The following is a 208,847-nucleotide window of genomic DNA, read 5'->3' on the forward strand; positions in this document are numbered from 1 at the left end:
CAACACAAGACAGACAAGACACAAAGTACACAAGTTCCTCCTGGGGAAAACGAAAACAAGGTCCTCAAACTTCAAGTGATTTGAAAAGTCATTGGTCAACCATATGAAGCAGACTTTTCAAATCACTTGAAGTTTGAGGACCTTTGTTTTCGTTTTCCCCAGGAGGAACTTGTGTACTTTGTGTCTTGTCTGTCTTGTGTTGTGTTGCCATGGAAATGTACGCTCACGTTAGACAGACTATGACTCAAATTTGGTTCAGTCCGTCCGTCCTGTTTAGATCTCGTAAACTAGAAAAGATAGTGGTAATCCGACCTCATGATATTTTAGACCTTTCAAAGTTCTGATGCAACGGTTACTTATTTCTTTTCTGAAAGCGAAAAATTTAATTTTTATAATCAACTATGCAAGTAGTTTTTTCATAGAAATACACCATTTTTACAACTATTCACTATTAACAGTAACAAACACAGGAGGCTTTTTAGTAAGGGAGGCGACAATTTACCATATTTATAAGATATTTATGCAAATGGTTTTAGATTTTTTGTCAAAAACAGTTGTTTTTTTTACTATTGTTTTGCTAAGTTAGGTAAGATCTTTCATATTAACTACTAAATTTACAAAAAAATGTTCACTTTTTAATTAACAGAAAAAAAAATCTATTTAGTATGCATATAAGTGGAAAATAATTTCCAACAACAATTAATAAGTAGTTTTTCATATGTTTACGTGAACTCCAGCCCTATATCACAGCGCAGAATATATAACTTAAGGCTTTGAATAAGAGATTGACCCTCTACAAAACAATTAGATCATTTAGATAATCATTATATGACATCATTTAGGCCATTTTCACATCTAACTTCACCTTCACCTATTCTTTCGTCTGCTGTCAACCTTCTTTCTCCATTCTTCTCTGTCATTTGTCTTTGATAGAATTTCATTCTGATGTTCCTTCTGAAAATATTGAAACCTGCCTTTTTACCTGCCTGGGTGGACCACTTCGGGGGCCGATTTTGAGTTTGTGTTTCTACACAAACTGTCTTTGTAACCTTTTTTTTTTCTCCTTTATAGGAAACCTCAGCATTTGGGCTTTTCACTAAACGTCTTCACCATGGGTATCCTTGGGCTCAATGCCTCTCTTCTTTGCCTTGTTTGTGGGCTTTCTTTCTTTGACTCTTTTTTGGCCTGTCTCTTTTTTTCACATTTTACATATAAGTTGAGTATGAAATAAATTAAACAATAGTATTATATATGATTAAGTTATACATAAATAGAAGATTATAGTTACTTGAATATTGAACTAACTATATCTTGGTCCGTCTTGTGAAGATTGATCTCTGACCTATATTATATGGTAATTATTAAGTTCTTCGTGTTCAAATGTAAATAGTCGTTAATTTTACTGTTTAATCAAAAGTTAATAACGTAATTCATGAAACAAATATTTATGTTAATGTTTACTTATATTATAAATTCATGTATTTTACCTAGTGATAACATATCGTAATATAATAAAGATATATCAATATAATAAATAAAAAACAAGCATAATTTACAGCTTCAACACATTGTTTTCCTAATTAATCATTATTATTGTTATTAGTATTATAATCAAAAATCGAACACGTTAGAATTTAATGAAATGTGTACTGACAATTCAAGAGTTACTTTCCTTTAATAGATTTTAAACTAACCAAAGTAATAAGATTTTTAATCATTGAAGCTTTTATATGAAGTGTGTTTATGTTGTCCACTTGCCACAGTGAGACATACACAAGCATATTTATCATCTAATGCAAGCCTGACGGCTGTCTGTGTCGGCACCTTCGATATGGGTCACGGAGGTCACGGTCTGTGTCGGCTCTGTTGAAATTGTCGGCGAAGACGAACGTAACGAGGTGTGGGCGGAGCCAGCTGGGCCATGTGACCATTGACTACTGGGGTGGTAGTTTACATACTGGCCAAATACTTAAAATAAGAAACATGTTTTTAGACATCTCTTTTTAGACATCCAAAGGCGTACCTAGTCTAATAAACAACTGTTGTGGTTATTTTGTTATTCTAATTATATAGATATAATTCTAATTATATAGAACCAGGCCTTTTAATCTAGAATTACAAGTCGATGCGCAAAATTTTCCTAAACATTCATTGTGAATCAATAATGCTTTACATTCGGAAATTCCCGAACGCGATAGACCTTTCAAGAATGCGATAGGCCTTTCAAAGCCGATCATGGATCTAGACCTAGATTTAATCTGTAGCCAAAGTTACATTTATTTTTTTTACTTGAAAAATTATAACGGTCAAACTAGAACTTTCCCATCGCGTTCGGGCCCCCACTTGAGGGGGGCTTCCAAATGAGTGTCCGAAATGTGTTTTCACATTAAATATTACGCCATTATATCTTATATCATGATGTCGAATGTCAAAATGCAGGGGCCCCTAAAGAGATCAACCCCCGGGCCTCCAAATCCTTAGCTAACGCCAATAAATAGTGCCCTTTAAAAAAATTATTCCCAGTTCGGTGAATACATACCTTTGAGCCTTGAAACATTTAATTATCTATTCTGTCATTGTGCGAACTTGTGTTTTTAATTAGTACACATCTTTGGAGTAACAATGGCGCATTTGTAACATGAAGAAAGGAAAAAAAAAACATGCAGGGAGGGAGGCTTGTAGCTTTTGTTCATGCAACGATTGCCCAACGCGATTAAGAAAGCAAGGGGACGGCAACTCCCGATTGTCGCAATGAAATATTGACAACAGTCACGTCAAGGGGAGGACTGGCGCATGTTTCTTCTTCTTCTTTTTTAACCCTCGTTTTGTTCGTTTGGGGGGGGGGGGGGGAGCTGTTAGGGATTTGATATTTCCGGAAATGTCATTAGCATTAGTGAAAGTTGGTGACGTCAATGAAATAAATAATGGAGGGAGTGGACGAGGCGAGAATGTGAATGTTAGGCTAAATGTGACTAGAGGAACACATATATCACCAGGGACAGGCGAGGTCTGAAGGCCTGCTGCAGAACAGTGCTCTCAATGAGTAGAGAAAGAGCCAGAGCCTCCCCCAACCAAATATATTGCACAAGATGGATGGGAGTGGGGGGGGGGTGGAATAAAAAATAAATAAATAAAAAAACAGTAACAGATAACGAAACAAAACATTCGATAACAACGCTAAAAAGAATATTATCCTCACCTGGTTTCGTTTACCTGCTCAAGTCTTTATTTCATCCTTATAGCTATTAACTCTCTGCATCCAAACATCGAACTGACCCCAAGAAATACATTGCGCAAATCAGACAAAAAACTAGTTCTTTATTTATGGGGATGTTCTAAATCAGGGGTTCTCAACCTGTGGGTCGCGACCCCCCCTTGGGGGTCTATTGACGATTTGCCAGGGGTCGCCTAAGACCATCGAAAAAATGGATTGTTATTGTCTATTCTTCTGTTGCTGTATGTATGTGCGGGGGGGGGGTCGCGGCAGAGTGGGGATTGTAAAAAGGGGTCGCCGAGCCTAAAAGGTTGAGAACCGCTGTTCTAAATGGACTGCACAAAATACGTGTGTTCACCTTTGTGCTTTAAGAAGAATTCGTGTGCACTTCAAGCACTGCAGATTCTAAATTCTGAGCTCTTACTTATGTGCGCTCTATGCGCCAACTGCCACTAGGGAGATGGAAGCACATGATAGAACATCATAGCGTCGCGCTGTGAAAACTGGAATAACCTGCTCATTTTCCTGGCCCACATAGGTCTCACCAGCCACACGAGGAGGCACAAAACCCCAGTGCAAAGCCCTCAGACCCTGGATAAAAAAAAAATGGTGTTCATCCAAACCACGATGGACGAACTATATATATATATATATATTAATTAATTAATTAATTTTTTATATATATATATATAAGCTAAGGGCTGGAGGGGCTCAACAGATCTTTGCGCCGAACGGTGCGGGAAGACCTAAGGCGAAATAAGGAGGGGGAGGCTCAGTAGCCTGAAAAAAGAAAAACTCTGAATTCAAACCTCTACTGATCTGCAGTTATAACCAACCATGGCTAAGGCTTCGGAAGTCAACCCTGAGGAAAAATCACGAGGAGGCGACCTTAAGGCAGCTTGCAGCACACAGTGCGACACCCTGGCAGAAACTGCGACGCGATTGATCTGAGCCTGTATCGGGTAACAACCATTCCTTTCGACAAATCAGCAGCGTGGAAAGAAGCGAACTGCTGTGTGAGCAATATCTTTACGGCCATAGCTAATGCTCAGGCGTTTGTAAGACGAACTAGATCTATACTCGTTCTGCAAGTGAAGAAGACAATGCATTTTGTACAAGATACAAGTTTGTAATTTAGTTGGCAGGCAGCGATCTTTCAAGTAACGCCATCGACATTGCTTATTTGATCTGTTTCAAAATATCGAAATATCGTCTGTTCAATTCTAAAAACATTTCTTTAGGTTCCATTGATTTCCCCCCACTGATTGTGTTTGTCACTTAAGAAATAAAAAAAAATAGATCTTTAAAAATCTGAATAGAGGCAAGAGCTGCAACAGTGATACATATTTTAATTATAAAAATACTTTAAAAAAAAAAAAAAGCTTATTTAAGGGAAGAAGAAAATATTTATTACTATCTCTCAATAATGTAGAATTTATTTCCTTTTTCGATATTAAAAAAAATAATTATAAATTATTAATTGACTAATTGTGTAAATTTTTGAAGTAATTCGTTTTGTTAGGCACAATAAATAATTTTGTCAAGTTTCAACTTGATCCGAGAAATGGGTGATATAATACATTTACATTTGTACCAGACGGATAGTGTGTTATTCATGGCCAAGGGCATAATGAGTCCAGGATGGCTGTCTGGTTGAGTAGTATGCTCTCTGGACTGTTTCGATGTTCCCGGGCTCCAACCCTGCCCGCCGCCAACCCACGCCATCTTGAGGGAAGTTTGAGCTAGGATGTAATAATTTTCAATTTTGAAGACACACCCCAAACATGCAAAACAAACAATGGTTGCTACGCCACTGTATTCCTCCCCTTATAACCCTACCCAGCTGGCCACGCTAATGTGTCGACGCCGTCGCCTACAACTCCGTTTGTCGCCTCGTGTTTTGATTTCGCCTTCCCCACTCCACACTCATCCCTCTTGTCAAATCTGACTGCCAACTGCAGAGAGCAATTATCTGCCCTTGGCAACACTTAGCTCATCCATCATTTCCCGGGAGCCTTTCGAAATGATGGAGTTATTTGCCTTTCTCACTGCACTGTTTGCGCATGTCCCGCTAGCCGGCCAATCGTTACTCTAGAAGAGGATGCCCGTTTTTTTTTCTTATGTCCGAGAACTGTTAGGAGCTAGTGTAGATAAGGCAGTGCCTAAGACCATACGTATGACAACCTGTACAAACATTGTCATAGGCGGCGACAAAACATTTCGGTTGTGTTTTCTTAAAAACTTTTTTTTTTGTTTTTAACATTTTAGGCTTTTTAATGTATTCAAATGATGTATTTGATCATAGGAACACATAATATGCCTTTAAAAAATATTTTTTTAAATGAAATTCAACTTTTTTTTCATCATGGGGGGGGGGGGGTCAAGGGGTCAAATCATGTCATTTCTAAGAATGTGTTTCTGAAATAACCATTAAAGCTACAGGTCTGAAATTTGGTATATTGATAGACACCCTATCTCCTTACAGGATGACAGTGAGACATTGTGAAAAATGTATATAGATTTTTTAAAATAAATTTTTAAATTTTACCCTCTTCTGCGGACAGCGTTTTCAGCCATTGTAACCAATTAAAATGTCCTTTACTCTTTTCCTGTAAACATTTTATGACATTTTCTTCTGTCATCCTGTGCTAAGACCATATTTAAACATGTATACCAAATGTATACCAAATATTATTATAATTGAACTAATAGTTTTTGAGAAAAGTGATTCTTAAGATCACATACCCATGTAAAATAGATATTTTGAGAAAAATCAAAATTAAAGTTTCAATGAGTGAGAAAAACAAGCTATGTATGTATATTGATCAAAAAGATGTTTTATTTAGCTCATGTAACATTTTGGAATAGAAGCAAACACAGAATTTATTAAAATATTGTTAAATTTTATTTTAGATAGCTTCCCCACACAACAACCCCCCCCCCCCCCGGCGCAAAAAAAAAAAACTCACCCGAAGACATAATAAGTAATGGCTCATACTAAATAGACTAACAATCATGGGCGGACTGGCTATATGTGCATTCGGGCAAATGTCCGGTGGGCCGGTACCCTAATGGGCCGGTAGGGCTACCGAAATATGCCACTTTCCGGGTGTCCCGGGTTCGAATCCTTGTGAAGACTGGGATTTTTAATTTCTGGATCTTCGGGCGCCTCCGAGTCCATCCAGCTCTAATGGGTACCTGTCATTAGTTGGGGAAAAGTAAAGGGGGTTGGTCTTTGTGCTGGTCACATGACACCCCCGTTAACCTTGGCCACAGAAACAGATGACCTTTACATCATTTGCCCTATAGATTGCAAGGTCAGAGAGAGGAACTTTACAAATTGAAGAGTATTTAATTCTGAAGGTCTAAAAATGTGCACACACAAAATGTCATATAGCTTTTAAAATACATAATTTATCAGCTTTTGGACCCCACGATGACCTGCTAACAACAACAACTGGAAACTTAAACTCTCTGGCCATAGAACAAGGTCTTCAAGGCTTTCAGGGAACAGTACCAGGAAGAAGAAAAAGAGGCAGATAGAGAAAGTGATGGGAAGACAAATAAAAGAATGGACGAGCTTGCATTTGAAAGAAGTTCTATTCGGGGCAAAAGGCAGGAATGGAGAAAGACGGTTGACAAATCTGGTGTGGTGCCCCAACGGTCCGACAGACTAAGGGATAGGTGAAGATAATTCTTAAAACACGTTGTAATATTATCGAAATAAACCTTTAAGGATTTTAATAAGAAAAAAATAAGGCCTGGGTTTTTTCTCTTGTAATGTAAGCTAAGCAATTTACTTTGAATTACTTGAGAACTTATATTTCTCAGACGTTTGATCGCACAGAGAGTCAAAGGTCATGTTACGGTGATCTCGGCATTCTTCGTACTTTTACCGAAGCCTGTCACCCCTCTCCCTAATTCTTTCTTTCCTTCCTTCATGTCTGCAAGCATGACGTGCCATGAATAGACCAGTCAGAGAGAGTCAGAGAGGGTGAGCAAGCAATTAGCTTAAGTCCGGCGACCTTTTCATCGATCTCACCAGACCCCAGTGGTCATTGGACTTCTTTAAGGGTAGATTATAAGACAAACATAAATATATAAAAAAAATGGGCAAGTAGCTTGGTCAATAGATTTGTCTGAATGTCAGTTCATACTTTTCTAAAGGCGATGGATAAAATAGAGAAAGAAACTTTAAAAATAAAATCTTTTCCAGTTGTAGTTTTCGGTACAACCAATACTGTACTTCAGTGTTTCCCAAACTGTGTTCTGAGTAACCTTAGTGTTCCACGAATCCTGAATAGGTGTTCCACGAACTAGTGGAATAATTAATTAGTAGTCCACCACGAGAATTAGTATCTCTGAGAAACAAAGCAAAGTGTTCCGCTTAATACTCCGAATGTGCGAAGTGTTCCGTTAAGGAGAAATGTTGGGAAGCACTGAGACTGCTTGAACACTTTCACCAATGATGTTTGCGCTCCATCATATTTTGGTTAGTCAGCACTACAAATAACAACGAGCCTTCGAATGCCGGTATGGAAGTATGGAACAGTATAGAGGGACTTCTTATAGTTTGACAGCAATGCAGGACAGGTCACAAACCCCGTATTGAGGACGACCGTAACCCAAAAGGCAATGCTTTTGGGCGAGCTAATAGGTAGTCGGCTGTATAGACCTTTGAGACCAAAAGAAAATATACAGCCGAAGACTGGCGTAGCCGGCGGCAAGAAAACCTAAACTGTCCTAAACCGAAAACTGGCAGACAACGGTTATGTCTGCACTGGATGTGGCAAAATATGTAGATCACAGCTAGGACTGCGTAGCCACACGAAATAATGCACTCCTCATTAATCTTTGGACTCGAAGGAAAGCCTTAATATTATTATTATTATTTTTTTTATTATTATTATTTTATTATTGTTATTATTATTGTGGAGTGTTTTTTCTTCACATCGGCGAATCTCATGCCCTACATCGTCCAAACCGACATTAACATCAGAATTGTTTAGGCTCAGAAGGGTTGCATCATAGTCGTATTTGCGTAGGAAGGAAACTAGTTCATTGCTGGAGGCGAGCAGTTTTGATCGTAACTTTAAAACTTGCATCTTACACAATTTGAAGATGTTCTGTAATCCACGACTTCCATCCTTCCTGGGCAGGTATAGGCTTATGGTGGAGGACTTGGGGTGTAAGCATCGAAATTTGGTTAGTAATTTTCTAGTCTGTCAATGTCATGTAGGTCGGTGTCAGTCCATTTGATGATACTATATATGTAAAGGAGCACTGGGACGGCCCAGCTGTTTATTGCAGTGATGAGGTTACTGTCAGACAATTTAGTGTTCAGGATTTTATGTATTCTTTGCTTATATTTACCAAGAAAGTCCTCTTTTAATTTCTTATGGTTTATCTTGGCATTCTGGTTTATTCCAAGATATTTATAAAGAGAGGCAGAGTTCAATTCCTCGATGCCTTCAAATGCAATGTTAGTGTTGGCTGCTTTGCCCCTTTTAGCGCTTATGATGCCACACTTATTATTGTTATTATTATTATCGAAATGAATTAATTTTCATTCTCTGGCACTGCCGGAATCGAGCTTCGTTAGAGAGAAACACAATTCAATGTAGTCCCGTTAACAGTGTCCACTGAGAAATTTTCTGATGATGTGGCAGGTCTGCAGAAATGCTTAGGGCTTCGAATGTGTCCATGAGACCAGTTGTCATTGTCCCTTCGTTGGATATATCTACAGGGTAGATAGATTATATATGCCCAACCTGCGATCGCAGCTGTGTATCAAGGATTGACCTCTTTAGTCACACAAGAAGTTGCAAAGGGAAAAGATCGTCTCTCGAGATGTAAAATGCCACAGAGATAGCTTTCATAGTAGCCCAACCTTTAAGCTTAGATTTTAATATTTATTATTATTATCATTATTTTTATTATTTATTATTATCATTGACCAAAACGAGTACCAGCTTGGATCTTTACATACCGACTTTGACTCCACTGACCGGCCTGGTGTTATTAATGAAAAGTAAACATTTGAAAACTAAGATGTGAGAAGAAAATGTAAACAATTTGAAAAATATTACGGGTATAGGGAGCTGGGAGAACGATCGGGTGGGGGCGGGGGGTTGGTTTCGTGCGTGCGCATTTTGTTGACAGGCGATGGCAGATGACGTCATGTGATCTTTTGCTGTGAACGTTATGAGGTCAAAGGTGAGTGTTTTTTTCTCGGAGACTCCGCCCGCGTGCTCGCACGGGCTCCTTACACTCGGGCGCTCATCGGGGCATTAAAAAGTAATATGTTTCGATCATCTCTCCGAGTCATTGACTTGAGGCCACAGTGATCGCGGCGCCCTCGCGAGGCCAACCCCTTAGGGCCTTATGCGGCGTTAAGATAGCAAAGAAAGTTTGTGGAACCATTGGAGCAAGCGTATTTTTTAATCATGATGTCATAGAATTTTTAAACTAGTCAACATAGATATTACAGTCAGTGGCACCTCGAACCCCCAAAACGGGAGTAATTAGCTCGGCGCTCAGCACTATTTGTCCTCAAGGAACGAAATGTTATATTTCATTGATATACAATTTTGTACCAATAGGTCAAAGTGCCAACATTATCATTGATAAATTATGTATTATATTAATTTATAAGCTTATTGAATTTTTCTTTGTACAGCGATTACATTATGTACAGATTTTACTTTATAGAAGTGATTCCCAAAGTGGTCTATATAGAATTCCACGAAGACTTTCAAGGGATCTACGAGCCAAAAATAGTTTGGGAACCTCTGCTTTATAGGTATGATGCTCGAATAGATAATATTTTCTAAATAAAATTATAGCCTTCTCCACTGTCACCAAGGAAAAAAAAAATATTTAAAGAAATTCCAAATGAGGTTCGCAACTCAAGCCAAGATTTGTCTCGATCGTAAAGGAACTTAAGACTGAATTCGGGAAAGGGGGTGGGGCGATAATTCCTTTTAAGCTGTCTGGTTTCACGGAGTCCTAGCAATGTCTCCAATCCTTAACAAACTTCATTTCAGTGTTGTTTGAGGCAAAATATGTAGGTCACAGCTAGAACTGTGAAGCCACTTGAAAAAAAAAAAGTGAGAATCCAGTTTCTGCCTGAGAATGCATCTATCAAATTGTTAATGAAAGCTCTCAATACTGTGATTCTCATTCTTAAACAACCTAGCCACGGCACATGCAATTATTACTTAGGAGGGCGTTTTATCCTAAGAGATGGACTGATGACAAAGTGTGTCCACATTGCACTCAAAGCCAGTCTATGTATGCAGAAGAACATAAGCATAATCTCTTCTTTATTTGCGTAGAACTATCCGTCCAGCGCTGTTCTGAATTCGCTGCAGCTTGGTGTCTCTGTCATGACTATTGTAATATACTTATTGAGCTTAGTGTAGTTGAGGGCGTGGTGGCTGAGTGGTTAAGCGCTCGGCTTCCGAACCTGGGGTCCTGGGTTCGAATCTCTGTGAAGGCTGGGGGATTTTGAATTTCAGGATTTTTCTCTAATGGGTACCTGACTTTAGTTGGTGAAAGTAAAGGCGGTTGGTCGATGTGCTGGCCACATAACACCCTGCTTGCTAACCGTTGGCCATAGAAACAGAAGACCTTAAGATCATCTGCCCCATAGATCGCAAGGTCTGAAAGGGGAAATTTTACTTTTACTATGCACATTTTAGTGACCTCATGAATTTAGGAGTGTGTTTACGTTTTAGAATCAGTAGACTATGGTTGGAACTCTAGGCGACAGCATCGTTAAGCGACAGAACCTCGACTGCGGCCCATTCCGAATTTAAGTTACAATTTAGAGTTAAAGCTGAGTTCCTTTGTCTGTACCAGTCTTCTACAGTGTTTGTCTCATACAAACTCTTAATACAAAGCAGGCGAAATTCACCCGCACTCATCTTCTCATAAAGCTGAAAATCCTTACAGTGGCTTAACAATTTACCAGGATATCTTTGCAGTAGTCAAGGCGGGAGAGTATGAATGCTACACATAGCTTCTTGTCGACTATGTAGTCAAATATGACTGCTGGCTGGCTTGGACATGTTCGCCAGATGGAGGACAATCGCATCCCAAAACTCTACGGGCAACTCGCGTCAGGCTCAAGAAATACTGGTCGCCCCCATGTAATAAAACGATGTATTTAATAAAACGATACCTAAAAACAATGAACATTAATACTGACCATTGGGAAGACATAACCCTAGACCGCACTATGTGGAAAGAGACGGTGACCAAGAAAGCTATGAACAGCGAGAAAACATGGGCCTCAGCTCTGGAAGAACAGCGTGCCATAAGGAAAGTGACCGGCTCCCTCTACCACCAAAGCGAAAGCCACCTTAACCTGCGATATATGTGGACTTGCGCCTCTCCACAGTTACATGAAAAAGTGTTTGGGATGAACCATAGTCGTTCTACGAATGAAGACAGCCAACAACAAAAAAAAAAAAAAGTCAAATATGGTCGCATGTGACCTAATCTACCCAGGTGCAGCTAGAGACCCATAGAAAAATGACGTATGTTCGCGTCAGACGACAGAGTTCCACTGAGATTCGTTTTGATTACTGAGCCCCTCAAGGTAACACGGAAACCTTAGGATAGATACTTAACACACAACCTCGTCCTACACCCCCCCCCCCAAAAAAAAAATAAATAAAAAAAAGATTGAACCAGAACACAAGAGCATGGGAGACAATCTTATCTTATATAATACAGACGTTACTTCAAAAAAGAAGATGATTACGTCCTACGCGTCATGCATTTAGTCATGCAAATTAACCAATGACTTAAATTCTGCCAAGTCACTGGTTTTCCTGGCTAGCTCAGGCAACCCATTCCATGCTCTAATAGCACTAGGGAAGAAGGAGTATTTGTACAAATTTGTCCTATCATATGGGACGAGGAATATGCCTTTATCTTTGTGTCTTTCAGAGTATTTTATTAAATTTTGATTTTGTATTTGAAGATTATGGTTCAGTGTTTTATGTATGATTGCTACTTTACTTTTGAGCCTTCTGTCCTGAAGGCTTTCTAAATTTATTGATTTTACTAAAGGTGTTACTCTAGTCAAATGTGAATATTCGTTTGTTATGAATCTCACTGCTCTATTTTGTGTCTGTTCTAGTTTCTTAATGTTTTCTTGAGTTGAGGGGTCCCAAACAGAGGATGCATATTCTATTATTGGCCTAACCAAGGTTAAATAACATTTTAGTTTTATGTTCTTATTTGATTTATAGAAATTTCTTTTAATAAATCCTAATGCTTTGTTTGACTATAACATTAATCCTGACAGTAATGGTCACAAAGATAGTTATCTTCTTTTTATACTAGCAAAATTGGGAAAAGTCATACAAACATATAAGAAAATACATTACCTCTAAAAAAAAAAAATTTCATGGACGCTGATCTCAAAAAATATATATCTAACGATTTTTCTAAAAATAGTCCATATAATGATAGTACCAATAAATAATTTGACAATTTAGCCGCTGGCCGAATGGTTAACATCGTTTGTTCAAGTAGCTGATTGTCAAAAGGCCGGGTTCAATACCTAGTAAGACTTATATAATCTTTTTAAATAATTATTTATATTTTATTATATTTTCAGTTACATAATGGAGGTATTATCTTAAAAAAAAAAGGATGTTTCACTGTTTTTCTTCTTGTTGGAGGAGTAATACGAAGAAATTATTTGCACCCACGGAACCCTCGCAACTGATAATCTTTCACCACAAGTGGTGATAATCTGAATGACCTCACACTTGTTTTAGTCTACTAAGTGATTAATGATTTTTCCTCTATTTTTTTTTGTTATCTCCCTTTCATCAGTCTAAGAATTACAGATCATCGGATGTCTAGAAGTGACACTCTTGATTTATTGAAGTGCGAAAAGAGACTGAGAACTATTCCGAGTATAGTTATCTTATTATCTCTCCTGTACCCAGCTTTTGTCGACATTCCTAACATCATCTATCATGGTGAGTTAAAAAGTTTGATTTGACAAAACAACAATTTGTACGAAACAAAGAAGAAAGTGTGAAAACTCTGTTACGAAGACAACTGAAGGATACAGTCTTCTACAACTGCAAATACAATATTGTTTCATAGAATATGTCTATCTTTACTGTATGCGCATGCTTGGAGAGAGAGGAAGGCGCGGGTGCAGGCGGGAGAGGGCGGGAGAAGTGTTAGAGATTCGGCTTGCGTGCGTAGTTTCCCGCATGGTTAGGTGACGTAGAGAAATATATATACAGAGAAGACTACTTTTTCTCCCCCCCCCTTTTTTTTTTCTGAGCCGCGCTCTCTGTCGCCGCGAAAGCTACGTGGGGTAACTCTAGTCCGACTTGCAGAAATAAAAGAGTTATCTTTCCATGACTTTTCATCGCGGGTTAGAGAGTCGGCGTGCGTGCGTGGTGTCCCGCATGGTTGGGCGACATAGAGAATCATATATACAAATATTTTTCTTGTTTTAGTTGTTAAATGAAAATTAACAGCACTTTATTTATTTAGATAAGGATATTCTTTAGATCAGAAGCCATATGCTTTGGTGGTAACCTCCTGTCAGCACTTGGGTTCCCTAAAGTAAAAAAAAAAATTGCTTGACTTATTATCTTATATTGGCTTTCACTGACCTGTTAAAATTAATCCTCACACAGCGTCAATATTTCAACAAGCAAAATATAATAAACAATTGTGTTAATTACACGATTCTGCTTGTTCAATGGATAGCTGCCTGGTGCTGTGGTATGCGCTCTGGATTGACGATGAATTATCTTTAAATTTAGGTAATCTGTTTCTGTGGCCAACGGTTAACGAGCAGGGTGTCATGTGGCCAACACAACGACCAACCGCCTTTACTTTTCCCAACTAATGTCAGGTACCCATTAAAGTTGGGTGGACTCAGAGGCGCCCTAAAGATCCCAAATTAAAAAATCCCAGTCTTCACCATAATTCGAACCCGGGACCCCTCGGTTCAGAAGCCAAGCGCTTTACCACTCAGACACCGTGCCTCCAAAGTATGTAAAACAGTTTACAACTTTTCTTGACTAAATTAGCACAGTACCCTATTTGACCTAACCACCGTTCTCTTTGTGTAAGATGGTTTATTTTCATTTATCAACATATTGAGTATCTATATGTAAATGTTAGTGCGTGTATGTTTGCACAAGCTGTGCATGTGTCCGTGAACTGTGCTGACGTGTAGCATGGGTGCCTGCGTGCCTACGTTTTCGCGTCCAGACATTTTACAAAGTCCATCTGCTAATTAATATTTATTGACTATGTAGAGATAAAAATATTCGATTGGCTTTCTCCTATCTGCTGTTTACGGAATTGAAAAATGTAGAAAAGTCGAAATAAAATTGTTTCGAGGCGTCAAAAGAGAACTCCATCAATTAAGCAAATCTAGTGCCCTCCCTTTTACTCTCAATCTTTCTAAGGACATTTATTCTTTTAGCGTCTCTATCTCTCTCCAGTGTGCCTCACCTCTCACCCCACCCCACACAAACACGCACAGACGAAAAAAAAATCCACATAGAAATAAAGAAGTGCTTTTTTAAAAAATTCTTTTCAGTGTTAAATCGTCAAGCGCGCGCGTCGAGTGTCCCCGGCCGATTGCAGTATCGCGTCCACTCCTCGCTTCCTTCCCAGCGTACTTTGCGATTTTTTTTTTGGACATCCGGTTTGAGGGACTGGTGGCTTTTATTTTAGTTTTTTTTTTCTTTCCGTGTTGTTCCTGCAGCGGTCGTCAAAACATTTGCCGATGGGGTCTGACGTCACGGCGACCTGTCCGCGCGAACACCAGCAGAGATGTGAAGGATAGAGGCTTGACTTGATATTAATTTTGAAGTGGACAGAAGCGTCAAACTGAATGTACGTGATATAATACATGTTAACAAACTCTTTGGGCTTCTGATGGCCAAAAGTTGTTTTTATTTCGATTCTTATTCTTTTCTGTATTGTGGGATAGTGCTGAAATTCTACTTCTCAAGAGATTCATTAACCAGAGAAATTAGAAGTACATATTTATAGGGAAAAAAAAATTAAATTAAACGTTCGCGATTAACTCTTTGTACAAACCCCGTATCAAGAGTTATCTTAAACTCAATCTGGTTCCATGTGGTTCGGAATGTGCATCTAAAACACTTGAGGGGGACCGAAAAAAAAAAATAAAAAAAATTGGAAATATTTGCCAAGACTTTCTGGATTGTGTCCCTTTGTGCCGAGAGAATCGCCATAAAGAGTGAGAGATTTATTTTTATTCATTAGGACATCCATCAAAATATTTTGGTAAGTAAAAGAAAGAAAATTATTTTTTTTACTCAATGTACATGTTCTATACTTATGTAAAAGTCATTTCTGTTTTTTTTTTTTAATTACAAAAAAAAAAAAAAAATGCATAATACGGAAAGTCTTTAAATAAAATAAACAATTCTCTTATTTGATATGATTTTTCTCCACAATTGATAATTCCTATATGCATATAAACGAAAAATACAACAAAAAAACATATATAAAAACAAGTTAGATTTCATTAAACAAACTTATTTGTTATAAAAAAGAGTAACTAGTCTAATGCTGTATAAAAATGTAATACAATATGAATAGTTACTAAGCTAATGGTATATATAAAAAAAAAAATTAAGTTAAATTTAATTAAACAAACTTATATAAAAAGAAAAGGAGTAGCTAGTCTAATGCTGTATTAGTGAACTACCTAACTCTCTTGACGTTGAGGTGCCACAGTGCGTCATTATCGTTACGCCTCACCCACCACCAATTTAATACATTTTCCATACAAAACAGAATTAATTTCGATTAATCGATTAACTAATTGGTTAATTTTTTAAATTATTTTGTTTTCAAGTGTTGACATCGAAAAAGAATAACTGCGCACAGTTTCAACCTTATCCGAGATAATAAAGTGGGAAAAATAACATGTACAGGATATTTACCGGACAGACAGACAGACGGAGTGACTTGATATAATCTCGGTAATAAAATGAAATTAACTTACTTCGTTGTTTATAATAGCACAATATCTAAACAATAATTGAAGAAATACACTATTAGATAACATTTCTAATAACCACTTGACTGTGCGCAAGTTATGCTAGATGTTATTACAAAAACACAACTTTAAAAAAAAAATATATAAACCAACAGTACTAAACAAGTAATGCTATAAAACTTTGAAGCAACAATTTTCCCCCAAGCCAATAACTTTAAATATGACCAATGGCGTAGGAACGGTGGGGGAAGGGGGGAGGAAATTTGAAAATCCCTTCGGGCCCCCACTTGAGGGGATCCCCCAATGTGATCCTTTTACATTAAAAATTTAATATTACGCAAAATGCAGGGGCCCTCAAAGAGGTCGAGCCCCCAGCCCCAGGCCCCCCCCCCAAATGGTAGAAAATTCCAAGCTACGCCCCTGGATTTGACCCTGACTTCAAGGTTAATAAAAAAAAAAAGAATGCAGACGTGTACAGGTGTGACTTTAAATTATCTGGTACATAACTTCCTCTCGTCTGCTCTGCTCGTCTGCTGAAATGTTTATTGAAAAAGGCAAAAAAAAAAATTAATAAAAAAAACAAAAAAAAACAAAGTGTATATAGGGGAAAGCACCGCACAATCACCATGATATCTCAGGATGATGCAGTGTTATCTCTTATATATACTTACCACTAATTGATAAACAAATTGGTTCATTTTTTTGATTGACTCATGGGGACTATGAATAACTGTATGCACATTTCATCTTGCTACGAGAATGGGAAGTGAGAGAAAAAAACGTATAAAAGATTAGACCTAGACAGACAGACAAACATAGCGACTTCATATAAGCTTCGTAATTATCAATAATTTTCAAAACTAAATAAATGTCTCAACAAATCTAAAAAATTGTTATTTAATGAGAATGGTTATTGGTGATTTACTGTTTCTCATTCAGTTAAAGCTGCTTATTGATAAAAAAAAAAGAAAAAAAAAACAAATAAATTTCTAAGTCTTTTTTACATAGCTTATTTCAACTCACTCTGTCTGGTAAAAAGTGTGTACTCGTTATTTCTACCATTTCCCATTCTCGGATAAAGCTGAAACTTCGCGCCATTATTCATTAGCATAGACAAGACATGAATCAATTTTCAAAAACTAACCAATTAGACAGATAATAACTGGCAATTTTTTTTTTGGCTTAATAGCAACTAGGGAATATTTCAGTATTCACAGATATGGCTAAATGTGTTGGGTTTAGTCCCCTTAAATATTTGTTAACGTAATTTGTCCCTCATTCACATTCTCCGATCAAGTTGTTTCTTTGAACAATTATTTATTGTATTTAACAAAACATGAATCAATAAACAAAAAAACCCAATTAGTCAATCAATTATTGGTAATTAATTATTTTGTTTGACATCGAATAAGGGAAATAGCTTGAAGATTATTAGTAGATATAGTTTTAAGAACGGAGTTCTTCCCTTTAAAATTCATTTCGCTTGATTTTGTTTTGTTTTGATTATAAGACAAAGGGGGTAAAAAAAAAAAAAAAATCTCTACAGGGGGGAATATTTTCAAACAGATCAAATTCAAACTAAAGATACTCCCGAGAAAAGGCGGGGGGGGGGGAGTAAGGTAGCATCTGTTTTAAAATAATGTTTAATTAGAAACTAACAAGCGCAAACACAGAAGATCATTCAGAGATGGGGGTTTTTAAATAGAGCCACAATGGGCCAAGGTGATAAGGTCAGCGTATGTCACGTGCCCTTACTTTCTGTATAAAAAAACATTGACAATGGAAGTCTTGAAAACAACAAAACTAATTGTGCATCAGAGTTTGAAACTATCCTTCCTCTGTCTAGCTTTATTTTCTATAGATTCCTCTCTCCTCTCCGCTTTTCCATTTATATTACAAACTTTATATCAACTTACTCTTTCTGTCTGTCTGTCTGGTAAAAAGTTTGTACAGGTTATTTCTCCCACATCCAATCTCAGATCAAGCTGAAATTTTGCACAGTTATTTCTTTTACCTGACAACACAAGAATCAATAAAAGAAATAAATCAATTAGCTAATAAACTATGTGTAATAAATTATTTTGTTTGTTATCTCGAATAAAGGAAAGAAAGTGTAATTGACTGAAGTGGTGGTATAATCTAAATTAATACCCTTTATATGTCATCGTCTGAGTCGTAGTGAACACAAACCTAATAGGACGAGACAATAGAAACTATAGATAACAATAGATAACAATAGATACAGTCTTCCATGTTCATAAGCTCTCCACTAGCAGAGTGGTTACCGTGTTGGCTTAAGAAGCCCGAGAAGGCTTGAGTCAAGAATCGTGTTAGTCTAGATCTAATACAAATTTAAGTACAAGACTGACCCAAACTAATTGATATAACAATAATTAATATAGGCTTTGTTTTTTAAAAAAGTATTTTTATTATATTTTCTTGTTCTTCTTTTCATTTCATCTTTAAAATTTAAATGACATCTTCTGTGATCATTGCTGTGATGGACTTAATCTGTACTGAATGATTAAATGATATTGTAACGCATGTAGGGCAAACACTCAGGATCAAGGTGAAGAGATGAGTTGGTGTTTATTTTCTTGACAATTGATGAGAAATTATTACATTATTATTATTTATGTTGCCTCACTTATCTCTAGCCTGCGAGGTTTGGGGGCGCGATGGCTGAGTGGTTAAGCGCTTGGCTTCTAAACGAGGGATCTTTTGTTAGAATCTCTGTAAAGACTGGCATTTTGAATTTCGGGAATTTTAGGGCGCCACTGAGTCCACGCAACTCTACTGGGTACCTGACTTTAGTTGGGAAAAGTAAAGGCGGTTGGTCGTTGTGCTGTCCACATGATACCCTGCTCGTTAACTGTTGGCCACAGAAACAGATGACCTTAACATCATCTGTCCAATAGATGGCAAGGTCTGAAAGGGGAAGTTTGCTTTCAGCGGGGTTCACTGTCGCCGCCACTGCCTTCCACTAACATACAAGGTTTACTGTTGCGGTCTTTCGTTCCTACAGGGTTCACTATTTTGCCACTAACACAGGTTACATTACATGTGGCTCTCTACCTTCTTGTTGTTATAGGTTTACTTTCATCGGGGATTTCCTTTTGAGCGACGCGACTTTAAATAGAACTTTATTTGGACGGAAGTAGAATGATGGGATATCACGACGGTTAGTTAACGAACTCTTACTCTTATGGCGTAGCAAGACGTGAACTTATTAGGACTGTTGACATATGGACTGCGCCCCTTCATTTTATGGATTAAATTAAATTTTCAAGCTCTAGAAGTCTTTTCAAGCTATATCATTAATATGTATGTGTGTTCGAACCGCAATCCAGACTGTGAGTTGATAATAATTATTTAGACTAGTTCTAAATCTACTAGAGTCTAAATCATTCAAGAGTCAAGAATCAAGTAATCGGACGCCACGATGTGAGCACCATATAGGCCTACTTCAGTATGGGAGCAGATTTATATATATAGCATATAAATAGAATTTAAGACTTTACTATCATAAAACATGTTGCACATTAAAATGTTCACAGTTATTTTATTTCTTCATGATTCTGTCACGATTAGACCAAATAGATGTAACGCTCTATAATTAAATCACAAGACACAAAGATATCGGCACATTCCTCGTTCCATATACTAAGATAAATTAGTACAAAAGCACTATTTTCCCTAGTGCTATTAGAGCATTGAATGGGTTGCCTGAGTCAGTCATGAAAACCAATTTCTTGGCAGAATTTAAGTCATTGGTTAACATGCATGACTAGATGCATGTGGCGTAGGACGTAATCCACATAACGTAGTTGGAGGCGCGCTGGATGAGCGGTAAAGCACTTGGCTTCCGAACCGGGGGTTACGGGTTCGAATCCTAGTGAAGACTGGGATTTTAAATTTCGAGTAAAGCCGCTTGGTTGTTGTGCTGGCCACGTGACACCCTTGTTAACCGTGTTCCATAGAAACAGGAGACCTTTACATCATCTGCCCTTTAGACCACAATGTCTGAAAGGGAACTACTACCACTTACAGACTTACAGAGTAGTGACAATAAAAGCAAAATAACGCTTCCAGGCCTTGCGATCTCGATCTATTGGGGGGGGGGGAGTTAATGATGTATAGCTCATTGTTTCTACGGCTAATAAGGTTTTTAAGTGGTCAGCTAATAGAGCAACCCATTTCCTTTCCCCCAAAGTATGTCGCGTACCCAGTAGAGTTGGGAGGACTCATAGACATCACGAAGTTCGAAACCCAAGTCTTTACCGGGATCCGAACTTGAGACCTTCGTTACGAAAGCCAAGCGCTTTACCACTCAGCCACCCCCCCTTTCCCAAAACAATACAGCATACTACTTATCTATAAGACTTAAGCAGTTGTAGTCTGTACCTCACTTAATTAGTGGACATGTGATATCCGAGGGGAAAAAAAAGCAGCAAATAATCATCAATGCAAGCGGAGACAAATCCATGTTGGACAACATGCTTGAAATGTAATCACATGGAAATAGACACAAAAAACAATGCCAACAATGCACACACACACACACTCACACACACACACACTCACACACTCACTCACTCACTCACACTCACACACACACACAAATACCTCGTAGGAGCTTAGCTTGAAGTATTTCCCAATGCTAAATCTGATGCTCTTAAACCACAGAGAGAATAAAACAGAACAGAATGAATTCACGAACATTGAGTGTTTACATTACATGCAAATGGGATCAGTTGTATCTCTTTAGGTATAATGATGGGGTATAGGGTTAGGGACAAATAGTGCTGGACGAGAATTGGGATCGGGAAAAAAAAATATTCAAATAAAAAGGAGTCTCAAATCGTAGAGTCAAAAATAGTATTTATAGGGGGACTCTGCACTCTAGGTGTAGATATCTTTCTTTTTAATGAACGAAAGAAAGAAAAAGTTTATTTTAACCAAGTATTAAAACAAATAAATTCAACAGTTATGAAATAACGTCTGGAGAGATTATATGTTTTGATGTTTTACTAAGCTATTTCACGTGGGCCGTTGTGGCCAAGTGGTAAAGTAGAATGGTCTAGAGTTCAAATCCAGGTAAAGACTGGGAATTGCCAGATTCCTAGGACTCACCAGAGTCCACTCAACTCTTATCTTATCTTATATAATACAGATGTTACTTCAAAAAAGAAGATGATTACGTCCTACGCGTCATGCATCTAGTCATGCATTTTAACCATTGACTTAAATTTTGCAAAGTCACTGGTTTTCCTGGCTGGCTTAGGCGACTCATTCTATGTTCTAATAGCACTAGGGAAGAAAAAGTATTTGTACAAATTAGTCCAAGCATATGGGACGAGGAATGTGCCTTTATCTTTGTTTCTTTCTGAGTATTTTATTAGATTTTGTTTTTGTATTTGAAGATTATGGTTCAGTGTTTTATGTAGGCCTATAATTGCTACTTTACTTTTAAGTCTTCTCTCCTGAAGGCTTTCTAAATTGAGTGATGGGTACGCAATATACTTTGGAGAAGTAAAGGAGATCGGTCGTTGTGCTGGTCACATGACACCCTTGCACACTATCGGACTTAGAAACAGATAAGCTTGACGTCATCTGCCCTCTTGTAGAAGACGATCTGATGATAAGTGGGAGTCTTGAATGCTAAAATTACATTTTGGGTACAAACTTAATTTGTCCCAACCACCTATACTCGCAACTTAAGACTTTGTCACAACCACCTATGCTCGCAACTTAAGACTTTGTCCCAACCACCTATGCTCGCAACTTAAGACTTTGTCCCAACCACCTATACTCGCAACTTAAGACTTTGTCCCAACCATCTATACTCGCAATACATTGTCCAGGTACTTCCCATTCAGTATATCTCTTGTTGGTGTATTTCTTACCTTGCCCCATGTCTCCAATGATACCTCATTATGTTTCTACCTCTCGTCATCATGACCTAACTCACCTTAAATCTCCCGGTACCTCTCAATGCTGGCTAATGCAGAACTTAAACTTCGCGCTTCATTAACTCCTGGTCTGCTTGATTTCCTCCATAAGCTGGTTCCGCCAGAGTCCAGGGTTCCTCTTATGTCTCACACCCATGTAGACGTCCTGTACACACCAGGCTAAATATTTGATTAGTTGATGTCCGGTCTTCTATATTTCAGACGTTGACAATATTCAGAGGTCCTGTGCTCTTAATGTCAAAAGAGGACAAAATTAAGAAGTCCTATATGTGCTCCTCATTTCAAAAGAAGACAATACTTAGTTGTCCTATCTGTGCTATTTATTTCAGAAGGCAATATTAACAAGTCCTATATGTGCTTTTTATTTCAGAAGAATACAATATTTGTAAATGTTTGTTTGTTTGTAAAATGTTTTACATGTTTTGGATGTTCCTTCAGAATCTATATATATATAATTCGCTTCATGGCTCAAGAGTTTGGACACCAATTAATGGAAAGATCACTCTTTTATTTATGCAAGTCGGACGGACTAGAGCTACCCCACGTAATTTTAGAGGCGAAAAAAAAAAAGGGGGGGGGGGAGTAGTATTCACCCGTCACTAAATAGCTGGGCTGGACTTAAACATTGTGGGGCCCAATGCGAAACGGATTTCGCGGGGGCCAGTTTGGGTAGGGATACGGATAATAAGTGAAAATTAAGAGTTTGTATTAGAAAATATTTTCGTCTTTGCATTTTATTCATTCTTTACTACGCACAGAATTACTACATGAGCCTTGCGTGTAGCGAAGTCATACAGTATATCATAAGAATTCTGTTTCCTACATAGCTCTCGCTCAATAGCAAGAATTACCAAATGTTTCAACCTGTCTTTGAGAATTGTTGACCTCAAGTAATTCTTCATTAGTTTGATGCGCGAGAAGCTTCTTTCACTAGATTCCACAATTACGGGTATTATCGCGCGTAGGATTGGCGTTTTCCATACTGTATGACACTTTAAAATTACAATTTTTGTCTATATATTTCAGGAGATTTGTATGAGTTTTCAAAAGATTTTAATAATTTCAGGATATTTCCAGGACTTTTTCGTATATTTTGCAATTTCAGGATATTTCCAGCAAATTGCAGGAGCTCCTGGTAAATCAGGAGGCCACAGGAAATCTGTTATGAGTTACAAAATGGTTTAATTAAATAATTTATATACCTAAAATAAGCGCGGGTCCTATGAAAGTGCGGGGTCCACTGCTGACGCATAGGTTGCAGTGGCTTAAGACCGGCCCTGCAAAATAGTGGCATATGCTACGCCTCCGTTCGACTAGTTGAAGATAATTTACTTCCTAGTCCAAACCTCCCGCAGGACGACGGGGGATGGGAGCGGGAAGGGCTTGAACCTGGGGACCATCAACTAGTCCGAGAGACAGTCAAGCGAGCATACCTCACGACCAGACAGCAGCCCAGTTCTATATGTGTTCTTTATTTCAGAAGACAAAATTTAGAAGTCCTAACTGTGCTCTATACTTCATGAGACGACAATATTTAGACGTCCTATCTGTGCTCTATACTTCATGAGACGACAATATTTAGACGTCCTATCTGTGCTCTATACTTCAAGAGACGACAATATTTATACGTCCTATCTGTGCTCTATACTTCAAGAGACGACAATATTTAGACGTCCTAACTGTGCTCTATACTTCATGAGACGACAATATTTAGACGTCCTATCTGTGCTCTATACTTCATGAGACGACAATATTTAGACGTCCTATCTGTGCTCTATACTTCAAGAGACGACAATATTTATACGTCCTATCTGTGCTCTATACTTCAAGAGACGACAATATTTAGACGTCCTATCTGTGCTCTATACTTCAAGAGACGACAATATTTAGACGTCCTATCTGTGCTCTATACTTCAAGAGACGACAATATTTAGAAGTCCTATCTGTGCTCTTAATATAAGAATTCTTTATTGATCCTATTAGAAAACGCGTTATGACAGCATGCACTAATTACATAAAAAAATATTTAATTGAAAAACACACACACACAAACACACATACAACAACATCACACACACACACAGATTCATTAAGTGAACAACACCAAGAAAATCAAGACACCATTTAGAAGTCATGCGTTTTGTTTTCTAGACAAAGAAATCGTTCGATTAGAAAACAACAACAACACATTTTAGATGAAGAGTTCCTGCCGTGTTCCCTGCAGAGTTCCTGTCGAGTTCCCTGTCGAGTTCCCTGCATGTACTGTAAGAAGTTTTACATTCCAAATCATCAACATCTCCCACCGTCCTGAGAACAGTTTAAGAAGTCATACAAATTGAAAATAATTCCTACATACAAAAACCTATTATAATGCTATAAAAATAAAATAATAAATGGAATTATTACATGTCCCTTAATTGTCCGCAGGTCATCGAAATTGACTTTAAAAAAAAAAAAAAAGAGAAAGAAAATCATTGACTAAAAGTGAATCAATGAATGATTAATTAATCCAATCACTAAACAGACACTTTTCTTGTACACCACTTGTAAAAGGATCTAGGTTACCTTTGTGAAATCTCATATCGTTTCGCAAAGCTTATATCAACTCTCTCTGTCTGTCTGGTACAAATGTTTGAACACGTTATTTCTCCCACTTCCCATTCTCGGATCAAGTTGAAACTTTACACGATTATTAATTGTTCCTAACAAAAGATGAATCAATAAAAAATTAACCATTTAATTGTTTAATTAGTGGTAATTATTCCATTTTGTTTCTCAGCAAAAGGAAATAAATCTTACAATATTGAGATGTTTGTCTTTAAATGTGCAGTTCTTCCAATTAGATACGACCTTTAAAATTTTTTTTTGTTTTTTATATTTCTCTTGTTCCTTTGAAGTACTATTCGTAGAAACAAAACACTACAAATCACGTGACATGGTAATAACATCTGGGTAGAGTAAGGAAGGCGTTAGATGCTGACTTTTTATCTCAGTTAATGCTGCCCGCCTCCCTTCTCTTTTTTTTTTTGTTTTCTTTCTGCCATCCTCCATCACTCTTATGATAGGTCGCTCCTGTCCACTGCCTGGACAAGCGTAAGATGTAAGACGATTATCATTGCAGCGCTTTAAGTAATTCCACCATGCAATGACACAGTCGGACACACGGGCAAAGGCAACACACTACATCTCGAGTACAGTCCTGAATCTTTAGGTGTGTTGAGCGAAATAGTGAATTAGTCTACTCTCTCTCTCTCTCTCTCTCTCTCTCTCTCTCTCTCTCTCTATATATATATATATATATATATATATATATATATATATATATATATATATATATATACACACACACAGAGTATCCTCTACACACACAGTCTACTCTAAACACAGTCTCCTCTACACACATACAGACAGTATCCTCTACAAACACAGTCTTCTCTAAACACACAGTCTCCTCTACACACAGAGACTACTCTACACACACACACACACAGTCTCATCTACACGCACACAATCTATCTTACGATACTTTGGCAATAATTAATAATAATAATAATAATAATAATTTTATTTATAAAGCGCTGTTAACAAACAAAATGTAGGCTCAAGGCGCTGTAACAACATTACAAACATAAACACGACTGCTAAGATAACAGTTAATCTAAAAAAGTTTTAAACAAGTAGGTCTTAATGTTCTTCTTAAAAGTGGTATAGCATGTTGTCTGTCTGAGATCAATGGGGAGTGAGTTCCAAACCTTTGGTCCGTGAACTGAAAAAGCACGCAGACCGTAGCTTTTGAGGGAGAAACGTGGCACTACTAAAAGCGTTGAGTCCATTGAGCGCAGGGTTCTCTGGGGGACATATGGAGTAATCAGTTCGCTAAGGTACAAGGGCATCTCATTGTTATATATACACTGATGACAAAGTGTGGCGACCTTGTAATCGATTCTCGCTTTCACGGGAAGCCAATGGAGCGTGCGCAAGAGCGTAGTAGCAGAATCTTGTCTAGTTTTTTTAAGGACTATTCGAGCGGCGTTGTTCTGTATACGTTGCAGCTTGGCTATTTTGTCATCAGGTATACCTGCTAGCACGGCGTTGCAGTAGTCAAGGCGGGAGAGTATGAATGCCACAGCTAGCGTTTTTGTTGACTCCGTTGTTAAATATGGTCGGATCTGGCCTAATCTGCGCAGCTGCAGATAAAGACCTTTGCAGAGCTGATTTATGTGTGGGTCGAAAGATAGTGTTGAGTCGAAGAAAACTCCAAGATTCCGCACTACATGGACAAAAGGAACATGGCAGTTCGTGATAAAGAGAGAATCTGTGCTTTCAACTTTTGAGACATTGTTCCTAGTGCCAATCTTAATTATTTCTGTCTTGTCTTCGTTCATCTTGAGTTTATTTTCAACCATCCAATCGCTCACCCTTGCAACGGTACTACTGATTTTCTCTGCCAGATGCGACACCTCTGAGGGTACTGATGAATCGTATAACTGTGAGTCATCGGCAAAGAAATGGTATAAGATGCCGGTTGGCCGTATGACACCGCTGAGTGGATATGTGTACATAGTGAACAGTACTGGGCCTAGAACTGATCCTTGGGGTACTCATAATTTCATGGTCTAGCGTATCAAAGGCTGCGGACAAGTCCAGCATAGAAAGAATTGATATGTGGCCTTTGTCGGAATTGTGAAGTAAGTCGTTTAGTACCCTGACCACTGCTGTCTCTGTGCTACGGCACTTCCTATATGCAGATTGAAATTCTTCCAAGAGACAGTACTGTTCAAGATGAGAAAGAATTTGCACTAACACGATGCGCTCCAGAAGCTTTGACAGGAAGGGAAGATTTGAAACCGGGCGATAGTTTTTTAGACATTCCGGGTCAAGACTGGATTTCTTTAATAAGGGCCTGACAAGTGCATGCTTAAATTGCTGTGGTACAATGCCTGAAGTCAGTGAAGAGTTCACAATGTTGGTAATTGTAGGTACAAGCTCATCTAAACATTCAAGGAGCAAGGAGGTTGGAATGGGATCAAGGTCACATGACTTATTTGGCATCTTCAAAATAGTACTTTTGACATAATCTTCAGATACACGCTGAAACTCGCAAAAAGGAGTATTTTGAAAAATTGGAGAGTGGTCAAGCTGTGATGAGAGGGATGGCATGTCATTTCTAATCTGCTCAATCTTCCCAATGAAGAATCTATTGAAGGAATCAGGAAGTTCAGATAATGGGATAGATGACGGCAAACGTTCGTTATTTGCTCCCCCTAACATTTCAGCGGTGATCCTGAATAGCTCCTTTGAAGAATCAGAATGTGGGTGTATGAAAAGGCAATAAATAAGTATAATGTATGAATGGGGATACAGATGAAAAGCGACAGTCTAGGATCAAGTCAATAACTGTGTTTAGAAAATAGACAATAAGTGTGTGTTTAGAAAATAGACAATAAGTGTGTTTTTAGAAAATAGACAATAAGTGTGTGTTTAGAAAATAGACAATAAGTGTTTGTTTAGAAAATAGACAATAATTGTGTGTTTAGAAAATAGACAATAAGTGTGTGTTTAGAAAATAGACAATAAGTGTGTTTAGAAAATAGACAATAAGTGTGTGTTTAGAAAATAGACAATAAGTGTGTGTTTAGAAAATAGACAATAAGTGTGTGTTTGGATACAAACAATACGCGACTGTTTAGGATAGAGACGGGATTATGAGCATTGTGATTTTTAGCACGCCCCTGAGTCTACCCAACGGCGGTGGCATAATGTGTACCTGGCATTAGTTGGGGAAAGTAAATAGGGTTGATCGTCGTGCTGGCCACATGATACTCTCGTTAATCTTAGGCCATAGAAACACTTTTACTTTTACATTATCTGCCCTATAGATATCAGGTCTGAAAGGTGAGCTTATATTTGTATTTAGGATTAAGACAATAATTATGTGTTTAGATTAAAACAATAATTGTGTTTTTAGGATAAAACAATAGTGTTGTGTTTAGGATACAGAGTATAATCAATACAAACATTAGGCCACTGTTTAGGCTCAAAACAATAATTGTTTTAAGGCTCAAAATAATAATTGTGTGTTTAGGCTCAAGACAATAATTGTGGGTTTAGGCTCAAAACAATAATTGTGTGTTTAGGCTACAAACAATAATTGTGTGTTTAGGCTCAAGACAATAATTGTGGGTTTGGGCACAAACCAATAATTTTGTGATTAGGCTCAAGACAATAATTGTCGGTTTAGGCTCAAACCAATAATTGTGTGTTTAAGCTCAAAACAATAATTGTGTGTTTAGGCTCAAAACAATAATTGTGTGTTTAGGCTCAAAACAATAATTGTGCGTTTAGGCTCAAGACAATAATTGTGCGTTTAGGCTCAAGACAATAATTGTGGGTTTAGGATAAATGTGTGTTAAACATGAAGTAAACCAAATAGACTTTGTTAAATTCTAATACCTTATTAAGTCTAGGATATATACTTAAGACCTAGTTGGAGAACGATTTAAGTCATTGGTTAATATGCATGACGCGTAGGACGTAATCATTTTCTTTTTTGAAATAACGTCTGTATTATATAAGATAAGAAGAAGATAAGAAAAAGAAATGTATTGAATATGAAACTATTATGTGTGTATAGGGAACAAAGAAATAGTGTGCAAGAGAAAGGAAAAATTGGAATAGTGAACGAGTGGCAACATTTGGTAACATAAGAATAATAATCTGAAGGGAAGATAAAAAAGTAATTATTGGTTTAAAAGAGAGTTAGAATATATATGAATAAAAGAGTGAGGGAGGTACGTAGGAAATGAGAGAACGTGAGATTCAGAGAAGGAAATAAAAGAAAGTGGTCGAGAAGGAGGAGAAGAAATAAGGAGGCGAGGTGGGTGAGTGGTGTAGCGCTTAGTTTCCGAACCGAGAATCCCGGTGAAGACTGGGATTTTCACTTTTGAGATCTTCAGGGTACTTCTGAGTCCACCCAGCTTTTCAGGATCTTTAAAGAACCCAGCACACTTACTTGACAATAGTTGGGGAAAAGTAAAGGCGGTTGGTCGTTGTGCTGGCTACATGACACCCTCGTTAACCGTTGGCCGTAGAAACGACCTTTACATCACCTGCCTCATATATCGCCTGGTCCAAAAGGGGAACTTGATTTACTGTGTAGAGGGATGGAGAGAAAGGGTAAGAAGAAAGAGTGGAAAGGAAGAAGGAATAAAGAGAGAGAGAGAGAGAGAGGATTGAGGGAGGAAGGAATAAAGAGAGAGGGAGAGAGAGAGAGGGGGGATAGAGGGAGGAAGGAATAAAGAGAGAGGAAGAGAGAGAGAGGGGGGATAGAGGGAGGAAGGAATAAAGAGAGGGAGAGAGCGAGGGGGGATAGAGGGAGGAAGGAATAAAGAGAGAGAGAGAGAGAGAGAGATGAAGGGAGGATGGAAGAAAGAGGGACAGAAAAGCTACCAACGTTTTAGTATACTAAAGAGAAAGGGGTGGTGAAGATAATGTCAAGATATATTGAGAGGTATTCGGGTGTTATTTAAGAGTGTGTGAATGAGTTGAGGGGGGGGGGGAGGGGAGCTGGCATGCCACGAAATGAGAAATGCAATAAAAGACTTGACAGAACTAGAGAGAGAAAAGAAATGATAGAGATGTGCCGACAAAGGGAGAGAGCCCTCCTCCCCCCCCCCCCCCCAAAAAAAAAAAAAAAATCACGGAGAGAATGTGATAGACGAGGAGAAGAAAAAAAAAAAGAAAGAGAACAGAGCTAGAGAGATAGAATTGGCGAAAGTTAAGAGAATGAGAGAAAGAGAAGAGATAGAGGGCGGAAGAGAATGTGAAAGAGAGACACAAGGGCTAAATTTAAAGAACAAAAAAAAAAAGAGGTCGAGAGAGAACTAAGAATGGTAAAATTTAAAAGAGGTGATAAAAGTGTCTGGGAGAGAAAGAGAGGTAAAGAGGTAAAGAACTATAAAAGACATTGTGACAGAAGGAAAGAAAGAAAGAAACAGAGAGAGAGAGAAAGAGGATAGAAACTAGAAACATGAACCCTCAATGGACAAAATTTCGTCATTTTTTTTTCACCAGGTCATTTGAAAGGTCAAGGCTATAAGCCACACCGACCAGAGGATTATCTAATACACTGGGAAATATCAATGAACATTTTAATGGATACAGGGAACGGTCACAACATGCCGGAAACATTTGACACAATTTAAAAACAAATATTAAAAAAAAAACTCAATAAGATAGAAAGAAAGACCTAAAGTTAAAGACATCAATATATTGTATTTTATCTCAGGATAACAAAGTATATACCATTGCTATATGTCTGTTTCCATTCATTAAATGAGATGTTAATTCGAACTTTAAAATTTGACAGAAAATACTTTCAACATTTTTAAACTCTGCATTCTTGAGTACTCTTTGATAGGATGTTATTCCTTCTTCAACGACTTCAGTGAACTAAAATCTTTAAAGTATTTTAGTGCACAAGTCGGAGCCTAGTTTAAAAACAGAAGTAGATGAAAGGAGTAGGTAACTGAGTTAAACTACAAGACAAGGGAACAAGCAAAATAATTTTTTTTTCCAAAGCTTATATACAAGGGAAAGCACAACACAATCACTCTAAATACTGTAAGGTTTATTCCCCCCTTTCCTATATAAATCAAAATTAATTAAGTACCACTATTGATTGATTTATTTGTCTAAACCTTCACCTATTCCTTAGTCTGTTGAACTGATGGGGTAAAACACAAGATCTGACGACCGTCTTTCTCCATTCCTCTCTAAAGTGCGTTGGGTCCGACTGCTGTAGTAATCCTGTTTCTAATCTCTTCATCTATGATTCGGTCTTTGTAAGTGATACCTACGATCTTTCTGTAGCATCTTAGTTCCATTGTGTTGACTTTCAATAATTGTTCGTAATTTCAACTTGATCCGAGAATGGGAAGTGGGAGAAAAACATGCACAAGAATCTACCCAGACAGCCAGAGTGAGACAGCTTTATATAAAAAAAAAAAGAACTATAAAAGTGGTGTCTGACGTTTTTCGGCCAAGGTGCCATATACAACTCTAACACTTGTGTGACGTACAGAAAATTATTGGCCGATTCCAACGGAACAGATTCACTGCGGAATCATATATAGATTTACAGAGAGTCTATGTGAAAAGACGCACAAGGCAGCAACTATTCGCACCACCGCGCCGAATTCATCACAACCGCGCGTGAAACCCAATGGTGCGAGCTATCCCATCCGCCCTTAGAGCGTCGAGCTTCCGTCGTCTGCTACTTCTCGAGCTGACACGCACGTAAACTCAATGTGCTGAAATTTACCTCCAGTTGAGATGGAGCTAATTAATATCATTCCCCGCTCCCCCTTTTCTATCGCTAAATTACATTTAGACATGGAATAAAGATGTTAAAATAAATAACATTCGTCTCGGAAAAAAAAATGATAAAGAATTGATTTATCTCTTGGAATAAAATAATATTATATATGAAGCGAAATGTCTACGCTCCAAATTATATTTTCTTTTAATTTAAACGCTTATTATATTATCATTTTAAAACTTTATTTTGTATTTCCCATTCCTTTGTATTAAAAAGCTCTGTCTGTGTGTCTGTCTGTCTGTGAGGTACAAATTTTGTACACGTTATTTCTTCCACACCCATTTTCGGATTAAGTTGAGACGTTGCAGAATTATTAATTGTTTCTTACAATACATGAATCAATACAAAAATGTAATCAATTATTTAATTTAATAGTTGTAATTAATTAATTTTGCATGGTATCAAAAATAAAGAAATAAATCTTACAGTATTGAGATATAAAACTGTAAATGTGAAGTTGTTCCCCTTAGATACGATTGTTTTGCGTGTTCCTGGACAAATCTTGCTTTCAACAACTTTATCTTCTGGTTCTCAGTAAGTCATTGATGCTCCCTCTCCTAAAGGTCTTATTGTTCAGTTACAAGGACCTCTAAAACTTAAGCCTTGGAGATCAGCCACTTATATAGCAATGTTACAAAATGTAGCAAGCGTCAAACTAGACATAACTTACCTAGATCTGTGTAAAGTAATACAGACGTTATATTCTCAAGGAGTTGCTCTTCTTTAATAGCTTCTCTTATTTACTCACGATGTATCCGTCTTAATTAACTCCCTTACAGGAGCTCATTGATTTTCTATGATTAGCTTTATTTCAATTCTGCTGTATTTTTTTTATTTTCTGTTGAATCTCATTTTTTTTTAATAACCATAAATCTCTCCCAGTTTATCATTTTATGACGAGTTCTGTTAATCTGTTAATTTTCTTGCTTAAGTTTAAAGTCTGTTTTCGTGCAGGATGATTACAGCTCTTGGTTCAAGGGGTTCTTGCTTAGATCAGCGCTAATATTGCGCTTTTCATTTCTTGAAAGATCTCTCCCCTTTCTGCAAGCATTAAAAAAAAAAGATTTTTATGTTGAAAGAGAGAAGGTTCTGATGAAGATTCTAAAGTTGAGTCCGTCTTGCTATGGAATCTCTGATATTGTCATCATTTCGTGATGACAAGGGACGAATTTTAGTAAAGAAATCACACAATCTGTGTACGCATTTATTAGTTATGTTAATAATATGTACTTATTACTTATATTTCAACCTATTTTTAGATTATTTCGCCCCCCTCCTCTAGTATTTGGCCGATTTGGTGGGATGGGGAGGTCGATATGGCATCAATTCCCCCCCCCCATAAACTTTCGAGGGGGGGGGCGGTCCAATTTATTTGTAGAAATCGGAACAGAATCAATTAAATATCAATATAATTAAAACTTGTTATTGATATTTTAACCGAACTTTATATTATGTCTTTCCCCTGTTAGCCGATTGGGTGTGTGTGTGTGTGGGGGGGGGGAAACCGAGTACATCTATTGCCCTTACCACCTAAACCCTTTGAGAGTGGGGGTCGTACTTTTATTTAGAAATCATAGTTTAAGAACAAAATTAGTTGAATTACAATATAATTTTATATTATGTCGCTACACTTCTGGTATCTTAGCCGATTCGGTAAGGTGGGGGGGGGGGGGTGATTGCGTCTAAGGCCCTCCCCACTCTACCCTCTGAGTGGGAGGGGGGGTCCTATTGTTATGGAGAAATCATAGTTTGTGAACAAAAGTCGTTTAATATCTATATAATATAAGCTTCATATTGATGTTTTAACCCATTTGTATATTATGTCGCACACACACTCTCAAATTTTATCATTAGTAAATATAGTAAATACCAATCGCATTCCGCCTATTGGACAAACCAATACTTTTTTTTCTTTTTGTATTTTAGTTAAGAAATAACAAAATTAGAAAAAAATCTCAGTAATATAATTTATATATGCTATAAATGACATTTTTCTATCGAAGAATTTGCTAATGCTAAACGCAATCATTAGCACAAATTATAAAAAGGAGCGAGGATTAACATTTTCACTCTACCGCCCTCTCCCCTTTCCAGACGAAAACATGACGTTTTAAAACAGAATAGTCAAATATGGCGACAGAGTTTATGTAATTGCGCACGAATTTATCTTATTTATTTGTTTTTGGTTTTTTTTTCATTATTATTTTTCCAAATTTTTTTTTTTTGGCGGCAATCCTAAAAGCCTTAATCTAAATATGTGGGGTATCTTATCTTTTCAAGGAACTAATCTGTTGCATTTGCAATCTCGCAAGGGCCTGTATTTCATATTAGAATATTTTTTAAGTAAAACATTATTCAAAAGGTCCTTTTTTAATAGGATGAATAATGAGCTGTAGATGTCAGGAGAATGCGTTTCTGCAGTGAAGAATGCAAAAAACGCTTTTGGCGTCGGGGCTTCGCTTACAGCCTCCCCCAGACCTCCTAGCTGTCAAGAGAAAGGCCTCAACATGACTTTTTTTTCTGCGTAGGTTGAGAAAGTAGCTTTATATATACGCGTACGCGCATTTATGCTTAGAGTTAGGGTTTACTTGGCGTTAGGGTTAGGGTTTGGAAAAAAATCGACCCCCCCCCACTCCAAAGTTCTGTATCCTCTAGTGCTTCCTGTACCTTTCTGTGTATCTCTCTCTATCTCTCTCCTACTTTTTTTTTCTTTTTCTTTGTCTCTTTCCTTTTACCAATTTCTATCCATGTTTATATATCTCACTCTTTCACTGTAATCCTCTATTTGTCTTTCTCTTTCTTTTTTTCCAAGAATTTTTCTTTTCTCTTTATATATTTTTATCATTCTCACTTTCTCTCTCACTTTCAACATATCAAGTAAAGTAAAGTTCCCCTTTCAGACCTTGTGGTCTAAAGGTCATCTGTTTCTGTGGCCCACTGTTAACGAGGGTGTCATGTGGCCAGCACAACGACCAACCGCCTTTACTTTCCCTAGCTTATGTCAGGTACCCATTTGAGCTGGGTGGACTCAGAGGCACCCAAGGATCCCGGAATTAAAAATCCAAGTCTTCACCAGGATTCGAACCCAGGATCTCGGTTCGGAAACCAAGCGCTTTACCGCTCGGCCACCGCGACTCCTTATATAAATATATATACATCATATGTTGTTAGAGGAATGATTTCCTTGTGACTAAGGAGGCAAATACTTGATACACAACTGTGGTCATAGGTTGGATTTCTGTAATCACTAGATGCTGTAGCACCTTCTACTTCCTGTGTGTACGACATATGCAATCCAGCACCCTTCCTTTATGCTTGCTACATGTATCAATTTATCTCGCACCGAATCTATCTATCTCTTTCTCTCTTTTCTCTGTGTATACTATTTTTTTTCGGGGTGGGGTGTAGGGTTAAGGGAAAGATAGAACAGAACCCAACTGGTGGTTGCATGACCACGGTCCTGGTCTAGCTAAGGTCTTGGGTTTCGCAGCAGCCCTGAAGGAATTTGTGGCCAGGGCGTTATAATGTGAAGGAATGTCTGAAAACGTTCACACGTTCAAGTCCAGCCCCCCAGTCCAGCAGAGTGAGAATCAATTCTTCTGAAAAGAAAATTCTTCGCTCTAGCGTGAATGCGTTAAAGACTATATCGACCAAAAAGGGGAGCTAAGCGTCGAGACTTGCGACTAAAGCCTCCATTGGTTTTCAAGGCAAGGGAGTTAATCACTTTATCATTTCTCAACTCTTCAATTCCGATCTTTTTAAAAAGAAATCTTCTACTGACTCAAAGTAAAAAGAAATATATAAAAAGACTTTTTTTTTTTTTTTTAAAGGGGGATAACAACTACTTTTTCATGCTTTACAATTTTTTTCTTCAAACGTAGAAAACTACTTCCAGGCGAACAAGCATACGCCCGTGGTTAGTGATACGGGAATGTGGCTGGAAATCTGAAGAGATAAGGGGAAAAAACCTCTAGAGTACAGGAAGTCTCTAACACAAAATCTCACCCACCATTCCGCGCTTCTCCCACAAACACATACTCTCCTTCGTAAAAACTCGGAAAAGTTCGGGTGTTTACGCTTGGCTAATTCCAACGTGACACAACCCGATTATTATCAACAGAAATTGCCGCATGGAAATCACGCGCCATGGGAGCCAGTGCGCATGCTCCTTCCTGGCGCGAGGAAAGGGAGAAAATTGTAGAGAAATAAAGAGGGGAACAGGGATTTAAAAAGTGTGACGAAAAAAATAAAGATTGAAATAAAACGAAAGAAATAAAAACAGTTTTTTTTTAAATTAGGAGCGCAGAAAAAAAAGAGACAATGAAATTAAAAAGGGAACTAACTCAAAAAATATAAACCAAAATATGTTTGTGCAAAATATAAAAAGAGAGAGAGAGAGAGAGAGAGAGAACGCAAGAAAGTAAGAAAGAATGAGCACAAAGAAGGAAAAGAAGCTTTAGAATCTCAAAGAATACACCGTGTCTCACAACCAGACTCTCTCCGTATTGATTAGATCCCTACGCTAAAAAGAAAAGCTGTATGCTAAGACAGACACACAGACAGACGTTCTTGCGGTATTTACAGAACAAATACAATAATTTATACAAAGTTATTAATAAAGCCGTCTTCAGATTTTTCTTTTCGGAAGTGAGGGGGGTGGAGGCGCCCTCCTCTCTATGATGGGTGAACACGCATGTGTGTGCTGGGGCAGAGGCTGGAGCAGATCAAAATGGCCACAGCATTGAACTTCTTAAAATATTGATCTCACGTATTTAACTGTCTGCTAAAGCGAAAGAAGAATTTGTTATGTAAGGTTGTCAGAGTTTCAAGCTTAGAGCGTATTCTTTTTTTTAATGCAATTAATATCCAAGGTATCACATACGAAGAAATAAGAAACACGACAGCAACGGCAATTGGGCCCCCACGATGACCTGCTTACGCAAACTAAAAATTTATGGACATATGACACGTTCCTCAGAGCTTTCGAAGACCTTCCTGCGGGGAACAGCACCAGAAAAAAAAAGAAGCAGACGGAGATAGCGATAGGAAGACAACATAAAAAATGCACGGGCCGGTCACTGAAAGAGATTCTATCCAAGGCAAAAAGTCAGAGAAGAATGGAGGAAGACGGTTGACAGATCATGTGGGGTGCCTCAATGGTTCTGGTGAAGAATATCCAAACGTTTTGGGTATGGGGGCGGCCCTATACATTGTTGAAACGTATGCAACAAGCCACACTGGCCAGTCAAATGGAACTGAGTCTCTGTGACTTTATAAAAAACCAAAGTTTCAAGTTTCCCGATGTTATTGTCACGGCCGGATCAGGCCCGCGGACCGAGGGTTGGACATCCCATTTTGTATGTGAACTTTTACTGAAGCATAAAAAAAAAAACCTTACTGCAACCAATTAGAATATTTATAATAAGACTTTCACGTTGTATCATAAAACTAAGTTTTTGCTTGCTAACTGGCACGTTCGACAGATGATGTAAACATTTATCTGGCACAGTTTGTTGGGCATGTGCTGCTTTAATTTAACTGGCATAGCACTATTAATATTGTAAGTTTATTATAGGAAATCTGAACTAAAATTTGTGCTACTATCTAGTTCAGAATTTTGAAAGAGTTCTTATTTATTGTTTCGTTTCTTTTTGTTCCCTCTCCCTATCTTTTGTATCGTTCCTAGGACGTATACTAGCGCCACCTCTCGGGCCGGTCTGCATGTCTCTCCGATGTGTTGTTTAATAATGGAGGTGCTCCAATCATCGCTGCATTACCACCGAGGAGAGGCGCCATTCAGAGCCAGTGGGCCATCTCCACTGATTAACAAGGAGTGTATAAGGCCACTAGAGGCTCCCCCCCCCTCTCGCCCCTTCACACGAACTAGCCAGCACGGCTTCACGCTTGGCTAGTCACTCAAATCACGTCTCTCAATCATCTTGACTTAATGACTTCAAATGAGTTTTAAGGCTGAAGTGAAAGTAAAGTCATCTTATGATAGCGTCTGCCTGGGCCTGGCGTGTATTGGAAAAGAAAACATTGGCCCCTCTTGGTAGCCAAGAATGCTGGTCACACTCACCAAATGCAATGGCGACACAAGAAAATGGGCAGTGGCGTAGCTAGGGTGGGGGAGGAGAGGGGAGAATTTGAAAATCCCCCCCCGGCCCCACTTGAGGGGGGGGGCCTTAAATGAGTGTTCGAAATTGTTTTTTATATTAATTATTAAATATTACGCAAAATGAAGGGGCCCCCTAAGCAGGTGAAGCCCCCTCGCCTACGCACACCCCATTTAATTAATTATCAAAACATAATAAATAATCGGCATTCTTAATGAGATGCAATTCCCGGGGGTACCCGTACCCCAGTTTGGGAAACACTGATCTAGAGATACAAGAGAACAGACTTTAACATACAGACAAAGGACAACAGACTGAGAGAGATACAGATACAAGACAGCAGACCTTGACATAGACACACAAGACAAGATACTTTGACATAGAGACACAAGACAAGACAAATTGACATAGAGACACAAGACAAGATACTTTAACATAGAGACACAAGACAAGACACTTTTACATAGACACATAAGACAAGACACTTTGAAATAGACACACAAGACAAGACACTTTTACATAGACACACAAGACAAGACACTTTGACATAGAGACACAAGGCAAGACACTTTGAAATAGAGACACAAGACAAGACACTTTGAAATAGAGACACAAGGCAAGACACATTATTTTCTACCTTGTCGGTGTATCAAGTATTTTCTACTTTCTAGTTATATCGGAAGTATTTTCTTTGTCGGTGTATCAAGTATCTGAAGTGTATCATTTTAAAATTGTATTGAAGTATTTTCTATATTGTGGTTGTATTTGAAGTATTTCCACACCTTGAGTGTTTGCTCAAAGAATTGTAAACCGTCTTGGTATATCTGAAGTATTTCCAACCTCTAAATAAAACAACAACAAGAAAATGTTTATTTTGTCTCGAGACTAACCTTTAACCTTTTCAGATCTTAATCATTTTGTTGATCTTTTTATTACTATTTCCCTTATTAGCTTGACAACTCGTCATGGGCTGAACCTGGAACCTTGACACGGATTTCGGTAACGATTGCCCTAGAAATGTGACAATTTATATATATATAGCTTTGAGAAAACAAATATTATTAGTTAATTAGCTACACATCGACAAGTCTGGCTTGACCCTTATTATTTTTCAAAGCATAAAAATCATCGTAAAATAAAATTTGGCTTTCAGCGGGTATTCCCGCACAACTCAAAGGTTTCTTTGAATGAATAAATAGAGGTTCATGAACATTGTACACAGCGTCTTACGTTGAAACGAGCTGCACTGTACTGGAAGAACTCGATTGTGGAAACTCATTGGAAAGTTTTCTTGCAATATGGAAGCATTACAAGAAATGAATAGAATGAGAAATTATAGACCACCATTAGCTTCGTTTGAGATTTTTATGATAAACGAAACAATGTCAAGGACGCCTCACAGCTGCGAACTATAAATTTAATTTTAAATAACATCGCAATGTATATCAGACCTCCTTTATTACCACTAGCTAGTTGCCCGTTTGTTTTTAAATAAGATTTTCAACCATTTTAAATCCGCACGGATAATAAAGATTATTATTCTTATTGTTCTTCTTCTTATTATTATTATTATATTGAAAGATATTTTGTTCTTCTAACGACAGAGTTTAGAAAACAAATGATTCTGCAGCGCTAAAAAGGGCACACAATGTATCAGACACCTTCTGAAAGACATGGCTTACCAGAACATCCTTTCTTTAGTACACCGGATACACCAAAAAGCTTGCTATTTATAGTTTTTTTTTCCGCCATGTCTGAAAATCTCCATTAAAAGAGGAATTGATTTAAACAACAACTCTTTTGTAAGTTACTTGTTTGTTCTTGAGACTTTTTTTTTGTTGAAACTAATCCATAAAGTTTTGTTTTTAAAGGATGTTTTTGTTTTGTTTTTTCAATGATGATTTAAGAAAATGGAGGTTAATAGGCTGACTAAATACCGAAGGATTCTATTGTAGTTCTGAAATCCTCTTATCGCTCACACAAAATTACAAGGATTTTACTGAGTTGGTTAAACCTCTAACATATTCACTAACTCGTAGAGCCTCTGGAAGCAATTAAAGAAACAGTTGCCAACTTAAAGTCTCTTTGATTTCAACTGAGACAAAAGTCAACATTCGAATCTGAGACTCTACAACATTAGAAGAAATCCGACTTCTGAACTTACGGCCTACAAGTTTCACTTGTAATGGAGAGGGAGGGTCACGAGTGGGTGGGTATATCAACAGGGAAACTCGTTGCGTAGATCAACATTGAGTGAGTTTACAACAAATTAGGTGGTCTGTCCAGTCGGATAGCCCCCCACGGCCCACGCCACAATAGCGGCAACTACGTCGTTAGGTTTATTTCATCCGATTCTCTCCCTTGCCATCTAAAAGTTATCGTTCTTGAAAGTCCATGTTTTTATCTCCGTATTTCTGCGTCCATAGACTCGCGATCATGTTTATGTGGATAGAAGAATTGTTGGACAAAGGAGATACGCCATTGGAAAGGGGGGACATTTGTGAATAAAAATCTAAAACAAAAAACCTTTAAAAAAAAAAAGGGGGGGGGGGAGGGACAATTTAGACCAAGGTAGGCTAATAATACACAAATTTCACACTCTTCAATTAAATAACCTCCTAATTGAGCTTTTAATACAAGTAGGTAATTATTTGCTACTAATTTTTAATCTGCCTCCATAAAGAAAATCTGCATTTTGTTTTATGCAGTCTGTCTATCCGTTCGTCTGTTACGTTTGGAGATCTAAAAACTAAACGTGCTGTCGAAGACTGAGTTTCACCTTCGCATACAATGCCATACGTACCCTTCAGAAGTGTTTCCCAAAGTGGGGTACGGGAAGACTTTGGAGGGGGTACACATTGCACCTCATTAACTCTGCTTAGTTTTTTTAAATACCCATTTTATAATGTTCTGATAATAAATTAAAGTGGGAAGGGGGCGAGGGGTACTCAGCATTATAAAAATTATAAAAGGGGTGCACATAAGTCAAAAGTTTGAGAAACACTGCCATACATCATGCTTAAAATGGATGCAAAAACTCTTTTTGTAAATTAAATATAGAACGATTGTTTTTATTTTCATACTCAAACCCTCCTCGACGACTCCCTCACTCCAAAGAGAAATAGAAAGAATTGTAAATGTCTGAACTATATAAACTCTCGCAACTAAATGTCAAGCCACATAATGTGTTCTGAAAATACTGCTGTAACTCTCTAGGTTAGGCACTCATGTAAAGGCAGGCAACTCAACACAGTTTAACAGGAAATAAAGACAGGTGTTTATTCACTAGGACAAACACATAACATCCTTCAACTTCCTCAGAGTCTTGCTACTACTTTACCAGTCCTTTAGACAGCAACCCGAATGTGGACCAACGACAGCCTTCCCCGCTTCGCTCCAGGTCCCTTCTACAACCTTCAGGCAGCACAAAAGTAGGCGTCTTAGTTTCCCAAACATTCAGACTCTTCACAATCCCTGATGCACTGTTCTTCTCTCTATCTTAGCGTCTTCCTGTTTACGTTCACTAGTGCGCTAGTGCGCATCTCAAGCACTGGTGCAAGGCAGGGTTACAACAATACGTTAACTTAATCAAATATGTTAGTGCCATTACAAGATTCGTGTAACATGCATACAAGAGTTTAAAGTAGCTGCTGGAGCTCTAAACGTTGAAGAAGACATACAACGGTTTGGCTCAGTTATCGCAATACATGAATTGTTTTTTGTAAAAATATTTTATGTACTTATTTATGTATTATATCAATATTTTAAATGATCTAATCTTAACAAAATTTAGTTTCAGCATGTATCAAGTAGATGGTTTTGAAATGACACCGTCGGATGAGCCCACATTGTTTAATGGTAAATCCGGCCTCGGCTCTATGTTAGTTTTTAGTCCAAGCCACTTTGGTGGTATTAACACGATTATAGGGACACGGAGGTTTCCGTGATAATAATTCAGTCTTAGGATCTTATAATGTGAGAAATGCTCTCTCTCTCTCTCTCTCTCTCTGTCTCACTCTCTTTTCTCTCTCTCTCTGTCTCACTCTCTCTCTTTGTCTCTCTCTCGTCGTCTTCTTTTTTTTTTTTTTGGACAGGGTTGAATGGAAATGAGGGGGGGGGGGAGTTAATGGTCGAAGCAAGAAGGTGAATATGTGAAGAAAATAGACAACTCTACTGAAGACTGGGGGGCTATGAAGAAGAAACCTATAGAATGAGAGAGAGAGAGAGAGAGAGAGAGAGAAAGAAAAAAAAACAAGATGGTGGAGGCTACCTTAGAAGCTTCTATGAACCCACTCTGTATGACTGGTACACATTTGGAACTTGTTATTTCACTCATTTCCCATTCTAGGATCAAAATGAAACTTTGCATAATTATTCATTGTTTTTAACAAAACAGGAATCAATAAAATAAATCAACTAATAAGTCAACTAAATAATGATAAATAATAATTTTTATGTTTTTTTTTAAATAAAAAAAGGGTAATAAATCTTACAGCACAGAGATATGTGGTTGTAAATGTGGAGTTCTTCCTTTTGAATTGGTCATCATTTTTTAAAAGTGTTTTTTTTTTATTTTGCTTTTTATACCTTGTGGTCTATAAGGCAGATGATTTAAAGGTCATCTGTGTCTGTAGCCTACGGTTAAAGAGGGTGCCATGTGGCCTGCACAACGACCAACCGCCTTTACTTTTTCCCAACTAATTTAAGGTACCCATTTAGAGCTGGGTGGACTCACAGGCGCCCAAAGATCCCGAAATTAAGAATACCAGTCTTCACCATGATTCGAACCCTTGTTCCAGGTTTGGAAGCCAAGCGCTTTACCGCTTAGCCACCGCGCCTCCTGCATAGTAGGCCTAATAATAATAATGAAGCTTCTTCTTTGTTGTTTGTGGTCGAAATGAGCACAAGCTTATTTTCTATGAACTCAAGGATGGCTGTGAAGTCGGATCTTTGCTATGATAAGCCGATTACACTCCAGTCATGGGTAGTCTGGTGTCTGGTCTGTTGGAAGTATTACCGCTATTACCATTTGCTTCAAGTTCTTTTGTCTTGTCGTATTGTTTATGCCGTGGGCTGTCTTCTTTGAATCGTAGCCTTTAACACTGACACCGATGGCTCCAAGCTGGGTTTTATTTTTTGCAGTTATGGATGTAAAGTAGAGATCGGTATCAAGTTTGGATTTGATCGTGATTCTAGATTGGCTCGTTGGGTCCTGGGCCGCTTCTCCACCTTTTTTGTTTAGATATAGTCGATTCCGGTTAATCGGACCACTTCTGGACACGATCATTTTGGTGCCATTAACCGTCTGATCCAATTACACGAACATTTGCTATCTTACAAGAGTTCTTTAGTACTTTTAATTTTGGTCCTAATAAGTAGCACGAAAATCAGAAGCTATGAACCAAAAACTACTAACATCATTCCCCCCTCAAGTTCACTTAAAGTTTAAGTGCATGCGATCGCGCAAAAGGTTATTCGTAAGTCATGCACGCTACAACTAATTGTGAAATCTGACTTTCAATACTTTTTTTTTAGTTTTTTGGGGGGTTTTGTATTGTTATTATTTAGGCTGTCCACTTACGAGGGCGGCCAAAAAACGCAACAGTTTTAGATGTAATTAATTTATATATATATATACTTTTTAAAAAGCTTATATCTTATCTTATCTTATCTTATCTTATAAAATATAGAAGTTACTTCAAAAAAGATGATGGTTACATTCTACGCGTCATCTGTCAATCCAGTCATGCATATAAAGAAAAATTCCGCACAATTTATTAATTACCACTTATTATTTAACCAATGTTGTTGTTTTTTTTAGTCATGTCTTGTCTTCGACAATAATAATAATAATAATAATAATAATAATAATCTTTATTATCCGTAAGGAAATTTGTCTTACAATTTGTGCATTACACCAAACAAAAAACATTATAACTATAAGAAACCAAAGTGTACATTCACATGATTAATTGTGGAAAGTTTCAACTTGATCAAATAAAAGTTTCAACTTGATCCAATAATGGGAAATAGCAGAAATAACGTGTACAGGATTCCACCCAGACAAACATACAGAGTGAGTTGATATAAGCTTCGTAAAAAGAAATAACATTAAATAACTTCATGCTAAAAGCACTTGTCAGGAAATACTCTAGATAATCAAGTTTTAAAAAACGTCAAACTTTTTTTTCTAAACAGACATTCTGGTAGCTTTCTTTTGTACTATAAGTTCCAATTGTTTAAACAGTAACGCAAGAAGGACGTATCTCTCACTGTCACTGATTACAATTTGCTTCGGAATTTGACTAAGTCAAGACAGAAGACTAAACAATACAAACATTAAAAATACATTTTTAAAAAGACAATACCTCTTATATGCAACTTATTGAGCGAATTGGAATTGTTTTTCTCTTAAAAATTAATGAATGATACATTAAAAAAGACGCAAACATTTCCTGAACATGAATTTATTAAACTCTTGAATCAATAAAAGCTTACATTCGTAATATCAACGAAAGCGATAGTCCTTTCAAAACAAATGTCGGATCTAGACGTATATGTAAATTTCTAGCCAAATTAAAATTACTTAATTTTTTACTTGACAATTAATAACGGTCAGACTAGAGTTTTCCCAGTGTGGCCAACGAGCTAGTAATTCTTTTCTCGGCGATATACATCAACTGTTAAATTTCTAAGAAAATCGTTAAAGCCATTTTTGAGATCAGCTGTCCATGCAGGTTCTGGCTGGTTTCAGATTCCACGACGTTCTGACTTGAATAGATGTATTGTAATAAAAAGTAAAGTAGCAATAATACAATAAAACAACCATAATTTACAAATACAAAAAGAAAAGCTAATAAAATACTTTTATGCTTGAACCAATTCGTAGAAGTGCTTCTTCTTTCCTCGTACGATTAGAACTTGGAACTGGTTGCCTGAATCTAACATGCACGACTAGATACACACAGGAAGTGGTTATTTTCTCTTTTGAAGTAACGTCATTAAATTACAAGATAAGATAATGCGTCAAATCTTTTTAATTGGCCCAAAAAAAGTTATAAGACTTGGTAACAGGATAACTTTATTAACAATAGCCCAGGGGGAGAGATGTACGGCGCAAAGTTAGAGCTATTGGTATTGCCTTAGAATGAAAGGGGCTGGGTGGGCCTTTTTGGTCCCGTACTACTCACACTCAATGGCCGGGAACAATTTTATTACATTAAGTCTAAGCTGACACTGTGCCTCCACAGCCGGACCCAACGTCATCTCTCTACACTTCACCCCCTCTCTCTCTCTCTCTCTCTCTCTCTCTGCCTCTCCATTTCCCCCTTTTTTTTTTATATTCTTACCCCGGGACCTTCTTTCTTTCTTCGTTGAAGATTTATAGGGCCTGAAGGCATAACTTTCTAGAGTGGCTCCATCTTGTAATGAATCTATGGTTATTGCAGGATCGGAGCATTGAAAAAAGCACGCGCCGCCATGAAGGTAGATCTATATGTTGAGTTATACTTTAGCACAGTTTTAAAACAGTCCATACATAAGACGGTTGCTTACAATTAACGAAAGCACTATGGTAACGAATATTGATGACTAGGGAGCCACGTATACAGGAAATATTTTTTAATACTTTTTTCTGGTTAACATATTGTAACGAATCTAAGGCAGACACTCAACGAAGGACCAAGATGAAGTGATGTGTGATGTTTATTACAGGTGAGAAATGATGTAAGACGATCACACTGAACATAAATGTCTATGTTGGCTATGAGTTCATCTAGATCTAGCCTGCAGGGTTCACTGTTGCCTCTTATGTCTTAACGTCCATGCAGGGTTCCCTGTCTTGCCACTAACAGTACGCGCCGCTTTCTATCTTCTTGTCTCCAGAACGATAGTCTACATAAACTACCAGGAATGTCTCCCACTAACCGGAACGACCCTTTCCACAGTTTCCTCACAAGACTTCTTCCTGACCAGACAACCTACACTGCATCTCACGTACTGACCACACTGGCAATGGTCCCTTCTACTACTCAGGCGGTTCTTCTAACCTATCTCTAGTTCTGTTTCTCCATCTACTTAGCCGGAATCTAGTCAACGCACCAGCGTAAGCGCAGAGACATAGCAATACTATTCTTAAAGAGTGTAGAATATAAGTTTGGTATGGTTCAAGCATGGTTCAAGCGCTTCAACAGGGTTCACATTTGACATAAGCTAGATAGGTTCCCGGGAACTAAACAGAAGTTCTTTAATTTGAGGAACATTGCTATAAGTACACTTCAGTACAGGCCTACGTCAATTCCGAAGAGGAAGATTTTGACTTTTGTGTTAGCAGGGGCAGCTATCTATTCAGAATGTTAACTTAAAAAAAAAAAAGAAGGGCATAAAACTGATCCAACCCCCTCCTCCCAACAAACAACCCCCCACCCCCCACAAAAAAAAACACAAAAAAACTCAAGTTCCAACAATCAGCCGTTAGCTTGTCCTATTACTGAAGCACGTAACCAAATACTAACGAAGTTGGACTTATCAGGGACGTTACTATTGTCTAGGTTTTTCTTATTCCCAAGTCTAGAGTTTTCTCAGATAATTAGAATTTTTTTTAAGCATTAACAGTCCTTTATCCCCCCCTCCCCCCCCCCAGAAAAAGAAAAAATTTGAACGAGTATCTATTATTTAGTAAAAAAAAAAAAAGGTTTCTGGTATATTAGTGTAATGAGTTGTTTTCTTATATTTATATGTTGTTGCTCAGATTTGAAAAGAAAGCAATATATATAAGTATAGGTCTTTATGGATGGCTGCATGGTCGATCGGTATGCGCGTTGGAATGTCGTTTGGTACTCTCGTTGGTCCCGGGTTCTTAGCCTGCCCTCTGCCACCCCCGAAGGAACTTCAGGAACATGTAAACCATGTGTTATGGACTGTGGATACGCTTAGTTTCCAAACACGAGGGGTAACGAGTTTGAATCGTGGGGATGAATGAGACTTTTAACTTTGGTTACTTTAAGGTCGACCACCCAACGTCAATCGGTACCTGCATTAATAAGGGAAAGTTAGATCCTTTTGGCGATGACTTGGCGACATGATCCCATTTTTAGCCCTGGACCATAAAAACATGAGCTTGGCAACCCCCATGGACAAAAGTACAAGTTCTAACAAAAAAAAATAATTTTAAAAAGCTTATTTAAGGGAAACAACTGTACATTTATAGCCATATTTATCAATATTTTAATATTTTTACCCTTATTCAACACACACTCTTAATTAATTAACAGTTATTAATTAATAAATAGTTAATTGTTTAAATTTATGTTTTGTTAGGAACAATGAATAATTGTGCAAAGTTTTTACTTGATCCGAGAACTGGAAGTGGGAGAAATAACGTGTTCAAACATTGTACCAAACAGAGATAGAGAGAGAGTTGATATAAGCTTTGTAAAAAGCGAACTTTACTATTTTTTTTCACCTGACCCCATACATGACTCTTGTATAATTTTATAACATTTTTAACTGAACTGTAAGAAGCCAATATTACAGGAGTCCATTTTAAATGGCGACGTCGCGAAAAAACTAATAACATACATCTACATGTATGTACATAGCGTTTGCATAACTTCCTGCAAATGTAATCAACACTACTTACAGATAGACAGCAGATGACATAGGCTTTTCAGAACTAACGCCTACCACCAATTATCGACGATTTCTAGTGCTTGCATTCATTCCGATCTCGCTATTGACCAGTGTGACAAATTGATGAGGCTTCACAAAAGATTGCTTATCTAAAAGCTTTTAGGTCTAGATTTGATTTGAAGACCTTTCTTGTTGATGCTTGTTTTTAAAGCGTCTAACACAGTCTCTAAACTCCATTGATAAACAGGAGAACATTAAAAACTATGCATTTTTGAATGAGCAGTTTTTATTTTTTTTTGAAGTGCAAATATGAAATCGATGTTATTATGATATATTAGAGGTCTAGATAATAAGTATACAACGCCTTGTATATCGAGCACTCTCTCTCTTTATGGTAGAGAGAGCTGGTCAACATACTGTTATAACTCTTCCATGCGCACCGCCATCTAAGCTAAAAGGTGCGCACTGTGATAAACTAGACTGAGAAGGATGTCAACATTAGGAAGTGAAGAGAGAACGATTTCCGCCCAAGTTGAGAGCCGAAGTGAAAAGACTGTGCCTAAGATAGATGTTGTTTATGTACCTGTGATGTCGTGTAAATAAACATATATGTGCCTCGTTGAGTTACCTCGCTTAAGTTATTACAATACATACATCAAGAGCATAGATTAAACAGTCTTCACTTGCGTTGCCGGCGGCGCATTACTTGCATCTCCTGGAGGAGATCGTGTCTTCAATCAGGAACTTTTGAAACCGGCCACTATGCACAGTTGTCAATTGTCCTGGATCTTGTCTAAATTAGCCAAGCGACATTACAATTAAAATTGATATACGTAATCAACACTTCTTCACTTAACTTGTCTAAACCAGCCAAGGGAGATTACAATTAAAATTGATATACGTAATCAAGACTTCTGAAAAACTTCAACTGATGTATTTATTTACAAATGGGATGCTCGTCTTGTCTCCACATCCGTCGGTAACTTATTAGTCTCTAGCATTATTCAACCTTTCTCTAAGCTCCAGCCATCTTGTTCTCCATGTACGCCTATTCTGCTACGTCAATCGTCTGTCTGACTACGTCACTACTTTAATTCTTTCCCTCCTAACTGACGATACCAGCATTGATTCCACCAGAATGTGGTAAATAATTACGGAGAGAAAGAGTTAACCTTCGCTCAAAATAACGCACAATACATTTATCTACAAAACCTCTAAACTAAACTAGGTCACTACAATATGCTCTTTTGACACGGAGAGGACAACGTTGGCTCGGACATGTCATCCACAAGCGAGAATGATGCCCTTTGACTCCTTGATTGCGGCTTTTCCACGAAATGTTTAGGCACGGAAAATCATTTATCAACTTGCCTTGCCTTGTAAGAGACGAGAAGCAACAGATCCTGCTGCTGTGCTTTGTAAAACGAAAATGGGGTATCAAATGAAATTGAATGCAACATATTAAAGGTATCCAAATCCCATTTTCAAGGTTTTTACAATAACAAGAATTATTCTATGTTGAAAAAACATAAACAAACATGGGTGCAATATTTGGTCAAGCCTTCCGGGCCTTCAAATTCATAGCTACGCCTCTGGTTTGAAAACTTTTGGTTCATTGCTCAAATACTTCTGGAGTAGGGTGTTTTCTATATAGAGCTAACGAACGATCTGTGAACCCAGACAATTTATTCCATACTGAATGCTACTTCTAATCCATAACAGCTGAATCCTAAGTTACAAGGAAAATAATTATTTGGTACTGAAAACTATTTTTGTTTTAGAAAAGTCAAATGCTCAACAATGTTGTTCTGCTTGTCATAGTAGTAAGGAGACCAAAGCGCTCTGAGCATGATTTAGTAGCATGAAAACCAGAATGAACTGAGCATTTTACAGTAGTAAGAGGACCACTGCACTGTCTCTACCGCCCACCTCTGAGGGTCTTAGGGTCCACAATTGAATGTCCCTTTAAACGAGTAATTTATTTATTAATGTGAATGTATAAATGAATAGGTTTGAAAAACAAAACAGAAAGAAGGATCGCCTTCTTCAACTGGATCTATATGATGAGCACTATGCGTTCATCACTGCCATTCAACACCCAACATTCGATCTCTCCCCCCCCCCCCCCCACCCAACCAGCTACCTGACGATGAGATAATCGCCACTGAGGCCTGGATCTGTACACAAGAGACACCACGGTTTGAAGTCAGCTCTGTACCTGGGCGCACCGCAGCTGCCAACTCGTACCACCCTGTTTCCCCCTGGGTCACACCTTCCCATTCCCCCCCTCCCCCCCCCCCCCCCACGCCCGTGAAACTCTGTCGACCATGAATTAAACAGATCGGACCCGCTCGCCTGCTCACGCCTGTACACACACGCAGACAGTCTCACATACAGTCCTCTTTGACTGCTTAGCTTTCCATGAGAGAGAGAGAGAGAGAGAGAGAGAGAGAGAGAGAGAAGTGTTGTCAATAGAGTCCTAAAGTGAATACTTCTGTTACCATGACAACTTATTGTTGTCGTACCCGTCATTGCACAGGGTGGGGGTGGGGGTGGGTGGAGGAGTGTAGCGATGCCTGTAGGCTGATGGTCTAGCTCGTTAATATAAATTAAAAAAAAAAAAGATTTGAAGAAGAAAAAAAAAAGAGACTAGAATAAAACCGTGTTTACAATTGATGCATTGATAGGACGTTATTAAATACCTGATAATTACACAGCTAACAGCTTGCTCCCAGCCACAGCTAGTCGGTGGTTCTTGTCAGATAAAACCATTTTCAATGGCTCTTTGCTTTTGAAACTATCACTATATTTAATTCTTTGATAGATATAAAAGCCTTAAACGAATTCATTAGTAATGGATGAAACATCAGATTTATTCCAATTATATATTTCCTTACATCTTTCTTTCCGCTGAGGCCGGTATTTGGACCAGATATGTATAATAAATCAAATTGTGTGTATTGAGAATAAACTTTTGAAAAAGTAAGAAAACAGCTGACATTACTAGAACATTTAAAAGTTTCCCTTTCAGACCTTGCGATCTATAGGTCAGAAGATGTAACGGTCCTTTTGTTTCTGTGGCCCATAGTTAGCGAGGGTGTCATGTGGCCAGCACAACGACCAACCGCCTTTACTTTTCCCCAACTAATGTCATGTACCCATTAGAGATGGGAAGTCTCTGAGGCGTTCAAAGATCCCGAAATCAAAAATCGAGGTGTTCACTAAGGTTTGAACCCTGTACCCCCAAGCGCTTTACCACTAAGCCACCGCGCCTTCTACTAAAACATATATTACAGGTAAAGGTGGCGTCTCCCTGGGTAGTTCATCTTTTACTGTTTCTCAGACTAGTTTATAATTTCAAATATTTGCAAGTCATTAGAGATGTTCATACTTGGAAGCAGTGGCGGACTTATCAGTGAGCGGGGCCCTGGGTGAGTGTCTTGTGCGGGGCACTTAGCCGTAAAGGTAGACTATATATTCCATACCACACGCTAACGGGCTAATCCGTCTCTAACGCTGTAACAATAACAATTCAGTATGTCCACCTCTAACGCTGTGGTCCTAATTTTTATTACAAAACATAGAACCTTACGTAACTACTGATGGCCCGTCTAATGGCCGATTAAGCGCCCCACTTTCCACCCCACGAGGCCGCTACTGCTTGGAAGTAAATCTAAAAATAGATGTTTCTCATGGTGTATCCGGTGTACAGAATACGGAAGTATTGATAATTGAATTTTTAAAAAATAAATCGTAGAATAATTTTGTGTGCCCTTTTCAGCACTGTACAATTGAATTTCTAAGCACAAAGTCGTTTTTATTATTTATTTGGCACCATCGATTTCATTGTGGCGTGCTTACCATAGTTTATTTAGTATATTTATTTCCAGATCTCTCTTTTTCATTTTCGTACTCCTTTTTTTTTTTTTGGTTTCATTATATCGCCACCACATGTCTACCTATCGCTTTCTCTTCTTTTTCTTTCTTATTACAATTTCAAGTCAGAACTTAATGGAGCAGTGTGGAACCTGGACGCTGATCTCAATAACGGCTCTAACGATTTTTCTAGAAATGTAACACTTGATATATATCGCCGAGTAAAGAATGGCAAGCTCGTTGGCCACACGGGGAAAACTCTAATTTGATAGTTATAATTTTCAAGTAAAAAAAAAATGTGGCTAGAGACCTATCGCGTTCGGGATTTTCCGAAAGTTAGGTATAACTGATTCAAGCGTTTAGTCATTTTTTTTTTCTCATCGTCATTATAGTTTAAATGTAAAGACCTATCATTGGAATATTATAAAGTGTAGTAGATCTATTCATTCGCTTAACCAGGATTCTTTCTCGTGGGGGGGGGGGGGGAGTGAGTGGTAAAAAAATTTTCCCATTGTTTTTAATCTAACATTTCTTAGTTATTAAGAGAAAAACAATCGCTCTATAAGTTGTGTAAAGGAGGTATTGTCTTTTTTTAAAAATTATATCTAATGTTTTTCTTTGTTAAGTTGAATTGCTTTACAAACGTAATAGGGATATGAGGGGTACACTACCTCTATTAAATTTTTAGTGTGAAAATCCCAAGTGGGGGCGTGGCTTGGTTTACGAGACGAATCTCGTTGAAAGCAAGGATTTTTAATTTTTGGGATTTTAAGGACATCCCTGAGTCCACAAAACTGTAATGCGTACTTGACTTCAGTTGGGGAAAGTGAATGCGGTTGGTCGTTGTGCTGGCCACATGACACCCTTCTCGTTAACCGTTGGGCAGAGAAACATGAGCTTTACATCATCAAATTGCAAATCTGAAAGGGGTAGATACAATGAATAACACCAAAGATACGCGGGTAAATATTAATGAGTAGTCTGTTATTCACCAACATCTTTAGAACTGGTCTACAATGTCACAGAGGAGGCTCTGTATGTAACTTTCTCGTTGTGCAACTGATTGCGGCAAAAACGAACTATTCTACATGTTCCTATCACGTACCGTACGAAATGATTTTAAAGTCATCCTGTATTCCTTTTTTCTTAGTATTAAATCGACTTCTTTGTAAATGCATATTTCCCTTTCTTAAACTATTTTATTATATTTACAACATAATAAAACAACGAAGGGGAGACCATGAAACTCCGGGCCATCATTGATTGTTTGATACATAAACAAAGCACAGTCGAAAACACAAAAAGAATGGAATTTTATTTTACCATGTTTAGTTATTGAATTTGCAACAGAAATGTAAATTTTAAGTAAATATTTTATCTTGAATCCATCGTTAAATTTGAATACTTATTGTCCCATGGTCTATTTGACAGGGGCTCCACACATAATCTATCGGTCGTCCTTTCATCCTCGACCAATACGTCTGTCACTTTCCCGTCAGTCTCTCCTCCATGTGCAGGCTTGTCAATTCTTCCGGTTCCTCGTACTATGTCTGGGCCATCTCAAAAGGTTAATAAGAAATATAAAAAAAAAAACAAATTCTGTTCAACTAATGTAATGGAATAAAACAATCGTATTATATTGCACAATGAAAAATAAATAAAAATAAATCAACTGAGCTAACCAGCCTAACTACTAAGTTTTAGCCTGAATGTCCAGCCTCCGCATTCCATTATTCAGCCATGATGAAAGTGCGGCCTAATATGAAAGTTCCGCTTTCAGACCTTGCGATCTATGATGTTATGTGTCATGTGTCATGTGTCATGTGTCATGTGTCATGTGTCATGTGTCATGTGTCATGTGGCCAGCACTACGACCAACCATCTGTAAGTTCACTAAAGGAAAGTCTGGAGCCCATTACAGCTGGGTGGACTTAAGGGCGCCCTGAAAATCCCCCCAAAAAGTTCAAAATCCCAGTCTTCATCGAGATTCGAACCCAGAACCACAGGCTCGGAAGCCAAGCGCTTAACTATTCATCCACCACGTCCCATGTAAGCTAATGGTAGAAATTGAAAAGAAAAAAAGTGGACATAATGTGTGTGCTAATGTACTGCATATTAGCACCGAGTGGCAAGGATTTATCTTGGGAAAAAAATCCTTTTCATGAACAGCCACGTGATAACAGCTTTTGAATTTTTAATCTGCTGTGTTTAATATGAACAATAATTACTATTTTCCCGTTTGTCCAAGCAGATATAACCAAACCTAATAGTAATTACATGTTTAAAACAAGCGAAGTATATATATATCCTTTAAAAAATAAACATATCTAAGGGGAATAGCACCGCCCTTAGAACTATATATCTCAATAATGTAGAAGAAATTTCCCTATTCAATATCAGCCAAACAAAAATTATTAATAATTAATTGAATAATTGGTTGATTTTTTATTGATTTATGTTTTCTTAGGTAAAATGAAAAATTGTTTAAAGTTTCAACTTGATCATAAAAAGGTTGTGGGAAATATAAAATGTGCTAACTTTTTACCAGATAGACAGACAGACATACTGAGTGGATATAAGCTTTATAAAAAGGAACCGGACAAAGGTTTATTTTATGAAAACGGGGAGGGTCCACCTTGAGTTAGAGGCTGTAGCGAAACTCCCTCGTTCCAAACACAAAAGGCCGCACCTAGAGCTACTTGTAATGCTGACTAAATGTCATTTCTTTCTAAAAGAGTTCTTGAAACTTATGAGAACGAAATCGACACAATTTTACTCTCAATGTTTTTTCATGTCCAGAATATTATATTGATATTTTCATAACTGGCTTCATTACTGTACAGAAAAAAACAAGTTTGGTTTTGTTTTCATTGATCGAGTTTTTAAATAAAAGTGTCTTCAAAATGAAAATTTGGCGTCTTGTGCCGAGATAGTATTAAAAAGACATGGATAGATAGATAGATAGATAGATAGATTGATTGATTGATTGATTGATTGATTGATTGATTGATAGTACATACATATATACATACAAACATACATTCATACACACAAAGAAACATACATAGAAACATAGATGAATGAATAGATGGATGGATAGATAGAGGATGATAGAGAGAGAGAGAAATAGAGAGACAGATAGAGAGAGAGAGAGAGAGGGAAAAAGAAAGAGAGGATACTAAGAGTATTCAAAAGAATAATGAGGAAGAAAACTAATTGAAACAAATTTTGTTCTGATTTAACTTTTTTATTCTGTTTTGAGATTAAAATGCAAACTTAGCATCTGCCCACTACTTCCACTATAAAAGAAAAACACGCACTAGACTTCAGAAGTTGATCTAATGGTAGCTGTACGGCAGTTACAGTCTCTAGACTTCTTCAGGTTGCATAGTTTCCTCTAGTACCTAAAATATCTACCATGAACCCAACAATCTCCTCGGAACATTTGTCACTTTGCTCTTACAAATTAACATCTTCAAAGCCATTTCACTAAACAAACTTGTAAGACCAAAGTACAAAAAAAAAACTGCTCATAATTTTCTTTCGTTGACATTTCTGTGTCTAGTTTTTAAGCTACCTGTTAGTTTGAGAGTCTGATATTTCCAGATAGCTTTTTTAAAATGAAGTAAAAATATTTTGTCTGAAGAAGAAAAAAGAACAACAACAACAGCAACAAAAACAACAATTCTATAATCTTTCTAACATTTTCGTTACTAATGTATTCCAAGCTTTCCGGCCCCTAAGGTCATGCGATCAGCCTAGTTACGCTGTTGTTCTCCCCCACACACATTTTTAGCAAGAAATGAGCAAAAAATCATATTTAAAACAATATATTGGGTAAAAATTTTAGGAGAGTGGACAACAATTTAGGAGAATTCTGGTAATTTTTAATTTGTTTTGGAGAAATTTAGGATTTTAGGAGATTTTTTATTTTTCAGGAGATTTCAGGATTATTTTGGAGATTTTAGGAAGATTCATGTTTATTTAGGTACAATAACCAATTGTTGAAACCCTCTCTTCACTATTATTCTAAAGCAAACTACAGTCACCAAATTCTACGAGCGTAGCTAAAGGGGTTTTGAGTTTGTTTTAAAAAAAAAACAACCTTCAGAGCTTTTTTAGTTTGACCCCCCCCCCCCCCCGAGGGTTTTAACGGTAAAATTTCCCTTTTCGATATAAAATCTAAAGCAAAAATCCATTAACGTAGTCAAGAGAGGTTATCTACCAATCGCTGGGGCTCCATTAATAAGGTGCAGTGAATAATAGATTTTGTTTTTAACTAAACTTTTTAATAGCAGGATACTGCTCTGTAGTAGATACCTCAGAATATGCATTTTTTTGCTTTAGATACCGGAAATAGTGTATATATATATATAGGGGGGGTGGGGTGGAAACCCCCCCACCAAACCCTGCCCGAAAAAAAAATCCTGGCTACGCCCATGATAGAGTCACTAGCCCCCGGTTCGTCAGCCTTATTGTATTCTGAAACATGGAACTCCTCAAGTGGACAGCTAGTTATCTCACAGCCGTGACCTGCATGGCATTAGTAAAAGGTGTGTCGAAGCCATGATTTCATGGAACTAGTAGGACCGATGTATCAGGTGGAGATAAAGAGAGTGAGGGTTAGACAAGCAAAGTAAGACCAGCAAAATATAAACAAGCAAAATATGAACAAGCAAAATATAAAAAATATTTAAAAAAAAAACTTATCTAAAGGGAAAGAACTGCGACCTTAAAACTGTATCTACAAATAATGTACAACTATTTTCCTTATTCGATATCAAGTAAAATAGTTAATTAGCAATATTTAATTAACTTATTGAATAATTTTTTATATTTCATTATTGATTCATGTTTATTTAGGTACAATAACTAATTATTAAAAGTATCAACTTGATCAGAGAATGCGTAAGGGAGAAATTGGGAGAAATAGTGTTAACACTAATTTAAGGGGACCAAACCCAACAATTTAGTCATGTATGGAAAAACTAAAGTATTAGTTTCCCTTGTTGCTATTAAACAAAACATTTAATTACCAGTAATTAACTATCTGATTGGTTACTTTAGAAAAAAAAATGGATTCATGTCTTCTCTATGTTTTGATGAGACAAAATCTAGTGACAGAACTCTACTCTATCTAATTCTACATTATTGGACTTCCTGTTAAATCCTGATGCAGTCCCGGCTGCGATGGGCAAGACTCGTCTTCAGAATGGAAGACCACCGCATCCCTAAACGACTCCTATATGGCCAACTAAGCGAAGGAAAGCGCTCGCAAGTTGCTCAAAGAAAGCACTTCAAGGACACCCTCAAAGCTTCTCTGGAGGCGTTAAGCATAGACCAAGCCACCTGGCAGATAGAGGCACATGACAGAGCATCATGGCGTCGCGCTGTGAAAACTGGCGCACGGGTTGCTGAGGACAAGAGAACAACGACGGCAGAGGAAAAACGCCAGAGAAGAAAAGCAAGGCCCACGACACTAGCTCCAGCTGGAATAACCTGCCAGTGTGCAGCCGAACATTCCGGGCTCACATAGGTCTCACCAGCCACATGAGGAGGCATAAAACCCCAGTGAAAAGCCCTCAGCCCCCTGGATGACAAAGTGGTCATCATCGAACTACGATGGACGAACTATATTGGACTTCCTGCGTACTTGTACTGTTTCGCTTAATAATCTCCCATTAGAAAGTGACAGACGTACAACGGTGCAAGACACTCTAACATTTCTTGAGAATTGAATAGATTTACACGAGTCAGATGTCTGTTTACAACAGAGAAACACTGGCGACCTCTGACGTCTACCTCCCAGATGACTTCAGTTAGATTTAGTCACATTCAACCTATGACAAAGGGCCTACTAGCATATTCTTGAACCAGGAGCCCATGGATACAAACACGACTCATCAGAATAACTCTTACCTTGAGTTTTAATGTCATTTAACATATATATGCATCAACTGAAAAGTATGTCACATGGGCCACTTAGAGGCCGGAAGCAGTATCGAAGTGTCTTCAATTCAATTAAAATATCGAGAGTTGTCATTTAACACCATTGCAAAAAGGGGGAAAAAAAGAAATTAAAAAAAATCATTAAAGAAACAAAGCTTATATAAGGGAAAGAACTGCACATTTACTGCCACATATCTGAATACTGCAGAATTTATTTCCCAATTTTTATAAAAAATAATTAATAACCGCAATTTAATAAACTATTTTTTTTATTGAATTTGTATTGTCAAAGGCAATGATAAATTAAGCAAAGTTTCCACTTGACCCGAGATGGGGAAATGTGAGAAAAAACGTCAAAAAAGACACATAGGGTGGATTATTTTATGCGTTGTAAAAAGCAAATAGAATATTATTGCTATTAAATCAATTTAATGCAACATATTACAGGTATTCAATTCACATTTTTCAAGGTTTGTTCAATATCAAGAATTGTTCTATGTTTAATAACTAGAATTCTTCTATGTTCAAAAACAAGAATTGTTCTATGTTGAGAAAAACAAAAACAAACATAAAATGTGTATATAAGAATGCATATAATATTTGGCGCTGTAAGGGAGACAACTGGGAGATTGGGGATAAGAAAATGAAAACCCCCTTACTTAGAATTTTACATGCAAATGAATTTGTTTTTAAATAAAGGAGAATCGTTACGATGTTTCAATATTATGACCTTTAACCTAGTCCGTCAACAAATTGATAAGACACCGATAACTTGGCTGATTATACCCCCCAGGACAATAATGTAACATCATACATCATTATCAACGCGAACACAGTTCTCTATAATCAACGCAAATTTTACATTTAAAAAAAACAACAGAATTTTAATCACTAACATTTAATGCAAAGACTGAAATTGTCTCTGAAAGATTGCGATAAGCTACACAATTTGAGGGACTACTTTTTGTGGAAGGTTATTTTTGCCTTAACACAAATAAAGGGAGAAAGAGATGGGGGGGGGAGTGGAGACAGAAAAAAGAGGAAAGAGAGAGAGGGAACGAGAAAGAGAGAGCGGGAACGAGAAAGAGAGAGAAAGAGGAAGAGAGAGAGAGAGAGTGAAAAGAGAGAGAGAAAAAGTGAATGCATAAGTGAACGTCCTGTTTACACTTCACTTGAGACCTTGACACATACGCCACTTTTCTTATATGGAAGAAATTGTATGAAAGATACACAGATGCCTTCATGAAACACAAAAGCACAAGATAAATGTCTGCAAGTAAATGACATGTCATTGTTGACAAATGGAAACTTCAAAATAAAGCAAATTTACGAGATGAGATTTATGAGAACAACAATTTAAATACTTTTCTATACCGTGGAGTCTCAATCTGTGATACTCTTTCCTTTTGTTGTACATGCTTCAGAGGTTCCTTCACAACTGAAAAATATCACATTCTAGACTAAACCTCCCTCAGAACGGCAGGTTTATGGTAGGGGGCAGGGCTCGAACCAGGGATCACAGAGACAGCAGTTTAGAAAGCAAATCACACGAGTACACTGCAATCCAAGGCTTGATTTTTTTTTTTGGAGAGTGTGTGGGGGGAGCGAGAAGGGAGCTGATGGCGTCGTTAAGGATTGAGAAATGGGGTAGACGTCTGAAACAAAAATCAAGAGAGATTTGAAAGGAAGTTGAAAATAAACTGCTTTACAGTAATAGCTAAGTTGTCTTCGAGTATAGAGATTGAGAGAATATTGCATTATTTCAAGTGGATATACAATCCTAGCTTTGACCTACGTATGTTTCTCTCTCTCTCTCTCTCTGTGTATATGTATGTGTGTGTGTGTGTGAGAGAGAGAGAGAGAGAGAGAGAGAGAGAGAGAGACGAAACCTGCAAGTCTTCAGATTTAGCTTTTGTTTTGGTCTTCAGGCCCTTGTAAGAGTTCCCCAGCTGTCTCTTTGTTGGCCATTTGCTGCCAGTTGCCCCACTTAATGCTTCTTATCCTGGGCAATGCTTGTCAGCCTCATCGTGGCGCTCGGGAGGAAACAGTTGTAAGAGGAGATGATTAGGCCAATGGAGAAGCAAAAAGAATTCCTGTTGGGGCGCCTAAAGTTCGAGTCCATTGCACTTGCGGGGATGGAAGAAAACTCCAACAAACCATGTCACTATTCACACACCGTTCCTCCGGAGCCGTTTTTTATAGCGCTGCACGACTTACAGAGAAGGATTATGGGGAAATTTCTCCAGTGTGATCTGTCTTTGGCCTCGTTTCTAGCCTGAGCGTTTTGGGTTAAGAGCCATCGGTAAAAGTAAAAAAATTACATCTGCTTAAAGCAGTTTGTTCAGAAAGACACTTGAAGACACGCTTTTATAAGCCTAGAGTTCTAAAAGTCTTAGACACAGCTCTTAGAAGTAGGACAATCACGTCGAAGACGAATGCTTCGTAGTAAAGAAAGTTACACTGAACAGTGGGTTCCGGTTTATATTTGTTGCGGAAAGATTAACGTTCAACTCTAGAGACTGGAGAATCCTTCAAAAAGTTATTGAACTTTGTTTCATTTCTGTCGTCAACTTTTTCTATTGCTATGAAGATTGCGTCATGATTTGTGTATAACTATCATCTAGTTCTTAAACTTCCACTTCAAACTAACTACCTGCTTCCAGCTCCCATCTCCAGCATCTATCACCGACTACCAGTCCCGATTACTGACATGATAGTTAACAAAGGCATCGCTCGTTCGCACTAGTCTTTACCATAGTATCGATTTTTGTCGCTTGAAAAAAAAAACTCGATCCCAGCATGAAATCATCTTTGTTAATTGAGGCAAGAGATAAAAATCATAGCCGCGTTAAAAGTGGTTCAACCGGGCTACCCGGCTGTAAAGCCAGGACACTATGACCTTCCACTTTACACACACATTAGGCGTTTTAATGTGATCGATTATTTACGCCTTGAAGGCTAGAGGCTGAACTAAACGAAAACACTGCCGTGATTGAAACAATAATTAATTAAGGCTTAATTATTGATTTAAATAGTAATGACTAGTTATCTCTGAATGTAGAAGTTGGTAATAGCAACCACAACGTACTCAAAACGCGAAACATCTAAAAATAGCTTAGAAAACTAGCAATAAAACTATTCCAGGACCAGTAGTCACAGTCAGGTATGAGAGACCAGGACGCTGTCAATAACACACACCAGAAAATCTAATAAACAGCTAGATCTGTAAGGGATGAGATTGGGCGGATTTAGTTAGCGCACGAACCAGGTGATATACCAATTATATGCAACGGCGCCTGGTGATTACATATGCCGAGCCTGTGACTGTATCAAGGATTGGTCTCTGTAATGACGCAAGACGTGTAGAAGCTGGTTTAATCGTGTTTTTCAGTGTTTGAAAGTTAAAGTGTTTGAAGTTATCAGCCAGAGTTATTAAGTATATTTTTTATTCAATTTGTTGTTGTGTCTTCAACGAACTCGCGATTAACATTCCACATTCATAGATCTACTTATCAACACATAGACCATCAACACCTCTTTAGTCACGCAAGAAGTTGCAAAGGGAATGAGTTCTATCTCGAGATGTAAAATGCCACATAAACCAATTATTAAACTCCTCCATAGTGTCGGAAATGAAGAATAACTTAAGGAAGGGATCTTTGGGCGCCTCTTAGTCCACCCAGCTCTAATGGGTATCTGACGTTAGTTGGTGAAAAGTAAAGGTCGTTGTGCGGGTCACATGACACCCTCGTTAACCGTGGGACACAGAAACAGATGATCTTTACATCATCTGCCCTATAGATCGCAAGGTCTGAAAAAGGAGCTTGAAGGAAGGTCACCTTGAAAGAATGTCAGAGATTAAAGGGTCGAAAAAAAAATCTTAATTGCTATGACTCTAGCTGTCTCGTTCTGAAGCTGCATGCAACCCTGTGTCCTCTGCCATGTCAGCTTAGTCAAGTTGGCGCCTAAGCTGGTCTTCAAAGCGTTTCCATGGGGCACCTTTGTTACGTCGACCCTCTTTTAACTCACCGAAAAAGACTGCCTTTGGCATACGTTGGTCCCCCATACGGGATACGCGCCCTGCCCAGCCCAACTGTCGGACCATAAAAAGTCTCTTTATCCTGTCCATACCGGCGTTCGCAAGGACATCGCTGTTTGTAGTGCTGTCTTGCCACCGTATGTCCATGATGGAGCGCAAGCATCTTTGTCTCAGATCCATATAGAAGGGGAAATAATAACTGATTAGCATTGTTGTCATGATTACTGTTCTTTGTTGCTCATCTCTTTTCCCACTGATCATAGCAGCAGGTGTTTTAGAAATGAGCATTACATGCTAAAACTAAGAAAACATATATAAACAACATATTTAATTAATTACTTTAATATGAATAGGATGACTTGCATATAAGAAGCGGAGGGATCTTACAGACTCACGAACTATTTTTTCTACTGTTCCTATTACACCTGACTCAACAGGCTTGCGTGAGTCTCACCCTAATTGCCAAAGGCGCCGCTGAGCTACTTAGCGCCCTAAGCGCCACGCCACTGATCTCGCCCACCCAACGGCGCCCAGAAGCTCAGGGAATATAACGTGGAGTCGATTTTTACGCAGCGGAAGGCTAAAAACACACCCGTGATTGTCACCCGCTTCTCCCGTTACCCTGAATTAATGGTATCTACAAACACAATTAATTAATGGTGTGCTCTCCCCTTGCGAAAAAAAAAATAAATACAGGTAGCGTCCCTTGCGTCAACACTGCCTTTGATTGTTTTAATTGTACTTGCCGGAACGGGTCGTTTCTAGTTACTCAATGCTTAATCAATGTCATATTTATGTGGGTATAGGGAAACAAAATGGGTGCATAATGGTTTGTGTATAAAAAAAAAAGGTCAATTTTTTTACCAATGGAGAAGATAAGTATATTGTCCTTTTATGAAGGACACTAAAGTAAGTAAAGTTCCCCACGATATATAAGGCAGATGATGAAGAGGTCATCTGTTTTTGTGGCCCACGATTGACCAGGGTATCATGTGACCAGTACAACGACCAACCGCCTTTGCTTTTCCTCAACTAATGTCAGGTACCCATTAGAGCTTGATTGAACTCATTGGCGTTGTCATTCCTGAAGTCAATGCTAGTGTATGATGTTAATTCTTCAGTATTCACAGATATGGTTACATATTTAGGATTTGTTACCTTAGATAATTGTACAGGTTATTTCTCCAACACCCATTCTCGGATGAAGTTCAAAATTTAAGCAATTATTTATTGTACATAACAAACAAGACTCAATAAAAAAAAATTAACTAAATTAGTCAATTAATTATTGGTAATCAATTAGTATCTTCTAAGTTATTGAGAGATATAGTTATAAGTGTGGAGTTATTTCCCTTAGATAAGTTTTTTTTTTTTTTTTTTTTTTTTTTTCCCTCTTCTTCTTCTTCTTCTTCGTACTTCTTATTATGTTGGATGGTTCAGAAGACTAGACCGATATATGAGATGAACTGTGTGGCGGCTTCTAGATTAGGCAACTCTCCATATAATTTTTCTTGTACAGGGGTCATATGGGGCCAGTGTCCTGACTTTTGAAAGACGATTTGATCCTCTCAGTCCTTAACTTTGATGATGATGATGATGATGATGATGATGGTGGTGGTGGTGACTTGTATCTATTAATTTCATTTCTTTTTATTTCGGATGTAATTGAGGAAGTATTGTTAAATGTAAAATGTATTTTAATTGCTTTTTACAAGCGGTATCCAACCTTGTACGACATAGAGGTGAAATTATTTTCCAGCCTTAACTGAGCCGCATCACTTTGAAAAATTGACAAGTCCAATGAAACTGAGTATTTGGCTTTATGATGCACTTTAGGCAAATATTTAAAGGGACAGGATAGCACAACGTCTATGGCCCGCGGTTCATATTTTGGACAACACTGTTTTTAACATTTCAAGATATTCTTGTCTTTAGGAATAACATTGAACCCTTTCCCTTTTCCTTCCACTTGACCTTGCTTTCTTGTCTTCCTACAACTCGAATGTCTGTCGTCCAGGCAGTGAAAACCTTGCAATTGTGTGTAACACTAACCTGTGGGGCTTTTATGATGCACTTTAGGCAAATATTTAAAGGGACAGGATAGCATCACGTCAATGACCGGATATGGCCCGCGGTCCATACTTTGGACAACACTGTTTATACCATTTCCAGACATTCTTGTCATTAGGAATAACATTGAACACCTCCACCCCCACCCCACCTGCTTGTCCTTGTTTTTCTTCTCTTCCTCAAACTCAAATGTCCGTCGCCCAGGCAGTGAAAACCTTGCAATTTTGTGTAACACTAAGCTGCAACATCCCCGGTGTTGTTGGTGTAACAGCATTGATTTATTTCCCTTTGCTGTCCACCTCGTCACAAAGTAAGGGGGAGGTGTCATTGTGACAGATGTGTTTGAAAGTCGTTTGGCGTGCGCTGGCGTGCGCAGGGAGGGATGGGGGTGTAATTAGTACGTCTTCCATTTTCGCCCCCCCCCCCAACTTTTTAAAAACTTAATTTCACAAACTCAGCAGCGAGGATAGCTTTGAATGCGTCCATGTTTTTTTTTTCAGGATGCCGTCTTATTATAGATAGAGGTTCTAAAAGGTCATGGCCACATTGTTATATGCTTGCGAATCATAGACACAGACTACAGAACTAGAGAAGGGGGATCCTGGCAGTGAAATTCAGATGCTACGTAAGATGTTTATGAATGGCTTTTCTATCCAAGACAAAAGACTGGAGAAAAACGGTCAACTAATCTTTTGTAGTGCCCCCAACAGTTCAATAATAAATGTAAGATATTTTATAAGAGATTGGTGGACTAAAAATTCATAATTTTAAATGATCCTTAGCCAGGATTCAAACCCCAGACCCGAGGATAATGAGCAGCGCTCTAACAATCGCCCATCACGCCTCTTCCCTTCAGCAGTAGAAGCGAGAAATGAAATGCAAACAAAACTACATGTCACACATAAACCTCAGCGGTACAATCTGATTATATTTATCGCTTTGTGATACATAGCGAGACTGATAAAATTAGAACTCGCTGTAACCCCCTATTATCAGAGATATCGATATTCTGATTCCGTGCTACCCGAATCTTGCAAGGGTTGAACTTCACTTACTTGGTGGTGAGGTCTTTTTGACCCGCGAGCTGAGAACTATTCCTTTTCCGGCCAGCTAAAGGCCCTAATAAACCAAGTAAGCTCAACTATAATTGCACTGTGCGGGTGATGTTCTTTGAAAGACAGCACATGTCTCGCGCGTCACTATAGACTAGACATTTACAAATTCATTAAAACACTAAGTAATCGCCAGCGAGCAAAATGCCGGAAATGATTCTGTCGTCTGCAGTCGAGCAAAAGTAGAGTAATACGTCTTAACAATAAAAAAAAAACCGCAAAGGGAAGTCAATCCTTTTGATTTGATTAACTGACAGTCACATATATTGATCTCTCATTGATAGGCTTTGATATGGAGACGTTTGTAATAAGCACGAGAGGGGAAGGGACGGTAGTTCATTTCTTTATTAAGTAGCTAACATTGCTTACCTACCCCTGCATTCCAAAAAGTTACTTCACTAATTAAATATGACACGGAGAATACGGAAAATCATTAGGCCTACTTTTAAATGGGTTTAAAAAAATAACCTCATATCTATGTATTGTTATACATCAACACCACATTATAGTAAGTATAATTCTTTTAGTTCGGATCCAACAAACTCTTGAATGTTTACTCTGCAAAATGCCATTCTAAACTTGAACGGGTGTCATGAATCAGCCAGGAAAACTAATGACTTGGTAGAGTCTAGTCTCTAAGTAACATGCACAAAATATATTAAGACATAATGCGCGTTGAAGGTAACAAGCTTATTTTTGAAGGAGTATCTGTTATTTATAAGACAAGACAGTAACCCTGATGTAATTGAATGTTCTTTCTTGGGGTTTAGGTTAGAGAGTATTTAAGTTTGTAAATAATAACTGTGCACTTAAGTTAGCGACAGTAGAAGCAGTGACGTAACCACACTGACTGATGACGTCGCAGATTAGGAGTACATAAAGAGAGAATAGGTTTTTGGCTAGAGGATTTAGAGACATATGACGAGCTTCCAATTCTGCAAATAAACGCCGTCGGAATTTGTCTTAAGTCGACTGAAGTATATATCGTTGTTACCTAGTTCGTTTGTCCATGAATGTATTGAACTCGTACTTAGGATAAGGTGGCAAATATCAAGTCACTGAAGTCAGTGATCAAGTCATCAAGTCAAGTCAGAAACAACAAACAGAATATGTAAAGTTCCACTTTCAGACTTAGCGATCTATGGGGCAGATGATGTAATGGCCATCTGCATGTGTGGCCCACAATTAACGAGGGTGACATGTAGCCAGCCCAATGACCAACGATGTCGATTTCTGAAGCAACGTATGATACTTATACAACGAACAAAAACAAAATTTGCATATTACAAACTTTTTTTTTATAAAACTTATAGAGCGAATGTATAGATCTACTAGACTCTATAATATTTCGATGATATGCCTTTAGATCTAGACTTAGAAGACGATTCGCGAAATTTTCCTGAACATTAAACTCTTGAATCAATAATATCTTATATTCGGAAATTCCCACACGCGATAGTTCTTTCAAAAACGCGAAAGTTCTTTCAAGACCAATTTCAGATGTAGATCTAGACCTAGTTCTCTAACCAAGAGCTAGTAATTCTTTTCCTAGTGATATACATCAAATCCTCTAGGAAAATTGTTACAGCCATTTTTGAGATCCGTGTCCACGTTACACACAGGTTCCTTTCAGGTTCCTCCATGAAGTCCTTACTTGAATTGAGGTTTTGCTACAAAAACAACCAAAGAAATATGAAGCAACCAAAAATCAACCCAAATAATAAAAAGACAAAAAAATGATGTTGTTACCATCTAGTCTACAACGTTTTTGTAGCGCCACGAAGGCTATAAAGAAGCGACATAATTCTTGTCGTAATGGCTTTTAATACTAATGCGTTCCGGTGGATAGTGAAGGGAAAAGAAAAAAGCCATGATGAAATTATCTTGCCTCTCGAACTAACCATGGTCCACGACCTGGTCATGACGTTATGAGATTTATCTGCCATTTAGGATAATAACATTTTTAACACATAATGACCAGCCGGAAGTCATAAAAGGGACCAGATAAGGGCCGTAAAATAGAATCTTGGGTCAGACGGCCAAAGGACTCCCATTGTCTTAATAGCTTAATTCTACATGTGTGTTGATTGGTTGGTGCGAGAAGAGCTCTCCAGGGCTGGGAATGAAACATTTATCACGTGACTAGTCCTAGACTAAATTACAATAAAGTTGAAACAGAATTCCGCCATGGTGTTGGGAAGCCACTGCATGTGAATAGAAGCGACCACTTAGTGCAGCGGTTCTCAACCTTTTATGCTCGGCGACTCCTTTTTACATTCCCCCACTCTGCCTCAACCCCCCCCCCCATACACACACACATACAGCAATAGAAGAAGAGACAACAACAATCCATATTTTCAATGGTCTTAGGCGACCCCTGGCAAATTGTCAATCGACCCCCAAGGGGGTCGCGATCTACAGGTTGAGAACCCCTGACTTAGTGCTATGTCTGAGCAGTCTACACTCTTTATGGTAATTACTGAGATCAGGGTTTAAATTAAATGTTATAGTTTCTATAGCTGTTTGGAGCTACAAACCAACGACATAGAAGACTATAGTGAATTCTGTTTTCAGGCAGTGCCAAAGAAGGATTATTTACAAGTTTACTAGTAACATTATGATAACACACTATGCAGTGTTCTCTGCCCCTGTCTCCGGGATGTGACGGAAGTTTTTACACTAATTTATGTTCCATGTTTTTACTGTGATCTCTTTTCCTTGTTTTAACTGCGGCTTGTATTCTCAGTACTCTTGTCAATGGTTGTGAAAGTTGGACACTGAGCGCTGACGTTTGGAGAAGAATTCAAGCCTTTCGAAATTAAATGCTACCGAAAATGTTGGGTATCAGATACCACCGAAAAAGACAAATGTACTTTTAGAAGTCAACACTCTGTCAGGCACAGGGAAGTGCTCTTCCATACTGTGCAGAGACGAGCCTTAGTTGTGGAGATTTTGATTAAAGAGCTCTTTGAAATTCGACTTGTTAGCACAAGGATTGGCGCTTGGGTTTTCAGGTTGCCAATAAACATGATCTAGATATCTTATCTCCATAAGCCACAAACACATGACTCGCCTTAATCCACTAGCAAAGCCTGATATTTTCATCATGATTATTCCACTAAACTTACGGAGAACTTTAAAATCTATTCTCTGGAAATTTATTTTGAAGCTTCAGTTATCTACTATTTTATTAAGCGCATTACAAAATAGCATATAAAAAGTCTTTCAATTCTTTCTAACCATTAACGTAGAGCTAGATACAAATTAGCAGGCCCCAATAATCAATTTAAAATATATTTATCTTTGAAGAATTCCCCAAAACAATGGAGGCAAATCCCTATATAGCAAGATATTTGGTGTATCCGGCTTACAGAACACATTGTTGAAACCATATAATAATTTAGTACACTTTTTTAACACTGTAGAATGAAATCAAATTTATATACAAGCAGAATATAAAATACTTTTAAAAAAAAAGCGTATCTACAGGGAAGAACATATTTAATAGTTCTTTACAGCTTTATCTCATAATAATGCAGAAGTTATTTCCCTTTTTCAATATCATACAAAATAATTAATTACTAATAATTAATTGATTAAATCGTTAATTTTATTTTAATTGATTCGTGTTTCGTTAGGTGCAATAAATGATTGTGTAAAGTTTCAACTTGATCCGAGAAGGGGACAGACAGACAGAGAGACAGAGTTGATATAAGTATAATAATTACTCTGAATAACCTTAGTATCAAAATATCCAATAGGCGATACATCTACAATCCATTTCAATGCAACATTCGATCTATAAAACTTCCCACAGAGCCTTCAGGTTGTTTGATGATAACTTGGGCTTTCTAATACAAATTTGTTGCACATCAAAAGCAAACCTTTTTTTTTTCTTTTTCACTTAAGACACCTGACTGAACTGTTTTAAATGGATCTCTTTGTCATCACTAAGTAGCTGCAACTTTCTCCTCCCACTAAAGGCTCCTACCCAGGCTTAGGTTGTTTTATATGTTTATTACTTATGTATGGATCAGAATAAATTGTCTATCTTGTCCTCTGATTAACTCACAAACATAGCCGTTGGTTGGAAGTTGGAAGACAACACCCCCCCCCCTTCCCACCCCACCCCCCAAATGTGATCGTAAATCAACTGGGCTAACTCCATTCAAGTGCCAATAACTCTCATTTGTTTGCCTTCATATCTGATAGGTCAACTACAATCTATAGGGTCTGGGAGGTACTGGTCATTCTTCTTCGTTCAATCACATCTGACAGCTTAGCATCTATTGTAGAGACAGATAGACAGAATCACATTTAGACAGGGAACACACACTCAGAAAGAGAGAGAGCAGAGAGAGAGAGAGAGAGAGAGAAAAAGAGAAACAGACAGACAGACAGACGGACCGACAGAAAGATAGATAGATAGATAGATAGATAGATAGATAGATAGATAGATAGATAGATAGATAGATAGATAGATAGATGAAAATAGGTCAGAAATAATATAAAATGCAAAGTCCGGAAATATCTTTGTTTACCTACATAGCCCTACATATTAAGGCTATCGAGTCTACCTAACAATTAATTGAAGGTTTATCTTACAGTTGGAAACGTACATTTTTTTTCGTCCCTGCTGACCAAGCCTGTCCATCAAATGTATGATCAGATGCTTATATGAGCCACCCCAGACATGGCGTCAGATCTGAGGCTGTCGGGCCTAATCAAATATCGCCATAAAAGAGGTATGTCTTTTCATGCAGTGAGGGTTTTGGCATATTTGGCGCCCTGGGTGAGAGCTGATTTTTACCCCATGCTCTTAACAGATCTCTCTTCCTATATTCACCACCCGTAGAAAAAAAAAAGTCTTCCTTTGATAGGTTTATAGAACAAAAAGAGAGGGTGGGAGATTTGTGTTTGTGTGATTAGTGTGTGTGTGTGTGTGTAATGTGTGTTTGTTTGATGTCTGTTTGATGTGTGGGATATATGCGATGTGTGGGGATGATGTGGGGGCTGTATGTGTATTGTGTGTGTGTGATGTATGTCTGATGTGGGCGCTGTATGTGTGATGTGGGCGCTGCATGTGTGATGTTTGAGTGTATTTGACGTATGATTGTACGTGATGTGTATGTCTGACAATGGGTGCTGTATTTGTGATGCTTGAGTGTTTATGTGTCTGACGTGTGTCTGATGTGGGCGCTGTATGTGTGATTTATGAGCGTATTTGATGTATGATTGTACGTGATGTGTGTATCTGATGTGGGTACTGTATGTGTAATGTGTAAGTGTATTAGATTCATGTGCAGTGATTGACTGCTGTAAACTTATTTAAAGAATTGTTTACGGAATATATCATTTCTTTTAAGATTTATTGTATCATTATCTACATACTTTTTAAATGTCTATTAGTGGAACCCAGTAAATATAAACAATTTGCCCACAAATAACTTAGGGCCTTTTCAGGTATAAAGCCGGTCCTGCTCTTCAAACTCTCTCTCTTTTTCCACTCTCTCTCTCTCTTGGATGTCATTATCAGTCTAGAATCGACGATTGGGAGGGTCGGGTCCTCGGAAACGATTAGCGCCAGCTGGGGATTGCTAGGCGCCCTAGCAGTGGGACACGGGGACTCCATCGAGTCACACATCCCCATTCAACGCCCTGACAAAAACAAACAGACGCACGTGGCAGACGATTCCGCGCTGGGTTTATTTTATGTTTTTTTTTTAAATACGGATTCTCCTCTCCGGAAACTAAATTGTCAAAACGAGGCTCTGCTAAATAAATGGGTGTTTTGTGTTTGCTTTTTTTTTTAGCCACACCAGATGGTTGTGAGTTTATGTCATAACAGGAAATTACGTCACTGCTGGTAAAGATGCTGGATGGGACAGGAAATACTTTCCCCTCGTCTCCGTCAGTGCTGCTCAATTTAAGAGGGGGCAGTGATCAAATAAAATTACTTCTTCATAGAGATCTATGCCTGCAATAATAACACTAAAATCGATAAGTAGAGCAAGGATATTTCTGCTGGATGGTTTAAACCGTTTAACCCTGTGGCGTAGCAAAGTACTCGTCGGCCAGGGTGCAAGTATAGGTTTGTGGACCCCACTCCCCTATATCGAGTAAAACAACAACAAATCTAGCCGTCAAATAAGAATCAGTACATTTAAAAACAAAACAAAACATTCTTTTCTCAGTACTACTTTCTAGAAGTAATGGAGTCTTTACATTTAATGCACTTCCTAGACGATTGCTTAGACTTAGGTCGCCCCGCGCCCTTCGACGCAGAAATCGGTCTCAAGCAGAAATCTGTCTCAAGCAGAGATCGGTCTCAAGCAGAAATCTGTCTCAAGCAGAGATCGGTCTCAAGCAGAGATCGGTCTCAAGCAGAAATCTGTCTCAAGCAGAAATCTGTCTCAAGCAGAGATCTGTCTCAAGCAGAGATCAGTCTCAAGCAGAGATCTGTCTCAAGCAGAAATCTGTCTCAATCAGAAATCTGTCTCAAGTAGAAATCTGTCTCAAGCAGAAATCTGTCTCAAGCAGAGATCGGTCTCAAGCAGAAATCTGTCTCAAGCAGAGATCGGTCTCAAGCAGAGATCGGTCTCAAGCAGAAATCTATCTCAAGCAGAAATCTGTCTCAAGCAGAGATCGGTCTCAATGGTAATCATCGCGTTTATATTCATTAGTTATATCACTTTTTTTTTTTGCTATATGTATGTTAGAACTATATTATCACTAAGTTATATAATGATCGGTACATTTAAATTCGTATGGCAATAACTTTAGTTGTTTTTTTTTTTCAATTTTTTAAAGTACCTTTGTGAGCCCCCTATTCGCCATGGGTCCGGGTTCATTGAACCTCCTTCGCACCATGGATGCTACGCCGCTGGTTTGACGACCAGAGATTTCACTCGAGCTAAGTTTGTGCTTTCCGAGTGCAGATAACCAGAACAGAAACCTATCACTCAGATACACACTTTCAACTCACCAATGCCACGGAAGAGAAAGGACTAATGCATCGGCTTTCTCTCTTTGTCTCTTTCTCACAGCCTTTTAAATTTCAGCCACCAAGACTAATGAAGCCGCACAGACTGGACACAGAATGGATTCAGTTGGACTGGAAGATTTTTTACAAAGCTTATACCAACTCACTCTGTCTGTCTGGTAAAATGAGTGTACATCTTTTTTTCGGATCAAGCTTAAATTTTGCACAATTATTTCTTTTACCTGACAAAACAAGAATCTATCATTTAAAAAAACATTTGTTAATCAATTAGTATTGACATCGACTATGAATAATTATGTTAATTTCAACTTGATCCGAGAAATAACGTGTCAAAGCGTTATAAGGGGATTAAATCCATATATACATCCAGAAATCTCATTAAGTAGCATTTATTCACCTTATTTCGATGTCAAACAAAATAAATAATCACCAACAAATAAATGAACTAGATGGTTAAATTGTTTTGAATGATCCGTGTCTTGTTAGGTTCAAGGAATAATTGTGCACAACTTTCACTTGATCCGAGAATGGGAAATGGGAGGAAAAAAAACATGTTCAAACTTTTTAGCAGACAGACAGACAGACAGAAAGAGTGAGTTGATATAAGCTTTGTAAAAATAACAACACATCTTTACACTTCTCTACCCAGACCTCCATGTTGGGGTAGTCCTACACGCCCATACGTGATTCTCTGTCACGCGACTGATCGCTAAAATTCCTTGTTAATTGCTTTCCACTGGAGACTACCTTGATCCCTTTAAAGAGTTAGCCTAGCATCAAAGGGTCGCTTGGCTTGAATGGATAAAAGTCTTTACCTGAGTTGGTCCATGTGATGACCATACACCCGTCTCGTGCCTCTATGGCTACTGCAACGCGTTATCTGTTATTTCGTACATCTAGGCCAATGTTTTCCAAAAGTTTGACCTATGTGTACCCCTTTTATAATTTTTGTAATGCTGAGTACCCCTCTCGCCCCCCCCACCTCCCAACACCTCTTTAATTTATTAACAGAACATAGATTTAATGAGAAAGCGCGCGCGAGAGAGAGAGAGAGAGAGAGAGAGAGAGAGAGAGAGAGAGCAGTTAATGCTACTTTGTAACACCTTGACAAAATAACAACAACAACAACAAATCCTGAGAGCATTGAAAAGATCAATCTAGATCTATCTATTCAAAAGTGGTCAAATACATGATTACAATGAATAAAACCAAAATTAATATTTCTTTTTATTTAGAAAACAAAATTCTAGGAGAAATGGGAACGGGAATGTCTAGGAAGGACTCACTTTTTATTGTTGGCGGGGGGAGGGGGGTGGAGGGAGAGATAAGTTAAAGTGCTACTAAAATCAACGGGCCAAAAATATGAGAGCGTGTATGTGTCGGGGGCGCATCATGAAGCGGGTTAATCAATTCAAAAGTCTATGTGGGAGAAATTACGACGCGCAGGTAAAAAAACAAAAAACAAAATGTGGTTTCAGAGAGCGAGAGATAGAAAGAGAGAAAGATAGAGAGAAAGAGAGAGACGTGAAATTTTATAGTTATATTTACACTAATTCACAGGCTTAAAAAGTATGTTAGGTTGATCGATAAAATGAGATCCATTTATTAAAATTAAAAAAAATAGAAAAGGGGGGGGGGTTGTTCCGACTATAATAAACAATAAAAAACCTGAGAACAAATAAACGGGCGTAACCGGTGCATACCACTAGTTTTTAATAAAGTAGAAAGTGGAATGTAAATTCAGTATTTTTTTTATAATTATATAACTTTTTTTTTGTACACACTATTTTAAACTACTAGATCTAGAAACTGAATCCAAAATTAAACCTACAGAGCACTAAATAATGATTTTGTTATTTTTAATAATGATTTGCATACCAATCATATGTAGTCGTTGATAAAAGCTTACCAAAATAAACAAAACTGTACAGTCATTCACTGGCCACAAAATAAATGTAAGTAGCATCAAACTAGAACATATTTATATAGGTTTGTATTGATTCTGTAAGAGAATCATCGTATGCAAATGAATACTTCTTCCAACCTGGGGGACAGCCTGCGTCTAAATAGGAAATAGATTTTTCTCTTCGGGTGAAAATACAAAATGGATTTCTCCGATTTACTTAATATACATTTGTGTTCTTCTTCGTAGCATCTTCGTTGTTGGCACCATGTGTCTTAGATTACTTTATACAACTTATTTGTGTCTACTTGTATTAATTTATCAACATCTACATAAATAGTTTTTTTTATAACATAATAATAATAGTAAAATATTATAATAGTTTAATAATATCAGTATTGTTATTATTATGTTAGAAACGAACGAGTATTCGTTAGAGAGAAACAAAATTAATTGTAGTTCCTTTATCAGTTTCCATTGAGAAATTTTCTGGTGATGTGGCAGGTCTGCAGCAGTACCGCCCTCTGACAGGCAACGAGAATGTTCCTAAGAATGCAAAGGGCCTTAAGGGTATCTGTGAGGTCAGTTGTTATTATCCCCTCGGTTGATATAACGATGGGGTATATTGTTATTTTGGATAAATTCCATAAACTTCCATAAGCCTATTAGAGCATGGAATGGGTTGCCTGAGCATGCTCAATCCCATCCCCTGTCGTCCTGCGGGAGGTTTGTACTAAAAAAGTAAATTATATTCAACTCTAACGAAACATCCAAAATATGTAAAACATTTTTTTTTAAAATCATACTAAAGTAGCCTAATGTCTAATGTTGGATAACTCAAAAATATTCACTTTATGTTTGTTAATGATTTTTCTTTATCGTAGATCCCTTAGTGCACCACTGTTAACTCTTTTACAACTATTATTTTATAATTCAACGTCACGCCACTTATCATAGTCCAGCGCTGCATGTGACTCTGGCGAGGGATTGACTTGTCCATTCTTTGACTGATGACATCCACTTCTTTTCAGTACCCTCAGTTTTGCTCGCCTGGTACTGTGCCATGCAGGAGAGATTTTTAAAATATAAATAGTTTATTCCGTGATTATTTTTGTACATCTTTTGATTTGATTGCCATTCAAGATATCAGCAATGTTAATACGTGTAAATATGACAATAAGAAAGCATCGTGTTTTTTTTTCTAAATAGCCATTCTAAGTTTTTATTTTAAAAGAGATTACAATGTTTCAAATGTTAACCATTCCCGCCATTTCTTTTCAAAACTTTCAAAACGGAAGCAGCCATTGGTTGACCTTTCCCTCCCACGTGCTCTTCCGGTTTGTTGTCTCCTATTCTCTTAGTTAATTAAGTCCGACGCTAATCTGAACACTTGATCCGATTTGCTTTGCCTCCTCGGTAGTGTCTGTGGAGGGAGGGAACTCTCTGCGTGTCCAAGCGAGAGTGATGCGATAGGGCTTGGGGGGGGGGGGGGATACATGGAGCAGATTCTGATGAGATTTATGTTGGAGTTACCCCAGCGAATTAACATTGCCGTGCAGGAAACCTGTTACGACCACATTTCTTGTTTCAACTTTTTTGGGGGGGGGTTTAAACTAAGTAAAAAAAAAACAAAAAAACTTTTCATTTTAATTCTAAAATAAAAACAACACACCTACACACGCACACACAGACACACGCACACACACCTGAGTGGTAGATAAACTATTAACACGTAACTTAGACGTCATAATGTTTTTTCCTTACGAGAGTATAATAAAATCAGCATATGTTCTGGGCAATATTTGTGAATGGGCGTGTCAAGGGATAAAAGGCGTCGATTGTTGCTACTAACAACGGAAGTTGTTTTGTAGACTATCTCTCTAGAAACAGACTTCTGCCCTTGGTGTAAAGCTAAATACAGCTCGTTTTTTAAAAGCTGAAGAGAGCTAAAAGTAAAGTTAGACTTCGCATTAAATAGAATGTGGAGGTTTTTAGGATCGAAAAGTATAAAAAAAAAAGTAATGTCCCCCTTTTAGACCTTGTGGTTTTATAGGGCAGATGATGTCAACGAGGGTGTCATGTCGCTAGCACAACGACCAACCGCCTTTACTTTCCCCCAACTCTACCCAACTAATGTCAGATACCCAGAAACTCTGAACTAATACACTTAGGAATAATGAAAAATCTAGCTTCCCACTTCTCACTTTCCACTTTCTCGATTGCGGCGCGGTGGCTGAGCGGTAAAGCGCTTGGCTTCAGAACAAGAAGGTTCCGGGTTCGTATCCTGGTGAAGACTGGGAAATTTAATTTCTAGGCGCAGTTCATCTTATATATACAGCTGGGCAGTTCCTCTCATATAAAGAGCTGGGCAGTTCCTCTCATATAAACAGCTGGGCAGTTCCTCTCATATAAACAACTGGGCAGTTCCTCTCATTATAAACAACTGGGCAGTTCCTCTCATATAAACAACTGGGCAGTTTCTCTCATATAAACAACTGGGCAGTTCCTCTCATATAAACAGCTGGGCAGTTCCTCTCATATAAACAACTGGGCAGTTCCTCTCAAATAAACAACTGGGCAGTTCCTCTCATATAAACAACTGGGCAGTTCCTCTCATATAAACAGCTGGGCAGTTCATCTCATATAAACAGCTGGGCAGTTCCTCTCATATAAGCAACTGGGCAGTTCCTCTCATATAAACAACTGGGCAGTTCCTCTCATATAAACAGCTGGGCAGTTCCTCTCATATAAACAGCTGGGCAGTTCATCTCATATAAACAGCTGGGCAGTTCCTCTCATATAAACAACTGGGCAGTTCATCTACCTCCTATAGAGAAAAAAATGTGTAAAGTAAAAAGTAAAGTATTCCTTCAAGACCTTACGACTGAATGGTGTAATGATCATCTGATTCTGTGGCCACCGTTAACGAGGGTGTCAAGTGGCCAGATCAACGACCTTCCGCCTTTATTATCCACAAGTAAAGTTACCTGGACTCAGGGTCGCCTAAAGATTTCGAAATTCGAAATCCAAGTTTTCATCGGGGCTCAAACTCGAGGCCGCTCAGATCAAAAGTTGAACACATTTACCACTCAGCCCCTTAAAATAAAATCTGTATGTTATTCTATATGTTTGCTAAGCTTGAGAGGGATGGTTGGGTCGCATTGAGTAGCTCAATGGGGAGAGGGGCGCTACACGCCAAACATTGGTCTGACTATGTAACAACGTTGTAACTTCCTGGTACTTGTCAACTTCTTTATAATTAGCCCCCCCGCTCCCTCCACCACGGCGCCCAGTTATGAACAAGAACTCCTCTGTTCCTTCAGCTGTATCTGTTTCAGGCCGCATTCTCGTAGCGTTGGTGTATGTTGATACAAGGTGTTACACCACAGTTACACACAACAAGGTAGCTGTTAGCATTTTGATACGCACGCTACAGGGCCACAACAACCAATCGTTAATCTCAACAATTGTGGAAAACATCTTCGTATTTACCAAACAAGTGACCAAAAGTACTAATATTTTCTACTTCAATCCCAATACTAAATTAAATTTAGAGTGTATTTGTGATAAAAAATAGTGATATTAATATGTACAAATGATAATATATTATACAATCAGTGTTGGATTTACATATAGACATAATAAGCTATAACAGAGGCCCTAGCTTGACCAGGGCCCCCCCAAAAAAAGTTAGAGGGATATTTTCAATATTTTCGAAGAAAGAGCATAGGAAGAATTGTCTTACAAGGGGCCCCATAGTTCTGAAAGTTTAGGGCTTTATCAAATATATATATATATATATATATATTGTTAGACACCGTATTTATATAGGTTAGTTATTTAGCGACGCACCATAGAAGACGCATATTGAACGGGACTAGTGACGTTTGGGATATGTTGGGTTAGAGACCGGAAAATCAGTTAGCGATAGAACACTCCAGGGTAACGACGTGTTTAGTGACAGAGACTTCTACTGTGGCCTTTTATCAGAATAAATCCATGTGAACTTGTTCGTCAGAGTCGACTACATCTCTTCACTTGTTAAAACAGGTGTTGTATAGTTCTTGTTTGTGTTGTTGGTCAACTACACGTAATACACCCGAACAATTACACCCAAACGATTGCAGAGTAATTGGTTGACTTCAAGACAGCCTGAACTAGCAACATCACAGTGGCGACCCCGACCCTCGAAGCCCGAACCTCGAAGCCCGACGAACCTCGAACCGGACATCGAAGCTGAACGTTTACTCAGGTGAGGGTCGTGCACTCGAAGTTATAAAGTTTCATCGGAGCACGGCTGAACACAGCATCATCGCAGAGTGGCTTTGTTCTAGATCTACATGTTCTTGATCGCACGTTCAACGAGCCGTTAACTCAGGGTGACCTTCGTCAGGACAGTAATCATCGCAACGTCTGGTCTACTTAACCAGTATATTATCAAAGCCTGATCTTCATATGCTGAATCGACCTACAACCAGAGAAACCGTTCATTCATAACGGGTGAGAGATCGTTAGTGAACCTGTTGGACATATTTTTTCTTCGTCATAGGAGCCACATCGAGTATCAAGTTTTACCTCGTCAGTTTCGAGAAGGACAGTTTGCCCGCTGTCAGAAGTATTGTGAGTACTACAAGTTTGGTAGCTAACTAAATCGAAATCGCTCTGTCGTCTTACCCTTGGAGAGATTCTTGTGGAGCAGTTTGCTCATTGAACCGGTTGCTTGCTACTTTTATAACGGTCACTGTGTTTAACCTTTGGAAGGTTAGTAAAGTTGTATGTATCATTACTGAACATTGATTTATTTAGTATACGTCGGTCTAGACCATATCTAGACTTGTTAGCAGTGAAGTTGTGGAAACAGCTACATCCACTTAATTTCGTTGAAAACCGTTAATCGTCTAACGGAACGTCGTCGGAGGTGACCTTGGTTTCACCTAGTCTACATTGGACAGTTTGGTCTAGTGAAGCAGAGTACAACAGCAAACTTCGTCGTACTACCAGAGTAGCAGCAGAAGCAGTGAACTATTTTAGAGAACCGTTATTCGTCAGCCCAGATCAAGTCATCGTCAAGAAAGCCGTTATTCGTCAGCCCAGATCAAGTCATCGTCAAGAAATTCGTTATTCGTCAGTCGTCCAGATCAAGTTGCCGTCAAGAGACTGTTATTTGTCAGTGGTCGTCTACACAAATCAAGTCATCGCCAGAAGAACCGTTAACCTATTCGTCAGTAACTGTGTACACAAAGTCGTCGGAACTACACATACGGTCATCAACAGTCGTCGAAGAAACTGAGACATTTTGCTGTGGCATATCAGGACATCTGTGGCATTACGTGGGATACTGGTAGCACCGGAGAACAGAGTCAGAACTGGAAGAGAGGCAGTGGAATTTGTTGTGATCTAGCATATTCGGGAGTCCGAACAAAGGGATCTTTCTTATCAAAAGCTAAGTGCCATTTTTCTTATTAGTATATGTTTAGATTGCCCTTAGAAATAGATTTTGTCTAAATTTGGTATGTTAGCCTGAGTAAATTCAGGTGGTGCTGAAGCCTTAAACCCGTTCGGGGTAAAGACATAATTTAGATGAAAAGCTATATTATACGTTTAGGATTGTAATTTGTTTTGTTTGTGTAAACGTCATATCCGTTGTTGCCTAGTTACTTCGTGACGTTATCATTGTGTACCATATTGTCATATCCCAACCCATAGCGATAGTCTCATTTAATTATTTCATTTGTTTATATTATTTTAAATTATTTATTTTTATTAATTTAATTAGATCTGTAATTTTTTTTTCACTTAATGATAGAAAGTGCGGGTAGGATTCTTTTACTGTGAATCAGACTAAAATAATTTTAGTTTGAGCGGTTAAAATCAAATATGATTTTGCCATGAGAATAATGCCGAAACTGGCTATGTAGTCAAACACTGTCGTCTGGCTAAATATAGATCTACAAATTGTTGTACATCTCTTTGGTACAATTAAATCATCTAGACTCTAATTTGAAATATTATTAATTGAAAGATGAATGAAGGTAGTACATTTTAGATATATATATCTTGTTGAAGATATATTGGACATTGTATAAACATATTTGTTTCATATGGTTAAATAGAACCATAATCTACTCTAGATCTAGACTCTAGACAGTCTTTGAATTTACTCTAAACACTTCACTGTGACTTCAGTCATACCAGGTTTTAAAATTGATCATAGTTATTCATACTAGATCTAAAAGTCATAGTGCTCTTGATAACTATAGATCTAAATAGTATTATTATACATACTATAATATACTAGATTTAAATTTGTGTGATACTAGACCTAATATACAGATTTGAATATAACCATAATAACTCAGACTAGACTTACACATTTACTAAATCTATAGATAGAGACATAACACTTAAAACTGGTATAAAAACCTAAATATAAAATAAATTTAAAGTATAGCCATAACCAATATAGGCTAAGTAAAAATATATATATAAAATATAAAACACAATGGCTACATCATCATATGTGGACCTTAAGGAGGTTAAGGAAACAGCTATGCAGGATGGAAAGGCCATGGAGTTAAAAGGAAAGGACTTAGCAGCTTATGTACAGCAAGTTGTGAGGGAAGAAACGGAACGTCAAAGACAGAAAGAAGAGATAGAAAGGCAAGACAAAGAAAGAGAAAAAATTAGAGAACATGAAGCTAAAATGGAGAAGATGAGATTGGATGCAGCACAAGCCAGAGCTCAAACTGAACAAAGAAATAACACAAATAACTCAAATAATATTACCACACAAAGAGACAACCCTAATTCGCAAACATGGCTAAAGAGAAAGATACAAAGTTTTGATGAACAGAAGGATGACATTGGTGATTTCCTGAAAAGATATGAGGCAAAAATGTCTACATTTAATATGCCTGAAGAAGAGTGGTCTGAAATACTGATAGACTTTGTTCATGGTCAAGCTCTAACAATATGCCAAAATCATGACCATCATATTGATGATAGCTATCAGGTTTTAAAAAGAGAGTTACTGAATGCCTATGGTCATAATGCTACAACTTTTAGAAAGAAATATTTTGACAATATACCATCATTAGAAATAGAACCCCAAACTACCATTAATATGGAAAAGGATTTCTTCAATAAGTGGGTAAAATTAGAAAAAGTGAATAACTCTTATGAAGGATTAAAAATTTTTATTCTAGTGGACAACTTTATAAATAAATGTGATCCTCAATTACAATCTTTTATTAGAGAAAGAAATCCAAAAACTATAGATGAAATAACAGAGATAATGAGAGTATACAAAAATGCTTATCCAAATAAACCATTTTCTGATAGAGATAAGAGCAAAGTAGATTTAATAGGATACACCAAAGAAAATGTTGATAGAAATAGAAATAGATCAAATAGTGGAAATAGAAAATATAGTGAAATAACCTGTTTTAAATGTCAAGGAAAAGGTCATATAGCAGCTAACTGTAGAAGAGGGAATAGTAGGTCTGGAAGTAGAAATAGATACAATGAACAAAATAACAGTAGATATAGGAGTAGAGATAGGAATGACAGGGGAAATTATAGAAATAGGAGTTACAGTAGGGAATACAAAAATAAAGGTACAGATAGGATATATTTCATGGAAGGAAATAGGAACAATTTTGCAGTGTACCCAGGGTTTGTAGATAGAATTCCGGTGGAATTAATCAGGGATTCAGGTTGTAACACTTTGGCAGTAAAAACTAAATTTGTCAAACCTCATTGGTATAAAGGGTTTACTAGGAAAGTAGAATTAGCAGATGGCACCGTAAGGGAATTTAAAGCTATAAGGGTATACATTGAAACTCCATTTTTCACTGGTTATTGTGATGGCATTGCAATACCAGAAATGAGATATGATATGTTAGTAGGAAACATAAAAGGAGTTAAAGAATGTTCAAGAAAAGAATTAGAAGACTGGCAAAACAAATACAAAAACATAAGACAAAATCATGAAAACATAGAAACACAAAATATAACAAGTATGATAATAACAAGATCAATGGATAAAAAAGATGAGAAACAGGAAAATACAATAAATGTAATAAGTAATGATAAAGAAAAAGAAACCAGTAATGTAATACAAATAGAAAATACAGATGTTAAGGAAAGAGAGATAGAAAATGAAACACAAAATAGTCTTGAAACACAAATATCTCAAAGTGAAAAAGAAACAACACCCAAATTTGCATTAGAACAAATGAATGACAATATTATTGGGAAAATATATTCAAGAATATCAGATAAAAACAATAATAATCCAATGGAAAAATTTTGTATAGAGAATAAAATATTGTTTAGACAAACAAGTAATGATAACAAGAAAATAAAACAACTTGTCTTACCACAGAAATATTGGAAAGATGTTTTAATCATGACACATGATAATAATTTAGCAGCACATAGGGGAGTAAAGAAATGTTATAGAAATTTGTCAAAACAAGTATTTTGGCCCAAAATGAAAACAACAATCAACAAATACATAAACTCATGTGACATATGTCAAAAGAGATCTAACAAAAGCCTAGTGAATAAAGCACCTATTCAAGAAATGGATGAACCTACAGCACCATTTCAGAAAGTATCTATTGATTTAATAGGTCCTTTAATTCAAACTGAAAATAATAACAAATACATTCTAACAGTAATAGACATGTTTAGTAGATATCCAGAGGCAATCCCATTATCAAATACAAGTGCAGAGAATATCATTAATGCCATAACTCAAAAAGTAATTACAAGACATGGTATACCTAAAATTATATTGAGTGATCAGGGATCTCAGTTTAAGTCAGAACAATTTAAGAAATGGACTAAACAATACAATATACAACACATATACTCTTCGGTTTACCACCCAGAGAGTAACGGTTTATGTGAACGATATGGTGGTTCATTAAAAAGATCACTAACAAAAATAATTCAGAATAATCAGAACAAGTGGGATCATTACATTAACTATGTACTATTTGCTCATAGAAACAACATCCATGAAGCAACACAATTTTCACCATATGAAATAATACATGGAAGAAAACCCAGAGATGAATTAGATGTTTTTAAAGAAAATCTAATAGGCAATGAGAATAAATTAAATAATGACAGTGAAACAACAATCACAACAGAATTGAAAGAAATATGGACTCAAGCATATAACAACAATAAGAAGTACAAACAAAGTGCTCATGAGAATCTAAATAAGAAAAGACAATTGAAAACACTAGAAGTAGGAAACAATGTATTAATATTGATAAATGACCTGAAAAATAAAATTGGTAAACAATGGAAAGGTCCATTTAAGGTGATAAAACAAATTAGTGATGTGAATTATCAAATTGAAATAAATGGGAAAATTAAAACATATCACATAAATAATTTGAAACTGTATCATGATAGAGAAGATGAGTTAATACAAAACATTCAGGAGAAAATAGAAAATAAATTTTCAGAAAGAGAAGAATGCTTGATGATAATAACAAATGAAAATCACAATGAAAATGATATTAAGGAAATACCTGTAATAGAAACAAAAGAGAATCAAACTTGGCAAAAGATTAATCTTAATAATTTAACTAAGGAAAAGTCAAAAGATATAACTAAAATAATACAGGAATACAAAGAAATTTTTTCCAGCATACCAGGAAAAACTAATATTATTAAACATGACATTAAAATAACAGACACAAAACCTATCAAGCTTAAGCCATATAGAATACCGCTACATTTACAAGACAAAGTAAAGAAAGAAATAGACAATTTACTAGAATCAGGTATAATTGAACCATCAACATCTCCTTATGCTTCACCAATTGTGATAGCCAAAAAGAAGAATGGAGATATAAGGTTATGTATTGATTATAGGAAACTTAACAACATCACAGAATTTGACCCATATCCAATGCCAAATATAGAGGATATTTTACATAAATTAAATGGAGCAAAATTTTTTACTAAATTGGATTTAACTAAAGGTTATTGGCAAATACCTTTAACAGAAAATGCAAAACCTTACACAGCATTTGTAACACCATATGGTATTTTTCAATGGAATTATATGAGTTTTGGATTAGTAAATGCACCTGCCACATTTAATAGAATGATGAACATGATAATTGGAAACAAAGAAAATGTTATTTGCTATTTGGATGACATATGTATTTTTAATAATAGTTGGGAGGAACATTTGGTAGATGTAAAAGAAGTATTCAAAATAATAAAAGAAAGTGGACTTACAATTCAAGCAGAAAAAGTAGAAATAGGATTGGAGGAAATAATTTTTTTAGGACATAAAGTAAATAACAACATGATTAGCCCTATTGAAGATAACATAAAGAAAGTACTTAATATTGAAATAAATACAACAAAAAGACAAATTAAAAGCATATTGGGAATAGTAAATTATTACAGAAAGTTTATAAAGAACTTAGCAGAAATAGTGAATCCATTAAATGACTTACTTAAAAAAGGAAAACCTCAAAAAGTAGTCTGTAATGAGGAATGTGTGAAAGCTATTGACAGAATTAAAGATGTTTTTAGTCATGAATTAATATTAAGACTACCTGATAAAGACAAAATATTTTATGTCACAACTGATGCATCTGGTAATGCTATTGGTGGTTGTTTAATGCAGAACTATGATAACTTACATCCTATATTATATGTAAGCAGAAAATTATCAGAGGCAGAAAAAAAATATAGTGTCATTGAAAGAGAAGCCTTAGCTGTAATATGGGTAATTACTAAGCTAGAGAGCTATTTAATAGGAAGGAAATTCATATTATTAACTGATCATAAACCTATTCAATATATACAGCAAAAGAGCATGAAAAACAGTCGTGTTTATAGATGGTTCTTAGCACTACAGGAGTATAAATTTGAAGTGAAAGCTATTAGTGGATCTGTGAATATTGTAGCTGATCTATTGTCTAGAATGACATTGAAATGAAATAAGTTTGTAAATAAACTATGATTATATTGATGATGATTAAGATTATATATATATATTAATATATTGGCACAATTTATATGTTAGGGAAAAGGGAGATAAGTAAATTTGATGTTAAGCATTTAAAAGTAAGTATGGATATTTTTTTTTTGTGTGAATCATTTCATATATCATTGACGAAAGTTAGTTCTATGGAAAAGGGTGACTATAAAAGAAAAATGGACAAAAGCGTATAAAAGGGTGGTAAGAAAAAAAATTTATTGAAGGTGTAAATAAAGTCTATAATTGTTTTTTTGAAATATTGTATTTTATCAGATTACTGCCAGTGAAGAACACTTGTGACGTGTGACGTGCCCATAGGATGCCACATTTTCTTTTATCATGAACTGTGTACTAATGAAGATGATTCTGGAATGTTATGAACTGTTATGAACATTGACATGAATATGAGGAACTGTCAAGTCAAGATGAAGATGTCAAGATTTTATGTTTGTTGTCTTCCCCTTAAATTGAAAATGCCCTTGTAAGACTTGACAGTAGTGGAAAAATATTGACATATTTTTTTTTTCAAGGGGGGGAGGAATCTGTTAGACACCGTATTTATATAGGTTAGTTATTTAGCGACGCACCATAGAAGACGCATATTGAACGGGACTAGTGACGTTTGGGATATGTTGGGTTAGAGACCGGAAAATCAGTTAGCGATAGAACACTCCAGGGTAACGACGTGTTTAGTGACAGAGACTTCTACTGTGGCCTTTTATCAGAATAAATCCATGTGAACTTGTTCGTCAGAGTCGACTACATCTCTTCACTTGTTAAAACAGGTGTTGTATAGTTCTTGTTTGTGTTGTTGGTCAACTACACGTAATACACCCGAACAATTACACCCAAACGATTGCAGAGTAATTGGTTGACTTCAAGACAGCCTGAACTAGCAACATCACAATATATATATATATATATATTATCATATATATATATATATATATATATATATATATATATATATATATATATATATATATATATATATATATATATATATATATATATATATATATATATATATATATATATATATATATCGAGAGAGAGAGAGAGAGACAGAGGAAGAGACATGTCTTCTATTTCGAAGATTAAGGATGAGTGCAGTATTTCACAAAACATAATCACCTAAACCTGAATGTGTCCTACATATTTAGCCCTTCTAACGCAGACAATGATAGAATAATATATAAACTTTAACATTAAGTACAGGGGCGGACTGGCTATATGGGCAAACGGGCAAATGCTCGGTGGGCCGGCACAAAATGGGCCGTTCTGGTCGCAACCAAAGAACTTTTTTTTTTCAATGCAGACACCTTAAAAAAAAATTGACAGCAGAAAATCACAGATGCCCGAACACGTTTTCTTTTTCTCTTTTTTTTTTTTTTTTAACCTACAATTTTATTTTTAAAAAAATTCAACAAGAATATTTAAAAAATGTACGCTATACATTGTACGTATTATCATTTGCAAAACGTTAGACCATACTTTATGCTATGATATGATATGACATGCCATGTGTGTGCCGGTTTATAAGGTAGTGCCCGGGTTGATTTTGATACCCAGTCCGCCCCTGAGTACATATAACTATTACTTTAAGAAGAATAATGAGTAATAAATGTTCATTTAAAAACAAAATTTTAGAACCCCTTGTTATCCAAACTTTCTGCAGGGTTGACAAAGTAAATGATACTAAAGAAAGAATTGGAACCTCAGATGACCATGATAATGTCGGCCATCCAATAATTAAAATATACAATTATATTTTACCTGTCTGAATTTTTTTAACGAAAAAATAAATGTTCAAATTATTTTAATGGTGGCACTTTTAAACTCTAAGGCTTCATACAAACTGGTCGTGTCTACCTCCAGGCAGGACTGTCTGTCTTAGCTATCTCTTGAATGAAAACAATCTGACGATCTTTATGTTTCCAATGACTTGGACTCGTCTGGTTTCATCTCTTGTCTACAGTCCACCATTGGGGTCTTTGTATCGGGCTAATTGCATCGCGAGCGAAATGAGGAGACCATTAGTGGACTTGGTTGTAAGTCTGTGCGTGTTGGTGTAGATGTATTTCACTATAGAAATATTTAATGTTGCAGGGGGAGGGAGTGAACAGCTGTATGTAAAAATACAATAAACAAAACATACAGGAAACGCTGGTGCATGAAATTAAATACAAAAACATAAAGAACATATAAATAATTTTAAAAGGAGCTAATATTAAGTGTAAGTGTACTAGCATTAATTAAATTTGTAATAGACCTAGACTAGCAATATAAATCTATGCGATTACGAATATTATTGACAAGTGTACTAGCATTAATTAAATTTGTAATAGACCTAGACTAGCAATATAAATCTATGCGATTACGAATATTATTGACAAGTGTACTAGCATTAATTAAATTTGTAATAGACCTAGACTAGCAATAATAAATCTATGCGATTACAAATATTTTTACCAATTATTTTTGTTTTAGCGCTAATTCATGCTTTTAACTTTCTGGATACGTTATAATTCTATCACTTGTCTGGACCAGTTGGAAAATAGTTTGGGAAGAAAGAAGGGGGGTAATAATTGTGCAAAATTTCAGCTGGATCTGAAATTGGGTGTGGCAGAAATAACGTGTGCAAACTTTTGGCCAGACAGACACACAGACAGAGTGATTTGACATAAGCTTGGTAAGAAGGTTTCGGTCACGTGACCTTCTTTAGGTTGTCACTCTATTTTTGTTATGTTTTTTGAAACACGTCACGCGCATTCATTTTTAAGACTAATCCCGACAGTCTCTTCTCTGACTTTTTGACCAGCGACTGATCATGTAGACAACAACAACGTCGGAGAGACTCATTTTAACTATAAAACCATTGTTTGTCGTCTTCGAGTGTCGGTGACCGATGAAGGCCTCGTGACCCAAGCGTCCAGTGTTTTCATTTTAGTTCAGTAGGGTTCCATAGTGTCTTCTTAACTAATCTTATAACTTACAGACGTTATATTAGAGGAGAAGATAATTACGTCTTACGTCAATACGCTTTGATCCTATCACTTGTCTGGACCTGTTGGAAAGGGATGGAGGAAAAAGAACAAGGTATCTGGGTGATCGCTTTTTAAATGTATTTAAAAAAAGGGGAACGACCTGAATTGGAAGACCGCATTGTTTCTATTTCATGTTTGTGTTCACTAAGACGACAAATGAATATAAAGGGGGCTAATTCAGGTTATACCATCACATCAGTCAAGTACTGTTTCTTTTCCTTGTTTGAATTACCAAACAAAATAATTTATTGCCAATAGTTAATTAACTAATTGGTTCATTTTTTAACTGATTCGTGTGTTGTCAGGTAAATGAAATAATTTTGCAAAATTTCAGCTTGATCCGAGATTGGGTGTTAGAGAAATAACGTGTACAAACTTTTGGTCAGACAGACAGAAAGACAGGCAGACAGACAAATCAAGATGATGTAAGCTTTGTAAATAAAAATATCACTCAATACTTGTGAGGTATTTTCCTTCCTAACTTGCCTTTTGGTAGCCGAGTCCCAGCCTCAAACGCTTTATCCGAGCAATGACAAAGAAGATGTGGAATACAAAAAAAATATAAATAGGAAGAATATCGACAGAGGTGTTCTAGCTTTTAAGTTTTTTCACAGTGTTATGATATCTATGGGCGTGTTTATGCTGTAACCACGAGGAAAGGAGAGCGGATCTTTTGGTTGTGTAACCTGAGTTGTTTCTGATGCAATCACAAGATGGTCTGTCAAATTTCATGTTATTGAAAGACATGGGAGTGAGAGTAATAGTTAAAGAATGTATTTTTTAACCAAAAAAAAAAAGGTCGTTAAAGTGTGGTCAATCAGATTTTGTTTCAAACTGACGGATGAGTGATGAATAGTTCGAACCCCCCTTTCTCGATTTTGAAACAAGAACTTCTTTTTTCAGAGATGGAAGTTTTGTGTTGATCACCATTTTCTTTTCTCAGTCGATTTTGTGAAAGCGAAGTAAAAGATTTTTTTCTTCAATTATTGAGATTAGAATAAAACTAGTTTTTTACAAAGACAAGGGTCAATGCTGTGTGTTTTAATCTAGACAAGGGTCAATGTTGTGTGTTTTTAATCTAGACAAAGGTCAATGTTGTGTGTTTTAATCTAGACAGACACTATGTGGCTAGGGAAAGAGAAGTGATGACGCAGGCTAATTCTAATCAGGTCTCCTCATATTTTGGGGGGCGGCTTTTACCTAACGAGAAATCTCTTTGTGTTCCAGAGCAAACATTCTCCTTCCAAAGCGTGGCCTGATCCAACGTGTAAATATTCGGGGGGCTAATCTTTTACTTCTGGGCTCCAGACTTTCCCCCCTTCACTCTAAATCTTCGTCTTTCCTCCATCTCTTTTCTCATCTCTAATGCTCTCTTTTCTCTCTCTCTCTCTCTGTCAATGTCTCTCGCCAACTCTCTCTTCTTTTCCACTCTTATCTCTATACGGCTCTCTCTCCCTCTGTCTGTCTCTTTTCTAGTCAATGCTCTCTCTCTCTCTCTTTTACCAATGATCACTCCCTCTCATCTCAACCACTCTCTCTCTCTATTTATCAAACTCTCTCTGTCCTCTTGCCAATTCTCTCTCTCTCTCTCTCAATCTCTTCCTAGCAGTCTCTGTGTATGACTCCCCGCATCATGTTTTTCGTCATAGTCTCCAACGTCTTGAGATTCAAACTTTCCAACAAATTTCTTCTCACAAACAAATCTCATCTTCTATTTCTTTTTGTATTCTTTTCATTGTTCCCCACAGATACTCTTAGCCAATAAATTCTAGCATCACTAATAATAATACTTCGCTACGTTCAAATAGTTGAAAGACTTTATGTTTTTTTTATGTTTTTTTTAAAATTCGGAACTCACTTGTTATATTCCAATGAAACGGTCTGCATTTAAATCTCCTCCCTCCTCCCACCAACTGCTTTTGGTCCTTGAATTCTAGTTTCTCTTACCGCTTTCACATTCAACAAAAATGTTCCACTGGAAGAATCTTAGAGACGAACCAATGATTTTACGTACATTTGTTTGGGAAAAAGGGGTGGGGGGTACAGAAATTTGATTGACTGATTAAGTCATTGGTATTGCACGGATATGTGTCTAGATTTATTTATGTTTTCTGCGTTGTGTGTTTATGTGTTTTCAATAGCTTACGTGTCTGTTACCAGCTGTAGGACTTAGAAATCATAACGCTAAGCTTGATGGACGACCTGCCTCTAGCAACAGAAGTTTTCTGGTTTTTATTTTTTTTTTATTAAAGTTAACTAAAGTGTCCATAAGTGAAAGATTCTCTTATCATTCTTCCGAAGCCCAAACAATGTACCTAACGGACTTTTGCGGCAGCGGTTCTAAAACTCATAGTAACGGAATAGTAATGTAAAGTTCCCCTTTCAGACCTTGCTATCTATAGGGCAGATGATGTAAAGATCTTCTGTTTCTGTGGCCCACGGTTAACGAGGTTGTCATGTGACCAACCGCCTTTACATTTCCCCAACTAGTGTCAGGAACCCATTAGAGCTGGGTGGACTCTTAGACGCCCAAAAAAAACCGAAATTAAAAATCCCAGTCTTTACCAGGATTCGAACCCGGGTCAACCCACTGACAGAGCCTCCATAGTAACGGAATACCTAGTAGAAATAGAATCAGAGACGCAATGCCTCAACCACATTTGCTTCAATAGTTGAGATATAAAAAATTAAATTCCTCTCAATAGTACATGTTTTATATATTGATTTAAGTCTAAGTAATAATTAAATCTAAATAGTTTATGCATAATTAGTACCTCAAAGGACAGGAGTAGACCTTAAAGCACTGATATCTTCTAGATCTTTTTTCGTTATAGTTTTTTGTTAGGATTTTTAAAAACAATTTCTTCTGAAGTCTAAAACAAATAAGGTTTATGAACCACTTGTTGGGACCAACGCCCTAAACTCAATCAACGTCCCTCTCTCTCTCTCTCTCTCTCTTCCTCTCTCCGAATTAAATTCAGGTCTACGAATTCAATAGTAACGCTGAAAGAGGGTCGAACTCCATTTCACTTCCGGTCTTTTATGGTTCAAATTCAAATATTACTCCGCCCCCTCCCTTTTTTAAAAACCTAATCGTTTTTTTTTTTTAGAAAATACAATTATGTGCTCGAACATAGCGTAGCCTTTTCTTTTCCCCCACCTTTCATACCTACCCAGCCCCCCCCCCCCATTTTCACCTCACCACCTTGTTGATCTGAACGTCAAGTTCTCCCCCTTTTCAGTTCGTTGCAATAGTTTACTGATCGTTTTACAACAAATGTAATCTTTATTTGCTCCGAGGGAAGGCAGTTGACGCTACGATATATATTCTTCATTTGAGATATCTAGTATACATTCCCCCCCCCCAAAGACTTATCGATAACATGTGGGTTTTTTTATGCCTATTACACTGAATGGTTTTTAAATATCATTTGGTACATAGTTATATGTGGAGGCGCGATGGCTCAGGGGTAAAGGGCATGGCTTGCAAACCTGAGATCTCGGGTTCGAATCTAAGGGTTTCGAAGACTATGATTTTTAATTTTGGGATCTTAGGGGTGCCTAGAGTCCAACCAGCTTTAATGGTTAGCGAATGGTCGTTGTTAACCGTGGGCCACAGAAACAGATGACCTTGACATCGCATGGTCTGAAAGGGGAACTCTTTCTTTACATAATAATAATTCAAATCATATTCATGAACCGGGGACCAATGTACGCTAAACGACTGACGTTATTGTCTTATACTACTTATATGTTCAATAGTTACATTAATAATTACAATTACCATAGTTTGTGTGTAAACACAAACTCAGAATCGGCCCCCCGAAGTGGTCCACTCAGGCAGGTAAAAAGGCAGGTTTCAATAGTTTCAATAGTTTCAGCCTGAATATCAGAGGCACGGACTAGAAGCTTTGAACAACCACAACCCTATCTCTGTCTAGACATGAAGAAGAGACGTGTGTGAGTAGAAAGTCTTCCCGATAGTCTTGTATTGTGAGCCGACTGAGGACACGATACGACATGATACGACATGATACGACAGGATACGACACGATGCGACATGATACGACAGGATACGACAGGATACGACATGATAGGACAGGATACGACACGTTGCGACATGATACGACATGATGCGACATGATACGACATGAAACGGGGTTATATGAATGTTATTCTTTTTTTACTGTTCGTCACAAAGGTATGGTCTAGTGCAGTTTTTCCCAAACTTTTAACCTATGTGTACCATTTTTATATTTTTTTTTATTTCTATTGGTAAGTTCCCCCCCCCCCCAAACCAACTACTTAACAGAACATAATGAATGAGTATATAAAAAAATCGACATAGTTAATGAGATGCAACGCGTACCCCCTTCAAAGTCTTCCCGTACCCCTGGTGGTACGCGTACCTCACTTTGAGAAACACTGGTCTAGTGTGCGCCTGGCCTAACAGATGTTATTGAATGATTACCTAATTTTTGTTTTTGTAAAGTGCCAATCTCTCCTTAACAGCCTCAAGGAAGAAGGCTTTCTCCTTTGGTACAGTGTTTGTTAAATATAAGTTGTTGGCCTCATTCAGTCGTAGAACGACTATGGTTCATCTCGCACACTTTTTCATGTGGCTGTGGAGCCCTATTTTGGAGAGACACTCCCGTCCACAGATAGCGCAGGTCAAGGTGGCTTTTGCTTCGGTTGTAGAGGAGCTGGCCATTTTTCGTATTGTACGTTTTTCTTTCAGACCTGAGACCCATGTTCTTTTACTGTCCATAGTTTTCTTGGTCAGTGTTTGTTAAATATGTACTATTTTTAAGTGACATTTTGTGACACTATACTTATATAGTGATAGTTTATCACTGAACACTCCTTATTAAATGTTTCAAAATATGTTATTAGACTTTTATACATTTTTATCATCTAGAACAAAAGTAAGCACTTTCTTAAAATTTTTTTTGTATAACAGAAAACAAGTAATTTAATAATAGGGTAAAGTTCCCCTTTCAGACCTTGTGATCTATAGGGCAGATGATGTTAAGGTCATCAGCTTCTGTGGCCAACGGTTTACGATGGTGTCATGTGGCCAGCACAACGGCCAACCGCCTTTACTTTCCCCAACAAATGTCAGGTACCCATTAGAGCTGGGTGGACTGAGATGTGCCCAAAGATCCCGAAATTAAAAATCCCAGTCTTCACCAGGATTCGAACCCGAGACCCCGATTCGGAAGCCGAGCGCTCAGCCACCGCGCCTCCTAACTTCATATTAGTAATGCAAATATTTTTTATAACATTTTAAAAAGAATATGCAGAAAACACGCAACCATAATTAGTATAGTCTTTCGTGTTATTTTACACTTTTTATGCCGAGTAGGTATAAGGGTACAAAAGAAAAAGGGCTTACATAGTTAACTCATTGACTTCGGTGTTTTTTTTTCAAAAAAATGCTATTTTTTTTTAAAAAAAAAGAAAATGTTCCAAACATGGCTAAAACTAAATTTTATTGCTTAAGTACCAATGATGCTATAATAGCATATTTGGTATCAAAGTAAAGGTAAATGAATGGTGAATGTGAAAATGTAAACATCGTTCTATTTAAATATAAGATACAAATTATAATCTAAATAATATGACACTCAGAAAAAAAAAATGGATGCCAACTTTAGATTTTTTTAGACCTCAATTTAGATTTTGTTCTTTGTATTACTGTTGAAACAGCATATTTAGACTATTTACAGCATTTTCAAAAAGAAATGTGATAAAACAGTCAATAAAAGATGATGAGTCATTGATTATATTATTATTTTTACCTGGTTTTTTAGTCAGAAAAAAAGTGAAAATTATTGCGCTTTTCATTACTACCAATAACAATAGATACCAGTACTAAATCTATCAACCAAATGCACTCAAATATTATGTACATTTGAATCAATGGGATATAGATCTAGATTTGTCTTCTTTTTATTTGCCTAGAACATCTTTCATTCTAATACTAGACCAGTGCAAGACATAGGCTAGCGAGAGATCAAAGCCTAAATCTCTAACTAGCTGAAGGACAATAAAAATTCTAATTCATTATACCTAAGATCTAGACCTAGATCATTATTACTATTCATTTTTAATAAATTATGGATCTAGAATAATTTTATGTTTCACTTTTATTTAGTAGTAAACCTTTTGGAGTACTTACAAGACAGAGTACAACTTGAACCTGTATAAGTAGGCCTATAGTCATGGTGATGATTTTTACTGATAAACAATACTAAATAACAATTGCTACAAAATAGACCAAGAATGGTGGATGAATATTGGATTCAGATCTACCATTTCTGTTGTTTTCATTTATCTTAGGCTTAGATCTATAGGGATCTACCCAGGTGTAAAGATAAAAGCATAGATCTAGTCAACCTTTATCTACATTCCAGACTCCAGACCTAGCCTAAGCCTAAGGACAATACTAGATCTAAATCTAAATGCTAATAATGTCCAAGTCTGCTTCATCCTATGCTAAATTTGATCAAGATCTAAATCTTCATTATTACAATTCATAGAAGTATAAATAAAACAATAATAAAGCTTCTTCAGTAGTAAACATTGTGGGTGTGTCTTGGACAAGCATAGCCATGATGTTGTAGATTTTTACAGATAAACAATAATAAAAAAAAAAAAGAAAATGGGCAAAAAATGCCCACAGTGGATGATTATTTGATGTAGATCTACCATTTTCTTTCTTTTTATTTATAATAAGCTTAGATCTAGAGATATATCTAGATCTAGAGTCTAAGTCTAGAGATAAAAGCTTAGATCTATTCAATCTCGATCTACACTCTACACCTAGCCTACTGACAATAATAGATTTAGATCTAAATTTTAAATACTAATAATAATATAGATATAAATACGCTAAATTTAGACCTACCTGAATCTAATCTATATATCTAGATCAAATTCTTCATTATTACTATTTATTTGTGATAAATTTTAGAATAATTATAAAGTTTCTTCAGTAATCAACATTGTGGGTGTGTCTTGGACTAGCGTAGTCATGGCGACGTTTTTTAACATCGTAAAAAAAAATAAAAATAAATGTCTAAATAAAGCCAAAAGCTTCTAATCTCTATGTAAACAAAGGATGAAGAACTCTTTTATAAAGTAAAAATAGTTCCACTGTTGTTAGTTTAAAAGTTTAATTTAAAAATGCAACGAAACAAAGGTAGGGTATGAACGTCTATGGGATAGACGTTCCGTGCGTTTAGGGCAGTCAGACCGTCTATGGGATAGACGCTCCGCACTAAAATATTTCAGGAAAAAAAAAAAAAAAAGGAGCCGTTGAACGAGAACTCTGCAAGATTTGATATTGGGATTTTCAAAATCTTTTTTTTAGTTTTTGCGATCTAAGCAGACAGACGACACAAAAACTAACAGCGGCTTTCAGGATCCGTTAAAAGGCGTATTCAAAAGGAAGAAAAATAATATTGGAGATTGTCATTGTTTAAATTGAAATGTTTAAGATCTGCTTTATATTCCGCAACTATATACAGTAGAGTAGAAAAAGAAGGGAAAACAAAGTGAAGAAATGTTTGGGTCGTATAAGGTAACCCAAAGAAAAACTTAAGAAACGGAAGAGTTTAGAGACACATTTTGTGATTGCTAAAGTAAGCAATGTCAAGTATTCTAAGTTGAAAGGTCAGTGTTGAAAGCTAAACATATCTTTTTCGAATCGATTATGGAAGTTTTCAATATACTATTTTAAAAACTTGGGCTGCTGAAGGTAACACTGATCCTAAGATTGGCTGAGGGCCTTCAGTCAGGGCAACAAACCACAATGTTCCTGATGTTGCCCCTTTTGGGCTATACTATAGTGTGTATGTCTGTGTGCGTGTGTGTGTGTGGATGTGTGGAGCAGTGTTTCCCAGGTGCAGATTGAATAGCGAAAAGGGGGGGGGGTCTAATTATCGCCTGAACACCTAGGGCTACAGAGCTAACGGGTCTGACGCCCAGACACCACAGACATAAAATACAACTTCCTCGAAATCCGAAGAAAGTGGGTGGAGCTTTTGTTTAAACAGTCGAAGTGGAGGGGTGGCGGGAGGTAGAAAAAAAAAAGGGGGGGGGGTAACAAAGTCATGGAACGGGAATGCGACCGGAGGGGAGGGGTGTTATGATTGTTATGACTGTTGGTGTCAACGGGCCGAATGGAAACAATTGTAACGGTATTTGCACGTGTTGAGATATTTGTGTGTGCAGAGAAACTGAATAGTAGACTCAATGATATTGGGATATCTTCGGATAGTAGTCCGTTGTCAGTATTGATATGTGTTTATCTGTGTTTTTTGTTATTCCTTTGATCTGAATACATGTCAACAAGTAAGTACACATAGTCTCGTTAGAATTAGACGAAGTGGTTAAGGATCAATTCGCCAATTTGAATGTCTTGAGCTTGATCACACCTTGATTTATTTTCGGAATCGTGGGGTTGAGCTTTAACCTGCGCTACATTGGCAGCACGTCTTGGAAAATCCAAAGGCGAGTGGTCGTTTGATGGAGATTCCTTGAACTGAATCTTTCTGTTCTGATCTCTCAGACGAGACTCAGAGTATTTCGGATTAATGTTTTAGTTCCTTAATACGTACGTGTGCAATGCGTGCATAATGGTAATTTTTTTTCAGACAATGTTATCATTCAGGTTTTTGATATAAATAAAGTTGACATACATTTGCATAACCGAAAACGTCCTGAAGCGCCTCACAATCGCTAAGTCTTAAAATCTGTAAATAAAAAAAATATATATTATAAGTAGAGTGTTTTTTTTCATCACATATACTAAGTAAACTGGCCCAAGTAATCTTATTAAATGATCCTCTAATTCAGGGGTTCTCAACCTGTGGGTCGCGACCCCCTTGGGGGTCGATTGATGATTTGCCAGGGGTCGCCAAAGACCATTGAAAAAATGGATTGTTTTTGTCTACTCTCCTATTGCTGTGTGTATGCGGGGGGGGGGGGGTCGCGGCAGAGTGGGGGATTGTAAAAAGGGGTCGCCGAGCATTAAAGGTTGAGAACCTCTGATAATTGATGGTTGAACCAGTGACTGAGTGGTTGGTGAATCTCTCATTCACGGCCACTAGAAGTCCTTCCCTTTAGTCAAGTGTCTAAATGGCTTTTGATATTTTGGTACTATGGTATGCATCGGTGTCGGATAGCCCCAAAACATTTAACTATTGAATCTTGTCATAAAGATGCTCAGATAAAGATAGTCACTAGCACTTTCTTGGTGCAGCTCACGGTGTACACTTCCCTGTTGTTTGAAGTTTCCCTTAGAAATACGACAAAAAAAAAGATACTATAAGATACATAGTATGTATACCATAAGCAAGGTGTTCTAGTATAGGCTATTACATTATTACGTGTTGGAATAACATTACAATGTTAACTCATTTGTTAAGTATGTAAAAGATCTTTAATATTATAAAATCTATGAAATCTGTCATTCAAAGCGGTTTATTCGAAAGTGGTCATATGGGACGTTGGCCAAATGCCCAATCGCTCCCCCCCCCAAAAAAAAAATGTTATTAGAAAAAGGGGGGTGGAGGTACTAACATCGTTGCTAAAAAAAAAACGTAATATAAATGTTATCAAAAGGTTAGACAAATATTTCGTAAGTTTATTTTATTACTAGCTGATACCCGTGCTTCGTAACGTTTGAGGAAAAAAGTGGTGTCCAGTTTGACCAAATGATATTTTTATGGATTCTCTAGTATAACGGTCCCATTAAAACACCCGTGCTTCCATCTACACACTTGACCCTAAAATTATAGAAACCCTTAGGATTTGGTTTCCTTTTTGTGTTCAAATTATTTTTTTATATAAGATGACTGTCACGGATGAATGTGTGTAAGTATGTATAATCTATTTTTACATTTGCGCGAATGACCGGAAGTGTGTTAGTTGTCCTCGTGTGTGATATGCCGTAGAGATTATTAAAGTTTCTGTGTTTTTTCGAGCGTTCATTGTTTATTTGTAACTACAGCTGAACCAGGGACACCTCGACGTACCGAGACCTAAGGTAGTTTCTAGCGAGTTATCAGTAGATATATAAATATAATAGAAAAGCTGTAACAATGACGATCAACTTTAAGTCAGTGCTTCCCAAACTGTGTACTGCGGAACCCAAGTGTCCCGTGAGGCCTAAATAGGTGTTCCACGAACTACTGGAATAATCAATTAGTAGGCCACCACATCAATTAGTAGGCCACCACGTCAATTAGTCTCTCTAAAAAATAAATAAGCGAAGTTTTCCGCTAAATAATCAGAATATGCAAAGTGACACACTCGCCAAGAGTGGGAGAACAAACTCACAAGTAAACTCTGCACTCTATCCAGAAGAAATGAAGAAATTAATTGTAGATAAAATAAATGAGAAATGGACGAGCTCCCATCCAAATCACAAGAAAGATGACGCTTACTATAAGCTATCCCGACAAGACCAACGTCTAATCTTTCGACTCAGGCCTGGACACAACAGAATGCGACAACACATGTTCCGGAAGCTCAAAATTGGAACCAGTGAAATCTGCCCATGTGGAGTATCACCAGAAAATGCCGACCACGTCCTCCAAAACTGCTCTCTCTACCAAGAGGCCCGTATAAGACATGGCCCCAAATCACCCCAATAGAAAGAAAACTATATGGAGAGCTCGCTGATTTGGAAACCACTGCGCAGTTCATCTCATATATTGGTCTAGTCATATGAACACTCCAACATAACAATGAGAACGATGAAGAAGAAGAAGAAGCAAAGTGTTCCGTTGTTAAGGAAAACATTTTGGGAACCACTTCTCTACGTGATCTCTACGTGATCGCCTTATATGACAAATTATATTAGAAAAAAAACACCCTGCCTATTATTTATCCGAACCACCAAGTTACAATTCCCCCCTCCCCAAACCGGTTCCCCCCCCCCTCCCCGCTTTTTATTTCTATGGTATGCTTTTCCTACATCCTGGTCCTAAACATTTGTTGCATAAGTCACGTGATGGGCTTTAGAAATCTAATGTTCAGAAATATTCAGTCTGTCATCTGCTTTTTAAAAATTCTGTCATTTTACATTTTTGTTGGCGTTACATTTTTTTTTAAAAACATAAACTTTTATTTAGGGAGGCTACCGACTCTCCAATGTCTCACTTTCCCATTTCTTTCTATATAGCCAACAAGTTTGTGTCCTTTAGATGGTTTCTTGTAATGGACAGGAAGTGGGGTCAGAAGTGGAGCATTAAACTAATCCTTTTTTTATTCAACATTCCATCTCACATAAGTGTCCTTGAATACGATATTGCATTTCCTATCTAGTCTAACATTTCTTTCACCAGTGTGGAAGTTTTCACAGTAATGTATTTATTTACCACGAAACCTAGCTGCAATGAATAGAGTAGCATTCAGGAAACATTAGGTCTACAAATCTGAGATTTTTGTTTTAACATCTAATGGAAAAAAATTCGTTTGGGAACTACTTGGGAACTATAATGATAATAATATGGCCTGCTTCAGTCGCGAGGCGACCATGGATCGACTCATAGAAATGTGATGAATCGAGACTAATGGTAATAGAAGGCCTGAACACTGACCTGCAACGTCACAACCTGTGGGGAGTTTAGACCAATAGCTTGTTGCCATGTCGTACAGACTTATTACTTGGCAACGAGCTACTGGTCTTTACTGCCCACAGGTTGTGACGTTTCAAGGTCAGTGTTCAGGCCTTCTTTAACAATTGGTCTTGGATAGATGATTGGGTATTATCTATGGTCGGAACGATGTCGCCTGCATAGAAGCCCCCCCAACCCCACCTCTCCACGAAGCTGATGTGTCCAAAGAAACAGTTAGCCTCGTTACGTTTTGGGATCAGCGGCGCAGGCTCTGCCACCAGGTTTATAGCGCTGTGTGCGGCAAGCTGCCCGTGACCTCCGTGACCCGGCGCGTTTACTTTGAAAAAGTTAAAGAGTTCTATGCCGAAGGTGCCGAGCTGCCTAACGGTCGCCGGCTTCTGATTTCTTCCTCAGAAGTGACTTCCGAAGTCTTTTCCATGTTTGGAAATAGACAAGGCTATCCAAGGCTTCCTGCTGCCTGAGGCTTACTGGTTTAGGTGCCAGCCACTCGTCTTCACTGCTTCTCCTATCAATGATAACAGTTCCATCGGACCCAATATCTTGGCCTGGTTAGCCACACACGAGCTGGACTGGTTGTCAGGGGGCTATTTGAGACGCATGCTATTAGAAGATTATATCCATTAAAACTTCTGTTAATAACAACCTTACGGAACACATAGTAAGAAGAAGAAGAACGCAGTGAAAACATTAGTATTGTTAATATATGTGTGGCCTCTAGTTTAGTAGACAATGTTAGAAATCGAAAATCCCCGTAAAGTACATTACATATTTAAAAAAAAAAAGAAAGTAGGTTAGAGGTCTCTCAAAGATAAGGTGAAGAGGTTGGAGGTCAGAGGTTTCTCATGGTAGAGCTGGAATATCGCGTAGAGACTAGACTTGGAGTTAGCCTGTAACTCGTGTCAAGGTGGGACTCATTCGCTGCTAGACCTCTGCTGTTTTAAAGATCTTTAAAAAAAAATAGACCAAAGTTTTCATTTATCAGCTTTTAACGATATTGCGATTTTCCTCTTAACACCGCCACACTTTTTTTTCTCCACCGCTTTAAATTTACAATAGATTAGCTTTTATCAACATTGTAAGTATTTATTTAGAGGGGAATTGGCAATTTTTATCATGTAAAAAATGTAACAATTGAAAAGCGATGTGAGAAAATTAACAACCCATGGATGATATGTAGACTACTACAAGGGTACTTCCCCTTTGTTTAGGATAGTAATGCCCTCATTGTGTTAAGTGTTTCTTTTTAGCCAAGACGCATTTTCACAAAGCTTATATCGATTCACTCTGTCTGTCTGGTAAAAAGTGTGTACAGGTTATTTCTCCCACACCCCATGTCAGATCAAGCTGAAATTTTGCACAATTATTTCTTTTACTTGACAAAAAAAAAGAATCAACAAAAATAAATAACAAATGAGTTAATTAACTATTGGTAATTAATTATTTTGTTTGGTATCTCAAATAAGGAAAAGAAATTGTACTCGATCAGGATGTGTTAATTGAATTAGCTCCCTTTAAACTTTCTAGGTCGCCGCTTTAAAGAGTGAAGCTAACAATAGATAACTATAAAATTTTCTTTTTTCATAAGTACTTCCCTGGCAAAGTGGCTAGTGCAATAGCCTGAGGAGGCATTAGTCTTCGAGTTCAAACTTATCGTTCACTTTTTTACTGTTACTATAAATACATTTAAAAAGCGATCACTCAGATACCCCTTCTTTATCTCCCATCATGTTCCAACTGGTTCAGACAAGTGATAGGATCATTGAGAATTGAGTAAGCTAAAATCATGAAATAGAGCTAAAAAAAAGATTTATAATCGCACATATTTTTTATCGCTCGTCCCTATCTATTACAAATCTATTACATGAGTGATCCAAACTAATTAATACAACTACGCTTAATATAAGTTGTTTTTTTAAAGCCATGTTTATTTTGTTCTTGTGTATTGTTTGTATTACAAGATTTGCCAGATATTCCTTCAAAATCGAAAATTAAATATATCCTAACCCGAAGGCTGATACCCGTGCTTCGTAACGTTTGAGAAAAAAGTGGTGTCCAGTTTGACCAAATGATATTTTTATGGATTCTTTAGTGTAACGTCCCATTAAAACGCTAGGGGCTAGGCCTGGAGAGAGAGGGAGGGGAGTTCAAAACCCGGACTATAGAGACGCAGTCTCGGGCGTTTACCACATGACATCCACATGACACCCCACCACACATGCCTGGTGTTTGTTTATTGTTGTTTTGTTTTTATTTTGTGTGTGTGTGTGTGTGACTAACACCTACAACAGATGATCCGCAACTCAACTAGTCCATTCAAAGGTGTAGCAAACTATGAACATCTTAGGAAAGGGCGGACGGGCTATTCGCGCATTGGGGCAAATGCCTGGCGGCGGTGGGCTGGTACGTGACCTCCGTGTCGAAGGCGCCGGCTGGTACCCAAATAGGCCGCTAGGGCCATCGAAAGGGTCACAATGACACGTATACATTTTTTAAATAGTTTTATCACACTCTCCTATAAAAAAAAAAAGATCAATTGAGCGTCGTGTCTAAAGAAAAATCTTTTACAGACTCGACAGTGTAATACAAATTTAATCTTAACACATTTTCTGTAATAGCCTGAATCCGTAGCCAGTGCTACTTGTAGGCTTCATCCTTTTAGGGCCTAAACCTAAACTTAAGGCCTATATTTCTTATAAAGATATAGAGCTCCCTGTATGCATGTGTACAGTTATCAATACATCATAAAACTTAAAATAAGGATTTTGAGGACGCCGTTATATGATATACAATCTGTGGGCCGGATGGCAAAGAAATGCCCTGGCCAATTGTGACACTCCGTCTGCAACTGATCTTAAGTCAAACAGATACATACGAGTACTATTACCTGACAAACTTAAGTACAGCTTCACCTTTGAATGTTCTGTGACCGAAATTGATGGGGCTCACGTCATGAAATGACTTTTTTTTTTTTTCAATTTTAACCAAATTCCCATTCATTGTTTTAAGAGTAGGTTTTAGACTAAGATCAGACGTGACCAATCGTTGCTTGTCAAACTGCTGGAGTCGTTTGTCACAAAATGCTTGAGAATGGTGTCCCCTGTCTGACGGATGTGTTGGTGTTTATGGGCGATGTTTGTTTTGATGTCGTGTGGCGAAGTAACTGAATTTGTGGGGCATCCATCAATGACCATCACTCCCCCCCGTAGTTCATTCAACCATACATTAAGCTGACGACTTTGAATGATTATAGACCGGGTCGGCTCGTCCTTTTCGAAAATTGAAAGATTTAGTATCATAGATGGACCCGAATAAAAAAAAAACCAACAGATTGTTATACGTCTTCCCAAATTCATCCACATATTTGTTTTTCATAAGAAACTTTTAAAATATAAAAACAAAATTAGACAAAAAGCTTATATTAAGTGTAGTTGTATCAATTAGTTTGGATCACTCATGTAATTAAATATGTAAAAGATCTAGACTAACAATAATAAATCTGTGCGATTATAAATATTTTTACCAATTGTTTTTGGTTAGGGCTATTTCATGCTTTCAGGTTTAGCTTTCTCGATACGCTATGATCATATCACTTGTCTGGACCAGTTTGGGGGGGGGGGGGGGGAAGGGGGTATTTCCGAACCTGGGGTCCTAAGTTGAATTTGTCCCCTTTAAATTTTGCTTTAAAGTTTCAAACTAAAGTTACATAACCATAAAACCTCCTATTTTCATAAGCACTTCTCTACCAAAGTGGTTAGTGAGTTGGAATGAGGAGGCAAGAGCTCTCGAGTTCGAATCCAGGTCTTTCAACTTTTCAAAAAAATAAATGAACTTAAAAAGCGATAACGATAACATTCACTGTTGGATTTTAAACGTTGCGTTTTTAGAGGGGCCCAGAGCTTATGGTACTCTATTGGTTACCTGACTTTAGTTGGGGGGGGGGGGAGTAAATACATTTAAAAAGCGATCACCCAGATACTCCCTTCTTTCTCCCCCATCCCTTTCTAACTGGTCCAGAACCTGGGGTTCTTGGTGTGAATCTCGATGAAGACTGGGATTAGGAACTTCGGTATTTCTAGGGGAAGTGGTCTGAGTCCACCCTACTTTATTGGGTGCCTGACATTAGTTGGGGGAAAGCTAAAGGTGGGTTGGTCGTTGTGCTGGCTACCCTTAACATCATCTGCATGGTCTGACAGGGGGAACTTACTTTATTATAATATCTTTTGATGTGACCTTTGAACTTTGAAGCATCTAAACGTAAACTTGATACAGATCTAAAAAAATAAACTTTCGTCACTTCCTCTAACGCCTTCAATAATCGAGAGAGCTACGACTTACAGGTGATACAGTTATTCATAAATCAGAGATGTTGGGCTGTGTGGGAAAAACCGCTCGACTTTATAAAGTCCAGTTCAGAGGACTCCCTAAAAAAAAAAACAACTTCTACTCGTTATTATACAGTAAAACAAGTAAAATATGAAAGATACTTAAAAAAAAAAAAGTCTCAATTAAGGGAAATAACTCCACATTTACATCAATATATCTCAATATGTTATTGCGATATCAAACATAATCAATAAATTGCTACAATTTAATAAACTTTTTAAAAAAAAATGATTCATGTGTGATCATCGTCAATACATAATTGCGCAAAGTTTCGACTAGATATTAGAAAGGAAAGTTGGTGAAATAAGGTGAGTGAAAGACTGAGTGCATTCATACAGACTCTGTAATACAGTATGCCTAAAATATGTATTCAATTCTTTCTTAAATATGGCGTAAATATGTTTAAATCAGATATTAAAGACTACACAAAGTAATTTAAAAAAAAAAATATTAATATTCGAGTAGACATATTCACACTAATTGACAGTAACTATGACAGACAGACGGACAGACACAATAGTCGGGCTTCACGTGTCGTCTGCTACTCAGAATTGGATAGTTAGATCTTCGAAGCCCAAGGGTGAAATGAAAACTATTTAGGGTGTTTATATTTCTGTTCCTCGTTCCTTGGTTCCCTGTGACCTTAGGGGGAGGTCGGAATTATGGTTAATATTTCCGCTGTGTTCCTTAATTAGTTCCTGTGTCTGTGAGCTGATTAGTGACAATTAAGTTCTGACTAGGTTTTTTTTATATATTTATTTTTAACTTTAGTGGTTTGAAAGAGGAAGGGAAATAATAGACGAAGTAAATGTAAATAGGTCAGTGACATATGGAAATAAGAGGGAGAGAAAGAAAGAGAGAGAGAGAGAGAGAGGCGGGAGATGGATGTGAGAGAAACGGAGAATTAGAGAGAACAGAAGGGAATAGAAAGAGGGGGATAGGGTAGAAAAAGAAAGAAAGAATGTGTGTGTGTAAGAAAGAGAGAGAGAGAGAGTTAGTGAGATTATGTGTGTGTGAGAGAGACAGACTTAGTGAGATTATGTGTGTGTGAGAGAGAGAGAGAGTGATAAAGAGAGAGAGTTAGTGAAATTATGTGTGAGAGAGAGAGAGAGTTAGTGAGATTATGTGAGAGAGAGAGAAAGAGAGAGAGCTAGTGAGATTATGTGAGAGAGAGAGAAAGAGAGAGAGTTAGTGAGATTATGTGTGTGTGTGTGAGAGAAAGACTTAGTGAGATCATGTGAGAGAGAGACAGAGTGCGAGAGAGCAAAAGGAAAGTTATAGAAATAGAGAGAGATAGAGAGAGAAAGAGAGCTCACACTAGAATTGAAATGAAGGGGCAGAGTGAGAGAGACAGAGATAGACAGAAGAAAAAACATTGATTTGTAAAAAGAAAGAACCGGGGGGGGGGGGTGCTGAATGTAAAGGAAATAAATTGAAAGTTGAAAGAAAAAAGACATAAAGGGATAAAACGTAGAGAGAGAGTGTGTGTGTGTGTGTGTTTGTGTGTGAAAGTGAGAGAGAGAGAAAAAAAAAGTGATATAAGCTATATATAGGCCCATGTTTTTGTTTATCTTATAGCCACAGCTAAACACAATGTGTCCAAATGTCTGCTGCCCGGCGTATCGTTTATCCTGAATCAGCAGCCTGAGTGTGATTAAACTCTCAAAGTAACTGGATAAGCATCGAACTTCAAATTAGTTCTTTCCGTCGCAGCCCAAAATCTCTTGAAAATTACAAGGAAAGGATAACTCTACCCGACTCTCTTTTGTCCTCACTGAAAGAGAATGTAGGTTTTAGAACTATCAAGCAGAGCTGCATTGTTTTGCTCTTAGATTGAAATAGCTGACAAATTAGACGTTTTTTTTTGTTGTTTTGTTTTTGAGACTTCTTACGCTTCCATCTCTTCCCGTTTAAAAAAAAAAAAGAAATCCTATTAATCAGTTCAGGTTGACCTCTCGGGAGGTAAACTTGGAAAAATTAATTACTAATATTAATCATTCATTTCTACGTGGCAGTGTCATGTAATGAGAGCTCAGGGAAGGTCGCCGTCTATATGAAATTACTTCCTACACCCTCCCGCCCCCCCCCCTCCCTCCTACAAACCTAAACTTACCTCCCCAGCAGTCTCTAGAGAAAAAAAAAACTCTAACATTCAGACCACGAAGTGGCCCCGGAGTGCCCCGCTGAAGAGCTCTCGTCTACCGGAACGATAGTCCTGCAAGCTGGAGAACTATCCACTGATTAAACAGCAAGTAACAGCCAATCGCCAGGGATTCACTGGCTACTGGCGCCCTCCATTTTTTTGGGGTTCCCCCCCCCCCTCCTCTATCGAATTTCCGCCCTTTCTCCCCCCCCCCCCCAGCCGCACCTCTTCGCCATCCCCTAAAAGTATTTCTATGAAGTCTAGGACAATCTTTTAATTGCAGCTCGAACGTTTATTCGTGACCTCCGTGAACCCAGGCCGTAAGGCTGGTTTGTGACGTAGTAGGTCAGCGACCATTGTTTCTGATCGTAACCAGAGCCTGGCTGTGTGTTAGCGCTTAGGCGAAGTGTTGTAAACTGTAACACAGCCAACGTGTAGTTGTCCTGATGACTATACACAGACGTATTATTAAACTAGACTAATCACTGGATCTAGACTTTATGTATTTACTTAATATACACACTAAGTGATTGTGTTAGCATTAGCGCTTAGGCGAAGTGTTGTAAAATGTAACACAACCAACATGTAGTTGTTGTCCTCATAACTATAAACAGACGTATTATTAAAGTAGACAAATTACTAGGTCTAGACTTAGATGCTCATAACTATAAACAGACGTATTATTAAAGTAGACAAATTACTAGGTCTAGGTCTAGACTTAGATGCTCATAACTATAAACAGACGTATTATTAAAGTAGACAAATTACTAGGTCTAGACTTAGATTCTCATAACTATAAACAAATTACTATGTCTAGACTTAGATTCTCATAACTATAAACAGACGTATTATTAAAGTAGACAAATTACTAGGTCTAGAATTAGATCCTCATAACTATAAACAGACGTATTAAAGTAGATTAAGTACTAGATCAGACTTAGATCCTCATAACTATAAACAGACGTATTATTAAAGTAGACTAATTACTAGGTCTAGACTTTATGTATTTACTTAACGAAGTGCCTATTCCCAACCAGCTGGGAATAGGCTTTAGCCCTATTCCCAATCGTCTGTTCAGGTCAAATGAGGTCAAAACCTTATTCCCAGTCAACCGGAAGTGGTTCTTATGTTAAAGGTCAAACAAGATGGCAGGAATCAGTCATACATGCTTTGTCCACAGTCACTGATTTGATTTAGAGTTTTAACATAGATCTAGTAAATCTAGATATAGTATTGTTCACTTTATCTAGATTGACTAGATCTAGAATCTAAAGTTGTTTCATTACATTAAAAAAAACAGCATGAAAAGAATTTAGCAATGACAATTAAATGTAATGTTGTACTAGTATTTCTTTTATTATTTGCTCTAATAAATGTATTTCATACATAAGCCAAAAAAAACCCACCAAAGTCTCTGTTGATTGTGTTGTGCTATTTATGTAGGAGATTTAAAACTGCATGGCAAGGAGCAAGGACACATTGATTTCTAGCTTTGTTAATGATATAAGGTTAAAATACAAGAAAATTAATAATTTTTCTCCACACTTAAAAAGGTGCCTGTATCGTATGCCGTATCGGACGGCACCGTCACAAAAAAAAAGTCCCATTGCCCTGTATATGAATTGTTTAAAAAATGTTTATAAATTATAATTAGTCTAAAGGTCATTCATAAATAATAAATTAAAATTATAAACATAAACTAAGAATGCTAACAAAAATAAGAAAGACTTAATAAGTAAAGATTTTTTTTTCAGTAAATCTCCTGTTCTACTATACACAAAGGTGTATAACAAACCAAATATGTATAACATATCAAACTAGCAGTAATAGTTGAACATAACATTTCTTCTCTATTATTATTGCTTTAATAAATGTATGTCATACATATGACAAAAAAAAAAACCAACAAAAACAAAGTCTCTGTTGATCGACAAACTTTTTTTTTTTGGTGGGTGGATGGGCATTATATTTTATTGATATAAAAAAAACATAAATGACATAGAAAAATGGAAATTAACAAAGTAATGTGTATGTTTTCAATTTTATAAAATTTCAAACCTAGAAATCATGCAAGTGTATTACTGACATCAAATGAGAGAAATATTTATTTATTGAAATGGTGCTAAGATCGGTTGGATAATGATCATAGGTATAGAACATGATCCATTGATTCTTATTGCGGTACAATCTCTCAAAGATATCCACTACTTCCACCACAACTTGGCCTTAGATTATAAAATCCTATGTTGGATATATCCTACCCACCTGCCTCCCCTATTTCACCTTAGTGAGAACTATAAACATTGATATCCCATATCCTATATTGAATAGAATCAACATAAACGAAAAAACTCTCAGCTTTACAATATTTATATACATTGCATTTTACTATGTGTCTACACATGCTATTGCTTTGCAACAAACTTTAAACCCCATTCTCCCCAATTACATTTTTATCTCTGCCTAGTTTTGATAGTTCCTCTTTTTTATTATAGCCATCCTCAATGCACTAAGATTTATAATGAAGATGGGAGAGGGAACATTGTAAACACATGTCAAAAAATATCAACAAGCAGTATATAGGCCTCAAAAAAAAAGTTGAATTGAGTGCTTAAGTCAAAGTCAAGTCAAAAAAAATAATTTAATTGGAGATGATGTGACCAGGAATGAAATGAAAACAAAAACAGTGAATAAATATATTTTATTTATCTTATAGCTATTACAAATATTCAGCTCAAAGATTTAACAAAAATATGATTTAACAATTCTATAATAAAATAACCTATAAAGTATACATTGTTCCTTTAATTACATTAGGGAAAAAATAATAGAAGTTTAATAAATTGTAAAGATTTATCAATATCAAACAAATTTTATTTTATAGCTATTTTCTATTATCTTCTTTTAAATCAATCACTTAAAAAGAAAATAAAACTTTTAACATTTAACTGAATAGGATTTGACCTAAACACAGTGGACTGGGAATAAGGTTTCGACCTAATTTGACCCTGTTGACTGTGAATAGGGTTTTGACCTTATTTGACCCATCCATCCGGTTGGGAATAGGGTTGAAGCCTATTCACAACTGGTTGGGAATAGGGTCCGCCTTTACTTAATATACAAAGTGATTGAAGACTGCTTTGTGTGTGTTGTAAACTGTAGTGTGTTGTAAACTGAACTGTAGCACACCTGGCTGAATGTTTGCATTAGTGCTTAGGCTAAGTGATATAGTCTGTAACTCATTAACGTGTAGTCATGTATGTTATGACTTTTCTATAAACAGTATTACACCTACATATGTTATTAGAATATAAAGTTGATCAGTTGCTTTACAACTTAATGTACACACTAATGATAACAAGCATCACAACAGAAATAACACAACATGAAAACAAATGTGTGGTGTTTTATAGCAATTTTATTTTCAGACAAAGGATACCACTTTAATGAGTTAAGTTTTTATTGCAATTGCTTAATGAACATATGGAAAAAAAAAATTCAATAATTTATAATACACATTTTAAAAATACAATGATTACATATAATGTTAATGTGATTTAAATATATGGATGGCTGCCTGTTCAAGCGGTTTGCTCATATAATGTTAATGTTATTTAAATTATATATTATATATATATGGATGGCTGCCTGGTGGAGCAGCTTGCGCTCCGGACTGTCGCTTAGATTTATTGATGGTCCCAAGTTCAAACCCTGGCCGCTCCCATCCCCAGTCATGCAGTCATTAAATTTCTTTAGAACCACATGAACACAATAATCAGCAACATATCTTATCTTATAGATTACACAAGTTACTTCAAAATACAAGATAATTACCCATAATATAACATCTAACAGTTAGACTTACAGAGAACCTTTATGATGTTTTGATGAATCATTAAAATTAGGAAAGATAAAAGAAATATTTTCATCTTTTTAATTTATCCCACTGTATCTTAAACCTTTAAATATATGTAGTGTAGATGGTCAATAACTTATATAAGCAGGAATCTGCAGGATTTGGGTAGACAATACTTAATTTAGATAGTCCATAAAAAGTGACATGGTCTTCTTATTTAGTCCTGTTTGGTTTAAGTCAATTTAATATATTTATTTCATTGTCATTTTTTGTATTTGTGTACTTAGTGTTTTCTTTAATAGCATTTAAAAACTGTTAGTATTGTTGGTAAAATTTTTTGTAGAATATTGTTCTATGAGTTCTAACAAATAAGTAATTTCATAAATGTAGGATACAGTTTTAAGAAGTAGCTTATCACCTTTACCAAATACTTCTGTTTGTTTAAAAAAAAAACATCAATGAGATGTACCAAGAACAATAGAATATATATATACTACCTTAACTGGACCAGAACCTTTACAATGTACATAAATCATACACTCCTCTTGACAAAGAACATCCAAAACGAAGACACATTTATATTTCTTACACTATCTTGAAATTCACTGAAATCACTGATATGTTTTTTTTACTATTAATCCTTATATGTTTGACATGTTTCGGATGTTCCTTCAGAGTTGACGACAGGGGATGGGAGCGGGCAGGGTTTGAACCAGAGACATCGATAAATCCAAACGACAGTCCAGCGCGCAAACCACAAGACCAGGCAGCCATCCTGCGACTTCCTGAGACTTAACACTTTTTTTAATGCACTCTCTACTCTTTCATGTGTAGTAGCTAGTCCACAATACTTCATCGTCTTCAAAATGTTAACGGCAGATCTGAAAGTTAAATAAAGTTTACTATTAATATTTTTTAGATGAAATGCAAACTGTAAATAAATACTGTATATAATATAATAATATCAACATTTACTAGAATATCTATTGATAGAATCGTTATTAATTAATAGATTTACATAGTTCTAGCCTAAAGTAGTATTTACTTCCTAGCAATAGCCTCTTTTTATAGTCTTGTTGATCATCAAAAGCATAAAAAAAATTAAATTATTTATAATACTAATATTATATGCTAGATGCTAGTAATAATTATTACTTACTTTAGAGTATTCCTTTATAGTACGTAATCCTTCAATACTGTCCATGATACTTCGTCTTGAAAATGTTAATGGCAGATCTGAAAGTTTACAATTAATTTTTTTTTTAATGAAATGCAAACTGTATAAAATATAAAATAAAATGTATATATTAGGCCTATATATAACATCTAACATTTACTAGAATAATTTGGTATATACCGAGGTATAAAATATGACAGATCTAATAGTAACTGTCTAACAGTCTAATAGAATGAGTCTATGTAACTATAGAATACTAGTAATAGACTACAATAGATTATAGATCTGTACTTCTACTGGTTGTATATATATAAAATATATATATGTATCTCTATCTATTATAAATCTATAAGTTACTACCTGTCTATTTGTACTTCTATATAATATACGGACTATACTATGATATTGGTATATAAACTAGATCTAGACTCTATAATTATTGACAGAATCGTTATTAAATGAATAGATTTACAATTAGATCTACATCGTCCTAGCCTAGATCAAGTATTCAATGCCTAGGCTAGGCCGCCTAGGCCTAGATTTCTAGAGCTACCCACTTTGACTTTATATAATGATTATCATGTTAATCATCAAAAGCATAAAAGTCAATTAATTATGTATAATGTTAATATGCTGGATCTAGAAATATTTACTTACTTTAGAGTACTCCTTTAATGGTACGTAGATCTAATCCTTCTACTAAGCCAAAGGTATTACCGCTGGCCATTTTTTCTTTCTAAGCCACCATTCATCATCTTTTGGTAATCGGAAAGCATATCTGCTAGTTACTAGATCTAGTAGTGCTAGATCTAGATCCTTTACAAAACGAGACATTTGTTCACCATTGTAGATCTAGAGTTTTAATCCATGATGAATATTTTGAAAAGTCTAAATCATATTTAGATGAAGATTCTATTTGTTTCAAAAGAAATCTTTCTGTCTATGTAAACTACACAGCAACACAGTGGACTGAGTGGTTACGTACACACGCATCAATCAGTGACGCATAACCTTGGCCTCTGACCAGTGATGACGTAGGCCGCGACCTGGTCAGAGCTAAGGCTTTCTATATATATGTCGAAGGCGCCGGTTTATTACTGACTATAGTAAACTATTGGATCTAGACGGCTATTAGCCTTGGCGTAGGGTTACGGCTTTTTGGTAGTGCTGTTGGACTATTGTGTGTTTCAGGGTATAGATCTAAATATGTGTTACAGGATTTATCAGGTTTGTAAATATGTTCGTTTGGGCGTAAAGGTGGGCGATTCTAATTAAGTAAACCATTAATAACATGCTCTCTTGTACTGTTTGTTAGTCTTTCTGTCTGTATGTTTGTCTGTCGTCACTTAGATCTCAATCCTTCTTTTTTTTTTTTTTTTTTTTTCAAATTTTGTAACATTTCTTTTTCATTTCCAGGCCTGGAAATTTGTCTGTCAGGCTTTTATAAATCTATCCATGTAAAGTCATCCCTAATTTGGTTTTTAAGACATAATTATGGCTGCCTGGTAGTGCGGTTTGTGCGCTGGACTGCCGTTTGCGTTTGTCGATGGTCCCGGGTTCAAACCCTGCCCTCTCCCTGAGTCGTCCTGCGGTAGGTTTGGACTAAGAAGTAAACTATCTTCAACTCTGAAGGAATATCCGAAACATGGAAATCATTTGACAAACATTTTAATTATCTTCTTCTCTGAAGGAAGGTCTGTTTCTCATTCACTCAATGGCGCGCGCGTGTGTGTCTTCTGAGATAGGCGCAGTGCCGGATCTAGACTCGAAAAGACCCTAAGCTATTTAAAATACAGGACCCTTTTTGGTTCACCTTATAAGCCCAGTTAGTGCTAAATATTTCTCGAGGGCCCAAAGCTATAACTTGTTTTGCCTCTAAACTAATCCGGCCGGTCCGGCCATTACGAATATTTAAATATTTTCATGAACATTTCTTTACTGTAATTAAACTCCCTTGATCTGTGGCCATGTTGTTGTTTTTTAAAGGGGGAGATAACTTAGAACTACTAGAACATTTAGTCATTTAAAATAAATAAACGAGGTCGCTAAAACTTACACCATTAATTTTTATAATGTTACCCAGAACCTCATCAGAGTCTTCCCCCCCCCATCCTCCACACTCTCCATTTTATTTTCCTCCTTACCGATTCACACAACTTTTGAAAAATAAAAATGAATACCACATTTAACTCTTTCTCTCTTTCCTCGATTCGATGGAATTTCTTATTTGCAGCATTACTATTTCACTACCTGTTATGATTAAGCTTCAATAACTTTGTTGTTTGTTATCATAAAATGTTTTATTTAGTATAGAATTGAAGGGGATTGCATGATCTTTTCACATGACAAAAAATTACGTTTATAAAATTAAACATTAATTTTATTTAATGAGGTCAAATCATGGATGGGATCGTCAATTAGGAGAGAAAGAGTTAACGCTGTAAGGATCTTTTCATTACTAATTATAAAATACAGTAAGGACTACTTATAAATAGTAGCGAAATGAACACTATATTTCTATCAAACCCAATGGACCTACAATGAGACTGAATGAACGAAGTGCGTGCAATGACGCCAACGTGAGGGAGCTCATAAAAAAGTCAGTGTGTGTAAGGGGGGGGGGAAGGGGGCGGGGAAATGGAATAAAGGGAAGCAATAACATTGCCGAGTACCTTGTGACTTAGAGATTTCCGCTTCAAGGGAAACAACCGCAGTCAATCCAGGTCACAAGCAAAAAAAAAAGGGGGAGGGGGGGGATCATTAGTGATACTCTCCGTCGACCACATGTTATCATTACACAAACTATTTTTAATTGTATTCAGCAGTGTTACTTCTATCTATGTACTGTTAGTGTCTATCACTGGAGACCAACGCGCTGGATTAGTTTTACACTTGATCATTTTACTAATAATCTCAGACGTTTACCATTTAAAAAAAACAAACAAATAGTACACAGAAAAAACTCGTTGGCGTTGAGGTGATCGACATGTCAACCAATAATAAATCCCAGAGAAGGAGTACAAGGGCCAAATTACCATAAAATGGGTGACTCTCGATTGCTATGATGAGTGTCAACCGAGAAGTATAACCTACCAGCCTGGTGAGGCATTTTAAATACACATTAAAAAAATAAACATTTAAAAAATACTTTAAAAAAAAAAACAAAGCTTATCTTAAGTAAAGGGAAATCACCGTTGAATCAGTGCCGTATCTCTAAATATTACAAGGGTTATCTCCCCCTTTTATATACAAGAAAACTAATCAATTACCATTAGTTGATTAACAAACTGTTTAATTTCTACAAAGCTTATATCAACTCACTCTGTCTGTCTGTCTGTCTGTCTGGTAAAAAGTACGTACTCGTCATTTCTCCCACACCCATTCTCGGATCAAGTTGAAACTTCGCACAATTATTCAATTATTCATTGGCATGAAAAGAATTTTTTACCTTTTGCTTGTTTTTATGTATTCGTGTGATGTCATCGACTATAAAGTCAGCTGCTATAAGTTTTGTAAAGAGATAGTTTAACTGTCATATATTTCTATCTTCTGCAGGTAGGACCAGCCACAAGGAGCTCAAGGTGGCCACACTGTAGGACCACAACGGGAGCATGTCGCCTCGAGGCGTCACTGCCCCTCTCACTCGTGTGTGCTCAAATTCGTCAATCGTTATAGTCAGTGAACAGAGGCTGCTACACCTAGTCACAGAAGTACGGACTTATTTCATACGAAAACAGTAGATATACCTCAAACTTGGGACTACACTGGTACCGAGGAAAAAAAATCCGAACAAAAAAAAAAGCGCATTTCGGATTACGGATTATCATGGCGAGAAAAAAAGTTGGATTATCAAAAGGATTATCTCAGATTATTGTGTTAGCTACACTTCTAGCACTGGACATTGTATACGCGAGTAACAAAGGTGAGATACTCTTGTGATGTTTACTGATATTTAAAGTTAGTCTAATAACTTCATTCACTGATATTGAAAGTTGGTCTAGTAACTTGATTCACTGATATTGAAAGTTGGTCTAGTAACTTGATTTACTGATATTGAAAATTGGTCTAGTAACTTGATTCACTGATATTGAAAGTTGGTCTAGTAACTTGATTCACTGATATTGAAAGTTGGTCTAGTAACTTGATTCACTGATATTGAAAGTTGGTCTAGTAACTTGATTTACTGATATTGAAAGTTGGTCTAGTAACTTGATTCACTGATATTGAAAGTTGGTCTAGTAACTTGATTCACTGATATTGAAAGTTGGTCTAGTAACTTGATTCACTGATATTGAAAGTTGGTCTAGTAACTTGATTTACTGATATTGAAAGTTGGTCTAGTAACTTGATTTACTGATATTGGAAGTTGGTCTAGTGACTTGATTTACTGATATTTTGAGTTGGTCTAGTAACTTGATTGACTGATATTGAAAGTGGGACTAGTAACTTGATTGATATTTAAAAATTTGCTAAAATTTCACACATTGCAGTATGGCAGGATAACGAAGCAGATAGAGGGTCGCGCCAATAACGCGAATGTCTTTGGTTCGATCCTATTCTGGACAAGTGTTTAGATTGCTATACAGTCACACGCCCAACTTTTGTTTCCATTTACCCAAGATTTAAGTTGGGCAATTTTAACTGCATTCAGCCTATAAGGTCAACAATAATACTATAGCTAGTTATATAGAGACAAAATATCATTAAATTGACGTAGTACGCTTTACAAGCTCTGCCTACAGTTTAACACACTCCCCCCATACAAACACACACACACACATACACACACACTTACATATACATACACTGGCACAAAGACATAGACTTAATAGACTAATTAAAAAAGCATCGTGTATCACTCAAATACAGCTACCATCTCTTGAAGAGCTTTTTCAAGAAAGATGCATTTCCAAAACACTCACGATTCTTAAAGACAACCTGCACCCATTAAACCACTGTTACATAAGATCTGAACGAAGTGGTCGTCTCCTTTCCATTAGAACTAAAACAGAAAGATTTAAAAACTCCTTTATCCCCCTATCGGTCAGAGTGTTACAAGATCAGCTGTCGTCATCGAGAAGTACATAGAAGTCCAATTCATAAAGCGCTGGTTGTGAATGTGTATGTGTTTCGTGTGTGAATGTTGTTCGAATTTTTCATCCATATTGTTTTTGTAAAGTAGTTACGCTGAGGTTGTCAATTGTAGCCAAACTGAATTTCCATTTGATTGGATCAATAAAAATATCTTATCTTATCTTATATATATATATATATATATATATATATATATATATATATATATATATATATATATATATATATATATATTCTTATAACCCTATTATCATATACATATACCAATAAATAGTTCTAAACATTATAATAATTAAAAACAATGTTAATTAAACATTAATGAATGTATGCATTTTTTAAAAAAGATTTTAAGGCTGCATATGGCGAAATTTCTAGGTCACAGCTGGGTCTTCGTAGCCACGTGAAATACTGCACTCCTTATTAATCTTCAGACTCGAACACAAGTCTTATACGTACATGACTTGTGAGGATAACATATTTTTTTAATTTGTTTTTGTTTTCTGCCTTACCGAAAACAAACTTTTGTTATTTTTCTTCAACAAATTATTGCCCTTGCTAATTTCTGTATCAGACTTTAGATATTTGAACTAGATCTCTAAGAGTTATTGGCCTGTCGCCTATCTCCGTGATTTCCTTATTCTTTAGTGTCTCAAACCCTTATTGAACTTATTCCATTCAAAATGATCTAATACGTTACAAATGTTTCAATTCTGAGTGCTCACAATTAGTTCTACGTACAATTTAGAACAGAACACATTCAACATAAAAATACATTGTGCTTATGTAGACAAAGTTTGACATGATTGAGAAATACATGAACTGATGTCTAAGTCAACACACTGGAAGGGATTTTGCATTGTGGGTACTACAGGGATATGTAAACTATTGTAATTACACGTACAATCGTGCGACGGCTATAGTTTTAGTTCAGTGTTGACATATATAATAAATTTTGTTTTTTTGGAACGAAGGGTGACAACTCTTAGTTTTACGCATGAGTAAACCTTAAGACTTTTTTTTTTCTTCCTTTTTCCTGTTAAAGGCATTTATATGTAACGACACGCAAACAGACATATAAATAGTTAGAGATAGATAGATAGTCAAACATGGAAGACAGACAGACAGACAGACAGACAGATAGATAGATAGATAGATAGATAGATAGATAGATAGATAGATAGATAGATAGATAGATAGATAGATAGTCAAACATGGAAGACAGACAGACAGACAGATAGATAGATAGATAGATAGATAGATAGATAGATAGATAGATAGATAGATAGATAGATAGATAGATAGATAGATAGATAGTCAAACATGGAAGACAGACAGACAGATAGATAGATAGATAGATAGGTAGATAGGTAGATAGATATATAGATATATAGATAGACAGACAGACAGACAGACAGACAGACATACAGACAGACAGATAGATAGATAGATAGTGTTAGACACCTTACTTATATAGGTTAGTTATTTAGCGACGCACCATAGAAGACGCATATTGAACGGGACTAGTGACGTTTGGGATATGTTGGGTTAGAGACCGGAAAATCAGTTAGCGATAGAACACTCCAGGGTAACGACGTGTTTAGTGACAGAGACTTCTACTGTGGCCTTTTATCAGAATAAATCCATGTACAATTGTTCATCAGAGTCGACTACATCTCTTCACTTGTTAAAATAGGTGTTGTATGGTTCTTGTTTGACTTGTTGGTCAACTACACGTAATACACCCGAACAATTACACCCAAACGATTGCAGAGTAATTGGTTGACTTCAAGACAGCCTGAACTAGCAACATCACAATAGATAGATAGATAGATAGATAGACAGATAGATAGATAGATAGATAGATAGATAGATAGATAGATAGATAGATAGATAGATAGATAGATAGATATTTTAGCTATTTCTTCCTTAACTACACATCCTATGTTATCGCATGTTGTGCTTGTGTGTGATTCTTTTGGTTTCAACATCTAATGCTCTTTCTAACATCCCAAACATGGAAGCTAATCTATATTTAGAAAGCTTTTAATTTTTGGTGTATCCGGTGTAAAGAATATGTAAATATTGATAAGTGACGTTTTAAAATAAATCCTGTAAAAAAACCTTATGCACTATTCAGGACTGAAGAATCAAATTGCTAAACTCATTCGCTTGTGCCTAATTTTTATAGTACCTCTATTCAAGTCAAAACTTCGTGGAGGGTAGAACCTGAGTGGGTGGAGCATGGACACGGAACTCCAAAACGGCTCTACTGTAACAATGGTGAACAGGAACAATTGATGAATTGGTTTCTGTGAGAAAATAAATATACATGTATTTGAAAAAAAAAAAAAAGAAATATTCAATTATTTACTGAGGAATTATACTCATCAAATAAAATAATCCAAATGTAAAGAGTTCGAAGCTAATGAGTACCGGTAGCTAATGCATTTATATATAAATCTTTTTCTTTAGTCATTAGAAAGTTGTTTGTATCTAGTTGCCAACTGTGGCTCATGGCTGCTGGTATAACGATTCTAGGACTCACTGCTTCGAGGACACTCCGCTCCAGCGATTACATCACAATGGTGGCCGCCCACATCCGCATTCTGATGACACAGAGGAGAAAAAAGGGGGGGGGCGTTTTTTCATAGAAAAAACAATTGTGTATTAGGATTTCATTTTTGTATTCATAAATCCACATTTCAGCATTAAGTCAAGATGGTTGCCAATGGATTTGTGGCGCCGCCAGGAAATGCGCCACTTTGAGTGAAAGTAGGTTGACTCTCGACTCGCTTTTTAGAAAAGAATCTTATACAGGCTTTACAATATACTACTGGCCTCTGGAGACAGGTCAGAATAATACGCAATGTGTTACATATGGAACGCCACTAGTGGGCCGGGGAACATTGTATTCCCAGGGCCGATTTTGACAACCAGACCCCCCCCCCTCCCCATACTAAAATGTGTAGATTTTGTAGACTTCATCTTTAAGTGTTTAGCTTGAGGTCATCAAACCGTCCTTGACAGCGAGTGAACGCTATAATAGCGCTCTCATGTTTGTTTGCTTATAGCAGCCCCATGAGTTCTGTCAATACTGAAAGTCAGGTGGTTCGCTTGACTCCAGGTAATTTATTATGACATACTTTATTGGTGTCAGAAGCTAAACATCCCTGAGCGTCTGGACAAAAAGCAATCCGCTCTACATTAATCGTTTCAAACACGCTTGCGAACGTGAACAGCAGGACATCGTTGTCTTAGCTGTCCACCTGGAAGTTTCTACATCGCCAGGAATACAACGAAGGAAGCAGTAACCATTCAACATTCAGATCAACACACAGACTATCGCTTCAGTTCATCTGAAGAGTGATTAGCCTGAAGGTTAAAGTTTGGCATTGTTCTGACCAGTTGTAAGGCAATCATCCGTGACTAGTATGATCCTCTTTCACGTCACGGGTAAGCATCATTATTTATTTCGGAGTAAATGACCTACATAGTCCCCCGTCTGTAATTATTGTCTAACACTTGGAGATTGGTAGATGATACTGACCATGAATGTATCACAGTACAGGTTGACAAACTGATTTATTCAAACTTATATTAGACTAAGTTTTTTGTTTTTTTTTGCAGGGGCGGCCTTAGCAGTGCGAAGGGCCTGGGGCGAGTGTCACACACGGAACGTGAGCCTTAAGCGTAGACAATGTAAACTGTACCTTATCATGTTAACAGGTTCGTGCACCACGAATGCTACAGGCCTTCTTATTGTTCAAAAACATAGTACTTTACGTTGTTCCAAGTACTGTACTATTGGCCGTTTGACTAGACTACATACTGTAATATAGTTGTTCTGCATGTAAGATTTCGCTTGTAAAAGTTGTCCCCGGTCCTCTAATATTGATTTAGTTGCATTTAATCAACATAACTAATGTTTCATAAACATTTTGCATGAGAAAACGACAAACTAAATAATAATTTCTGCTATCGCGGGGTACTCCCTCGCCACCCACTAAGGCCGCCACTGCAATGTTTCTTTATTTCAAACACTGTGGTCACAAAGTGAGTTACTAGCAATTAGAGTTTGTCTTTTTCTATTAATTGATTGCTTTGGCATAGCGCATCTTTCACGGGCATAATAAGCCAAGCGATACGAGCCAATTGTGGAGGGGGGTATCTGGGTAGGTGTCCTGCTTCTCAGTTGATTCGGGATTCGAACTCCAGCCCCCCTTTGATAGTTATCCAATTGTATTCTGCTGTGCCAAAGAGTGCACACACAAAATGTTCCTATACTTTTTAAAAAACAAAGCTGATCCACACCGCATTTATTTTGAACACCGGATATACCAAAAAAGAAATCTCCAACAATAATAAGATAACCTGCGTCCTGTGATGGTCGTGGTCTTCTGGTCTGTTGACCAAGCGTGGACCAAACGCTATCTTAAACAAAAATTGTCCAGATGTGACACTGGCGAGTGCCATGGCCTGGCGACCTGTCACTGTTCACATAATAAATGTCTTTCCCTATTTCTGTGATTGATCTCATTGGGTACCAGGTTGATTAGATCACAATGGTGCCATTCAGAAAATTTATTTTAACCCAAATTCCAACAGTACATTTTTTTTTTTAGTTAACTTCAGTACGTTATCAGTACGGCGAAAAGAAAATCTAAATCGACCACCTGCGGACAATGGTTATGCTTGCCCTGAATGTGGCAAAATATGTAGGTCCTAGCTGGGACTGCGCATCCACGGGAAATACTGCATTCCTCACTAATCTTCGGACTCGAAGACTAGCCTTATATCAGTATGTTATCAAATCTCATCTTTAAAAAAAGACTTCAAAAAAAAAATTACGTCTTACGCATTCATTCTTCCTCTAGTCATACATGTTAATCAGTGATTTAAACTCTGCTAAGTCGTTGATCTTCCTGGCTGATTCAGGCAACCCATTTCATTCTTTATTTGTGGTATTCAGTTTAGACACTTCGTCATAGGAATTCTTTCCTCTTTTCCTTTATGTGCCTTCCACTTTTTTTAAAGAGAGTGGTTAGGCTTTATGTATTTTTATGTGCTGCTTTTTTTTTTTTTAAATTACTATTTAATTTTTATTAAAAAAAAACATATTGTATCAACAAGTTCTATTTAAAAAAATTATTATAATATTTATATGTACACATTAGTCAACAGTCTAGGTCAGGGGGTTACTATAATATAATGTCAGTAGCATCTTCGAGGCTAATGGTCCACTACCTTATTAAGCTGATCTGTATAATGAAATGAGAAGCAGTTTCATGTGGGACAGGGCTGTGCACTTGCTCTTACTCTATTCGCTATCTTCTTTGGCGTAATGCTGGGTCAAATGAGGCATCGACTGCACATCAGGTTTCGTTCGGATTGCAATGTGTTCAACCTTCGAAGTCTACTATCCCATACAAAAACAAAAGAGATGGTCATAATGGAGCTTCTCTATGCCGATGATTGCGCACTGCTAGCTCACAATGAACATGATCTCCAGAAAGCGGTTTTACGAATTTGCATATGCTGCCGCCTCTTTCAATTTATCTATAAACCTCGGGAAAACAGAAGTCATGTTCCAGAAGTCACCCAATATAACCTACTCAGCCCCAAAGATCACCGTAAACGGACAGCTCTTAAAGTGGTAGACCACTTCACATATCTAGGAAGTATAGTATCAAATGACGCCTCACTTTCAAGAGAAATTGATAACCGTCTGGCCAGGGCCAGTAGCGTTTTTGGACGCCTTCAGGCGAGATTTTGGCGGAATAACTCACTCCGCCTGCCTACAAAAATTAATGTCTACCAAGCAGTGGTTCTCTCAACCCTTTTCCATGGATCTGAGACATGGGTACTATACAGAAAGAAACTAAGACTACTTGAGCGCCTTCACCAAAGATGCTTGTGCTCCATCATGGACATACAGTGGTAAGACCGCACTACAAACAGCGATGTCCTTGCGAACGCCGGTATGGACAGTATAGAGGGACTTCTTATGGTCCGACAGTTACGCTGGACAGGGCACGTTTTCCGTATGAGAGACGAACGTATGCCAATGGCAGTCTTTTTTTGGTGAGCTTAAAGGTGGTCGGCGTAACAGAGTTTCCCCACGGAAACGCTTTAAAGACCAGCTTAAGCGCCAACTTGCCATAGAAGAGAGCATCTGGCTGCAAGCAGCCTCGGAACGAGACAGCTGGAGGTCACTCACAAAGGCCACGGGATAAACATTTGAGACCAAAAGAAAATCCGCTGCCGAGGACACAGACAGCGAAAAGAAAATCTTAATCGACCACCGGCGGACAAAGGTTATGCTTACCCTGGATATGGCAAAGTATGTAGGTCACAGCTGGGCCTGCAGTCCGCAATAATCTTTGGACTCGAAGACAAGTCTTATTGTTATAATGGAATGACAATGACAATAACTATTCATGTTTCGATTGATTTTGTTGTAATTGTGACTTACTTTACAATTAATAAATGCGAAGGTTTGGGGGGTGTCAATGTGTTTGTTTTTGTTCTCTTTCTGGTTTCAAAGACTTTGCATATATAATGAAAAAAAAAAATCAAAATTCTCCGCTTTCTTGGGCTGAGTGGTAAAGCGTTTGGCTCTCGAACCGAGGGAGTCATGGGTTCGAATCTCGGCTAAGACGGGATTTTTAATCTCTGGACTTTTAAAGCGTCCCAACTCTCATAAGCACTGATGGGGAAAGTAAAAGCGGTTGGTCGTTGTGATGGCCACATGACACCCTCGTTAATCGTCGATTATAGAAATAGATTAGCTTTTCATTATCTGTCTCACAGATCGCAAGTTCTGAAAGGGTTATTTACTTTTATTAGTCTAAGGTCTAACCAATTAAATCGATCATGCAATTGATTGAACCATTGGTCGTCATCATTGTTTTCATTATCATCCAACTCCATTTAAGTGAGGGCTCGAGAGGCTTATGTCGCCTCGTGTACAAAAGTCCGGGACAGAAACCCTTCTGTTATCCTTGATGTTTGTATGTCACCATACAGGTCAAGAACTTACCAGATTTACCAGAGCAGCCTAGACGGAGATCAGCAAGTTTGGGGCAGTTGAAAAACAAATATGAGGCAGGGTTTCCTCTTCCTCCCACGCAGCGGGAGCACCGTGAGTCGAAGTTTTGCCTGAGACGTGATTAATATGAACCAACTGGACTGTTGCCCTTTAAGGAGAGTCCTGCTCTGTGCTATATTAGCTTGCTCACCCTTTTAAAGACGCAATTTAAAAAAAAAAAAGTGAAAAAGTAAGCCCCTGTTAACTAAACGTGTCATTGTGACCTGTTCACTGTGACCTGTTTAAAACCACTTCTGCTAGCTAAAAAAGTGTATTACTAAATCACTTCTGTGCACTGGATACATCAGCACTAGATCCATATCGGTGCGGTGTAGAGTTAACATTAGGCACCATGTCTAAAACATCCTACTACATTTGCTGCACACGAAGAGATTACAATACAGACCTCTGTAAGCCGTAAATTATTTGCATGGAATCCCTATCGATCTGTTTAAAGAGACACACCGGATTGCAGAATTGGTTTAATTCTGCTACAGGGCGTGGACATTGTGAATTTAAATATGGTTCGGCTGCCTGCTGTGTTGTCTGCTTTTTGTCTGTTGGCTTGTGTGTCTTGAAAAAAAATGTATGTTAAGACTTTTTTTTAAATCTGTTTGTTTCTGAATACGTTTCGTCCGTCCCCCCAACTGTCGCTTTATTTATCTGTCCATCCGACTCATTCTTTATCCATCTGTCAATCCGACTGTCTCTTAGTCCGTTTTGACTGTTTCTTCATTTATCGGAATGTTTGTCTGTTTGTCTGTCAGTAGTCTGTCTGTTCGTAAATCTTTATTCTTTCGCCTCTCTAATCTTCTGTCTGGGTTATTGGGCGTCAAAGTGGTTGTTAACCATTGTCCTCGTTTGTGTCACTTTATTTTTTTCCAGTGCAGGTCCGACGTCGGAAATATAAGGGCCCAACCCAATTGATCCGTGTGTGTCCCTGTCTTCACCCATCATGTCCAAAACCTTCAACTACGAAAACATTTTCATACAAAAATGCGTGAAGGGGCTCCCCCTTCTGTCTGAGCCCCGGAATTAAGTCATATTAACCTCCCCATCCCCCACCAATCCTGGTATGGATTCTGGTACTGTTTGCAACAGTCGGTGATCTGTACCACCAAACTGCTGGTAGACAACTAAACCACTGTAGACGTATTATATCTTAACTTATAAAACTTCACATGACTTGAAGAACTCCTTTCTAAACAATATTATATATACATTCATCGGCCTCCTTCAGTCGTAGGACGACTATGGTTCATCTCAGAGCACACTTCCTCATGTGGCTGTGGAGCCCTATTTTGGAGAGACACTCCCGTCCACAGATAGCGCAGGTTAAGGTGGCTTTTGTTTCGATGGTAGAGGAGCTGGCCGTTTTTCGGATTGTGCGTTTTTCTTCCTGGGCTGAGACCCATGTACTTTCACTGTCCATAGCTTTCTTGGTCACTGTCTCTCTCCACCTGTTGCGGTCTAGAGCTATGTCTTCCCAGTTGTCAGTATATATAGATTATAGTAGACTTTCATCATTATCATCTTTCCTTTGCGTTCCTCGTGGAATGTAGGGCATCAGCAAAGACACGCCCATCTCCACGGTCTCTTGCTAGTTTTTTAATGGCTTTCCAGCTCTTTCCGGTCCTCTCGGCTTCCTCTACTACTGTGCGTCGCCATGTTCTTTTTGGTTTTGTTCCCTTTGGGTTCCACTCTGTCTAGCTCTGTCGTTGGTATTTTTCTAAGGGTGTGACCAATCCATCTCCACTTCCTCTGTAAGATCTGTAACTCTATATTTTTCTGATAGTAGACTGAAGTAATAATATATAATTGTTTTCTGAACACAATATAACTGAATACAAACACACGTCTTTTCACTCAAGCGTTATGGAATCGTCTTTCCTACACAAGAATGCTTACGACAATGCCACTTATCTTGAATCATTCACTACATAGCTAACATTTCCCCACCGTCACCATAGAAACACACACACATAAATGTACGCAGTCATTTTCAGAAGTTGGGGCCATATCATATCAGACATACGTGTCAAGGGCCATATCACTGCAATAGATTGTCGAGCCTAATGAAACCTCTGCCTCTGCGGCTTTATCGTGCTCTTCGGGCAGATGTTCCGATGGGGCGGAAAGCGCCCCGACACCGGCCGGATATAGCCCCTCTGACGTAGGTTGGACATCATTAGTTAAAGCTAATGCTAGAATTTCATTTACAGATGTTGACAAGCTGAAGTACTGTTAGATTTTAGACGCAATTCTTCAATTTTCTGTTTCAATTTTTTTTTAACTTTCGAGTTTTTAAAAAGCAGCTATTAGATTTGTCTGTCACATCTCAAAAACTAGAAGAGAAATGAAAACTATTATTTCACCATCGATGTGGCTTGCAAAGTTTAGGTGCAACGGCTACTTTTTGCTTTCTAAACCGATTAGTTAATAAAATTAATTATGCAAGCGATGTTTTCATAAAAATATACATGTAAGGAAGATTATGTTTACAATATGTTAAAAAAAGAAAGAAATTTTGATGTATTTTCACTATCACTTATTCAAATATAACTATTAAAAATACAAGAAATGTTCATTACAAATATAAATATTTATTATTTGTGCTTATTCTGGCACACTAACAAGTACAATTAAAAGAAAACATTTATGTTCGCTTATTAAGGTTAAGAATGCACTTTGAATGTAAATGGCACGCATTTTTTTTTTAAATTGACTTTTTATGCAGCGACTTCCCTTCAGTAGCGTGACGGTCGTGGCCAAATGTTACAAAATTAGTACCTTCAAATAGTTTGAAACAATTAGATTTTATTTTTTGGTGTTCTACTTTCTTTTTTTTTTCTTTCTTGCTGTTTCTCTCTCTGTATCTTTACCTCTTTTTGTTTAGCTCAATCTCTCACTCTCTCTATTTCTGCCTCTCACTTTTTTCTTGTTTAGTTTCGCGTCTTCCCTTCTGTCTTCAGCTCACATCTCACTTCTTCTCTCTCTTTTCTGTCTCGTCTTTTCTGTCTCTCTGTTCTGTCTCTCTGTTCTGTCTCTCTTTTCTGTCTCTTTTATGTATCTCTTTTCTGTCTCTGTTCTGTCTCTCTTTTCTGTCTCTTTTCTGTCTCTCTTTTCTGTCTCTCTTTTCTGTCTCTCTTTTCTGTCTCTTTTCTGTCTCTCTTTTCTGTCTCTCTTTTCTGTCTCTCTTTTCTGTCTCTCTTTTCTGTCTCTCTTTTCTGTCTCTGTTCTGTCTCTTCTGTCTTTCTTTTCTGTCTCTCTGTTCTGTCTCTCTTTTCTGTCTCTGTTCTGTCTCTCTTTTCTGTCTCTCTTTTCTGTCTCTCTTTTCTGTCTCTCTTTTCTGTCTCTCTTTTCTGTCTCTGTTCTCTCTCTTCTGTCTCTCTTTTCTGTCTCTCTTTTCTGTCTCTCTTTTCTGTCTCTCTTTTCTGTCTCTCTGTTCTGTCTCTCTGTTTTGTCTCTCTGTTTTGTCTCTCTTTTCTGTCTCTGTTCTGTCTCTTCTGTCTCTCTGTTCTGTCTCTCTGTTCTGTCTCTCTTTTCTGTCTCTCTTTTCTGTCTCTGTTCTGTCTCTCTTTTCTGTCTCGTCTTTTCTGTCTCTCTGTTCTGGCTCTCTGTTCTGTCTCTCTGTTCTGTCTCTCTGTTCTGTCTCTCTTTTCTGTCTCTTTTCTGTCTCTCTTTTCTGTCTCTGTTCTGTCTCTTCTGTCTTTCTCTTCTGTCTTTCTTTTCTGTCTCTCTTTTCGGACTCTTTTCTGACTCTCTTTTCTGTCTCTCTTTTCTGTCTCTGTTCTGTCTCTTCTGTCTTTCTTTTCTGTCTCTCTGTTCTGTCTCTCTTTTCTGTCTCTTTTCTGTCTCTCTTTTCTGTCTCTGTTCTGTCTCTTCTGTCTCTCTTTTCCGTCTCTCTGTTCTGTCTCTCTTTTCTGACTTTTCTGACTCTCTTTTCTGTCTCTCTTTTCTGTCTCTCTGTTCTGTCTCTCTTTTCTGTCTCTTTTCTGTCTCTCTTTTCTGTCTCTGTTCTGTCTCTCTGTTCTGTCTCTCTTTTCTGTCTCTGTTCTGTCTCTCTTTTCTGTCTCTCTTTTCTGTCTCTCTTTTCTGTCTCTCTTTTCTGTCTCTGTTCTGTCTCTTCTGTCTTTCTTTTCTGTCTCTCTGTTCTGTCTCTCTTTTCTGTCTCTTTTCTGTCTCTCTTTTCTGTCTCTCTTTTCTGTCTCTCTTTTCTGTCTCTCTTTTCTGTCTCTCTTTTCTATCTCTGTTCTCTCTCTTCTGTCTCTCTTTTCTGTCTCTCTTTTCTGTCTCTCTTTTCTGTCTCTCTTTTCTGTCTCTCTGTTCTGTCTCTCTGTTTTGTCTCTCTGTTTTGTCTCTCTTTTCTGTCTCTGTTCTGTCTCTTCTGTCTCTCTGTTCTGTCTCTCTGTTCTGTCTCTCTTTTCTGTCTCTCTTTTCTGTCTCTGTTCTGTCTCTCTTTTCTGTCTCGTCTTTTCTGTCTCTCTGTTCTGACTCTCTGTTCTGTCTCTCTGTTCTGTCTCTCTGTTCTGTCTCTCTTTTCTGTCTCTTTTCTGTCTCTCTTTTCTGTCTCTCTTTTCTGTCTCTGTTCTGTCTCTCTGTTCTGTCTCTCTTTTCTGTCTCTGTTCTGTCTCTCTTTTCTGTCTCGTCTTTTCTGTCTCTCTGTTCTGTCTCTTCTGTCTCTCTTTTCTGTCTCTCTGTTCTGTCTCTCTTTTCTGTCTCTTTTCTGTCTCTCTTTTCTGTCTCTGTTCTGTCTCTTCTGTCTCTCTTTTCTGTCTCTCTGTTCTGTCTCTCTTTTCTGACTCTTTTCTGACTCTCTTTTCTGTCTCTGTTCTGTCTCTTCTGTCTCTCTTTTCTGTCTCTCTTTTCTGTCTCTCTTTTCTGTCTCTCTTTTTCTCGTGTTCTTTTTTCTGTCTCTCTTTTTCTCGTGTTCTCTTTTCTGTCTCTCTTTTCTGTCTCTCTTTTTCTTGTGTTCTCTTTTCTGTCTCTCTTTTCTGTCTCTCTTTTTCTCGTGTTCTCTTTTCTGTCTCTCTTTTCTGTCTCTCTTTTTCTTGTGTTCTCTTTTCTGTCTCTCTTTTCTGTCTCTCTTTTCTGTCTCTCTTTTCTGTCTCTCTTTTTCTTCTGTTCTCTTTTCTGTCTCTCTTTTCTGTCTCTCTTTTTCTGTCTCTCTTTTCTGTCTCTCTTTTTCTCGTGTTCTCTTTTCTGTTTCTCTTTTTCTCGTGTTCTCTTTTTCTTGTGTTCTCTTTTCTGTCGCTCTTTTCTGTCTCTCTTTTCTGTCTCTCTTTTTCTCGTGTTCTCTTTTCGGTCTCTCTTTTTCTCGCGTTCTCTTTTCTGTCTCTCTTTTTCTCGTGTTCTCTTTTCTGTCTCTCTTTTTCTCGTGTTCTCTTTTCCCTCCCGTCTTTTATTTTTTCTCTTATTTTGTCTCTCTTTCTCTTCCTTTGTCTTTCTATTCTCTCTTTTCATTTCCAAAATTAGATTGAAATACAATTTCATTTCTATTTCTTTTTATGAAGCTGGAGATATAGCTTTCCCTTCATTGAGTTCACGTCAAAACTTTCCTTCGTTTGATTGGATTAAAAAAACAGGCTAAATCCTAGTATTTATTTTTAAAGTGATTATTCTCAGCCGAAGCATCTCGGAAATGGGAAACCCCACAGCTACAGAAGTTCAACAACAAAGTCCCCCCCCCCCCCCCCCACCTCCCGAATTAAAACAACAACACAATGTTTCTAGTTAAAAATCTTTATCAGTCAGCGGATGGTCTTGTTCTTTCAATACTTATTATGCTGCATTTTTTTAAAAATAGAAAACAATGTAAATTTTGTAAAAATGGGCAATATTAAAACAATTTTAAAATTTAATAATGGTAACAATTTAACAATTTCACCATGATTTCACTTTTTAACAATTTTACAATTTAACAATTTTATTTTTATTTCCAAAGAAAAAACCACAAGTGCAACAAAAGCAGCCAATGTTACACAAAATAACAATATACACACAAACATACTCGAGATAATCAACATTCATACAAATAATAGGTAATAATAATGCTAGTGGTAATATAAATTATTAATTAGGCAATAATAATAAACAAGGATACCTCAACTATCAGATCACACTATTCACAAACATTGAAATGGTTATTTAGCACCTACCTAACTGCACTAAACGCAGTGGCGTAACTAAGGGGGGGGAGGGGGGGGGGAGAAATTTAAAATCCCCCCGGGCCCCCACCTAGGGGGGGCCCCCAAATGGGTGTCCGAAATTTATTTGTAAATACATAAATTAATATATTGGATTGGCAAATAGTGTCAACGGGTGATTTTTTTTTAACATTTATGGATTAAAAATTTATCACAAAGACTAAACCTAGATCTAGGTCTATCAGTACGTTGACTTTGTTGACATTTTAAAAATATTTTTTCACACAGAGATCAAAGTTTTTTTTTAAAGTTAGTTTTACATTTTAAACTTTGTTGCCACGAATAAAACTGCATGATATACAGCGAATTCCAGGTATCTTGTTACCTTTACTAATAATAGATCTGAATTGCGAGTATTTATGGCTACACTAATACACCTTGAAGCAAAATTTACAGAATCGAGTATAACAGATCCAAAAGTTATACTTAATAATGCTAGAATAGTCCATTATTCGGGTTTGGCGTCTATAATTTCAGAATTAAACTTCACACTCGAGTTATTACCCCTCTATTCATCTTTCCTCAATCCAATGGAAACTCTATTTTTATTTCCATCTAATCCTTTTGCTTTCGCACAAAACATAAACAACAAACAATGACGTAATATCATATAATATTAGCACATCCTTCCTTTTGAAGTTATTATCACACCCTTCCTTTTAAAGTTCTTAAGAGTGATATCTACTAGCATTTGCGGGGCCCTATGCGAAACGGATCGCGCGGGGCCTAGTTTGGGTAGGGATGAGCATAATGTCAATATTATTTTTTTTGAATTAGAAAATAGGCCTACTTTCGTCTTTGCAATAAATTTTTATCAAATGAAAGCTCGCAATGCCACTTTTTATTTATAGGCACCCCAAAATGTCCATTTCGTCTATTCTTAAGGAGATTTGAATAAATTCAAAAAAAGTTCAGGACTTTATCGTATATTTTGCCTTTTCATGAGATTTCCTGGAGGCCCTAGAAAATCAGGAGGTAGCGAAAACCCTGTTATTTTATATACGTTATAGGGTTTAATTTAATAATGTACACTTAGAGTTAGCGCGCGTCCTATGAAAGCGCGGGGCCCACTGCGACCGCATAGGCTGCAGTGGCCTAAGGCCAGCCCTGTCTACTAGGAACTTTAACAATTCGTCCACTTCTGGTTGTCTTGACTGACACAACAAGTTCTCTAGACGTTGATCTATAACTGTCTGTTTCGTTTGTTCCAACAGTTTGCAGTTCATTGTCTCCATCGGTATCATAGTACCCAGAGATGTCTTCATCGAAACTCTTATTCAAAAAGCGTTGATTTCTTCTGTATGTTTTCCCATCGTTTGTCTTTATGATGTAAGATCTGGGTGCTGAATGTTTTTTTTTATAACAACTGCTTTCTGCCATGTTTGACCTAGACGAACTCTCCGACAGAATAATCTTTAGGTAGTCTTGCTTTTGCATTGTATTTCACTTTGCTTTTCATCTGTCGTTCGTTGAGTAATGTCTCTGCATTTTCAGCTACCGATGGTTTCAATAGTTTCGGATCAGTTGGAATGATTCCCTGAGTCTTCTGCTCAGCAGTTGTGATGGTCCGCTTATCGGAGTATTTCTATACTCGAGCATAACGAGATATGGATCTTTCCCACTTTTGTATGCTCTGAATCCTTTTGCGTGCGCACAAAACATAAACAACCAACAATGACGTAATACCATATAATATTAGGACAGAATCTTCTTCATGCAGTGGAAAATTAATTTTTTTTTGCCTATCTTGAAAGCTCTTGCGCCCAATTAATATAGTTCGGAAGAAACTACAAAAGTCTGGACTGCATATACGGGAAGCTGCTAAAGAAATTAGTACCCTTTCATGCTTTCTGCAAAATGATGAGAAACTGACAAAAACCCAATCCATCAAAAAAGCAAAACAAGGTAGTGAATACTATGGATTCCCTGTAATCAAAACAACCAGAAGAAAGAAAAGACTTGATGGGAAGTTGAGTTCTAATGTAGGACTGTCAATAGAACTGCAATTCAAACGTGTTGCGACGGAAGTGCTGGACAGATTTCATATGGAGATGAAGGGCAGATTTCAAAGGCTGGAAAGAAAATGGATACCTTTGTGTTTCTTCTAGAACCAAGACACCTGTTAGATGAAGACCCGCTTATGACAAACTGTGCTACTTTTCCTATTTGTATGATGAAATAAATGGAAAATCGCTTTTTCAATGATGTCATTGATGTACGAGCACTTTTCATCAACAAACCAGTAATACAATCACCAATAGACATATTGAGGAAACAGCCTTCATATGGTAATTACGTGTGCTCAAAATTTGCAACCTCCTCCGAATACCGCTAACTCAGGCCACTTCCATTACGTCATGTGAGAGATCATTCTCAAAGCTCAAGTTCATCAAAAGCTATCTCAGGAGCACAATGACACAAGAAAGGCTTATCATTGCTTTAATGTCAGTGAAGTCACAAATACTAGAAAGTATCGATGTAGTTGATGTTATAGATGTCTTTGCTGCACAGAATGCACGACGTGAAGCGATATCAATTGAGATTTGTCACTTGTGCATTATTTAACTAATAAACAAAGGTATTATTCATTAAGAGTCTTGATTACTTTTTGTTAAGTTTACTGATATACTGAACCAATTTGATTTGGGGCTTATATATTTTTGCGTACATTATTCCATGTCATATGTCGAATGTCAAAATGCAAGGGGCCCCCAAAGAGGTCAATCCTCCCGGGCCCCCAAATCCCTAGTTACGCCCCTGACTAAACGTCATCAACACAGTAACACACAATATGAGAATCATATCAATAACGTGATAAACTTTTATGTTGCAATAACTCTATAGCAGTATTGAGCTACACTGAGTTACACTGTGGAGGCATGGTGCTGAGCGTGTCCCGGGTTCGAATTCTGGTGAAGACATTGCCATTATTTAAGAAAGACAAGAGACGCCAAGCTGAAACGTTTAGACATTTTTTCCTTTTCTCAGATTTTCTTCTCTAGGTGCCAACCTTTTAGGCAGGCCGGATTCCACAGCGGCCCGCGGGTCGTATTTTGTGTATCCCTGACAAACACCATACGAAACAATACAAAGTCGATCTTTCATTATTACACATAACTCCGAGCTTAATAAACTTTCGTGGAGCTAGAAAAGGTAGTCCCTTTGTTTTTTTTCCTGCACTTAGGTGGCGAAAACAAAAATATTTTTTTGCGATTGGAAATAATTGTATCGTGTATGCTTATAGTATGCTCAGTGCGCTATGGTCCAATCACTTTTGTGGACCAGTGAGGTGGGGCTGTAGGGGTATCTTTGAGAACATTTCCGTGCTACTTTTTCAAAACAATTTTTGTTAAACTGCTCCAGTCTGAATTCCTACTCTAGCTTCCAAGATGATAGTCCGACTTTTTAGCCACTGAGCTATCCAAGTACTTATAAAAGTTCAAGGTTTTATAGTCTATTGTTTGTTTTCCCATTTTAATGAACGACCTAATTCTCTATCTCCAGTTAGCTTAGTAGGCCTTACTGTCTCTATATACAACAAAATTAATTATATACGAATAATTTATTAATTAATAATTAGTAATTGATTATTGTCATTTGTCATTGATTCACGTGTTGTCATTGGCAATGAATAATTGTGCAAGGTTTCATCTTGATCCGAAATTGGGAACAGTGGGAGAAACAACTTCTACAAACTTTGTACCAGACAGACAGAGTGAGTTTATAAAAGCTTTACTAAAAACTGAGTTACTCAGAGCCTAGTTCGAAGTGATTGTGTTTTGTGAATGTTCCAAAGTGGGGGATGTCTTACTTGACCTTATAGACATGCCAATGAGATTTGAACTCAAAAGCTCTCCGTACACACATACACGCATCCTTGCTGGCTTTGCAATGCAGGTGTTATTTGATGTACCTACCATACTTCCCCTTGTAGATCGACATTACGGTACCCTTTTTACCCGTCTACTACTTGGCTTAGACATGTGCTTATTTGTTAAAACACTTGGTTCAATACATTTGCATTGTTTCGTTTTTTTCCCAACAACTTAGAGATGACGTCGGTAGTAGTTTTTGGAAGAATTGTTTTTAGTGGTTTTAACTTGGCAGATTTACCTTTCTTTCTATTTTTTTTTTTACTGTGCTGTCAATATCTTTTTCCCCATAAGATTCTACACTAGATTGTTCCATTAAGATAGTGATACAGTTTTTTTTTTAGTTGTTTTTTTTTTAAGTGGAAAAAAAAAGTCATTTAAAGAAACACTGATTCTTTAAATCTGAAGCGAAAGTGAAAGTTGATGGTTAATCTACACGTGCAGGAGACCTCGCAATGATTTACATATTTACTGTCATTTACACTCACATTTCGGTGGGCCGGATGGAACCACTTCGCGGGCCGGATCTGGCACACTGGCCGTAGTTTGGGCATCACTGAAGACGTATCCACCTCCCATTTTCCATTGTAAGAGTGACTAAGAAATGTTTTCTGTTGCTTTTGTTTAGCTATTCTATAGTGAATGTGATGAAATACAGAAAAAGATTTATTCTAGAAATATCAAGTCCACTTGCAGTCTCTCTTCATATGGGATTACTGGAGAATCAGGCTTTACTTTTTTTTCTCACTAGTTTTTTTTGTTTCTATTTATCTAGCATGAAACCTAAAAAATGAAAGTACTTTTAACATCATCTAGTGTTTAGCAGTCAGTCCGTCTGTCTTAACACCATCTAGTGTTTAGCAGTCAGTCCATCTGTCTTAACAACACCGAGTGTTTAGCAGTCAGTCCATCTGTCTTAACAACACCGAGTGTTTAGCAGTCAGTCCGTCTGTCCGCTCGTTCACTTCACAAGTTTATCACTTTATCTTTTTAGTTCTTGTGTTTCCACTTTGCTGTTTGGCTCCGCCATCATCCCCCCCCCCCGCTTAATTCCTCTTTGATTTAACTACTTAAGACACAAAGCTTCCAGACATACAAGTCTGTTGTACGCCCCCCCGTCCTCGCGCCCTATCTCCCCCCCCCCCCTCCCCCTACATAACTTATCTCACATGGCTCACGGCAGCCAGAGAACAAAATGCCTATGCGTGACGCCCTGTCATAAACGTCAGGTCACTCCCTTACCTCCCAGCTGCCTTGCCCCATCTCCCCACCCGTTTCTTGTTCCCTGGTCTGGTGGTATGTAAATTTGAACTACAATGGGTCAAGCTATCGGCAGATCTATTCTTTTGAGCTTTCGGACAGGGAAATCCTTGAAGCAGATGACATGCAACTCTATTGTAGTGTCCAGGCTGTCTCAAAACATTATCATGGTGGCCTGACCGTCTCCAAAAAATACGCAGACTGTAAATCAACAAAAGTCATCTTTGATACAATAAAGTAAAGTAAAAAAGTAAAAAGTAAAGTAAAAAAGTAAAAAGTAAAGTAAAAAAGTAAAAAGTAAAGTAAAAAAGTAAAAAGTAAAGTAAAAAGTAAAGTAAAAAAGTAAAGTAAAAAGTAAAGTAAAAAAGTAAAGTAAAAAAGTAAAGTAAAAAGTAAAGTAAAAAGTAAAGTAAAAAGTAAAGTAAAAAGTAAAGTAAAAAATAAAATAAAATAAAGTAAAGTAAAGTAAAGTAAAGTAAAGTAAAAAGTAAAGTAAAAAGTAAAGTAAAAAGTAAAGTAAAAAGTAAAGTAAAAAGTAAAAAGTAGAGTAAAAAGTAAAGTAAAAAGTAAAATAAAATAAAAAAAAGTAAAGTAAAGTAAAATAAAATGATGTTAAATAAAGAGAAGTACAGTACACTCCAGTAAAGAATAGTAAAGTAAAATACAATCAAGTGAAGTGCAATACTGTAACATACATCAAAGTACAGTAAAGTAAATGAAAGTAAAGTAACCCATTCAGACCTTTCCATCTATTGGGCAGATCGAGACCATAACGACCAGCCGCCTTTGCTTTCCCAAATAATGTCCGTTACCCATTAGCCTTCATTGAGACCACTCGGTTTGGAAGCCAAGCGCTTGACCACTCTGACACCAATCCACCACAACAAGTCCGACATTTAAAGAGAACAATTCTTAGCCCCTAAAACAGTTACATAAGGCACTACAACACTTGGTCCCTAAAACAGTTACATAAGGCACTACAACACTTGGTCCCTAAAACAGTTACATAAGGCACTACAACACTTGGCCCCTAAAACAGTTACACGAGGCACTACAACACTTGGCCCCTAAAACAGTTACACGAGGCACTACAACACTTGGTCCCTAAAACAGTTACATAAGGCACTACAACACTTGGTCCCTAAACAGTTACACGAGGCACTACAACACTTGGTCCCTAAACAGTTACACGAGGCACTACAACACTTGGCCCCTAAAACAGTTACACGAGGCACTACAACACTTGGTCCCTAAAACAGTTACATAAGGCACTACAACACTTGGTCCCTAAAACAGTTACATAAGGCACTACAACACTTGGCCCCTAAAACAGTTACACGAGGCACTACAACACTTGGCCCCTAAAACAGTTACACGAGGCACTACAACACTTGGTCCCTAAAACAGTTACATAAGGCACTACAACACTTGGTCCCTAAACAGTTACACGAGGCACTACAACACTTGGTCCCTAAAACAGTTACATTAGGCACTACAACGCTTGGTCCCTAAAACAGTTACATAAGGCACTACAACACTTGGTCCCTAAAACAGTTACATAAGGCACTACAAGACTTGGTCCCAAAAACAGTTACACGAGGCACTACAACACTTAGCCCCTAAAACAGTTACACGAGGCACTACAACACTTAGCCCCTAAAACAGTTACATAAGGCACTACAACACTTGGTCCCTAAAACAGTTACATAAGGCACTACAACACTTGGTCCCTAAAACAGTTACATTAGGCACTACAACGCTTGGTCCCTAAACAATTTCCTACTTCATTACAATTCTGTACTTATGATTCGTAACACGAAAATAAAGAATAAAGGAAAACATCGCTGTGTTGAATGTTGGTCGCTCATGGATAGAAACTTCGCCTTCTGAAAAAAGAGAAGTCCAAATAAATGGTGGCGTTGAGTTCATATTCATTTCCAATGACATATAAGTAATACTTTTTGAGGGGAGAAGTGGGCAGTGTAACAGCCCAAAAATCTCAGCTTATGGAATACCGAGTTGCTTTGGCAACCTAGAAACCACAGCATTTGAATTAAACTGGTTGAGAAGCACCAATATATCAGAAACATTCCAAGAGAAGCAGAAAATCTTATCTTATCTTATAAAATACAGACGTAAATTAAAAAAAAAAAGATTAAGTCCCGCGCGTGTTCCTAATCATACAGGGCAATTCGTTAATTGATGAATAGAAGTATCGCTCTAACAATATACTTCTCTTTAGAAATGTTAATCTCATTTAACCTTTGGACTTTGCCATCAGCTGCATAAGCTATATTACTAGACTTAGGAAAGAGCTAACAGCGTGCGACTGGGTTTTCAGTGTCTCGCACCTGGGAGAGAGCTATTATTACATTCACATTCTTCCTCGCATCGCCCCCCGATTAATTATAGGTGACCGACAATTTGTTGACCCCCTGAGGTCAAGCTCAGACCACCCACAAGACAATTTAAGAGTGTGACAGGACAATTTTAATTTTACAATTTTTGGACAAGACTGCGATATTCTTGGCAGCATGTAACATTTGAAATTTTACGAAGTTTTAATCTCCAATTTGTTTTTTTAAATTATAATATGACTGGTATATATTTTTTTGAACCGATCTTATGTCTCACTTTATACTGGATGACGTTACAGCAATAAGACCTAACTTTATAAAATACTAGACATATGTTACCCGCGACCCGCGGGTCTTTATTTGCGCATTACTTTCGATATAGTCACTGAGAGTGTTTTGTAAACAATTAAACGAAATAATAATGTAATAAGTAAAGCGAAAATAGTTTGGTAATGTCTAATGAAAGAATGTTCGCCAGGAAATCTGTAGTCACAGATATCAGGAACTAATTTATGTAAAAAATGCTTTTTAATAATCTAGTGGATTGGATTTAGATGTATGTTAAACTTAGCTAATGATCCTTTCACGTTATTTCTCTTTCGCTACGAAAATAAAATTAGTTTTGTGAAAATGGGTTTACCTTATCTTATCTTATCTTATCTTATATAATACAGACGTTACTTCAAAAAAGAAGATGATTACGTCCTACGCGTCATGCATTTAGTCATGCATATTAACCAATGACTTAAATTCTGCCAAGTCACTGGTTTTCCTGGCTAGCTCAGGCAACCCATTCCATGCTCTAATAGCACTAGGGAAGAAGGAGTATTTGTACAAATTTGTCCTAGCATATGGGACGAGGAATGTGCCTTTATCTTTGTGTCTTTCAGAGTATTTTATTAAATTTTGTTTTTGTATTTGAAGATTATGGTTCAGTGTTTTATGTATTATTGCTACTTTACTTTTGAGCCTTCTGTCCTGAAGGCTTTCTAAATTTAGTGATTTTACTAAAGGTGTTACTCTAGTCAAATGTGAATATTCGTTTGTTATGAATCGCACTGCTCTATTTTGTGTCTGTTCTAGTTTCTTAATGTTTTCTTGAGTTGAGGGGTCCCAAACAGAGGATGCATATTCTATTATTGGCCTAACCAAGGTTAAATAACATTTTAGTTTTATGTTCTTATTTGATTTATAGAAATTTCTTTTAATAAATCCTAATGCTTTGTTTGATTTTTTTGTAGTTTCATCAATATGTGGATTCCATGACAGTTTTTCATTTATTATAACACCTAGGTATTTTGCGTTTTTAGTCTGTGTTACTGGTTTGCCATGAATAAGATAAGTGGAATTAATTTGTTTTAGTTTTTTTGTTACTCTTAACAACTGACATTTTTCTGGGTGGAAAGACATGCTCCAATTTGATTCCCATTTCTGTAATTCATCTAATTCTCTTTGTAAAATATCTGTGTCTTGTGTTGTTTTTATTGTTCTATATATTATGCAATCGTCTGCAAATAATCTGACTTTTGTTCCTGAAGTAATGCAATTTGGTAAATCATTTATGTAAATTAAAAATAGTAGTGGACCCAAGACTGTTCCTTGAGGTACACCTGAGTTTACTGTCATCGGTGTTGATTTAGAGCCATTTATTATTACAGTTTGTTCTCTCCCTATCAGAAAGTCTTTAATCCACTGATGCAGTGGACCATTAATGCCGAAATATTTTAATTTTTTAAGCAAACTATGGTGGTGAACTTTGTCAAAAGCCTTAGAAAAATCTAGTAAGATAGCATCTATTTGTTCACTATTATCTAAACCTTTTGAAAAATCATCAATTAGTCCTATTAGTTGTGTTTCACATGATCTATATTTCCTAAAGCCATGTTGGTATGGTGTGAGGACATTATGTTTGTCTAAGTGGTTTATGATGTTGCTACATATTATGTGTTCTAGGATTTTACATGTGATGCTGGTAAGTGATACTGGTCTGTAGTTTCCTGGGTCAGATTTTTCTCCTTTTTTAAATAGGGGGGTGACATTAGCTTCTTTCCAGTCCTTTGGTACTCTGCCCTGGTTAAGTGAAGCCTGAAAGAGTATTTTGAACACTGGGGCTAGTTCATTACTTAGTTCTTTGAGTAATCTAGCTGGAATACCATCAGGTCCAGAAGCTTTATTTGGTTTGGTGTTGGCTAATAGTTTTTGAATTCCATTTTCTTGTACTACTATATCTTCTATGTTGTCTACTTGGTTCAAATTCAGTAAAATGTCTTTGTCTCCTGGGGCTGAGAATGCTGATGCAAAGTATTTGTTTAGAATGTTTGCTTTAGTTTCATTATCATTATGTATTATGTTATGTTCATCTTTTAATGGCGCTACGCCTGTTGTTTCCATTTTCTTAGACTTAATGTATGACCATAGGTTTTTGTTGTTGTCTTTAGATATTACATTGTTTATGTATTCACTCTGCAGCTGTCTGCTTACTTTTTGGGTTAAGTGTTTAATTTTTATATACTTTTTGTAAACTCTTTCTGCATTAGTTTCTTTAAATTTTCTATATAGGTTTTCCTTCTGTTTACAAAGCTTCTTTAGTCTATTATTAAACCAGCATTTATTTATTTTGTTTAATGTGTATTTAGTTGGTATATGATTTTCTATAATGCTTTTAAGATGGTTTTTAATGAAATTCCAGAGGTCATCGACTGGTTGGTTAATGTCTTTTTCTAATAAGAATGTTTGTTGAAAGTTTAATGCAGCTTGGTGTAGTTGTGTTAGGTTACATTTATTCCAGAGTAAGATTTTTCTTTTGGGTTTTGTATTGGCTACTGCTTTTATCTGACTGTGTATTTTTATGATCTCATGGTCTGATAGACCAGGGATAATATCATAATCAACTACTAATCCAGGTCTGTTGGTTAAGAAGAGACCCGAAGTCGATACATTCTTATCTATTAAAAACGAAAAGAGCGATAGCTTTGTTAAATGAATGGGATTATAAAGTGAACAATTAAACGAAATAATTTTTAGTAATCCTTTCTATCTTTTCTCATGTCAACATTGTAGACATGGCCTAGATCCATAAAATAATATAGCTGTAATAGAGTCGGACAACTTTATTTTTTTTGAGGGTCTTAAGTTTGTTTTAGGGCTACAATACATACACTACGGTCTAAGTTGGTACCCAAGGAACATTCCTGCCTAGTTTTATCAAGATTGGTCAAGCGGTTTTGATGTCTATAAGTAACATACATCCATACATACATACACCACACATTCTACTTTATAATATAGATTGTGGCGTTTTTTTAACTTTACTCATAAATACTTTTAAAGATAGGTCCAGTAACTCCATTAGAAATCTCCCTTATGCACAAATCGTACATGGGAAATCATTAAGATGTGTGATCTCCCTTCGACAATCACTCTACGGATGTTCATTGTACAATGTGATGGTAATTGTTTTGGGCCCAAGTAGTTTTTTTTTTTTTAAATTGATGTTCAATATTGATAAAAGTGAAAAAAAAATAATTTCTAGCCACACTACATTTAGATTTGGATAAATGAAATGATCTTTTCTATTCTCAAAGCAGCATTTTAATCTTTAAAAAAAGCTTCTCCTTTTTTTAACAAAGCTTATTATCAGCTCACTCGGTCTGTCTGTCTATCTCTTTGTCTGTCTTGCTCTGATTAAGTTGAAGCTTTACACAATAATTCATTGGCATAGACAAGACATGAATAAATAAATAACATATTAACCAATTAGTCAATTAATTACTGATAATTGATTTTTTATACCAACAAGGGAGATTAATCATTTAATATTCACATATACGGCTAAATATTTAGGGTTTAGTTCTCTTAGATAATTGAAGACACACATTATCTTCTCGAATTGTTAAAAATTTTAACAGTTATTTTTTTCTACCTAACAAAACATATTTCAGTGTGTGAATTTACCAATCAGTCAATTAATTACTGGTAACTAAATATTTTGTTTGATATCAAATAGGGGAAATAGCTTCTAAATTATTGATAGATATTGTTGTTATTGCCGCGTTCTTTCCATTAAATAAGCTTTGTTTTTTAAAAGGGATTTAAAAACAAATATTCTGCTTGTTCCTGCTACTAGAATGACAACTAACACCTAATGAAAAGTTCAATCATCTGCCCATTCGTACTGGGTTTTTTATGAAAGTTAAATCATCCGCCCATTCGTACTGGGGTTTTTATGAAAGTTAAATCATCCGCCCATTCGTACTGGGGTTATATATCACTCAGCAATAACCCCAACAAAAGATAGAATAAAAAAAACAAGAAATACATAAAAATATTTAAAAAAAAACATTAACAAAGCTTATACGAAGTGTAATTGTATCAATTAGTTTAGATCAGTCACATAATTAAATTTGTAATACATCTAGACTCTAGACCAACAACAATAAATCTGTGCGATTAGAAATATTTTTACCAATTGTTTTTCAAGCTTTTAGCTTTCTCAATACGCTATGATCCTATCACTTATCTGGATCGGTTGGGAAAATCTGGAATATGTGGGTGAATTTTTACCTTAATCATTTTTTGAAAGCATTTATAAAAAAGGAGATACGACCTGAATTTGAACTCGTGGGTTATGCCCCGAGTTGCCGACAAAGTAACCACTCTACTAGTGAGATGCATATGAAAATAGAGCATTGTATAGTTTTTATTGTTAGCTTCTAACCTATAAACGGGACTAATTCAGCTTATACCACCACTTCAATCAAGCACTATTTCTTGCCCTTCTTCAAGATACCACATAAAATAATTGATTGCCAATAATTAATTAACTAAATGGTTTTTTTTTTAGTGTTTCTTGTGTTGTCAGGTAAAAGAAATAATTGTGATAAATTTCAACTTGACCTGAGACTGTGTGTCGCAGAAATAACGTTTACAAACATTTTACCAGACAGACAGAGTTGATATAAATTGTGTAAAAATGCTAACCAATGACAAGAAACAAGATCTGGCAAACCAACAACCACGCTCACACACAATAGCTAAACTAACCAATCAATTTAGTTTTTACATAAGATTCTTGCCGAGTTTGAAACAGTCACGTGATCACGTTTGTGTCAGACACTCCGTCATTGTTTCTAATTATTCATTTTACTCCAAACAGGTTTTTGTTTTGGATTCGTTTTTATGCACTTAAGTGAGGGCGAGGAGGGGGGGGGGGATCAGAGTTTGTATTTGTTTAAACGTCCCACAATTCCTGTGTGTCGAAACTTCCGATCACGTGAATAGCTGTAAAAATTTTTCAATGTTTCAATGCATACGAACGACAAGAATGAATTATTTTGACAAACTAAATCCCCTATTTAACATCATGTTGAGTTTTCCCCCCCATTTCTCTCTATTAGCTACTTTGTCATGTTATTTCTTCTTTTTAAATTTTATCCTTTGTCGATTCACTGGAGAGTGTGTACAATACCACAAATTATCCTTGGCATTTTGTCGGGCAATTTTTTTTGATTAGTCTTTTTACTAAACCATCTAACTCAGAAAAATACTGAAAGTTAAATGACAAAAACAAACAACACACAAAAAAAATATCACTCCGAGAATCTACCTGCAAATTATCCACACAATTTCGATACAGTCTCAGCTGCGATGGAAGACTCCCGCATCACTAAACGACTCCTTTATGGTCAATTAAACAACGGGAAGCGCTCACAATATGGACAAAGAAAACGCTTCAGGGATATCCTCAAAGCTTCTTTGAAAACCTTCCGCACTGACCTAGCCAGCTGGGAGACGGAAGCACATGATAGAGCATCATGGCATCACGATGTGAAAACTGGCGTATAAATTGCTGAGGAAAAGAGAACAGCGCTGGCAGAAGAAAAGCGTCAAAGAAAAAAAAAAGCAAGACCAATGACACTAGCCTCAGCTGGAATAACCTGCCCAGTCTGCTGCCGAACATTCCGGGCTCACATAGGTCTTACTTGCCACAGGAGGAGGCACAAAACCCCAGTGCAAAGCCCTCAGCTCCCCCCGGATGACAAAAGTGACCATCATGGAACCACGATGGACGAAATTATATTAAAAGATAGGATTTGAACCTCTCAAGCCTCTTCTGAAAAGGAGTCTGATAATGAAGATCGCTTTAAGTGTTATGGCAGAGAGAAGATGTACATTGCTCAGGGCGCCTGATGTTTCGATCCGTTAATTAAGTCATTCACCTGGTTGTGTGGTATGGGCTCTGTAACTCTGCCCGCTGCCATCCCACGTCATCCTGCGGGAGGTTTGGCCTAGGATGTAATTGGTTCCACGACAATTCGTTCACTGACATTTCGTTCACCGACAAATCGTTCACGACTTTTCGTTCACACGACTATTCGTTCACCAGATATTTCGTTCACCAGACAATTCGTTCACGCGACATATCGCTCACGGACTATTCGCTCACAGACAACTTGTTCACCGACAACTTGTTCACCGACAGTTGGTTCACGACAAATCGTTCACGCGACTAATCGTTCACTAACAATTCGTTCACAGACAAATTGTTCACAGACAAATTGTTCACAGACAAATCGTTCACTGGATATTTCCAAAAACAAAAAAATTGCTAGAGATCGGGCGTGATCCGAAATTCTTTTTAAAATTTTTGTTTGTTTGTTGTTAATATTTTGTTTATGAGGACAGTATAGGATAAAAATTATACTTAAAAGAAAAAGAGATCTTACAAACAAGCTGAAACATTTAAATGGGACCTCACTTTACTATAGGTAACATTTTTACTTTCAACATGTAGGCCTTCTTTTACACTCATGTCCATCATGTGGTCTTGTTCGACCTACCTATATTTGCTTATCTTCTTAATAGCGGTCCAGATGTTTAATTAACATATCCATTTTATTGATATCTTATTAACAAAAACAAATCTTATCTTATATAATACAGACGTTTCTTCAAAAAAGAAGATGATTACGTCCTACGCGTCATGCATTCTGCCAAGTCACTGGTTTTCCTGGCTAGCTCAGACACACTAGTATTTTTTCCACAATCCTTTCAGTGTTTTTACGAGAGATAATTTCGATTTTTAACAATGGTACTAGATTTGGTACAATATATGGTTTCACTGTTTAACTCTGAACGTCACATACTAGATACAGATCTAAGGTTAATACTTATCAATTAAGACATCTAAGAAAAAAAAACTAATTACATATAGGCTACAACACTAGGAAATATTTTGGTTCCCTATCAAAAAATTATAATTTATCGCAAAACAACAAAATAAAATTGTTTCAATAAATTTGTTATTGAAGTCAAAGCAATCAAATTAGTCTACCAATGGGTGGTCACATATAGAAACAAGTTAACTAAAATAAAAATAAAATAAAACTTCTTTTAAACTTGATGGAAAGTACTATACTAGTGTCTAGTAGATATTTTCAATGTTAACAGATTGAACATGTGTATAGTCCAATAAAGTTTTATTACTTCCAGAGGAGCCAGTCTGTCTAGCACTTCACTAGGTGTCAACTAGAGTAGCCAGATGAATGGGTAGATTCCCGGTAGATGAAAAAAAAGAAGGGGGTGTTAATGTATATTAAAGGTGAAAGTAAAAATGTTACCTATAGTAAATAGTAAAGTGAGGGCCCGTTTACATTTTTCAGCTAGCTTGTAAGATCTCTTTTTTTTATATATTTTTTTATTTTAATTATAATTTTTATCACATACTGTCCTCATTAACACAATATTAACAACAACAACAACGAAATTAAATAAACTCGGATTTGACCTGATCTCTAGAATTTTTTTGCATTTGGAAATAATAGCTAAAAAAGTTTTAATGTAAATAAATTAAACACGCGACGAGAATATATAATATTAACAATATGTTACTATCCAGTGAACGATTTGTCTGTGAACAATTTGTCCGTGCCGTGAACGAATAGTCACGTGAACGATTTGTCGCGTGAACGATTTGTCGTGAACCAACTGTCGGTGAACAAGTTGTCGGTGAGCGAATAGTCCGTGAGCGAATAGTCGCATGAACGAAAAGTCGTGAACGATTTGTCGGTGAACGAAATGTCAGTGAACGAATTGTCGTGTCCCCGATGTAATTATCTTCAGAATCTGAAGGAACATCCGAAATATTTTACAAACAAAACACATAACAACACATAACAACAAGCAAACGAAATGAAAATAAGTCAACAAAGCTTCAACAGTTAATACCCTTTAATACAGATGTTGTCACTGTAGTTTGAGAACCATCGAGCTACCAATGTACTCGATTGAACTCAAAGATGGGGGGGGAGGGGAGGAAAGTAAAACAATAGGACACAGAAGTTGAGGCCGTTATGAAAGGCTGTAGAATGGCGATGGTAGCAGTCCAAAGCTTGCCGGGGAGAGGGGGGAGGAGAGTGGAGAGACTATCCCAGAAAGGGGGAACTAACCGCATTACCTCACTAAGCTGACCAACAGATGTTATCTGCCCACCACAACACGGCTGTCACGCTAATAGTGGTCTGTGTGGTGGAGATCTTGCTGGAGGCGTGGGAAGAGGGGAATAACTGGTGGCAGCCCCAGGGGCGGAAGAAGCAGTCTTGATGCTCAGAACGAACAATCAACCAAAGTATATACGTATATGGTGGGGAGGGGTATATGGGAGAAGGCATGTGTTCATATGTCACATGATTATATGTGTCTAGGTCAATGTTGTTTCACTAGTATAAATAAACAACATTTTTATACAACAACAAAGAGCAGTCTACAAGCTTCTAACTAAGAACCGGACACACACCTCTGTTAAATTACCATTTGAACAAAATCTTATAAAACCGTAAACCATATCCTCTTTGAATGCCCCTTCCTAATCCACCTTAGGCAGACCCTACTTCCACTACAGGCCAACATAACCAACACCCTGTACGGCAGTGCTGAAAAAAACTGAAGAAAACAGGACACTTTTTTTCCTTGGCACAGTCTGCAAAAGAGCTCACAGTTCAGCAGCAAAAAAGCTGGCTAGAAGAAGAAGAATACAACAACAATCAACAGTGGTTTAACGATAATACTGAAAATAGCCAAGGGAGATAAAAACTTTTAATTTTTAACTGTTCAATTCTTTACAATGCCAAGCACGTTCTATAAAAAGACGACAGCCGAAAAACGAAATACGATTATTTAGTTAGTGCAGCAGGAGCCTGTTATTATAGTGTTTAAATAGTGCGCAGAACAGAACGTTCATTATTTATAGCTTTTATATAGCGCTACTTTCATGCTTATAGCATGCTCAGAGCGCTTTGGTCCAATGGACCTCATTCACCAATCGTAAACAAACAACATTTAGTCACGTGATCTTATTGATAAAACAACGGAAAAAAACTGTCACGTGACAACCATCATGAATTAAACATTAGATCGTAAATTATATAGAAGAGATAGAGCATAACGTGGCTAAATGTTGTCTGTTTACGGTTGGTGAATGAGATCCATTTCATTTGTGGACCAGTGGGGTGGAGGGTTATCTAGGAGTTGGTTTTCCGTGCTGCCTTTAGGCGCTCAGTAAACACAACTCTGCCCGAGTCGGGTGTCGAACCTCGAGCCCCCTAGTCGGGTGTCGAACCTCGAGCCCCCTTCTAGGTAGCCAAGCCAAGCCAAGTTCAAGCCTCTCGACCACGCTTCCCATCTTCTAAATTAAATAATCAACACTCCCTATTTTTCTGTACCCAGAAATCGACCACCGGCGGACAATGGTTATACTTGCCCAATTGTAGTAAATTATGTAGGTCACAGCTGGGGCTAGGTTTCCAAGAAAAATACTGCATTCCTCATTATTCTTCGAACTCGAAGACAAGCCTAATTTTTTTTCTGTACGCCGGATGCACCAAAGAGCTAGCGATTAATCTTTATCCGCCATTGCTATTAGATTGTAACTTACATGTAGCACGTAGTGAAAAAGTTCTCATGACGACTTTCAAATCACTACGAAATTAACTCAATGATAACTAAAGTATTCAAGAAACTTATCTTAAAATTATATACAATGTCCAGCTTGTCCAGTTGGAGAGTGGTGATAGAAGAAAAAAAGATGTAAAAGAATCCTCCCCCCCCCCCCCCACCCCAATAAGACAGAACAGATACAGAGTGTGTTAACTCTTTCTCTCCTTATCGACGATACCATCGTTGATTTGACCTCATTAAATTGAATTAATATCTAATTTAAAAAAAAATTTCTTTATGTTCTATAGAAGGAGCACGCATTCCCCTTTAATTCTGTACCAAATAAAACATTTTCTGATTACAACAAACAAAGTTATTGAAGCTTAATCATAATATGGTAGTGAAACACTAATGAGCAAAATGAAGAATTCCGTCTGAACGAGAAAAAATAATTACGGAGGGAAAGAGTTAATAAAAGCTTTTGTAACAAAACAGACAATTGTTTATTAAAATGGTATATTGAACACTAGCTATGAAAGACCACAATGATCATATTTCATGCTGTCGAACCAATGGATTTCAAATTATTGGTGGTACTTCTGGAACTTAATGAAATGTGTGATCGGCTCGTCAAAGCTAATAGGCTGTGATGATAATAACGCAGTTTTCTATGAATGAGGTCAGCTGACGTACCTCTGCCCCCCCCCCCCATTCCCTCACCATCTCTCCTGTTTATTCATATTTTAGTATCCACTGTGATAAGTGATCAATTCCTCTATCATATCCAGTGACATCCACTGTGCCCTAGTCTCTCATCTCTAATGCCCCCACTCCCTCCTATCACGGCCACAACGAAAACAAATAAGCGATGCTGCATTGTGCATGAGCAGGTAACCATAGCAACCACCTCCATGCACTACTTCCCCCCCCCCCCAACCCAAGCAGTCAGCGCAGATACTACTGTGTTACTATACACTATAGTCCAGAGTGTTTTAATTATAGAACTGACTTCTCTCGGTTATAGAAAGCGGCAGATCGCTAGGAGAGGCGAAACAATCAGTTTCACTAATAGATCTATGAGTAATCGCGTTGCATCACTGTCGATTGATTTACTCGAGATTCGTTCGTTTTTTTTTTTTTTTTTGTTTTTTTTTTGGAAAACTCCGAACTAGGAAACCAGGAATATTGAATGCACCATTTTGTAACGATAGAATTCTAGCGTAGAGATCTAGTTTCAGGATTTGTTGGAAATGTACAAATCCCTCTAACTAATGCAAAACTTGTAACTAAGTGGAGGCTTCTAAAATCTAACCTTGAAGCTTTAATATAAATGCGGACTTGGACCACGGGTCATAGGATGGACATCAATGGACTAGATCAACTAAAACCATAAACAAGCAAACTGATACAACCAGTTTTAAAAAAGCCTAGCTAATGGAAATAATCGCACCATCACAGCCATATCACACAATACTGCAGGATTTATTTTTCTTTCTATATAAAACACAATTAATTAATGACCACTTGTCAATGAACTATTTGGTTACTTTTTTTGACTGATTCATGTTTTGTCTTTGACAGTGAAAAATTATGCAAAGTTTCAACTTGATACGAGAATGGGAAGTGGGAGTAATAACATGAAGTAAGTTTGTACCCGACAGACGGATAGACGAACGATAAATAGAAAATGATATAATAGCAGCAGCAACAACAATAACAAAAAAATAAATCACCTTCAAAACACCGACGCAGCGTTAGAGAATATTGTCAAGGTAGACTTACTTAGACTTAGGTCCTCCCGCGCCGTTTGGTGCATTGGGCGGCAAGTTGTCTCCATAAAGATCTGTCATTGGCAATGTCTGAAGCCTCCTCCCAACTTGTGTCCACTGTTCTGACGTCCTCCATGAAGGTGTGTCGCCATGTAATACGAGGACGTTCCTGTTTGCGCGTTACTTGTATTGGCTTCCATGTTATCGCAACGCGACGCTCTGTCACAACCTCACTAAGTGTTCGACTCCCAGTTCGGCATAGGATTTCCTTGTTTGGGCCCGATCTGTGTAACTGACTCCCAAAATCCGTCTCAGCCATTTTTGTTGAGCCACATTTAGTCTTTTCTCAATTTTGACAGATGACTTCCATGTCTCACATGCATCTGTATCAGTTGGAATGACGATTGTGTTGAGAAAGTGTATTTGTGTCTCGAGTCCAATGTCTTGGCTAGTCCAAATAGGCTGCAGCCTTCGGAAAATGTTCCCCGCCTTTCCTATTCGGCACGCTACATCATGGTAAGCATCTCCATCATTTGTTATGATGCTGCCAAGGTACGTGAACTTGTCCAACTCTTCAAGATTTGACTCGCCAAGTCTGACGGGGACACCTTTTGCCTTATATTCCACTCGCATAATTTTAGGTTTATTCAAGTTTATGCGGAGGCCAATTTGGGTGCCTCTCTGTCTAGGCTCTCCAAGGGGGTAGACTAAGGATTTAATTCTTACCAGTTAGTGTGGTCACTCTTCCAAAGTAATGACTAGACATGTAACAGCAATGTTGTTTTTGTTTATAGGTTGCTCGTTCTTCCACGAGGTAAAAAGTCTTGCGATATTTTTACTTTAATTTTCTTGTGAAGTTTCTTATTTCTTATCTTATCTTATATAATACAGACGTTACTTCGAAAAAAAAGAAGATGATTACGTCCTACGCGTCATGCATCTAGTCATGCATTCTATCTTGATTCGACATTCTGTCAATGACTTAAATTCTGCCAAGTCACTTGTTTTCCTGTCATGCACAGTGAAACCCATTCCATGCTCTAATAGCGCTATTTGTGTGATATTTCACGTCTAATTGTCTCGTCTAGTTCTCGCGACATAACACGTCTGATTCTTGTGATATTTCTCGTCCAAATCTGAATCTCTTGATATTTTACGTCTAAGTCGTGATATTTTCCACCCAATTCTTGTGATATTTCACGTCTGATTCACGGCTAATTGTCGGGATATTTTCCACCCAATTCTTGTGATATTTCACGTCTGATTCACGGCTAATTGTCGGGATATTTTCCACCCAATTCTTGTGATATTTCACGTCTGATTCACGGCTAATTGTCGGGATATTTTCCACCCAATTCTTGTGATATTTCACGTCTGATTCACGGCTAATTGTCGGGATATTTTCCACCCAATTCTTGTGATATTTCACGTCTGATTCACGGCTAATTGTCGGGGTATTTTTCACCCTATTCTTGTGATATTTCACGTCTGATTCACGGCTAATTGTCGGGATATTTTCCACCCAATTCTTGTGATATTTCACGTCTGATTCACGGCTAATTGTCGGGATATTTTCCACCCAATTCTTGTGATATTTCACGTCTGATTCAAGACTAATTGTCGGGATATTTTCCACCCAATTCTTGTGATATTTCACGTCTGATTCACGGCTAATTGTCGGGATATTTTCCACCCAATTCTTGTGATATTTCACGTCTGATTCACGGCTAATTGTCGGGATATTTTCCACCCAATTCTTGTGATATTTCACGTCTGATTCACGGCTAATTGTCGGGGTATTTTTCACCCTATTCTTGTGATATTTCACGTCTGATTCACGGCTAATTGTCGGGATATTTTCCACCCAATTCTTGTGATATTTCACGTCTGATTCACGGCTAATTGTCGGGATATTTTCCACCCAATTCTTGTGATATTTCACGTCTGATTCAAGACTAATTGTCGGGATATTTTCCACCCAATTCTTGTGATATTTCACGTCTGATTCACGGCTAATTGTCGGGATATTTTCCACCCAATTCTTGTGATATTTCACGTCTGATTCACGGCTAATTGTCGGGATATTTTCCACCCAATTCTTGTGATATTTCACGTCTGATTCACGGCTAATTGTCGGGATATTTTCCACCCAATTCTTGTGATATTTCACGTCTGATTCACGGCTAATTGTCGGGATATTTTCCACCCAATTCTTGTGATATTTCACGTCTGATTCACGGCTAATTGTCGGGGTATTTTTCACCCTATTCTTGTGATATTTCACGTCTGATTCACGGCTAATTGTCGGGATATTTTCCACCCAATTCTTGTGATATTTCACGTCTGATTCACGGCTAATTGTCGGGATATTTTCCACCCAATTCTTGTGATATTTCACGTCTGATTCACGGCTAATTGTCGGGATATTTTCCACCCAATTCTTGTGATATTTCACGTCTGATTCACGGCTAATTGTCGGGATATTTTCCACCCAATTCTTGTGATATTTCACGTCTGATTCACGGCTAATTGTCGGGATATTTTCCACCCAATTCTTGTGATATTTCACGTCTGATTCACGGCTAATTGTCGGGATATTTTCCACCCAATTCTTGTGATATTTCACGTCTGATTCACGGCTAATTGTCGGGATATTTTCCACCCAATTCTTGTGATATTTCACGTCTGATTCACGGCTAATTGTCGGGATATTTTCCACCCAATTCTTGTGATATTTCACGTCTGATTCACGGCTAATTGTCGGGATATTTTCCACCCAATTCTTGTGATATTTCACGTCTGATTCACGGCTAATTGTCGGGATATTTTCCACCCAATTCTTGTGATATTTCACGTCTGATTCACGGCTAATTGTCGGGATATTTTCCACCCAATTCTTGTGATATTTCACGTCTGATTCACGGCTAATTGTCGGGATATTTTCCACCCAATTCTTGTGATATTTCACGTCTGATTCACGGCTTATTGTCGGGATATTTTCCACCCAATTCTTGTGATATTTCACGTCTGATTCTCCTGATATTTTAATTCTAACTCTCGTGATATTTGACGCCTAATTCCCGTGTTTATCGCAAACTTTTAATTGATCATAAGCGATACAAGGAAGGCGATAAATTGACCGGGAAAAAAAGGTCATGTACGACACTTCATCTTGGTCACATTTCATTTTTTTTTGTCTTTTGCTTCGTGTATTTTCTAAACCTAGTAATAACGCTACATCCCACACCCGCGCTCCCTCGATATCATCAATTACAGCCATCGTTGTCTCCTCCATGGCAGGATGCAGGCGACAGCCAACGGCGACAAAAGATCACCTTCAATAACAACAGGAAATAAATAGATATACAGATAGGGTCTGTCGCCTGGTTTGTTAAGTGCTACAGATAAGGTCTAGTAATGCCTGGTTAGTCGGGTGTTACAGATAGGGTCTATTAATGTCTGGTTATTGGGTGCTATTATTAAGAGCTAGAATTGGTATTTTTTAAACTGTTCACGGATTTCATTATCATGCTGTGTTTACAGCGATGCTATGGAGCCAGCAAAACATTATACCAAGTCTAATCCCCCCCCCCCTTTTTTCACTAAACGGGAAATAGTAATCACATCATTAGTTTTAGATTAAGATGTATAGTTTTAAACTAGCCCTAACTCTGGCATATATAAAACACTTATTTTAAATTCAAATACTAGCATCCCATATGTTTTAGTGTGTAAGGCCATTTTGAAATTACAACGATTTATTCTTTCATTGGTTGAATGTTGGCATCACAAGCTCTTGGTGGTATATTGTTGACGGGATTTCCCTCAGTATTAAAAATAACATAGAAGGAGTGGTTGGAAATTCCAAGCGCGAAGCAGAAACTTGGGTAGTTTAATAAAAAAAAAAAAAAGGCGGGAAAAGGGATGGTAAGAGACATTTAAACAGATGCATTAAGAGTTAGTGAGGTTGAAAGACAACAGTATATGTGTTTTAATGTCTCGTATGATGTCAGGGAACCAATTAAAACACATATACTGTTGTCTTACAACCTCACTAACTCTCAACGGTTCCCTGACATCTCATCCTACGAGACATTTCATCATTGCAACATTTCATCACCATAACATTTCATCATTGCAACATTTCATCACCATAACATTTCATCATTGCCTAAAGTGCATTGTGCAAACATAAGTACATGTAGGTGTAATTAAGTAATTAACATAGTGAGCAAGTTGACCCTAACCCAAACCCTAAATGATGAATTGCTCTAATGATGAAATGTTGCAATAATGAAATGTCTCGTATGATGAGGTGTCTGGTCACCGTATTTCAATTACATGGTATTGTACAGTGTGTATGTTATTAAAGGGATTCTTAGTTCCAGAATAAAAGCTGTGTATTTATTGTTGAAGGATTTCAGGTTTTTTTTAAATGTATATATTTACATTTGTATCTCGGCATCACGATATTATTATAACATAAAAAACGCATTGTCTGATCAACACAATCTCATCGTAACATCAATACATCCTTGGCATCTAGCTCTCTAAATATAGCGTCACATCTGGCACTCTAACATATATCGTCACAGTTACTAGTGCGTATGGAAGAGAGAACTGAAATAAAGGGAAAGAGAAAGCCAAAAGAGAGAGAAAGCGAGCGAGTAATTAAAGAGTGATGGTATTGTATGTGCAGTAGGATAGGCTCTCGATTAAGACAATAATCATCAGAGCTTAAACTCTGAACAGGTTAAGACTCAGGGGAATAAATTGAAAAAGTGGCTTTGTTCTTTTACTACTATTTAATTTTTCTTCACATCTTGTGCGCCTTCTAGTGGGGCTTTTCTTTGGGCCTTTAATGTACGTCTTGGGGCCTTCCTGAGAGCTCTCCAACTGTCTCTTTCAGAGGCCAGTTGCTGCCAGCTACTTTCCTTTAAGCCAGTGAGGATAAAATGGCGCCTGAGTTGATCTTAATAGTGCTTACGGTGGGGACGCCGTCGGAAAACGGTTTTGTCTACATCAGATTTGGAAAATATGTAGGTCGCAAATGGGTTTGCGTAGTCAAGTGGAACACTGTACTCATCTTTAATCTAGGAATGGAACACATTGTTGTTATAGGAGATTAGCTCCATTCTGAGAAAAACTATGGCGTATTAGCATATCACCATTACTGTGATAAGAATCAATCAACTTTGTCATACCAACCTTTTTTTTATTGTGATATAAGCAGGCTATCATTGTTATATCAACATGCTATCTGTCACATCAACACGCTATCGATAACATCAACACTCTATTTCTGCCACATTAACACGTTATCACTGTCACATCAACACACTGTCACTGTCATATCAACACGCTGCCACTGTCACATCAACACACTGTCACTGTCATATCAACACGTTATCACTGTCACATCAACACGTTGTCACTGTCACATCAACACACTGTCACTGTCATATCAACACGTTATCACTGTCATATCAACACGTTGTCACTGTCACATCAACACACTGTCACTGTCATATTAATACGCTGCCACTGTCATATCAACACGTTGTCAATATCAGATCTAAACGCTATCACTGTCATATCAACACACTCTCACTATCACTCTATATAAACGCTATCATTGTTATTTCAAAATGTTGTCATTGTCGTATCAACACAATGTCACTATCAGATCTACTCACTATTAACTCTTTATCTCCGTAATTATTTTCCCACGTTCTTACAGAATTGTTAATTTTTCTCATTTGTACATTCTACCCTGTTATGATTGAACTTCAATAACATTTTTGTTTGTAATCAGAAAACGTTACTTTCAATATAGAATTATAGGAGAATGCATGCTCTTTTTATATATCGGGTAACACAAATTATAAAATCAAAAATTAACTTCATCTAATGAGGTCAAATCGGACGATGATATTGTTAAGTAGGAGAGAAAGAGTTAATAAGTTTAAAGAGCTGGCGAGGGAGTTGACATTTTATCTGATAATACAAAATTACTTACACACATTTACACACACATTGTATGCTGAATCATTGAATTAATTATGGTTCCAGTGATCTCCCTGTCTTTTATAAGTCGGAGATAAAACAAACTTCTGAAATTTACATATTAAATTTAATTGCGTAAACTTCTTTATAATGTGCTAAGAATAAGAAGCCTAATTTAGTAATGACTTCAACAATACCTAGAATAAAAACAAGATGTTCTCTTGACTGTTGTATGTAAACCTTTCCCATTTTTTTATTTTGTCGTCAAACAGAACTAACATGATAATTCAAAAATCCATGTGTGCTAGCTGCAAGCTCTTTTTAATTAAAAACATTTTACAATCAATACTATCAATTAAGGTGTCCATTTTTTTTTTCTTTTTATGTAGCCAGAATGTTATTTAGTTAATGACAGTCTGGCGTTTAATCTACGACACAGATTCTTTTAACATTAATTGTACAGACACTGTTAGTGTTTTAACTACAGAGGCGACGCAACAGGGGTAATGACTGGGGGGAGGGGGGCGCAAGCCCAAGATTCCGGGGCTCGTGTGAACGCAAACAGTGAATTGTGAGTGCTAGAAAGTTCCAGTTTTCAAAGCCCCCCCCCCCCCCTCAATTTTCATTGCTAAAGGCTATGCAGCAAGCGCTCAAGCAAGTTTAATTTGAATAACACCTGTGACCTGACTTGATTGACTTGATTTAATACTTTAAACTTGCAACGTTACTTCGACGTCAGACTCAGTTCTGGGCAGTGCCCCTCCGTTGGGTCCATGTCCATCTTGCCAATCGCCATCATTGCCATTTTTTTTTTCACTGATCTCCTGCATTTTGCTTTGAATCCAAACGTTTCACTTCTAGTCCAGTTATTTCTGGTCTACCGTGACGTAATGTTTCTCTTAGTAAAGTCTAAGTGAGTTTCAATGGTCCTGAGTTTTTCCCAGTGACCGCTGCCAACACCTACCGTCCTATGGGAGGTTTGGACTGGGAAGAGGCATCTTCATCTCTGAAGTGAAAGTCCCCAAACGTTAAAACAACATAAAAAATAAACTTCAATCATAAATCTTTTATTATTTTACTTCGTCTGTGTAACACATTGACTAGTTTCAAAGACCCGAGCCCCAAAACAGATAGAGAGAGAAGAACATCAAGAGTAAATCTTTCCGTTTATAACAAATTTTAAGGCTTTATTAGTAAATCCAAATCCAACTTCATTAACATTAAAAGGTTAAAGTTCACAAAATAATCGCCCCATTTTTTTGTTGTCTTTTTCCTCTATAAATTTTTTTATAACTTTATGCATACAAATCTTGAATAAAACGGTTTCGTGACTCCAAAATATTTCGAGGAATTTAGACAATTATTTAATCTCATTAATTATTATTATTAGTGGGTTTGGATGCATTTAAAATGCTAGTTTAGGATTGAGTGCTGAACGTTGTTAAAGATGGATGCTAAAAGTTAGAGTTATACAACAGAAACAGAAATGTTAAACACAGGCCAGTGCTATAAAGAATCATAACAACTAAATTTGTCCAAAGCAATTGGGGTCTCACCGATCTCATAAATATAAATAAAATACGAAATGCAGTTTTTAAAGACAATTATAATCAGGGGCGTAGCTAGGAGTTTTGCATCGTTTAAGGACGGGGGGGGGGACTTGACCTCTTTGGGGGCCCCTACATTGCGTAACATTTATTTTTTTAACGTAAAAAACACTAATTTGGGGGTTCCCGCTCAAGTAGGGCCCGAAGAGATTTTCAGATTCTCCCCCCTCCTCCCCCCACCCTAGCTACGCCACTAATTATAATTATCTAGATCTGCGTTAGTCACAGAGCTAGATTTAGGACATCGCAAGCAGTAAAACCACCCAAGACCTCACCCTCAATAGACAGCCTCCTCAAACTCAAATTAAAAATATGCAAACAAAAATTAAAACTGGAAAAACAAATAGATTTAACAAACAAGTAGTCACATAGATCATTACACGCTCATTAGTTTTCATTGTCATTGAAGTCTATAAAAGAGGGGTAAGAGGCCACCACATCCTTAAATCCGGCACTGGTTAGCAAGTCCATTCTATCTTTAATTTATCTGCCGCTGAACAATGAGGGGAAAAAAATTTGATATCAGTAGGAAAAAAAAAAGACTTTTATTAAAGGCCACTAGACAGATAACAAACTTGAGCAAAAAATAAACTGTTTTGTTTTTTTGTTTTTGTTTTTTCCTCTGAAAGACGTGCAAATATCAAGAGCTTTGTCCTAATTCCAATCACTGTCACTTCCTGTTAGGGCGCCCTGCTCCGCCCACCACCCTTTCGCCGCCACCGCTGTGACGGCCACTCACGATGAATCAATCGCTCAATGGCCCTTTAAGACACCTGACTACCGCGGGCTTGCGGAACCAGGCCAGTGGTCAATAGCCACTTTAAATTCAGTTAACGTCGTGCTTGTCGGTGTCAATAACTCGTCTAGAGGGTAGGACGACCTCCTGGGGGAATTAAACGCTTCCGACAAGAACAACAGCGGCGACTTTTTCCAATTTCCCATTTCTTGTGCAGTGAAGTGGCTCTAACTGTAAACGAGGCTATTGACTGATATTGAGCCTGTATCAATAAAACAAGCCAAGTTGTCATGTCCTCTATTAGATTTAAACAGATTTCCGTCATTTTTTAAGGAAGAAGCACAAGCGCCGGCTGAGTGGTAAAGCGCTTGGCTTCTGAATAGAAGAGTCCCGGGTTCGAATTCTGTTTAAATCTGGGTACCTAACATTCATCGATTTATACACAATTGTAAAATGTGCTTTATTTTTTTTTTTTCTATTAAATTTTTCATTTTTTTTTTGGGGACATTTTTTAACTTTGGTTACATTCTCTTGTGTTACCCTGTGCGACCCTCACCTTCGTGGCTTCGCGTCACCAAAGCAACGCCACTGATTGTTTTTTTTTTATATTTTTGTTTTGTTTTAGTTGGCCTTTTCTTTGAGTACCTGGGCAATGACAACCAGATCGTCAAACTGAAATGCCAGGTAGGCCAGTACATCAATGGAGGCGAGACTATGTCTATCACCATCAGCAACCTGACGTCCAAAGAGAACCTGGCCTACGTGTCCAGGGGAGGTAACGCGGAAATTGGCAAACAGTATCTGAACGGCAAGGTGTTCATCGCAGGGAGCATATCTGCGTAAGGAAACAGTAATAGTCTCGCAGAAAGAGAGAGAGAAAGAGAGAGAGAGAGAGAACAATTGATTAATAAATGAATAATATGGATTGAAAGATAGATAGATAGATAGATAGATAGATAGATAGATAGATAGATAGATAGATAGATAGATAGATAGATAGATAGATAGATAGATAGATAGATAGATAGATAGATAGATAGATGGATGGATGGATGGAGGATGGATGGGTGGGTGGGTGGGTGGGTGGGTGGACGGACGGACAGACAGACAGACAGACAGATAAATAGATAGATAAATAGATAGATAAATAGATAGATGGATAGATAGATAGATAGACGGGTGAGTGGTTGGACGGACGGACAGACAGACAGACAGATAGATAGATAGATAGATAGATAGATAAATAGATAGATAGATAGATAGATAGATAGATAGATAGATAGATAGATAGATAAATAGATAGATAGATAGATAGATAGATAGATAGATAGATAGATAGATAGATAGATAGATAGACAGAAATGACATTATTTTAACAATCAAATCTAAAATATATCTTTCCCTCATGTCACAGTGAAACCGGCTACCACCCAGCCCACCTGGACGTCATGCTCATCGAGTATGACCAGTATATTGACCAGGCGTTTGGCTGCAACGTGTTGTGGATGAAAAGCGGAAACACCAAGATGACAGAGTACACCATACAGATTAACAAAACAGGTAGGCGAGGGCAGCGGCGTAGCTGGCTGGGGGAAGTACACCATACAGATTAACAAAACAGGTAGGTGAGGGCAGGGGCGTAGCTGGCCGGGGGAAGTACACCATACAGATTAACAAAACAGGTAGGTGAGGGCAGCGGCGTAGCTGGCCGGGGGAAGTAGATTCGAGCCTTAAATCCGCTATATTTAATAAGAAAAACCCGGTATTGGTCGTGTTTAATCTTAAAGGTAAAAACAAAACCAGTAAATGAAGAAAATTTTTATTTTTTTTTCACCCTTGTGACGTTAGGAGAGGGGAGTTTATACATCCTGCGTCCTCAGCAACGAGTTAAGGAACATTTGAACCATTTTTTTTATAACAAGAATGGTCCAGCGATGTTGATTTCTATAAATAATACACAGAGCAACGGACACCTTACAATATGCGTGATATTATTATATCTATCAAAGTAATAATGCATGCAACAATAGGAAACAAAAAATCAGAGTAACATGTGCCTTTATATAAGACTTAAAAAAAAAAAAAGATTTTTTTTACAAGAAGTAGTGTTTTGATTTGAAAAGACAAGGATGGGGGGTAACCAGCCACCAGAGCGCGGGGTTAATACTTGACCAACACGATTATCTCGTTAATGGTGGTCGATACAATTTCATTTTTACACGTAGGCCTACTGAACACAACATATTGCAAGCTACTCTATTCTTACACATATAGATATAAAGCTATTCGGGTACGTGAGAAAGCTGTCTCTGCCTTGACCTTCAATTGAACTCTACTGAATTCGGTTTTATCATCAGATAGACGAACAAACCTTTTTTTTTTTTTTTTTTGTAACAGTTTTTATTTAACATTACAACAAGAAAAAATACAATACCTTCACTGTACAACTTAAAGTAAAATAAGACACCCCCAAAAAAATGTAAAACAAAAATCTTTGCCCAAGCCTTTACCACGTCAGCTTGATGTCCCAACGACTTTAGCCACTCAGCCAAATCTACAATTGTGTATATGTGTACTTATACTTTCATTATAATAGAAGTAGATCTAGACTTGCCTAAACTTTTGATTTAGAATTCGTAAGATCTAGTCTAGATCGAGATCTACTTCTAGATCTAGAGTCTAGTTGTAATCTAGATTAGATTTACGTAAAAATATAGGCAAAGCTAATAAAATCTATCAACAAACTGAAGCAACATTAAATTTAATAAACAACTCAGTTATCGGTACACTACGGCTGACTACTCCACGCTTTTTTAAAGCCAAATTTAATTTTTTATTTTTTTTATTTATTTTTACTTTTAAACAATTTTAACGGTCAAACTATAGTTTTCCCTGTGTGGCCAACAATCTAGAAATTCTTTTCAGAGTGATATACAATAACTGTTAAATTTCTAGGAAAAACTTTAGAACCGTTTATAAGATCCGCATCCAGGTTCCACCCTCCGCCCATGAAGTTCTGACTTGAGTAGAAGTACTGTAATAACTTTAGAAATAATACTAGCAAAATATATTTTTACACTATATTTAAAACACCCAGACAAGACCGCCTACTTAGACAAATATTTTAAAAACATCCGTACATCTTATTATCATAGAAGTGTCATCAACATTTCTCTTCTGTTTCCGCTCAATAAAAAAAAAACTAGAATGAAACACTACAAAAAACCCAGAACGGAATACTTGAAAACTCAAAAGCTGATTAACATCCCGCCGCCCGGAAAGCGATTACAAATATCTCTCAGCGTCTTGAGTGTTAAGTCGATTACATTTTATCTAGGTTTTTTTTCTTCTTGCGTCTTCTGTTGTTCTAATCTTGTTCTTAGGTATGAACACTGGCTCGGATTGAGTGTTGAAAGAAGTCAGAAACCATTACATTCAACTACTTGGGAATTTTGTAACGTGTGCAAAGTTCTAAGTTCCATAACCCATGAAAAGATTCCCAAACGAAAGTCAGCTTAGAATTTAAAGATTAATTTTTGTGTTCCTTCGTTTATAAACTTAGTAAAACTTAAATATGTATAGAGACTTTTTCGGTTCAAGTATATCTAGTGTCCGAGCTATTAAAAACAAGCAAATATTTAAGAAACAAAACGAAGCTTATATTGTGAATAATTCTACCGATTAATTTGGATCAGTCATGTACAGACCCGTGACTTGGTAACAAGCTATTGGTCTCCACTACCCACAGACTGGCACGTTGAATGCCAGTATCCAGGCCACTATTTCGCGTTCACCATCTTAATACTTCTTTATGTTTTAATTGAAAAAGTTCAAAGTTCATCCGTGTTACAGTCGCATCATAGTGTGACGTAGTGTGACATAGTGTCACGGAACAAGACGTAACAATGTGAATTAAGAGACAGAACAGAATTTCTTGACTGAACTCATACTTGGCCTGTTTTCAAGTTCACCCAACGTAATGATTAGTATAAAGAGTACTAGCCACTTCAACTATATTGTCTTAAAAGTACTAAACCTATTCCTTAGTCTGTTGGACTGTTGGGGCACCATGCAAGATTTGTAGACCACCCTTCTCCATTCCTCTTAGTTAGATCCTCTTTCAGTGGCAGGCCCGTCCATTCTTTTATGTTGTCTTCCCATCGCTTTCTCTGTCTGCCTCTTCTTCTTTTTCTGGTACTGTTCACTGAAGATAGATCTTTGCTAGCCCCGAAGATCTTGTAATATGTCCATAGATTTTAAGATTGCGTTTGTTTACCATAGTTAGCAGGTCATCATGGGGTCCAATCCCTGAAGTAACCCTGTCTCTAATTTCTTGGTTTGTGATGCAATCTTTAGATGTCATACCTAGGATCCTTCTGTAGCATCTCAGTTCCATTGCTAGATCTGCAGTCAGCGTCCAAGACTCGCAAGCATATAAAAATGTGGCCATTACCAGGGAGCGCATCAGTCTGATTTCGGTGCCGCGTGCTAAACCATTTTCTTTCTTGTCTTTGTCTTTTGTTGTAAAAGTACTAAACAAGTAAAACAAAAAAGCATACCTTTTTTAAAATAAGAATTCATCATTTATATAGCTATGACGTTTTATAAAAGAGATAGTGACCATGCAGTAAAGTAATAAATGATAGATAAAAGAAAGCAATACTTTTGACAGTGTATTAGTGTAAGCTAAGTCACATTTTAATCCCCATACTACCACTACAGCCCAACATAACCAACAATCTGTCGCACTGTGTAACAAACAGCCTGTAGAACCCTGTAGAACTCTGTAACACTCAGTAACAAATTTTCTGTAAGAAACACTCTGTAACAAATTCTATGTAACAATCACACTATAACACTCTGTAACACTCTGTAACAAACACTTTATAACACTCTGTAACACTCTGTAACAAACACTTTATAACACTCTGTAACACTCCGTATAGCAGTACTGATCAACTGGCACTGACCACAAAAGTACATACAACCCAGCAGCAAAAAAAAAAAAAAAAAAAGCTGGCTAGAAGAAGAAGAGCCCATGAAGAATTTGCAAGCTGAAAAGACACATTTTAATAAAAGACAGGAGACTTTCTGGGAAGTGATGCCCACCCCATGACCCGCGGGCAATATCTGACCCGTGACGCTGTGTCCCTTAATGAAGCATAAGAAACTCGGTTACGTTGGCCCGTTGGACTGCACAATTTTTTATGGATATGAGGCCTGGCTTTATGCGTGTGGTAATTTTATATGGCCTCTAAGTCATGAAAGTTTGAGCACCACTGTTTTAGGGTATGTCCCTTTGCTTTATTTTATCCTGTAGGTCTTCAACGTCTCCCTGTTGGTAGTTAGTTCTGTGTTAAATCAATAAAGGTCCCAAGAATGTACACTCACCATTCTTTCAACACAGATTTTTATTTTGTTTTCTGTTGTTTTTTTTACCAAAAATACGTCCGAAAATGAACTTCAAGAAAATCGTTTAACTCACAAGTTGGGTTGTCTGCACCTGCCTTTTTTTTTTTTTTGGCAGCCAAAATTTACGGAATTTTTTTTTTAAACAATTCAAGCATGTCTGGTAGAAGAAAAATAAAGGAGAAAAGAAGTAAACATTCTTAGAAGTAAACATTCTTAGAGGTGGAGGGTTAGAGAAACAATTGAAGCGGTTCCCGAGAACACAGGATATCGTCTGGAACTTTGAAGTGTGCGCTAGATTTTCTTTCGTAATACTATTTGTCCTATTGCGCTTTTCCCACTTCCAGATACCCATAGATCCTGTCTACACACAGATCCAGTGGCGTCACTAGTAGGTGAGACAGGTGCGAAACACATCGTGTGACATTGGGGGGGGGGATGCTTTTTTTTTTTTTGTAAAAGCAGACAATTTATTTACAAAGAATTGACGGAAGCTTGATAGCATACAAACATATTTCTATACGTTTCATAAGTTTTTTGTTTTCTCAAATATTTTGAATAAATTCGATACAAACCAACAAGTTGTTACACCATACTTGGTATTACCTGCAAAACGATTAAACTTAGCACTGTTCACCCCCACGCATAAGCAATTATATATTTTCCACGTGAAGGCCAGTGAATACCTTATTCACTGGAGAGTTTAATAAATTAAAAGACGCTCAAAAAACATTTAAGCTGATTGTCTTCTAAGTCTGTATCTCTACTTTCGTTATTAGAATTTTAAAAACTACAGTAGATTTATATGTTAACTTAACAAGGATTTTTTTCTTTGGTTGGGAGGGGGGGGGGAGATGAGGCATGGCAATTTTTTTTACATAAACTTACTCTGTCTGTCTGTCTGTCTTGTTTCTGTTGTAGAATGTAGCTGTAAGTTCATTTGTTGTGCATTAATGAAGTAAAGCACTTTTACTATTTTACTAAATTATTAAATTCAATGAAACATCCATTCATCTGCTAGGTAGACGATTTCAAGCTATTTTTTAGCGAAAGGCGTCTCCATCATTCTTTTGAGGAAGACTTTTGAAGGAAGAGGGGGTAGTTGTAAAATCATGAGCTTTCCTCCCCGGGTGACCCCCACTCCTACGACGCCGCTGCATATATCTATAGTTTTTTTTTCTTTGATAGGAATTGCATCTGATAATTGAATAGGTACCAAGTCTTCTCGCGAGAGGCCATCGTGTCACGCGTGATCTCGCGTGATCTCGTTGCTACGTGCTCGTCTTCATGACCTATCTTTTTGTCTCCGTTAGTGATATGTAGAATCTGAAATGGTCTTGTTTGCAAAAAAAAGTATCAAAAGTTTAAGGTATGGTTTACATTTTTCAAAACGTTTCTTTAAATCATTTTCTCCATAAAATCAAAAACTTCATTGACAAGAACATGTCAGTGACACAGCTTGACCATCTCGTCTGAAGCCCCCCCCCCTCTCACGGCCCTCCTCTTAATAAACCACGTGACCGGCCCTTGGGCTAAACACTCCCGACGATTACTTACGTGTTTAGTTAGACTTAAAACACATTTCTACAGCTCAAACATTTCTACAACACTAATCAAGCAGACGACTTCATCGACTCACCTGCGTCGTCTTTAATCTTTTGAGTAAACTTTCGCGCCTTTGTGCATAGGCATGGTCGCCATAGTAACTGTCTTGACATCTAGCGCGAAAATCCCCCTCCACTTCTTTTTTTTTATTCCCCCCCCCCCCCCCCCCCGGGCTGGTTTTCTTGAGTTTACAACGGCTGAGGTAGTGCATTAAACAAATATAAGGGATGTACTTCCAATATGGCTTTACCACCATGTTGATAGATGATAAAGTAATGCTTGCCTGTTTCCATGCTTGGATGAACACCTTTCAAAAAAAAAACACTACGCTAATCTGTTTCGATTATGTTCAAGGAAGGGAATTCATTTCCCAACACACTAAGGCAGTTGAAACTATCCATTTGTACAAAGCTCATATTAAGTTTAACTCACTCTGTCTGGTTCAAATCTTTAACATATTATGTCTCCCACTTTCCTGTCTAAGATTAAGTTTAAAACTTTCCACAATCGTCCATTGTCGAATACATTACATGAATCAATAAAAATTAACCAATTAGTTAATTAATTTGTTTTACATTGAAAAAAAGTAGATAAATCTTGCATTATCGAGATATATGGCAATAATTGTGCGGTTTTCCCCCTTATATAACCTTTGTTTTGTTTTTTAAGTATTTTTATACTTGGCTTGTTGGACTTACATTTTTTAGCAATAAAACGATTCCTTAAGGCCTTTTAAGTTAAGTCCCTTGTCTAACGGGCTCTTCTCGGTGCACAGACATGTTGTAGATGTTGTTTGTACCAAAACGAGGCCACACACGTACATGCACTAATTAGGTGTAATAGGACTCTAGCCTCGCCCTTTGGTGGCCAAAAGGAATTCTGGAACTAGAGAGAGTATCCTAAAACACATTTCAAAGTAAAAAGTAAAACCCTTTCAGACCTTACGACCTATAGGGCAGATGATGTTAAGGTCATGATGGTCATCTATAGGGCAGACGATGTTAAGGTCATCTATAGGGCAGATGATGTTAAGGTCATCTATAGGGCAGATGATGTTAAGGTCATCTATAGGGCAGATGATGTTAAGGTCATCTCTAGCCGGCGGTTAAAGAGGGTGGCCAGGGAAACGATCAAAGGCGTTTGCTTTCCCAAACTAAATGTCCATCTTACAAAGGTCAGGTACTCATTATAGTTGGGTTGACGCAGGGGCGTCCTAAGAATCCCGAGATTGAAAAGCCCAATCTTCACAGAGAATCGAGCCCGCGGAACTTCAGTTTGAAAGTCTTGCGCTTTACTACCCAACACCACAAACCACCTAAAACAATAAGCATACGTAAAAAAACCCCATTGCTCTTGAGATTGGAACCAGAATTCCCCAGTCTATTGTTTTCACTTCTAACTTTTACAAAGAATATAATGCGAGTAACTGTCTTTTGCCAGTGTATATGTTTTGTACGTATATATCTTGGACTCTTAACCAATCAAGGTTTATTAATTATATTTTATTTTATTGACCGAAAATTGCGTCACTGATTTATGTGTGAGTACAACTCTCAAACCCTTCATGTAAGCGCTCTAAAAATAAAAAAAGAGTCAAATAACATAACCATTTTGGGTAGAGAGTTTCCCTATGTCGTACATTGCCAAAATGTCGCAGTGTCTCGTGAGCGAGAACACGGCTCTACGAAGGAAAGTGAGGCAGTACCTAAGATCTATACATACACCAAAAGTGTCGGCAATAAAAATACGGCGCGAACACCGAACCCACAATGAATGGCCCCATAAAATTTGCTTGGTTGGCCTCAGAAGTGTGCCAAATGTTATCCTGGGAAGGTTTCGCGAGTCTACAGTCTGCTGGTGAGCAATGGATTACAGAAGAAGAAAAAAAAAGCTAGCCATAAAAACTGGAGGTCAAGGATCAAGTAAATACAAGACTAAACGTCTATTCAGTGCAAAAGTATTACTCTGATACTACCAGAAACTAGAATATTAAATAGATAATTCTAGAAACTCAAACTCTTTTGATATATCAAGATTTGAAATTAAAATGGACCTCATTCACCAATCGTAAACAAACAACATTTAGCCACGTGGTTCTCAATCTTTTCTATACAAATTACGCAATACACACAGGCTGTCACGTGACAGTTTTTTTTCCATTCTTTTATCAATATTATCACGTGGCTAAATGTTGTTTGTTTACGATTGGTGAATGAGGTCCATCATAAATGTAGATTAAGAGTATAATAGAGATTGATAAATAATCATGCGTTTTTACAGACTACAAATAGCAACATGATAAAAGAAATACTTAGGGAAATAAGAATGTGATATTTATCGCTTCAGGTTTCTTTATCTCGGATGATGTGGGACTTTATTGTTATATTTTTAATATACTATTAATATTATAGTTTTATAGTGGGGGGTTTTGCCCTAGTTTTTCTAGATAATTTCTTTAATTGTTTAATGTATGACAGTAGCTCGATGTGTCACCAAATTTATAAAAAATAATTTCGATATATTTATTGATAAAATTTGAGGTATTGTTTTCTTTAAGCTACAAATAATATTTCTGTAATACAGTGCATTAAATCGTTCAGAAATTGACTATCATGTGTTTTTGGCAATGTAATCTACTACTGAATTTAAAAAAATATCAATTTCCAAAATATGGAAAAAAAAATAGTGCATTTAATGATAAATCAAAACTTGTAACTCTGGTAAAGAACAGATTGTGGAACTTTAATTTTGACATCAGTAATTATGTCCCCGTGAAGTGGAGATTATAGACATTCAGTTAGAACGACTGGGCCCTCAGAAGTCTTCTCACTTTGTTTTGTTGTCCTTTGTGTTGTGTAAAAGATATTGATGTGCATTAGACTCTTGACAGTCCTTATGAAAAAGAAAATTAAAAAAAATAAAAGAGTTACCTATAGCAAGGGTGGCCAACCTATGGAGCATAAGCTAAAAGTGAGAGAGAGAGAGAGAGAGAGAGAGAGAGAGAGAGAGAGAGAGAGAGAGAGAGAGAGAGAAAGAGACTCAGAAAAACAGAAAGAGGGGAAAAGGAATGGAGATGGAGTGAAAGGATACAATTGGTCTCGGAAGAGTTGGACCATAAATGACCAGAGTAACGCATAGAAAGTCATAAGTACTTCAAATTGAGAACTACACAACCTGGAACTAATTAAATTATAGAACATACAATTACCAAAGGGTGAGGAATGGAAGTTACGAAATAGAATAAGAAGCCGAAATAGTTCAAACTAACACTAAATTGACATTACTAAAGATGTAATCTCTGTCGTAGATTAAAAGGCCAAACTGTTGAAAAAAAAAAAGAATGGACTCGCAGAGAGTGGAAAATCTGGACACCAGAATGGCTAGTATTGATTATAAAATGTTGTAATTAAAGTGATGTAGCCGCTAGCACGTAGAGATGTCAATTACTTGTACAACCTGGCAATTCTTTTATTTTGCTTTTCAAGTGTAATTTTGTAAAAGGCTTCTTGCACCTAATAGTGTAGGGTGAAAATAATGTGAACTTTTTTTTTTTTTTGCTCTGCTATATTCTGTAAGTACATTTGCCCCACTGAACAGGTGAAATTTGATTTTACCTGGGTCTCTAATGCTGTTGAAGAAAAAAAATTACAAGCAAGAACAATCGAGAGGGTTGAAAAAAAATTACAAGCAAGAACAATCGAGAGGGTTGAAAGTAACATACGAAAAAAGATAGATAGATAGATAGATAGATAGATAGATAGATAGATAGATAGATAGATAGATAGATAGATAGATAGATAATGGATGGATGGATGGATGGATGGATGGATGGATGGATGGATGGATGGATGGATGGATGGATGGATGGATGGATAGATAGATAGATAGATAGATAGATAGATAGATAGATAGATAGATAGATAGATAGATAGATAGATAATAGATAGATAGATAGATAGATAGATAGATAGAGAGAGAGAGAGAGAGAAAGAGAGAGAAAGGTGAAAGAGAGAGGAAAAGAGAAATACAGATACTAAGAGTAACAAAAAAATAATGAGAGAATTAATAAAAACAAATTTTGTTCTGATTTAACTTTTTTTTTCTGTTTTGAGATTAAAATGCCAAATTAGCAACTGCCCACTACTTCCACTAGTAAAAGAAAAACACGCACTAGACTTCAGAAGTGGATCTAATGGTAGCTGTACGGCAGTTACAGTCTCTAGACTTCTTCAGGTTACATAGTTTCCTCTAGAACCCAAAATATCTTCCATGAACCCAACAATCTCCACACAACATTTGTCACTCTGCTCTCAGCAATTAACATCTTCAAAGCCATTTCACTAAACAAACTTGTAAGACCAAAGTAAAAAAAAAAATGCTCATAATTTTCTTTCATTTACATTTCTGTGTCTAGTTTTTAAGCTACCTGTTAGTTTAAACAGAAAGTTCGCCAAGTTAATTTTTTTTTTCTTTTGTAATATTTCCAGACTGCTTTTTTTTTTTTACCCTGCAAGCCAAAATTGAGTTGAGTAAAAAATATTTGGCTGAACGAAAAAAAATAAATAAATAAACGAATGTAATATTCTTTCTTACATTTTTGTTAGTAATGTATTGCTGTCAATTTGACTGAATTCGTTTGCAACAAAAATACATACATTACCAATGATTAATTGATTAATCAGGAGACACGACAATGTTATTTAGGCGTTTGGAAGACATTAAAAACTCTCCTGGGTTGAAGATTGTCCTACATGGACGATAATCTATTTCCGGTGTATCTGGTGTAATAAACCATTTATTAACTTTGTTCTATTTTAAGTTCATTAGAATCAAACTTTCAGGCGCTTTCGTTTGTAGCACACAATACTTTGCATTTAGTTGGTGCCCTGGTATTTTTTGTCTTTTTAGCTCAAAATATCTCCCAATCTCATTTTTACAGAGCTTATATCAACACAGTCTGTCCGTCTGTGTGTCTGTCTGGCCAAAAGTTTGTACACGTTATTTCTCCAACACCCAATCTCGGATCAAGCTGAAATTTTGCACAATTATTTCTTTTACCTGACAACACAAGAATTTAAAAAATTAACTAATTAGTTAAGTAACTATTGGTAATAACTTAACTAAGAAATAATTCTTGACTGAAGTGGTGGTATAAGCTGAATTAATCCCCTTTATAAATTGTCGTCTGGGGCTTATTACAAATTTAATTTAATTACCTTACTGATCCAATCTACTTGATACACATTAATATAATCTTTTTGGTTTTTTGTTAAAGTATTTTTTTGTATTTTTTAAAACTTTTTTTTTTAGGTTCCATTAAACCGATACTACATTTCTTCGTATTGCTTTCTCTTCTTTTTCTTTGTTACTGAATTTTATTACGGAAACGGAAACTTATAAATCAAAAGTGTACACAAAGAGCAGATAACTATAATACCTTTTTGTGCAATAAAGAGAAAACTTTCGAGAGTTACTTCGCCAATCAATACTTTCGTAATCCGTACACCATAATCCGTAATTTATACACATCATGATGGTTGCTTACTATCTTTATAACTGTATATGGATCTCTCTTAAAGCTTAATATTCTATTTTAAGATTGTACATCTTCTTATAAGTTATGACTTAACACAATGCAATATCCACAACCTTCACCATTTCAGTTGACACCACAGCTAGAACGACAACAACACACGCCACATTCACAGACGCCCCATACAGGGTGGCGCCCGTCAAAGACAAAGAAGGTAAGTGTCTTGTACATTTTTTTTTTTTTTACCGTAGGCCCACGTTATTGACTGTACTTCTGTAGTGGACAGAATTAAATAACTTATACATTTTAATTTGATAACAGAGTTTGAGTGACATAGTGACAACCCACATTCTTTTTCAATAAATTAATTAATTTGTTTGGTATCTCGAACAAGAGAAAGAAATTGCACTTGAATGAACCTGGTGGTATGATGAATTAGTTCCCCTTATATGTCGTCGACTGGGGCTTGGTGAAATGAAACATGAAATAGGACGAGACTATAGAAACTATAGACCTAATAAAAGTTTTGTAACTATTATAGTTTCTTAAATGAAAAAAAAAAGTATTTTATTTTTAGTCCGCGATAAAGTTTGTTCAATCTGATATACCCTTATATACCCTTCAACTCAAGAAAACATTAAGAAACTGGAACAGACACAAAATAGAGCAGTGAGATAAAATCACTAAATTTAGAAAGCCTTCAGGATAGAAGACTTACAAGTAAAGTAGCAATTATACATAAAACACTGAACCATAATCTTCAAATACAAAAACAAAACCTAATAACATACTCAGAAAGACACAAAGATAAAGGCTCACTCCTCGTTCCATATGCTAAGACAAATTTATGCAAATGCTTCATTTTCCCTAGCGATATTAGAGCATGGAATGGGTTGCCTGAGCCAGCCAGGAAAACCAGTGGCTTGTCAGAATCTAAGTCATTGGTTTACAAATTACATACATGACTAGATGCATGATGAGTAAGACGGAATCATCTTCTTTTTGGAAGTAACATCTGTATTTTATAAAACAAGATCAAAGTATAGTTTTCATCAACTTTAGAGTAGAAGTTTAGTTTACTATCAAATGAAAGACAGTGCTAATGCCCTTGTTGTCACATTGTCTCTCCCCAGTGGAAGCCGAGAGTCTGCCCATGTCTGTCTTGATCGTCATGTTGGTCTTGATTTCCATTCTCTTGTTTCTTGCCGTCTTCTTGTTGCTACATAGATACAGAAGTAAGTACATCTAATCAGGGGCGTAGACTTACAGAAGTAAGTACATCTAATCATGGGCGTAGACTTACAGAAGTAAGTACATCTAATCAGGGGCGTTGACGCAAGGAAGAAAGTACATCTAATCAGAGGCGTAGACGTAAGCATATCTATTCAAGGAGGAGGGGTAGACGTACAGAAGTAGGGATACAAACCTACAAAAGTAAGTAGATCTATGCTGGACGTAGACTTACTGAAGTAAATATATCTTACCCTCTGACATTCAGAAGTAAGTCTATCTTAGCAGAGTTGTAATGGATTGTATTAGACGTGGGTATAATACACTGGCGGATCCAGGGGGGGGGGCGGTAGGGGCGATCGCCCCCCCCCACTCGGCCGACCCCCCCCCCCCGAAGGGGGGAGGGCGGACGAATTTTAGTATAGAATTCACACAATTGGTATATGAATTCATTACTGATGTTAATAATATATACTAATTATTTATATTTCAACCTATTTTTAGATAGTTTCGCCCCCCCCTCTAGTATGTTGGCCAATTTGGTGGGGTCGGGAGGGGGCGATGGTATCAATCCCGCCCCCCCCCCCGCCCCATAAACTTTCGAGTGGGGGGGGGGCGGTCCAATTTCTTTGTAGAAATCACAGCTTGCTAACAGAATCAATTAAATATATATGTCATTAAAACTTGTTATTGATATTTTAACCGATCTTTGTATTATGTCGTTCCCTGTTTGCCGATTTATCTCTACTGCCCTTCCCACCTAAACCTTTTGAGGGGGGGGGGCGGTCCTACTTTAATGGAGAAATCATAGTTTGTGAACAAAATTAGTTGAATTAATATATAGATTTATATTATGTCGTTCGCCTTCTGGTATCTTGGCCCTTTCGGTGAGATTGGGGGGGGGGGGGGGCGATTGCATGTACTGGCCTCCCCACTCTAGCCCTTTGAGTGGGGGGTGGTACTATTTTTATGGAGAATCATAGTTTGTGAACAAAATTAGTTGAATATCTATATAATATAAACTACGTATTGATATGTGAACCCATTGTATATTATGTCGTACCACACTCTAATCTCAAATTGTATCATTAGTAAATTTAAATGAAAAAGGGTTGTACCAGGTGGGAGGGGGGATACATGCAATCGCCATTCCCCCATCGGACAAACCAATACTTTTTCTTTTTGTATTACAGTTAAGAAATTACAAAATAAAAACATCTGTCACTAATATAATTTATATATACTATAAATTAAAATCTTATATCGAGTCGCCCCACCCCTATTCTTTAATGCCAAATGCAATCTTTAGCAGATATTATTAAAGAAGCGAGGATTAATCGTTTTCACTCTACCGCCCCTTCCATTTCCAAACAGAGTTTATGTAATTTCACATGAATTTATCATAATTATTTTAAGAAAGACTTTGCATTCGAAAAGTTAGAATTCAAACGAAATTTTTCAGTATAAGAGTCACGATTGAGATGAGTTCTAAACCCAAATGGCGTATTCATAGTCGCCTTTTTCTAACCTTTACTCAATCTGATATTTTTCTAGTTAAATAAATTTGGGACTATAACTCACAATTTATACTTTGATCTTATTGAATATTATTTATCGAATATTTTTTTTTTCGGCGGAGATCCTCAAAGCCAAAATCTAAATATGTGGGGTATCTTATCTTTTCAAGGAACAAATCAGTTTTATTTGCAATGTATTAAGGGCCTATAAATTCATGTTAGAATATTTTTCAAGTACAACATTATTCATAAGGTCCTTTTTTAATAGTATGAATAATGAGTTTTAGGTCAGGAGAATACGTTTCTTCTGTGAAGTATGCAAGATAATGCTTTTGGCGGCGGGGCTTCGCCCCGAACTCCATTGATGAATAATTAGCTGTAGATGTCAGGAGAATGCGTTTCTACAGTGAAGAATGCAAGAAAACGCTTTTGGCGGCGGGGCTTCGCCCCGAACTCCATTGATTAATAATGAGTTTTAGGTCAGGAGAATACGTTTCTTCTGTGAAGTATGCAAGAAAATGCTTTTGGCGGCGGGGCTTCGCCCCGAACTCCATTAACAAGTAATTAGTTGTAGATGTCAGGAGAATGCGTTTCTACAGTGAAGAATGCAAGAAAACGCATTTGGCGTCGGGGCTTCGCCCCGAACTCTATTGATTAATAATGAGTTGTAGATGTCAGGGAAAAGCGTTACTGCATTGAAGAATGCAAGAAAACACTTTTGGCGTCGGGGCTTCGCCCCGAACTCTATTGATGAATAATGAGCTGTAGATGTCAGGAGAATGCGTTACTGCAATGAAGAATGCAAGAAAACGCTTTTGTCGTCGGGCTTCGCCCCGAACTCTATTGATGAATAATGAGCTGTAGATGTCAGGAGAATGCGTTACTGCAATGAAGAATGCAAGAAAACACTTTTGGCGTCGGGGCTTCGCCCCGAACTCCATTGATTAATAATGAGGTGTAGATGTCAGGGAAAAGCGTTACTGCATTGAAGAATGCAAGAAAACACTTTTGGCGTCGGGGCTTCGCCCCGAACTTTATTGATTAATAATGAGTTGTAGATGACAGGAGAATGCGTTACTGCATTGAAGAATGCAAGAAAACACTTTTGGCGTCGGGGCTTCGCCCCGAACTCCATTGATTAATAATGAGTTGTAGTCAGGGAAAAGCGTTACTGCAATGAAGAATGCAAGAAAACACTTTTGGCGTCGGGGCTTCGCCCCGAACTCTATTGATGAATAATGAGCTGTAGATGTCAGGAGAATGCGTTACTGCAATGAAGAATGCAAGAAAACGCTTTTGTCGTCGGGCTTCGCCCCGAACTCTATTGATGAATAATGAGCTGTAAATGTCAGGAGAATACTTTTCTGCAGTGAAAAAAGAAAGAAAACGCTTTTGTCGTCGGGGCTTCGCCCCGAACCCCACTTGGGAAACTTATAGCACATCCTCAGTTGTTTGGTTTTTCGCCAAAGGTTGAGAAATGCTGCCTTTTAAAAATTCTCATATATATATATATATATATATATATATATATATATATATATATATGCTGTACGCACCTTTATGCACAGGGTTAGGGTTTACTGGGCATTAGGGTTAGGGTTTGGAAAAAAATCGCCCCCCCCCCACTCAAAAGTTCTGGATCCGCCAGTGGTATAATATAGGAAAACTCTTGGCATTCATGAAAAATTGTCATGCTTGCTCAGTTTAACAGTTCTGTTCTGGAATAAACCTGCTTAGGGTCTGACTATAATAACCTAGTATAGTAATGCGGCCTATTAGTTCGTTTTGCACATATTAAATAGATATAGGAACAGTCTCTTAGGACTACTTGTGATGAATACCTGTGAATGAATTCGATTGGTTGACCTTCCCAGGTAAATGCCAACGCCGTGACGAAGACATGTACCGCCCACCTGCCTACTGCATGGCGCCTGAGCACCATCACCTGGACTGGACAGATTCGTCCATCAAGAGCAAAAGTTCGGCCAGGACCATCAACTCGAGGAGCCATTACAGTATAGCGGCCCACCACATGCACATGCCGTTACCCCCGATCCCACACTCTCCACGCAGAACGAGAAGTAAGTTGTCTTTCCTTTTGTTTTATTTTTAGATTTAATGTGATTATTTCCCTTTGGTTGCACAAAACTATTATCTTTGGTTTGACTTGTTTTTTTTTTTTCAATGATGACATTTCTTTTCTCCCCTAGATGTATAACTTAAATTAAAAAAAAACAATGTTAAGCATAATAGGCGTGTAATATGTAGTTTATTACATATCAATGAAAATATTGATTCACCATTTAAAATATAGACACTTAATAGCTTCTGTAGAGTATATGGGTCACTAGACGATACGAAAAGTCAAGGGAAATAAGCCATTTTAATTTCAGGCTTAGCAAGAGTTCTTCTCTCTGAATTTTAAAAAGCTCACGCCATAACGCTTTCTACTTTTATATTGTAAAAGGATTAGCATGCTTGTAATTGATGGCTGATCAATCAGCATTATCCCATTCTACGAAGTGTTTTGATACATCCATTCTAAATAGTTCTATATAGACAACCCTTACACTTTTTAACATGGGAAAGGCTTCGGGAGTCAACCCTGAGGAAAAATTAGGAGCTGGCGACCCTAAGGCAGTTTGCAGCACCCAGTGCTACACTCTGGCAGAACATGCGACGCCGCTGACCCCAAACTGTATCGGCACTGCCGTTCCTTTGGATACATAAGCTGCGTGGAGGGGGGGAACTGATGTGTGGGCGACATCGTTCCGACCACAGTTAATGCCCAGGCATTCATCTCACCGAGATGACCCACAGTCGCTTCGCGACTGAAGGAGGCCATAGAATATACTAGAACTGTGCTTAGAGTATCACAGTGACTGGAAATCAGGACAATTTCTGTATGCTTTGTTGATATCACGAGCCAACACACACATACAAATCATAAACTTTAACACCTGTATTAAACTTTAAATTTTAGTTTTAAATTGTTGTATGTTGCGCATTTAGTTATACTGCATAATATTGCTGTCTACAATTATTGTGTTTAAACTACATAATTCTTTTATCATAATCTTAAGTTTCAACAAACGAAACTAAAGAATACTAGCTTTTGAAACTAAATGCATAAAAACTAATAGAGGTCTGATAGGGGAGGTAACCAAAATTATTACTAGAATTATCGCTAAGGAAAGTAGAGTTGTACACCTTTGCATGCATGTCATGTCCTTCACTAATTATTCAGTTTATTCGGTTTGTTTTTATCTATTTCATTTGTTTCTGTTGGCACTCTGACTTATGCTTCCTTATTTCCATACTGCTTGTTCAGTTCTATCCCAAGAAGAAACAGTCCCTATACAACCCTACGAATGTCGGCCTGGCATACGTAAGATTTCAGCTCGAAATCATAATAGGAACTCTGGTAATTGATCATCTCACTGTCTCATTGTGACATCATTTCATTAGGAAATCGTTATGTACGTCCCAGTAGCCATTGAGATTCTCCCAAGATTGTGAATTCATGTTTTGTTTATTTTTAGCTCTGCACCTAGATCTGATTCTTTGTTACTAAAAGAAATTGTTTTGTGTTCATTATTATTTGTGCTAGTATCTGTTCTTTAAAATAAAACGAAGAACAAGGCCAGATTTTTAATCATTAATTTGAACGGTTGAAAGTCTAACCCTAGCCCGAGAGAGGATTCATTATTAAAACGCATTGTAAATCAACAATGAATAGAATAAAAAAAACAACAACAAATTAACATTTTAATTATTGCTTTATACTATTAAAAATTAATGGAACTTCGAATACATTATCGTGCAACAGTCTTTTTAAAAAGTCTTTTTAAAAGTTTGTAAATATCGTCCATACCACTTATAAAATTAGCACTTTCAAATTTTTAACTGCTGTGTTATGGTGTCAGAAGCGAGCTCCATAAATGCATGCCTCAAACTTTTCATAGTGACTTCAATAAAGTGAATTCTGTTTTTTCTTTCTATCTGCCGTTAAAATTTATTACAAAGTCAGAAGCTTAAAATCCCGCTGGCCATTTTTTGTAACTCAGTTTATCAATACATAAATAACACGCAATTAATTAAGAAAGTGCATAAGACCAAGAGCGTTAACCCAGAACTGACAATTCACAATGATGTAAAGAGTTACTACCTCATTTTCTGCCAGTATTTATATAAATAAACTAATTACTAAAAGTATTGATCAGCAAGCAAGACGAACATTTAAATATAAAATAGTATTGAAAATAAATTTAAATATTATTTTGACATCTTGATCTGCATCTCTCCACAGCCTACAGAAGACCCCCTTCAGTGGTCAGCAGCGTTAAAGTCCCATATGTCCAGCCTCAAGACGCAATAGGCCAAGAGTCGAGTGAAGACGGGGAGATAGCCGCCCTCAGTTCCGGGAGCCCCAAAGTCCACTACAATACCCGGAGGGACGGCATGACGAGGCAGAACAGCCCTCTGTACGCATGCGTACCAGTTAGCTCAACGGACGAATGATCGGGGAACACTTGAGGATTATACCACTGCTATTCTGTTAAAGAAGTCACGTGTTCAGACTTCAGCCAATGAGCTAAGTCCAGCGTTCATTTCTTGAAGTTTTTTTTTTTCAGGACAGTTTCTAGACTGTGAATTAGGAATGGTATTAAGTTTACATCAGAGTTGTAACACTGACAATAGCAAGGCACAAGAATAAGGTCACTAAAGCCAAGCTGGCATATTGCAATAAAAATACATTCAATATGCCAGAGGGTTAAACAGAACCTAATATGCCAGTTGCTGAGCACACAAAAGGGCCACCCGTATCTCTTAAAAATAAAACACTTTACACGTCGCTTTGTCACATGACATGCTCACGTCACCAAACCACGTGACACGAACGTGTGAACGGAAGCTTCACACGAGTGGCGTCGGCTGTGTCCAAGAACTTCGTAATAATAACATGTGTGTCAAAAACTTGAACGACAGAAGACTTGCAGGAATGGCTTTAACACTAATTCACTCTAATTTTCGAAGCACTCGGGAATAAAATCTGGCATGTCAAATTACACACTTCATGACGTCATCATCCACTATTCATTGTTGTGCGATCTCGTTTCCATACTTAAAAGCACACCATTTTTTTTTTATTTATGGCGAAAGTGCAAATAGTTCATCAGTCAGCGTTGCGACCTGAAATATTCATACATGTAGTAAATATGTACAAAGTTCCACAATTCCTACCCATCAGGGAGTTCATGATCATTTTCTTGGTTGTTTCCCTTACATTGAGTGCACAAAGCTTCAGCCTCCACTGGTTCACAACCTATTAATTAGCAGACGTTGAAATTTCGTGATTTCTTTAGGCTTAGATGTACAATCATGTATTTAGATACACATGATCACCAGCCCAACAGATATTTGTAAACATATTTTTTACCTTCTTTTACGCTTAAACAAGTGTTCATTTATTTTTCTGTATTTAAAATGTATATAGTATTATTGCGACAAATCATTGCTCTCTTAAGCTTAAGGCACTGTTTTGTTGTTTCTGGGTTTATTATGATTATTATTATTGAGTTATTCCAAACAAAGGGTACATAACTGTGTTCTACTATTTTATTCCTATAATCTTGTTGACGACATTGTTTTTGTCTGAATTGTGGTAAATGCAATGGATGTCTCCCATTCTAGGTTCATTTAGGAATGTATAATTTTTTAATAAAGATGTGGTATTGATGTCTGCAACATATATTTCAGACTTTGTCGCTATGATGTTACTTGTGTTTTATGCTTAACGCTAGAGTTAGCCCAGGTCCCTATTCTTAGATTCTCCACCCATTTCCCAAGTCAAACTGTAAAAGGTTGGAACAGTTATATGCCTTACTTTAAAAAAAAAAAAAAGCCTACAACGTCGCGTCCTAATATCATTCAGACTGTACATAAAGCCATTATCGCATCAAAGTAGAATTTGTAATGAGTTACTAGTAAGAGTTAACATTTTAAATGCAAATTTAAGCAACCAATTCTATTGGCCTACAGTAGAGGGGAATAACTACACGAGAAGATATAACAAGTATTGCTACTGGATCATTTTTGCATTTGTCTTTTGTTAAATCATATGTTTTCCGGGTAAATGTTACATCTTGATACATTTTCCAATTCTTTCAGGTTTTTTTTCTAAATAGACTTTTGCTATTTATTCTGTTTTTGTACATATTTTTTTAAAACAAATTTCTGTATAAGTGCACTTTTTATTACTGCATGCAAAATTGCATATTTATAAAGGAATAAAGAGTATTGATAGTATCATTACAGTAATATTCTATTTGGGTGAATAACAAACTTATATGCAGCGAAACTCATACATTAATTTCTAAGATTAGTGGGGGAAAAAAGGGCATGATCTGTTTGCATAAATTTTGTTGGATAGTTGGAAGATCGTCATCTCCTGCGGAGCCACTTCCCTGCACTAAGGTCATGTAATAACAAGGCAGTTATATCATTAGTTCATTGGCCTCCTTCAGTCGTAGAACGACTATGGTTCATCTCGCACACTTCCTATTGTGGCTGTGAAGCCCTATTTTGGAGAGACACTCCCGTCCACAAATATCGCAGGTTAAGGTAGCTTTTGCTTAGTATCATTGGTAGCAAGCGACAAAGTCGCGAATACAATTATTGCTAATAATTAGGGGTTTGCTATATTTTCTGACGCATGTCCTTTAAGGCTATAGTTTTTACACCTAGAACCATAACATGAACTTATAGTACACTATTTGATCAGAGTGTGCTGCATCAAAAGATTACAGTCCAGAAGATTAGTTCGTTAGGATTCAGGCCAGACGTACGTACATAAACAACAAAGTAGCATGACTGTCGTCTGCGACTTGTCAGCAGCTTCTTGTCTGCAACTTGTGTCTGTGAAGCTTGGGTGGTGATTAACTAAATCTTAATTTGTGATATCTTAAAGGCATAATAAAAATAATAATCGCCCTGATTACTTTTTAACGCCGTGCCACTATCCCATACTTAAAGGAAAACTGAAATGGAAATAACAAAGAAAATATGGGAACCTTATCTCAGAGATTAAGGGACTATGGAAGTTGTCTAAAACAACAATGGACTGTGGCATTTTACGTCTCGAGAGACGATTTTTTCCATTTGCAACTTCTTGTGTGACTAAAGAGACCAATCCTTGATACTTGATGCACAGCTGCAGCTTATTAATCACCAGGCGCCGCTGCATTTTCACTATTGTTGTGTCTAAGATAACAGTACACCTTATTATATCAAATGAGGAGATAATGACATATGATATCACAGACACCTTCAAAGCCCTTAACATTCCTAATAAGATCTCGTTACCTGTCAGAGGGCGGTACTGCTGCAGACCTGCCACATCATCAGAAAATTTCTCAGTGACATTGTTAAAGTGACTACTTTGAATTTTGTTTCTCCCTAACGAAGCTCGACTCTGGCAGGGCCAGAGAATGAATACTAGTTCCTTTCTGACATAATAATAATAATATAATAAGTCTATTCACAATTCAAATAGCTATGCAGACCCAGCTGTGACCTATATATTTGTCACACTGACGCAGATAAAAGGTGTGATAAGAATTATATCCAAGGTGATAATGTGTATAATGAAATACGGGGATCTCTCTGTGATGACTGTTTAATATAAATGTATCATTGTAGATGTATCTGTCTGAATTCTTTGAATAACAAAATGTTAGCTAGTATTCAATAGTTTGACACTGAGAAGACACATTTTAAACATTTATTTTATATATCACATGATTTATGTTTCATTCTATTCTATTATATTCTTTTTATTAGTTTTATTTAATTAGGAATATCTAAATGTGTTCAATTTTAAAATGTTATTATGATTATTTGTGCAATTAGTTTTTCATTGGTGGGAAGCGTGTTCGAGAGGCCAAGTGCGCTTGAACTTGGCTTGGCTTGGGGGGCTCGAGGTTCGACACCCGACTCGGGCAGAGTTGTCTTTACTGAGCGCCTAAAGGCAGCACGGAAAACCAACTCCTACATACCCCCTGCCCCCCCCCCCCCTCACTGGTCCACAAATGAGATTGGACCAAAAGCGCTCTGAGCATGCTATAAGCATGAAAGTAGCGCTATATAAAATAATAATATAATATTATAATTGCTAATGAGAATGCACTTATTTATGTTTTGAAATTGAAATGAGAGATTTAAACATGCCACTCGGCTCATTTTACGTTTTGACATTTTAAAATATTATTTTGTGTTCATTTTGTTGAATATCTTAGTTTTATTGTTTTTTTTTTTTTTCTTTTCCTCACTGCTCAGCGTTGTTTGAATTAGTCAGAATTTAGTATTCAACCAAATGTGTTCCATGCAATTGAAAACAATCTGCAATATATATCATTATAAATAGTAGTAGAGTCAGCTTTGGGCCACCTATGAGCTAATCGATACAGTTGCTGATTTTTAAAAACTAAAATGTATCAAAGTTAATTTCGTTCAAATGTTTTTGACCCCAGTGAAGCAATGTTTCTTTTTTTTTCTCCCTCCCATCGCTTTCTCTGCCTCTTCTTCTTTAACGAGGTTCTAAACAAGGCAAAAGACAGTGAGGAATGGAGAAAGACGGCCAACGAGTCTTATTTGGTGCCCCAACGGTCCAACAGACTTAGGGATAGGTAAAGGTAAATGAGCTAAGCTACGAGACACTGTCAGCCAAGCTGTTAGCTATTCATTGGCTCTAAATAATAAAACAAACAAAAAAAAAAAGGGCCTGGGATTGGGGTGGGGGGGGGGAGATATTAGTGATCGATACAGTTGCTGATTTTTAAAAACTAAAATGTATTAAAGTTAATTTCGTTCAAATGTTTTTGACCCCAGTGAAGCAATGTTTCTTTTTTTTTCTTATGTATGCTTTTAAAAGTAATTAGATTGCTATTTGGTATCCCTCGTGTATGCAACAGATACAACAGCTATGTTTCATAAGGAGCGGCAAGGCGCCGATACAGTTTTGTAATCTGAAGCTGTTTAAGGCAGTGTTTTCCAAACTGTGTTCCGAGGAACCCTAGTGTTCCGCTAGGCCTGAATAGGTGTTCCGAGAACTACTGGAATAATTAAATAGTAGACCACCAGATGAATTAATCTCTTTACAAAATAAGCAAAGTGTTCGCTAAACACTCAGAATGTGCGAAGTGCTCCGTTAAGGAAAACATTTGGGAAACACTGGTTTAAGGAGATATCAGCCATATACTTTAAACAGGGGAAAAAATCTTAAGAAAAACTGAATATGATAAAATTGCAACAAAAAAATATAAAAGCAATCGTGGCATCTCATAGTGTAGAAGTAGAGTTATACAGGACCAATAAAATATTGTGAGAACCGTTTTTACTAATAGTCTTGCTAGATCTAGAAATTTAAATTACGCTATCTTGTATGTAAAGGGGGGCGGTGGCGGAGTGGTTAAGCACTTCGCTTCCAAACCTGGGTTCAAATCTCGGTGAAGACTGGGATTTAGAATTTCGGAATTTTAAGGACGCCTCTGAGCCCACCCAACTCTAAACGGTACCAGGGGGAAAGTAAGTTGGTCGTTGTGCTGGCCACATGACACCCTAGTTAACCCAGGCTAAAAAAAAAAGTGCAATTGTGTAGATTACATGATTATGTCATAGAACCTTAAATTAGGCTTATATAAGTGTCGAGTCTGGAATGAATCTTTAAACAATTACAATTAGGATTGTTGCAGACTGTTGGAATACATTTGAACCCCATTAAATAAAAAATATACCGGTACATTTTGTTTGTTGAGCCTGTTTCCAACGTGTACTAATGTCATCATTACAGTGACAGGGATTATCACTGCTTTATTGGTCATTATGTATTCTCTTATTTTTGTAAAGACATATCTGCTACTTTCGTTTTACTCGTGTGCATGTCTTAAGTCTGCCTCCATGACACGTATCCATCAATGCCTGGGTCTTCCTCTGAGCATCTATTTTTTTTGACAAAAAAAAAAAGGGGAAGGGGGGTATATTTTAAAACTGAACCCTTACAACACCCATAATAATAGGACTGAGGCGATCTTTTGTTAAAACTGTCTTAAATGTGTTTCGGACTAACAAGCTAGAACCCTTCTTTCTGTTCCACTTATATTACATTTAAATTTAACTTGGTTTAACTGGGTTTAAATCTTCTTTTGTCTTTCAAGTAGTATTTTAGTAAAATATCCTATAAGGACATCATAAATATTGAAGACAAATAGTAATCTAATAATCATATGTCTTACCCTGCCAGTTGAGCGACTATATAAAAAAAAATCGCTAAATCTAGATCTTTAAGATCTTTAGTGTGGCTGCCTGGGTCGTGCGGTATGCGCGCTGGACTGTCGTTCGGACTTGTCGATGTTCCCGGGTTCATATCCTGCCCGCTGCCATCCCCGTAGTCCTGCTTAGCATAGATTAATCCACAGTTAGTTACCATAAGCTTGCCGCCGTCTTATTAGCTTGCAACCATTTATATGTTAATATTATTTTTATTTGTGTATAACCTACACTCCTGTCCCTCTTTAAGCCGCTTCTCTGGCGAAACGCCTCTGTCCCATGCTTCGAGCGACACTCTTTTGACAATTCATGTTTTTAAATGTCACATACGTTCCTTTAATGTCTTTTCTTACGTCAACCTAGTATATCGATAAAAACGTTCTTTCTCCGGGACTCGAACCCAGACCAATCGTTATAGAAGGCCTCAACACTGACCTGTGACGTCGCATCCTGTGTACAGTTGAAACCAATAGCACGTTGCCACGTCTTAGGTCCGACGTCACTACCTGTGACGTGGTAACCAGTTATTGGTCTAAACTGCCCACATGTTGCGACGTCGCAAGTCACTGCTCAGGACTACTATAACAAGTGGTCTCGCCCGAGCCTGGTATCTTTTTTAACCAGACATCAGACAAATTACAAATGATCCACCAAGCGTATTATTGTAGCCATGTAAGTCGATGTATTTATTTTGTTTTTTAAATTATCAGTACGCCTATTCAATTATGCCATTACTTTGAATAAATGCTTGTAGATACCAGTAGTTTATGCCGTATTTCAATGTAAATTTATTTCCAATTAACTGTATTTATGTGTATATATGCTTATTGCATTGTTATAAGTATCAACTCATCTATTCATTCATTCGTTGTTTTTCTATTTTATTGTTTATTCATTCTTAATGCCTCATTATAATGACTTAATCTGACTTTATTATCATATGTCATTTGAAGTGTTGTCAATAACAGCAAATTAGAGAAATTAAAAGAAAAGGATTTTTGACGAATAATTTGTCAGTGTTTCTGAATGAATAAATTGATCTTATCTTATAAATGACAGACGTTCTTTCAAAAGAGAAGATAATTACGTCCTACGTGTATCCATGTATGGATCTAATCGTGCATGTTAATTAAAGACTTGAGCTCTGATAATTGATTGGCGGATTCAGGCAACTCTTTCCATGCTCTAAATGCACAAGGAAAGAAGAAATACTTGTTCGAATGGGTCCTTACGCTGTGACGGAATGGTAAAGCGCTTGGCTTCCGAACCGGTGTTTCGGGTTCGAAACTTGAATTTTTAATTTTGGGATATTTAGGGCGCCTCTGAATCCATCCAGCTCTAATGGGTACTTGACATTAGTTGAAGTTGGTCGTTGTGCTGGCTACATGACGCCCTCGTTAACCGTGGACACATAAACACCATCTGCTCTATAGATCGTAGGATCTAAAAAGGGAACTTTACTTTTTACTTCATATGGAATAAAATAATGTGCATTTATCTTTGTGTCTTTCTGAGTAATTTATTAGATTTGGTTTTTTGTATTTCTTTAATTGTTAGGCTTCTGTCCTGAAGTGCCTCTGAATTTAGTGATTTTACTAATGGCTGTGACGTGGAACTCTATCCAGAAGAAATGAAGAAGCTAATAGTGAAAAGAATATACGAGAAATCACAAGAAAGACGACGCCTATGATAAGCTATCCCGACAAGATCAACGTCAAATCGTTTCGACTCAGAACCGGACACAACAGAATGAGACAGCTTACGTTCTGAAAACTAGAAATTGAAACTAGCGAAATCTGCCCATGTGGAGTGTTAGCAGAGAATGCTGACCATGTCATACAAAAACTGCATTACTTGTCAAGAAACCCGAACAAGACACTGATTCCATAACACCTCCTATAGAAAGAAAACTGTATTGATAGCTGCATGATTTGGAAACCACTGCCCAGTTCATCTCATATATTGGTCTAGTCATCTGAACGCTCCAACATAATAATGAAAATGGCAAAGAAGAAGCTCATTACTGCGGGCCCATGAAAATACCGTAAAATGAGCGCCATACTGACTCGTGCTTTCTTAAATGCGAGTCCAAACTGGCAGTCTCAGTTTCAAGCTTCATGTCAAGTATACTTTTAAGAATTTATGACTGAATTTAAATTATAAAGTGTAGTATTAGCTTGAAATGTAGTGTGTGTTCTCTGGTCTTTTGTTTTTAAAGTTGGGGATGAAACTATTTCAACTTTTTATTTCCTAACCCAAAGACTTCCAGCATACATTTGGACGATTGGGTCATTCGATTTAACTTTAGAAAATATTTGGAAGTATTAGCCAACCAATTGCATTGTAACAAGGACCCTAAACATCGCTATAACTACAATAAAATAGAAAAACATAACAAGCAAATCATAAAAAATAACCTTATCTAATGGTAAGAACTCCGCACTTAAAGCTATATCTCTCAATAATGTAGAAGCTATTTCTGTTATTCGATATCAAACAAAAGGGTTAATTACCAATAATAATTAGACTAATTGGTTAATTTGTTCTAATTGATTCATGTTTTGTTTGGTACAATAAATAATTGTTTCACGTTTCTCATTGACCCGAAAATGGGTGTGGGAGAGATAGCGTGTACAATTATCTAAGGGGATCAAACCCTACATATTTAGCAATATATGTGAATACTGAAGGATTAATTTCCTTTTTGTTAGTATAAAACAAAAGAATTAATTACCAGTGATTAATTGCCTAATTGTTAATTTTTTTTTATTGATTCATGTCTTGTCTATGCCAATGAATAATAGTGAAAAGTTTCAAATTCATCTGAGAATATTGGTGTGGGAAAAATAACGTGTAGACTTTTCACCAGACTGACAGAAAGACAGAGTGAGTTGATGTAAGCTTTGTAAAAATAAGAATTTCTAAAAGGAATGAATAACAAAGTTTTGAATTTTGAAGATTCTATTATAAAAAAATATTAAAACTATACATAAACTATAAGAATTAGTGCCTGGTTGTGGGTATGCCTTTAGGATCAGACTGTAAGAGTTCGAACCATAACCACTTAACTTTCCCTGTCTTCTTCCTGCAGGTCTGGACTAGGATATAAATATCTTCATATCGAAAGGAACTTTTGAAACTCTGAAAACAAAGCAAAACCCCTTATTTGAATTTCGCGCTATAAAAGCACCACTTCTGTTACTCGAATTGTCTGTATACACCAGGCTAGGTCACTGTGCTGTACTCATGATCATCTGGCACGTCCAGATCGATGTAGTCCGAGTTTTCTTCCAGCAACCTCTCTATTTGTTTACACAGTTTCGAGAATGTGGGTCTGTCGTCTGCAGAACTTTGCCAACATGTCATCATTAGTGCACTTCTGTTTTGAAAGAAGAGAATATTGATCTTTACTTTAGTAACCAGAACATTGTTGCTGATAAATAATACGTCTATAAATAAAATCAAACAAAGAGACAATCACTTGTTAATTTGATTTGCTATGATTGAAGTAAAAAAAAAACAATATTGTCGGCTTGTCTTCGAGTCCGAAGATTAATGAGGAATGCAGTATTTCCCGTGACCTACATATTTTGCGACACTTAGGGCAAGCATAACAATTGTCCACTGGTGGTAAAATACTATATTGTCTCCAGCCTGCGCAAAGTATATTTAAAGTGATGATTGGTCGCGTAGACTATTACCACTCCTTAAAAAATGTTGGTCAAATGTTTTCCATGTTTTGATGTTCCTCCAGAGTTAGAGATAATTTACTCCCTAGTCCAAACCTCCAGCAGGACGACGGGGGATGGGAGCGGGCAGGGTTCGCATCCGGGACCATCGATAAGGCAGAACGACAGTCCAGCGCGCAAACCGCACGACCAGGCAGCCATCCTTTAAACTAAATGCAGCCACCAGTAGCACATAAGTCTGAGACGGCTGTGAACAACAGAAAGCCGTAGGTTTTATATCCTAGACTGGCTGCCGACCAAAGTTATAGAGCCCAATCTGCCCATTGGCCGAATTGCAGTTTATGTCGAGACTCCGAAACTTAAAAGTAAATTATAGATATACTAGTCGACCGGCGGCGTAGCATACGATGCTATTATTTAGGGCCAACTTTAGGGCTTAGACCACTGCAACCTTTGCGACTGCAGTGGGCCCCGCACTTTCATAGGACCCGCTCTAATTGTAGATGTATAAATTATTAAATTAAACCACTTTTTAACTTATAACAGCTTTCCGGCGGCCTCCTGTCGATTTACCATGAGCTCCTGGAAATCTCATGAAATTGCAAAATATACGAAAAAGTCCTGGAAATATCCGGAAATTATTAAAATCTTTCGAAAACTCATACAAATCTCCTGAAATATATAGACAAAAATTGTCACTATGGGGTGTCATTCCATATGGAAAACGCCAATCCTACGCGCGATAAAAAAACGGCATTATGCAATACCCATAATTCTGGTATCTAGTGAAAGAAGCTTCTTGCGCCTCAAACTAATGACTAATTAATTGAGGTCAACAAATATCGTAGATAGATTGAGACTTTGTTAATTCTTGCTATTGAGCGTGATCTATGTAGGAAATAAAATTTTTATGATATACTGTATGACTTCGCTACACGCAAAGCTCGTGTAGTAATTCTGTACGTAGTAAAGAATGAATAAAATGCAAAGACGAATTTATTTTCTAATACAAACTCTTAATTTTCATTTATTATCCGTATCCTTACCCAAGCTGGGCCCCGCGAGATCCGTTTCGCATTTGGCCCCACAATGGTTAGGTCCAGCCCTGCTATTTAATGACTGGTGAATACTACTTGTTCTCCCCTCCCTCTTTTGTTTTCGCCTCTAAAACTACGTGGGGTAACTCTAATCTGTCCGACTTTCAGAAATAAAAGAGTGACCTTTCCATTACTTGGTTCCAAACTCTTAAGCCTTGAAAAGAATTATATATATAGTTAATTATATAGACATTATTTAAGTGTTTTTGGAAGACAGGAAAGGTAGCAACGCAATAAAGGGAGGTAACTTACATCACTCCTTCGGCATTGTAAGGAAATGTCAACAGTTCTCTCCCTTTGATTTTTTCAACGACTTGATCAAAATCGAACTCTGAGTACGGCGTTGAACCTTTGATCAGAGAAAGAATGAAAGTGCAATGTTATCATACATAATGAAACAGCACAGGTGTACATCCCTTTAAACATAACGAAACAAAACAGGTTTTCACAAACTTAAATTTGTGTGTGTTTTGCGCTATTTAAAATTTATTTGAAGTGACCTTTTCATTAATTTGGGAACCACTGGGCGGTAAAATTTTCAAGTCCTATGCTGGCCAAACGACACAAAATCTGATTCACTTCAATGATTATCTGACCCAAAGAGATAAAACACCATCACAGTTTGGGATTAGATGACTGCAGCACTTGCCAACGATCAATGGTCTCACCAATAGTCGTCTGCCTGCTGGGCTCAGGTTTTATATTCAGTCTATTTATTGTTGATGTTTCGGGTCTTCCTTCAAAACTGAACATTAAAACTGAATATAGTATCCATTTCAAACCTTGCAATCTACATGCAGATGATGTGAAGGTCATCTGTTTCTGTGGCCCACCGTTAGCAGACGACCAACTGCCTTTACTTTTCCAAACTAACGTCAGGACCTGTCAGGTACCCATTATAAAAGTATGGACTCTGAAGCGCACTAAAGATTGAGAAATGAAAAATTCCAGTCTTCACCAGCATTCGAACCAAGGTCCCCTCTGTTCGGAAGCCAATCTACTTATCACTCAGCCTTCAAACATTAGTCCATCCTAATCCAAACTTCCCGCATGATGGTTGGTGGTGGTGGCGGGCAGGGTTCAAACCAAAAACCCTCGAGGCGAGAGTCCATAGCGCACACCACACGCCAAGGCAGCCATCTGATTGTTAGGATTTACTCCCTAGGACTTAGACCTTACAAAGACATCCAAAAGTCTGTGAGGCCATTAGCCCATAGCTTTTTAAATAAATGTTTCTTCTAAACTCTAAATGCTCTTATTGTATTAGTCTTGCTGCCTTTAATTAATTAATTCCGGAAAAAAGAGACACTTTGCCAGAAGTTAAAATTAACAGCCAACAATTAAATATGAAAGTGCTTAACATTACCTAAAGTTACCATCTCCCAAAGTAGAACACCAAAAGACCAAACATCAGACTTCTCGCCAAACTGATTACACAGCAGAGTTTCTGGAGACATCCAACGCACTGGTAATAAACCCTTAAAAACAATGAAGGAACATAATAGGTTGCATGTATCAGGAGGCGGATTTATCTACACGCACGTTTATTGTACAAATGTTTGTTTAAGAAAAACTGTCCAAAAGTTAGTCATTTATAAGAGATTTTTTTTTTGTCTATTTGAGTATATTTGTATGCAAAAATACAAACAGCTTTGATATTAAAAAAAAAAACAACTAGGTAAGAAGAAATGATTGTATAGTGTCAAAATTCAAGTAGCCTGCAATAAAGGTTTGTTATGGAGTTACTTGTATACAGGAAAGTACCAGAACGTTTGTTATATAGAGATTTAGAGATGCTCTTAAGAGAGAGACTACAAATAACTGAGTCATGGATAAATTATGATTTAAGCAGGTGAACCTTAGGCAGCTCGTAGCAAACAGTGATACTCCAGGGCGAAACCAAACTGTATCTACGCCTGTCGTTTCATTCACTGGAAGCTACAGTTACGTGGAGATGGGGAAACTGATGTGTGGGCGAATTTTTCCGACCATTGCTAATGCCCGGGCTTTCATATCATTATTTGCATGAGATGATCCATAATCGCTTTGGGACTGTTGTCTTGAAAGCGATAGATAAATGTTTCTATGCAGAACAAGTGCAAACTAGTGTGTAACAGAAAGTTGTTAGGTATAAGGTAACCACAAATGTTTCTAAATTGGATAACTCCAACACATGGTAAACTAAAAACATATTGGCAGTAGAAAGATTTTTGATTATGGAAAGCTATAAAAAAAAGTTTGTGGCAAAGATTTTTGTGTCGATGTTTTTATATTTTAATCGTTTCCCAATTAAACAATAATAATGTGGCACCTGAGGGCCGCCCTCTACCCCTCCCCACAATTCTAAATTTGTTTGCTATGTTTCTGTTGGTTTTCCACCTTTCTAGTTCTCTCATAGACATCCCATTGTCCAACACGTCTTGCAAGACCAAAGTCTGAGATCTTCACGACATTGCGTTCAAACAGCAAGATATTCCTGGCAGCGACATCTCTATGGACGACCTGATAACAAAAACAAAGAAGAAAATACATTTTAGATTTAATCATTAATAAAAACATCTAATTTTACAGTAGTAATGGAAACAAATGCATTTGGAACACATATATCATCCACATTAGTTTTGAAATTCTCTTGCAACTAGTTTTGTGATCAATTTTCTTTGAACATCTAATAAATCAGTGGTGCTCAACGTTTTAGGCACGGGTCCAAATAAATTTTAGAGACTTAATAGTCTGGCCGCAATACCTCCGGAAATCAAATTGTTCAATCCCCTATCAATTAGTCTGTTGAACCGTTGAGGATTAGTCTTTCTCCATTCCTCTCTGTCTTTTGCCTTGGATAGAATCTCTGTCAATGACAGGCCCGTCCATTCTTTTAAGTTGTCTTCCCATCGCTTTCTCTGTCTGCCTCTTTCTCTCTTATTCCCTTGAGGTAGGTCTTTGCGAGCCATGAGTACCTTGTGATAAGTCCATAAAAATATAGTTTGGGCTTTTTTGACAGTGGTCAGCTGGTCATCGAGGGAGCCAATAGCCGTTGTGTTCATGTCTCGAATCTCTTCGTTTATGATGCCATTCGTGATGGTGTAGCGAGGGCTAGATACCTGCATGGCGACGCCCATTTCTCAACGAACCTGACCACAATTAGCAATGAGTCGCGGGTCGAAAAAGGTCAGCGGACCGAAGGTTGAGCATCACTGTAATAAACAATCTACAATCAGATGGTGCAAAAAGCCGGAATAAAAAGCCCATGATAAATAAGATTTAATGTAAATCTATTCGTTGTTAGATCAGAAACTCACCTGGACTACTGATTCCCTTACCTTATCGTGATGGCGACTACTGTCCATGCTGCATAAAGACGCCGCAGGGGCATGTTGCAGTTAGACAACGATTGTCCATGTGTGTGTTGATGTGGCCCGTGACATGCGTGTAGGAAATTTATGCGACTCCAGGGTCGAAAAAAGTAAGGCAACAACTTGGTTGTGGGGGGGGGGGGTAACAAAAGGATATCTGGGTGGATTTTACCGTAATTGGTTTTTAAAAGCATTTAAAAAAAAAAAAAAAAAAAAAAGGTGGAACTCCCAGAATTCTAACTTGTGTCTCACGCCTCCTCGGGCCGACGTGCTAACCACTTTGCTAGTGAGGTACTTATAATTAGAGAAGACTGTATTTTTTGTTCGCCTGGCAATCAAATCATTAAATAAAAACTATCTGATATAAACTTTGTCACATGTAAATTATGAGTGAGTCTGGTGTGAATGTACATTTTGTTTTCTTATAGTTTTCTTATGTTTTTTGTTTGGTGTAATGCACAAATTGTAAGACAAATTTCCATACGGACAATAAAGATTATTATTATTATTATTATTATTATTCAAAGCGGCGACCTACAAAAGGGACTAATTGAGCTTATACGACCACTTTAGTCAAGGACAATTTCTTTTCTTTGTTCGATATACCAAGCAAAATAATTTATTACCAACAGTTAATTAGCTATTTGGTTAATATTTGTTTATAGAATCGTGTGTTTTCATGTAATAGAAATAATTGTGCAAATCAAATCAGTTTGATCCGAGATTGGGCATGGGAGAAATAACGTGTACAAACATTTTACCTGACAGACAGACAGAGTGAGTTGATATTAGCTTTGTAAAACTATAATACGCCTACATTGGTTAGTTGTACTAGCAAACTGGTGATACAATCCAACGACCGATCGTCAACACATGATTGAAAACAGTTTATGTAAACACATGTTATAACTTTTGGAGCATCGCACTGGACTTCTTGTAACTGCCCAGTAGAACGTCGTTTATCCGGACTTCCGTTATCCGGAACGTCAAATATCTGGACTGTCTTTTTTTTTAAACTGTAAGCTATATAAGTGGACTAACTGATGTGCAGAGAAAGATCGGTGATGATTTCTCTCAATAATTGTATAGCGCTTTGTTTCTCTGTATTGTTTTACTTGAATTTTATGTTTACATATATATACTGTTGGTGAATTTGGGCCGTTTATAATATTCCGTATTCGGTTATTCGGACGATCGATTATCCAGACAAACCCCGTTCCCAATGGACGTCAATCACCAATCGTAAACAAACAACATTTAGCCACGTGGTAATATTGATAAAACAATCAAAAATAACGTATCACGTGACTGACGTTATGGATTGCGTAATTTGTATAGAAGATATAGAGAACCACGTGGCAAAATGTTGTTTGTTTACGATTGGTGAATGAGGTCCATTAATCTGGATAATCAAATGTTAAGCGCTTCCGCGGTGTCTAATGCAGATAAACTAAACGGAGGTAACACTGAACGAAATCCAATAACACCGACGAAAGGCCGAACAATCGGTATAAGTTAGTCGACCCCGATACTGAAAAAGAAGTTTAATAGCAACGAAGGGAATTTTAAGTTCATAACAAGCTTCATATCTCTAAGGCGTCCTAAAGTAGTCGGTCTACATCGGCTGATATTTCGCCCTAAAACCTAGTCTTGTTTTTACTAGTCAAAATTTCGCCTATTTTCCGAAACAAATAACACATTCCTAGTCGTGCCCTAACACAACGTTCTGCTGTATAGCAGACCGGAAGCACTATTTGCTTACCTTGTTTGTGGCCAGGTGTTCAAGGCCACGAGCTATCTGTAAGGCAAAAGAGAACATCATTTTGGAAGACAGGGCTTCACTGCTGATTCTTTGCCTGTCTTTAGAGCTGCTATACAAGGAAACAGAAACGGTCAAATACAGAAAATACAAATACAACTTCATTTGATTGTGCGATATATTACTGGAACGTCGTGTCAAATTAATTGCCATTTATATTAACCGCTAAGTTTGAGGTGCTTGTCTTTTTCAATGCCTACTATTATCTTACAGAGGTGCCCCACGGAAACGCTTTAAAGACCAGTTTAGGCGCCAGCGTGCCTTAGCTGACATCGAAGAGAGCACCTGGTTGCATGCGGTCTCAGAACGAGACAACTGGAGGTCACTCACAAAGGCCGCGGAATGCACATTTGAGACCAAAAGAAAACGCCGAGGAAAGACGCAGACGGTGAAAAGAAAATCTTCATCGACCACTGGCGGTCAATGGTTATACTTGTGGCAAAATATATAGGTCACAGCTGGGGCTGCGTAGCCACAGGAAAAACTGCCTTCCTCATTAATCTTCGGACTTGGAGACAAGCCTCAATATTATTATTATCTTACACACTCTGTTCATGGGTTCTGGAAAACGTTGGGTGGGTTAAAATCTGGAAAATCCCTAAACTGGCCGAGAAGTTGACAGAGTGTCGAACTAGTAACGCAAATAGTTCGAACCCAACTGTTGTTTTTTTTCATTGACGATCATATTCGATCAGATCAAATCCGATCCGATGTTATCGGATCCTGATCAGCTCCACATACTGGCCAATTTAAAAAAAAATTAGGATTAGATTTTATAAAAATCCGATCCGATTCTATTTAAACATAAAGTAGAAATCGATATTTAGAAAAAAAAATATTTCTTGTTAATTAACTAGGAAAAAGTCGGCACACTCAAACAAAATAGTGATTTTGCTTTCGATAAGTTTGAAAAAATTCTTATAGTTAGTTAATAGCGTGTATTTGACAAATGATGATCATGTTTATTGACTTACTTCATAGAGGCATGTATTTGTTTCCGTGCAATTCTTATTATTTGTATTTTATAATTGCTTTCATATAGCGTGATTTCCTTGCTTAGAGCATGCTCGAAGCAGCTATGGTCTAATCTCTTTTGTAGAATTATTGGGGGGGGGGGGTATCCGGGATAAGGTTACCTTGCTGCCTTTACGTGATCAGCAAAAACAATTCAGCTCGTGTCTAGATTTGAACTCGAGCCCCCTTGTTAGGTGGCCAAGCAGTAGTCAAGCTGTTTGGGACTCAAAGCCGCACATCCCACACAGTACTTTCATATTGACAGAAAAAAGATTTCTGTATTATCAAAACCAACTATATAGAATGTTATGAGTAAATATCTGAATGGTGTATAAACTTACTCTAGGTGGATGGTATATACCACAGTTTCCTGGGAATCATTCTCACCGCGTTCTCTCAGATTCATCAGATGGCTCTTGAGGTCACCGTGCACTGCGAACTCTATCAGCATGAGATAAGGATCTAGGTAGAATTCAACATCAAGCGACGAGTTAGGAGCTGTCCACACACAAATTATTCTATGTCTGTTAGCTTCACTATTTACTTTAATGGTAGAGATCCATACATTAACAAATAAATCATTATACCATCCTGTGAATCAAATGTTCATCACTCTATTATAGATGAACTAAATGTCTTGTGAACCAATGTAGGTGAGACTAGAGTCGATGAGAAGGCACGGTTTGACTAAGATTTTTAATTTCGAGCTCTTCTGGCGCCTCTGAGTCCACCCAGCTCTAATGGGTACGTCACATTAGTTGGGGAAAAGTAAAGAAGGTTGGTCGTTGTGCTGGCCACATGATACCCTCGTTAACCATAGGCCAAAGAGACAGATGACCTTTACATCATCTGCCCTATAGATCGCAAGGTCTGAAAGGGGAACTTTTTTTTTTAGCTAGAGTGGATGAGCCAGTTTTTAGTGAGCCAATTTTCTGTGAACCTTTCCATATGAGCCATTGGTCTGTATACCATTTGTCGGGCGAAAATTTTGTTTTTTAATTCAACGAAGTTGATACCTAACATACGTGTTCACCTTACCCTGGCCAGTACAGCTTCCATACATGGCCACAACATTCCGATGAGGGGGAAGAGACTTCATGAGATAGAGTTCCGCTAAGAAATCAGCCTTGACCTCTTCATTTTGATGGCCTGAAACTGTCAGATCAAAGACAACCTTTGTACTTGATTGCTTAGTTATGAGAAGGTTACGTTCACTTTTTTTTTTCACTATTGAACTAAATAAAATATAGCATAAGAATAATTAAGAAAAAAAAAGTAAGGCCGGAGTTAGTATCTTATACAGACTATATGAAGTCCCCCTCCATAGTGACGGAAATAAAAAAACAACAACATTACATTGGGCAGGTCACCTCGAAAGAATACCAGAGAACAGAGGAGCAAAGATTGTTCACTGGCAAAAACCAAAAGGCAGGCGCCCTAAAGTAAACCACGAGTACGGTGGCTTGGCAACAGTCCGGGGATGGAGACTCTGCTAAGTTGTGAGTTTCCTTTTACAAAGACGATTGTGCGGCTCCCGGTACCTTTTCGGGTAACCTCCACAAATTCCAATATATATATATATATATTTATATATTTTTAATTTGTATATAAAATTTAAAAAGGCAAAAAAGATACAATTTATAAGTACTCTAATTATTTCTTCAAAAGTATGACTGCCAATAAGAGAAATGATTAATATTTAAAATAATATATATTTACATTTTTTACTAACTAAATAAATTTTACAATTGTAAATGACTAATCTTTTACACAGGCTACGCCCTTTGATTAGTTCCCAATCTTTATATGGTTATTATTGCTTGATCACCCCCCCCCCCCTTTTTTTTTTTTTAATTTCAATAAACGGGCTCCATGTTAACGATCCCCAAGCATACTTTTTAGTCCGTGAGTTAATATATGTGTTACAATAAATTCATGACTGATAATAATAAAAATAATAAGTTACAATAAATTCATGACTGATAATAATAAAAATAATAAGTTACAATAAATTCATGACTGATAATAATAAAAATAATAATGCTTGTCTTCGAATCCAAAGATTAATGGCAAATATAGTATTTCTCGTGGCTACGCAGCCCCAGCGGTGCCCTACATACTTTGCCACAACCGTCGCAGTAATAACCATTGTCCGCCGTGGTCGATTTAGATTTTCTTTTCGCCGTCTACATCTGTCCTCTACAATGGATTTTCTTTTCGCCTCAGATGTGTATCCCGGGGTCTTTGTAAATGATTTTCGTCTGACTCGATCAGAAGTCACCTGCAGCCAGGTGCTCTCTTCTATGTCAGTTAAAACAAGTTGGTGTCTAATCTGGTCTTTAAAGAGTTTCCGTGGAGCACCACTGTTACGTCGACACCTTTCAGCTCATCAAAAAAGAAGATATATATTCCACCAACTCTCATCTGGAGGCGTCCAAAAGCACTACTGGACCTGCCCAAAAGGTTATCAACTTCCCTTGAAAGCAATGCGTCATTTGACACTATGCTTCCAAGATATGCGAAGTGGTCTACCACGTTAAGGGGCTGTCCATTTTTGAGGGATGATTAGGTTTTGTTTTTTTGTAAAAGCTTTGACATGTTTCGGATGTTCCTTCAGAGTTGAAGATAGTTTACTTCCTAGTCCAAACCTCCCGTAGGACGACGGGGGATGGAAGCGGGCAGGGTTTGAACCCGGGACCATCAATAAATCCAAACGACAGACCAGCGCGCAAACCGCACGACCAGGCAACCTTATATTGGGTGACCTCTTGAACATGACTTCTGTTTCCTGAGGCTAATAGATAAACCAGAAGAGGCTGACCGCGAGCTGAAGATCATGTTTATGGGTGATATAATTTAAAATTATTTTACCCAATGTCATCTTCACAGCCACTGTCGTCCACTCTCCTGCAGTCTTCAAGATTCCCCTGTGGCGTAGATTGTACACCTCAGCTTTTACCACTGTGCCAAACATTCCTTTCCCAAGGGTGTTGAGGAAACGGATGTCTTTCCTGGGTATTTCCTCTAGCTGACTGCTGCTCTGAAATGAGAAATAAGAGTCTCCAGTTTATTCAAGGCGTTGCGGGGAAATAGTCACAATTTTTTAAGAGATATGTTAGTAACAAAGTTCAAAACTTTGATGAGTCAAGAGTAGAAAACAAAGGGAATTAATGTTCAGGAAATGACGTAGGAGAGTGTAACAAAAGGGGAGGAGCTTAGAGACAGGAAGGAAGTGGAGGAAAGAAGATGAGTCCCCTTGAGAATATTTAATAAAATACTCAAAAAGGCACAAAGATAAAGGCACATTCCTCATCCCATGTGCTAGGACAAATTTGTATAAATACTCCTTCTTCCCTAGTGCTATTAGAGCATGGAATGGGTTGCCTGAGCTAGCCAGGAAAACCAGTGACATGGCAGAATTTAAGTTATTGGTTAACATGCATGGCTGAATGCATGACGTTTAGGACGTACTCATCTTCTTTTTTGATGTAACGTCTATATTATATAAGATAGAGAAGATAAGGAGGAGATAATTGATAACTCTACAATCTTCCATGTTCATCGACTCTCCACTAACAGAGTAGTTACCGCATTGACTTGAGAAGGCTTGAGCCATAAGATCGAATTCAAGTCGCCCTCCCCCCCCCCCCACCTTTTCCATTTCTATTTTTATAAATTCTTTCTTATTGTTAGTCTAAAATCTCTAGATCTATTACAAATTGAATTACATGACTGATCCAAACTAATTGATACAAATATGCTTTATAAATGTTTTTTTTTTAAAAGTATTTTAAATATATTTTTAAAAATACTTTTACTGGACATTTCTGAACTACTTGTAGCAATAGTCTATTTCACCTTCTGCAGTAAATTTGATTTGCAAAGCTTTGTCACACAGTTCCCATACGCTGGTCCGAACGGTTGTCGAGCTGGAACTGAACCTTTCTTGTCTTGTTTATATTTTATCTTTATTTTCTACACAAAAACAAAACAAAAAAAAATACATGGTCAAGTTATCTAACAAGTAATATTATTTGAAGGAAAACAGCAGAACTAGCAACTTTGTATAGAACACAGTGGCGTAACTAAGGGGGGGGGGATGGGGGGGGAGAATTTTAAAATCCCCCCGGGCCCCCACCTAGGGGGGGCCCCAAAATGGGTGTCCGAAATTTATTTGTAAATACATAAATTAATATATTTGATTGACAAATAGTGTCAACGGGTGTCTTTTTTTAATCAGCATTTATGGATTAAATTTATCACAAAGACTAAACCTAGATATTTTAAAAATATTTTTGCCGCAGAGATCAGTTTTTAACAATATAGTACATTTTCCATTTTAAACTTTGTTGCCACGAATAAAACTGCATGATATACAGCGAATTCCAGGTATCTTGTTACCTTTACTAATAATAGATCTAAATGGCGAGTATTATATGGCTACACTAATTAACCTTGAAGCAAAATTTACAGAATCGAGTATAACTAAAAGTTATTCTTAACAATGCTAAAATTGTCCATTTTTCGGGTTTGGCGTCTATAATTTCAGAATTAAACTTCACACTCGAGTTATTGCCCCTCTATTCATCTTTCCTCAATCCAATGGAAACTCTCTTTTTATTTACATCTAATGATCTAGTCCTTTTGCTTTCGCACAAAACATAAACAAAAAATAATGACGTAATATCATATAATATTAATACACCCTTCCTATTAAAGTTATTATCACACCCTTCCTTTTAAAGTTCTTAATAGTGATATCTACTAGCAGGGCCGGCCCTAGCATTTGCGGGGCCCTATGCGAAACTCATCGCGCGGGGCCTAGTCTGGGTAGTGATAAGCATAATGTCAAAATTATTTTTTTTGAATTAGAAAATAGGCCTACTTTCGTCTTTGCAATAAATTTTTATCAAATGAAAGCTCGCAATGCCACTTTTTATTTATTGGCACCCCAAAACGTCAATTTCGTCTATTCTTCAGGAGATTTGAATAAATTCAAAAAAAGTTCAGGACTTTATCGAATATTTTGCCTTTTCATGAGATTTCCTGGAGGCCCTGAAAAATCAGGAGGTCGCGAAAACCCTGTTATTTTATATACGTTATAATTGTTTAATTTAATAATGTACACTTGGAATTAGCGCGGGGCCTATGAAAGCGCGGCGCCCACTGCGACCGGCACTGTCTCCTAGGAACTTTAACAATTCGTCCACTTCTGGTTGTCTTGACTGAACAAGTTCTCTAGACGTTGGTCTATAACTGTCTGTTTCGTTTGTTGCAACAGTTTGCAGTTCATTGTCTTCATCGGTATCATAGTACCCAGAGATGTCTTCATCGAAACTCTTATTTAAAAAGCGTTGATTTCTTCTGTATGTTTTTCCATTGTTTGTCTTTATGATGTAAGATCTGGGTGCTGAATGTTTTTTTTATGACAACTGCTTTCTGCCATGTTTGACCTAGACGAACTCTCCGACAGAATAATCTTTAGGTAGTCTTGCTTTTGCATTGTATTTCCCTTTGCTTTTCATCTGTCGTTCGTTGAGTAATGTCTCTGCATTTTCAGCTACCAATGGTTTCAATAGTTTGTGATCAGTTGGAATGATTCCCTGAGTCTTTTACTCGTCAGCAGTTGTGATGGTGAATACGGCAGTCCACTTATCGGAGTATTTCTATACTCGAGCATAACGAGATATGGATCTTTCCAACTTTTGTATACCCTGACTCCTTTTGCTTTCGCACAAAACATAAACAACCAACAATAACGTAATGTCATATAATATTAGCACAGAATCTTGTTCATGCAGTGGAAAATTAAGATTTTTTTTGCCTATCTGGAATTCTGGTCAAAGCTCTTGTGCCCAATTAATGTAGTTCGGAAGAAACTACAAAAGTCTGGACTGCATATACGGGAATCTGCTAAAGAAATTAGTACCCTTTCATGCTTTCTGCAAAATGATGAGAAACTGACAAAAACCCAATCCATCGAAAAAGCAAAAGAAGGTAGTGAATACTATGGATTCCCTGTAATCAAAACAACCATATGAAAGAAAAGACTTGATGGGAAGTTGAGTTCTAATGTAGGACTGTCAATACAACTGCAATTCAAACGTGTTGTGACAGAAGTGCTAGACAGATTTCATATGGAGATGAAGGGCAGATTCCAAAGGCTGGAAAGAAAATGGATACCTTTGGGTTTTTTCTTGAACCAAGACACCTGTTAGAAGACACGCTTGTGACAAACTGTGCTACTTTTCCTGTTTGTATGATGAAATAAATGGAAAATAGCTTTTTCAATGATGTCATTGATGCACGAGCACTTTTCAGCAACAAACAGTAATACAATCACCAATAGACATATTGAGGAAACAGGCTTCATATGGGAATTGCGTGTGCTCAGACTTTGCAACCTCCTCCGAATACCGCTAACTCATGCCACTTCCATTACGACATTACGTCATGTGAGAGATCATTCTCAAAGCTCAAGCTATCAAAAAGTATCTCAGGAGCACAATGATGCAAGAAAGGCTTATCATGGTTTTAATGTCAGTGAAGTCACAAATACTAGAAAGTATCGTTGTAGTTGATGTTATAGATGTCTTTGCTGCACAGAATGCACTACGTGAAGCGATATCAATTTAGATTTGTCACTTGTGCATTATTTAACTAATAAACAACGGTATTATTCATTAAAAGAGTCTTGATGGTTACTTTTTTGTTAAGTTTACTGATAAACTGAACCAAATTGATTTGGGGCTTATATATTTTTGCGTACATCATCTCATGACATATGTCGAATGTCAAAATGCAAGGGGCCCCCAAAGAGGTCAATCCCCCCGGGCCCCCAAATCCCTAGTTACGCCCCTGATAGAACACTTTATCTCACTTGAATCTGCTAAGACTTGTAAATTAGTAAATTATCTTCTCAAAGCAAATGAACTGTAAAGTTAGATGTTGGCCTATATATGGCATACATTAACATATTCTCTTATTAGAAGTGTGGCGTAATTTTTTTTTTGGCCTTGACCGTTAGGGCACCATGCAAGATTTATCGACCGTCTTTCTCCATTCCTCTCTGTCTTTTGCCTTAATTAGAACCTCTTTTAATGGCAGGCCCATTCATTCTTTTATGTTGTCCTCCCATCGCTTTCTCTGTCTGCCTATTTTTCTTTTTCCTGGTACTGTTCCCTTAAGGAAGGTCTTAGCGAGCCCCGAAGACATTGTAATATGGCCATGTGATGTTGTTTTTACTATAGGATTGTATCGTTAGTATATTTCATATTTCCATTTATATATATTTATTAGAATGACTCAAACATAACACTGTTGTTGCCGGTCGTTGACTTGTAGCACCAAACTGCTAGTAGACAACTAAACCGTTGCAGGTGTAATAGGCCTTATATCTTAACTAATAAAACTTTAAATAAAATTTCCTTTTGTGAACAAAACTAAATAGAACTTTATTTATAATATAGACAAAATCAACTTTTGATAGAAATAAATGTAGCAGACTTTAGTAATACTATTTCTTAACAAAATCTAACTCACTACAATAACACTACCTTTCAGTCTCACGTTCTGGATTCGTCTGTCCTGAGACCAAGTGACGACAATGTCACCTTTATTGCATCATTCATGACCAATCACTAACCACTTCCCACCGTCACCATAGAAACACACACACGCACACTCCATAACGCCGAGGATTACGGAAATAATAAAGCTCTGAGTTAAGTCCAAACTATCTTTGATCACTTTCATTCATTCCTTTGAGCACAAATATCCCACAACTCTGAGGAAACTTTCACTTTAATTTCTGACTATTTAAACGAAGCCACAAAACACAAGAATTATATGAAATAGTTTTACTGATCATCTCTTAACTTTTACTTGTTAATTAATACTACCCCTTTGATTTCAAAGACGTCAAGGACTTACTGAACTTTAAGGACCTACAGGACTTCTATGTCTTATAGAAAGAACGTCAAGGGCCCAACTAAACAAATCTTCTGACTTCTATTTATTCTAATCGATTTTTTTAAAACCTGTACATTAAGGGTCCGACTAAACAAATCTTCTGACTTCTATTTATTCTAATGATTTAATCAATTTTTTTAGAACCTGCAATCTTCGTTTTACAAAGCTTCTATCAACTCACTACGTCTGTCTGTCCGGTACATATTTTGTACACGTTATGTCTCCCACTTCCCATTCTCGAATCAAGTTGAAGCTTTGCACAAGTATTCATTGTCCCTAACAAAACATGAATACATAAATATATAAAAAATAACCAAATATGAATTAATTATTGGTAATTTATTAATTTTGTTTAATTTAAAAAATGGGAAATAAATCTTTCAGTATTGAGAGATATGAAAGTAAAAGTTAAATAATTTTTTTAAAGTATTTTTTTTTACATCTTACTTATTCAATATTTATCATAACTATCGTTCTCTAGAAACATTCCTCGTCCCATATGCTAGGACAAATGTGTACAAATACTCCTTCTTCCCTAGTGCTATAAGAGCATGGAATGGGTTGCCTGAGCTAGACAGGAAAACCAGTGACTTGGCTGAATTTAAGTCATTGGTTAATATGCATGACTAAATGCATGACGCGTAGGACGTAATCATCTTTTTTTTTGAAGTAACGTCTGTATTATATAAGATAAGATAACTAACGTCACGACTTTTGACTTGATCTCAATATCTTATAGGTTCATAATTAATTAACATGTGATTACTAGGGGATTTTCAGTTGACCAGACGGGAAGCACAAAAAGACTGACCTTTTATACTTAAAATTAACATTAATTATTATTTACCTTTCGTTGGCGAATGATAATGACAATAACGAGTCCAATGATGGCTCCAATTACCGCAACAAGCACACCAATAGTCATCGCCCCTGAATCACTGGACGTCTTTTTGAAATTATCATCCCTTGTCTTCAAGGCTTCTAAAGTCTGGTTGGATTCGAATGGCGGCTTATTCTCTGGATTTACCAGAAACTCTGGAAGTATTTTAGTGCTAGGCTTGGCTGTATTTGTGATTGGTTCGGTCACTGGTTCTACTGCCCGAGACCTTATAGCGATACTTGACGCATTCGTTTTAATGGACGAATCATCTGTAGGAGCCGTCCTTAGTGATGTCGCTGAGCTTTGGGCTGGGGATGTCTCGGTGCTCCAATCAGGAGGCTTCGGCTCCGTGTCGCTCTTTTGAAATGGAGGTATCGGATGTGCTAAAAATATTGGGAAAAGGTGTAAGAAGATGACCATCTGAAACTTGTAAAATCAAAACAAATAACACAACTCCAACTAAATATTTGAGAAGTTCAATTCTTATAATGAAAACCTTTTAAATATATAAAAATCTTGCAAAAATAAAGCATTCGAGGTCACACAATATATGCTAAAGCAACTTTTCTCAGATTGTGCTTTGATACGTCCTGACCGGTAAGACAAAAAAATGTAGTTTTAAGTCCATAGTTCAATTATTGCCGAATAAAGTTAACATTTTATCTTTTTATCTTCTAAGTAGTGTCTTTGCGATTGTATACCATCTTTGTAAGAAATGTCTTGTGTTCTCCTTCTTCTAGCCAGCTTTATTGCTGCTGAGCTGTGAGCTCTTTTGCAGACTGTGCCAAGGAAGAATAGTGTGCTGTTTTCTTCAGTTGTTCAGCAATGTCTTGTGTAAATTGCAGAAGACATTCCATAGTCTGCTGGACGTAGATTCATGGATGGGAGGAAACTGCTGCCATTCCAATTCAAGTTATTAGAAAACAACTTTCTATTATAAGGTCTTCGGGGCTCACAATGACCTTCCTTAAGGGAACAGTACCAGTAAAACAGAAGAAGAGGCAGAGAGAGAAATCGATGGGAAGACAACATATAAGAATGGACGGGCCTTCCACTGAAATAGGTTCTATTTAAGGCAAAAGACAGAGAGGAATGGAGAAAGACGGTCGACAAATCGTGCATGGTGCCCCACCAGACTAAGGTATAGGTAAATTTAACAGTTCAAAGTAAGATTATAATGTCGGAAAGATAACCTAAGCCAATCACCGGCAGACAACGGTTATGGCTGTGCTAGGTGTGACAAAATATGTAGATCATAGCTAGGGCTGCCAAGCACTCCTTCCTAATCTTTGCTCTCGAAGACAGGCCTTACTATTACAAACATATAATGTTAATGTGTTTACTAGTGTTTTAAAAAAACAACTCATCATTTGTTTTATGACTCAATATTTTATACTAAAAGTCATCACCTCACCTCCGGGAGGACAGTCACATGGTTGAACTGGAAGCTCTGCTCGACAGGGCGATGGTTCGAATCCGGGGGAATCTTTCATTACATCTGGAGAAGGCTGTAAATATTAGTAGTAAAACTATCTATAGCATAACTATTAACAGATCAGTCAAATACAATATACATTGTGACTTATTGGAGGGGAGATAACGTTGTAACAATACAAATAAAAAGAATAACAAAAAAAAAAGGTGACATAAATTCGTCTTTATTAAACATATATAGTAATAAAATTTCTGAACACACTTGAGTAACGCTGGAATCTATATAAAGTTTCCCCTTTCAGACCTTGCGATCTATAGAGCAGATGATGTAAAGGTCATCTGTTTCTCAGGTCCACGACCGAAATTGTCATGTGGCCAGCACAGCGACCAACCGATTCAGAGGCGCCCAAAGATCCCGAAATTAAATATCACAGTGTTCATCAAGATTCGAACCCGGGACCACCGGTTCGGAAGCCAAGCGCTTTACCACTCAGCCAAGGCACCGAATCTACATAATAAATGTTAAAAATAGTATTTGTGAAGAAAATGTTCGATGTGTTCCCTGTGTGTAAGAGAATGTATCGCATAAGACTTTATAGCCTACAATAGACAGATAATGTAAAGGTCATCTGCTTCTATGGCCGACGTTTAACGAGGCTGCCATGTGGCCAGCACAACAAACGCCTTTACGTCCCTAACGCAAGTCAGGTACCCATTAGAGTTGGGTGGACTCAAGGGCGCCCTAAAATATTCAGAACCAAATCCAAGTTTTCCCAGAGTTTTGAACTCCAGAATCAAATGCATTTATTAAATAAATTTAACAAAAACTAATATGAAAAAAATTCTTTTCGTTTCATCTAAAACTTTGATTTTATTTATCAAGGTAACCTTAAATGATGTTATTTTTTAAATTTCTGAAATATTTCTAAAATTAAAAAGTGAAATAGCAAGCCTGTTGGCTAAGAGAGTACCTCCCTAGTTCCGGTTTCAACGATGCAGTTACAGTCAGTAAGATTGCTTCTAGGAATCATCTGAAGAGTACAAATAAAAATAAAATATTCAATTTTATTTCATTTTTTTTAAATGTTAGTTTCAACTTCATGAAAAAATATAATAATAAATGAATCATCAAAACAGAATATCTAGTACGCGTTTGCTGACCGAGAATTTAAAAGCAAGTGTAAGCATACAGATAGATATTTTTAGCAGGAATGGCCGCTATTCGTTTTGTGTGATCCGTCCGTCCCGTTTGGTCTCATAGACACTAGAAAAAATAATGAAAATCTGACATCATAGTTTAGCTCTTCCAATGTTCTAATGCAACGGCTACTTTTTCTTTTTTTCTAAAAGCGAACAATTTAATTTTAAAAATTAAAATGCCAGCAGGGTTTTTTTTTCATAAAAATACACCACTTCAAAAGAAGAAGATGGGAGAGGTAAGTTTTTAAAAAAGGAATTGAGTTTAGGGTTAGGGTTAACTTTGTTAAAAATAAGGCAACCGTAATTTAAATATATATATATATATATATATATATATATATATATATATATATATATATATATATATATAATATAATACATATTGTCCTTTAAAAAACAACAACATTATTTTGGGTAATAACAAACGTTACTAAGAAAAACGAATATTCCATCCATTCCAAAACCTTAACTTGTAAACTTTTATATACCGTAAGATGTAATATATAGGCATTGTCCGTTCGGTTAGTCGGAGCTTATTCACATATACCAGTGGTTGAAAATTGCATGAGCGCTCTCTAATGTTTCTGTCAGAGTCGACCTGCAGCCTGCTGCCTCCTTCTATGCCAATGAAAGCAAAATATCATGAAATCGGATTGTCAATAGATTTTCTAGTTTTTGAGACTCTAGCGTGACAGACGGACAGACATATTGACAGAAAGACCAAAGACAACTCATAGCAAAGTAGCGTTTCTCCTACAAGCGGACATAGTACATAGCATTTCATTTCACGAGACAAACAAATAGTTTTGAATGTAATGCGTGTATTTCGTTTCAGTAATTTAAATAGTTTTTTTTTAATATAATGTTTACTGGGTAAATATGTATCGTAAAGATGATTGATATAATTATTTAAGATTTTTAAGAATATACTAATACATTTTGACCTGTCTTGCAACAATATTATTATACTTATTAGGTCAATTACTTTTTGTTTTTGCACCTATAGGTGGATAACTGCTAATAATACTAAATAAATTCCTAAATATTAACAATGCTGTACTGACTACATCTGAAAGACAAAATATTTAAAGAATTGTTAAAAACAAAGCATATATGTAGAGAAATTGTATAAACTCTTATCTTATCTTATAAAATACAGACGTTACTTCAAAAAAAAAAAAGATGATTACGTCCTACGCGTCATGCATCTAGTCATGCATGTTAACCAATGACTTAAATTCTGCCAAGTCAATGTTTTTCCTGGTTGGCTCAGGAAACCCATTCCATGCTCTAATAGCACTAGGGAAGAAGGAGCTCGTGTACAAATTTGTCCAAGCATATGGAACGAGGAATGTGCCTTTATCTTTGTGTCTTTCTGAGTATTTTATTAGATTCTGTTTTTGCATTTGAAGATTATGGTTCAGTGTTTTATGTATAATTGCTACCTTACTTTTAAGTCCTCTATCTAAATTTAGTGATTTTACTAAAGGTGTTACTCTTGTCAAATGTGAAAATTCGTTTGTTATGAATCTCACTGCTCTATTTTCGTTTTTAGTCTGTTACTGGTTTTCCATGAAAAAGATAAGTGGAAATAATTTGTTTTAGTTTTTTTGTTAATAACTGACATTTTTCTGGTTGGAAAGACATGCTCCAATTTGATTCCCATTTTTGTAATTCATCTAATTCTCTTTGTAAAATGTCTGTATCTTGTGTTGTTTTTATTGATCTATATATTATGCAATCGTCTGCAAATAATCTGACTTTTATTCCTGAACTATAGGAATTAGGTAAATCATTTATGTAAATTAAAAATAGTAGTGGACCTAAGACTGTTCCTTAAGGTACACCTGAGTTTACTGTTATTGGTGTTGATATTAGAGCCATTTATTATTACTCTGAATCAATCGTATTAAAAAAACTCCACAAAGGAGGCAAAGTAAAGAGGCCTTATGCCCCAAGGATTCCTAGAATAATAGGATCACGAAAAGCACAAATTCTGAGGTTTCCTAAAAAAAAAAAAAAAAGCATATAGTGCCATAATATTAAGAGTATAAATTGTCTCAATTAAATTTGAATCAATCATGTACTTAATTTTAATACATCTAGAATCTAGACTTAGACTAACAACAATAAATCTGTGCGATTGGAAATATTTTATTTACTGTTTTAATTTTTACTGCTATTGTGTAACGCAATTTTCACGCTTTTAGCATTCACAGTGTGCTATGGTCCAATGCACTCAATGGACCTATTATTTTTTTTTGGGGGGGGAGAGAGAGAGAGAGTTGAGGGTTGGGGTTCCAGGGAGAAGGTTTCCAAGTTGTCCTTTCAAAAACAATTTAAAAACAAAAGTTGCTGATTCTGTATTCAAACTCGAGATATCAAGCTATCGTGATGTAAAGACGACAAATACTTATAGAAAAAAAAAAGGTTGTATGTTTATCTTTTGATAGTTTTAAAGTTTAGCCAACGACCTAGTTCTCTACGCAAGACATTAGCTAATGCAGTCTCTAGCTAAAACAAAATTAATTAATTACGGCTAATTGATAAATCGTTTGGTCAATTTTTGGATTGATTTTGTATCGTCATTGACATCGAATAATTATGCAAAGTTTTGTTTTGATCCGAGAATGGGAAGTGGGAAAAATAACGTGCACAAGATTCGTACCAGACAGACAGACGGTCAGAGTGAGTTGATAGAAACTTTGTAAAAATATAACATTCCGTCTAGCTTTAGCGCTTTCTCAGTTCTTCATCACATTTTCTGATTAACAATTTTAAGCAACAACATTTTCAGTGAGAAATATGCTGTTTATTTTCCTTCATTACAAAACTAATATCAGTTCAGTCTGTCTTGCCTGGTACAAATTTTTAGCATGTTATTTCCCCCACTTGCGTTTCTCGAATCAAGTTGAAAATTTTAAAAAAATTCTTGTTCCTAACAAAGAAAAATAAAAAATGAATGAATAAAAAAAAATTAATCCATTAATTAAATAAGAAAAAGTTTCCCTTTTCCGAGTAATTCGGACTTGCGATTTATACGGCAGATGATGTAAAGATTACTAAAGATCATCTGTTTCGAAGGCCCACGGTTAACGAGAGTTTCGTGTGGCCAGTACCCTGTTCGGCAGTGCTGAACAACTGAAGAAAACAGCACACTTTTTTTCCTTGGCACAGTCTGCAGCAATAAAGCTAGCTAGAAGATGAAGAAGTGACCAGTACAACGAGTTAAATAAATCGCTGTTATTAATTTATATTTTTTTTTTATTTTGAAAAAATGGAAATAAATCTTACAGTATTGAGATATATAGCTGTAAATATGCAGTACTTGGATACGTTTTTTTCCCCTAAAGTATTTTTATTTTTAATTTACATTTATGATTATTATTTATGTCGTAAATTAATGTTATCCAAAGAAACAAAATAAGTCTAAGACTGACGCAAATGACAGACGTAGCACATTTCGGTTTATATGCAAAAATGTATTGTTCAGAGCCGCGTTTTCAGAGTTAAACTCAACAATCTTCCTTAATCTCAAGACTCGAAAACATTTTCCGTTTTTTTTTAATCTTGCATTTAGACTTTATTACAATTCTCACTTAGCTTGTATTGTTAATAGTTAATGATCCTAAGTTACGATATTTCTTGTTAGTTATCAGTTGTCGTGCTCTTTAGGGATTGTCTACTGATGTTCTGTCTTAAATTTATTTTAGTAAGTCGATATCTGTAGCACCAAAGTTTGTTAACATTTTCCTAAGTAGAATTCTCTCTCTCTCTCTCTCTCTCTCTGTCCTTTTCACCAATAATCATGTTCTCAAGAGCATTTTTTCCTCATTATCTAAATTTATTTTGCGCACCCCCAAAAATGTTCGCGAGCCACAAGTTGAGAAACAACGCCTTAACTAACCTGTCTACTTACGTTTGGCTGTTGCTGGCTATAGGAACACTTCCAGGTAACACATTCTCCAATAGTGTCGGTCCTCAGCCTGTAATGACAGCAAGGCGGGGCAGATCCCATGGGGTCGCCCATTGGAGGCTGTTGGGGTCCCCAAAGGCAATGAACAAGGGTAGCCGATGTAATCACTGAGCCAACCAATCGCATCATGGTCGCTTCAGAATAGGCTCTTGTGTTCTATTTAAAACAAATAGAAACTTCTCTTCAAAACAAGAAGAAGTGGTTGATGTTATTGTTGCTGTTTTTAACCTTCTACTTTTGGATGTCACGATATAGTTAACGTAACAGTATTCTTGTTACGGAAACAAA

General features: G+C 37.1%; 2 protein-coding genes and 1 long non-coding RNA gene across 7 annotated transcripts; 1 reads left to right on the forward strand and 2 right to left on the reverse strand.

Moving 5' to 3' along the window:
* The first annotated feature begins 15,305 nt into the window (after positions 1–15,305).
* Positions 15,306–177,932, forward strand: LOC106071282 (uncharacterized). Of its 5 annotated transcripts, none has more exons than XM_056010359.1 (9): positions 15,306–15,529; positions 114,135–114,501; positions 157,132–157,345; positions 157,921–158,066; positions 169,184–169,267; positions 170,187–170,288; positions 173,675–173,881; positions 175,132–175,224; positions 176,110–177,932. In XM_056010359.1, exons 2-9 carry the CDS (start codon positions 114,405–114,407, stop codon positions 176,319–176,321), a joined length of 1,155 nt encoding a protein of 384 aa, XP_055866334.1. In that variant the 5' UTR covers positions 15,306–15,529; positions 114,135–114,404; the 3' UTR covers positions 176,322–177,932. The 5 variants fall into 5 exon arrangements, with proteins under 5 accessions (XP_055866334.1, XP_055866333.1, XP_055866331.1 ...); XM_056010358.1 differs by lacking the exon at positions 15,306–15,529 and adding an exon at positions 68,998–69,138; XM_056010356.1 differs by lacking the exon at positions 15,306–15,529 and adding an exon at positions 95,521–95,727.
* LOC129922817 (uncharacterized) lies at positions 110,080–111,626 on the reverse strand. The gene is made up of 3 exons (XR_008774727.1): positions 111,237–111,626; positions 110,562–110,638; positions 110,080–110,283 (listed from the first exon to the last, which is right to left on the reverse strand). It is a non-coding gene; the product is annotated as an uncharacterized LOC129922817 (long non-coding RNA).
* A 7,419-nt stretch (positions 177,933–185,351) lies between the features above and the next one.
* LOC106071280 (fibroblast growth factor receptor 4-like) lies at positions 185,352–202,369 on the reverse strand. Its single transcript, XM_056009664.1, has 10 exons — positions 201,917–202,369; positions 196,957–197,073; positions 195,970–196,138; positions 194,137–194,253; positions 193,440–193,560; positions 192,028–192,136; positions 189,292–189,414; positions 188,279–188,390; positions 187,165–187,261; positions 185,352–185,505 (listed from the first exon to the last, which is right to left on the reverse strand). The coding sequence occupies exons 1-10, from the start codon at positions 202,367–202,369 to the stop codon at positions 185,352–185,354; spliced, it is 1,572 nt and encodes a 523-aa protein (XP_055865639.1).
* Between the last annotated feature and the right edge of the window lie 6,478 nt (positions 202,370–208,847).

This window comes from Biomphalaria glabrata, chromosome 14 (assembly GCF_947242115.1).
Source record: "Biomphalaria glabrata chromosome 14, xgBioGlab47.1, whole genome shotgun sequence".
Lineage (NCBI taxonomy): Eukaryota > Metazoa > Mollusca > Gastropoda > Planorbidae > Biomphalaria > Biomphalaria glabrata.

Bases quoted from the DNA above. Each gene is read 5' to 3' on its own strand.
- LOC106071282 (XM_056010359.1), top strand. From the start codon at position 114,405: ATGGCGAGAAAAAAAGTTGGATTATCAAAAGGATTATCTCAGATTATT. The intron at 169,268-170,186 runs GTAAGTGTCTTG...GTCTCTCCCCAG, and splicing joins GCCCGTCAAAGACAAAGAAG to TGGAAGCCGAGAGTCTGCCC. The intron at 175,225-176,109 runs GTAATTGATCAT...ATCTCTCCACAG, and splicing joins AAATCATAATAGGAACTCTG to CCTACAGAAGACCCCCTTCA.
- LOC106071280 (XM_056009664.1), bottom strand. From the start codon at position 202,369: ATGGTCATCTTCTTACACCTTTTCCCAATATTTTTAGCACATCCGATA. The intron at 192,137-193,439 runs GTAAGTTTATAC...TTCCTTGTATAG, and splicing joins GTATATACCATCCACCTAGA to CAGCTCTAAAGACAGGCAAA. The intron at 187,262-188,278 runs GTAATGTTAAGC...CTCTGATCAAAG, and splicing joins TTGGGAGATGGTAACTTTAG to GTTCAACGCCGTACTCAGAG.